We start from the raw sequence: 246,505 nt of genomic DNA, 5'->3' as shown, positions 1-246,505 counted from the left end.
TTCAAATAGGTTCATGCATATTCATTCTGCTGATTTTGCGTTACACTTACAGCAAGTTACACTTGTACTCAGTTTTTTGTCAGAAAAGTACAGAGAGAACTCCTGGGTCACTCTGCACTGTCTGTTTTCAAGGTCCGAGGAGTTTTTCCTTATCTCTTATCTCTTTTGCTTGGAAAATTTGCATTCTTTCTCCTTTAGCTGGGGCAGTTTTTGCTTAGTGCTTGCAGTTACCAGACTAAAACAGCATATTTTTACTTATGTTTGGCAAGCTCAAAAGCAGGCACATTTTCACCTAAATCCAAAATGGATTTTCTACCCTGTTAAATTTTTACTCTGTTTCCACCAGTGGTCAGACATTTGTCCCCTCACAAGCAATCACAGGCCTCCAAGAACATCCGTCTGTGCTGGTTCGGGGACCCCTGAAAAGCGGTAAGATTGAAGGGTCATACAAAACTGGTGACATGGGGGCCCATTGGTACGCCTGCGTATCCATGCCCCTGGGACTGCGGTGTATCCCACAGAAGTGGGGTGAAAACCGTATATCCTCAAGCATCCCAGCAGACCACTAGACCAGGATAAAGAAGTGTCAGCAGCAGGTGTGAGAAGAAGAGAAAAAAAAACACCTAGGTGGAGAGGGAGATCCAGGCTCCCCCTTTTTTACCCTGACTTCCTCTTGTTGAACATGTTTATCAATGATTTTGAGAGTTAAGTAACCCTTGTTGATTTTTTATCCTTCCCTAGAAAAATAGCCATCCAGAAAACTTGTCACCTCTTTTCATGGGTCCCCATTTGTCGTCATCATCTTGTGGCCAGGCCTCAGAGGCATGGGATCATCCCACAAACCCAGGAAAAAACCTGTGGGTTGCCCTGACAGAGACCCCTTTGGCAGGATCACATCCGTCTGTTTGATGGCAGCAGCAGAGAATGCGATGTCCACCTGCCTAGTGGGATCCCATTTAAACCTGAAGAGTATGCCCCAAAAGTAAGGGAAATCAAGGACAACGCCAAAAAACAGTAAAACCCCCAGCTCGAATTGCGCGCTAGTCTCTCCTGAAGGTCTGGACCCACTGCTACCAATCCCTTACTCTTCTGGAGAGGACTGGCAGCATACATTACCCAGAAGCAACAGATAAGCCCCAAGAAAATCAAACTTTTTAGGTTCTTTCCCCTGCTTCCTTTTGTGTTCATTTTGAATATAACCCCTCTGACAAAAGCCAATATACTGAAATCAAGCAATTCAAGAAAAAGCTCCAAGTGGATCAGTGGTGCAAGGCCATCAGCCACATTTATATGGCCTCCACCACTGATGGTCACCCATACAAGTTAGATAGAGGTATCTTTTTAATTTTGTGGTGGACCCTGCTTGGGGCTGGGAATCCCCTCTCACCTGCTCAGAGGTCCATGCACCCTTGGCAGGATTAATGCTGTTTGACTCCCCAAACAAAAATCCAAATTGATAATTGGCAAGAGAAAAAATAATTCAGTCATCAAAAAAAAAGAAGCATTAGTGATTTAGACGAAAAACTGTGATTCCGAAATTATTCATTGATCGAAGTCTAAAAGAAACTGTGGTATCCATATTTTTTACCATGGGTATCTGCAGTGAAGGCCTCTAGGCGAATTGGGCCACCTAGAGTGTTGGGTAGCCAAATAAGTGAACTTAACAATCCAACCGCCTTAAGGGGAGGGACCTCCTGGCAGATGAGGAAGTAACTAGGCAAGGCCACCCTTCAGAATCGGGAGGCCAATGATTTTCTGCTGCTGCTTCACAATCACAAATGCAGTGAATTTGAGGGTCTCTGTGGCCTGAACTTATCATCAAAAGGTGGGGATGTCCCACGGCCACATTGAAAACAGATGAAAGGACTTTGAACCTCCAAACATCAGACAAGAATCCGGGGACTGGCTGAATAACATCTTTCAAGGATGGGGGACTCACTGGGTGGCTTTCTTTTATTATAAGAAACAATTCTCTTGTTCTTCTTAGTTATCGTTATAGTTTTTAATTATGTTCTCTAGTCTAAAGAGTTTTTCTTTGTCCTCAGTTAAGCAGATCAACCCCCCCCCCCCCAAATCAATGTTACAGAAAACTCCTACCTCCCAACTCCCCCTTGGTTTCATGATATATGTCCTAACTCTGGATACCACCCTGGTCCCTCTTTCTGAAAAAGAAAGGGGCAGATGTTTGCCGGTTCGAATTTATTTTTATTGATTCCTTGTTAAGTGGGCTCATTCTGTTGTGCTCCCCATATTCTCCCCGAGTTGGTTTACCCCGGGGTTTTACCCTCCCTCAAAGCTGTCCCTCATGCCATTTCCCCACCCCTTGTTCTAGCTCTTTCCTTGCCTGTCAAGGCAATCCAGCCCCTTTTTGTTCCTGAACCTTTCCCTGCCACTCTCACCTTGGGCCAATCCGTGACTGCAAACACCCTTTTGGAATTCCCCTATTCCTCGAAGCCCCATTGGCCCATGTGACCCATCCTCTTCCACCCTCTACCCCAAATTGGCCACAGACACTTGATTGTAATCCCCTCACTCCTCCCCTGAGGATTCCCTATTGGTTAGCTTGTTTGTATCCACCCCCCTGTTTTTGTATCTGTACAAAAACCCCCTTGCACAGGTGTGCCTAGGGCTTCTTTGTTTTCTGATCTCTTTATGTGGAGTAAAACCCTTCCTTTGTGGAACCTCAAGACATAAAACCTCCTCCTTTCACCTCTGCCTGGTCCCCTGTCAATGGCCTTCTGTCTGGCACTGTAGAGCAAGTGTCCTCTAAAGATTCTGCCTCTGGTAAATCCCCATACCGAGGCAGTTCCCCACTCCTGGCATGGTCCCAGAGTTCTAAGAGTTAGCCCGGGCTCCGGCAGTCACTTCACACAGGCTTAAGTATGGGGTCAGCAGCCAATGAGCTCAGGACACAGGGGCAGTGCAAACGGCAGAGCAAAGGGCAGCAACCTGTAGGGAGGATGAGGGATGAACAATTGGGGTGGGCAGGGTCAACTGGCCAATAGGGGAAGCAATCTAATTTAGATTGGCAGTAGTGCTGCAGAGTACCATGGGGGAAGTCCTTTCTTTCAGCCTAGGTGGGGAAAACTCTATGGTCGATCTTTCTAGGGCAAAGCCTGGAGGTTTATTATGTTCCCACAGCTCCTCATAGGACTTTCTAGACCCTTCACCAGCTTCGTTGCTCTTCTCTGGACATACTCCAGCACTTCAATGTCTGTCTTGTAGTGAGAGACCAAGAACTGGCCACAGGATTTGAGGTGTGGCCTCACCAACACCAAGTACAGAGGGACAATCACTTCTCTGGTCCTGCTGGTCACACTATTGCTGATACAAGCCAGGATGCTACTGGCTTTCCTGGCCATCTGGGCACCTACTGGCTCATGTTCAGCCAGCTGTTGACCGGAACCTTCAGGTTCTTTTCTCCTGGGCAGCTTTCCAGCCACTCTGCCCCCAGTCTGCAGCACTGCAGGGGATTGGTGTGACCCAAGTTTCCCATTAACCCAAATGCTGCAGACTGATTCTCAGAAGCATCTTGTCATCCCTGTGATGAGCTCTGTCTGAGGATCAACTTGCCCTAATTTTAGGTGAGAGCCAAAAGGTGAATTTGGGACATATCTTTATTCTCAAAGATTCATAGTTGTTTATGTTGAGCACTTGAATGCTCTCTTCCCCAAATATAAAAACCTATATAGGTGCCAATGTAAAGGTGAGGACTCTTGTACACCTGTTCTCTTTTTCTGGAGGTGAGAATCACCCCATGCAGCAACCCTGCACTGCTCACTTGGGCAGCAGAGCAGAGAATTGCACTTTGATTTCCCTTGTTAAATGCTCAGGGACTTTTGGGAGGAAATCGTTCCTCAGCAACAGGGCATTAGTGCCTGGGCTAGTATCTGTCACTATGGTGCTTGTCTGCCCTTTGGTCTGAGACCGAGGTATCTAGTGTAAATAATTGAAGCAATCCCAGATTCTTCTATCCCCAGTTCCTCTGGGGCTGAGAAACCAGCCTGTAAAGCCCCGAGTGGTGTTTGCCTTCGGCCCACAAGCAATGTGTGCTGCTGTGGTGGGCACAATGTGCTGCTAACACTGGAATGGCATTGGCTGGAGATTTGCGTCTAGTCTGGACAATGGCATTTCAGGAAGGAGATGGAGGAAATAATCTTGGCCCCTCTCTCTATCTTCCATATTCCCATAGTGGTCTGGAAAAGAAAAAACAGGATGAGCTTCACAGGGGACACACACATAACATCACTAACAGGGAGGTGAGCTGAACCCAGAGACACATTGACCTAGGAGCAAGTGAATTTCCACTTTGGGCAGTTTGAAGGAAAAATATTAAAGAATGGGTTGGGCAAATATGTCTTGGGCTGTTTAGGACAAGCTGATACTTCCTTGGGGCAGGAGGGTAATGAGGTAGACCTCCAGGTGTCCTGCTCTACTTCAGTACAGCCCAAGGAATAGCTGTCTGTGGTTTGACTTACAAGGGGCTCTGGAGGGGGCTGTAAGCAGTTCACAGGGGAGATGAGCAGAGCTCCTACTCCCTACCTAATCTTTTCCATCACAGGAGTGTAGAAGAATTTCTGAGAGAAAGAGGTCACGATCTGTATGTTCATGATTTATATGTTTAGAGTGAATGTTGAGCTACCCCAGCCTAGGCCTCAGATATGGGCCTCGGTGAGGCCTTGAAGCCTATGGCGCAGTTAAGAATAAGTTTGTGGCACAGTCAGAAATTATGTCAAGGTGTAACACAGTGTACTGAGCTATCTAGGTGTGAATTAGTGTAGGTCTGCAGTGTGAAACTTTAGCCACCTTAAGACAGGAACAAACAATGTTTGCTTGCCAATGAGAGTATGCTCACGATTGTAAACTGTCTAGAAGTGTATATAAACTACTGTCTATAAACAATAAAGGGAGAACGCATGATTAGCCACATTGGTTCGGATCTGCGTTTGTTCCTGTCCAGGTCACCTTTTTATTATTGGTCCCTGCTTTATGTGGTGCCCGTGAACAGGGACAGGAAGCCTCTGATGAGTTTCAAAAAGTCGTTCAATTAATAACGACTGTCACTTCTATGACAGTGACTGGAAACGGCCCCCAAATCACTTGCAGGAGGGAGCGACAGGGGACTCAGATCCCAAATCTCTTTTAAAAGCGATGGGGATTGGGATGTCGGAGCACTGAAGCCTTCTGAGAAAGGTTTCCAGATCGTTTTTGCTTTTTCTCAACTGGACACCAGTGGTAGCATCTGGGGTTCACGCATTACCTGCGCGCAGAGGTAGAATAGCTGCGCGGTGGAGGTGGATGGAACGGAGCGGGGTGGCTGGAGCGGTGTCGCGGCTGTGTCGTTTGGAAGATACGGAGCGCCCCGAAGTGGTTGGAAGGTAAGCCGCAAGCCAAGATAGAGGAAGGCAGTCAGAATGGATACAGATTGGGATGCGGCTCTGTGACTTCTGGTTTATATCCTTCCAAAGAGAGGGGAAAAGATAAATGACACTGATTTAGCACAATTAGCCCTATGGGCGAGAAATAAGGGCAAATTGCAGAAGCCCTCACTCCTCTTTAGCGAGACAGAGTTGCAAGAAATATCTCAGCTGCTTTGGAATTCGGCTGTGGAGGGCAGAAGGGACAAAAAGACCGTGTTAGAGTTCGGAGCAATCGCAAAGAAAGTTTTACAAACTTTGCAATGTATGTCCGCTGAAAAAAGGGCAGCTGAGGCAGCAATTCAGGTGTTTGAGGGACCCGTAGTTAAAAAAACAGAAATTCCGAAGCCATCTTGGGTCGAGAAATTTTTTGGTGTTCATAATATGCGGCCGATGCGCGGACAAAGGGCTCCAGGCAGCGCGGCCATGCAGGAAGTAGTGGCTCTCATGGAAAACCGTGCGCAGGCGGCGGAAGTGACTCAGCTGGCTGCCAGGCAGAATGAGGGGCAACAGGAAGTGAGCCAGCTGCCCCACTCCTGAAGAGGGGTGAAACCCAAAGAGACAGGCGGAGTTGATGATGAAACGGGGCTGGCTCAGGTGACGGAACACTGGGGCAGAGACCAGGGCGGAGACCAGGGCGGTGACGGGACCGAGATGGCGCCACCCCTGCACCCCCCAGGAGGCGCGGCCACCGCCGCAGCTGCACGCATGCGCGAGGGGCCACTCCGCAGCCAGCGCTGCTGGCAGAGACCCATGCATGGGGGGGCGGTTTTGAACCTGTCCGTGGTGGCGGGACAGCAGAACCAACAACACAGACAATAGCGGTACAGCCCACAGCAGCCCATTCACGTCACACAGAGGTTGCCCAACACTGCCCACTTCTATCGAACTCTGACACAGATGAATCAGATTCAGACCCTCCCAATTTTAATAATCGTAACAGGAGGCAATCACAACATAAAACACCGAAAACAAATACTTTACAGCAAAAAATAGCCCAGCTTGCCAATCTCTCAGCTCAGCCAACTCAATTAGACAACTCTTCCTCTGAGCAACAATTGACATTACCAGCTCTTTTGCAAAATCCAATGCAGTCCCGGTGGGCTTCAGTGGTGAAAAATGCTATTTTAGATGGGGAGTGGGACGCTGCCAAATCGTTGGCCTGTCCTGTCGTTGTAAGAGACCATCATGCTACTTGGGAGCCGCATTAATGGAAAATTCTTCAGTCAGCCAAACAGTCACAAATTATGGGATCAGATCAGAGGCTGCAAGGAACATAATTCAGTATATATTTACAGCAGATGTTCTTTGTCCTGCCGATTCATCTAGCATTGCATCCTTGTTGCTGACACCTTCACAGTTTCTCATGTTTGAAAGGGAATGGAGAAGGCTGGCCATTGAGGAAGCCAACAAACATGCAGTTGTGGGAGACCCTTTGTACGGAATCCAGCCAGATATGCTTACTGGGCATGGACCATATGCGACAAACAGAGTACAAGTCACTCACCCAATTGAAATGCATCAATTGTCACAACAGCTGGCACAGCAGTCTTTGCTTTCAGTACCAGATAAGAAAAAGTGTCACCGTAGAGCAGGACGGTAACGAGAAGACTCCAAGTCGAAGGCTAGAGAATGAATTCTGATTTATTTCAAATGCACCGCTCTATATATAGAGAACATCATGCGGACTAATTTCATTGGTCTTAGAGTAAAAACATATCACACCATTGGTGTGCAGTGAATGACGCACGGTGGCAGAACCTATCTATCAACAATGTGAACAACAAGATAGATTAGAGAATTATTTACATTCTTTCCCAACTGTCTCCCAGGCTCTCGCCTGGTTAGAAAACCTTCTCCTTTTCTCTCTGACTGAACTGAGAATATCCACAAAAGGAGCACAGCTCCCAGCCCACATATCCTGCCAGTCAACCTGATCCTGTATTGACAAAACATTATGTCCATCAACCCAAGACAATTTAAGGAGGATGTTAAAGTATGTGAATGCATCCAGGAGAAGGCAACAAAGCTGGTGAAAGGGCTGGAAGGAATGTCCTACAAGGATCAGCTGAGGGCTCTGGGTTTGTCTACTTTGGAGAAAAGAAGGCTGAGTGGTGACCTCATGGCTCTCTGAAGCTTCCTGAGGAGGGGAAGGGGAGAGGGAGATGCTGAGCTCTTCTCCCTGGTATACAGCAGGATCTGTGGGAAATGTTCAAAACTGCATCAGGGGAGGTTTAGACTTGACATTCAGAAGCATTTATTTGCAGAGAAGGTGGACAGACATTGGAAAAGGCTTCCTAGAGAGGTGGTTGATGCTCCATGTCTGTCAGTGTTTGAGGCATTTGGGTATCAAAATGCTTTAACTTTTGGTCAGCCCTGAAGTGGTCAGGCAGTTGTATTAGATGACTCTTGTAGGTACCTTCCAAATGAACTATTCTAGTATATGCTATTCTATTCTATTCTAAGACATAAAAAAAAAGAATATGGGTCAGAGCTCCTACCAGTAAAAAACACCCAGTGCAGTACAGCCTGGCTGCTAAGAGGCTCCTCCAACAAACGGCATTTCAGCCATGCAAGTGTATGTGATCCAGCCCTCCAGTCCCCAGGCTGAGGATACCAGAACAGAATTAAGTAACTTTCTGTAAATCTGAGCTCACTCCAGGGTGGCAATCTCTAAAGTAAACACTCCTCAATCCCTATTGTCCTAGATTAGGGCAAATTTGGGAGAAGACCTCCGGAAGGAGCCCCCAGAAAGCAAACCCCCCACGGCCCCTCCCCCACCTGGTTTGGGAAGAACTCCCTCAGAGAGAAGTGGAAAAAACCTGTTTATTTAAGAAGCAAAACACTCCCCAATACAAAAACAACACCAGATGACAAAACTCTTTCACTGTTCTGAAGAGATGACAAATTCAGAAAGTCTCTCCTGGGAGTGGTCGCCCAGTTCTCAGTCTCCGGTGCTGGGGATGGCTGCTGCAGGTCACAAAATGCAGACTCTCTGTGTTTCTTGGTGTTTCCCAGGTCCCGGTCCGGATCAGGTTCAGATGATATTCAGGAAAGGGAAAGGGAAGGAGGAAAAAACCAGTCCAGGGTAAAAATTGGACTGCCTAGCTAAACTAACTAATAAGCAAAAGCAGAGCGAAAAGCAAGCAAGCAAGCAAGCCAAGCCTCTCCTAGACACAGACCATGGGGGGAGGTGAGCCGGCTGATAACAACACAAAACAATCCTTCACTTTCAGAGTCAGTCCTGAAGGCGCAGAACATAATATCAGGCATAAACAGAACACATGATTGGGGATACAAGCACCATAACGTCACCCTAGTGTTATAAATGAAAAATGATCCAGCCAAATTAAAAAAATAAAAAGAATTTATTTTAGCAATAGAGATCTAACTTAGCCAGCCACACGGAAAAGGACAGTGCCGAGCCTGGGATTGGCGCTGGGTGCAAGACACAGAGATCAGCCTCAGCAGAGGTTTCACTCTATGCCCCCACACCACCATCCTGGTACAAGTGATTTTTATAGGGAAAATTTTGCCTGAGGCCAGGATTTCGGCATTCAGTTCTTTGTTTCATTCAAAGTCCCATAAGTTGATGAGATTTCCTTCTCGGCGACAAGGTAGAGAAATTCAAAGTCTGGTGTCGTGGAAACTCTTGATGAAATTTACGGGAACAGAGTATTCACATGTATTGGCCCGGGGGGGGGGATGTTCCTGATGGTGATCAGCGCCTAGGTGTCTCCATATCGCCTCAGATAAGGCCCATCTCCTGGTGAGCTACATCCCCTTGCTTGTAAATCAGGTTTCAACACACACTCAGTTTTGCCTGAGAAGGGAGGCTTTTAATGCCAAAGGGTACATCCTAACAATTATTTAATATTATATTTATATATATATATATATATATAATGTAAAAAAATGGCGCGAATTATACCTGTTACATATAACAATCCCCCACCTTTTATATTAACCCATTAATTCACGCCTTACTTATTATTTCTACTAGTTTCTATAGTTTTTATTTTATCTTACGGTTACAGAGCCTACAACTTCTGAGTATTCTCTACCTTCTCTGCTGAGACAGAAAGTTCCAATTACCCGTTTATCCAACACCCACCAATCCGTACAGTACGGTTACATTTGCTACAGGCTGGGATGGAAATTTCCCCTGGGCTCTTTCGGTGCAATTTATGTGCTGACTGTCCATTTTCGAGGTATTTTAATTTTTTCTTGAATTTATATGCCCCCTGTTGAGTGTTAATTTTAGAACAAGGTATATTAGGCTTACCCTTACTGCAGTTCCATGCGGTCAGGGGCACTGGGCCTCCTGGGTACCTGCCACCAGATTCCCCTGTTTCAGGGTTAGGAAGGTTACTGAGGCATGTGGCTAGACTCAGGCTCGTCAGGATTACTCCCACTGCTAGGATTCCTCTGCCGTTCCCTGTGCCCACTGGGGTGCCTCCAGCGGTGGGGTAGACCATCTTCTTGGCAGCAGGAATTTTCGTCAGTGGTTTCGTTCCAAGACCGAGCTGCATACCTTCGCTTAAAGGTGCCCCACCAGCGTAATTCAACAGGATCTGCACTGCAGGGTACGTTGTTCAACCTACGGCACTCAACAGTAATGATTTTAGCTTTTGTTTGTAATTTCCCCCTCAATCCATTTTGATATAGACGAAACCAAATTATTGAATCCAATTGAATTAGTCTCAGCCTGGTGGCCAATACCAGAAAATGGCTAGTCAGGTTTTGTTCTTGTTTAAAGCACTTTGCACACAGCCCACTAGGTCTTATTCCTCTCCGACAGTGAACAACACACTTCTTATAATAGTATTTGCGAATGAAATATGCAAAGTGGTAACAGTTACAATCTGGTACAGAACATCTGACCAAGTTACTCTCGGTCATTTACTAGGCAAGCACAAAGTTATTTTCAAATCTCCAGGGGAGGAGGTGACTTTCCACTCCGGGGCTCGGTCCTGAAGGTCAATTTTTTTTACCCTGGACGCGTGTGTCCACCCCTTCTCTGCAGTGCGTATAGCAGTGTCTGTAGTTAGAAGAACGATATAGGGTCCCTCCCAATGAGGGGATAGTGGAACTTCTTTCCATGTTTTTATGAGAACCCTGTCTCCAGGCTGTATCTTATGTATTGAGAAGCCAAGGGGGCTGTGCTGCATGATTACACCCTGCTTTCGCAATTCCTTGAGATTCTTATTTAATGTTATCAGGTATGGTTGTATTTGCCCATCCTCTAATTTCGGATGCCCTACAGGCATACCATGAGTATAAGGCATTCCATATAACATTTCAAAAGGTGAAAGCCCCGTTTCGGAATGAGGCATAGTTCTTATGTTTAATAAGGCCAATGGGAGACATTTTATCCATGACATTTTTGTTTCTAACATTAGTTTGGCTAGTTGGGCCTTTAACGTTTGATTCATCCTTTCCACTTGCCCAGAGCTCTGAGGGTGCCACGGGGTGTGATAATCCCATCTGATACCTAAGGTATCTGCCAATTGTTTAATAATTTTTGAAGTAAAATGTGTTCCTTGGTCCAAATCAATGTAGCTTGCTAACCCGTATCGAGGTATAATTTCTTCTAATAAGAACCTTGATACTGTCTGGGCTGTAGCCCTGGAGCTTGGAAAAGCCTCCACCCAGTGGGTTAGTTTGTCTACTATGACTAGTAAAAATTTGTATCTCCCGAACTTAGGTAGATCAGTGAAATCTACCTGGATTCTTTCAAAAGGTCGGTAAGCTGCCAGGCGACTCCCCAGTGTTAGTTTCCGGGAGTTTGCCTTATTTATTTTTTGCAGATTATGCACCCCTGTTCCTCTTGCTTAGCCAGTTCATATATCCCTTTACAGCCAAAGAATCTCAGGAATTGCTCGGCTAGTGCTTGGGCCCCCCAGTGTGTTTGTTGGTGCAATCTCCTTAGAATCTTCCTAGTGTATTCTCTCGATAATAATTCCCTCCCGTCTGGCAACTTCCACTTACCTCCTTCCAGATGCCCCCCAATCTTCTGATAATCTTCTATCTCCTTTTTGGAGGGTTGGGGGGGTGGTTCCTGGGTTTCCTCCCTTTCAACCTCCGGGATACTTACCTTTAACAAAGCTGCACTTTTTGCCTCTTTGTCGGCTAAGTTGTTCCCCCGAGTTCGGAAGTGCATCCCGGCTTGGTGTCCTTTTACATGGACTACAGCAACTGCCTTTGGCCCTCTGATAGCTTTTAATATTTGTTTAATTATTTCTTCATGAATTAGCCCCTTTCCCCGGGTATTTAGCAGTCCCCTTTCTTCCCAAATTTTCCAAAAGGTATGTACTACCCCAAATGCATATTTGGAATCAGTGAAAATCGTCCCCTTTTTCCCTTCAAGTCTCAGCAATGCCCTGTATACAGCATATAGCTCACAGGCTTGAGCCAACCATCCTGCATTCAGGGGTCCGGACTCTATCACTTTTCTCGTTTGCCCATCAATGACCGCATATCCCGACTTTCTTTTGCCTTCTATTACCCTTGCAGAACCATCCACAAACCATTTTTCCCCTCCCTCAAGCTCTTCTTCTTCTAAATCCAGTCTTATTTTGGTTTGTAGCTCCACCATTTCAACACAATCATGAGACAGGTCTCCTGGAGCGTCCCCAAATAGGAATTGGGCCGGGTTTTGTGCTGGGGTGGTTTTTAGCTCCAAGTCGAGGGAATGAATTAAAATGGCTTCGTATTTCAGAAGCCTAGCGTCTGTCAGCCACTTGTCAGCTTTTTGCTGTAAAATGCTTCTTACATTGTGGGGGGAGTAGATGGTCAATGAAGCCCCAAACGTTACCTTTTTGGCTTCTTCTACCAATATTGCCATGGCCACAATTGCTTGTAAGCAAGTGGGCCACCCCCTGCTGACAGGATCGAGGAGCTTGGATAGGTATCTGACCGGTTTCTTGGCCCCTGCCCAGTCCTGAGTTAGAACTCCATGGGCAGTATGATTGCTAACATCTACAAAAAGCTGAAAGGGCCTTTTTATATCAGGGAGACTCAATACAGGGGCTGCCATAAGGGTCTCCTTTAATTCCCTGAAGCCTTCTTCATCTTGTTCGGTCCATTTGAGCCTATCCGTGGTAAGTTTGTCATAGAGAAACCTTACCTTTTCACTGTATCCTTCAATCCATTGCCTACAGTAACCCAAAAGTCCCAGCAACTGCCTAACCTCCCTTTTTGTTTTCGGGGGAGGCAGTGCAATTATTCCGGCCACCCGGTCTGGATCTAATTTCTTTTTCCCTTTTGTTAACCAGTGCCCTAAGTATTTCACTTCGGGCTCCGTGAATTGTAATTTGGACTTTGATACTTTCAACCCCCGTTTCCCCAGGAAATTCAATAAAGCTATAGTTCCCATTCGTACCTCCTCTTCATTAGAACCAGCTACCAATAAATCATCTACATATTGTAACAGTTTGGTCCCAGGAATTGGCACAAATTCACTAAGCAGTCTTTCAAGGGCTTGACCAAAAAGATTAGGTGAATCCACAAACCCTTGAGGGAGGGAAGTCCACCTCAATTGCTGTTTTCTTTGTGTGTCCGGGTCCTCCCATTGGAAGGCAAAGAAATCCCGGCTCCCCTTGGCTAGGGGGCAAGTCCAGAAGGCGTCTTTCAAGTCCATCACACTATACCATATATCTTCTGGGGAGATATTATTCAATAAAGTATACGGATTAGAGACCGTGGGAAATAGGGTTTTTGTTCTTAGATTTATTGCTCTTAAATCTTGTACCAATCGGTAACTACCATCCGGTTTCTGAATTGCCAGGATAGGTGTATTATGTCTTGACATGCAAGGTTCTAATGTGCCTCTCTTTATTAAATCCTCAATTATTGGTTTCAATCCCTTTCTTCCCTCTAAAGGGATGGGATATTGTTTGATCCTTATGGGATCTTCTGGTCTCTCAATTTTGATGTGGATTGGTTCCATGTTTAATTTTCCAGCTTCCCCTGGAGTATGCCAAACCCTGGGATCAATCTTTTCCTCATTTTCGGTGGTTAGCTTATATAAACTTACCATGAGTCTTGAGTCATTCGTTATTATGCTTATTCCTAGCATTACAATCAGGTCTCTTCCCAGTAAATTGTATTCTGTTTCTTCTACTAATAATATGTTCCCCACACAGATTTTATTTTCAGATTCTATTTCTACATCCCTCAAGACAGGGACTTGAAAGGGTTCCCCCTTTGCCTCAACTACGGTCATAGAATCTTTACCTTTTGTGCACCCGGGGGGTAGTTGCCGGACTGTGGTTCTTTCTGCTCCTGAATCAACCAAAAAATCAACTCCTGCTTTTGGGGTCCAACCTTTAATTTTATCAAGGGCTCTCCAGATGTTTGTGACCCCAAATTATAGAGCCCCTGACACCTCTAATCCGCCTGAAAAATAATTTCATCTTTCATTCTTTTTTTACAGTCCCTCTTGAGGTGTCCTCTTTTTTTACAGTAAAAGCATTCAGGGGCACTTAACTGTTTGTTCTCCCTTTGTGTAGGTCCCGGCTTTCCCTGGGGCTTTCGAGCCTGTGCCGGCCTTCCCATTGTTTGGACTTGCTCTTGTTTGTTTGCTTCCCTGACTGCTGCTACCAACACCTTGGCTTGTATCTTTTGTTTCTCCTCATCCCTCCTCATATATACCTTTTGTGCTTCTTTTAACAATTCTTGTAGGCTTTTCTCTTGCCAATTATCTATTTTCTCCAATTTTCTCCGAATGTCCTCCCATGATTTTGCAACGAATTGCGTTTTTAAAAGGATTCCCCCTACAGGGGATTCGGGATCAGTACCTGAGTACATTTGAAAGCTCTTCCTGAGCCTTTCCAACCATTCTGTGGGAGTTTCGTCCTTCCCTTGACACTCCCCTAGTGCTTTACTAATATTTTGTCCTTTGGGGACTGCTCCCCAGATAACATGTATTACCATGTTTCTTAGTCCGATCATTTTGGCACGATCCTCCTCCGCCTGAGCGTTCCATGATGGTCTTTGTTCTGGCCACTTCTCCGCCCCGCTCCCTCCCTGGGGGTTTCTGAATTCCCAGTCCTTGATGGCAGCCTGTCTTATCATATCTCGTTCCTCTGCATTGAACAAGGATCTTAATATGGCTGAGATATCATCGTATGAGTATATACTATTTCCCAAGAATTCATCCAACCTCTCCGCCACCCCCAACGGGTCATCCATTAGTTTCCCCATCTCCTTTTTAAAAGCCCTTACATCCCCCGTATTGATGGGAACGTTTACAAATCCGATGACTCTGGGGGCGGTTGGGACTTCCCTTAAAGGGTATAGATTAGGTCTGTCCCTTTCATCATCACTATCCTCCGCATTTTCTCTCCTTGCTTTACGCCGAGTTCTACTGGCGGGACGAGATGAGTTTTCCCCAGTGTGAAGCGGCTGTGTGTGTGTGTCCCCGTGTTGTGGGGGGGGGGAGGGGAGGGGACGGGTCAGGGGAGGGGGGTGTTGAGAAGGTCCCGGTGCGTCTGCAGCCAGTATTTGGGCATTAGGTGGCGATGCAGACTGAGCTGGAGGTGCTGTTGGTGGGGCGGCGAGGACCTGTGCTTGTGATGGAGGAACTTGGTATGGGGGTGGTAGGTTTTCCAGGGATTCCCAAGTTTTACCTGGACTTATCTTGCTGCCGGAGGTCTTAATAGGGAACAGCCGCGCGCTAGCATATTCCCACAGCCTGGCATACCCCAGCTCTTCATCATCCCACTCTCCTTCTTCGTATAAGTGTTCAGAGAGTGCTTGGCAAAACTTACTTTCAAAGGTACCAAAAATGGGCCAGTATAGGAATTTTCCAATTTCCCTGTTTCCCCATACCTCTAGACAGTAGTATATCATTTTTTCTTTGGACTTCCCCCGCCTCATGGAGCAGTCTTCCCAGTGTTCTAACATCCAGCCCAGGGGACTTTCCCTCGGAATTTCGGGGAACCCGTCCTTTTCCCCTCCTCCCGATTTCTTTTTCCCTGATTTTAAGTTCTTACCTTTTCCGGATTTAGAACTCCTCTCTTGAGTCCTCCCCTGGACTTTACTGTTCTTTTGTCCCATGTTTGAAGTCTTTCCTTACTGTGTTTCCGAGTCGGTGTCCGCAAGCTGTTCCAAGAAGTCAGTAACTCGCGTGCTAAATGTATACTCCAGTCCTGTCCCAGACCGAGTCTTACCAAGTGTTTAAACCGGTCTGTCCCCGACCGAGCCTTGCCAACTTAGTAGCCGCACAGTGAACCGCTCTGTGGGTTTTCAGTTGGAAGAAGGGTGAGCTCTCTTTTACCTGTTTCCCTGGACTCCCCGAGTCCAGAAGTCGGTGAGGTTTACCAATTTCTCGAATCCACGAGAAAGTACCTTCCCTCCCCCAACCTGTCCATGAGTGGATCCCCGTAACTCCCCCGAGTTTCAGGTTGTATGCGTGTTGTGAGTGTACCCGAGTTCTATCGCTTCCCCCGTAGCCGACCACTTCCCTCGCGGGATAGTGAAACTGTGGTTTATTGGGGTCCGCTCTCGCCCCGTGACGAGGTCACATCTCACACACACACCCACTCACGCCTCACTCAACCACACGATACTTACGGCTCCTTTTCCCGTGTGGATTCTTCGTGCATGTTGATTTTATGAGTGAAAAATTTCGGCTGCAGCCTCGGAGACTTAGGCTCCGAATTCCGAGAGCTCTGGGCCCACCTTTTTTTTTTTTTCCTTTCCGTGGCCTTTGCGGCTTTTTGTAATCCGGTTGGTTCCGTGGGATTCCTCCTCCCCGTCGGGCCGCTAAATTCAGCGAGGCGCCACCCGGATCGAGGGTAGGGAACCCCCTGGATACCCCAAACCAGACCACGTCAGGGTCACCAAGATTGTTATAAATGAAAAATGATCCAGCCAAATTAAAAAAATAAAAAGAATTTATTTTAGCAATAGAGATCTAACTTAGCCAGCCACACGGAAAAGGACAGCGCCGAGCCCGGGATCGGCGCTGGGTGCAAGACACAGAGATCAGCCTCAGCAGAGGTTTCACTCTATGCCCCCACACCACCATCCTGGTACAAGCGATTTTTATAGGGAAAATTTTGCCTGAGGCCAGGATTTCGGCATTCAGTCCTTTGTTTCATTCAAAGTCCCATAAGTTGATGAGATTTCCTTCTCGGCGACAAGGTAGAGAAATTCAAAGTCTGGTGTCGTGGAAACTCTTGATGAAATTTACGGGAACAGAGTATTCACATGTATTGGCCCGGGGGGGGGGGATGTTCCTGATGGTGATCAGCGCCTGGGTGTCTCCATATCGCCTCAGATAAGGCCCATCTCCTGGTGAGCTACATCCCCTTGCTTGTAAATCAGGTTTCAACACACACTCAGTTTTGCCTGAGAAGGGAGGCTTTTAATGCCAAAGGGTATGCAATAAACGCCAATCACTTGGTTTTTAAAATTTATAAAGGTTTAATAAAAATAAAATGAAAAAAAATTAATACAAGTATAGTAATAAAGATTAAACAATTAGAGTTAGGACAATTAAAGAGACAATAACAGCAAAAAGTTACAGCCCGGGCTGGGTACCTCTCTCTGGACAAAAGTGAGCCAGGAGAAGGACCCCGATAAAAGAGAATTCCCTCCTTAAGAGGGGTAACCTGTTGCATACACAAATCACACCATGAATATGCATATTTTTTATTTAAAACAAGAAATTAGTCCGGTACTTTTTGAGGAATTCCTGTTAATCCCAGGCGCCTTGAAGTCTAAGTCGAGTTTGGAGAAGTTCGGTTTTTTTTGTTGCTAAGGAAAGCCATAAATTCCTCTCCTCTGGAAGATTTAGGGCTTTCTGTAATTGTTATCTCTGTGTGAAGAATTTCTTGATTATCTTCTCCTTCTCTTGAGCAAAAAGAATACCACACACACATATTTTCTATTTTAACTACTAAAGCTTAATTTCAATTACAAAACTACATTTACTATATTATTTAAATGTTGCTACAGCATAACTTTCCAACCTAGCATAATACATATAGTAAATATCTGTGTAGAGCCATATAATATGCATTTTTCACAGGTCATTTTCACTTTTATTCACCCCCAATTTTATTTGGCTGCAAATCCACAAACAACAGAGATTTCCTTCAAATAACTCTGACATTTTGGGGGACATTGCTGTTGTATTGTGTTTTTATATCTTTGTAACAGTTCTGTAATGGTTTGCCCCTTCACCCCCCATTTTCTCCCAATGGTTCCATCCTGAGCTCTCCCGCCCTTCCTCCAATGCCACCCCTCCCTGGTGCCTTGTCCATCACACAGCTCCTAATCCCACCCTCCCAAATGTTTCCACCTTGGGCATCGAGTGAGTGGACAAAGGCCAGGGGTCCCTCCCTTAACCTTTCCCCATTGGTTTGTGTTTCTGTCTGTCCTCCTGCCTTCCACTCCCCTGAACTCCCCCATTGGGTGGTAGGCGTCCTTCCCCCTTGTCTCCGCCCTGGTACTTAAGGTGATTACGAAAGCCATGTGACTCACTTTTGGCCGCAGGGACATGAAATTCAGAGCTTCCCGGAGCTTACAATAAACCTGAGACTTTTCCCCGGCCGTGCGTCGACTCCCTCATTGCCTTCTCGGACTCAGCCTCTCCTCCATACAAGGCAGACAGCGAAGCGCTCTGTCTTAGCCGCTCCCCGAATCTGCCACGAGACACAGAGGAGTGTCCCTCGCTGCTAACCGTGCTTCTGCCGGGCAGGTGAAGCCAGGGGGCTTCAGAGTGAGCACAGCGGCACATTACAATTAGTTTAGAACTCATCACAGCCTATTAGTTATTTAGATTAATCATGCTAGAACCACATTAATTCTTTATTAAGAAATAGGCATCCATTTTTCTGTCAGGGCTGTTACATCCTTATTACTTCTCCTGTCCTGGCTGAGATAAGATGTCCAGCTTGCAAGTACATTTTCATGCCAAACATTTCTTATACAGCTGTGGGGTCCTTTGTGCTGCCAAGCCAGGTGTGTGCATTAACATTTCCAGAAGTGAAACCCAGAGTCTCACCATCTGGGGTTGTGCTATGCTATTTGTCCTCCTCCTGCATAATAAATTAAAAAAAAAAATAAAGTTACTTATTTTTACAATAAATAATATAGTTAATAATATCACTTGTTAAAGTCTGAATAAGGAATAAGAGATCACAAGCATGGTCTGAGGTGCTTGCTCACATCCACAGGTTGATGTACCTTGCCAGTTCCACAAACGTTTTCCTCCCTTAATCATATCAAAAAATGGAAGGAAGGATTGAAACTGTATTTCCTGCTTGTAGAGCCTCACACATCCGTTGAGCCAAGTGAAAACAACACCAGTGAGAGAGAGATAACTGCCTGTTCCTCTCCTACTTGAAAGGAATGAGAAAGAGGTGTGTTTACAAACTGTTGGCCTGATGGTAGATAAGGCCAGATACTGATAGGTGAAAGAAGCAATGGGGGAAACCATAAATTCCATATGAATTCCACTAATTGGCACAGACTGTTACTCACTCAAGACTGTGTTGTCTCTGGATTTAGAGAAAAAGAACAGAGACAAAGAAAAATAAAAAAGGGGGGGTATACATTAGAAGGCATCTTAGGCGTTTTTGGAAGTCTGTACTTCTTAAGTACGTCAGCCAATGGGGAAAGAGAGAGGGAAATGTGGCCGGGAAATTAGGATAAAAAGTAGGCTGCATCCCCTAAAAATTTTGAGAGACCCCAGGGGAAATGCCCCATGGCCTCTCCATTTATTCAAATAAAGTTGCAGAACTTTTCTGTCTTCTTTTTGGACATAAACCTCTGGTGTTTGTGGATTAATTTTCCTGACACACTGCTGCTTGGGGGGTTGCTGCAGGATTTTTAGGGGACCCTGGGTCATGCAAGGTCGCTCCTCAAAACCCATCCTTTGTACAGAAGCTACTCTTTTTTTGACTGTGAATGTCTATCAGTGCAGCAGCACGGACTGGCCGTACCCCACCCATGACTCTCACAGAAAACCGCCCCCTCCATCCCACTCATAGCTCTCCACCCAACTTTCCTTACACGACATGTGGGCCTGCCCCGTAAGGGCTGCTGCAACGCCAGGAACCACACACCCACGCATTCCACAAACGGTGTGGCGGAGAACGCTTCCCCTTTAAGTGCTCCGGTAAGAGCGGGGCGCGGCTTGCCGTGCGGCGGGGCGCGCCGCGCTGAGGTCAGATGCGAGTGGGCGCCGTCACAAAAGGAAGTAGCGGCGGCGACAGCTGTTAGCGCGGGGTTGGGGGCCTGTCGGGCAGCGCGACGGCGGCGGGGCAGCGGCCGCAGCAGCCTGGGCGGCGGGGGCCGCGCGGCCCGCGCCGCGCCGCGCCATGGCCCAGCAGCAGATGAGCAGCTCACAGAAAGCGCTGATGCTGGAGCTGAAGTCGCTGCAGGAGGAGCCGGTGGAGGGCTTCCGCATCACCCTGGTCGACGAGTCCGACCTCTACAACTGGGAGGTGGCGATCTTTGGGCCCCCCAACACCCTCTACGAGGGCGGTTACTTCAAGGTACGGCTTTTCCCCGCTCCGCCGGCGGACCGGGCCTCCCGCCGCCGCGGATGTACCGGCGAGCTGCCGCCGGGGCCTGCACCATTCCCCTCGCCGCCTGCCGGGCCTCTTTGTCGGGTTCGGAGGGGCCGCGGCGGGTTTGCGGTTACTGTCAGCTCCTCCACCCTCCGCGGGAGGGGGCCGGGCCCTACGGAAGGAGGGAAGGCAGGGCTCGGCGCCCGTAGATAGTGCCCTGCGAGCTGCCCTTCCCGCCCACTGCCGGCGGCGGGGAGACGATCTGCAGGGCAGGCTGGCTGGGGGCCTGCAGGGCCTCTTCTCTTAGGATGCCCTCTGGGAAGAGGAGGCCGTGTTATAGCTGTCTCTGTTCTGTTATTTCTAAATTTCAACCCCAAAGAAACGCAGGTATCTCATGGCAGAGAGCAAATTCTTCCCTTTCAGCCCCATATTTGTTCTCTTGGCTCTAGTCTGTGTGTGTTTATTTCAAAGGGGCTTGCCTTGATAGCTTTGTCATGTAGGCGTATCCCGTGTAGGATGACTAACTCAATATAAAAGCTGTGAGTTTTTGGTTTTTTTTTTCAAAAATGTGTGGACTACATTATTGCTTTTTATGATTTTTTCCCCCTCTGGTTTCCTTTTCTTCCTCTCCAAATTTCTAGAGGGCAGCCCTCAAAGGGTTACAGCAACACGTAATTGGTGAAGGTAGAGAAAAGCATGTCTCTGAGTCTTCCTGTTAATCCGAAAATGTGTTTGTGGTTCTCTTGTAAATACAGTGAGCAAGAAATCTGGCACTGCTGCCCCAGAAAAGGGGGGAAACTTAAATTCTCAAAACAATTGGAGGAGGAATTACATGATTTTTCTTAAAGGAAGCAATTGAAAAGCCATAGTGCCTGCAGGAGATCTGTTGCATCAGGCAGACCCCTTTCCACTTGATGTCTGCTTGGTCTCTAGCAAAATAATGTCCCCTTCAGCTCCCTTCTCCCAGGAGTTATTGTTTTAGTAAGGGCTCCTGTGTCTCTCATTTCGTGCCCTTTGATTTCTGTCAAACCGAAATAAATTTTGGGATAATTTCTTTGCTTGGCTGACATGCATCTTGGTCTCTCTGGGTGTCCTGGATTCAATTGGGATGGAGTTAATTTCTTCTCAGTAGCTGTTACAGTGCTGTGTTTTGGATTCGGGATGAGAATGGTGTTAATAACACACCAGTATGTTAGTTTTTTTGCAAAGTTGTGTTTATCCTACGTCAAGGACTTTTTTTCCTTGTCTCATGCTCTGCCAGTGAGGAGGTTCACAAAGGAAACTGGGAGGGAGCACAGCCAGGACAGGTGACCCGAACTGGCCAAAGGGATAGTCCATACCTTAGAATGTCATGACCAGTATATAAACTGTGGGGAGTTACCCAGAAGGGTGGCCAATCTGGGTTCAGGAAGGGGGGGGGTGTCTGGCATCGGTCAGCAGGTGGTGAGCAACTGTATTGTGCATTGCTTGTTTTTTCCCTTTTAATTATCATTATTTTCATTATTTACTATTATTACTGTATTTTACTTTCTTTTCAATTATTAAACTGTTTTTATCTCAACCTACAAGTTTTACTTTGATTCTCCTCCCCATTCCACCACAGTGGGATGGGGAGGGGGAGGGTTGAGCGAGGGACTGCATGGTGCTTTATTTCCAGATGGGCTTAAAACACAATGCTGGGTCAAGGTTTAAGAGCTTTGTTACACAAACCCAGAATTAACTTGTAGCATGTGAAATAATAGATTTGTGTTCCATTTGGCTTCATTATTTAGAAGGAAGGGAAGGCTTTGGCACAAGGCTTGCTTTTTGTAATGAGTTGGTGGACATGCTCCTGTAGGTCTGATAGGTATATTCTTAGACTCTCCTCCATTATTACTTATTCTGGAAATTGCTCTAGTCTTGGGATGGTAATTGGGCCATTTTTACATCTGAATGGTTTGACAGCCTCTTCCTGCACTTACATTACTCATCCATTATTTTCCAAAGAAATCATAATGGATCAAAATATTTTTGTTTGGGGACTATGTGTATGTAATTGTTCTTGGAAAGAAGTTAAAACAACCTATGAAATAATCCAGGGATGTGCATTAACAAGTGCAGACTTTAGGCAAGGTTGCCAATTGCCTTACCTCAGTATTATGAATGTGATATCTCTTTTGGTATTTTATGTCCTTGAAATGTTGTACCTTTCTTGTAAATCCTTCTGACCAGTCCTGTGATGCTTATTTTGAGAGTGGGAGATGAAGGTCTCGTGATGCCTTCACCCCTCCACAGCAGAGGAATTATCTTTCAGCATCATGGCTGAAGTCTCTCATATGTTGTTTCTGTCTCACCTTCCCTCCATGAGGAGCTGTGCATGGTGGGTTTTGTTTTGGTAGTGTTTGGTCTTTGGTTATGCATCTTAGATACTGAAAAGTGATTTTTAGATCCTTGTTCTATCACTAGGGAGAAGGAGTCCTGTGGTTCTGAGAAGTGATATTGTTGACTTACTTTGTATTGGGTCTTCATGCAAACTTTTAGATGTGTTAGACTTGGCTTGCTGAATCATTTAGAAATAAAGTTGGATATTAATCTTGTGGGGTGACTTCTATGATATATTCATAGTATATGCAAGGTGAGCACTAGTTTAGATCAGCATCTGATTTGTTTTTCAGATTTCTTGACTTGATGAAATATTTAGCTTCATCTTGTTTTGTCTTTTTAGTTTCCTAAGATTAGGTAAGCAGGATTAGAAATACGCAATCTGTAATTTTTTGTAAACTTTGTGGCAATGAGAGTTTGGGAAATTTCTTCCATTTGAGGTGTGGTTTGAGGGTAGAAACTGGAAGTACAAAGGCTTCTAGTTAAGCTAAAGTATAAATATTTTGAGAAAAGCCTGTATTTAATGTGACCTTAATAAGGTGTTGATGCTAGTTGATTGGGAATACAAATGCTTGATTTGTGCTCATGAAACACTTGAACTTTTTGACAGGTTGTTTTTTCTTGAATAAATGACTTCTATCTCTGGGTTGTTGAACTAGCTGAATAAACTGAAATGAGGGAAGTGTTCTCTTTGTACCTTTTTGACAGGAGTTACTGTTGTTAAAGGCTAGTTCAACATATCAACAGATTCTGCTTTCAGTTGCTAATCCTGTAACCAGTATTTGATAAATTGAAGCAGAAAACCTGTCCCCTGGATGTTTGTTTAAATGGTAGATTATCAGTATCTTAGTGCTGTCTACAATAAAGGTTGGGGACTTGTTAAAAATTCAAGCACAGCATCTAAGCATATTTTATAAACTAATATAGCATGCTCAGGTTTACTGCAGTACATCGTAGTTTAGGACCTCCTAGCTAGATGGAAAGGACAGCAGTCTTCAGAAACAACCACTTTGTGCAGAGCAGCTTGTATCAGTGAGGGATAGGAGCAGTCCTGAGCTGCAAGCCCCCCTCATGCAATCAGCTAAAAGTGTACATCTGCAGTGAAGGTTGTCACAAGCCCAGATGTTTCTGAATGGCTGTCCTTATCCCTGTTAATCTTTGCCTTATCTAGTGACTTTATGTAGCTATTCATTATGACTGGGAATAATGTTTTGGGCAACCCTTTGCTCAGGTTCCAGATCACCACCCTCAAGGAAGGAGTTCAGTTATTTCATACACTGATGACCTCCCATTCTTGTGCTGGAAGCCAATATTTCAGGGAAGGTGCAAGTGAGAAGTTATATAAATAGAAACTTCATTATTAGATGTGTAGTGCTGCCCAGAAGCACAGTTTGACCAAGTTTGCTCTGTCAAGGAAACAAGAAGAATGAACTGCACTGTTAGAATTTGGTAGTTCTTAGGACAATTTATTTCATAAGGTATTTTTGCTATATGAAGAAGCAAATCTTGAAACAAATGGGGGAGGGAGGAACCCAAGCATTATGCTTAGTTTTTTCAAGTAATTTGGGGGATAAATACTTGTTAAAGCATTGCTTTCCCTGCTTTTTCTAACTTGTTAACTGTGTGCTGCTTAGAGTTCTGTATTGTTGGATCTCAGTTTCTTCCAAGTGATTTGTTTTGATTTCCAAGCAACTTGCAATATGTGAGAATAATTTTTTTTTCAGATCAGTGAATTGATATGGAACTTTAAGATAACTGATGGCAAGTATGAGCACCATGCTTAAAAGTTTTGGTCTTATAAGATGCTTTCTAGAGAGCTGAAAATTAAGCAAATAGAAGTTGTAACTAGTAGAACACAACTCCACAAAAATATTTCTTGGTGCCAAGGAACAAATGTGTGGTACTCCGAGTATAAAAGCTGCCTTCTGCAGGCCTCTGCATTGCAAGGTGCTACAAAGCTTCTCTCTCAGTGTAATTAAGCTTCTATTTTTGTTTTCTTTAGGTATTGTTGATGCTAGTAAGCATCCCACCTATCTGTAGGATAGGATCACCTGTTGTTGGCTATCTCCAAAGTGAAAGAGATATTAAGCTGTCTGTAGGCAGGAAGGCAAGAAACATCTGATGTTGGTTCATGGATCATAAGCATACTTTATGATCTCTAATTCTCAGGCCTGGGGAATACCTGACTGACCCTCACTCTGCTGTTGCATGTAGGTTTTTGGATGGTTGGGTCTGTGGGACCCACAGAACCTCCTAAACTGTAGACTCTTTTGGACATCTGCCTGGCTTCAGGAGGCAACAGGCAAGATAATAATGTGACTTTTTCATGAATAGCAATGTGAAGAATTGTGCCTCTTGAGATTTCTTGCAAGTCTGTTCAAGAGAAAATAACTAAAAGCATGTGCAGCATTTAGATCTGGTTTATATTATGGAAATTAATGGAAGCTTTTGACTCTGTAGTGTTAGAAGGGTATTCTTAATATTTTGTTTGCCTGGTAAATCCTTAAGATCTCCGCTATTGCAGTGATGTTCTGCCAGTGTCTGAGTGTGGGACCACATCTGTAACTTCTCAAAAGCTCAAACATGTTTTTACCTTACTGTTTCTGAAATCATGTTTATACTGCCTGTTATTTTACATAGTGATATATTCACACTGTTTTCTTTTTAATAACACTTTAGTTGTAATCCATGATGCTCATTTTACATCTGGAGGGAAGGAAATGCCAGAAAAAAATGCTTGCAGAACTTTATTCTTTTCTTTGACATCCAGCTTGGCTGTGTAGTTTATGGCCATCATCAGATAGTCATAGTAATGTGTAGTATAGGCTAAAGAGCCAAGATATTATCTTGAACTGAAGTGTATCTGAGTTAGTTGGAAACATAGCAGTTACAGATGAACTGCAGTGTGGCTGGACTAGAGGTCATGTGACTCATAATATAGTATGTCCTCTTATAATTTGGGCTGTGTGTCATCAGATGTGTGCATATACATGCATGTACACAAAATTAGCTTCCTATTTCCAGAGTGCTACTTAATTTTTTAAAACTTAAGTGTTTTATCCAGCATTTTAAGTTAGAAGAATTGCAATTACTAAGCTGTTGTGGTAGTGACTGAATGTCTCATCTCACCAGATCAGTTTAATAGTAATTTGGCACTGTGTACCTTCTCCTGAAGCACTAGCAGCCAAGATGGACCAAATTGATTGCCTATCTCCACATTTTCTGAAATATTTTAAATGTGTAAATATCTGCCCTAAGCATCCTACAAATAGGAGACACTAGGAGGATGGATTGTAGGAGAATAGAGATAGTGTGGAAGGCAATCTTACCCCTGAGGAGTTGCAGCTGTACTAATTACCAAAGAGTAAGGAACAGCCTTGCCTTTAATAGGTCACAGCTGTGTCCAATAAGGATGGGTGTTATAAAAGAGTGGGTTAGCTGGTTGAGAGGAGAGTTGGTGTTAGTTGGCTGTGCTGCTGTGAGGAGCAAGGGTCAGGCAGTCTGCTAGGGACAGATAGGGTTAGGCGGTCGTGATAGGGATAGGAAGAAGTCAGCCAGCCATGCGGAAGAAAGAGAAAAGGAGTCAGAGTTGAGAGAAGCTGCCCCTGGGAACTCACAGAGAGAAGGTATGAAAGTTTTACAGTAAGGCAATAAACTAATGATGAGTCAGTTTCTATCCACCGTCGATTGGTGCCAAGCACTGATGCCGACAATTGATGGCCCGTACGGGGATGGGTCCTGACAGGAGAAAAATGCTAAAGCTACTAAATTGGGATGCATGTATGATATTTTGGAATCTTGCTTGACTTGAAGAAATGAAATGTGACTTTCAGACTTTCTGGATGTTTGGGATTTTTTTAATTGAGGCCATCACATGGAAAACAAGGGGAATGTAAAAGGCCTGTCTTAAGTGGGTGATACTGTAGTATTTGTTAATCCCAGAGAAGGCTGCCTGGCAAGTGGGCTGTGTCTTACTCCTTAAGGTTTTAGTACTAAAACATGACATGATGAATTTCCATTGGGCTGTTTTGTTTTCTTAAGATGAAACAAGTAATTGAGAAATTTGGGTAAAGGGCTTTTGCTTGGGAGAAGAAACTTAAGTTGATAGCAATAGGGACATGGTTGCAATAGCTATGTGACTCTTCCCCAAGTTAAGATATGTATTGTAGTTAAAGTATTTAAAGCATATGTTTTCATATTCATTGTAGCAAAATATTTGGAGGTGTTAAGATGCAAAACTCTTTGCCAGAGTATTGGAACAGCGTAAGGACCAATGATTAGTAAATTGTGCCACTTGGGTCAATTCTTGTGTGATAGACATTGTGCAAAAATGTTTGGTTTTAAATTAATCCTTAGGTATCTCTACAGCTAGAAACCTTTTGCTGTCAGATGTAGGCAAAGGCTGCGAATAATAGTCTGTTTTGCAGCACCCTCTTTGGCCTTGTCAAAACAAAAACCATGCAATGGAGTAGCTTTGACTTAAAATGCGTTCTGTGAATATGCATTTGGTCTTGCATAAAGTCTGCTTGTATAACCCTCTAATTCATGGATATAAGCTACACTGGTGTGCAAATGTTTGCTGATCTTGGCTAGAATATCTGTGAAAGCACTCACCTTTATTAAAAGAATGGGCATGTTATAATATATTGACGAAAACTGAATTTCATCTCTGTGCTCCTAATTACTTCTCTTGCAGAATATTAGCTCTGCCAATACTTGTGCCACCATAGCTGAATGCATTTCAGTGATGTGTTGAGTTTGATAGGCTAAGGCTTCTTTTATACCTTTTCCAGTGTCTTGTAGCTATTATCTAAATCCCTTCTAATTTGTTATTAATGTGGTAACAAAATGCCCATACACAAATGTTTGATGAAGGCTTTGTCAGTTCTTAATGATATAGCTACTTCAGTAAGATCTCTGCCTAATCTCTCATTTGGTTTGTTTGGGTTTTTTGTGACCATAAGTTATTAAAAATGCTAAGCAGAAAAGGCATTGAAGCTCAACTTTTGTTAAAAACTTAGATTTATATAATAGAAGAAACATTACCATCATCTATTGAATTTGAACAGTAAGTGTCAAATGGCTGTCTCTTGAGGCAACTTGTCATGTTAATAAGTCTTCTGTAGAGAATTATTTGTCACTTTTTTGAAAGACCAGTTCTTGCCATTTAGGAATGGTATCCCCCAATTTATTATTCCCACTGAAACATCTCAGACCATGCGCTGCTTGCTCCCTCCTCCTGTGGTGGGATGGAGAGGAGAACTGGAGGCACAAAAAGATCACAGGTTGTGAAATGAACAATTTATTAGAAACAGCAATAAAATAAGAAAATGAACAGTAACAACAGCAATACTGATAGAGAGAAAAACGCCACTGCCCTCTATCCCTCTAGTGCATGGCATGAGGTGGTATCTAATAACCTCAGGGTCTGGCCATGCCCCTCCTGGCTGCTGTGAAAATTAACCTTGTCCTGGCTGAAACTAGGACATTATCTACCCTTTATTCTATATCATCTATGTCATGTCCAGATCCTGCAACTTCCAAATACATATATTTCTATATGTATATATACACACACAAGCATGGGTATCATTCCCTTAGACAATGGCTGTCCTTCTAAGATGTCTGTTCAGTTCATTTAGTCCATGAATGTGGGTTCTATCTGTCCTAGATGTCTTCCAGGGAAGGAAGGCTTGTGTGCTATCAGCTGGTTGCTGCATCAGGAGCTCATAACTTGTGTATCATGGTTGTGTGTCATGGTTTGACGCTGGTGCAATGCCAGCGCCCCCATGAAAATGCACCTTCCCAAATAATTGCTGTGAGATGTGATCAGGAACAGAGCAGAGCAGGCCCAAACTTAATAACAAAAGAAAAAAACTTTATTAAACTACTACTACTATAAAAGACACACACGCTAAATCCAGGATGAAGACCCTTCAAAACACTCCTCCTCCTCCCACCCAATTTCCGACAAAACCAGAGTGAGACACCACCCAGGAGTCCTGATCAAGTTGCCACCCTTCAAATAATCAATACTCAGTCCCTCAAAGGAGAGAGAAGTCTCTCTTGCACCACAGACTCCCCCAGGAGACACAATTGCCACCCTTGTGTTTCCATGTCACACATGGCAACCACCCGGAGAAAATCTGCCAGTGTGACACTCTCCTTTCCATGGCACAGTGCTCTCGCCACTGTGCATGGACAGACTGCTCATAGGGCTCCTTTAAGGATGCTTTGCCACGGACCAAAAGAGACAACAGTTCAGCTTCTCATCTTGGGACTACAGTCCCCCCCATTTTCCCCCTGGGGCCGAGGCTCCAAGAACAGAGATCATCTTCCTGAAGACAGAGGGTATCACCATTCCCTCCTCAGCTTTTCTCTGTTCTCTCAATTCCTGTGCTGGAAGTTGCTGAAGCAGGTCTCTTTGGTTCACCACTGCATCCCCCTAAAATGCAGTCTCTATTGCAGGACAATTTGGTTCAGTCTATGGCTAACAAGAAAAGTCCAGCCAAAAGCCACTCCATCATCTCCTCCCACCTAAAGATTTCTTCTTCTAACATCTCAGGTCCCGGACTGTCTCTCTTCCTCTATAAATCAAGGAGGAGTAATATTTTACGAAGCCTTCATTTCCCAGGATAGGGTTAAAAGTCTCGGACTCCCTGGATGGCTGAAATCTCTGCCCAGAATTCCAACTCCCCCACTGGGCATCTTCCCCCCCCACACACACTCCTTCTCCTCCGCAGGCAAATTTCCAGGTGCCATCAGGCTCTCTGTTTCTTCCCTGGGGGGGTGGGGGGGGAAACAAAGGCATCTCTGCTTCTCTCCACCCTTCCGTCCTCCACAGGAGCTGGCTCAGTTCCAGTCTTTCAGCCCCTTTGGCCTGCCTCCCTCAGGCCGCATGGCTTCCCCGCCCCCACCCTGCCTGTGGCTGGGCAGGGGAGCGTCTGCACTGCACTCTGACCTAACCAAAGAGATAATTCCCCTGGGAGTTCTTGCTTTTAACCCCGTGTTCTCAGAGGTGTGTCCATGCCTTTAGTGGTCACTCCAGGTGCCAATATCCAAACCTGACCACTGATTGATTTGACTACCAACTTCCTGAGAAAATTCACTTCCGTGTCAAACCATGACCCTGGAGCAGACAATTTGAGTTATGAGATACCGTGTGCAGTGTCATTCAGTAACCAATATTATACAATTCAACACTACAGGCTGTTCTCACCCAAAAATCAAATCTCATTGAGGTACACATCATGTTTGCCCGTCCCTCTGCATTACCCACCAAGTGAACTCGAGTCTTTGAGCAAAAATAATCCCATGAATGGGTTTGCCTTTCCTTGAGGCAGGACTAATCCAAACTCTTCCCTAACACATTCCTCATAGGTACTTGGATGTTTTGATTGGGCAGGGCCAGCTCGATTGATAGGCCCTCTTGTGTTAATTAACCAGGTGGCCCTCGCTAAATGTAGATCCCAGTCTTTGAAGGTCCCACCACCTATTGCTTTCAATATGGTTTTTACCAGTCCACTGTACTGTTCCATCTTGCTATTTTACTCCTAAAAACTGAATTTCCTGGGCAGATCCCTTGACCTAACTTTGCTTTATGGCAAAACCAGCCTTCAAAAATGGATTATCTTGTCTCCTTTCTTAAAAACATCCTCTGCTGTGTTGCCCCTTATGATGATGTCATCAATGTATTACAAGTGATCACTACCTGTTGTTCTTTGATCCTCTGAGAGTTCAGGCAAGGTATTCAGCTGCCTAATTTCCTCTTGTCTCTACAGCAGCTATCCCAAAACCCCAAAAATGCCCCTTTGGGCCCTTAAAATACCGTCTCCTGATGTAACTTATGCCAAGGATGGGGTGTTGTCCTGGGGTGACTTTATGATGCTGAATTGTATCCCCATTTGTCTGTTTAGCCCAAAAATAAGTTTTGCACCTTTAAAACTAGATCTGAGAGTGAAGGAGGGGAGAAGGAGAAGCGGTAGAATGTCTGAGGCGGCTTTATTCAAAAACATAGAGATAAGAGCTTGAGTTTTCCTACCCACAGACTGTGTTGTCTGCAGCCCGGACAGTGGGAGGGAGCTCTCCTTTGCTTTTAGTTAGTTTTTTAGCTAGCTGAGGCAGAGAAGTTCCCCAGACTGTGGCTTTTGTTTTTCTTGGAACTGATCGGCCTTGCTCTGGACTGAAAACCCAGAAAGACACAGGGAGCTCACACCTGTGGCCCACTGGGGCCCAGGACACGGCATTTTCCAGCAGAGGAGGGACTGGTAAGAGACTAAGCGAGTTGAGCTACACTCCACAAAAAGGACTTTCTGAATTTGCCATCTCTTCAGAACAGTGAGTAGTTTTATTGTTTAATATTATTCCTTTTTTAATGCTTGTGAATACTTTGCATGTAAAATAAACAGGTTTTTTCTACTTTTCTCCAAGGAAATCTTTTCCTGAACCAGTTAGGGGGAGGGGCCGCTTGAATCTGCTTTCTAGAGGGACCTCTTTGGAAGTTTCCTCCCAGATTTGCCCTACACCAGGACAGGTGTTTTTGCCATTCATTCTCAGCCAGGCTCAGTTCAGCTTCCAGTACAGTCAGCTGTTGGAATCCTCCGGCCACTCCAGAAATAGAGATGGGTTTTGCCCCACTATATCTTGATGGCATCAGAGTACATTGTGCACTGGTGTAAACTAAAGCCTTATACTCCTGTTGGTCTGATGTGCCAGGCCATCAGATCCACACAGTCTAATAGATCCGACTGTCCCTTTCCTACACCTGGCTGGCCCCTCTAGTTCTGGTCATGGTATTCATTGCTCACTTGTTGTAAGTATGATGAACTGCAGGTCCCTTCAAGAGGATTTGAAGTAACATCAGCACCTTCCATTCTGTCTGAGGACCTGCCCACTGGAAACTGGAGCAGCATTTATCCTTGAAGAATTTCCCATGGTGGTTGTTCTTCCTCTCAACTCACATACCCATGGCTCCTAGGGCAGAGGTGGTTTTTCCATCCCACTTCCTCATGTCCTCTCCATGGTCATGCAGGTAAAAGCACAGGTTACCTACCTCATGGTGTGTTCCCTCTCTCTCTTAAGCAGGAGTGTGCTTGATCTTAATAGCAAAGACACTGGCCTTTACTGGCAGGGCACAGGACATTTCCTCTTTAAATTGCTGGAGGCCCTTGGACTGTCTTTCTGTGGCTGAGATGCAGGCCCACAGGGAGGAAGAGAGACTTTCCTCATATTACCAGTTGAGCAACCAAATTATCCACTTTTTGTTCTCCTTCTTTCCATGACATCACCACCAGTGAGTTGGTGTATAATGATGATGTGCTCCATAGGAACTTTCGCCACATGGGTTGTGTGCCCTAGGCTTCATCTGGATCTATAGGGGACTGCTTGTTACTTGAATCCTTATAGAGTACCTCCAGCGCAGCTAATTCTCTCAGGTACTGGATACCTTGCTCCATGGTGTTCCACTTTTCTCAGTACACTGATAGATCATCCGTGAAAAGATACCTTTCCCTCATGCTTGACTGTATTCATCTCCAGAGGCTGAGAGTTTCTGTCTTTTTCCCAATCCCCTGATCAATGCCCACATCCCAGGACAGGGATCCCAGCTGCATGGCTTCACTACCATCTAGTTCCATATCTTGGGTCATGATATCCCAGCATTAGAACAGTCAGGTCACCATGGGCTCACCCTACTGGCAGCTGAAATATTTTCACATATCATGCAGCTCACCTAGGGATAGGGATCAAATTACTATCTCTGCCCATGCCTTTTACTCTTGTTGTGAGGACCCTACTTCCTCTTAATCCCTAAGTGACCTGATTTGGTCTTGGATTTTTTCTTCTTTATAGGGCTGACTGCTACCACCATGTGTGGCAAGCACAACAACCATGGGTTGTTCCTCTGGTTCAGCTGCAGTTTGAGTGGCCACAGTGCCTGTTGCTCTGCTTTTCTCCTCCTCCCCCTGAGGGTGCTGTCTAGTAATGAGCAGTGTCTGGTAAATAGCAACCAGAGCCCAGAAAAATGAAGTAATTTGTGCCTTTCTGGAACTGCCCACAGCATTTTCCTTTCAGATATTCTTCCAGTCTAAGAGGGTTCTCTGTTTGTTCAGAGATGACCTTCAAAACCATTGGAGAAGTCCTCCAAATAGTGGCCCATTTTCTGCCACATTCCATGCCACTCATTACTATCCCACCCTTGGCAAAGATCTCTGAATGGCCTTCCTAAAATTCTCTTTCATCACTCTAAATATGGTGTGGCTGGTGATGCCTTGGAGTGGCTACCTGAAGACACGGAGACTCATGTCTGCTGGGTAAAGAACCTACCTAGAATAGAGGCTAGACAAGATTAAGAGAATAGGAGTAGGTATTTAATGCTTTGTCTCTTCAAGCCAGGTCTTATAAGCTCTCAGAGATAAGTATTATACCCTTGATAGCTCAGCTACCTCAGGTAGCATAAAAGTAGCAGGATGGCTCCTTTGACAGTGTTGGAAACAAAAAAGTTTTAATAAACGGCAAAATAAAAAAGCTCTTTACAGAGAAAAACTGAGCCAGGGCAAGAGGTTCTTGCTCCTGCTAAAACACTTCACAAAAGCGATTTACTTCTTTTGTTCTCTTCTTTTTCTAGTGAGTTGCTTAGGTGGGACTTTTTGGCTTCTGTCCAATTGGCTATCCTTAAGTTTGAGGTGAAGTCTCCAAGGTCCTATGGAGGTTTCTTTTAACCAAATTGAAGAGAGAAACTTCTGGGCTTTTTCCTTTTTAAGGAGACAAAGGGTAACTTTTTTACTCCATCAACAGGGAGCGCATTCCTACATCGATTTATTAAAGGCCTTCAGAATGTACATCTTGGGCAATTAAAGCCACTGAGAGGCACTACACCTAAGATGGATGGCAGTCATGAGTTTTTCAGACAGATATAAGTTTGGTCCATTTACATATCAGGGGTTAATCCTCCAATTACAGCTTCAGGTAATGAAGTCATATTCCCCATGTTTGCTTCCCCTGAATTCACTTTTGTTTATACTTTTCGGGGCCTGAGGCTGTGGGGTGTCCTTGTATCTCAGGCTTAGAGGAATTATTTTGTCTCACTGAAATGTGAAGACAGTTAACTAACACTTTATATTGAGTTTTGAGTTATGCACTAATGCAGTACAGGATTTGAAAAATGTAAAGGCTAAAATCTTAAGGCATCACTGGTACTGAGTAGACATAGCAACAAGAACATGCTTTCCTTAACATCCAAAAGAAATTAAAATATCTCAAATCTGTTGTTATAAACCTGAAGGAGAAAAGGGGGTAAAAGCTGGGGGGAATCATCCTCCCCTGTATCCCTACAGACTGCGTATGATTATAATGAATTCCCATAGGTAGCACCCAAAGCTGGGGCAGGTGAGCAACACTAAATATATATCCCAAAATTATCCTCATTGTCCTTGATGTTATGTTGTAAACTGGTATCCCACAGTGATGCCTCAGGTTTTAGCTTTTATATTTTTCAGATTCTATTCTGCTTTAGTGTTTAAGTCTAGGCTTCATATTAGGGGATAGTAAGCTCTCTCCACAGAATAGGTAGACAAAACAATTCCTTCTCTAGCTGGGGACCCAAGGACAGCTGATCCAGATCTCAGGCCCAAGAGTATAAACAACGGTCTGAAGAGAGAAAACAAGAAGGATGGGACTTCATGGGCTAAAGCTGTAATTGGACAATTAGCTCCAATATGCTAATGGACCAAAACTTATAAAAGTGTGTGAAAGACATATTCACTGGCCTGTGAAAATTTAAACAGTTTAATAAATGACAATAGGAGACAAAGACAATAAAGCAAAGATTATGCCCAGTTGCGTATTCATAGACCCTCATGCATATTCATAAGCTAGTTTACATTTTCCAGGAACTGTTTTACATGGCCCCTCCTTGAGTCCGCCTTTTTAGAGCATGTGTGTTTCTTGGCTGTGATTTTGGCTCCTTCTCCTTATCACTTCCAGTTTGGTCCTTGGTCCATACTTTCTTCAGATGGCAGATACTGATAGTTGGCCTATCAATAGCAGGGTCTTCATTACATGTTCACTGGATGTTATCCTGACCAAACAGACAGTTCACTCATAACTATATCAGCTACCACTACTACTGTCTAAGTTTTTGTTACTAGCAGAAATAAAAGCAAAGTTATTTTAACATTCTACATATAACATTCATCCTAATATTTGCAAAAAGCCAACAACATAATATGTATTTATAACAAGTGTGAGACCCCATGACCTGTTGTCCATTTTTTGGCCATTTTGGGTTGTGCTGCCCAAGGTGGATCTATTTGAGACCTCCTAATAAATACCTACTTTACTCTTTAGCTCTGTCTAGTCTCTGTTCTAGGTCAGCCTTCACAAGGCATCAACAGTACAGCAACAAAGCAATCCTGATCCCTCTCCCTGCTCTGAAAAGCATCATGAGGAGCACTTAGTGCATATATAGGAGTATATACAGGGTTAGGTACCACAACCATGTGAACAGAGGAAGCAACATTATAACCAGGGGCTCCATACCTATTACAAATGCTTAGATCAAATTTGTTTCCAACCTGCTCTCAGCAGATCTGTTATCTCAACCCTTTGGCCCCACACTGGGTGCCAAATAAGGCTGTCAAGGTTTAGGAATGGTATTCCCCAATTTAGTGTTCCCACTTGTCTTGGTTTGAAAGACAGGTGTCTACTAAGGAAGGCAGGAGCCTCCCTTGGAATGGAAAATATAACCCATTTCCCTCCGAATTGTTATAATTTTTGAAATCAAGGGGCTTTCAGACAAAAATATGGGAAAAGGAATAACAGTATTTACTAGTATATATAACAAGGCAAACTAAGAACAACAGTGGTAGTGACAACACACAAAGCCAGAAACCCAGTAGCAGCCTTCTCTCAGCTGTCATTTTCCCCTTTGGTGTAGTTATGGTCACAGCCGGCCGGGGCACTGTTGGCTCGCAGTCAGGAAGGTCGGGTGCGATGATTCCCCCATGGCTGAAGGAGGTGCTGTGGCATGGGTTTCGGCCATCTCCCTCCACGCAGTAATGGTGGACGCAGGTGGCAGAAATGGATGGAGAAAAGGCTTCCTTTACGAACTCACAGGGAGAGCTGATCCTGGTGCCCCCTCTGGATAGCAAAAAGAGCTGTAGCAGGAACCTCGGAGTAGCAAGCTCAGAAGGCAGAGATGAACAAAGTCCCGGAGTGGTAGGTGAGATGTATCAGAAACTCGGTAGCTATAGCTGAAACTGCGGGGCGTCCCGACAGGGCAGGAGGTGCGAGGTACAGTATAGCAAAGAAACTTTGGAGCAGTGGCAAAAAACAGCAGCAGCGGGACAGGGGCAGCCCGACTCCCGAGCAGGGCAAGGGAAAGGCTCCCTGGGCGGGGAAAGGGGTCAGGAACCCGGGGTTTTCCCTTAAGGCACTGGAGCAGATGGTGAAGGGTCCTTTGTTTGGTGAGGTAGGGTGTTAATAAGGTCCCAGTGCAACGGCCGCTCTTATGACAAGTGGAACTCCACTCATGGTAGGAGAAGGCAGCAGAAGACAGAACCCTGCAGTGGTGGTGAATTCTTCCCACAACGACTGCAGCCTCCTTCGCCTCTGAATGCTGAGAGCGCAAGGACTTGCAGTTGCTCCAGCCTCTTCTTTTCCAGCCAAATGCTTGTGGTATCTCTACCCTTCCCAGAGAAACCCCCAGGTAAAAAGAGGGAGTAGCCAGGTGGACCCCTCCCCCGACCTGTGGTGCTTCTTTTGTCTCTCTTAAGTATCCAGTTGTTGTCTCCTAGCAACACATATGGGGAAAAATTCTTTGAGAGAAAGAAACAAAAGAAAGAATCTTAAACCCCAGCATTATTGAAATCCCCCAGACCACGAATGGCTCAATCACTTCCCCCCTCCCCCAAGGCAGGCTGGGAAGGAGAATTTGAGACACAAAAGGGTAAAGATCACGGGTTGAGATACAAACAATTTATTAGAAAGAGCAATGAAATAAGAAAGTGAACCATAGCAACAATACTAATAACAGTGTGTACAAGACAGGCAAGAAATTTACACTCAGTTGCTTACCACTTGGAACTCAGTGCAACTTGACTGTACACCCCGGCAAAACAGGAAAGAACATCACCCCACTTTGTTTTGTCCCCCCCTGCCATGCATGGCGGTATCTAATAGCCCCAGGTTCGGGGTTGTACCCCTCCTGGCTGCTGCAAAAATTAACCCTGTCCTGGACAGAACCAGGCCACCAGTGAACTTCTAAATGAAACTAGCCACTTTATGTTACTGTGTCATCTCTATTGAAGCATATGAAAATTAGTTCTAAGACCAACATATGAAATAATTTCCATTTCTTAATGCATACCAGAAACCTGAAGACATATGTGCTTTAAAACTTGGCTAACATGCTTTCTTCTTTCTGTGAGATTTAACTTTGTGTGGAAGAAGCTTGGCTGCCTTTGGCCTGAAATGCAGCAATAGTAGCTGTGATAAACGCCAATCACTTGGTTTTTAAAATTTATAAAGGTTTAATAAAAATAAATTGGAAAAAAAATTAATACAAGTAAAGTAATAAAGATTAAACAATTAGAGTTAGGACAATTAAAGAGACAATAACAGCAAAAAGTTACAGCCCGGGCTGGGTACCTCTCTCTGGACAAAAGTGAGCCAGGAGAAGGACCCCGATAAAAAAGAATTCCCTCCTTAAGAGGGGTAACCTGTTGCATACACAAATCACTTCATGAATATGCATATTTTTATTTAAAACAAGAAATTCGTCCTGTACTTGTTGAGGAATTCCTGTTAATCCCAGGCGCCTTGAAGTCTAAGTCGAGTTTGGAGAAGTTCGGTTTTTTTTGTTGCTAAGGAAAGCCATAAATTCCTCTCCTCTGGAAGATTTAGGGCTTTCTGTAATTGTTATCTCTGTGTGAAGAATTTCTTGATTATCTTCTCCTTCTCTTGAGCAAAAAGAATACCACACACACATATTTTCTATTTTAACTACTAAAGCTTAATTTCAATTACAAAACTACATTTACTATATTATTTAAATGTTGCTACAGCATAACTTTCCAACCTAGCATAATACATATAGTAAATATCTGTGTAGAGCCATATAATATGCATTTTTCACAATCCTTCCTCTTTCTTTTTATAATTACTTTGGCTCAAGCAATATTTACTGCTTTCTAGCCTTCATTTTTCGTTCATTTTCTTCATAAATCAATCTAGCTTCTTGAAAGGGGTCTTCTATATTATTTTGTTTCTTTAATACCATAATCTTTTGCACCGTTTTTGTTGTATCCAATTTTTGATTCATGGTCACTAATTGCATGCCTTGAACTACACTGGTGATGAGTCGAATGAAACAGGGGATCGAACAAGGAAGAAACATTAGACCAGCGTTAGCGCATAACAGGAAGAAGCCTTGCTTTTTCCACCATTCTATTCCCAACACGTTATCCCACCAGCTAGTATTCAGCATTGGTATACAAATTGTCAAGTGAGATTGGTACAGGTTTAGGTGGTGGTGCCGGCTTAGCCTTTTTGTTTATCAATTGCTCTTTTACCTAATCCTGTGCTTTATTCCCAATAGCGTATGTGAAACAAATCCATTTCTCCCCTTTTGGGCATTCACTTCCCATCCTGTTACCACTTATTCCTAAATTCTCAGTAATCCAATACTTTTGTCCACTGTGCATGCAGTTTCCTTATTTGGATGGGTTATAACAGTGACTGTTGACATGAGTGTGCGAGATAAAAAAGGAGCCTCGGTGTCTTTCCATATACAGCTTCTGGTAACACCTGTAGCATGGTTTTGTCAATATCCCAAAAGGGAAAAGACAGAAAATGAGTGACAGAAAAAGGAGAGGTCCAGTATGGCTTATACTCCCACCTCCCATGCCTATGGGGTTGCAACCCACACCAGGTGTATGTGATCTTCTTGGTGGCGATTATAGAGGCCAATCTGGTCTTGCCCTCTCTTCTCTTGTCACTTTCTCTTAGCTAATTTCCAGGCAAATCGTTTTTGACACTCCTTAACGTGGTCTCCCACTGTTCCTCAGATATTTCCCATTCAACAGGCACTAATAATTCCCATCCACAAAACAAAGTTATTATTTCAGTTGCTTCGAGCTCTACTTGGATAGGGGATCTAGTTGGCACTCGACACTTCTGCAACGAGGGCGTTTCTTGTGTGAACTACAATACCAATTTTTCCCACAATTCAAACATTTACATTTAACCCAACTAACATGCCCAGTATTTGGGTGAATCAGACAGGGTATATTACGTGGCACTGATTGAGGTTGTAATTCGCCCTCCTCTTTGTATAAATCACAGGCTAAGGCCAAAATACAGGAGTTTTCTGTCCGAAACAGTCCCGATCCTCCTGTCTGTGGTGGCAGTATTATTTCCCAAGGAGGGTACCGGAGGCACCTCAAAGTTTGTCCAGGCGGTATTTGAAACCACTGATGTAAGCTCGGTCTTACTTCCCAGTCAGGTGTGATCCTGTGTATATTTCTTGGATCATTCGGGTCTTCCTAGTTCATTACCACCCATTCCCAGTTTAAGAGTCAATTTTATATCACCCGGTTCAGATGTTATCGTCCACTCCTTAGGTTCTTCTACAGGTCCTTTGATTCTGCTGGCGTGGATCCACCCTCGTTCTCTGGTCCGCATCGCAGCCTCGGTCGTCAGCAATACCTGAAAAGGACCTTCCCATTGTGGAGTTAAAGATTGTTCTTTCCATGTTTTTACCAACACCCATTCTCCTGGGTGAATATTATGGATTTTAAAGTCTAAAGGTGTGGTTTGGGGGATTATTCCTTTTAACCTCAAATTTTCAAGAGTTTTTGCAATGGTGTTAATATATCCTTTAACCCTCTTTTCCCCTACCTCATAGGTAGCATTTTCATGTTGGGTGGTCAGAAAAGGTAATCCAAACATCATTTCATAAGGTGACACTACCAGGTCTGACCTGGGTTTGGTTCGGATCCTCAGTAAGGCTAAAGGTAGGCATTGTACCCATGACATTCGGGTTTCAACTATTAATTTAGTTAAAGTTCTTTTTAGAGTCTGGTTCATCCTCTCTACTCGGCCGGAACTTTGTGGATGCCATGGGGTGTGTAGCTCCCATTTTATCCCTAAGGTCTGAATTAATTGTTGTAATACTTTTGACGTAAAGTGTGTTCCTCTGTCTGAGTCTATCCTATTAACCATTCCGTATCTTGGAATAATCTGTTCCAGAAGGGTTTTACTTACCACATTGGCTGTGGCCTTGGCAGTGGGAACCGCTTCCACCCAATGAGTTAGATGGTCTGTTATTACTAATAAATACTTCCATCTTTGAACTTGAGGAAGTTCAGTAAAATCTACTTGGATACTTTGAAATGGTCTAAGAGCTAATTTCTGACCTCCCAATGTGGTTTTTCTCATTACCTTTTTATTTATCCTTTGGCAAGTTATACATTTTTCAGTTACTTTCTTTGCTATCCCAAAAATCCCAATACACCCATAGTTCCTTAGAAAATGATCACACAAAGCCTGAGTACCCCAGTGAGTTTTCTGATGCATGTCTTCTAATATTCTTCTAGTAAGCATTTTATTAAGTAATTGTCTTCCATCAGGAAGTTTCCATTTCCCTGATTCATCTTGTTCAGCTCCTATCTCCTTTAATTCTTTTTCCTCTGTTTCACTAAATTTTGGAATTTCCAGTTTCTCCTCATTTGGAGTTAATATTAGCATAACTCTTTCAGCTCCGTTTTCTGCTGCATCCTTAGCTTCCTGGTCCGCTAAGTTATTTCCTCTTACTTCTGGAGTCACTCCCTTTTGGTGACCCTTAATGTGTACTACAGCTATCTCTTCTGGTAATTTTAATGCTTCTAAAACCTCTAAAATGAGCCCCTCATGTACTAATCCTTTTCCCCTTGAATTAAGCAATCCTCTTTCTTCCCAAATTTTTCCAAAGGTATGTACTACTCCAAAGGCATACCTTGAATCAGTATATATAGTTCCCTTTTTGTGTACTAAATATTCCAGTGCCCTTTTTAGAGCATATAATTCACAGGTTTGAGCTGACCAGTTTGAAGGGAATTTGCCCTTTTCAATAGTTTGCATGTTTTTCCCATCAACTACTGCATACCCTGACATTCTTTTTCCTTGTAGACACCTGGAGGAACCATCCACAAAAATTATCTCCCCTTCTGAAAGGACTTGTTCTTCAAGGTCTTCTCGAACTTTTGTTTGGTACTGGATAATTTCTAGACAATCATGTATTAGATTATCTGTTGGTACACTATAACCTTTTGGAATATTTAACAAACAGGTTTTTTCTGCTCCGGTATCTACCACAAATTCCAATTCTTCTTCTTGGGGACCTACTTTTAAAGTTATCACAGGCTCTAGATGGTATCTGTCCCCTAGAAAATAGAGCCTTTGACACCCCTATTCTTCCTCTGTGCTCATCTCTTTGAAGATTTTCAAATCTTTTGCCCGCTTAGGACAGTCCCTTCTATAGTGTCCTTCGCCCTGACAGTAAAAACAGACATTCCTAGAATGCTCCTGAGGTTTGGTTTGTATTGGGGTTTTATTCTTTTCTGTTCCCCTGTCTCTACGACCTTCATATTTAGGAGTAATTGTTTTCTCTCATGGTGACTGCCATAATTTTTGCCTTCAGTTTAGCTTTTTCTTCATCTCTCCGGACATCATGCCAATCCTCAATTTTTTCTAATTTCTTTCTAATATCTGGCCAAGCGTTTGTAACAAAGTTAATCCTTAACAAAGCTTTTCACACATCAGTTTCAGTATCTATTCCGGAATATTGTTTTATATTTCTCCTAAGTCTGTCTAACCATTCAGTTGGAGTCTCTTCTTTCCCCTGCTGTGCCTCAAAAGCCTTTTTAGCATTTTGCCCTCGAGGTGCCGCCCGTTTTATTCCCTTGATTGTTGTATTGCGATAGTCATTCATAAGTTTTCTCCCCTGCTCACTATTTTGACCCCACCCCGGAGGTTCAGTTGGCATTATTTCTTCTCCAGAGGGCCCCTGTGGATGTTCCTTATTCCAGGCTTTTATGCCTGCAACTCTGATCATCTCCCTTTCTTCCTGAGAAAATAGTATCTTTATTATAGACTGCATCTCTTCCCAAGTGTAAATGTTTGGACCTAAAAATTGGTCCAGTTGTTCAGCTGTGCCAATGGGATCTTCTAAAATCCCTTTGATTTCCTTTTTAAAATTTCTGACTTCGGAAGAAGTCAGGGGAGCATTCACAAATCCAGTCCAACCCCCTCCCATCGGGACCTCTCTCAGTGGAAATAGACCAATTTCTTTCTCCCCGTATTTTTCTGAAGCCTTATTTTCGTGTGGTGAGGAAAAATCAGGAGAAAGCTGCCTCTTAACTGCACCTCTAGTAGTTTTATAAGGAGCATCTTCCAGGGACAGGGAGTTCCTTGGAACCGGAGCTGCGGTTTCCAAGGGAACGGAGCTCCGGGCAGGAAGGGCGGTGTGAGGAGGACATACCATAGAGGCCAGGTCCTCCAGAGGCGGAGCACGGGCGGGGTTTGCTGCCGGAGCTGCTGAAGGGGGCAGCATGTCCGGGGGATACCGGATGGGAGTGCTACAGCCTCAGTGTGGCTCACGGCGGCTGAGCCGGCCGCTCCCGGCAGGGGCAGGGCAGCGGCGGCAGCGCCCAGTGTAGCCGGAACGGGCAAAACCGCGGGGGATGGGGCCGAGAAAACCGCTGCGGGAGAAGCGGCCAGAGACGGGACAGCCGGGACTAACGGGAGCCCGCCGGGCGCGGCCAGCGAACCAGCCGCGGACAATCTGGGCAGGATGGGGGAGGGGGTCGGTCGGGCAGCCGCGAGCAGCGAGGTGGCGGCCGGTACCGACGCGGCAGGCGGCGAAACAGGGACCGGGAGGGCCGTCGCAGGCAGCGGGACGGGAACCCGCAGAGCCGCCGCCGCGGGCACGGGAACCGGGGCAGGAACACGCGGCGAGCCAGAGCCCGGGGTGGGCGCAGGGACCGGGACAGGCACCGACACCGTTGCCGGCGGAGCTGAAGGGAGCGGCTCGCTGGGACCCGAAACCGGTGCTGGGGCCGCAGGCGGTGCAGGCGCGAATTGGAAGGGAGGAGGTAACATTTCTAAAGGATCCCATTCTTTTTCTTTTCCTCTTTTTTCCTCTTGCTCCCCTCCCTTCTCTTTCCCTTTTTTCCTTTCTTGTTTTGTTTCAGGGATTTCTGATACCTTAAAGATATTTAGTTTTCTAAAATCCCCTGTCCAACACGTGGCATATTCTCTTTTTTCTGAATTAAACGGTTCCTTTGAGTTTACAAATACATTTAAAGCCTGACAAATCCATTTCTCAAAAGAACCATATCTAGGTCAATAAACGTGGTCAGATCTTATTTCCTTTGCTGGTCATTCAAGCATACAAAATTGTATCATCTTGACTTTGTCTTTTTTTTTTGTACAAGGGTTTTTTTCCCAGTTGGCTATCATAACTCCCAGAGGACTATCTTGGGGTATTTCTGTTGATAATTTCTTACTCCTTTTTTTCTTTCCTGTATTCTCCTTACTGGATTTCTGTCCCAGTTTTCAAGATCTTATCTATTCACCCCCTGCCTCTGTTTTTCACTTTCCTCTCACTACCTAAATACCACTTTTCTTTCAACTATATTAAAAAACCTCCTTTTTCTCACACTCCTTTTCAATACAATACACTTTCCTCCAAGGAACTATAATAAAGCCTAAAATAAACAATCTACATTACATATACTTTCATTCGTCCACATTTACTCAACTTTATTTTTCACCTACTCTCACACACAACAAAACAATCACAACAACAAGGTACCTTCTAATTTTAACACCTATTACACGTTTAGGTGTCCCTGGCCAGTCCCGGTGTTCTTGGATACCCCTCAATCCGGCTGTGTTGTTCCCAACCCCAGATTCTCTCGGGTGTACCCTCACTCTGGCAAAATTTTACTCAATCCTGGGTGCTCTCGAAGATTAATATCTCAACCCAGCAGACTTTTATTCAACCCTGGGTGCTCTTGAATATTAATATCTCAACCCAGCAACAACCCTGGGTGCTCTTGAAGATTAATATCTCAACCCAGCAGACTTTTATTCAACCCTGGGTGCTCTTGAATATTAATCCCTCAACCCAGCCCATTCAATTCAACCTAGCAAAAAAAATTTTAAAGGCCCCCCTTTTTACCTTCTTATTTTCCCCAATGTATTATGCCAGGAACACCCTCGGCTTCTTCTCTCCAAGGGGTTCCACTCCTTCCCGGAGACCTAATCTAAATTTTCCCCGGGGGGATTCTCTCACTCTTTTATCATTCGCTTCGTCTCTGTACTGGCCGCTTTTCTCGCGAAAAAGACGGAAACTCAGCATAAGAAACTTCGCAATCGCTTAGCAGGTCTGGGGTAACCAGCCCGCCTCTACCACACATTCACCCCCCCTTATCCACCCCATCCCAACAAATACTTACCTATCCCTTGTCCTTGGGTCTTTGTTCTTCGTGTACACTTTGGTCTTAGGGGCTAATTACCGCGGTTTGAGGGAATTCTTTCCCTTTTCTTTGCTTTATTGTCTCTTTTTGTCCATTGGATCGTAACCTGCGGTCTGTGGTCACACCAGGGGAACAGAGCGAGGCTGCCTAATCAGGGCAGGACGCGTCTTCTCACTCTAATTCTCCTACAGCACCCACAGCGAGGTATTAATAACCATCCTCTGCTACCATTTGTGATAAACGCCAATCACTTGTTTTAAAAATTTATAAAGGTTTAATAAAAATAAAATTGAAAAAATTAATACAAGTATAGTAATAAAGATTAAACAATTAGAGTTAGGACAATTAAAGAGACAATAACAGCAAAAAGTTACAGCCCGGGCTGGGTACCTCTCTCTGGACAAAAGTGAGCCAGGAGAAGGACCCCGATAAAAGAGAATTCCCTCCTAAGAGGGGTAACCTGTTGCATACACAAATCACACCATGAATATGCATATTTTTTATTTAAAACAAGAAATTAGTCCTGTACTTGTTGAGGAATTCCTGTTAATCCCAGGCGCCTTGAAGTCTAAGTCGAGTCTGGAGAAGTTCAGTTTTTTTGTTGCTAAGGAAAGCCATAAATTCCTCTCCTCTGGAAGATTTAGGGCTTTCTGTAATTGTTATCTCTGTGTGAAGAATTTCTTGATTATCTTCTCCTTCTCTTGAGCAAAAAGAATACCACACACACATATTTTCTATTTTAACTACTAAAGCTTAATTTCAATTACAAAACTACATTTACTATATTATTAAAATGTTACTACAGCATAACTTTCCAACCTAGCATAATACATATAGTAAATATCTGCGTAGAGCCATATAATATGCATTTTTCACAGTGGCTCTACTGGGGGAAGCTGGGTAAGTGGGCTAGACTTTATGGAGGCTGTGAAAATTTGGGCTTTTACGCTTTGGAACTGAAATGAACAGGTCTAATGCCTTTATTAATGTTCAGCTCTGTATTAAAAAGATCAGCTAGGCAGGGGGCCCGACACGGACCTCGCCCCCACTGTTGTAGCTTTCCCAGGTAGCCGAAAGGGAAGGAGGTGTGCAGAGTCTGTCACTGAAGTCCAGAGCAGCAGCTGTCCTCTCTCCTTTCCTTGTGGCAACACCAGGAAATTCCGTCTCTTCGTTTTTGCTTCCCACAGCCTACTCTAGTCTAGTCTTTTGTAGGTGATGGTGACAGGGCAAAAGTCGATCAGGGGATGTGTTTCCCTCTTCCTCAGCTCGGGCATTTGTCTAGCCCCCTCTACTGTGTTTAGTTCTTTATGTATGGGTGTCTTTATCCCCTAAAAAACGCTCCCAATGTCCCAAGGGGTTTTTTTAAAATTTGCCTTTTAGTCCCAGAATGGCAGCGTGGGTGGGGGAGGCAGGTTTTCTCCAGGTAGTTTAGAGAAAACAAACAGAGCAATTAGCTAATTAACATTTCAGTATTGGTACTCAGCTAGAGCCAGCAGCCCTTCCAGTGTTGCCATGGGAATTAGGAAGGCCCTGCCCGCCTGGATGATCTGCATCCCCGGGGAACACTGGGAACTTTGTTCACTACAGATCCCTCCTCTATTTCTTTGATTGGGCTTAATCCTGCATCAACGTATAGTCTTTGGCTTTTGAGGGCTAACTTCTTTTGGCATTTGTATGTTTTTACTTATGTCTGATGGTAATTCTCCCACTCTTTAGAAGCTAAGTAAGACTTATTTATATTCTAATTAAAAATTCTTCAGTTAACTCCTTTGGCTAAAGGACGCTTATTCTTAAACAAATACAAATTACCTAAACCTTTACTATGGCACTTCAACTTAGAACAGTTATTAACACCTTACTGTATATCAGTCTCTAGCAAGTCTTTAAAATTAATTTTAAGTCCTCTGGTCTCTTAATTACTGTCCATGCACAAGAGGAGGCGGGTGACACTGTTGGGTCTGGTCTGGCATCCGGGGGTGGCACTGGTCCTTTGACTCTGGTGACATGGGTCCAGGCTTTTTCTTAGGTTCGCACCGTAGTGTGTGTGGTGAATAGTGGCTGGAAAGGTCCTTCGAATTTGGGGGTTAATGGAGTGGTGGTGTTCCAGGATTTTATCAACACCCAATCCCCAGGACTGATGTTGTGGTCATTGGTGTCCAGAGGGGAAGTTTGGGGGAGGTACCCATTCTTTCTGAGGCCTTCTAGGGATTTTCCTATGACCTCTAAATATTTCTGAGTTGCTGCCTCCCCTTCCAGATAATCTGCTGTACTGAAAGGGGTACCTCAGGGTGTCTGGTAATAGTCTTGTTTACTTCCCTTAAGTCTTGAACTAGCCTGTATTTCCCTTCTGCTTTTCTTATGGCTAGTATAGGAGTGTTATGGGGGGACATGCATGATTCTAGAATACCTTGTTCTAATGGTCGTTTGATCACTGGGGCTAATCCTCTCCTGCCTTCAGGGGATATTGGGTATTGCTTGACTCGGATAGGGGGTATATCTCTTTGCATTTCTATTTTTATTGGTGTGATGTTCAAATATCCACACTTACTTTCTTCTGCCCATACTCTGGGGTCTATTTCCTCTATGTCTCTCTGGGTCAGCCTCATGACCTGGACTACCATCCTTGCATCTCTTGGGATGATCCCTACCCCCAATTGAACTTGCAAGTCTCTCCCCAAGAGATTACTTCCTAAATTTGGCAGATTGATAAAGTCTGCAAACATTGTCTTGAATTCCCCTTGATTTCTATATTCTCAACTATAGATGCTTTAAATGGTCTTCCCTCTGCCCCTAAAACCTCACAGACCTTCTTCTCAATGGTGACTCCTACTGGTAACTTGTTTATACTGGACTTATCTGCCCCTGTGTCAACTAAGAACTCAAATTCTTTATAGTGGGGACTTACTTCAAAGTTTACTAAGGGCTCTTCTTGATGGTTCATTGGATCCCCTAACTTATAGAGCCCCTGACACCCCTAGTCGTCTCCCCTTGAAATCTCTTCTAAGACTTCTTGTTCTTTATGCATTGCCTCATCAAACTGAAACTTCTGACAATTTCTTTTAAGGTGTCCTATCTCACCACAGTAATAGCACCTCCTGTTGCTTTGTGAAGCCTCAGGTTTCCTGAACTCATTAAAGTTCTTATTTGCTCCATATGATGGTGCTGTTTGGTCTCTACCTTTGTTAGGTAATGGCCCTGGTCTATTCTCACTTGACTTAGATGGCAGTGCTGATGATCTGCCTGCTCTTATACTTTCTCAAACAATCGCGACCATAATTCTAGCCTTAATTTTGGCTTTTTCTTCTTCCCTCTTTAAATACACTCTTAGAGCTTCTTTGAGCAACTCATTCACGTTCTTTTCTTGCCAGTCCTCCATCTTTTCTAGCTTCCGTCTAATATCGGGCCAGGATTTGGTGACAAACTGGACCTTCAAGAGGACTTGACCCTCTGGGCTATCTTGGTCTACATTTGAATATATCTGGAAATTTCGTTTCAGTCGGTTAAGCCAAATTGCTGGGGTCTCATCCTTCTCCTGAGTACTATCAAAGGCCAATTTCGTGTTGCTTCCCCTAGGGATAGACTCTTTGATCCCTCTTATCATGAGGGACCGATAGTCTCTCATGTTTTGCCTTCCTTCTTCCTGGCTGGGATTCCAGTTGGGGTCTACTAAGGGTATCTTTTGGTCCCCTGGGGTCCCCAGTCTATTTTCTCTTTCCCATATCTTCACCCCTGCTGTTCGGATCATCCGGACCTCTTTTGGAGAGAACAGAATGCTTAGAATAGAGTTAAGCTCTCCCCAGGTATAAATATTCGGTCCTAGAAATTGGTCCAACTAGTTAGATATTCCAACGGGGTCTTCTACTTAATTTCCTAGCTCTTAAATCCCCGGACTTTGGAAGCTGTCAAAAGTGCATCTACAAACCCAACTCCTCCAGCTGCTCCACCCATAGGAACTTCTCTAAGGGAAAAGAGCCTTTCTACCCTTGGTGCTTTGAATAGGGTATTACAATATGGCCCTTCTTCTAATACACCAGGTAGGGAGATAGTAGTGGAGACAGATGCTTGTTGGAGGCTAGGGGTCATGTTAGGTGGTGAACTAACACTGGGCAAGGGTGGTCTCAGCTCCCAAGTGGGAGGAGGCAAGGAAACTCCAGTTGGAGAAGGGGAAGAGGGAGTTGGGGAGATGGTTGAGGAAACTGGGGGAAGGAACCATGGAAGAGAGAAGGGAAAACGGGGGAAAGGTATCAGGGACTCAATAGGAGGGGCCGAAGGATTAACTGGGGAAACTTTTGGAGAGGTAACAGGAGCAGAAGGGGGTAGGTAATCGAGGGGGTCCCATTTTTTTCTTTTTCTAGTCTCTTCTTCTCTATTCTCTTTGTCTTCCTCTCTATTTCTTTGTAACTTGCATATTCTCACAGTCTCATTATTTATAGAATTCTCCTGCCAGCAAGCTACATAAGATAGTTGTTCTATATCAAGGTCCTCTCGGGTTTTTAGGTGTTGGTTTAACTGATTACACATCTACTGATCTCAGGTTCCATACCATGGCCACTCTTCCTGTAATTCTAACTTCAGCCATACTTCTATACTGTAATATATCATGTTACTCTTGTCTAGACCCTTCGTGGTCTCCCAAGAATCCCATTGGTCTAACAATTGCCCCAAGGGGCTGTTAGGGGGAATTCTCTTTGCTTTCTCTTTGGAAGGATCTGCTCCTTTACTATAACCTCTTCCCATTTTCAGGCCTCAAAAAGAAAAGAAAAAAATATACCTTAAATGGTGCTTCTATCTTAAATGGCAGGCAACTGACAGGCAACTAAAGCTCATCTGGCCTCTTCCCACAACTTAGTATTTTGAATCTCTTGACTGAACTTAATTTCTTTTAACTAAACTCCCACTCTTGGTACTACCCTCTTAGCACTTTACGTCGTCTCTTGGCCAAGACAATCACTAGTCACACTCACATCCATTGTCTTCTGTTCTCTTGCTCTTCGGCCTAAGTTTTGGACTTCTTGCTGGACTTTCTAGGCTTGGACCCCTGCTAAGTCTTGCCCAAACTCTTACTTGGCCTTTTGCCCAACCTTCTTACTAGGCTTAGGAGGCTTGGTCTCCCTGCCGAGGTAAGGTCAAACATCCTGCCGAGCCTTACACTCGAACTCTGGCTAAGCGCCCCTTGCCTGACTCTCCTAGTAGGCTTAGGAATCTTGGTCTCCCTGCCGAGGTAAGGTCGAACGTCCTGCTGAGCCTTACACTCGAACTCTGGCCAAGCCCCCCTTGCCTGACCCTCCTAGTAGGCTTAGCTTGCTTGCCTTCCTGCCTTTCTGCTTACTCCAGTTCATGCCTGCTCTGCCAGGGACATCCTGCCCTTCCTTCCAGGGACATTTCCCTACCTGCTCTGCCGGGGACCTCCGGCCCCGCCTGCCAGGGACATCCCACCTTCCCTGTTATCCCGACCTGCCTGCCGGGGACATGCCCTCTGCCTGGCGGGACTTGCCTCTCCTGCTTGCTAGGACGTCCTGCCCTACCTGCTAGGGACATCCCACCTGCCCTGCTGGGGATATTCCCCTTGCCCTGATTGCCAGGGACTTACTTTACCCCCACGGGGCCTCCACACGCCCGGAGGAGGGCCTGCATTATTTCTAAGGAGACGCCTCAGTCACTCCACTATTCCACTCGCTTCCCCCCGTTCCCGGCCGGCCCCTTTGCAGGAGTCCGGAAACGTGATACTAGCGGGTCCCTCTTGCTAAGGGGGTCCGCGCTGCCAGCCCCCATCTCACTCACTCGTCTCCTGTTTTTTTTTACCGATCCGACGCTCTTCCCCGTTGGTCCTCTGCGTTGCTCGTCAAACACTGATCCTAGAGTCCGGAGGTAGCCAGCAACACCTGAAGGTCCCTTGAAGCAGGTGGTCGAGCTGTCCAGCTGTCCGGGGGTCCTCTTTGGGCATGTCTATCCCGGACAAGCCCCCAACTGAAATAAACAGGTCTAATGCCTTTATTAATGTTCAGCTCTTTATTAAAAAGATCAGCTGGGCAGGGGGCCCGACACGGACCTCGCCCCCACTGTTGTAGCTTTCCCAGGTGGCCTAAAGGGAAGGAGCCGTACAGAGTCTGTCACTGAAGTCCAGAACAACATCTGTCCCCTCTCCTTTCCTTGTGGCAACACCAGGAAATTCCGTCTCTTTGTTTTTGCTTCCCACAGCCTACTCTAGTCTAGTCTTTTGTAGGTGATGGTGACAGGGCAAAAGTCGATCAGGGGATGTGTTTCCCTCTTCCTCAGCTAGGGCATTTGTCTAGCCCCCTCTACTGTGTTTAGTTCTTTATGTATGGGTGTCTTTATCCCCTAAAAAATGCTCCCAATGTCCCACTGGGTTTTTTTTAATTTGCCTTTTAGTCCCAGAATGGTAGCATGGGTTGGGGAGGCAGGTTTTCTCCAGGTAGTTTAGAGAAAACAAACAGAGCAATTAGCTAATTAACATTTCAATATCGGTACTCAGCTAGAGCCAGCAGCCCTTCCAGTGTTGCCATGGGAACTCGGAAGGCCCTGCCCGCCCGGTTTATCTGCGTCCCCAGGAACAGCGGGAACTTTGTTCATTGCAGAACTGGCTGGATTATTCTCAAAAATTTTTTAATACTGAAGTTTGTTTTGACCCCCCCGAGGATTAGGAGCAGACTCATTAGGGGTGAAACACCAGCCATGTCTCTGGTGTGAATGATATGCTTATGCTTGGGCTCTTCAACCAGGGACCATATTTTGCTTGCAGGAGGCAATTAAGTAACATGCTGCCAATTGACACAAGCTGTGAAAAGCCATACTGCTTAATGGTAATGTCCATGGGATCACATCTGGGCTGGCTGTTGTATCTATGTGCTTCTTACTTCAGCCAGGGATTTTCCTGCTTGAAGTTGTAGGTGGTATTGCTAAGTGATAGATCAGATCAGGTTGAGGTATGGGTAGTGAGTAACCATCCCAAAGCATGGCATTGCCTGTTCCCATGCCTCATGGGCATATCTTCAGTAATCTTTGGCAAGTGCACCATACTTGATCTTGCCTCGTATCCAAGTAGATAACACTGCATACTGTGGGGTTAGGTCTGTGCAATGGCAGAGGCATGGAAGAAGGCTCTAGTATGTTTGGCCACAAAAGACCTGTCATTGTGATGCTACCAGGTCTCTTAATCTGTCTTGGGGTCTTTGGGAATCCAAGCCCTCTTCCTGTACTGAAACAACTGTACTTTGGGCTGTGACTGAGGGCTGACATAAGGTCACCACATGACCTGATTAGAGTTCCTGGTGTCTCAGCCTTGTTCTGCTTCATCTTTCCCTCTGCAGTTATCAGCTTTGCTGAGCATGTGGGTGACTTTCACCTACTTTCAAGAGAACAGTGAAGTATTTTTGACGTGCCTACTCTCTACCAACACTTCTAAAATAGCTAATTTCTGCTATTAAAACAAAAATAGGCTTGCTGGTGATGCTAGGGGAGAGCCTGTGAGTTCAACATATCTAGCAAAGCTCTGGATAGAGGCTAGTGGATAGAAAGAAACTCTTGAGGTGTTGGAAGGTTGCATCAGTTCTGTATCCTTAACTTTTGTATACACCAATTTCTTTGTGATATCCTATCTTTTTTGTTTAGCATTTTCTTCAAATTTGGGGATTTTTCTTCCCTTAAGTATAGAGTAGTGATTTCTGTACTCTGAAAAGAATATACGCAGTATATTTCCTGGAACAAACTCTGTATGAATAGCTTTTTTTTTTTTTGTTTGCTTGCTTTTGCATTGTTGTAATTTTAACTCTATTTTAAATATCTTTAATTTTAAAAGTATATGTTACAAGGGAGGTGTGTTATGGAAAAACACCATGATGATGATGATTTGTCCTAGATTGCAAGGCAAGATGAATTCAATTGCAATCTGTTAGAGTTGTGGCAGTTATCTTCTCTTAATTGGGCAGTTTTCTTTATCTCTTCTACAAACCAATCCTACCCCCCAGGGAGACATCTGCTGTTAATGGCCTATTGAATGTCACTGCATGACTGATAAAAATTGCAGCATCCCATTGTGAGATGCTCCACCCAGAAGGAGAAGCCAAGCATTTCTACCTGGATATAATCTTGAGTTCCTGGAACACCAGCACGGCTTTTTCTGCACGGGATTTCCCAGAGGAACAGCTGCCTCTTCCACTGCATTGTTCAGTGGAAGATTACACCTTTTTCTTTTTCTACAAGATCACCACTCCAAACAGAACCACACCTGACACTCCAGGAGGACTGCAGCCATAATTCTCAATTGGACTACTGCCAACACCCTGACCAACAGGGTGTCAGGTTGTATTCTGACTCTGTCAGTGTAATTTTAGTTCACTGCATTGTTTATTTTATCTTTTTATTTGCTTCCCTAATAACTTTTATTCCTGCTCCCATATTTTTGCCGGAGAGCCCCCCTTAATTTCAAATTTTTAACAGTTCAGAGGGAGGGGGGTCTACATTTTTTCTATTTCAAGGGAGGCTCCTGCCTTCCTTAGCAGACACCTCTCCTTCCAAACCAAGACATGATTGTTGCAGCCGGAATAGCTGCTAATAAAGTCCAGGGTAAGGAAGCAAAAAGGGCCTTTGCATGATATCCACAAATGTTTAATTCAGCTGCACAGTAAGATGTTCAGGGTCCAATGGCACACTCATGGGGAGAGTCCAGGTTTCTGTGTCTCTGGAGGTAGGGGCTGAACAGTGGTATCGGGGCAGTACAAAGATGAGGGCCAATGGGGGAATAGGGAGTGAGTGGCTGAGGGACATAGGAACAAGGGAAAGAGCCAATGGAGTCTTAACAGCTTTTGAGGAAAGCTTCTTGTGTCTCCCTAACCCAGGGAATGCCTCTCAGGGTCTCCACAGATGATGACACTGGGAAGGAGAGTCCCTGTGCTTGTAAGGGACTTCTGTTTTATTAGGCTACTTTTATGTGATACATAACTTCTGCAACTGTAGTGATGCAGAAAACCTGAGGATGACAAAATTTAGGCTGAGCCTAAAACTTACAATGCTTGGTTGACATGTTGAATTTGGATCTTAATTTGCAGATTAATAACTAGATAATGTCAACTTGAAATAAGAGTATTATGGGAAATCAGTATCTTCTTTCCAAGAAAGGGTGTTGTGTCTACTGCTACATGCTCATATGGTCAACAAAATATTGTCTTCTGCTAGATAGCAGTCAACAAGCTTTCTTCTGTATGTTTAGTTGAGCTTTGTTTGGTAGAGCTATTGAATATTGCTTTGTCATATTTACTCTGAACATTAATTCCTACAATCTGATGTCAGACTGGGTGAAAGGGATATACAATTTGGAATTCATCATCTGTTAGGCTCTTTGTGTGGATAAAGCATGGCACTTGTTGAGAATAGTCTGTGGATGTTATACAAACAGGATGAGAGAGCCAGTAAAATGCATTTGTTTAGATCTGTTGGTGACTGTAAGAGGTGCTCATCTGAAGGACACAGAACTAGGATTGGAGGAGTTGTATAGATATATGGAGGGTTTGTACAGCTTTGAATGTAAGGTAGCAGCAAAATGTTCTTTGACAACAGTAAGAGGCAGTATAATTTGTGAGCAGAATAGGGATCAAAAGCATTCTATCTGTAATGGATTTGTATGCATGATCTCAAATAAGTTAACATTTTTTATGTAAAATGGGTATCTCTTATAATAGCATAGTTGACTAAATCTGTAGGTAGAAAGCATTTTGCTCCTTATAAAGAGCACATGAGGAAGCTTTCTTCCAAAACAAATTTGACTTGCATGTTTGTAAGTACAGTATTTAAATTTGGAATGGCTGAAAAAAATTGTGAAGTGAATAGCTTCCAGGCTGCTTAAGCAGAAACCAGAGTTTTTTTAATAAGAACGTCTGCTTATTCCTGATTTTTAAAAATAGAAACCTGAGCAGTTTCCTAAAGCACCCCAGCACAGACCCTGATGTACTGACAAGTCACACTCCCTCTGCACAGACTGTCCACATGGCAACTGCAGCGATTCTCTAAGTGCAAAAACTGAAGCTGGGGTTGTGTAACTTACCCTGGGGGAGGAGGGGAACATTCCCGGTGTTGAAGAGAAAGCCATCAAGGCCTGGGTATGTAGACTTGCTGTATGCTATGTAGGCTTCACAAATAATTTTTAGATTATTGGAGAGAATCTGGGTAAACTTGTTGGAGGAGTCAAAACTATGCCTTGGCTACCTCATCATTTGAAATATTGGAGTGATCCACACTTATTTTAGAGCTACCCTTTTTTTTTTTACCTCCCACCTCTACAATTTCATTCTTGTACTGACTTAATTGCTCCAGCTCCTGAGCTCATCTGTTATAGCCACCTCAGGTCTTATCTCCTGTGCTTTGAAGATTAGGTTCAAAATAAAGCCTCTCAGTGTAGCAAAACTGGCATTCAGGATTTGATGTTAAGTGTGGAAGTGTGAAATGGCTCATAGCTCTGTAGTATGGCAAGTGGAAACAGCCTGGTATGGTGCTTTGTGGAGCTGGCACTTTCACATAGCAGGATTTGATTCTAGTAAGTTGAGATTTTATGTATATTATTGACATGCTTCTGATTTCTGTTGTGCTTGTCATCCAAAGTGCAATTACCCAGGCTATGCTGTAACACTGATCTTAAAACATGGGCAGATAGCCAAATTCTACACTTAACAAGCACTTTAAATAGAAAACTACAGCACAATTGACCTGCAGGTACCTTTATAAAGCAAGCTGGTGTTTCTAACTGCCAGATGCTTCTTTGCTTTAATTATGAATGCATTGATAAATGCTGTTGTATACTTAATCACTAAAATAATGTTTTGTCACAGCTTAATGGGATTGCCATGTTGAGTTTCAGGCAGAATATATTCTTGCTCTAGTCTTGTTAATCTTCTGTTAATAGGTACAGTGAAAGGAATACTTGGGGCTTTCTTCAGTGACACTGTCAACCATGGCAAACCACCAAGGTTCACAGTATTAAACCACTGAGATAATTTTATAGTGTTTAAGTATGGTAGTGGTCTGGTAGTGACAGCATGATATTTAACACAAGTTATGAATTGACCCAGTTTATGAGTTAGCTTATTAGTCTATTCTTAATCCCATGTTGCCATGGTTAGACCAATACCAGTATCTGTGCTAACAGATGCAAAGTTAGTACAGTTGCAGCTGTAAATCTGTGTGTAAGTCACAGCAGTGAGAGCCATATAGAAATAAAATTGGGAAGCTGCTCTCAAATGGCTTCAGATGCTGCTGGTAGTTTTAGTGGAAGAACCTAACCAAACCTGGCTTAACTGTTTCTGTTGGTTTATCACCTATTTTATAAAATGTAATTTCTGATAAAATCTCTTGTTGTGGTGCCTTTTTTTTTGGGATCTAACATAGATGGATTGGAAGAAGAGGAGTACTGTGCAGGGTCTTATTTCTCTACTTTTACTGTTATGAAACTCCTATAAACTGTATTGTATCTTCTGAGGACTTAGCTGCTTGCAGAGCTCAGCTGAATTGGGCACCAGGTTTCATGGCTGTCATGGCAGGAGTTTGACAACTTCAGCCTCAATTAAAACATGCTAAGGGTATTATCCACTTATTAATTTCTTTGTCGAAGTTCTTTTTTTTTTTTAAGGAGATACCTGTATGAGCATGTGTTTCAAGGCCTAAGTGAGTTTGATCAGTATTATAACAAATATTGAGTCACTTTCTGCTTCTCTTGGTAACAGACATTAAAACAGAAGATTTAAGTGACAGCATAGGTGTGCGTAAACCTGGTTTGGATGTATATATCTTTGATCACATCTTTCCCTTCATTGCCTCAGTGCTCTGGAATTTAAGCTATTGGGCTTCTTCCAGCTTTTGCAGGAAACCTCATTTCTGTGGATATAACTAAAAAAAAAACATTCCAATGACAGTAACCTAAGATTCTTAAGACAGGTCTCAAAGCCCACTAAAAGTTTAAAAAAAAAAAAAAAAAAAGTTCAAAATTACTGTTTCTGGCAGCTTATTTCCTAGAAGTCATGGTGAATGGAAGGGAAGCCCAGGATAGATGAGCTGAGGTGCTGGTGTTGATTAAATGGTTGTCTTGGCAACTGCAGTCACTTAAATATCTCTAGGAAAACAAAAAGCAAAAGTTAAGATTGAGAAATGGTGATGGGTTGACAGAAGAACCTAGATCAATGAGCAGCTTGAGGTTTGTACAAGGAATTGATTTGACTACAATAGAAAGCTGCTGTTTTCAGTGGTGGGATCCTTGAGTAATGCAACCTTGCTGGTTCTCGTCTTGTAATGATAGTGTGTCTGGCTGCCCTCTTGTTGCATGACGCAAGATCCTTGGGGAGAAATGCTTGCCTCCCAGAGTGTATTCATTCAAAAATATTTTTCTTTCTTTATGGATCATTTAATTCTTTCACTATTGAACAAAAAGCAAACCCCAGAGAAAGACTGTCTGAATAAAACAAGCAGGGTTTGAGCCAATTATTTAACTGTTAACTATGACAGGTATTTCTACAGGCACTGAAGCAGAACACCAGGTGCTCAGAGAAACATTAGAAGATTAAGTGTACACTTTCTGCCTCTCATCTAATAACCAATTTCTGAGCTGCTCTTTATGATGTGACTTGTGAAAAGTCATGATCAAAGCTTCATTCAAATGTAAGTGGAAAACTCATAAGCTACTACTTGCTGCAAAGGGCAGAAGTAGACAAAACTGGAGGTGGTAGGATCAATTTTCTATCACCTTTTTACTAGGAAATATCTAGAAATAGGGACAGTATCTCTGTATATTTTTTTAAACCTGCATGTTTAATAGCTACTTCACTCTACTAGTACTGGTACAAGTTACTAGGCAGGTAATGATGTAACTGTGATGCAGATTCAGCTGGTGCTGTGGCTAATTAATTCAAAGCTTCCATCATATCATCTATTTCTACTTTGTGCTAAATAATGTGGCAAAATCTCTTCTGACTTTGTCTACTAGTAATGTAAGCTAGTGTTATAGTTAATAGTTCATTGGAATTCTGAAGTCTTAGTAAGTTAGACAGAAGTTTTCCTTGGTGAGTGACATTAGCTTCTGCAGTACTGAAATGTTAAAGTAAAAAAAATTACATTCCCAGGTGTAATGCAGATACTGATGGCAGTTTTTTTATTTATTGATAGTTTTTGCTGAAGGACCAATGGCAAAAACTCTTGTTTAGGTTTCCACTGCCTTTCTGGTTTATAAGCTTTTAACCTGTCTCACATCTCCCTCTGACCCTTCAAGGTGTTATTACACTGAAAGTGCTAATCTCAAATACAAGACTTGGGACTTTTTAAGACTTCTGAAACTTTATATGATACTATGATCAACAGATTAAGCTTCATAAATCACCTCTGGAAGTAGTGGTACATTTCCAAATATTTCCTATCATGGGCAAAGAGAATTTAATAAAAAGAATGAGGGAGTATGGGTTGAAACCTGGATCACCTAATGTGAACTGTTTGAATACTGTACTAACAGTGGGCTGCTCTCTTGTTTGGATCTGTTTTGGTTTTTTGGGGGTTTTTATTGGGTTTTTTTTACTTTCTACTTTCACTGTTTTAACAGCTAAAAGTTACAACAAGGCCTGGTACAATCAAAACCACCTTCTTGTCAAAATGAAGCTTGATATAGAGAGCTTTCTAAACTAGGCACATGAGTAGTCTGGGTTTTCTAAAGAGAGCATATGGAAGCTGACACTTCAGCTGGAGATGACTTGGTAGTTATAGCTCCTTTGTCTGAATCCTTCTGCCATTTAATGGGGCTAATGGCTAATTAAAGTGCTCTTTGGATGCAATGAAGGCAGGCTGCTAAAAATATTTGGTTTCTGCAGATCTTTAATTAGTCTATCCAACTTTCATTGAGCCCAAAGCTTGCAGTCCAAGATATAAGCTTAAAGTGGTTAAACTCTTCTAAAATGAATGGTCCTACCACTGGAGAAGGATCTCTAAATGGAGAAGAATCTATATTCTCTAGTTGATCTGCTTTAGGACAGGACAAGGCAAACCTGTTGGAGTGTCTTAAGTTTCAAAGGCAAGATGTGGCTGTGGTTGTGTATTCTATTGCCATGTGTTAGAGGTGGGGCAGTTATCTTCTGTTAATTAGGCCACCTGTTAAAACCAGGTGGGGCAGTTTTCTTTATCTCTTCCACCACCCATCCTCCCTCCAGGGAGATATCTTCTGTTAATAGGCTATTGAGTCTCACTGCATGACTGAAGAAATTACATCATCCCATTGTGAGAGGCTCCGCCCAGGGAGAGGAGCCAAGCATTCCTACCTGGATATAATCTGAGAATTGGAACACCAAAAGCTGCCTTTCCCACTGGATTCCCAGAGGAAAACCAGGCCCATCTACGCCACCACTGGATCTCCAGAGGAAAACTACACCCTTCAACAGGATCACTGCTTCAACAGAACCACATTTGTCACTCCAGGAGGACTGCAGCCACCATTTAAACAGACTGCTACCAACACCCTGACCAACAGGGTGTCAAGTCATATTCTGACTCTGTCAATGTTGTTTTGTATTACTGCATTTTTATTTTTATTTTCTTCCCTAATAAAGAACTGTTATTCCTATTCCCATATCTTTGCCTGAGAGCTCCTTAATTTCAAAATTATAATAATTTGTAGGGAGGGGGTTTACATTTTCCATTTCAGGGGAGGCTCCTGCCTTCCTTAGCAGACTCCTGTCTTTTCAAACCAAGACATGGAGATATTTGGTTTGTTTTGTGTTGGGCTTTTTTTCTCTCTAGCTCCAGGTTGTAACTGGTTACTGAAATCACTAGAATTGCTTACTTAGATGTTTCATTTTAATGGTCTGTGTGTTTCATTCATGTGACACCCTCAAAGCCAGATCACAACAATTCCTGTGACGTTAACGTTTCAATTCTAGTTTAATGTGTTGCAAGCATTTGTAAATATAAAGTTAAGTTTGGTGTGAGATTCCTTTGATCCAAGATAAAAGTAATTTGCAGTTGAACAGGCTCACTTGAGAAGCTTGAACTTGAGCAAGTGAAATCCGGTTTGATTTTGGTTTTTGTAGGCTGATCCTTGGTACAATTTAACTATCAGTTGCTAGAACAGTGGGCATGGTTTCCATTGCTTTATGCTAAGCAAAGCAATTGGAAAGAACAATTTATCTGTGATCTAGTGCCTGAATCATGCCACAAGGCTTGGTACTTTTTAAATCTTTTTATAAACTGTTTTATCCTAGCTAATGTAATTGCAGATGTTTTTACTACCCAGATAATGCCTAATCCCTTTTGAATTCTGCTAAACTGTTGGCCTTAATGTTACTTAGTAATAATTAGCAAAATACAGGTGGTTTGCATATTGTTTAATGCTTGATCAAACCTTTGAAATTTTGTTTGTGGTGACCTGTTAAACTTTTATGTTAGTAGTACTTCCACTGCTAAATGGTGAATGGGAACCTGTTCAGAATGATGCTTGCATCAGCATGATTGCCAGCCCTGAGCTCAAATCTTTTTTAAAGCTTGTCTTCAGAGTTCTTGTGTTGTGTTTCCACTTGACATGACAGGATTTTGAGAATACTTTATAGCCTCCTTCGCAAAGTATGGAATATTTAGTAGGAAGCTTTGCATTCTAAAAGAAAACAAAGCATGTGTCCTTTTTAATGCAAATTTGGGATCCAGCAATCCAGCTCATATTCTGCTTTCAGTTTAACCATGTTGCTCTTACATGTAGCTATGGTAAAGAAGTGTATTGGGTTTGCATGGCATCGTTTGAAGGGGGGGCAGCAGCTACAGGGGTGGCTTCTGTGAGAAGCTGCTGGAAGCTTCCTCCATATCAGGCAGAGCCAATCCCTGGCGGCTCCAAAGACTGATGTGCTGCTGGTCAAGGCTGGGCTGATTAGAAATGGTGGTAAGGCCTCTGTGATAACATATTTAAGAAGAAAGAAAAAAAGTGATTGTGCAATTGTAATTTTAGCCAGAGAAGAGCGGAGTGAGAACATGTGATAGGAAAAACTCTGCGAACACCAGGGCCATTGGAGAAGGAGGGGAGGGAGGTGCTCCAGGCACTGGAGCTGGGATTCCTCTGCAGCCTGTGATGAAGACCATGGTGAAGCAGCTGTTCCCCTACAGCCCATGGAGATCCATGGGGATGCAAAGATCCACCTGCAGCCCTTGGAGGAGCCCCACGCTGGAGCAGGTGGATGCCTGAGAGGAGGCGCTGACGCTGTGGGAGGCTTGTGGAGAGAGGAGCCCCTGCTAGAGCAGCCTGTCCTTGAAGGACTGCACCCTGTGGAAGAGTGACCCACTCTGCAGCAGTTTGCAAATAATTGTTGCCCATAAGATGTACTCACGTTGGAGAAGTTGGCGAAGAACTGTCTCCCATGGGAGGGACCCCACAGTGGAGCAGGGGAATAACTCCTCTCCCTGAGCAACAGGATAAACAACATGTGCTGAACTGACCATAACCCCCATTCCCTGTCTCCCTGTGCCACTGGGGGAGGAGATAGAGCTGGAAAGGTAGGAGGGGTGGGAGGAAGGTGTTTTTAAGGTTTTATTTTACTTCTCATTATCTTGCTTTGATTTTGTTAGCAAAAAATTCAATTCATATCTCTAATCCAAGTCTGTTTTGCCTGTGACGGTATTTGGGGAGTGATCTTTCCTGGTCCTTTTCTGAACTCATCAACCCTTTGTTATATTTTCTCTCCCCTGTACCACTGTGTAGGGGAGTGAGAGAGCAGCTTTGGTGGGTGCTTGGCATCTGGTCAGCATCAACACGAAGGAAGGTTGATGGTGTTCAGAAATTTTGGATGTCTGATCTGGATGTTGTTTAGCTCTGCTAGGATAATGAAAAGGACTTCATTTGGATTTTCATTCCTTGTTCTTCCTTAGGTGCATTTGTTCTAGGCAAGTTTGATTGTTCAAGGTCAACATTCTAATTAAAGTTAAGGAATAATACAGGCTTCTTAAATAATACCTGCTATGCTTTTGTTGCACTATTTTTAGCCCATATAAACTTGTCCTGTAACTCTATCGCAGTTTTGGAGCAGTCTGTGGTAAGCAGGGTGAAGAATTAAAATTGTGCAGAGGTGCCTGAAGTGTCAATAACTTCAGTACAGAAGAGTGATGTTAAGGGCTACCCCACTTAAGTGCTCAGCTTTGTAGTGAGATTTGAAGGGGTTCTACCATTTCTTATTTGGGAACAACTGCCCTCCTCAGCACTTTAGCTTCTGTAAGAAATGTAATATGCGGCTTAGCCAAAAGTACTCGCCAGCCTTGGCTTTATTTCTTGGAGATGGGTTCAGTTCCATCTTCATCTTGAAGAGACTAAACCCATATCTTCTGAGTTTTTTGAAGTTATCAGGCTGTGAGTTTATACTGGGGAATCCTTCATTCCCTTGTTGAAACTTTTGCCTCGTGGGCTCTTGGCTGCATAGTGGGCTAGGGCCAAAACCCAGACAGCAGTAAGGGAATGTGCCTCTGGTAGCTTAAGGTGCTCATCTGGAAGGAGGGCTTGGTCCTGTTTATCAGCTCACTTTACAGCATGAAATATTTATAATCCTGGCAGTTTTTCCTAAGTTTTTGTTCTGAGAAGTATCCTGGTTCTGGCCAGGACAGGGATAATTTTTGCAGTAGCTTGGAGGGGGCATGGCTAAGACACTGAGGTTAATCTATACCACCTCATGTAATTGCCGGAGGTGGGGGGAAAGGGACTCTCACTTCAGAGGAAAGGGGGTTCCTGTTGAGAAAACATGTCAGGGGAGCCATTTGGTATTTATTGTTATGGGCTTTCCATGTGAATCCTTTCTTTTCTTATACCTTTTGTTATTAATATTGTTGCTGTTACTGTTAATTTTCTTTTCTCATTGCTGTTTCAGGTAAATTATTCCTATATCAACCAGTGATCTTTGCCTTTTGTGCCTCCGACTGAGAGAGGGGGAGGGGAAGCAGTGCGTGGTTTTAGCAGGAGTACTAAATTGGAGAATACCTTTCCTAAACCAGGACAGCAGTCAGGCTCCTTTTGTCTTCTGGCTTGGACTTTTGCATTTCTGTTTGGGCAGTGGCTTTTAGAGTAGGACATCCACCCAGAAGGTGGAGGATGCAAGTTAAAGTGCCTTTGGACCGAATGTTCCGGTGCCAGCTGACTGAATAAGACATCCCACTTCAGTTTTTTTGAGGAAAATAAGACAATTATCTGAACTAAATGAGTAGTAAAGGTGGTTATGTACAGGATTTCAGGCTCTTGAGTCAACCTTGTACAGACACCTGCTTGTAACCTTGAGTTCAGTGTTCTGGATATGTCTACATTTTCTTCCTTGTCACTTCTCTTGGGCAGCTTACCAAGCATTGCTGAGAAGATATATATGTGGAATTCTGGGTTTAGACCTGGAGTATCTCAGGGTGGGGTCCCTAGGTCAGTACTGGCTCCTGAGATGCACTTCACAAGCATCAGAGTTGTAATGCTCATCCATGCAATGGTTATTGGGTCACTCCTGTTCTACCAGTATCCAGAAAATCAAAGGAAGAACTATTTGTAATTAAGTTTCTTCCAGAGAGCACAGGATCATTTTTACCTGGGTAAACGCCTGTTCTTATCTTTTAGGAGGACACTTCTGTTACATATAGGATAAGGAGGTAGTCTCAACCAGATCCTCTTCTGTGCTATGTGTTTATGGGGGAAATATGTGAGAAAATCCTTCTCTGTAAAAGGATGACTTTAAAACCCATGCTTATAAACACTTTATCATTGGCTGAGGTGTTTTTTTTGGGATTCTTTTTTGCATATTAAGTTTTTCTGGTGAAATTTTCTCATTAGTTTGCTGTAGTCAATTCTCTCTTTGATGAAGCTGTGATTTTAAAGACACCATTTCACATTGGAAGCAACTTTAATGTCCTATGATACAAGAATGTCACATCAGTCAGTGTTTAATTTGCAAATTGAAAATCTTGCTAATGTGGCTTTTTGTGTTAAACTACTAAACTGTAAGAATAATGAACTAGTGATACACACTTCCATGATCATTAATCTGATATTGCACTAGCTGTGTTTAAAGCTAACCATTCACAATAAAAAAAGTAGATGAGCAATGTGTTACCTTATTAGATATGCTGCCTTTAATGTTTATTTTGGAGATTAGAGCAGAAGCATTAAAAAACCCTCTACAATACAGGCTGCAGTGCCCAGTGCGGAAGTGATTGTACAGTTAATGTGAGTTCCACAGTACATATGGCTTAGTGCACAGTATGGGTTACCCTACTTTGAATTTGCTGAGGAATATTTTTTTCCCTACTGACAGAAGAATGACAGCATTTTAGTCCTGATGGCTGCAGCCAGTAAAATAGCCCTATGTGAAGTATGAAATCTGGTGTCAACAGGCATGCTATCCTGAAAGACTGGACAAGCCCTTTGTGTTTGCTGCATGTCATTGCTTGGATACTTCTAAGATCATTTGTCCAGCATCTGACTCCTTGATTTTTCCCTCTAAGATTGGGACTGTTGAGCCTGAAATGCTGTACCACTTGCTGTTAATATGGGCTATAAACAGCCACTGTATTCAACCTTTGTATCTCTGCAGGTTTTCTATCTTGAAAAGATGATGTGACTTTGCTGAGCAACACTAAGCATTAGATAATTATGTAGATGTAATGTCCTGGGGTGACTGTTTTACACCTTTAAGACTGGTTCCAAGAGTGAAGGGGGGGGGGGGGGGGAGAAGAAGCACGGAGTTTGTTATCAGAAACTGCACTTGCTCCCCCACATCCTGCTCCTGGACTGTGTTGTCTGCAGCACGGACAGATGGTGGGAGAGAGCTCTCCTTTTAGTTAGTTTTTAGCTAGCTGAGGCAGAGAAGTTCCCTGGACTGTGGTTTTTCTTTTTCTTTGGACCTGTTTAAGCATGCTCTGGACTGAACACCCAGAAGAGCACTGGCAGCTTGCACCTGTGGCCCACTGGGCCAGGCCTGGGCTGTGGCACTTCCATCACCGGAGGGACTGATAACAAACTGACTAAGCTGAGCTAGAGCCCATGAAGGGGACTTTCTGAGTTTGTCATCTCTTCAGAGCGGCAAGAGGTTTTATTGTTTAATATTGTTCATTTTCTGTGCTGGTGAATGCTTTGCCTGTTAAATAAGCAGGTTTTTTCCACTTTTCTCCAAGGAAATCTTTTCCCAAACCAGTTGCGGGAGGGGCTGCTTGAATCTGCTTTCTAGAGGAACCCCTTTGGAGGTTTTCTCCCAAATTTGCCTAAACCAGGACAATGTACTCCAGAGATTTGTTTTGAGATAAACACTTTGAAGCCATAAAATGTACTGGATCTGTAGCAAAGCTGACAGCATATTTGCTTTTAGCACAAGAGCCATCTTGCCAGCTAGAGAAAATACTACTTCCTATAAAACCCAAATGGACTGAAATGGTTTTGGTTGACTGCTTTTGGGGGGGTGTGGGTGTGGCTTGTTGTTTGTTATTTTTAAAGCACCTGAAACTGACTCTGACTAGTGTTCTTGTGTTAATTTCATCATTTGATTCTTCCTTTTTCTGTGATCACACATGGATGATTTGAATGATGTTCTATTGGGAAGAGGCCAACTGAAAATACTTGAGCAGCATACAATCTACTCAAATGAGACTAATCTCATGGAGAGGACATGAGGAAGTGGGATGGAAAAACCACCTCTGCCCTAGGAGCCATGGGTATGTGAGTTGAGAGGAAGAACAACCACCATGGGAAATTCTTCAAGGATAAATGCTGCTCCAGTTTCCAGTGGGCAGGTCCTCAGACAGAATGGAAGGTGCTGATGTTACTTCAAATCCTCTTGAAGGGACCTGCAGTTCATCATACTTACAACAAGTGAGCAATGAATACCATGACCAGAACTAGAGGGGCCAGCCAGGTGTAGGAAAGGGACAGTCGGATCTATTAGACTGTGTGGATCTGATGGCCTGGCACATCAGACCAACAGGAGTATAAGGCTTTAGTTTACACCAGTGCACAATGTACTCTGATGCCATCAAGATATAGTGGGGCAAAACCCATCTCTATTTCTGGAGTGGCCGGAGGATTCCAACAGCTGACTGTACTGGAAGCTGAACTGAGCCTGGCTGAGAATGAATGGCAAAAAACACCTCTTTGTGACTGGCCCAGAGGCCCCGTGTATCCTTGGCATAGATTACCTCAGGACAGGGTATTTCAAGGGCCCAAAAGGGCATTGTTGGGCTTTTGGGACAGTTGCTGTGGAGACACATGATATTAGGCAGCTGAATACCTTTCCTGGTCTCTCAGAGGACCCTTCTGCTGTGGGACTGCTGAGGGTCTCTTATGAACAGGTACCGATCACTACCACAACTGTGCACTGTTTACAATACTACACCAGCCAGGATTGTGACCCCCATCCATGAGATGATTTGTGAACTGGATAGCCAGGGACTGATCAACAGGACCCACTCACCCTTTAATAGCCCCATATGTCCAGTGCGTAAGTCCAAGGGAGAGTGGAGGCTTACAGTGGATTATCATGGCCTGAATGAAGTCACACAACCACTGAGTGCTGCTGTGCCAGACATACTGGAACTTCAGTATGAACTGGAGTCCAAGGCAGCAAAGTGGTGCTGCTATCAATATTGACAATGTGTTTTTCTGCATTCCTTTAGCAGCAGAGTGCAGGCCAAAGTTTGCCTTCACCTGGAAGGACATCCAGTACACCTGGAACCGCCTGCCCCAGGGATGGGAACACACCCCCTTGATTTGCTGTGGACTGATCCAGCCTGCACTGGAAAAGGGTGAGACTCCAGAACACTTGCAATACACTGATGACATCATAATTTGGGGCAACACAGCAGAGGAAGTTTTTGAGAAAGGGGGGAAGATAATAGAGATCCTCCTGAAGGCTGGTTTTGCCATAAAACCAGGTCAAGGGACCTGCTCCGGAGATCTAGATTTTAGGAGTAAAGTGGCAAGATAGCTGTTGTAAGATTCCTATGGACATGGTCAATAAAATAGCAGCTATGTCCCCACCAACCAGCAAGAAGGAAACTCAGGCTTTCCTAGGCGCTATGGGATTTTGGAGGATGCATATTCCAGATTACAGTCATATTAATTGCAAACTTTCTCTATCACATCACCTGAAAGAAGAATGATTTCAAGTGGGGTCCTGAACAAGAACAAGGTTTTGAATAAAGTAAACAGGAGATAGTTCATGCCGTAGCCCTTGGGCCAGTCAGGACAGAACAAGATATGAAAAATGTGCTCTATACTGCAGCCAGGGAAAATGGTTCTTTCTGGAGTCTCTGGCAAAAGTATCTGGGGAGACTCAAGGACAGCCCCTGGGGTTCTGGAGTCGAGGATACAAATGATCCGAGGCCTTTTACACCCCAGCTGAAAAAGAGATACTGGCATGCTATGAAGGGATTCAAGCTGCTTCAGAAATGGTTGACAGTGAAGCACTGCTCCTCCTGGTACCCCGACTGCCAGTGCTGGGCTGGATGTTCAAAGGGAAAGTCCCTTCCACACAACATTCCACTGATGCTGTGTGGAGTAAGTTGATTGTTCTGATCACACAGCAAGCTCCAATAGAAAACTCCTGTTCCTCAGGGATCTTGGAAGTCATTTGGAACTAGCCCAGAGCTGAAAGTTTCAGACTATCATCAGAAGAGGAGGAGGATAAGGTGACACATATTGAGGTGACCCCACCATAAAATCAGCTACCTGAAAATGAAAAGCAACATGATCTTTTTGCTGAAGGTTTCTGCTCCATCATAGGGATGCATTAAAAAATGGAAAGCTGCTGTATGGAGTCCTACGTGGTGCATCACACAAGCTATTGAGAGACAAGGTGGATCAAGTCAGGTTGCAGAGCTGAAAGACATCCAGCTGACCTTAGGTATTGCTGAATGTGAAAAGTGGCCAGCACTCTACCTCTACATTGACTCATGGATGGTAGCAAATGCTCTGTGGGGGTGGCTGGACTGATGGAAAAAGACTAATTGGCAGCACAGAGGGAAACTCATCTGGTCTGCTGAATTGTGGCAACACCATTGCCTGGGTAGAGAAGTTGACTGTAAAAGTCCCTCATGTAGATGCCCATATACTCAGGAGTCAGGCTACTGAAGAAGATGGCAACAATGGTCAGGGAGATCAAGCTGTCAGGATTGAAGTGGATCTGGACTGGTGTCTTGGTTTGAAAAGACAGGAGTCTGCTAAGGAAGGCAGGAGCCTCCCCTGAAATGGAAAATGTAAACCCCCTCCCTACAAATTATTATAATTTTGAAATTAAGGAGCTCTCAGGCAAAGATATGGGAATAGGAATAACAGTTCTTTATTAGGGAAGAAAATAAAAATAAAAATGCAGTAATACAAAACAACATTGACAGAGTCAGAATATGACTTGACACCCTGTTGGTCAGGGTGTTGGTAGCAGTCTGTTTAAATGGTGGCTGCAGTCCTCCTGGAGTGACAAATGTGGTTCTGTTGAAGCAGTGATCCTGTTGAAGGGTGTAGTTTTCCTCTGGAGATCCAGTGGTGGTGTAGATGGGCCTGGTCTTCCTCTGGGAATCCAGTGGGAAAGGCAGCTTTTGGTGTTCCAATTCTCAGATTATATCCAGGTAGGAATGCTTGGCTCCTCTCCCTGGGCGGAGCCTCTCACAATGGGATGATGTAATTTCTTCAGTCATGCAGTGAGACTCAATAGCCTATTAACAGAAGATATCTCCCTGGAGGGAGGATGGGTGGTGGAAGAGATAAAGAAAACTGCCCCACCTGGTTTTAACAGGTGGCCTAATTAACAGAAGATAACTGCCCCACCTCTAACACATGGCAATAGAATACACAACCACAGCCACATCTTGCCTTTGCAATTTAATACATGCTCCTACAACCTATGGAACGTACAATTGGGGACAGTAAATAATGAGTCTCTATGTATGCCAGAATGCCCCCTTCCCTTGATGAGATGTGTCATGGTTTAAAAGACAAATGTCTGCCAAGGGAGGCAAGAACCTTTCTGGAATGGAGAGAAGACCCCTCCCTCCAAATTATTATAACTTTGAAAAATCAGGGCTTCCTAGCAAAAATGTTAGAAAAGGAACAACAATTCTTTACTTTTATATATATATATATATATATATATATATATATATATCAGGACAGAACAATCAACAAAACAATAACAAAAGTTTCCCACCCGCTAAGCACTATTTTTCCATTTTGGTATAGTTATGACCACAGCTGGCAGGGAATGCTGGCAGCTCTGGCAAGGCAAAGGGTGCAGTAGCTCACTCACAGCCAGCAGCAGGGGGCGCTCTGATGCAAGCTCATAATTTCTCCAGGGGGTAATGGTAGCCCAGATGAAAAGAAGGGAGTGATTCCACTGAGCACTCACACAAGCAGCGACCAGTCTTGGCAGTGCCAACAGCAGCAGGCACAATTTGGGGAAAGTAGGCAGGGCTTGATTGGGGTGCTGAGTTAGTGTGCAGAAAGAGATCCGGCAGAGACTTCCCCGACTCCAGGTGGCACCCCACACAACGGCTCTGGATTCCCGAGCAGAAGGGAAGAAGGACCCACCTCCCAGCCAAGTCTTGGGTCAGCCCCACCACCTCTCATGGCATTACTCCACAATTCCACCAAAAAAAAATCCCACTTGGGAGAGCCCACGCCCCAGCTAAAACTTCCCAGCCCCAAAATTACTCCATTGGAATGCCAGAGCCATTGGCCACTTCCCCTTGGGTCTTAACTGCTGACTATTCACCCAGAAAAGCCACTGTCTCCCCCTTCTAGCATCTCCCTGATAACAATGGGAAGAAATTCACTGAAAACCCTGAACTCACCACAAGATGAGATATGTTATGTAAATTAAATGCACAAGTAATCTTTTTTGAGAATTCCATGCAGTTCCACATTCCACCTGAGACAGCATGGAAAACTCAGTTTTGCCTGCTAATGAGCAAGCCATTGGAAGAAATCAGAAAACATTCCAGGTGCTGTTTCAAGTGTGGTGATTCCACTGGTATGGGCTTCAGAAAAAACGGGTAAAAGTGACTCCAAGTAAGATAAAATTGAAACCAGGAGCTAGACCAGTAAGAGTGAATTGATATCCTATAAGAATAGAAGCATAAAAAGGTTTGGAACCATCACTGGATCTCTCCAAGCCAACTGGTAAAAACCAAGCTATGCTAATGGAACAGGGAGATGTAAAGGCTCTTGCTCTTCAGTAGGTAGCAAAGTGGCTGGATTTAAAATTGATGTCACACACATGGCTACAGCATGGCCATCTGCATACCATAGAGCCGGTATATGCAAGTTGACCAGATTTAAGGGATGAATCTTTACATAATCTGGATAAAAAACTCTATATTGATGGCAGTAGCTTTGTGCAAAATGGAGTAAGAAGGGCAGGATATGCAATAGTGACATTAAGGGAGGAAATAGAAGTGAAACCTTTGCCTCTGAATACCTTGGCCCAAAAGCCCAAGATTATTGCACTCACTAGAGCCCTCAAGATTGGAAAAGAGCAGAGGATCGATATATTTACTGATTCGAAATATGCCTTTGAGGTAGTATATGCTTATGGGGCTATATGGAAAAAATAAAGACTATTGAATTCTTAGGGAAGTGGTATAAAGTACAGGCAGGAAATTTTGAAGCTTCTGTAGGCAGTACTGGAAGTGGCTATAATGCACATCAAAAAGGACAGAGCAAAGTGATTCAGGGAAATAGAAAAACAGACTTAGTGGCAAAACATGCAGTGAATCAAAACCAAATAACTGGAGCTTTAATACCCGAAAAAAGAATGGAGATGAAACCCCCTGAATATTCAGAAAAGGAAGCTCAATTAGTGGGACTAAAGTGCACCAAAAATACAGAAGGATGGTGTGTGACTCCAAACCAACAGATTTTAACTAATGTTAAAATGATGGAGCCACTGCTCAAGAAGTTATATGAAGAGACCCATATGGGAGCAGGTACTATGATTAATAGTATCAGAAGACATGCTGTAGGATCAAAAGTGCAACTCCCTGGGGATATAATGACAAAATGTTCTGACTGCTGTGTAAATAATCCTAAAATCCAAAGAAATCCCCCAGTGGAAGAGGTAAAAAGAGGAATAGCTCTTGGGGAGTATTGGCACATAGTTACTGAGTTACAAAAAATATTATAAATAACACTATAAATTTTAACATTATGAAATTATAATATTATAAATATCTCTTTGTTTTAGTGAATACCTTTGCAGGATGGCCAGAGGCTTTCCCATGTTGTAACAATTGAGATAGGGAAGTTGTTGGTCTTACTAAAGGAAATAATCCCTCAGTTTAGGATCCCTAAAGGCCTATCCTTAGATAATTGACTTCATTTTGTTTCAGAGGTAGTTCAGGGAGTATCAAAATTTCTCCAAATGAAATGGGATTCACACACTGCTTGGACACTGCAATCAAGTGGGAAGATAGAATGAATCATTCTCGAGGCAAATCACAAAATTATGTCAGGAAACACAGCTTAAATGGGTAGAGGTTTTACTTTTTGTGTTGATGAAAATAAGGATAACTCCATGGGTTAGGGAGGAGTAAGTCCATTTGTAGTATTATATGGAAAACTATCTTGTTAGTGATATGGGAAATCAAACTGTCCAAATGCACTTAAAAGGGGAGAAATTGGTGAGAAATTATTTCTTGTCTCTTTCTTGGGTATTATCCTCCCCACACAGGTATTAACCAGTGAACTTTGCTTCCTCTGAACTCTCTGGTGCATGATTTCAAACCTGGAGACTCGGTCTATATTTGAACTTGGAAGGATGAATCATTAAAAGAAAAGTGGAAACGACCCCATTTGCTACTCCTAAATACCTACACAGCAGTAAAGGTTGAATGAATTAACTCTTGGATTTACTGTTCCAGAGTAAAGAAAGCTGCTTTGGATCACAGTGGACATCAACACATTGGGGCAATGGAAAACAAAACTACACAAAGAACCTTAATTAATTGTACCTGGGAATCTGAATCCCCTTGAATTAGACTGTTTTTAAGGACTATTGTCATTGCTTTTGTGTATTAGTGATATTGTTACCTATAGTTATAGTGGTAATCTATAAAAATACTAATTTGCTTAAGCCTGGAAATAATAATGACATATGCTATAAGGAAAGTAAAAGTATTACATGAAGTACAAAGGGATAGCACATCCTTAGGTATTGCTGAAGTATGGGAGTGGCTTACATTTTTGTTACCACACTTGGGGAATTGATTTAGGAGAATAATAGGACTTATTGCCATAGTGGTGCTAACTGCTGATGAAGTCAAAGAGGAATTTTACTTAAACTTTGTGCTAACCTTTAGTCATTAGCATAGTAAAATACCTGCCCATAGCCTATAATTGCCCTTTACATAAACCCCTTCACATGTTATCATATAACATGCTTGGTTAAACACTTGTGTACTGTATCTTTAAATGGAGTTCAAGGAAAATACAGCCAATGACTACAGCTTTAGATTGTGGGTATGGGGGAAATGTTAATCTTTCACTGTTTGTAGTGTATAAAAGCAGGTTGCTGGCATACCGAGGGTGTGCTGGCTTTGTGGATTCACCACCTAGCACCCATCTCTGCACAGACATGAAGTAACTGTCTGGATTAGCTTCTTGCATATGGGGTAGAGCCCATATTTGGGACAACAACTTGAACTTTGTAACACATTGAAAAATAATGTTGGACTAATTATGACTTTCTGAAAGCATCCTTTGAGAAGAATTCAAGAGTCTAAATGCTGACTTCTGGAGTGTGGGTAGTTGGTTTGGTATCTTCTCTGTACAAACAGATAAAGGCTTCAAGGCTATTGTAGCGAGCCCGGGTCTCCAGGACGGTTTGGATGGATGAGAGATCTCTGAAGTCAGGTCTTAAAAAATGTGGTTTATTAAAAGGGGGAAAGGCCCTGCTTGGAGTTGCCAGGCGCAACTCGTGGCAGGCCCAGGGGGAGAGGGAGAGGAAGAGAGAGGGAGCGAGGGTTCCAGATGAGGGTCCCAGGGGAAGGTCCAAGAGAGCGTCCGGTCCCTCGGGCACACCTTATCAGGGGGCTTCAAGGTGGGCTGAAACAGGACTTGGGCCAATGGGGTCACAGATACCTGATACTTCAGGGGAGGGTTACAGGTGTGGGATGAACCATACATTGGGGGGTGAGACAGAGCATTCCATCTGACCCTTGGACCTATCTGCAGGTAAAGGGCATTGTTTAATCAGAAAGGGGGATTGCTTTCAGCCTGGCTATATTATTGTTTTCTAGTTATTCAGTAGTCAAGGTTTGTTATTTCAAATCTAGTTCTCATCTCAATGTCTGTATTTTCCAAATCTTTTGCCAGGCAATCATATTTATAAGGTTTTCCTATTTCATCTTCCCCAACAGCTATGAACTGGCAGACTAAAATGGCACACATGGTATCTGAAATAAATTTGGATTTTAACCTAAAAGAGTCTATGTAGACTATTTTATGATTGTAATGACCTAATAGTTCAGTTAGGACATAAAAATTACAAACGAAATATTACCATGTAGAAAACATTCCAAACAATGTGCTTACATTTTAGGGAAAGTCTAAATGTGTTTAATGAAGTTAAGGAGGCTTTCTTGAGTTACATGACCAAGGGGTCAACAGGGCCAGTTCTGAGGAAAGAAACAGAGTGACCATCTAGCTTGGGATACCCTGGCATCATGTGCTCACTTACTTCATTGTGCTACTCTGTGCAAGTGAGCTAGGTTTTATACTGCTGTCTCTGCAAATATGTAGCCTGACCTAGCTAAAACATTTCTGAGATGGGAGTGTCCTGACTCCCCAGACAAACTGTGCTTTTGCATGTGCAGTTCATGCTTAAGATCCTATAGGAGACCTGCTGCTCTCCTTTGTAGATGCTACTTAGTAGTTGTAGAAATGCTGGTTATTAGGGTGGGATTGCAAGCATTTCTGCCATAGTACACAACTTGAATCTCAAGTAACTGCAGCTGGTTTCCTGGGATACCGGAGCAGAAGCCATGAATAGTTTAGATGTTGTTCTCCTTTTGCTCTTGGACTCACAGACTAGCTTGTCAATGCTGTCTAATTAACTTACATTGCAGGTTTGTTTAAAGTGTACAATATTTGGAATGGATTAGCAAAATCAATATGATGTAACTTATTTTGTAGCACATGAAGTTGAAAACTGGTAATGCGGTCAAAGGCAGACATCATGATGTGCTCTGGTTTTTATGGTAGATGCAGGACACCTGAATAACTTCAGACTTAACTGTATGAAGTTCAACAAAGGCAAGTGCAACAAAGTCCTGCACCTGGGGAAGAATAACCCCATGCATTAGCACAGGCTGGGGGCCGACCTGCTGAAAAGCAGTCCTGCAGAGAAGGATCTGGGCATCCTGGTGGATGACAGGATGTCCATGAGCCAGCAGTGTGTCCCTGTGGCCAAGAAGGCCAATGGGATTCTGGGGTGCATTGGAAAGAGCGTTGCCAGCAGGTCAAGGGAGGTGCTCCTGTGTTCGGCTGCAGTGCCAGCTGCAGACTGAGCTCTGGGTGGTGGGAGCCCGAGGCAAGAGGCTGTGAACTGTCAACCCTTTGCATAACAAAGGACATGGGGACTTGTGGCTCAGCCAGGTGACTTGACACTCAGGGACTGAGCAGGAGCAGATAACCCCAGACTATCACACACTTAGACTTTGAGGGTACAAAAGCCTTGGTTGGGGATCCTTGCTCAAAGGCACCAGCTTGGGCTGTTTCCGTGTTACTGCACGGTGAATAAATTGCTTTATGGAACAAGACATCTGAGACTGCTATGGGAAACCTGGGGTGGAGCTGGTAAGGAAACTGGGTCTGACTGTGTGTGAGTGGGGTGTGTAGGGAGTCAGGTGGGGTACCTGTCAGCTCACTGGAGCCACCCGTTGTGAAGGGGCATTGGTCCCAGCAGTTAAAGGCTCTGGCATTGGGAGTGACTGCCAAAGTGTCTCATGAATGGTCAGATTGGGAAATTTCCTTAACAATCTTGCCCCTCTACTCAGCCCTGGTGAGGCACATCTGGAGTACTGTGTCCAGTCCTGGGCTCCTCAGTACAAGAGAGACATGGAGCTCCTGGAGCTGATCCACTGGAGGTTACAGAGATGATGAGGGGACTGGAGCATCTCTCTTATGAGGAAAGGCTGAGGGAGTTTGGCCTGTTCAGCCTTGAGAAGAGATGACTAAGAGGGGACCTCATCAATGTCTGTCAGTATTTTCAAGAAGGGGTCAGAGGATGGACCAGGCTCTGCTCTGTGGTGCCAAGCAATGGGGCAAGAGGCAACAGGCAGAAACTGATGCACAGGAAGTTCCACCTGAATATGAAGAAGAACCTCTTTACTTGCTGGGTGACTGAGCACTGGAACAGGCTGCTCAAAGAGGTTATGGAGTCTCCCTCACTGGAGATTTTCAAGAACTGTCTGGACACAATCCTGTGCCATGTGCTTTGGGATGACTTTGCTTGGGCAGGGAGGTTGGACCAGATGACCCACTGTGGTCTATTCTGACCTTACCTATTCTGTGACATCTACTTGTATAACTCCTGAGTATCCTGTTAGGAAGGTTAAGGATTCATCACAATGCTGTATACTAGTGTCAATATCATCAGTCTTAAAATGAGACACAGGATAATTTGTCAGGTACTCTGATTTTTGTTTGATACCCAGATGAGTTGCATGCTGTTTTTTAATACTGATGCTGAAATGGAATAACCTCTGACCTGAGCACTTCAAATGTTGTGAATATTAAATGGCCTCTTGAAAAAAAAGTGATTCTTGTATTTTTGTTTAGAGCTTCTCTTTTCACATAGTGAATACTTAACAGTAACCTTCAGAACAAAACTTGCATACTTTCAGTAACAGGAATTCTCTTGATGTTTGTCGTGGTGATTGGAGTGGTGGATGGGACAAGTTTTCTAAACTTCAAAGCATAGCATGCTAATTGGGAACGGTGTTGAGTATCTTGAATTGCAGACTGATTGAGACAAATACTCCTAAAACCTAATTTGGTTTGAATGCATATATCTAATGTTCATGATGATGATAATAAACTAGAAGTTAATATACTTTAGAGTCCTTCAGTAATGGTGTGGCTAAGAGATTAGAAGACCAAGCATCAAGAAGTCTGTAGGGTACCCTGTGGATTCCCTCAGTCGAGGTTTAGGTTCGTGCCTGGTGTGCAAGAGACAATGAGCACAGAGTTGTTTAATAAGAAATGACACAGAGTTGGTCAGAAGGCTAAGTGGCATAAGCACCATGACTTTACTGAAACAGCTTCTTTTATACACTGGTCCAATAGAGGTGGACCTGATTGGTCATTTAATCAATACATTTCACCTGATTGGCTAATTAACAAGACACCCATTTGTAAACAATCTTATGAGAATAACAGGAAAACAGATATTAGAAAAACACCACCTGCAGGTTGTTTTTAATAATTAGCTATCATTGTTTATCTCCAGCTCCCTAAAGTCTCCCAGGGCAATTCTGGGAAAACTTATCTAGCTTTCTTTCCCTCTGACCAGGCTGTCACATCCACAGAGTTGAGATTCACCTTCTAACCTTTAATGCGGTTCTATGCAGAAAGGAGTGCTAGGTGATAGTTTGCAAAGCTAGCACACCTCTTTGGAGAGTTTGCAGGCATTTATACAAGATAAAACAAAGAAGTTGCATAAAACTTGTTCATTGGTCAGCTTAGCCAACTCATTTCTGTACATGCTCCGATTAGTGACTAGTACAATATATAAGGTTGGTGTGACATTAGTATACAAGGTCCCTTCACAGAGGTGTGATTTTTTTACCATGCTAATTAGTATTAGGTTACCTTTTGTGCAACCTTATCCCTTTCTGTCACAATAAGCAGACGGGACTCAGTTTCTTCATCTAGAAAAGCCAAATATTTATTGCATAGCTCATATTTTTATAGGATTATCAGAAGGCACCGTGTTAGATACAATTGGTTAACAATACACTGACACTCAGTTTATTGGTCAGTAAATGGCATTTTGCATATCCATCAAATGTCTCTATTGTTAGATTGTTTACATATTATCTTCACTGATTCTCATGGGATAGATTTATTGTTTTTGCAGGTGCAAACGGTTCTCTTACCAGAATGGATTGTTGTGTTAACTGACTTTCATTTCTTTGATTTTTTCACATGGGAACTTAGAAACTAGCTGCTCCCTTAGCCAGAGTAGCAGGGCCTAAACCATATTTTCACATGGCCTTTCCCTTGCAAAGTATCACCCATATGCAACACCTTTCTTCCCCATCCCCCTGGTCCAGAGGTGATTCATCTTTGTTGACATTAGCATATTCTTGTCATTCTGCTGTTATCATAGAATATCCTGAATTGGAAGGATCATCAAAGTTCAACTCCTGGCCCTGCACAGGACAACCCCAAGAATTCCACCCTGTGCCTGAGAGCATTTTCCAAACCCTTCTTGAACTCTGTCAGGCTTGGAGTTGTGACCCCATCCTGGGGAGCCTGCTCCAGTGCCTAACCACCCTCTGCGTGAAGAACCTTTTCCTAATATCCAACCTAAACCTCCCGACACAGCTTCATGCTATTCTCTAGGATCCTGTCACTGGTCACCAGAGAGAAGAGATTGGTGCCTGCCCCTCCGCTTCCCCTCATGAGGAAGTTGTAGACTGTGATGAGGTATCTCCTCAGTCTCCTCCATGCTAAACAAGCCAAGTGACCTCAGCCATTCCTCATGTGCCTTCCCCTCTAGACCCTTCACCATCTTCGTAGCCCTCCTTTGGATGTTCTCTAATAGCCTTATATCTTTCTTATTGGGGTGACCAAAAGTACCCTCAGGACTCAAGGTGAGGCTTTCCCAGTGCAGAGTAGAGTGGGACAATCACCTCTCTTGACTGGCTGGTGTTGCTTTGCCTGATGCCCCCCAGGACACAGTTGGCCCTCCTGGCTGCCAGGGCACTGCTGACTCATATTCAACTTAGCATCAACCAAGACTCCCAGGTCCCTTTCTGCATTGCTGCTCTCCAGCTTCTCATTCCCCAGTCTGTCTGTACATCCAGGGTTGCCCTGTCCCAGGTGCAGAATCCAGCACTCACCCTTGTTAAGCTTAATATGATTGGTGATTGTCCAGCCTTCTCATTTGTCGAGGTCTCTCTGCAGGGCCTTCCTGCCTTCAAGGGAATCAACAGCTCCTCCCAATTTAATGTTGTTGGCAAAGTTACTTGGTATACCTTTGAATCCTGTGTCCAAGTCATTTATGAAGATGTTGAAGAGAACTGGCCCTAAGATGGAGTCCTGCAGAACCCCACTAGTGACAGGTCACTAACCTGTCACCCCTTTCACTCTAACCCTTTGTACTTGACCTGTCAGCCAGTTGCTCACTCACTGCATGACAGTTATCTAGCACACAGTTGGATAAACATATCATTTTGTCCATAAGGATCCTGTGAGGGACAGTGTGGCAGCAGCTCTCTGGCCACAGAGAGCAACACAACTTTCCCAGGCCTTTCTGGGAAAGGCTGTGAGAAGATCAGAGAAAAGAATGAGAAACAATTCTTATCTTCACTTGCTGCACCTGTTATTGTGAACATGTGGAATGTGTTATGGAGATTTGTTTACCAAAGGGTGGTTTCTTAATTGGCCAATGGTGATGGTGTTTGGATTGGTGGACCAATTAGGTCCAGATGTATCGTAAATGTCTATAAAAGCAATGGGTTTCTTAATAATGAAATATAGAATAATATAATAGAGATTGATCAGCCTTCTGTGAATCATCGAGTCAATGCTAATTATTACCCAGCTGGGGGCCCATTGTGATGACAGGATAGTATCAAAACTTTTACTGAAATCCAAAAAGATCACAACTGGCTTTGCGTGGTCAACTAAGTGGTTTACCTTGTTATAAAAGGAAATTAAATTTGTCAAGCAGGGTTTTCCCCTCATGAATCTGTGGTGGCTGTGACCAATGACTGTGTTGTCCTTCAAGTGTTTTTCAATAACTTCCAGAATAATCTTCTCTATTACTTTACCAGGCACTGAAGTGAGACTGACAGGCCTACAGTTTTCAAGGTCATCCTTCTTACCCATCTTGAAAACAGGGACAATGTTTGCCAGCTTCCAGTCAGCTGGGACCTCTCCTCTTACCTTGCTGTGATTCTCCACCTTGAGGACCACACTGTTTGAGAGGTGGAAATCCTTGTTGAGCAATGTTTTTTCATTTCCTCCAATTTTAAATTTGACTTGAAACAAAAGCACATATAATTAATGTTGTAGATATGTGGATTCTGCTACTTCCTGGGATAGTAAGGGCTTTAATTTTTCCCTTCCTAAATTCACAACAGTGGTAAGTGTACTGTCTTGCTTTCCAGCAGGTTTCAGAAAGCACCAACTTCTGCTGATCTAATTGATGCCAAAGATTATAATTATGTTTCTAAAAAGCTCAGTAGGCAGTCCTATTAAAGCAGATGATCAGGACTGTGCTAGTAAGTGGGTGCAAAGTGGGAATGAAAAGGAATTCTCTTATCTTTGTATGATTGCTTAGCTATTGCTATGCAAGGGAGGAGAGCTCTTCTGTTACTGTAAAGCATCTTTGTAGTAAGGAGATGTTTGTATTAAAATATAAGCATTGCATCTTGATGTGTTCAAATGCACTAAAGTGTTTTTTTAAAAAAGTGGGAGATTGCATTTTTATTTTTGTACTTCCAAAAAATTTTCCATTTATACGACCATTGTGAAGATTTTCTTTAAAATTAACAAGTTTAAGATGGTATTGCTTGTGTGAACTTTAAAATGAATGCTAGTGATGTTCCTTGTCCATGGGTTTGGTGTATTAGAAAAGATGCTGCCATTTCATTGAACCACTTGTCCTTTAAAGTCTGATAGAGTTGTTGAGTTTGAGGTGTTTGGCATTTTAAAAAAACCCAAACTTGTTTGCCTTGTCCTTCAAGTAGCATAGTGTAAACTGTTTCCAGTGGGACAGTTAAAGGCCAAGTAGTTTTGGATATATGCTGAATAATTCTGTATTGCACCAGAATGAACAATGTTAGAAATAAATCAGTATAATGCTGAGCAAGCAGGATAAATTTTTAGGGTCAGATGTGCAGAGGTCTTTAGAGAGTTCAACTGCTGTTGGTATAAAACTGTTTGCATGTGCAATGCAGAAAATTATTGTGGTGGCATAGCCAAATTCCCTGGATGTTAATCCTTTTTTGTAATGGGTGTGTAAATGTATTTTGCACTTACAACACAAAATCCTGCCTTGGTGTACTTTATAGGCATTGATGGGGCTGTTCTTAAGAGGTGCATGCCCTTTGTTTCACAGGGGGACAGTTCAGGATCAGAGGTATATGGAGGCAAATTGTACTGATCTGAAAATGCATAACCCTTTTGGTACAGCAAGGGAGATTCTTGGATCTGATACTCAACTTCCCAGACTGCCTTCAGTGCCACTGAAGATTACTGCTGTTGCAGTCTCTGATGGAGACCGTTTTGCTTGACTGAAAATGCTTTTCCTTAAAGTCTATGAAAACTGGGACAAGGTGGGGTGAGTGGGACTGAGCAGTGGTTCTAGTGAATAAAGCTGAATGTTCAAAAATTACACAAACGGAACTTTGTGGTGGGTTGGTTTTTTTACCAACATCAGTTCTGTTTATGATTTGATTTTGGGGAGATTTTACTTTGCATATCAGATGGTATCTTAAGGAAGATAGAGACCTGTAGTTGTCAGACAAATCTTTCAGCTGCTAAAAACCAAACCTCTGAAGTACTTTGACAGCAGCTAGTCTGCAATTGTAATTGCAAAGTGCTGAAACAGCATTAACTTTTTCCATGTCTGAAGTAAGGGACAACTCTAAATCAACTGCCCTTGTCCTTATGGGGAACTTCATCTTGCCAGATGTTAACTGAGAATGCCACACAGCTGATACAAACAGATCCAGAAGATTCCTAAAACACCTGGATGATAACTTCATGGTACAGGTACTAAGAGAGATGACTAGGAAAGTTGACCTCCTTGATTTGTTGCTTGTTAACAGAGAGGGGCTTGAGAGTGAAGTGGTGATTGGTGGCCATCTTGGCCCCAATGACCACGAAGCAATCAAGTTTAAAATCTCTGGCAAGAGGAGGAAAGCAAAACTTTAACCCTGAACATGAGGAGAGGAGACTTCAAGCTGCTCAGGGAGCTAGTGAGTAAGGTTCCCTGGGAAAATGCTTTGGAAAGTGCTGGGGTCTATTAGTGCTGGTCACTTCTTAAGCACCACCTCCTAAGGGCATAGGCAATTCCCAAATGTCAGAAGCCAAGCAAACAAGGCAGGAGGTCGACTTGGCTGAGCAAGGATGGTCTTCTGGAGCTAAGGCAAATAAAGTGCATGGTCAGTAGTAGCATGGACAGGTGATGTAGGAGGAATATAGAGATGCTGCTCACCACTATAGTGAGAAAATTTGTGTGCCTGTCATGGCTTGACACTGGCCCAACACCAGGCACCCACAAGAGTCGCTCGCTCACCCTCCCCTGCTACAGCTGAGCAGAGGAGGGAAAAAGGGGGAAAAAATTAACAAAGGCTTCATGTGTGAGATAAGGACCGGGAGAAATATTTCAAGGGCAAAGCAGGCTCAACTTAAGTTGCAAAATTAATTTATTGCTAACAGAATCAGAGGAGGATAATGAGAAGTAAAATAAGCCCTTAAAGCACCTTTCCCCTCCCAGCCCCTCCCTCCTTCCTACTGACAGCGACACAGGGAGACAGGGCATTGGGATTTTGGTCAGTTCATCACCAAGATTTTCTTCCACTGCTTTGGGAGAGGAGTCCTTCCCCTGTGAGGCCGTGGGGTCCCTCCCACGGGAGACAGTTGTCTGTGAACTTCTCCAGTGTGGGTCCACTCTCACAAGCAGCAGCCATACCGCACCTGCTGCAATGTTAGCCCTACCTATGAGCACACAGTCCTCCCAAAACTGCTGCAATGTGGGTCTCTCTTTTCACGGGGTGCAGTCCTCCAAAGACAGGCTGCTCCAGCCTGGAAGCAAGGGTCCTCTCTCTCCACTGGGTCTTCCACTGGATCACAGCCTCCTCCAGGCATCCACCTGCACTGGCACGAGCACCTCCCCCACAGGCTGTGGGTGGATCTCTGCATCTCCCGTGGACCCCTAGGCTGCAGGGGGACAACCTGCTTCACCATGGTCTTCACCACTGCCTGCAGAGGAATCTTGGCTTCAGCACCTGGAGCACCTCCTCCCCCTCCTTCACTGACCTTGGTGTCACCATGTTGTTTTCCTTCACATGTTCTCACCTCCTCTTCTCTGACTAAAAGCAAAAAACTGTACCCCCTTTGTTTTGATTTTCTTCTTAAATATGTTATCACAGAGGCGTTACCAACCTCTCTCATGGGCCCAGCTTTGGCCAGCAGCATGTCTATCTTCAGAGTCATCAGGGATTGGCTCTGCTGGACATGGTAGAAGCTTCTAGCAGCTTCTCACAGGAGCCATCTTTTTGGCCCCCCTGCTACCAAAAACCAGACTGTGACAAACCAATACAGTGCCTGAATCTCAGTTGGAGTTGAAGCTGCCAGGACTGTGGGGGACAATAAAAATTGTTTTCCTGAATACATTTATAGCAAAAGGCAGTCCAGAAATAACATCGTCCCATTACAGGATGAGGATGGTCACCTCACAAACAGGGACATGGACAAGGCAGACGTATTTAACACATTTTTTGCCTCTGTCCTCAACACTGGTGATGGACCAAGGTGGTCCCAGTGCCCTGAGCTGTGGGACCATGGCTGTGAGAATGATAAACTTCCGGTCGACCCTGAACTTGTGCAGGAGCCACTGCTCCAGCTGGATTCTGATAAGTCTATGGGGCCTGATGGGATTCATCCAAAAATACTCAAAGAGCTGGCTCATGTCATCTTGAGGCCTCTCTCAATGATTTTTGAATGGTCTTGGAAATCTGGAGAGGTCCCAGTTGACTGGAAGCTGGATAATGGTGTTCCAGTTTTCAAGAAGGGCAAGAAGGATGATCCTGAATTCAAGAATTGTTTGGACAATGCTCTCAGGCACATGGGTGTGATTCTTGGGGTTGTCCTGTGCAGGGTCAGGAGTTGGACTCGATTCTTGTGGGTTGCTTCCAACTTAGGGTAATGTTTGATTCTTTTAACTACCAGCAAATGTTTGCTGTTTTGTTCAGAACCTGATGCCAGATAAGCCTTTAAATCCTCCAGTTTTTTAGGGGCTCTTATTGGAACCTAAATGGTATGTGACTAGATGCAGGCAAATCACCAAATGTGAGGGGTTTTTTGTTCTCTTTTGTTCTAGGCCAAAGAATGTGTTGCATCACTATTAATGCTTAACAAAAAAATATAATGTTTCAGGGCTTCCTGAAAGGATGAAACTAGTTTTCCAGATTTCCTGTGCTGTATCAGTGTGACAGTGGCAGGTTGCAAGACTGGAGAAACTGCATCGTTAATGATACCTACTCTCAGGCATACCAAATGAAGTGCAAACAGAACTGCTTCCAGTTGATACTGTCAAAGTTCATGCTCTGGAAAAGTCCTTTTTCAGCAGCAAAATCTTCTCCAGTCTTGGTACTGTTATAGATGAGTAATGTGATGGATATTGTGTGTATGTTAAGATGTATAGTGAAGTTATTGTAATATGTCCTCCCATAGTCCTCTTTCCCCTCCCCCTTGTGATAGCCTTAGTAGTTGGACATTTGAGGAGGGCCGGCTTACTACTAGGAGGCACAGTGTAACAACACCTGACCTCCAATCAAGATATAAGAAAGTAATCTCCTCCAATGGACGGCAGAGAAGGAGTTGACTGACAAATCTTTGGGAGGGACTAAGGGTATAAAAGGCAGAGCATCCATTTTGTAGATGAGCAGGTGACTGCTAGTTACGGAGACTCCCAAGCGCTGTAATATTTCCTTATTCAGTCCTTTGTTGCATTTTTTGTTAAGGTTTAATAAACCTTTTAAAATTTTAAAAGTGGGAGTCATTTTCTCACAGTACCTATGGAAGATACTGCTCTAATGTCCGTGTAAAATTACTGAAAGGATGTGTTTCTGCCATGCAAATCTCAAACATCCTTACTATCTGTGTTCTTATGTTGAAAAAAAAGTACCATTAGAAGATTAAAATTTCACTGAAATATAGTACAGGACAAATAAAATAACTCATGAAAAATGAGGGAACAACCAAACCTGCAGGAACCAAGAGCAATGATCCAAGAAGTAAGAACAGGAGACACTATAAATCAAACTACAAAGCCAAAGAACAACTTTACTTGAACTTTGTGCTTGTTAACATCATAAAATACTCACTCATAGGCTGTGATTTCCCCTTACTCACATAAGCTCCTTTCTCATAGAGCATGTGTGGTAAAATAAGTATGCACTCTAAATAGAGAAGAGAGAATGAAAAGCCAATGACTATAGCTTTAGGTTGTTACTTATACTGGAAATGATGATTTTTTTTTTATCGTTCAAAGTATATAAAAGTAGCTGGCATACTGAGGGTGTGCTGGCTTTGTGGATTCACCACCTAGCATCTGTCTCTGTGCAGACATGAAATAAATATCTAAACTCTGTGTGTGGATTGGCTTCTTGCATACTGGGTGAAAGAAACCATATTTGGGACAACACAGACACAGTTTTAAAAAAAATAGCAGTCTACCTGTGTCAGTATGTAACTTAGTGCATAAATTGGGTATGAACACTTGAAACAATATGCAGAATAAATAAATAGACTCCACAACCTGGTGTAGTTATGAAGTGGGTATGTATTGTCAGCACCCAGCACAAGTGAGATATCTCTCCAAAAACTTGTGCCCTGAGCCTCAGTCTGACCCACACCTTTATTCACAAAGGTGTTCCATATGCAATACATTACACAACCTTTCCATGCATATTCAACCCCTGGCCCCTCCTGTCCTCGCCTCTCATGCTAAATAGGTCCACGGTGGGGTGGTTTGCTCTGGTGGTCGTATGGGGCTCTCTCAGGGGTCTCTGAGGCTGAAGATTGTGGTCTTCCTCATGATTAAACTTTTGAACTTTTCCTCTTTGCGCATGTGCTTTTGGTCCTTTGGTGCTTATTTGAGTACGTCTTTCAGTCTTGATAGGCTTGGAGACAGAGGAGCTTCTTTATCTGGGTTCTTTGCATCCCTCAGTATTGTTCTTTATGCGAGAAGCTTCAGAAATTTGCATTTTCCTATGCCCTTTGTACTATGGCAGAGGGTTCTTAAGTAAAAGGTTAAAATTCAACACATAATTTTACAAGCTAAAATTTAAATGCTTAATTCATTTTGTTAACTCAAGTGAGCTCCAAAAATCTCTATTTCACACTGTTCCCTGTTTTAGGAAGCTTTCAGAACTCTTTCTTTGGTTTATATACTAAATGTTACCTACAAGCAGAAAAGGACAAGAAACAAGCTGGTTTGTTCCCTTATTTGAGTCAAGGCAAAATAAAACTTGTGGGTAGGGCACTATTTAAATCATTCTACTTGTTACCAAGTATATGGCTTTCAGATGCTGATTGCTGGTAACCTTACTACGAATAATGCATCTGTAGGCTAATGTGAATACTAGCTAGGGCGTTAGCTTATACCTCTGATTATGAATTAACAGATACTCATCTATTTTATCACCACTAGAGGCTCCTCCAAAGTCATGCTTTGGATATGTTTCTGTCAGGAAGCAGCTCATGTTTTAAGTAGCATGCAGATGTCTGAATTTTTCAGTGTAACACCTCTTTACAAGCAGTGAATTTTTTAAGTAATCAGTCATCCTCTTGATAGTATGATTGAACCGTAATCATCAATCTGAAATAGTTACTGATCACTAATGACTGATGAACTTTATAGTGATGTTGAGTAGAAGCTTGTATTGTTGCTTGCTAGTAACTGAAAAAAACAAGCATGAAAATATTTGTAATGTTGAGTGTGGGTAAATAATCTTCTTTTAACATCAACATATTTTATCCCAGCATAGATAAAGCTATAATTACCAACACAGATTATTTTAGGGATCAGACACTTCCACGTATGTCTGGGGTAGGTTTCCCATGACAGGGCTGTACTTATGCTTTTATTTTCAGAACACTGTCATCTTGCTGCAAACCAATTATTACTGTATTGTAATTTGCTAGATTGTAGGCATCTTGCATCCAGTGCAGTGTGTATGAGATACAGGCTCTGATCAAATGGCCTAACAATATTAAGTTTTCAATAATTAATCTTATAAGACAAGAAAGAATCTCATAATGGGATCATGGCTAGCATGCAAATAAGGATGAAATTTCTGCTCTCTGCCATTTGTGGGTTTTGGTAGCCTCAGCTTATTCCTTATGCAAGCAAGTGCCATGCTCAGGTCTTAGGTTTTTGCAGATGTGTGGGTATTATTTTTCCCCAAATGGAATAAGAGATAATCCAGTTCTCAAACTGACCAGGTAGATGCTACAATTTTTTGAGTGTGACAGAATGCTGGAGCACTGTACTGGAACTACTGGACACACAGTATGCATTTTTGTAGATTTAACGTCAGTGATCTCTGTAGCCACAGATACTTGCATGTGATGATCATATTATTTAGAAAGTGGAGGAGCTTTTAGATGAGTTTTTGCAGAAAAGCAACATGACTTGTTTTTAGGGAGGCTTAAAAATAGGAAGGTGCTGTGTGACTACTGGCATACACAAGGACCCATTGGAAGGTTATTTATTATCCATTTCTCTATTCAGTTAATATTCTTAAACTTCAAGACCTTTAAAAGGAGGGGTGGAGCTGAAAAATAAGTTATTCATCATTCACCAGAAGGTAGATACTAGAAGGATCTAAGTAGAAAGTGATGTCTCACAGTAGAAAAATTGCTTTGTCTTGAAGTTCTCTACTTTCTTTTTCTTCAGGTATCTTTATCTGCTCTCCAGTTCTTGTAGCAATGGACACATGGACCCTCTTGCTTGTTCCAAATAGAATCAAGTTTATTACCCGTATACAAAGCCCTATATACTGTATGACTATGCTAGGCTTTTATACTGTGCTAAAAATATGCTATGCAAGGCTTTAAACTGTGCTAAAAATACTCTGGCTAAAATTATACTTGTTAGCATTTTTGTAAACCAAAACAAACACACATTGGCTGCATGCCATCTCCTGTGTTACTGTTCACATGTCCCCTAGACGAATTAGCACTTCAATCAGGCGCTGTTCACATGAAGCTTACATAACTTGTTTTTGTCTTTATGCCAGCTGTACATTTCTCAAGTCCTTTTCGTGAATTGTCAGAGAGCAAAAGTGAACAAAGTGAGTAAAGGCCTTCTACTTATTCTATAAGACTTTTCTTGTCTTCCACAAGTTCTCACTAAAAGAAGACTCTGTCTACCATAGATCTTGTCTTGGTATGCCACTTATGGGTGATCGCTTATCTGCCACACAAATTTCTTCTTAAGTCAGATCTGGCACTTTAAATTAATGATATAATTTATGACATGCTTCAATACAGGAAAAAAAAATTAATTAGTTTTAATTTTCCCTCATTTTTTCTTGGTGCTGGTAGGCAATACTGCATCGTGTTAAGAGCTTTAAGAGTTGCTTTTAGTCACACAATTGTACAAGTTTCCCCCGACTTTCTTTCAAGATCTCCCTGCAGCAGGATGGAGTTGAGAATTGGAGGCACTAAAGGCAAAGATCATGGGTTGAGATAAGAACAATTTACTGGAAAGGGCAATGAGATAAGAAATTAAACAGTAGCAGCAGCAACAATATTAATAACAAAAGTGTGCAAAAGAGCAAGTAATTCACATGCAAAAATGCTCACCAAGGAGCCAAGACAATGACCAGTGGCAGACAGCTTCCCCCCACCCCATTTTCCTGAACATAAAGAATGCCCTTCTCAAAATCAATAGGCTTTTTCCCCCATCCCCACATCAAAACCACATGAAGGCCTCCACCCCGAGAGACATTACGAATTCAAGCAACATGGCTACTGACTGCTTTATCCCAATACAGAGTAAGCACAATTAAAATGCAAGCAGTACAGGTTTTTTCCTCTCTTGAGCCCCATGTTGGGTGCCAAAAATTGTATTTGTCCTGGTTTAGGGCAATTTTGGGAAGAAACCTCTAAAGGGGTTTCCTCTAAAAAACCAAATTCAAGTGGCCCCTCCCCCCAACTGGTTCAGGAAAAATATTTCCTTGGAGAAAAGTGGGAAAAACTGTTTATTTAACAGGCAAAGCATTCATCAGCACAAAAAATGAACAATATTAAACAATAAAACCTCTTGCCGCTCCAAAAGAGATTGCAAACTCAGAAAAGTCCCCTTTGTGGGCTGTAGCTCAGCCTCACTCAGTCTCTTATCAGTCCCTCTGGCGCGGCCCAGGCCCGGCCCGGTGGACCACAGGTGTGAGCTCCCGCTGCTCTTCTGGGTGTTCAGTCCAGAGCAAGTTTAAACAGGTCCAAAGAAAAAGAAAAGCCAAAGTCTAGGGAACCTCAGCTAGCTAAAAACTAACTAAAAGCAAAGGAGAGCTCTGTCTCGCTGTCTGTCTGTCCGCAGACAACACAGTCCAGGAGCAGGATGCAGGGGAGCAAGTGCAGTTTCTGATAACAAACTCCGCGCTTCTTCTTCCTTCCTTCGCTCTCAGAACAAGTCTTAAAGGTGCAAAACTTATTATCCAGCATAAACAGAACAGACGACTGGGGATACAAGCATCATATAGTTAACCCAGGACACATGGTATAAAATAACATCTGGGTCCTGGCCATGCCCCCTCGGCCATGCCCCCTCCCGGCTACTGCAAAAAATTAACCCTGCCCTGGCTGAAACCAGGTCACCTGCAGTAGTCTGAAGTATGTGGCGTTCGGTTTTTCTTTGCCCCTGTCCCGGGCAGCTGGGGGTGCTCGGCTTGCACGCTGCTCTCAGCGGAGACCGGGGCCGCCGCGTGTGTGCGGAGCTCTAGGGCTGAGCCTCCGCGTGGGTCTCCCGCACCATAGCCAGACGCTGAGGCAAGACAAAGGGTGAGAGAATGGTGCACTCTGTCCACGTGGCTGAGAACTTTTTATTCCCGCATGGCTGCAGCGGTGGACAATGTAGCTGTTCCCGAGCCCGCATGGGCAAAATGGCGCTGGGGTACAGGGAACAGGGGATTAAATAGGGGGCGGGCCGACAGGGGCAGAAGCCCCCCTCGCCCAATGGGGACAGACAACAGGGGAGTGACGCGGAACACGGCAACCTATGGGAACATAACAGGGGTGTGCACAGGGTTCTGGGACGAATGGGATTACAGAGGTGGGGTGATTGATACAGAACTTTCCGTGGGGAAGGGGAGTGGTTACAAGATTGACATGACCGAGCTCCTGTGATGCAGCTTGGAGCAAACCATTATGAGGAGGAAATAGGGGTACATAGAACAGATCTAACTAACATTTATTAAAACCCCTAACTGAACCCACCCGGGATGCAACAGAAGTAGTTCTTCCTGACTGCTACTCTTACCTTGTATGCCTTCCAACTTAATGTAAATGGGTACGATCACTTATGTTGTGAATAGTGACAAGCCAATCTGAATTAATTAATAGCATAAATTTATTTTGCGATCTTGTAACAATTTAGAGTTCGAATTTCCCCAACCGCAGCTCGGTTGGGTCAGCCCACAGTCTACAGAGCAGCTCTGGGTGCAAAATGGAGCCTGACAGAGTCAGTGCTTCCTTCGAGCTTTTGCACACCATTGTATTTCCGCAGAGGGTTTTTATACTTTTTATTCCGCCTTTGGCTATAAGTCATTGTGGCAAGCTGCATATTCATGCAGTCTTCCCTCACAGAGAAGGCATTTTGGCGGATGATGTCTTCCGAGCAGCAGATCATCAGCCAGTGATGAGTCCAGATGTCCCCCTCCTTGTCCTCCCTCCTGGTGTTGAGTCTGGGCCCCTGCATTGAAGCCACCTGCCCGTGATTCGCTTGGGTGTGACCTAATAGCCAGCTTTTTGCGGTCATTGTTTTCTCCTGGCTAGGGCTTTTTTTAATGCGAATTAGGTGCCCAGCAACTTGATTGCGAATTTCCTTTCGCCTTGGTTTTTCCAGTAACTCTAAAACATTTAGTGGCTACAGTGTATAACATCTATAACTACAACTTATGCAACCCCAACTGCATGAATTATACATATATAACACTTAGATACAAACTTGAATTTCAAGGTTGTTCGTTCATATATCAAGCTTAGTTCAATTGCACTGGTTCTGCTTTTATCAGAAGTATAAAGGAATTATACTTCTCTGCAGATGAATCAACCCACTTTGCCCCCTTTTCCTGGCTCTTTCAGGAGATATTTCAGCGAACTGAGGATTCTGGCCTTATCTGGAGATCATATTACTCATCGACATGGAAACTAGTTGGAACACAGGTAGAAATACCAATGCTAGCTTTTACTTCAGTGTTGTACTTTTGAAATGAACAGGGCTTATGCCTTTATTAACGTTCAGCTCTTTTATTAAAAAGATCAGCTGGGCAGGGGTCCACAGAGCTCGCCCCCCGTTGTTGTAGCTCTTCCAGGTGGCCGAAAGGAAGGAGGTGTGCAGGGTCTGTCACTAAAGTCCAGAGCAGCAGCTGTCCCTTCTACCCTGTGGCACAACCGGTGGCCAAAGGGTGAGGAATGCATAGTCTGTTGCTGAAGTCCAGAACAACAGCTGTCCCCGCTCCTTCCCTGGTGGCAGCACCTTGGCTCTCTGTCTCTTCCGTCTCCACTTGCCCCAGCCCACCGCAGTCTAGTCACTTTCAGGTTATGGTGACAGACAAAAGTTGATCACGGGTTGTGTTTCCCTCTTCCTCGGCTAGGGCATTTGTCTATCCCCCTCTACTGTGTTTAGTTTTTTATTTAGGGGTGTCTTTACCCCCAAAAAATACTCCCATGATCCAGGGGGTTTTCTTATTTGCATGTTAGTCCCAGAATGTCAGTGTGGTGGGGGGGAAAGGCAGGTTACCTTTGGGTAGTTTAGAGAAAACAAACAGAGCAACATAACTAATTAACATTTCAATATCGGTAGCCAGCAGTCATTCCAGTGTTGCCATGGGAACTAAGGAGGCCCTACCCGCCTCTCTGGGGAACACCTGGAAACTTTGTTCATAACACTTTCTCTTATACATCTGTCCTGGTTCAAGGCAAATTTGGGAGACAACCCCCAAAGAGGTTCTTTTAGAAAGCAGATTTAGTCGGCCCCTCCTCTATCCAGTTTGGGAAAAATATCTCCTTGGAGAAAAGTGGAAAAAACTGTTTATTAAACAATAAAACCTAAACAATATTAAGCAATAAAACCTCTTGCTACTCTAAAGAGAGACAAACACAGAAAGTCCCCTCTGTGGGCTGTAGTTTGGTTTACTCAGTTTCTTATCAGTCTCTCTGGTGCTGGAAATGCTGCGGCCTAGGCCCAGCCACAGGTGCGAGCTGCTGGTGCTCTTCTGGTGTTCAGTCTAGAGCATGTTTAAACAGGTCTAAAGAAAAGGAAAAAAACACAGTCTATGGAACTTCTTTACCTCAGCTAGCTAAAACTAACTAAAAGCAAAGGAGAGCTTTGTTCTGCTGTTTGTCTATCTGCAGACAACACAGTCTAGGAGCAGGAATGTGGAGGAGTGAGTGCAGTTTCTGAAAACAAACTCTGCACTTCTTCTCTTCCCCCCTTCACTCTCGGAACAAGTCTTAAAGGTGCAAAACTTATTATTCAGCATAAACAGAACAGATGATTGGAGATAAAAGTATCATATAGTTAACCCAGGACATTTTACTCCTTATCTCTATATTGTCAGCTTACTACTAAAACTAATATATATTCTAACTACGAACACATACATTATACATCAAATACACAGTTATATACAGGCAATGGTAGTAACATTCAGCAAAGCATGATATTTACACACAGTGTATTATCTACTATGTGTAACCTGGTTCTTGAGTAAAGACAACCTTACAAATGGGTTTGTCTGTACTTGGGGCAGAATTGATCTAAACTGTCTTCTTTAACAAACTTCTGACATGTACTACTGGGACTTTGCCTCTATCTATTGTATGTAAAGGCTCAGCTTGGGTGGGGCCCACACGGTTGGTAGAGCCTCGGGTGTTAACTAACTAGGTGGCTTTTGCTAGATGTTGCTCTTAATTTTTGAAAGATCTCCCACTCAATGTTTTTAAGGTGGTTTTTAACAGTCTATTGTATTTCTCCACTTTGCCTGCAGCTGGTGCATGGTAGGGGATATGGTATACCCACTCGATGCTATGTTCCTTAGCCGAGGTGTTGATAAGCCTGTTCTTGAAATGAGTCTCGTTGTCTGACTCAATCTTTTCAGGGGTACCATGCCTCTAAAGGACTTGCTTTTTAAAGCTCAGGATGGTGTTATGGGCTGTAGCATGAGGCACATGGTAGGTTTCTAACCATCTTGTGGTGGCTTTTACTATTGTGAGCATGTAGTGCTTACCCTGGTGTGTCTGGGGCAGTGTGATGTAGTTAATCTGCCAGGCCTCCCTATACTTGTACTTGGATAACTGTCTACTATACTATAGGGGCTTCACTCGCTTGGCCTGTTTGATGGTAGCACACGTCTTACAGTTATGGATAACTTGAGAAATACTGTCTATGGTTAGATCTACCCTTTGGTCTCGTGCGCACTTATAGGTGGTATTTCTGCCTTGATGACCTGAGACATCATGGGCCTATCAAGCTAGGAATAACTTTCTGCTAGCAAGGGTTGCTGTGGTTTCTTCCAGGTGTGTCTGTTGGCTGGTTGGTTTTGCAGTTTCTATTAGTAATGGTTTCAACACGGTCGAAAGCTGTGGTTTGTACAAGTGCGTGTGGCCCAGTGGAGCCCTCCAAAAAGGATGCATCTGTACAGACCCACTCCTGCCTGCAGTGTTTGGCCTTATCGGTTGTTTCAGGGGGTGTTGTGGAGGAGCCTTGCCTGCGGTGAGAACAGGTGAATGACCTCCTTTCACTGGTGGCAGAGCTTAGGGAGGAAATTGAAAGATTGAGGAGTATCAGGGAAAGAGAAAGGGAAATAGATTGGTGAAGCTCAGCCCTTTCAACTTTAAGAGAGACACACCAGGAGTCAGAGGACTTATATGCCTTCCACTCTCAGACAATGGATGAGCACGTGGAAGATGAAGGGAAGTGGAAATGGGTCCCTGTTCGGGGAGGTAGTAATAAAAATTCCTCCTGTCCCCCATCCCCTAGCCAGGTGCCACTTCAGAATAAGTATGAGGCCCTGGATCTAGAGAGCCAGCCAGATGATTTAGATGATTTAGATTTAGAGGATTTAGAGGAAAATTATCTGCCCAGTGAACCTCCCAATTATAATTCATTTGTAAGAAGGATCACTACCTCTAACATCAAGAAGAAAAGAAGGGTAATTGTAGTGGGTGACTCCCTTCTGAGAGGAACAGAGGGCCCTGTATGTCTCCTGGACCCATCCTACAGAGAGGTCTGCTGCCTCCCTGGGGCCCGGGTACGGGATATCATTGAGAGACTTCCTGGGCTGATTCAGCCCTCTGATTATTACCCACTGCTGATACGTCAAGCTGGCAGTGATGAGATCGAAAAGAGGAGTGTTAACGCAATAAAAAGGGACTTTAGGGCACTGGGTCAAGTAGTTGATAGGACAGGGGCACAGGTGGTGTTCTGCTCAGTCCCTTTGGTGGCAGAGAAAAATGATGGGAGAAATAGGAGAATTCACATCATTAACAAGTGGCTCAAGGGTTGGTGTCGTCAGCAAAATTTCGGATTCTTTGATCATGGGGCAACTTTTACGGCACCTGCCCTGCTGGAACCAAATGGGATACATCTCTCTGCTAGGGGCAGAAGGTTTTTAGCTCATGAACTGGCAGACCTCATTGACAGGGCTTTAAACTAGGTCTGAAGGGGGAAGGGGATGCAGCTGGGCAGTCTGGAAGCAGGCTCAAGGGCAGTAAGCCTGAGTTAGAGGTAAAATCAGTAGCCCAGCTTAGGTGCATGTATACCAATGCACGCAGCATGGGCAACAAACAAGAAGAACTGGAGGTCATGGTGCAGCAGTGAAGCTATGATGTAGTTGCCATCACTAAAACATGGTGGGATGACTCGCATAGTTGGAGCACTGCATTGGATGGTTACAAGCTCTTCAGAAGAGACAGGAAAGGGAAAATAGGAGGAGGGGTGGCCCTTTATATTTGGGAGGCTTTTGACGCCATAGGTATTGAAACTAATGGTGATGAAGTTGAATGCCTATGGGTAAGAATTAAGGGGAAGGCCAACAAGGCTGACATCCTGCTGGGAGTCTGTTACCATCCACCCAACCAGGAAGAAGAGGTGGACAACTTATTTTATAAGCAACTAGATAATATTTCAGGATCATCAGCCCTTGTTCTTGTAGGTGACTTCAACATACCAGACATCTGCTGGGAACATAATACAGCAGATAAGAAGCAGTCCAGGAAATTTTAGAATGTATAGACGACAACTTTTTGTTGCAACTGGTGGGTGAGCCTACCAGGGGAGGGACTATGTTAGACTTGTTGTTTGCTAATAGAGAAGGGCTGGTGGGAGATGTGGTGGTTGGTGGCTGAGTGATCATGAAATAATAGAGTTCTCAATAATTGGTGATAGCAGGAGCATTAATAAGACTCTTGCATTGGACTTCCGGAGGGCAGACTTTGGCCTGTTTAGGAGACTTATTCAGAGAGTCCCATGGGAAGCAGCCCTTAAAAACAAGGGAGTTCAGGAAGGGTGGGCATACTTCAAAACAGAGATTTTTAGGGCACAGGAACAGACTATTCCTGTGTGTCGAAAGATGAGTTGATGAGGTAAACATCCAGCCTGGATGGGCAAGAAGGTATTGGAGGAACTTAGGAATAAAAAAAGGATGTATTATCTCTGGAAGGACGGTCAGGTTTCTCAGGAAGTATTTAGGAGGGCTGCTAGAGCATGTAGGAAAAAAATTAGGGAGGCTAAAGCTCAGCTTGAATTTAAGATGGCGGCGTCCATAAAGGGTAATAAAAAATGTTTTTACAAATATATAAATGGTAAAAAGAAGGGTAAGATCAACCTTTGTTCTTTATTGGATGAGGGAGGGAACTTAGTATCTGCAGATAAGGAGAAGGCAGAAGTACTTAATGCCTTCTTTGCCTCAGTCTTTAGCGGAAAGATGGCTTGTCCTCAGGACAACTGTCCTCTTGGGTTGGTTAATAGCGTCAGCGAACAGAATGGTCCCACTGTTATCCAGGAGCAGGCAGTCAGAGATCTGCTGGGATGCTTGGATATTCATAAATCTATGGGACAAGATGGGATCCATCCCAGGGTGATGAGGGAGCTGGCAGATGAGCTTGTGAAGACCCTCTCCATCATTTACCAACAGTCCTGGCTCACTGGTGAGGTTCCAGATGACTGGAAGCTGGCCAATGTGACGCCCATTTACAAAAAGGGTAGGAAGGAGGACCCTGGTAACTATAGGCCAGTTAGCCTGACCTCAGTACCAGGTAAGGTAATGGAACAGCTTGTACTGAGTGTCATCACACAGAATTTACAGGATGGCCAGGGTATCAGACCCAGCCAGCATGGGTTTAGGAGGGGTAGGTCGTGTTTGACCAACCTGATCTCCTTTTATGACCAGGTCACCAGCCTGGTGGATGCAGGAAGGGCTGTGGATGTTGTCTATTTGGACTTCAGCAAAACCTTTGACACTGTCTCCCACAGAATACTCCTGGAAAAGCTTGCAGCACATGGCTTGGACAGGAGCACTCTCTGCTGGGTTAGGACCTGGCTGGATGGCCGGGCCCAGAGAGTGGTGGTGAATGGTGCTGCATCCAGCTGGTGGCCAGTCAGCAGTGGTGTCCCTCAGGGGTCGGTGCTGGGACCAATTCTGTTCAATATTTTTATTGATGACATGGATGAGGGAATTGAGTCTTTCATTAGTAAATTTGCAGATGACACTAAGCTGAGAGCTTGTGTCTATTTACCGGAAGGAAGAAGGGCTCTGCAGAGAGACCTGGATCGGTTGGATGGATGGGCAGAGTCCAATGGGATGAAGTTTAATAAGTCCAAGTGCTGGGTACTGCATTTTGGCCTTAATAATCCCCTGCAACATTATAGGCTGGGGACGGTGTGGCTGGACAGTGCCCAGGCGGAAAGTGACCTGGGGGTACTGGTAGATAGTCGGCTGAATATGAGCCAGCAGTGTGCCCTGGTGGTCAAGAAGGCCAACGGCATCCTGGCCTGTATCAAAAATAGTGTGGCCAGCAGGAGCAGGGAAGTCATTCTTCCGTTGTACTCTGCACTGGTGAGGCCGCACCTTGAGTACTGTGTCCAGTTCTGGGCCCCTCAGTTTAAGAAGGACATTGAGGTACTTGAGCGCATTCAGAGGAGGGCAACGAGGCTGGTGAAGGGCTTGGAACACAAGCCCTATGAGGAACGACTGAGGGAGCTGGGGTTGTTTAGCCTGGAGAAAAGGAGACTCAGAGGTGATCTTATCGCTCTCTACAACTTCCTGAAGGGTAGTTGTAGTCAGGTGGGGGTTGACCTCTTTCACCAGGCAGCAACTGACAGAACAAGAGGACACAGTCTCAAGCTGCAGCAAGGGAAATATAGGTTGGATATTAGGAAAAAGTATTTCACGGAAAGAGTCATAAAGTTTGTGAATGGCCTGCCTAGGGAGGTGGTGAAGTCACCAACCTTGGATGTGTTTAAAAAAAGACTGGATATGGCACTCGGTGCCATGGTTTAGTTGAGGTGTTAGGGCATGGGTTGGACTCGATGATCTTGAAGGTCTCTTCCAACCCAGACATTCTGTGAATTCTGTGAATTCTTTTGTGTTGCTAATTTAAGTCTATCTTTGATACTTTTATTTTTGCAGCCTGATTTACTTGTTGATTGTTTTGGTGTTCTTTATTAGTTCTACTCTTGGGGACATGGGCATCTATGTGGTGAACTTTTACAGGTAGTTTCTCTACCCTGGTAGCAATGTCTTTCTACTCATCAGCAGCTTAAATTTTTGGGGTTTTTTTACGCTGCTAATTAGCCTTTTTTCACTTTTCTAACTATCCTTACAGAGTATTGTTTACTATTTATGAATCAGTGTAGAGGTAGAGCTTTGGCCACTTCTCTCTTTTGGTAATGTCTAGGGCTAGTTGAACAGCTTTGAGTTCAGCCTCTCCTTCAGTAGTTTCTGTGACTTGTTGTGTGGGGCTTTGTACGGCTGCTTTATACTTTAGTTTCATTCTTACAGTGCGGTAAGAACTATTAGTAAAAAGAGCGTAACGTGTTTCTTCTGCTGGCAGTTGGTTATATGGTGGCATTTCTTCAACACGTGTCACTTGTTGTTCCTCTTCATCAGGAAGACTAAAGTTTTCACCTTCAGGCTAGTTTGTAATTATCTTTAAAATTTCAGGGCGATTCAGTTTTCTAATATGGGCGTGCTGTGTGATAAGAGTAATTTACTTGCTCCATGTAGCACTGGTGGCATAGTGGGTAGAGGGAACCTTTGCTTTGAACATCCACCCCAGCAATGGTAGTCGGGGTGTCAGGAGGAGTTGTACTTCAGTGCCTATTACTTTTGAGGTGGCTTGGACTCTTTTATAGGTTGCTAAAATTTCTTTTTCTGTTGGAGTATAGTTGGTTTCAGACCTTCTGTAGCTTTGACTCTAAAATCTTAGTGGTCAGCTTCTAGTCTGACCAGGCACTTTCTGCTAAAGGCTCCAGGACAAACCATGGCTCCTGGCTGCAGAGTAGAGCACGTTCTTCACATCAGGTCTTGTTTTGACTGGACTAAGGGCTACCGCATGAGTGATCTCCTGTTTGATCTGGGCAAAGGCTCGCTGCTGCTCAGGGTCCTAGTGGAAAATGTTCTTCTTGCGGGTGACTAGGTAGAGAGGGCTCAAAATCTGGCTGTACTTGGGAATGTGCATTCTCCAAAAGCCTATGGCACCTAGGAAAGCTTGTGTTTCTTTCTTGTTGGTAGGTGGAGACATAGTGGTGATCTTGTTATTGTAAAATGCAGGTGAACCCAATGGGAAGAAATGATGATGTCTAACTCCAGTTCAGAAGGCTGAATGATTTCTTTATTATAACTATGCTATAATACATTAATATACTATATAAGGGAAGATACTAAAACTACACACCTACTTTTCTAACTACCATATCTAACTACCTAACAACTTGCGACCTTCTCGCGAGAATCCAGACACAGTTGGATCTGATTGGCCATCAGGCTCAAACAATCCTCACCAGAATCCAATCAAGCAATCACCCCAGGTAAACAATTCTCCAAACACATTCCACATGAGAAAAACAAGGAGCAGAAATAGAGATTGTTTTCTCTTTCTTTCTCTCTGTGCACCTCTATGAAAAATCCTGAGAGAGAAAAGTGCTGCCACAATCTTGTTGATGATATCAGTGGAAATTTGACGCTGTCCATCTTGCCACTTCACTCTCAGGAACTGGATTTCTCGAGCAGATCCCTTGACTTTGTTCTTCTTGATGGCGAAGTTGGCTTTTAGGAGAATCTGGATGATTTTCTCTCTTTTCTTAAGCACTTCTGCTGCTGTCTTCCCCCACACAATGATGTGATTTATATACTGCAGATGTTCTGGACCCTTACCCTTTTCTAGTGTAGTCTGGATCAGTCCATGGCAAATGATGGGGCTGTGTTTCCACCCCTGGGGCAGTCGGTTCCAGGTGTACTGCACGCCCCTCTAGGTGAAGGCAAACTGAGGCCTGCATTCTGTTGCCAGAGGAATGGAGAAAAATGCATTGGTAATATTGATAGTGGCATACTACTTTGCTGCCTTGGACTTTAGCTCGTACTGGAGTTCCAGCATGTCTGGTACAGCAGCGCTCAGCAGTGGAGTCACTTTATTCAATGCACAGTAGTCTACAGTCAATCTCTATTTTCTTTCAGATTTGCGCACAGGCTAAATGGGGCTGTTGAAGGGTGAGTGGGTTTTGCTGACCACTGGTTCTCCAGCTTACGGATCATTTTGTGGATGGGGATCACGGTATCTCGAATTGTTTGGTACTGTCGGTGGTGCACTGTCGAGGTGGTAATTGGCACTCGTTGCTCTTCTACTTTCAGGAGTCTTACTACAGATTGGTTTTCTGATAGTCTAGGTATTGACACCCTCTGTCTCTACAGCAGCTATTCTAAATGCCCACCTGAGTCCCTTTGGGTCTTTGAAATACCTACTTTGGAAGAAGTCTATGCCTTCCTCCAAAAAAGTAAAAATCTTGTGATCTGCCTGTCACACTAGCAATAGAAACAGATTCTGCCCTCACATGTCTTGATGGGATTAATGTGCACTGCGCACCAGTGTCAACTAAAGCTTTATATTCTTGTGGTTTTGATGTGCTAGGCTAACGAATCTACACAGTCTAAAAAACACAGTTTTCCCTAACCTCTACCTGGCCAGAGGCAGGGCCCCTCTAAGCTTGGTAATCTTTCTTTCCATGGGCATATATCTTGGACGTTCCTTCAAGGGGATCAAACATATCGTCATCATCATTACATATGGCAGTTCAGTTAGGAGCCACTGGAGCTACTTCCCTTTTGGTGGAACTTCCTCTCTGAGTCTTGCCTTCCTTCAATTCACGCACCCGTTGTGCCAGAGCAGCAGTAGATTTTCCATCCTATCTCTTTATATTTTCTCTGCAGTCATGCAGGAAGAACCACAGCTCAGCTTGTGGGGTGTACCTTCTCTCCCCATCTGGGGAACGTCTGTGTTGGATACCAGAACCTTTGATCTGTACTGCTGAGATTTGGAGAAAGTCCTCTTTAATCTCCTCCCTGAGTTTCTTGTGATTCTCCTTCATCTTATCTTCTAATTTCTGCAGACGTGTTTCCACCGCTGCGATTCTGGCATGTGTTGGGCTATGTACAGCATCTGCATATGCTTGGAGCTTCTTTGCTATATCAAGCACGGTTTCCTCACTGTCATCCTGCTTCATTATTGCTAAAGTAGAAACATATTCTCGTGGCCTAAGTTTTACAAGTTTTCACCACATCACAGATGTACATGTTACCAAGTCTGGATTTACAGTGTTTACGTCATCTGAGAAGACAATCTCTGCCATGCCATTTCTCTCAAGTGTTGAATTCCCTGATCTATAGCTTTCCATTAAGTTTGCTGCATATAGAGATTGTCTGCATACAGATATTTTTGTGCCACACTTCCCAGGACCCGTGCCCAGAGACTCTGAGAGTCAGCCCCCCTCATCATTCCTTGGTCAATAACCGGCTCATGTGACAGGGATCCTAAATGCCTCACTTCACTACCATCTAAAATTGTAGCCTTGCCTGCAGTATCCCAAAGACGGACTAACGGACTAACTCTTACATCATGAAGGTCCTTCAGAGAATAGGACTCAATAGCGGCTTCTGATCTTGTGTCAGTTGCTTTAACTTTGGCTTTTGTATCAGTAATTGCCACTGAGGATCCTTCCCCCGGATCATTATTGTCAGTCACTGGCTGATTGGTTTTGCTTGTGTGCTTCTTTCCTGCAGCAACTGCCAGTGGCTTAGGGTTCCTGTTTGGTTTAGCTACAACTTGAGTAGCTGGGGTGTTGGCTGCAGCCTGAGTGTTTGGGGTAGCTGCTGATTTATCTCCCTGCCCCCTTGCCTCTATCTGCCGCCCTACAGTATCTAGCAGTGTGCGATAAGCATAGGCCAGGGCCCAGCTTATTGTAATGAGCTTTTTCTCTTTAGAGTAATCATGGCACTTCTCTTTCAGGTATTTCTCCATCTCAGCTGGGTTCTGAATTTGTTCATGGGGAAAATCCCAGTCTACAGGGTCAGAAAATTCCTTCAGGGTTTGGCCCATATTTTCCCATTCTCCACACTACTCAGGATTTTCCATGCCTGGGTCTACTTCTGGGTCAGGGATCTCATCAGCTCCTCTGGACATCTCAGCTCTCATTCTAGAGAAGCTGCAGACTGTATAGAGGAAGCTTACCAGATCAAATACTAGGAAAGTGGTCTCTTTAACATTCAGGGGAAATGGAACATTCTGAAAAAGTGACATAACAGATTCAAAGGAGAAGAAGGAAAGGCTGGAAAACCTCATCCCCTGCTCCTCCTCTAACGAACGGGGTGCAATTAATAATAAACCCCCAAAACATACTACTGGAACTAGGATGCAGGGTAGGATGAAGAAACCGTAAACCATACTTATCTTGAACAGACTCCAGTACCTCTGTAAATGCCCTATTAATCATTATCACTGAGCCTAGCACAATAGCTATTCTAATCCATGCCCTTCTACTGTAAAAAATACGTGCTAGGGACGATACTGGAGCTATTTCTGGATAAGAAAATAATCCTAGTGACCAGAAAGGTATTAAAACGTCAAAAAAACCTAGAGACCAGAACCACATGAAGGTCTCCGTCCTGAGGGATATTACGAATTCAAGCAACATGGCTACTGACTGCTTTAACCCACTACAGAGCAAGGACAACCAACATGCAATCAATACAGGTGTTTTCCACTTTTTTGGGCCACGCGTTGGGCACCAATAAATGTATTTGTCCTGGTTCAGGGCAAATTTGGGAGAGAACCCCCAAAGGGGTTCCTCTAGAAAGCAGATTCAATCAGCCCCTCCCCCAACCGGTTTGGGAAAAATACCTCCTTAGAGAAACGTGGAAAAAAAGTTTATTAAACAATAAAACCTAAACAATATTAAACAATAAAACCTCTTTCCCCTCTAATGAGAGGCCAACTCAGAAAGTCCCCTTCGTGGGCTGTAGCTCAGCTCACTCAGTCTTTTATCAGTCCCTGTGGCGCTGGAAATGCCGCGGCCCAGGCCCAGCCTGATGGGCCACAGGTGCGAGCTGCCAGTGCTCTTCTGGTGTTCAGTCTAGAGCAGATTTAAACAGGTCTAAAGAAAAGGAAAAAAAACACAGTCTAGGGAACTTCTTTGCCTCAGCTAGCTAAAACTAAGTAAAAGCAAAGAAGAGCTCTGTCCCGCTATTTGTCTATCCACAGACAACACAGTCCAGGAGCAGGAATGTGGAGGAGTAGGTGCGGTTTTCTGAAAACAAACTCTGCACTTCTTCTCTTCCCCCTTTCACTCTCGGAACAAGTCTTAAAGGTGCAAAACTTATTATTCAGCATAAACAGAACAGACGATTAGGGATAAAAGTATCATATAGTCAACTCAGGACAACATCTGACCTAAAAGATATCTTTTTAAGCATCAGTATATCAACAGTGATCATAGAATGGTTTGGGTTGGAATCAACCTTAAATATAGTCTAGTTCCAACCCCGCTGCCATTGGCAGGGATGCCTTCCACTAGACCAGGTTGTTCAGGGCCCCATCCAACCTCGCCTTGAACACCTCTAGGGATGGGGCAACCACAGCTTCTCTGGGCAACCTGTGCCAGGGCCTCACCACTCTCACAGGGAAGAATTTCTTCCTAATACCTAATCTAAACCTACCCTTTTTTGAAGCAGGGACTTCATAAAAATAGGGTAGCTGGACAGGACCGAACGCAGATCTGAACCAATGTGGTTAATAATACGTTCTCCTTTATTGTTTATAAGAGGGCAGTTTATATACACTTCAAGATAGTTTACAATTGTGAGCACACTCTCATTGGCAAGCAAACATTCTTTGTCTTAAGGTGGTTAAAGTTTCACACTGCAGACCTATACTAATTCACACACAGAAAGCTCATTATAGTGTTACACCTTAACATAATTTCTAACTGTGCCACAGACTTATTTCTAACTGCGTCATAGGCTTCAAGGCCTCACCGAGGCCCATATCTGGGGCCTAGGCTGGGGTAGCTCAACATTCACTCTAAACATACAAATCGTGTCCTCTTTCTCTCAGAAATTCTGCTACACTTTTTCAGCTTAAAGTCATTCCCCTTTGTCCTATCACTCCATGCCTATTCCTGCCTGGGGTTCCTGGGGTCTATCTGACCCCAGCTGCCGTAGGTGTCCCGGATAGTGATGTCCAGCTAAGCACAACCTCTCCAGGTCCCTCAGGCAAGCTCCCAGCCGCAGGCAATCTTAGCAAGCAGCTCAGCTCTTAAGTAAGATCAGCTCTTTGGTGAATTCAGCTCTTCAGTGATTTCAGCTCTTTGCTTGTTAAGGTGCCCCAGCAGACGCAGGGAGAGAGAGGAGAAGGCTGTATGAGGTTCCACAGAGGTGTCTTTATTGGCAGCTCCTGCGAAGGGTTTCAGTGACAGCTCTTCTGCTGAACTGGCCAGAAATGGGGGTTTATATAGGGTGCAGGGGTTTTAGGAAATGGTCCAATAGTAAGGGTCGAGGCGAATATGACCTATGGTCTTACAGAGAGATAAGGAGGGTCCGAAGGCAGAAGAGGGGCTACTTTGGTCCAGTCATCATGACTAGGCATTTCTTATCTTAGGCAAGTGACTGCCAGGGAGGCCTTGCAGGGCCTCTGGCTGCTACACATGCCCTTGTAAAAAGTCCTTCTTCATCCTTCTTTTAGGCCCCCTTTAGGTACTAGAAGGCTGCTATAAGGTCTTCCTTAAGCTTTCTCCAGGCTGGACATCCCCAGCTCTCTTAGCCTGTCTTCATAGGAGAGAGACTCCAGCCTTCTGATCATCTCTGTTGCCTCTTCTGAACTCCTTTCAACATGTCCATGTCCTTCTTGTGTTGTGGGCCTCAGAGCTGGATGCAGTACTTCAGGTGGGGTCTCACAAGAGCAGAGTAGACAGGAAGAATAACCTCCCTTGACCTGCTGGTCATGCTGCTTTTGATGCAGGCCAGGACACAATCGGTTTCCTGGACTGCCAGCGCAAATTGCCGAGACATATTGAGCTTCTCATCCACCAGGACCTCCAGATCCTTCTCCCCAGGGCTGCTCTCAATCCATTCTCTGCCCAACCTATACTTGTGCTTGGGATTTGCTGGACCCAGGTGCCAGGACCTAAAGGATCAAGAACAACCATTTTTTGGATGTTTTTGTCTAGCCATGTGCAACTAGCTTTTTAAATGGAGCATGGTTGTTATAGCATGGAGGTGACTTTCTGGTGATCTGCAGGAGATGAGGACTCTGTGTGAAGGGATATCTTCTTCAATATCTGTTTCCTTAGATCCATGTTGGAAGCATAAGGTATATATGGTACCTAACACAAGGCAACCTGAGATGTGATTCAAACAGCAGTACTTTGGAGCCACTGAAGGCCAAGGCAGTTGAATATCTTGTCCTTATGACTACAGCAGCAGTGCTGTCTTATCTGCTTCCCTTTAAGCAGATGTTTAGTGTAAGAGCCAGTTGTCTGCCTGGTGTAATGCAACTGATAAATATATATTTGCAGAAGCTGGTACTGTAGCAGATTTGGGCTGGCAGCTGCTGCTTTTGTCCCCCAGCCAAGACAAGAGTACTTTGTAGTGAGACAATTAGCAGCTTAATGCTCTATGGGCCTCAGTGATGTGCCTCTGTGTTTTGATTTTTGACTTAAGGTGGATGTTTGTGTTTTGAAGCCATTAAATGAATTAAACATATCATTTGAACTGGGCTCTCTTTCCTCAGCAGGCCAAAGCTCTGAGACTCTTTAACAGTTCAATAATATTGTGCAATTTGGTGTTTTGTCTTGTTTTGAAAAAATAAACCTGGCATCTGATCTGGGATTCATCTTTCTTTAATTTTCATCCCTTGCAGTGCAGTTTGTTGGTGACCAAGTCATTGCTGCTCTCGAGTAAAGCTACAGCGATTGTAATGCTGTGAGCTCTAAATAATCTAAAGCACAAGGCAGGGGTGAAAAGACATAGCCAATGACAGAATGCTGAATGCTTCTTGAATTTAGCTCCTCACTAGCTTAAACTTTAAACTTGATCTCTTTGAAGCAGACTATGATAATGGAGCTGATAGGTGCATCATTATGCAATAATGTGAAAATCTGCTTTTGTGTCTCAAGTGTAGACTTCTCACTAGTGAATACCTTCTTACATAGTGCTGGTTCCTGCAGTGAACTGAAGGATACTGGGCAGGGAGGCAGCTTGCATAGCTGTATCAGACTTCACTGTCTCATACAGCATTATAGACACTTTGCAGATGAGTTGCACACTGGGTCTATTAATAATACAGTTGTATCAGTGTTACCTGGGTGTTTTGATTTGACACAGCCTGGTTGTTTTTTTTCCTTGAAGTGGGGGAAGGCCAGAGGGGTAGCTTCTGTGAGAAGCTGCTAGAAGCTCCCACCATGTCCAACAGAGCCAATCTCTGATGGCTCTGAAGATGGACATGTTGCTGGCCCAATTAGAGAGGTTGGTAACGGCTCTGTGATGACATATTTAAGATGAAAATCAAAACATGCAGTTTTTTCCCCAAGGGTGGAGAGGTGCTGCGGCTGCCGCCATGCCAGCACAGCCCGTGGTGAGCTTTGCCTACCTGGCCTCCCCTACCTAACCGCTTTGCAGGCAATGCCCTGCATGAAGACAACTGTTAAATAGTGCCAACGCTGCGGCAGTCAGCACTGCCCATGTGGTGGCGGTGGGGCCACGTGGCTAACGGCAAAAATGTGGCAGGCGACACCCCGATGCGGAACCTGGATGAAATCAACCTCTCAGTGCTGTGGGATCCTGCAGGAATATTTGAATTAGTGGAACTTGTTGGCAATGGTACCTATGAGCAGCAATTTTTCTTCTAGTCAGAGAAGAGGAGGAAGTGAGGACATGTGAAGAAAAACAACATGGTGGCACCAAGGTCACTGGAAGAGAAAAAGGGGGAGGTGGTGTTCCAAGCATCAGAGCCAAAATTCCTCTGCAAGCCATGGTGAAAACTACGGTGAAACAAACTGTCTCCCTATAATGCATGAAGTCCACGGGGGATGCAGAGATCCACTCGCAGACCATGGGAAAAGTGCTCGTGCCAGAGCAGGTGGATGCCAGAGAACACTGTCATCTAGTGGAAGACTCGAATAGAGAGAGAGCCCTTGCTTCCAGAGATAGAGAGAAAAGGCCCTTACTTCCAAACTAGAGCAGCCTAGCCTTATAAGACTGCCCCCCATGTATGAATTACCCACACCACAACAGTTTTGGGAAGACTGTTTGCTCGTGGGAGGGACTTTACAGCATAGCAGAAAAAAGACTCCTCTCCCTGAGCTAACAAAAAAAAAATCTCGAATGACAAACTGACCAAGACTCCCATGCCCTGTCACCCTGTACTATTGGTGGAAAAGAGGGAGGGGCTGGAGGGAAAAGAGTGTTTAAAAAGCTTATTTTACTTCTTATTATCCTCCTCTGACTTTGTTAATAATACATTTACTTTATACCTTTAAATTGGAACCTGTTTTTTCCTTAGAGTGTTTGTTTTCTCCCAGTCCTTAACTCATGAGCCCTTCGTAATTTTTTCCCCCTCTCCTCTGCTCAACTGTAGCAGAAGAAGCTAAGCAAACAACATTTGTGGGCACCTGGCGTTTGGCCAGTGTCAAACCATGACACTGTTTCTCCCTTGTTTTACTGCCTGTGACCAGCTCCAAACAGGAGGGTTCCCAATTGGTAGTGTAGTGGTTGAAAAATAAGTAGCATGGCTGTATAAGTCCTTAGTTCAGCTTGTGTGGCAGATGGCACAGATAAGTTTTTGACTGTTATTCCTAGGTGTTGCTACTCAGTTTCTAGAAACCTCTGATCCTTGCTGTCATGGTTTGATACTGGCCAAATGCCAGGCACCCATGAAAGTTGCTCATTTGTCCTCCCCTGCCACAGCTGGGCAGAGGAGAGAGAAAAATTTAATGAAGGCTTCATGAGTTGAGATAAAGATGGGGAGAAAAGACTCCAAGGGCAAAACAGGCTTGTCTTAGAGGTACAAATTAAATTTATTACTAACAAAATCAGAGGAGTATTAGGAGAAGTAAAATAAGCCCTTCAAAATACCTTTCTTCCCCCAACCCCTCCCTCCTTCCCACCAACAGTACAGGGATATGACAGCATACACATGGACTGCATGCTTCATAAGAGGAGGAGGGGTTTGGCTACAGAGAGCCAATCCCTGACATGAATGTAAGCAGGTAGCTATTGGTCAGTGAGCTGGGTGGTAACCAATCATAGCCAATCAGGTTTGAACACAGAGTCTTTTGAATAGCCTATATAAAGAGCTGTGCACACCAATTAAGGCTCTCTCTGCCGCATGAAACCCCAATATGTATTGTCTCTCCATCTCCACCATCCACAACATTTGGTGCCCCATGTGAGGAAAGTAACTAAGGGATGAGAAAAGAAAGGAGATGGAACACCAGAGACTGACAGCCGAGACCTGTAAGGAAAATACAGCCAGAGCTAGCAACAACCAGAACTGCGATGAAAATACAGCCAGAGAGCTGTGTGAAACAAAAAGCCAGAAAAGCCAGTAAGGCTAGAAACCCAGACGGCATAGGAGCTGGAAAAAGCCGGAAAGGCTAAAAAACTGAACCGCGTGGGAGCCGGAGAAACAAAAAAAGCTGAAAAAATAGAAGAAAAATCCCACTGAAGAAATAGGCAAATTTATATCTGTAGAGAAACAACCAGTCATTAAAGTATGATCTTTTATTTTACTTCAACAAGGAGTTAAGTATGAGCAACAAGCTCTGAAAGCCACTATGGTTGTTATAAAACTCTTAATGTTTATTTCAAACTGGCTGGGGTGGTTAGAAGCCGAACAGGATGCAGAAACTGCAGTAGAGACGCTGCCCATACCACAGCTGAAAAAGCCATCTTTAGGCTCCACGCCCCGTACCGCCCGTAATGCACCATGGACATAGCCCACTGAAAAACCCCAACATCAAGAATGCCATGTGGTTTGGACACAGATCACCCTAGATGGCCATTGCCACATGGCACAGGAGCTGCCCACCGAATCATCTCAAAATGGCAGAGCATGGAAAGCAGCCAGTGGGAGAAGAGATACCGCGCTGAACACGTGGAGGCAGCAGCCGGAATCGCCTCTGTCATGGCGCCCAGGAATCCATCCAGTGCATCCAGCAGGCCCTAGAAGCATCACAGCGCCAGAAACTGAAAGAGAAGCCAGCAGCCCCACTGCTAGGACAGCTCCAGCAGCTTGCTCACCCATGCCATGCATAGACCCACCAGCGCTTGGGACCACGGGACATAGCATCATGCCAACTGCAAACGGCCTCGGACTCCAGCAGTGCAAAGCAGAGTCGCCCACCGCCACCAACGGATGTATCAACTACTTCTGTACCATTGGCGAATGCTTGTGAGTTTACTGGGGCTGTGGGAGGAGAGCCAAGGGATGGCCCCTTGTCCCCCGATCCATTGAATCCTAGAAGGGACCCTGACAGTATCACAAAGGAGCTATCACTTCCCCTCACCATGCAGCATCAGCTGGAGCCGTGTAGCGGCCCTCCTAGCAGCGTGTTTCCCCCTCCACCTGCTCTCTACAAAAGCAGAGAGGCGGCAACAGAGGAGGCGGGGGGGAGGGGGGGAGATCAAGTGAAGCCACGAGGAGACTGCAGCAAAAGCGGGAGGGAGGGGGGGCTGCAGGAGCCACTGCGGTACCAAGCGCATGGGTGTGAGCACATGGCCGCACTGCGAGACAGTGGCAGGTACCTGCCCTCCATCAAGCAGGTCCAGCGGGACGCCCACAGTTCCCCAGCACCAGCAACCCCAGCGCCAATACCCCCAACAGCAACCCAAAAGCTCCAGAGCCCAACACAGTGCTCTGAACCAACCCCAACTGCGCTGAAAGCCGCCACCCCGGGGGGATGGGGTGCTCCCGGGCACCCTTCCCCTATGCTGAGACCAAAGATCAGGGCATGGGAAAAGCCCCCACAGGCAGAAAGCAGAGGCGAGGGAGGCAGGGGGAGGCGTGCAGGAGCGTGGTGCTGTGAGGGTGGCCCTGATGAGCGCGGCTTCTACCCCTTCTACAGCAGCCGAAAGGTTCCCATCTTCTGCAGACCCTCGTAAACTAATACAATGCTAGAAAAAAGACCTAATTAAACAAGTAACCCCTTCCTCAAGAAGACTACAGCATTTGCAAAGCCTTGTGCAAAAACATCTATGATCTAAGCCTGTCAGTTCTACAGATAATCCATAGAACTTTTCTGGTTTTTATTATTCAAATAGCGATTGCTACATGATTTAAGAAGTCAAAATTGTTATTTATGCCCGTGTTACCACTACCTCAAACGCTTTCACCATACCACTCGCACACATAATCCAGTTAGCTTCTGGAAGAAGAGGTACTCAAGCATGAAACAAGAACCAAAGGAATTATATGCACAAAAACTGCACAAAAATAACTTCTGGAAATTCTAGCGTTTAATTCTGCTAACTAGTTTTAATATTTACCCAGTTAAAAATAAGCTAAAGGTTTTTAAAGGTGCCTTTTTGGAACTGGTGTGAAATCATGTGAGCTGCAGTTTTCAAAGAAAGATGTTGTTAACTATACTGATGATACATATACAAAAATTAGTAACAAATGACAAAATTGAAATCAAAATCTAAACATGACCTTGTCTCTTAAGTGTTTATTTTTACTAAGCTTTATACTCAATGCCTAGCACAAACAGGGATCCAGCTATATTATTTAATGTTACTTATATGTATTCCTTTAATTATTCATAAGTTGTTTATGTTAAGAAACTTTTTCAGTAAATATTAATAAAAGTTTGTTTTTAAGATAGTGTTAGGGAAATCCTTCCAGTCAAGTTCCTGGCTCTAGCCAAGCCTTAGACCTGGCTAGCAGGGAAGTATGCCATAAATCCCAGGTGTTTTTGTCCTAAAAATAAAATCAAGTCACTTTGACTTTTAAATTTAGTCTTATAAAAGCTGAACCCTCTTTTTGAGGTAAACTTGGAAGCTTTGTTCCGGAAAAAGCTATCTAAGTCCAGCTATGACAGACCCTGGGTAAAGGTAAAGCATTTAGGCATTCATAAGTATTTTTGTTCAGTGGTGCTTATTGTTTCATTGTCCTGGGCTTAGTGAGCATTTTGCATGCAAATCGCCCCCTCTTTGTATGTTTTTATTAGTATTGTTGCTATTACTGTTTGTTTTCTTATCTCATGGCTGTTTCCAGTAAATTCTTTTTACCTCAACCCATGATTTTCACCTTTTGTGCCTCCAATTTTCAACTCCATCCCCGGAGTGGGAAGGGGGAGGGGAAGTTGGGGAGAACAAGAGAATGGCATCTGGTTTGGGAGAGTCTCAGTGGGGGCGCTGAACTGGGGAGTACCATTTCTAAACCATGACAGTGCAGCTGTCTTCTGCAGGCTATTTCAATCTCTAGATGAATAGCACTGACATTAGCAGGTATTGTCATGAAGACTAGCACCTCCAGACTGAACTTCTAGGTTATCAAAGGGAGGCAATATTAAAAAAAAATATTTTGAGTAGTGTTAGAAGAAAATTGTTTGATTTCCAGTCACTGCTTGTTCAGAGCAGTTTTATTTACTTGGATACCTTGAGAAATGGCCCAGGCAACAGGAATGTGAATGCATGAGATCATAAGAGTTTGAATGCAAACTAGCTTAACAGTGCTGTACTAAATCCCTCCCCTATCATTCAGCTCAACCCTGTCTTTATGTCTATTGTTAGTCCTGATTTCAGATCTAAGGAGCAACAAGACTAATATGTGGGTGAAAGCACTTTCTTTAAAGGTGTAATTGTAACTTTGGCTTTCATATTGCAGGCTTACTGCTTTGGTTTGAGTTGAGTGACTTAACGTCCCAGCTTTATGAACATAGCTACATGGACAGCGTCATGGTTTAACTCCAGCCAGCAACCAAGCCCCATGCAGCCATTCGCTTCCTCCCCCACCAGTGGGATCAGGGAGAGAACTGGAGGGATAAAAGTGAGAAAACTCGTGGGTTGAGATAAAGACAGTTAAATAGGGAAAGCAAAAACTGCACACTCAAGCAAAGCAAACCAAGGAATTTGTTCACTGCTTCCCATGGGCAGTCAGGTGTTCAGCCATCCCCAGGAAATCAGGGCTCTGTCACGTGTAATGGTGACTTGTGAAGACAAATGCCATCACTCCAAATGTACTCCCCCTTCTCCTTCTTCCCCCATCTTATATACTTAGCATAATGCCATTTGGTCTGAAATATCACTTTGGTCTGTTGGGGTCACCTGTCCCAGCTGTGTACCCTCCCAGCTTCTTGTGCACTCACAAGGTGGTGTGACAAGCAAAAAAGGCCTTGGCTCTGTGCAAGCCCTGCTCAGCAATAACAAAAAACATCTCTGTATAAACACTATGTTCAGCACAAATCCAAAATATACTAGCCTATACTAGCCACTGTGAAGAAAATTAACTCTATCCCAGCCAAAACCATCACAGCCGAGAAATATTTAATAACAACTTACTGTTCAAAGAAATTTTGGTAAATGGAAAAAAAATATATGAGAAGAATTTTCCTTGGAAGCCACAGCTTTTAGTAATGCCCCAGATAACTAAATTACTAAGTGTATACAAGGTATGATTAGTGTGAAACAAGAATGGACTTTTGCTTGTCAAACCAGTGTCTGTGTAAGTTAACCTTGCTTCTTGACTCATCTTTGCCCCATTGACTTGTGGCTCTATTTTATTTCTTGTTTAGAAGCTTCACATCCTTTTTATGAGACCTAACTCACTCTTCACATTCAGGTCTTTGATTTAAATTCCTTATTTAACAGTGCAGATAATATAGGGGTTTGCTGCTGTTAGTGTTCATATGTCCACTGCAGCATCAAAGGAGTTTTCAGGACTCAAAAGATTTAATTTATCTGGTCACTCATCTTCTAACTTGGATCAGAGATGTGGTCCTAATTCTCTAAAAGCACAATGAATGTCAATAAATATTATTATGGTGCTGCTAGGAAATTAACCTACAACTGGGACTAAATCACCAGGTAGGTGCCCAGCTCTGGCACAAGACATTACTTTGGACCCAAGTCATAATAGCTGAAGCTGAAATAACAATGTTGGGTTTACATTCATTTTTCCTTCATCAAATAGTCAACAACACAGTGTGGCTAGCTATAATGCTGCTTTGCAGGTTCTGAAACTGCATGATATCAAGGTGCTTTAAACCTACCTCACTGATGTAAGAGACAGGCTGCTAGTACTTACTGAATGTTTTTTCTGGCACATTTAATACTGCATGCAGTAATCCCAGCTTAATGTGGAAGAGGAGCATCCATTAGATGAATTGCATGCTTGATGCACTAGAAGCATTAAAGGGAAGTTTTTGGGATTAGATATTAACACTTAACTCAATAGTGGCCTGTAGTTCCTGCTCTTGTTGGTTTTCTTGTGTGTTAAATGTGCAGTGCAGTTAGCAGCATGCTGTCAGGAGCCATCATAAGGCATGCAGCTACGGAAAGTGATGAAGTGCACAGTGAGGAGCCTGGTTATGCCTGTTACAAAGAAAGATGAGGAATACTTGTGCTGTCTGCAAGTGCTGTAACTCTTACCAGAGCAGAGTGGGTGATCTGTAGGAGACCTTGGTGGTACCTGCACAGAGTCAGTAGGAGCTTGTCTGTGGGCTGGCTGTTGCAGATCATTACAAAAAAGCACAAAATACTTTAAAAACTCATATGCTTCCTTTGTACCTGAACTTAAATATAGTTTTCAAAGGATGTTCAATTTCACTGATGCTGCATTTTCATAGGGCTTGCATTATGCTTGTGATGTTTTAAAATGAAAATTACATTTAACTGGTGCTTCCAGAAATGCTGAGCAGCTGCAGTTTTGCTGCTGGTGCTCCTGATTTCCTCAAATCAGGTCAGTTGTGATGCTGGTGGCTTTCCAGGGAATGTGTGCTCTTTCCCCAGCAACCTCTCTGAAGTGGACAGATAGGATGGATTCATCATTCCTACCCTTGCTGCCTAAAAACTGGGGATCTGGGTTTTGTTAGCTTGAGAAGAGTAGAAGAAATCAGTGTTAGACTATAGAAGTATCAGATACAACTATGCTGGAATAACTACTGAATTTCTTGACAGCTGAAGCTAGGTTGTAGTCCTGCCTGTGTTAGTGCTCCCTGCTGAGAGGGAGATGATATTAATATATGTGTCAAGTCACTGTAGTAGTTATTCATAGTGACTGAATCAGGATTTAATTCAGTGGTTGATTGATTCAAAGGAATCTACTCCACAGTAAGGTACTGTAAAGTAAAGCACACCTTTGTTGGCCCGGCTGGGGGGAGCATGCAGCATGCAGGGATTAACAGTACACCTCCATGTGCATGTCCACTGTGCTCATCTTACAGAGGTTATTTATACATTTACAAGTTTGGCATCCACCCTTATTTCGTTCATTTATCTGAAAGTTACATTCTTAAGGGTTGGGGTCTTATATAACTTGTAGTTTCCTTATCTTAGGGTTACAAACACGGTGCACTATTCTTATCTAATACATTAATCACACACCTATTTTGCTAATACACACTTAATTTTACTATTACACACTTTATCGCTATATTAGTTATACTTCATCTATAATTGTGTATTGATTATGTTCCTATTCTCTATTACATATAAAAATTATATTTTTCCACCCTTTGTTACAGCTCTCTCATTTGTCATTAAAACAGCAGTTAGCAGGCTTCTTCCTTCTTATCACTTAGCCCACAGGGGCTAAGCCCTTGTTCTGTAGAAAAGCGGTTAGTCAGACACATTAGCTCACATTCCTTTTTCTTATCATCTTAGTCCACTTGGGTTTGTTTTTTTCAAAAGCAGTTAGGTTTAGACGTAGCATCTAGCATTCTCTTATCAGCATAGCCCCTTCCAGGGCTAGGCTTCTTATCTTGCAAAAGCAGCTTGTTCTGCAGAAGCTAAACATTTAACTTTTATTAATCTATACTTTATATTAAGGTGTTTGTATTCTAAGGTGCTTATGTTAAAGGAGTCCTGTGTTTCAGGCAGAAACATTTAGGTTTGTATTTTCAGTCAAATAGCATGGTTTCTAGTAAGACTTTTATTTTTTGACATATATAGATTTCACTATGGCTTTGCCCTATCCAAATAGAAGAAAAATAGCAAACCAGAACTGCAGGTACTAATGAGGATGCCAGGAAGTAAGGCAGTAAAAGAGGAAACAAAGTGACTGTCCTGGTAGCAATATTCTTAAAATGTGTCACTGTAACTTAAAAGTTGAATTTCTTGTGCAGTAGATGTAAATGCCTATAAAGGGCTGAATCTTCTTCGAGAATGATCTATTTGTTACCAAATATCTGAAATATCGGAATCAGACTCTCCAACACTAAAATTGTGTTAAAGAGGGCATCATTTATTCAGACTTGAAGTGCACGCAGAGGATTCTAGCCTAACGTGGACACATGATTCTACAAGAGGGTTACTTATATACAGTCACTACATGCATAGTACAATTTACCTATTACCATAAATCCCACTCCATGTTCCCAGAGATTCAGTCCTTTGTTTTGTCTATCACTGCATTCTTGGGCCAGATGTGTTCTTCTTATCGCCCAACTGTCCTTGTTGGAAGCAGCTTTCACAGGCCTTGTTTCTCTGCTAAAAGTTTCACAGGCACAGTAAAAACCGAATGAACCCTTTTTGTATCAATTCCCTCCTTTAAAACTTTTAAAATTCCTCAAAGGCATTTGATAAGTTTAAGTTCAATTTCTATCTATAGTCACATACATCCTCACGAGATCATGACTGATTATTCTATGAACACAGCTAACAACAAGACTAGTAGTTACTACAATAATTACTACACTAGCAATTATAATTATGATGGTTTCTAGTATTCCAGCCAGCCATCATCTTAGCAACTATTCCCCTATTCCTTGAAGAATTTTATTAAGCCAATTAGTTTCAAAGGCCTTTTGTATAGTCTTTCTATCTTCAGCAGCTTGTCACATTTTGTCCTTAAGAAGGCCATCTCCCCTTTGCCTACATCTCTTCTTCTCATCTAAATGGTTGGTGATGTTTGCTTTTGCTATTGCATTATATTGTATTCCTCAAGGAATAGGCTCCCCAGCTAAACCAGGGATAGAGAGGCAGGCTGTAATGCTGGACAGATTGTGCATCTTACCTTAAATTAAAGTAAATATTAAGTTTTCTTAAACCTTCCCCACCTAAAGATGAAAGATTCCCATAAACATTAGCCTATACATTTCACTACTTGTCTACAAATATCTTTGAAATTTTCATCTGCAGAGGTCCAGTTGTTTCCCACTGTCCACTCTGAATCGAGAGCCTTCTTAATTCTGGTGTGTTGAATCCAGGAATTAAGTCCTTTCACTTTCACTGCCATTCTTGTAGTCACCAAAATAGATAAGGTCCTTTCCACTGTTTCTGGTGTATACTTGATCTCTGGGATGAAATTAATGAACTGGGGTCTAGGGTAAGAAATTGTGAGAGAAAGATAAACCTTCTAAACCATTTCCCCAACAAAATTGCTCACCAAGTTGCTACAGCATTTTAAATACTAAATTAGGTCCTCTATCAGATGACCTCCCTATAGGCACTCCAAACCCTGATGACTTCCCTAGCCTTGTTGGTGTGGCAGGGAAAAGCTTCTGGACACCCGGAAAAGGTATCTACCAACACTAGGAGATACTTGTATCCTTGTTGATGTGGTAGCTCAGAAAACACAATTTACCAGTAATCTCCAGTAGTTTCCTCTTTTGGTAATACCTGGAGGCAGTCCTTTTAAATTCAAAGGGTTATTTGTAAACAGACTTGACAATTCTTGTCATATGGACACTAAGTATCTGAATCTATAGACTAGTCACCATAACACTGATTTCCCAGTGAGTTTGCTCCTTTGCAATTTGTAATAACAGTTGTGGTAGGACTATAACCTGATTGTTGGGAGTCTCTATTCATCCACTCTCTTTATTTTGGGCTTTTAGATAATTAGCTAATTTAAAATCTGCCTGACTATACCCAGGATTAACTTCTGGAAGTGAAATAGATTTCTCAGGTATTAATGCCAGGATACCTTGTTGTGCAACCTCTCATGCAGTATTATCTGCAAGTCTATTTCCTATGCGGATTTGGGAATTCCCACATTGATGTGTCAATCAGAAATCCCTGTGTTGTTGAAAGACCTCTTTCTTTCCATATAGCTCCATGGTCATGAACAATGCTAAAAGTATATTTTGAGTCAGTCCACATATATTTACCCTTTTTCCAGCTGCCAATTCCAGGGCTTTTCATGATGCTGTGAGCTCTGCTCTTTGTGCTGAGGTGTCCATGGGCAGCGGTGCAGCTTTTATTACCTTGATTATCATGATTACAGCATAGCCAACTCCCCGTTTCCCATCTTCTACCAAGCTACTACTGTCTGTAAAGAACTCTTATCTCTGGGTCATCAGTGGGTGTGTCTCTTTCCAGCAACAAAGAAAAGATAAAATGTTCATTCCCCACTCCTAGAGGGGCTATCTGGTTGATGATCAGTATCTTGATTATTGTTTGAAGACTGTGATTGATGGTCGGCACCATGGTCATCTTTTGAAGGTTGCCTGCCAGCCACATTCTGTTTCTGGTGTTGCAAGTCAGAGTGAACGCACATTGCAGGTATCTACTGTACCCCAGTATCTCTGGAAACGCATGCATACCCGCGGGCCCAAGTGATAAGGTCGCACAGGCCCTCCCACTTATTGGTGGCAAGGTCCCATATCCAGACTTTTGCTCAAGGCAGGTGTGTCTCACCTGCAGAATGCAACAAGAGAAAATTATTCAAAATGACAGGAATCTCTGAATTCTGTGGCATTGTAAGATGATTAATTGTATATAAAGCTTTTTCCAATCGACTATGTGGGATCTCCAGGCATTCCCTTTTTTTGTTTTTCCAGAACATGCTTTAAAGTGCCATGAGCGCGTTCAACAATAGCTTGACCCGTTCGCGAATGCGGAATACCAAGTTTGTGCAAGACTCCCCACAAGCGTAACGACTGCCGTATCTTCTGCGAGACATAGGCAGGGCCATTGTCAGTTTTCACAGAAGAAGGTATCCCCGAAATTGCAAAAACCATTCTCCAATAGGCAATCACATCAAGACCCTTTTCTCCAGTGTGAGCAGATGCCCACATGGCAGAGGAGAAGGTGTCAATAGACACATGCACATACTTGAGTCCACCAAACTCGGCAATGTGAGTAACATCTGTTTGCCACAGCTGCAAGGCCCTTAGGCCTCTGGGGTTTATCCCCGCTGGTAAAGGTGCAGCAAGTCCATGACAGTCAGCACAGGAACTGACAATGTCACGAGCTTTGGTCGGTATTAACTGAAATTGCTTCTGCAGAGTATGTGCACTTTGATGGAAAAAATCATGCAACGCTTTTGACGCCACGCCTCGGTCGCAGGAAAAGGGGGTGGCACAGGATGCCAGCATGCGCTGACCCGCTCTCCCCTAAGAGTGCGTCACGAGCGGCCGCTCCCCGCCTCAGCCACCGGCAGGCAGAGGGTAGCGGTTTGGCTGTCAGCTGTGGTCCCTTAACGACAGAAGCGGCCGATAAGAGTGGACCCACGTCAAAGGATCGAGGCAAAGGAAAAAGGAAGATCAAGGGCTAGATAGGAGTATGGGATGGATATATGTAAACATAAAACCAATAGGGAAGGAGAAGGGGAGAGTGCATACCAATGAGTGAAAGGAAATATTATAACTGACAATGAAGCTTCTAGATAAATGGATGTAGCAAATAATGACAGACAAGCTGCAGGGGCAGGATTTGGAAGATGGACAGGGAAGGATCTGGAAATAAGGGAGAGATATATACCAGGACTGACGTGGGGAAAGTTGGGAAAACAGGTGGAAAACAACTTTGGGGAGAGACTATTAGGAAAACTGAACAGGGGTGAATAGGAACAAACCATTACAATTATTTTTAACAATTTCTTAAACATAAACTTCAAAATCCCACTACCACACGCTTTGGCTTGCACAATCTTGTCAGGCTGAGGCACTACCCACACAGGGTTAGCTAGCCTGTCAGCCCTGGCATTACCTTCTGTTATGAAACTTGGTAAAGTGGCGTGACTCCAAATGTGCAGGATGTAATACAAATGAATCCGGGTTTGAATTGCACACCACAAGGCTTTCAGTAACTGAAACAAAGCTGCGTTATTGACCTCTTTCAGAAGTGAGCAATCCAAAAGCTTGGTTATGTCTGTGACATAGGCAGTCAGTGACCAAGTTCATAGGCACCTGAGAAAAATCTCTGGAGTGCCATAGCAACAGCCTTTAACTCAGCCAATTGGGCTGAGCCGGATCCATGGTCTTCCAGCACTTGCCATCAAGATTCATCCTTGTCGTGGTTTGACATGGAAGTGAATTTTTTCAGGAAGTTGGGCCAAACCAATCAGTGGTCAGGTTTGGATATTGGCACCTGGAATGACCACTGAAGGTATGGACGTGCCTCTGAGAACACAGAGGGCTAAAAGCAAGAACTCCCAGGGGAGCTGCCTCTTTGGTTCCAGTCCTCGGAGACTGCAGGCTGCCGTGTCCCTCCCCCGGCAGCTGGGGGCGGTGGGGAGGGACACGGCTATAGACAAAACAAACTGAGAGCACGGGAACAGGAATACACGATTGGGATACAAAGCATGAAAATGTCCTGTCACCCCAGGACACAGGACAGCACAAGGAAGTTAATATTCAGTGCTGGGACCTCTGCAGCCTTCCCACAACTGACTTGGCTCTGAGAGTCTTGCCCCACATCTGCCTACTAACCTGAGAGGCACTGGAAGGTAATTTTGCTGTCATTGCCCATTAATGTTCGGTTCATCAAGTTATGCTGATTTATTAAACAAACCAATGGTATTTAGACTTGGAAAATGCTTTTGGAGGCAAGAAATGTAGTATTAGGAACACAAGTAGATGGACCAGTGTCCCGGTTTGAGACAAATTTAGGATGAAACATCCCGAAATGGTGTCTCCTCTGAAGAAGGCAGATTTTGGCAACCTCTCCTCCACATAAGGTTCAGAAAAAAATCCCCTGGAGAAAGTGGAAAAAAGAACTGTTTATTTAACAAGCAGGGTGTTCACAGGCATGAATAGAATTAATAATGTGAAATAATAAAACCTCTAGCTGCTCTGAAGAGATAGCAAATTCAGAGTCCTTCTGTGGTTCAGAGAGTCCTTCTGTGGGTGTGGCTTGGCTCCCCGGTTCTGGGCTGCAGTGTTCCAGCCAGTGCAGTGTGGGAGGGGGCAATGGTGTTCCAGACCGGAGAAAAGCTGACCAGTTCCAGAAGAAGAAGAAGCCACAGTCCCAGGAAAACATTTTTGCTTTAGCTACTAGAAAAACTAGATAAAAGCAAAGATGAACTCTCCATCTCTCTTCACTGCTGCAGGGCTGGGAGCTGGAAGAAAAACCCAGACCCTTATCTCTGTTTTTAAACACAAGCAGCGAAAGGAATTTCCGCCACTTCCCCCCCTTCTCTCTTCAAGCTCGCTTAAACACACAGGACTTATATCTGCCATAAAGCAGACAGTAGGGGATACAATACAGCATCATAAAGTCACCCTAGGACAACCAGTTTAACTTGCACAAGAAAGGCAAAAAAAACCCAACCCTTTAGATCTCAATTGAACAGGTATTCAATTTTTTTTTTTTCCCCACACAGAAAGAGTAATTAAAAATCTTTACACTGGCAAATGTAGAACAGGTCTTTGCCGCAATGTCCACCAAGAGTCTTCTTGGTGGTTCCCTGCTAGCTCCAACACAGCGGCTGCAGGGGACACCCTTCCGTGCTCAGGAGTGCGGAAGAGCGGCTAAGGGTTATGAGCCCTTTCCTAAGAAGGCACTGTCAGCGATGGTGAGGGAACTGGGAGAAGACAATCCAGGTTGTATAAATCCAAGGTTTATTGGTAGCTCCGGGGAGCTCCTGGCCTCAGGGGATACAACACTGGAAAGCCCCCGAGGACACCGGAGCAGACCCGTTTCTTAGGGGGTGGAAACAAGGGAGGGGTTTGGCTATCCACCAACGGGGGGATAGAGGAGAGTGGGACATGAAGTAATTGACAAGCAGGACAACATATTGGGGAGCTGAGGAGGGGGGACCCCTGGCCCTTTGCTAGCATCAGGATCCACACACAATCAGAATTGATTGTATATGAAGGTGTTTTATTGAAGCGCGGAAGCCCGGGGGTGAGACCCCATATCTGGGCTTCAACGATACACACAAATCAGTAGCTTATAACCCCTTCTACTCCCCCCACCACCCATTAATTATTAAACTTATATTGTTCCATTCTAGTTCCCATTTCTACACAGGTGCTGTTTCGCTTGACTTACTGAAGACTATGCTTGATTTGGTGAAGACCATGCTTGATTTGGTTAGGACAATCACTGTAACAGGGCTATCATTCACTCCCAAGGCCTGGCTGTCCTGCAGGTCCAGGCCTGTTCCTTCTACCTGCCCGCTCTAGCCACCACCAACCCTCCCCGATACAGTTTAGAAATCATTCCTATGATTTCAATTCTAAGCTACTAAATTTAATCCTTACTCTATCATTTCCCCCCTTTGAAAGAATTTTTCACTATAATATGTGTAAAATGCTTTCACTAGATTCAGTCCATTCGGCTTCCAACAGTCTATTCACTTTCTGACTTTATACTTGATCTTCTTCGAGTCCGTGGTTGTCGTAGCCATTATGGGTGCTGTCACGATCCGGGGGACCGGAAGGAGATGGGCGTGGATCTTTGTCTCGTGTCAGTGCCTTTATTATCTTCCGGTTCCAAGACATCTTCTTCTGTATTTCTCTCTTCAGGATGCTGTAAATCAACCAAATTACTAAAACTATGATTAGTATCATAATTAAATTCTCAATGATAGACTTAATCCATGAGCTCACATTCCATCTTAATCCTTTGAAGGTTTTGTCTAACCAGCTTGTAGTTAGTTCTTTCCCTTCTTCTTGTGCCTCATGCTCTACTTGTTTTAACTGACTAATATCATGTTCTACATCAACTGTAACATTTGGGATGTGGATGCAACAGTGATCAATTCTCCCTTTTAGGAGTCCGCACACTCCATGTTCTTTCAGAAGTATCATATCTAAGGCTAATCGATTTTGTAAAGTCATTTTTGTGGTGGCTTGTAATTGAAGATTTGATTCTTTGAAGCCTTCCTGTGTAACTCTAGCTAGCCTGTTTACCTGGCCTGTGAGTCTGTACAGCATCTCCCTATTCCGGTAATTTGCTACTGGACCAAACAAGGACTTTATGGCCCACCCAATTTTGACTCCGCTAGAGGGTTCTTGCCAAGTGTCATCTTGATCCTTATCATCTGGGGCATCTCGTTTTGTTCTTATCTCTAGGAGCTCATGGCTCCCATTAAATGGGGACCTCTTCCAGATTGGACATAAGGTGGGAATACCCAGAGTAATTTCTTTCACTTTCCCATCTACAGACAAATGTGTTGTCCATTTGCCATCACTTGTTGCCCATACAAATTGCCCTGGACTCCGAATTGTACTTCTACTACATCCCACTACAACCCTGGAATCTATTCTGCCTTGTTTGTGTTTAATTTTCCTACATGCACAACTAATTCGTAAGGCTACTGCCAATAGTGACCATTGTTTTATTTCTAAATCATCAGAGGTGCAATTATAAATTCTATTGCATGCCCTCCAATCTACCTTATTTGCTTGCTTTCTACTACTAGTATCAGTATTCATCACTGTTGGGTCTGTGTCATTCTCAGGGCCTTCCCATTTAATGCACCAAGGATTGCCGGACATATATTGAAATTTTTGAAGTATACTCACAGACCATGCACTGTCCCAGGGTTCCAATCCTTTCCAGTCTTTCTCTTCATACTTCCATATCACTGTGGTTTCAGTGACATTCTCTCTAACTTTCTTCCAGTGTGGCAAATAGCATTCCCACTTTGCAAGATTTTGATCTTCTACCCACCACTCTATGATTTGTCCTAACTTTCCTTGATTGGCAATACAGTCTTGCTTCCTCATATGCCTCATCCATTCATATGCTGTGATTTTCCAGCTCTCTTTGACTACTTGCCTTGACTCTGGTACTTGTTTACATTTGACTGTTTTGTTCCCCTTTATATCAGGCAATGCTGATGTTATAATTCCCCAGCTTATTGGATCTCCTGCTGCCTTTGGCATCGGCAGACAGGCTGTTATTCTACTGGTATTTTGCATTGTGGCAAAATCTTTGACCAACCCAATCATCACATTTTCAGTCTGAATTGCCCTAGAGACTTCTATTACCTGTGTCTGTGGTTGTACCTCTCTCTTCATCCTCGAAGGAAGAGTGCTTGGCTGACCCTTTTGCATTCCACATCCCAGAGCAATGGTAACTTTTACTGGTGACATCAATATCCACAAGAGTATTAGTGACCACAAGAGAGGCATGAGCACAGTTACCGAGGCCATTTTGAACAGTTAAATACGTCTTATCTGCAATTTCGTTGGTCCTACAGCTTGCGCAACCCACAGTACTGCTTTCTTAACTTGAGTGTAGTGGACCCAGGAGTCTATTCCAGCCACCTTGACTGCTGTAAATGTTGTCAAGAGCACCTGATGTGGCCCACACCATTTCTCTTTCAGTGGTTCCTCGTTCCAGGTCTTGATGTACACATCATCTCCTGGATTAATGTCATGAACTGGATTCTCGAGAGAGGTCCCAGGCTATTCCCAGTAACTTACTGACTTCCTTTACCACCATGGCTACAAAATGTGGACCCCTATCTGATGAAATCCCTATAGGCACCCCAAATCTGGGGATGATTTCTTGTAATAGCCATTTAACTGTTTCCTTGGCTTGATTTGAGCGACAGGGAAGGCCTTCTGGCCATCCTGAAAATGTGTCAACCCCTACTAACAAGTATTTGTATCCCCGAGTTCTTGGTAATTCTACAAAATCCACCTGCCAATAATCTCCTGGTTCTATCCCTATCCGGATTCTTCCTAACTGAGTTTGCCGTCTAGCTCCAGTGTTGTTTCTCAAGCAAATCTCACATTTTGTCATCACAGACTTAGCCATGGTTAACATCCGTACTGAGACTAGATATCGTTTTAGCAATTTAACCAATGCCTCTGCACCCCAATGACATTCATTATGTTTAACTTGTAGGATCTCTCTCATTATTACAGGAGGCACCACTATTTGCCCTTGTGCAGTTACATACCACACTTCTGAATTCTTTTGTGCATTCAGTGAATGTCCCAATTTGTCATCCTCTGTTGAATATTCGGGTTTCGGAGGCAAATTGAATTGGGACACATGGTGCTTTAAAGGTATCAATTCCAGTGCTGCTTGTACTCCTCGAGCAGCTTGTTGGGCTGCCCAGTCTGCCTTCCGATTTCCCTCATAGATTTTGGAGGTTCCTGATTGGTGTGCTTTACAGTGCATAATTGCTACTTGTTCAGGTCCTTGCACTGCTTTTATTAATTGCAGGACTGCATCTTGGTGTTTAATGTGTGTACCTTGAGAAGACAGTAGTCCTCTTTCTTTCCACAGTGCCCCGTGTACATGCACTACTCCAAAGGCATATTTCGAGTCAGTCCATATATTTACCTTTTTCTCTTCACTCAGTTCTAATGCTCTGATCAGGGCAACCAGTTCTGCTCGTTGAGCAGATGTGTTTGCTGGTAAGGCTTTTGCTTCTACTACTGCATCTATTGTTGTTACCGCATATTCGGCATATCTGGTCCCGTTCTCAATGAAACTGCTTCTGTCTGTAAACAATTCCCAGTCTGGCTCTTCTAGTGGGACGTCTTTCAGATCTGCTCTGGCTGAATAAGTGTGCTCTATTACTTCTACACAGTCGTGCTCCAGTGGGCTTTCTTTGACTGTTGTCCCTAGAAACAAAGCTGGATTCAAAAGGTTAGTTGTCTTTAATGTTACATCATCTTGTTACGTTAGGATTACCTGGAATTTTCATCATTCGACTTGGGGATAGCCAGTGGCCCCCCTTTTGTTCTAGGACAGTGGTTACCATATGTGGCACATAGACATCTATGTGTCTGCCCATCGTGAGTTTCCTGGCTTCTTGTATCAGCATCACAGTGGCTGCGACTGCATGCAGACATGAGGGCCATCCAGCACTGACGTTGTCAAGTTGTTTGGAAAAGTAACCTACCGGCCTTTTCCAGCTTCCCAGACGTTGGGTCAGCACTCCCAGTGCCAGGTGTTGCCTCTCATGGACAAACAGCTGAAAATCTTTGAACAGGTCAGGCAGTCCCAGCGCCGGGGCAGTTGTCAATGCTTCCTTTAGTTTGAGGAAGGCTTCCTTCTGTTGTTTGCCCCAGGTGAACGGCTGTGTCTTCTGGGCCTCATACAGGGGTTTTGCAATAAGTCCACGGTCCATGATCCACAGGCGGCACCATCCTGTCATCCCAAGGAAGATTCGCAGCTCATGTAGGTTTTGGGGTTCTGGAATAGCACAAATAACTTGAATACGGTTAGTAGCCAGTTTTCTTTGCCCTTGTGAGATTTCACATTCCAGGTAAATCACAGTCTGCTGGGCAATTTGTGCCTTTTCTTTCGATACTTTATATCCTCCCATTCCCAGGTGATTTAAGATTTCAATTGTTACCTTTATACAGGTGTCCTTCTCCGCTGTAGCTAGCAGTATATCATCAACATACTGTAGCAGCAGGTACTGTTCTCGTGGTACTTGCCCGTTCTTGGTCCAAATCTCCAGCTCCTTCGCTAGTTGACTCCCAAATAGGGTGGGGCTGTTCTTGAACCCCATCAGTAGCCGGGACCAGGTGAGTTGGGTCTTCCTTCTGTTTTCAGGATGTTCCCACTCAAAGGCAAATAGTTTCCTACTTTCTTTGTCAAGGGGAATGCAGAAAAAGGCATCCTTTAAATCAATCACAGTAAACCATTTATATATCTCTTTTACGGATGCTAACAATGTATAAGGATTAGCAACCACTGGGTGAATGTCTTTGGTTATTTCATTTATTGCCCTCAAGTCTTGCACTAGCCTGTAATCTCCATTTGGTTTCTTTACTGGGAATATGGGTGTATTGTATTCTGATTCACATTCTTCTAGAACTTGGTATTTCAAAAATTTATCTATAATCTTTACTATTCCTTGGCGTGCTTCAGGTTTTATGTGATATTGCTTAATTCGCACAGCCTTTGCTCCTTCTTTTATTTCCACATGTACTGGTTGTGCTAGCTTTGACCTCCCCGGAATATCTGTCTCCCAGACTGAAGGAATTACTGCATCCTCTACCTCTTTAGGAACACAAGAAACTGGTTACTCCTTAAGCATTAAAATTTTCCCAGTATTTGATTCAGGTATCCGCATAACTAATTCCCCGTTTTCAAAGGCAATTACCGCATCAAGCTTTGCTAATAAATCTCGTCCTAAAAGTGGCATTGGGCAATCAGGCATATACAGAAATTCATGTGTTAAGACTTTGTTCCCAAATGCTAGATCAAGGGGTTGCATGAATGGCTGACTTCCCTCCTTCCCGGTGACTCCGACAACTGTCGCAATTTTATCTCAAATTGGCCCTTCTAAATCATTTAATACAGAGTACGTAGCCCCTGTGTCTACTAAAAATTTAACATCTTTTTCCCCAAGTTGAATCACCACTACCGGCTCTTCATTTGCTTTTGTTCCCTGAGCCATCATCAATCTTTTTACTTCACTGTCTTGACTGGGTTGGTTGCTCTGGTAAAACCAGTTCGGACACTCATTTTTCCAGTGTCCCTCTTGTTTACAATAGGTACATTGGTTTAAGCCTAACCTAGAAACCCCCCCACGTCTTCTGTTACCCCGACCTAAACCACGAGCACCCCTGCCGCAGCCCCTAATATCTGGATTCCCTTTTCCTTGTATGACTGCCAAGAGATTTTGCTGCTGCTGCTTACTCACTTCCAGTTCCCTGTTATTATAAACCTTCCAAGCAACATCCAATAATTTATCTAAATTTCTTAATTCTTCTCCCTCTAGCTTCTGTAACTTTCTCCTTATGTCTTCCTGTGACTGGCCAAGGAAAATAAAGGCAAGCTGAATTTTTGCTAGTTCTGTGTCTACTTGGAGATCTGTATATTTTCTTGCTGCTTCTTTGAGCCTTTCTAAAAATGCCGTGGGGGACTCCTGCTTTTCTTGTCTTACCTGATATAACTTAGACCAATTTATACTTTTAAGCATTGCCTTCTGAACACCTATAACAATCCACTCCTGGTACTGTTTTAGCCTTAGCATATCTATCCCGGATGGGTCGTTAGGGTCCCGCCCAGGGTCCTCAGTGGGGAAATGGTTATCCAAGAGCCCTGTCACCAAACCATTCCGTATGTCTTCCCTAACCCTTTCTCTCGCTGCTTGGAGTACCATATCCTTTTCTGTATCATCTAACAAAGTATCTAAAATCACTTGGATATCTCCCCAATCTGGATTCTGAGTTTTCATTATCATTTTAACCACATGTGCTACTTTATCTGGATTTTCTCTGTATGACCCAGCTGACTGTTACCATATGACTAGATCAGCAGGTGAAAAGGGCACTTTTACAAAGACCGGTCCCTCAGCTCCCACCCCTTGCCTCAGCGGAGCAATTACTGTTCTTTTTGCTTGCTTTGATGTATCCTTTCCTGTCTTGGGCCACACTGGGGCTAACCTCCCTCGTGTACGGTGGGCTACTGGGGTATCTAACCTATCTTTCTCACTGTCACTACTTTCTGCTCTGTCTGTTCTCTCTACCCGCCCCGCCCGTCTCCCTCTCACAGCAAAATCCTGATTGCTACCCTGGGGAAAAGCAGTAGCTGAATTTGGCAAGGGAGGATATAGGGGAGCAGAGGGGAAAGAAGCCGGCGAAGGAGGTGTGGGTGGAAGAGGAGGATACCCCTGAGCACGGGTCGGTGCAGGGATAAACTGTTGCGCAGGTGTTGGAGGGGGAGCGGGATACCTTTGAGCAGGAGAAGGGGGATTTCCCTGGGCAGACACAGAAAGCGGGGGGGCATGTCGAGCAGGCATAGGAGTGGGATTGGTTCGAGCAGGCAAAGCAGGCGTAAGCGAGGGAGAGGTGAGAGAATCTGGTGGGGTGAGACCTGGCGGAATGGAATTTGAATACCGGGAGGACCCCAGTGGAGCAGTGGGTACCACTAATAAATCAGTTTCCAAAGCATCTCCCGCCTTCCCCACCCATTCAGCCAAATGTTCTATACAACGTTTCTCTTTTACACAAGCCTCACACTTATCATTTACAAATGCCTTAATTACCATCAGACCACACTCAGTCTGCCATTCTGGCTTACCTTGCAAATAGAAAAACAAGTCAACATACAGGACCTCATCCAACTTCCCCTCTCGCTTACAAAACAGCATCAACTGTAAAATGTTATTATATTGCCAAGATCCATTTTGCGGGCACTGTTCCCCACCTTCCAGAACATATTTTGGCCATGATGTGTTACAATGATCAATCAATTTACCCTTGTGTAATTCTTGCCCAAAATTACCTTTTTCCAATGTGCTAATAAGCACCCCAAAGGAGAATTGCTCGGTATGGGGGCATAGCCACCCAAAACCCCTTTAAGCTTCTCCATGTTACAGCTACAAAAGAGCACAGATTGCCGCTCCTGCAGTGCTTTCGCACTGACTAACGGACGGCGCCTAGGCAATACCAGGAATTCCTTTAGCCCAACCAAGCACGGCTTTCGCCGTGTCTGACCGGCTGGCACCAGACCAAAGAGAAAACACCTTAACTTTTCCCAGGGGACGTTGTGAGACGGCGGAGATGGTGGTGGCCAATGGGCTCCCCGAGAATCCCTCGGTGCCGGCTGGAGCATGATCGAATCGCGCCTCCTCAGCCGCACTCACAGTGTCCCATTCTGGGTTGCCAAAATGTTAGCGTCAGGATCCACACACAATCAGAATTGATTGTATATGAAGGTGTTTTATTGAAGCGCGCAGAAGACCGGGGGTGAGACCCCATATCTGGGCTTCAACGATACATCCAAATCGGTAGCTTATAACCCCTTCTACTCCCCACCCCCCCATTAATTATTAAACTTATATTGTTCCATTCTAGTTCCCGTTCCCACACAGGTGCAGTTTCACTTGACCTACTGAAGGCTATGCTTGATTTGCTGAAGACCATGCTTGATTTGGTTAGGACAATCACTGTTACAGGGCTATCATTCACTCCCAAGGCCTGGCTGTCCTGCAGGTCCAGGCCTGTTCCTTCTACCTGCCTGCTCTAGCCACCACCAACCCCCCCGATACAGTTTAGAAATCATTCCTATGATTTCAATTCTAAGCTACTAAATTTAACCATTACTTTATCACCTTGGCAATCACTTGACGCCCTTTGTGGAAGCTTCTAGAGAGAGGGGCTGGAGAGTTGAGTGACAGACAAGGTGCCGGGGAGGGGATATGGGGATTGACAAGGAAATTTCTACGGATTTGGGAGGAGTGGGGATGGGACTGACATTTAGGGAAGGGGATACAACTTGGGATGAAACCATAAACGAGGGAAAAACAGGGACAAGCCAAATAACACAATACAACAGGTTTTAATTGTGATACACAAGACAGATGATGGACCTTGGACCTGGTTAGCATGAGATTTGATAACAGGATGCCTTGGCAAGAGCAAACAGCTTTTAAGATTGCAAGAAGATTAGATCAGACTGGTTTACTGGAAAAAGAAAATTACATCAACTTCTGCAAGCAAGAGATGTTTAAAATGTTTGTTTGTTTATGTGATTATTAACCCAACCATTGTCGTAAAACATTATTAGTCTTCCTAGAATAGATATATAAGCAGTTGTACTTCACAATAAATTCAGATTCTTTGACCATCCACAGAGTCCCTGTCTTTCTCCAATCGCCGATAGTCTTTTCACCTTAGCAAGTTTTTTTATCCTACAAGTGTTTTGAACCTAGCAAGAACGCAATTATATCTTGAGCTCTAGCTTTTCAAATCTAGTTTATTCTGTTGAACAACAGTTTTTGGATAATACTTCTTGAATTAGGACTTGGTAAATGCCTTATGTATTGTTTTCTGAGTGTTACCAGCCCAAGTAAGGCCTGGTGTTTAGATTTTTCTTGTTCAGTAAGTATTTTCCTCATAAGAAATTATGCAGATTTATACTGTGGGTCCACATGGGCACTGATATATAAAACAAGCTATTTAATTGACTTAATGGAATCTTTTTCCCATGTTTTTACTGCAATGCTTGCTTCTTGATCTCTTTGTACAGTTTCATAATTAAAATATTTTGCTTTGTTTTCCAGGCTCACATTAAATTTCCTATTGACTATCCATATTCACCACCTACCTTCAGATTCCTGACCAAAATGTGGCACCCCAACATTTATGAGGTAAAGTGGTTTTTAAGCTAATAATTTTTTTCCCCGGTATGTGAAAAGGATTCCTATGACCTTAAATTTCTAGAAGTATTGAAGGTACTGAACATGTCTAGACATCACTAAAGTTGTTAGCTCTTTGTGTTTAAATGTCAGCTTCATGGTTGCAGAGTTAAATCTAAATGTTGTAGGAAATGCTGTTTCTGTAGGCAGGGATGGAGCCTTTGTCATACCTGCAAGTGCAGCAAGCAGCCCCAGCTGAAGCATCATGTCATGGGCGTTGGCAGTTTTAGGGTATTCTTGGATTCCCTAAACTGGTGTGTGGAGTCTTGCTGTACTGGGATACTTAGACAACAAGTTGTTTGTACATCTTTCAAGTACATTTTTAATTTGAGTATATCCTACAAAATTGTGTAATGGGACAAGCAATGTTGGGGAAAAGTCTCCTGCAGCAGTCAGCCTATGATAAAGGGGTTTGGACTTGGGGTGCTCCAACTTCAGAAAGAACCAGAGCTGGACACCAGCTTCAGGAGTCATGCACAGCCTTGTCACCCTAAGACCAGAGTGAACAGATACCGTTTGACTTAGTGTCTGCTAATCAATTTGAAGTGGCCCTTAGTCCAGTGCATGTATGAGTGGTGTTCAGAGTGTAACACTGGTCTATCAAGTCCACGACTGGACCATGGTACAACTACATAGCAGGTTCAGAAGGAGAATGATTTTATATAAAATTTTTTAAGAAAGAAGCACTCCCTAGCTTGAAAACCTTTTCTTCATGATGCTGAGCATGGGCTGCTTGAAGATATTTAAAGTTGTCAAGGACTGTCTTAGGTTGGAAATGCGGGTGTGTATTCTATTCCCATCTATCAGAAGTGGGGCGGTTATCTTTTGTTAATTGGGCAGTTTTCTTTATCTCTTCCACAACCAAACCTCCCTCCTGGGAGATATCTTCTGTTAATGGGCCACTGAGTGTCACTGCATGACTGATAAAAATTATATCATCCCATTGTGAGAAGCTCCGCCCAGAGGGAGGAGCCAAACATTCCAATCTGCGTATAATCAGAGATTTTGAACAACAGAGACAGCTTTTTCCCACTGGATTCCCAGAGGAGCAGCTGTCTTCTCCACTGGATTCCCAGAGGAAGATAAGGCCCATCTACACCACCACCAGACCTTCAGAGGAAAACTACACTTTTCTACAAGATCACTGCATCAACAGAACCACATCTGTCACTCCAGGAGGACTGCAGCTACCATTCAAATCAGACTGCTACCAACACCCTGACCAACAGGGTGTCAGGTCATATTCTGACTCTGTCAGTGTTTTGTTTTCTGTTTTTTGTACTACTGCATTTGTATTTTTTTTAATTTTCCTAGTAAAGAACTGGTATTCCTATTCCCATATTTTTGCCTGAGAGCCCCTTAATTTCAAAACTATTATAATTCAGAGGGATGCAGTTTACATTTTCCATTTCCAGGAAGGCTCCTGCCTTCCTTAATAGACACCAGTGTTTTCAAACCAAGACAGATTTTGGCGCCTAATGTAAGGCTTGAGGGCATTGATAGAAAAAAAGGGAAAAAAAGGAATAGCAGTTCTTGATTAACGTAATTTTTGTGTGCTGGATATAGAAACCTCATTAGGTGTCACCATGTGGTCTAGCTTACCCTGGTTCGGGTGGCACGTGGTCATGGCTGTATTTCTCCCATTTGCAGGCCCTTATCTAGACATGTGGCCTATAACTAAGTCTACTGTGGCTGTTATCCAGTTTGGCTTATGGGTTAATAAGGTGAGGAATTCATGGATCTTGAACTTCCTGTGGACGTCAGGTACATGAATTCAGAGCTATCACACACTAACTGTATGTTTTTGGGGTTGCTTTAATAATGGTACCTACTGTGAGGAAATGACAACGGGGTAGATTTTCTCCCAATCCTTCACCCAGCTCTTTGGGTCTGCCCCACTAGTTTTCCAAGGGATCAGATCCTGTCTAAATGCTAATCATATGTCCTGGCTTGCAAGATAAGCATATATTCTATTTGCCATCTGTTGAAGGTGGGCAGCTTTCTTATCTCTTCCAAGAACAATGTCTTCCTCCGGGGAGATATCTTCTGTTAATGGGCCATTGAATGACTCACTGCATGACTGATGGGGTTACATCATCCCATTGTGAGATGCTCCACCCTGAGGGAGGAGCAAAGCATCCCTACCTGCATAAAATCAGCATTTTTTTGGGACATGATCCTAGCCTCTTCGCTGGATTCCCAAAGGAGCAGCTTCTTCTCCGCTGGATTTCCAGAGGAAGACCAGGCCCATCTACTCTATCACCAGACCTTCAGAGAGAACTACACCCTTCTACAAGACCACCGCTTCAGCAGCATTTCATCTGCCACTCTAGGAGGAGCAGCCACCACTTAACTGGACTATCACCAACACCCTGACTCCTCAGGGTGTCAGGTTTCTGACTCTATGAGTAGTTTTGTTTGTACTAATTACATTTTTAAAAATTATTATTATTATTTATCTTTTTTCCTAATAAAGAACTGTTATTCCCATTCCCATATCTTTGCCTGAGAGCCTTTTTATTTTGACATTGTGGTAATTCAGGGGAGGGGGGTTTACCTTTTTCCATTTCACGGGGGACTCTAGCCTTCCTTCACAGACTCCTGTCTTTTCAAACCAAGACAGATTTTGGCGCCCAATGTGAGGCACAAGGGCATTGAGAGGAAAAAGGATTAACAGTTCTTAAGTAATCTAATTTTTTTTGTGTGTATGTGTGCTGATATAGAAACATCTTTAAGTGTCACCATGTGGTCTAGTTTACCCTGGTTCGGGTGGCACGTGGTCATGGCTGTATTTCTCCCATTTGCAGGCCCTTATCTAGACATGGGTCCTATAACTAAGGCTACTGTGGCTGTTATCCAGTTTGGCTTATGGGTTAATAAGGTGAGGAATTCATGGATCTTGAACTTCCTGTGGACGTCAGGTACATGAATTCAGAGCTATCACACACTAACTGTATGTTTTTGGGGTTACTTTAATAATGGTACCTACTGTGGGGAAATGACACTGGGGGAAATTTTCTCCCAACCTTTCAACCAGCTCTTTGTGTCTGCTCCACCAGTTTTCCGAGGGTTAAGATCCACTCTAAATGCTAATGATATCATATAATGGGTGGTGTTGCTGATATGCCTGTTATATTTAGCACTCAGAGATAAGGGAAGATAAACCTGGATAACTACCCTGACACCTACACCAGAGACTAGGGATGCTGTTGCAGAGCCTGACACTACCCCAGAGACTAGAGATGCTGCTGCTCCAGAGCCTGACCTTGCCCCACAGCCCGCCTCAGAAATGAACCACCCAGATTGGGTGAGGGTTCTGGTTAAGGAGATACGTGAGATGCTGAATGAGTGCATTTCCCCAGCTGGTGAGAAACCCTCCCTTTGCCTTGAAGAGGGACAGTCCAATAGTACAGCTGCAGAACCCACAGATGTTACAACTGTTCAGGTTCCAGCTGAACCACAAAGGCAGTCACAGCCAGCAGCAGTTGCCCCGGTAGAAACAAGGAGGTCTAAGATGAAAGCAGAGCACCCAGATAGGGATAGGAATGGAGGAACCTCACAACCCACAGGGGAGCCAGAGGTTGCGATCATCACCGAGTCCCTGACGTACGAAAGTCTCCGTAATCTGCACAAAGACATTGTGCGACGAGGGCGTGAGTCTTATACTACCTGGTTACTCCGGGTCTGGGACCTTATGGGTACAGGTGTGCAGCTGGACGGTGTTGAGGCAAGGAACTTGGGACCCTTGACCCAGGACTCAGGTATGAATCAGATTTTTGTAAGGGAGCCAGGGTCCCTTTCTCTCTGGGAGTGGCTTTTAATGAGTGTCAGTAAGAGGTTTGTCCACAGGGAGAGAATGCAGGAGCACCATCATAGAATGCGCTGGAAGCCCCTTGAGGAAGGGATCCAACAGCTGAGGGAAGTGTCAATATTGGAGGTACTCTTTGGGAGGGATGGACAGCATGATGATGACCCCGACAAGGTCAGGTGCACAGGGCAAATGCTGTGGAGTCTAGCAAATCTTGGGCCATCTCAGTACACCACTTTCATTGCAACAATTGATGCTGATACCAACCGAGAAACAGTGGGTTCTGTTGCCAAAAAACTTAGGAATTATGAGAGTATGATTAATGGCCCAATGCAAGCTCATATCTCAGCTGTGATTAAGGAGTTCAAAGAGGAGATAAGGGAGGAGATGAGGAAGGTTAATGCAGCACCCGTGCGAGTCACAGGCCCCAAAGTCAGACCCCAACATTCCCCAGCTAGAGAGAGAGAGGGTACACCCCAAGGGCTAATCTGTGGTTTTTCCTGCGTGACCATGGGGAAGACATGGGAAGGTGGGATGGGAAACCCACTTCTGTCCAGGCAGCACAGGTGCATCAACTCAAGGAGGGAAACACTAACTGAGGGAGTTCCACTAAAGTGAAGGTCGCCTCAATCTCCCATGACCGAGCTGCTGGGTATGATCTGTCAGATCCCCTTGAAGGAACCTTTAGTATGTATGCCCTGGAAAGAGATAATAACCAGGGTTAGAGGGGCCCTGCCTCTAGCCAGGAAGAGGCATGGGAAAATCGGATCTTCTGGACGGTGTGGATCCGATGGCCTGGCACATCAGAACCACAAAAATATGATGCTTTAGTTGATACTGGTGAGCAGTGTACTCTGATACCATCGGGACATGTGGGGGCGGAACCTGTTTCCATTGCTGGTGTGACAGGGGGATCGCAGCAACTGACCCTAGTGGAAGCCAAGGTGAGCTTGACTGGGAAAGAGTGGAACAAACATCCTATAGTGACTGGCCCAGACGGTCTGTGTATTCTAGGCATAGACTTCCTCCGGAACGGCTATTACAAAGACCCGAAGGGACTCAGGTGGGCTTTTGGAATATCTCCTGTAGAGGCAGAGGACATTAAGCAATTAAACACCTTGCCTGGACTGTCAGAAAACCCGTCTGCAGTAGGACTCCTAAAGGTGGAAGAGCACCGCGTGCCAATTGCGACCTCGACAGTGCACCGCCGGCAGTATCGGACAGATCGAGATGCCGTGATCCCCATCCGCTGAATGATTCGTGAGCTGGAGAGCCAAGGGGTGGTCAGCAAAACCCACTCACCCTTCAACAGCCCCATGTGGCCTGTGCGTAAATCTGACAGAGAATGGAGATTGACTGTGGACTATCGTGCCTTGAATAAAGTGACTCCACTGCTGAGCGCTGCTGTGCCGGACATGCTGGAACTCCAGTACAAGCTGGAGTCCAAGGCAGCAAAATGGTATACCACTATCGATATTGCTAATTTTTTTTTCTCCATTCCTCTGGCAGCAGAATGCAGGCCTCAGATTGCTTTCACCTGAAGGGGCATGCAGTACACCTGGAACCGACTGCCCCAGGGGTGGAAGCACAGTCCTACCATCTGCCATGGACTGATCCAGACTGCACTAGAAAAGGGTGAGGCTCCAGAACACCTGCAATACATCGATGATATCATTGTGTGTGGGAGCACAGCAGCAGAAGTGTTTGAGAAAGGTGAGAGGATCATCCAGATACTGCTAGAAGCTGGCTTCGCCATCAAGAAGAGCAAAGTCAAGGGACCTGCTCGAGAGATCCAGTTCCTGGGAGTGAAATGGCAAGATGGACGGCGCCAGATTCCCACTGAGGTCATCAACAAGATCACAGCGATGTCTCCACCAAGTAGCAAAAAGGAAACGCAAGCTTTCCTAGGTGCCATAGGTTTTTGGAGAATGCACATTCTCGAGTACAGCCAGATTGTAAGCCCTCTCTACCTGGTCACCCACAAAAAGAACGATTTCCACTGGAGCCCTGAACAGCAACAAGCCTTTTCCCAGATCAAACAGGAAATCGCTGATGCTGTAGCCCTAGGCTCAGTCAGGACAGGACCAGAGGTGAAGAATGTGCTCTACTCTGCAGCCAGGAACAATGACGTGTCCTGGAGCCTTTGGCAGAAGGTGCCTGGGGAGAATCAAGGCAAATAACTGGGTTTCTAGAGCTGAAGTTAGAGAGGGTCTGAAGCCAACTACACTCCCACAGAAAAGGAAATCTAGGCCACCTATGAAGGAGTTCAAGCCACTTCGGAGGTGATTGGCACGGAAGCACAACTCCTCCTGGCACCCCGACTACTGGTGCTGGGGTGGATGTTTAAAGGAAAGGTTCCCACTACCCACCATGCCACTGACACCACATGGAGCAAATGGATTGCCCTCAGAGCATGCCTGGATTGGAAACCTGACTTGCCCAGGGATTTTAGAGATAATTACAAACTGTCCGGAAGGTGAAAACTTTGGTCTCACTAACGAAGAGGAGCAGGAACAAGTGACATGTGCTGAAGAAGCTCCACCATATAACCAACTACCATCAGAAGAAACACAATACACTCTTTTCAGTGACAGTTTGTGTCACATCATAGGGATGACCCAGAAGTGGAAAGCAGCCATATGAAGCCCCACATGACAGGTTGTACAAGCTACCGAAGAAGAAGTTGGATCAAGCCAATTTGCTGAACTCAAGGCCATTCAGCTGGCCCTGGACATTGCTAAAAGAGAGTAGTGGCCAAAGCTCTACCTTTATACTGATTCATGGATGGTAGCCAATGCTCTGTGAAACTGGCTGGAAAGGTGGAAAAAGGCCAACTGGCAGCATAGAGGAAAGCCAATCTGGGCTGCTGATGTGTGGAAAGACTAACAGGGTAGACAAGCTACCTGTAAAAGTCCGTCATGTAGATGCCCATGTTCCTCAGAGTCAGGCTAATGAGGAGCACCGAAACAATGAGCAGGTAGATCAGGCAGCAAAGATAGAGGTGTCGAAGATAGACTTAGATTGGCAGCATAAGGGGAGTTGTTCCTAGCTCGATGGGCACATGATGCCTCAGGTCATCAGGGCAGAGATGTCACCTCTAAGTGGGCATGAAACCGAGGGGTGGATTTAACCATGGACAGTATTTCTCTGGTTATCCATGACTGTGAGACATGCTGAGATCAAGCAGGCCAAGCTGTTGAAGCCCTTATGATATGCTGGGTGGTGGTCCAAATATAAGTATGGGGAGACCTGGTAGATTGACTACATCACACTGCCTCAAACCCACCAAGGCAAGCGCTATGTGCTGATCATTGTGGAAGCCACCACAGGATGGTTGGAGACCTACCCTGTGCTACTGCCCAGATTACCATCTTGGGCATGGAAAAGCAAGTCCTGTGGAGACATGGCACCGCTGAGAGAATTGAGTCAGACAATGGGACCCATTTCAAGAACAGCCTTATAAACACCTGGGCCAGAGAACATGGTATTAAATGGATATATCATATCCCCGATCATGCACCAGCTGCCAAGAAAGTTGAACAGTGCAACAGACTACTTAAGACTACCCTGAAGACACTTGGCGGGGGAACCTTTAGAAATTGGGAAATGAACTTAGCAAAGCAACCTGGATGTTCAAAACCCAAGGGTCCATCAATCGTGCTGGTCCTGCCTAGTATGAACCCTTGCACACAGTGGATAAAGTCCCTGGGGTGCACATGAAAGATATTTTAGGAAAGACTGTTTGGGTTAATCCCACCTCAGGCAAAGACAAACCCATCCATGGGATTGTCTTTGCTCAAGGACCTGGTTACACTTGGTGGGTAATGCAGAAGGATGGAGAAACCCATTGTGCACAACAGGGAAACCTAATTTTAAGTGAGAACTGTGTGTAAGGTTTCATCGTGTAGAGTTTATTGATTTGGGTATGATGCAGATGGAAATAGAATAAGGGGTGGATAATGTCCTGGGTTGTAAGATATGTGTGTATTCTCTTTGCCATCTGTTGGAGGTATGGCAGTTATCTTCTGTTAATTGGGCAGTTTACGTTATCTCTTCCACAACCAATCCTCCCTCCCAGGAGATATCTTCTGTTAATGGGCCCTTGAGTGTCATTGCATGACTGATAAAAATTATATCATCCCATTGTGAGAAGCTCCGCCCAGAGGGAGGAGCCAAACATTCCGATCTGCATATAATCAGAGATTTGGAACAACAGAGACAGCTTTTTCCCACTGGATTCCCAGAGGAAGATAAGGCCCATCTACACCACCACCAGACCTTCAGAGGAAAACTACACCCTTCTATAAGATCACTGCATCAACAGAACCACATCTGTCACTCCAGGAGGACTGCAGCTACCATTCAAATCAGACTGCTACCAACACCCTGACCAACAGGGTGTCAGGTCATATTCTGACTCTGTCAGTGTTTTGTTTTCTGTTTTTTGTACTACTGCATTTGTATTTTTTTAATTTTCCTAGTAAAGAACTGGCATTCCTAGTCCCACATTTTTGCCTGAGAGCCCCTTAATTTCAAAACTATAATAGAGGGATGCAGTTTACATTTTCCATTTCCAGGAAGGCTCCTGCCTTCCTTAATAAACACCTGTGTTTTCAAACCAAGATGGTGAATGCTGGTTTAAGGGTGGCTCTGAGAATCTGTAAGTCATCTCAGAGAGGGCTGCAAGAGGTGGAAAGCCAGTGGGGCCTGGAGAGGCTAACATCTTCTCTCTGGCCCCAGGTTCCATCTGCACTTTCCCCTCATCTGTCATTGAGACCCCATGATCCTCTGGACTTAACTTCAGTGAAGACTGTCAGCTGTGGTTGATACTGCCATAGCAGTCCTGCAAACTGCTCATGTCAGACTGCTATTGCTGATGGAGAATTGGTTTTACAGGCATCTTTAAGTGTTTCTAAATGGTAGGCATTATGGAACTTTAAATTCAGGTCATAGCACTGTGAGTAGATTGACACAGACTGAGGATTATGTAGCTGTATGGGTTCCATATGCTGCCAAAATATTCTTCCTCTTGCATGCTGGAAGGGATTTTCAGTGAAACCTTCAGAGACCATCTCCTGCTTTTTCACCTGACATTTTGAACACCTGTGTCCTAGGGAAGCAATGTAAGCCTGCCCCACACCATCTGTTGAACATCCTTGTGTCCTGAGAAAAGCATTGTTGTAATACCAGAGCTAGGAGAGTGTGCTAAACCCTTCAGTTAAAAAAATCCTGGAACTAACTCAGCTACCAATGATGTGGTGGGTTGACCTTTGCTGGATGTCAGGTGCCCACCAAGACACTCTATCATTCCCCCTTCTCAGCTGGATAAGGGAGAGAAAATAAGATGGAAAATGACTCATAGGCTGAGATGAGACAGTTTACTAAAGCAAAAACAAAAGGTTGCACACACGCAAACAAAGAGGAAAAAAAAGGATTTCATTCTCTATTTCCCATCAGCGAGCAATGTCCAGCTGCTTCCCGGGAAGCAGGGCTTTGGCATGTGTAGCGATTGGTCTGGAAGGCATTGTAAAAAAATGAATGCCCTCCCATTCCTCTTCCCTCCCTTATCTTTTATATCTGAGCTGATGTCATATGGTTTGGAATTTCCCTTTGGTTAATTTGGGTCAGCTGACCTGGTTGTGTCCCCTGCCAGGATATTGCCCTCCCCCAACCTACTGATGGATGGCAGAATGTTGAATAGACAGTGCTGATGCTGTTCCAGCACTGCTCAGCAGTAGCCAAAACACTAGTGTGTTATCAGTACCTTCCAGCTACCAATGCAAAGCACAGCACTTGGAGGGCTGCTATGGGAAAATGAATTCCAGCTCAGCTAGACCCAATATTATTCCATTCCAATATTATTCCACTACACCCCTTATTGCATACCATTTGTGTCATACTCATATCTCACATAATTTAATACATTTATATCTTAACTATTCTATTGTATTTAATACTCATTACTGAAATCCCTTCTTACCAACTCTTACAACACAATCTACATTTTCAAACCATCTCTATAGCAAACATACAGATTTATACATTTTCATTTACTACTATCCCCTGTCCTTTTACAGATAGATATTATTTTCCCATTCCATGGGCTTCCTCCACCCCTCCAGATGATCAAAACCAGGCAATTACTTTGTCACCAAAACTGCTGGAAAATCAAACACTCCAACATTTTTAGGGTTAGAGAATCAAGGCATTACTTTATTCTGGTCAGGATGTGTAACAGAAATCATTTCACCCACACATAGCCCGGGTTGTGCAGAGAAAATCATTCCATGGCGCATTAATTTTAATAGATTTTTCAGATACTTATGCAGTCAAAACCCATAGAAATCCATTGGTTCAATGTTCATTGGTCCCAAGTTATGCAGTTCTTAGCATTTGGTTTCCTATTGGCAATTGATCTCTTTGCCTCCGATGGTAATTAGGTCCTCATTCTTATCTCTCTTTTCCCAGATCAGGTGTCTCTGACCATGCCAGGGGTCATGTGTGGAGTTGGTGGTCGTTAATAGTCGTTGATGGTCGTTGTCTTTTGTGTATCTTCTGTGCTACTCCCAGTCTGTTGAGATGTTAAGCTCATCAGACCTCACCTGGTGGACCAATCCTTTGAAAAGAAATTTCAGTTCCCTTCCCCCATGGCAAGAGTGAGCAAAACTGACTAAAGCTACATAAAACATTTTAACCTTTGTAACATTTCCAACAGCATGGCTTACAGGGTGTTTCTAGCCAGCCAGTTGTTGCCTCCACCATGGTGAGTATGTAGCTCTTGCCTTGGCATATTCATGGCAGTGGTCCAACGTAGTCAATTTGCCAGGCCTCACCACATCAGAAACCCAGCCACTGCCCTCTATTCCAAGGAGATTCTACTCGTGTGGCTGGTTTGATTGCAGCATGTTTCACATTTCTGAATAACCTGTGTGATGGCCTCCATGGTCAGGTCCACTCCTTGATCACAAGCCCATCTGTATGCGGCATCTCTTCCTAGAGCCTTTGGTGGCTGAGAAAAACGGTGGAAGGAATAGGAGAGCTCACATTATCAATAAGTGGCTCAAGGGTTGGTGTCAGCAACAGAATTTTGGATTCTTTGATCATGGGGCAACTTTTACAGCACCTGGCCTACTGGAACCAGATGGGCTCCATCTCTCTGTTAAGAGTAGAAGGTTTTTAGCTTGTGAACTGGCAGAACTTGTTGAGAGGGCTTTAAACTAGGTTTGAAGGGGGCTGGGCTCTCTGGAAGCAGGCCTGAGAGTGGTAAGCCTGAGATAGGAGTGAAATCAATAGCCCAGGTGAGGTGCATGTATACTAATGCATGCAGCATGGGTAACAAACAAGAAGAGCTGGAGGTCATGGTGCAGCAGCAGAGCTATGATGTAATTGCCATCACGGAAACGTGGTGGGATGACTCACATAGCCGGCGCACTAAACTGGATGGCTACAACCTCTTCAGGAGAGACAGGGAAGGGAGAAAAAATGGAGGGGTGGCCCTTTATAATAGGGAGGCTTTGAACGCCGTAGGTATTGAAACGAATGGCGATGAAGTTCAATGCCTATGGGTAAGAATTAGGGGGAAGGCCAAGAAGACTGACATCCTCCTGGGAGTCTGTTAGCATCCACCCAACCAGGAAGAAGTGGTGGACAACTCATTCTTTAAGCAGCTAGAGAATGTTTCAGGATCATCAGCCCCTGTTCTTGTTGGCGATTTCAACCTGCCGGCCATTTGCTGGGAACTTAATACAGCTGATAAATGGCAGTCCAGGAAATTTTTAGAGTTTGTAGAGCCCACCAAGGGAGGGACTATGTTATATCTGTTATTTGCAAATAGAGATGGGTTGGTGGGAGATGTGGTGGTTGGAGGCCACTTGGGGCATAGTGATAATGAAATTATAAAATTCTCAATATTTGGTGAAATCAGAAGGAACAATAATAATACTTTTACACTGGACTTCCGGAGGGCAGACTTTGGCCTATTCAGGAGACTTATTCAGAGAGTTCCTTGGGAAGCAGTCCTTAAAAACAAAGAAGTTCAGGAAGGGTGGGCATGCTTCAAAATGGAGATCTTGAGGGCACAGGAACAGACTGTCCCTGTGTGCCGAAAGATGAGTCGACTAGGCAAATGTCCAGCCTGGATGGGCAAGGAGGTTTTGGAGTAACTTAGGAATAAAAAAAGGATGTATTATCTTTGGAAAGAGGGTCAGGTCTCTCAGGAAGTATTTAAGAGGGCTGCTAGAGTATGTAGGAAAAAAATTAGGCAGGCCAAAGCTCAGTTTGAACTTAAAATGGTGACTTTTGTAAAGGATAATAAAAAATGTTTTTATTAATACATTAATGGTAAAATGAAGAGTAAGACTAACTTTTGTTCTTTATTAGATGCCCAAGGGAACTTAGTAACTGCAGATGAGGAGAAGGCAGAGGTGCTTAAAATCTTCTTTGTCTCAGTTTTTAGTGGGAAGACTTGCCTTCAGGATAACTGTCCTCTTGGGTTGGTCAATGATATCAGGGAGCAGAATGGTCTCACCATTATCCAAGAAGAGGCAGTCAGAGAACTGCTGAGACGCTTGGATATTCATAAATCCATGGGACCAGATGGGATCCATCCCAGGGTGATGAGGGAGTTGGTAGATGAGCTTGTGAAGCCCCTCTCCATCATTTACCAACAGTCCTGGCTCACTGGTGAGGTTCCAGATTACTGGAAGCTGGACAATGTGATGCCCATTCATAAAAAGGATGGGAAGGAGGATCCTGTTAATTATAAGGCAGTTAGCCTGACCTCATTACCAGGTAAGATTATGGAACAGTTTATATTGAGTGTCATCACACAGAACTTAGTGGAATGCCAGGGTATTAGACCCAGCCAGCATGGGTTTGGGAGGGGTAGGTCATGTTTGACCAACCTGGTCTCCTTTTATGACCAAGTGACCCGCCTGGTGGATGCAGGAAAGGCTGTGGATGTTGTCTATTTGGACTTTAGCAAGGCCTTTGACTCTGTCTCCCACAGCATACTCCTGGAAAAGCTGACAGCCCATGGCTTGGACAGGAGCACTCTTTGCTGGGTTAGGACCTGGCTGGATGGCCGGGCCCACAGAGTGGTGGTGAACGGTGCAGCATCCAACTGGAGGCCAGTTACCAGTGGTGTCCCTCAGGGGTCTGTGCTGGGGCCAGTTCTGTTCAATATTTTTACTGATGACATGGATGAGGGGATTGAGTCTTTCATTAGTAAGTTTGCGGACGACACTAAGCTGGGAGCATGTGTCGATCTGTTGGAGGGTAGGAGGGCTCTGCAGACAGACTTGGAACGGTTGAATGAATGGGCAGAGTCTAATAGGATGAAGTTTAATAAGTCCAAGTGCCGATTCCTTCATTTTGGCTGCAATAACCCCCTGCAATGCTATAGGCTGGGGGCGGTGTGGCTGGACAGTGCCCAGGCAGAAAAGGACCTGGGGGTACTGGTTGACAGCAAGGCTCAACATGAGCCAGCAGTGTGCCCACGTGGCCAAGAAGGCCAATGGCATCCTGGCCTGTATCAGGGATAGTGTGGCCAGCAGGACTAGGGAAGTGATTCTTCCCCTGTACTTGGCACTGGTTAGGCTGCACCTTGAGTGCTGTGTCCAGTTCTGGGACCCTCAATTTAGGAAGGATGTTGAGATGCTTGAGTGCATCCAGAGGAGGGCAACAAGGCTAGTGAGGGGCTTGGAGCACAAGCCCTATGAGGAACGACTGAGGGAGCTGGGGTTGTTTAGCCTGGAGAAAAGGAGACTCAGGGGTGACCTTATCGAATTTTACAACTTCCTGAAAAGTGATTGCAGTCAGGTGGAGGTTGGTCTCTTTCACAAGGCAGCAACTGACGGAACAAGAGGACACAGTCTCAAGCTGCAGCAAGGGAAATATAGGTTGGATATTAGGAAAAAGTATTTCACGGAAAGAGTCATAAAGTTTGTGAATGGCCTGCCTAGGGAGGTGGTGAAGTCACCAACCTTGGATGTGTTTAAAAAAAGACTGGATATGGCACTCGGTGCCATGGTTTAGTTGAGGTGTTAGGGCATGGGTTGGACTTGATGATCTTTAAGGTCTCTCCCAACTGTTGAGAAAAGCGAGCACTTTAAGAGATACCACCTTTCCCAGTGAGTTTGTGTGGTTCTTCCCCAACATTGTGGTAATTTGATTCTCAGGATTGTATGGTTGTGTTTGTGGAGATTTTAAGATTTTGTTTGCAACAAGTGTAGCATTTTATGCAGAAGAGCTACAGTATGGTGATTTATGTTTAACTGTGGTAAAACAAATTAGAAGAATTCCAGGAATTCTTCCCCCCCGCCCACAGCAACTTAAGCCCTGACTCTTGGAAATTTGAGATAAGGAGGAGGGGAGGGTCTGTGTTTGTGAGCATATCAGAGTTTTTGCTGCAACAGGTGCAGCCTTTTGCCGGGCAACAAAGTAAGTGTCAGTAGAAACAATGCTTTAATTAGATTGTGCAGGAAGAGAACTGGAAAAGACTGAGATTTTGTGAAAGGGAGTTTTTGGTGCATTGAGAGGCTGGCACCTTGCGTGAGTACGATTGCAATACAGAGTTTGTGAAAGGGGCTGGTATTGCTGTTCTATGCCCCAAGTGTAAATTGAAGGTTCCTGATCAAGCCAATTCAGAACCTAAGATCTTAAAGCTTATGTGTGGAGGATCGCATCTGATACCTGCCACTTGGAGGTCTGTGTGTGAGAAAAACTGAGAAAAGACTGTGAGGCTTAGGTTGAAACAAAATAGTATAAGGAATGAGAACTAACCAGAGCAAATAAGGTGAGGTCTTGTATGCTGATATGTTTTCCACCTTAAAGAATCAGCCAGAATGGCAGAGTAACTGTGGGTTCAGAGTTCCCTCTGACCCACTGGTGTTAGCTCTTGAAAAAGAAAACAGAGCAAAGAGAAGGCAAATCAAACGTGCTGTTCAGCATGCCGTATAAGGCAGCAATGTATGAAATCAGACAAAGCTTATCATCCTGAAACACAAAAACATACATGATTTGTAAAAGGCTCCTCCTAAGGTAAGGGAGGATGAAGAAGACCTCCCCAAAAGGGAAGAGGACTCAGGCTCCAAAGGTATACCCACTCGAACCCATCCCCCTCCTGGCAGTTCAATCTCATCCAGAACTAGGAAGCAACAGACCCCTCTGCGAGAGGCAGTGGGACCAGGAGAAAGGAAAAGGGTGGAATTTTGGTTGATACAGGGCCATATATCCAGTTTTAAAGAAAGCTTTAGTGGGAATAACTGGCCAGTCTGAGAAGGCATACTTTTGCAAACCTTTAAAGTAACAATGGGGTATTTATAAGTTTTTGTATATACCCAACTCACTAAACATTCTAGAATGAAGAGGTTACACTGGAGGTAAATGATCAAAGGTACATAGAGGTATTAAGTTTAACATTATCAACCATTGAAAATAAGGAGGAAATTAGTGAAGAGCTATTAGGACAAGTATTTTCAGGGGTATGGCCCTCTGATGTACCAGGGAGGGCAAAGAATGCCCCCCCCATAGTAATCAAGCTTAAGGAAGGGACACAACCAGTGAGAATTAAGCAGTGCCCCCTGAATAAGATAGGGAAGAAATCAGCCCAATAATTGATAGTACAGGATTAAGAGCTGTCAATTAGATAACAAAGGATTTATATCCTGTAGTAGCAAATCCATATCCCTTACTAACTTGTTTAACACCTGAACTAACCTGGTTTACTGTTTTAGATCTGAAAGATGCTTTCTTTTGCTTCCCTATCCACGAAGCCAGCCAGAAAATTGTTGTATTTGAATAGAAAAGCCCTAAAAGCGGGCCCAAAACCTAGCTCACATGGTCCATGTGCCTCAAGGCTTCAAAATCCCCCACTGTTTAGAGAACAACTTGCAAAGAACCAGAGTTCTGGGAAACTCCACAAGAAGAAGGAAGAAGCCTTTCAAATTTCCTAGAACTCCAAGGATACAGAGTATTAAAGAAAAAGACACAGGCATGGCAGGGTGGTACTAACTGTGGGTTTATAATTACAGACAGTTTGCCAGATAGAGATCTCCAGTGGACAAAGGAAGCCACACAGGCCTTTCACCAGCTAAAGAGTGCCTCATGTCAGCTCCAGCTTTGGGACTTCCAGATATAAGTAAAATATTCTTTCTATTCTCCCATGTAGCTCAGGACTTGAATTCATACCAGAGGGCAGTTGCTTACTTTTCCAAGCAACTAGATGCAATGCCAAAGGATGGCCAGGTTGCCTCAGAGCTGTAGCAGCAGTCGTGCTGAATATACAAGAAGCATGCAAATTTACCCTGGGACAGAAATTGACTGTACTAGTGTCCCACACAGTGTCCACAGTACTAGAAGTAAAGGGCAGCCACTGGCTCTCACCACAAATGTTCCTGATGTACCAAGCCATCATGGTACAAGATGATATAGAGAGTAGTAACTAACATTATCAATCCAGCTTCTTTTCTCAGTGGAAATCAAAGAGAAGCAGTACACCACGATTGCCTGGAGACTACTGAAGCTACTTACTCCAGCCATCCAGACTTAAAGGACACTTTTTTAGATGATGCAGAGCCCTAGTTCACTGACAGGAGTAGCTACGTTGCTAGTGGAAAGCGACATGCTAGATATGCAGTCACTACCAGAGAGGTAATAGAATCTGCACCCCTACCAACAGGCACCTCTGCACAGAAGGCCAAGATTATTGCACTGCCCCGTGCCTTGGAAATGGCAAAAGGAAGGAGAATAAACATTTATATAGAGTCTAGATATGCATTGAGTTGTGCACGCACATGGAGCTGTCAAGAGAGAGGGGACTGCTGACCTCACAAGGAAAGAACATCAAACATGCACAAGAGATAATCCGGCTGCTGGAAGCATGCATATTAAAGTACACCAGAGAGTGAGCTTAGAATTGGAAAAAAGAAATGAGCTAGTGGATAGAATGGCAAAGAAAGCAGCAAAAGGTGAGGTAATCATGAACAGATTTCCCTTAAAGGTAAGCCAGAATATAACAATAATACTAATCAAAAAGGACATATAACCAAGAGGGGTGGGCTACCATTAAAGGAGAGCTAGTAATCCCTCCCCATTTGTGTGGTCACTAGTAAGGGAGGAGCACCAGAAAACACCCTGGGGCCTAACTACTTAAAAGCTTTTATAAAGCGTGGGTCCTTTCCCAGAATGACCAAGGCTGCCAGTGTCACAGAGTGCATCGAAATGAAGTGTTGATTTTTAAGTGGTAGTTTTCACAGGCTTTTTACACATATCTGATTTAAAGGATCATTACCAGGAATTTAAATGCCACAATCACTCAAGTGAACTAACAGTGTGATCCTTGCCTCCAGACTAACCCCAAGAATACCCCCAGACAAAACTTGATCAGATTGGGAGGGGCAATGAATCTGGACAGCAGTGGTAAATTGGCTTTTCAAAACCCCCATAGAAAGGAGGGTGTCAGTATTTATAAGTATTAGCAAATACATTTTCAGGGTGGCCAGAAGCATTCCCCACCAGAACTGTCAAGGTGACCAGAGTAAATAATACTGCTTTTGGAGTTCCAGTCACAATATTCCCAGACAAAAGATCACATTTTATTTCCAGAATAGTACAAGAGACCTATATAGTGGCTTTAAGTAGACAGGTCAAAGAAAATAAAAAGACATGTGGCTAGAACTCAGAGCAGGGAGCGAAGTGAAGTATATGTTAAGTCTCTTACAGAAAAGACTTTAGAACCACAGTGGGAAAGACCATTCCAAATGCTTCTCACCACCTACACTGCAATCAAAGTTAGGAAGCAAAATGCCTGGATCCACCACACTTAAATGAAACAGGCCCCAGAAGCCACTTCGAAATTGACACCAAGAGACAATGAACTGAGACTAAAACTTATTCAAGCAAAATAAGTGTATTGCGGGGGGGGATAGTTTGTAATTTTATTTATAGAATTGTTTTGTGTATGATTGTAATTGATACTGAATAGCCTTAGTCCCAGATTCTAATCAGTGCACTAGATCTGTGAGAGAGCTGGGCACTGCAGCAGGTGGACTAGCAAACTTAAAACAACCCCTAGAGTTATCCCTAAAAGGCCGGGGTCCAAGACCACAAGTTAATAGTAAGAGTGCTTAGTATGGTTCAAAATAACATGTCTTTAGCTTTCAGTTTTACACAAGCACAGTTTTTGATGCAGGCAACAGCAGCTTTAATCATACAGGAGGAGGTGAAAGTAATTTTCCAACTGAAATTTGAAGGATTGACTAGGATAATGTGATTAATTCTGAGAGAAAGTTCCAATCCTAGTGGACTATGGTAAATTTGCTGATTATATAATGAAATCTCAGAAGCATCTGTGACCTATAATTCTGTTTCTAATGTAGCCACTGCCTTTATACTTACTGTATGCAATGCCACTGTTTAAATCATGAAAAATGGTGCTCTACCCCTCAGAACATAAGGTATGGGCACAAAAGGTGAACGAAAAGTGGCAAACAGTTGTTGTAGATGTCGGCGAACCCAATGGGAAGAATGATGATGTCTGACTTATTTCAGAAGGCTGAATGATTTCTTTATTATAATTATGCTATGATACATTAATATACTATATAAAAGAGGATACTAAAAACTACATGCTACTCTCTCTAACTATCATATCTACCTCACTCACAACTCGTGACCCTGTTCTCCAGAGTCCAGACACAGGTGGATCCGATTGGCCATCAGGCCCAAACAATCCACTGTGATCCAACCAGGCATTCGCTCTAGGTAAACAATTCTCCAAACACATTCCACAAGAGAAAAACAAGGAGTAGAAATAGAAATTGTTTTCTCCTTCACTTCTCTCTGTGCACCTTTATAAAAATCCTGAGAGAGAGAGAAATGTGCTTGCCACAAACAGTAAACTTAGAATCTTGTGCTACTAGGGAACAACTAGGATAAAGCAATACTAATAATGTGTACTATTAATATTAATACTATCAGTGTCAAGATGTGTGTCTTGACACTGAACACAGTATCTGCCACTTTGAGATTGATCCAGTCACTGATCAGAAAACTGTGCTTGTATATGCTAGTAAAGGTTGCGTATGCTTGAGGACTCCTTGTGCTATTGTAATTGTGCTTAGTAGGTCCAATATACATAGTAAAGCATTAAGGGACACTTATTAATGTAAAGATTTGCATTAAGTAAAAGAATTTTCACCGCAATTCAGTGGCTACACCAAAAGCCCATCAGTACCCCTTTGGATCCTTGAAGTACCCTCTCCTGAGGCAGTTGCTGCCAAAGATACAAGGGGCCTCTTGGCCAGTCACAATGGAATGTTTTTCCCACTCACTTCAGCCTCTAATACAGACAATTCTTGGCATCCCTCTGTCACTCCAGAGGTCCAGATGGGTTCTGTGGCTCTATATGCTGATGGCACCAGTGCACACTGTGCACTAATGTCTACCAAAGCATTATACTTCTGTGAATCTGGTGTGCCAGACCATGGAATCCACATAGTCCCATATATCCGGTCATCCATTTCTTCCTCCTGGCTGAAGGCAGGGACCCTCCAGTCATGTTCCTCACTGGAGTGTTCACTGTCTTACCTTTGCAATGCCAGATCAAAAGTCCCCTCACCAGGATCAAAAGACATGATTTCAGTTCTTCTATGTGGGAGATTGCTGATTGCCTTCTTATGTCTCTGCAGCAACTATACGGACAGTCATTTTGAGTGACCCCTTCTTAACAGCTCTTTTCCCTCTCAGTTCACATATATGGGCTTCCAGCTGAAAGGTGAGTTCATCATCCCACTTTATGTCCAACTCCTGGTCCAGAGTGCACCATGCAGCATATGCCTGGGGCTTCCTTTCCCTCTGGCTGGGGCAGGAGAGGACCAATCTCTTGGGCAGATCCTGACAGCTGAAGTGCTGGCTTGTAGGGATGAGGAGGTACAAAGATTTTCTTCAAAGTTTTTCAGACATGAAGCTGCTCTCTCCACAGCTGGTGTATCTATTTGCGGGTAATACATTGCTGCCAAGCTGTTAGAATATGATGCAGGGGTGCTTTGAACCACCTTCCTCCACATGGCCAGTGTTCAAGGGACATCCTCTGGATCTTTAGAGGCCCTGTCACTTTTTAGATCACTATAGATGACTTCCAGCACTGCTAATTCTCTCAAGTATTGGATACCTTCATCTGCAGTGGTCCACTTCCCTGGGGAATTCACAAGATCTTCATTAAATGTATATCTTGCCCTCACACTTGAGAAGAGCCATCTCCAGAGGCTGCAAATTGCTGCCCCTTTTCCAATTCCTCTTTCAATTTCCTGATCTCTAGCAAGGGATCCCAGCTGTTGGGCTTCATGACCTTCTAAGTCCTGACTGACAGACCCGTTATCCCAGCATTGAAGCAGCGAGGCAGAAATCCGTTCACCTGGCTAGTGGCTGTAATGTTTTTGCAAGTCTCGAAGTTCTGATGAGGTCAGGGACTGAGTAACTTTGGTTTCCTGTTTGAATTGTCTCACTCCTTTCTCCAATTTCTTTGTTGAAGGACTGGCTTCTTTATCAGATGCTTCCTTTCCTGATTCTTCCTCCTCCTCTTCCTCCCTTTCTAATTGATGGTATGGATGTGTTGTTCACTTTGTCCACTTTTTCTTTTTCATTACTGAGGCAATTACTGTAGTTGTTGTTTGAGCCCCTTTCTCAGCCATAGTGTCCTCAAACACAGTTTGGGCTTCTGCCTCAACTACAGTCCTCTAAGAGTACTGAACTGTGGCTCAATAGGTACAGGCTAGGCCCCAGTACAGGGTGAGATGCTGCTGGTTTTCATTGGGGTAGGTAAGGCACCCTTCTATCAGGTGATGGGTCAGTTTGTAAGGGTTGATTACCTGTTCAGGTGGAAAGTCCCAGGCAATGGGAGGTGATGACCACCCTGGGAACCTGCCCAAATCCTGCCACCCAGGGACTGGGTACTTCAGGGCACATTTCAATGTTGCATCACCCAAAATTAGTTTTCTCTTACACCAGGGCAACACCAGATTCCACAAACCCCATAATGTGCTAAAAGTGTAATTTAATGGTATTAAACAGACCACATAACAATGAACAAGGACCTCAGGAGCCTACATAATAAAACTATCCATATTAATCCAGGATAGGGAGAGGGAAATCACAGAATCACACAGAATCAACTAGGTTGGAAGAGTCCTTTGGAATCATTGAGTCCAACCTATGACCTAACACCACCTTGTCAATTAGACCATGGCACTAAGTGCCACATCCAGTCTTTTCTTAAACACCTCCAGGGATGGTGACTCCACTGATGCCTTGGAGTGGTTACCTGGAACAGAGACTAGACAAGATTAAGAGAATAAAAGCGGGTATTTATTAAAGGCCTTCAATAGGTACACCTTGGGCAGTCAAAGCCTCCAACAGGCTACACCCAAGATGGACAAATGGTCACAAGTTTTTCAGACAGATATAATTTTGGCCCGTTTACATATGAGGGGTTAATCCTCCAATTACAGCTTCAGGTAATGAAGTAATATACCCCCAGTTTGCTCCTTCCCTCAACACACTTTTGTTTATACTATTCGGGGCCTGGGACAGTATGGTGTCCTTGAGTTTCAGGCCTAGAGAGGAATGAATTTTTGTCTGAATAAAATGGGAGAACAGTAGCTGACAGGCTATGGAGTTTTAGAGTTACACACTAAAGCAGTACAGGATCTGAAAAATATAAAAGCTAAATCCTAAGGCATCGCTACCACCTCCCTGGGCAGCCCATTCCGATGCTGAACCATTCTTTCTGTGAAGAATTTTTCCCTAATATCTAGCCTAAACTTCCCCTGGTGCAGCTTGAGACTGTGTCCTCTTGTTCTGTCACTGGCTGCCTGGTAGCAGAGCCCAATGCCCACCTGGCTACAACCGCCTTTCAGGTAGTTATAGAGAGTGATAAGGTCTCCCCTGAGCCTCCTTTTCTCCAGGCTAAACAACCCCAGCTCCCTCAGTTGCTCCTCATAGGACTTGTGTGCTAGACCCTTCCACCAGCCTTGTTGCCCTTCTGTGGACATGCTCCAGCATCTCAACATCCTTCCTAAATTGAGGGTCCCAGAACTGGACACAGCACTCAAGGTGCAGCCTAACCAGTGCCAAGTACAGGGGAAGAATCACTTCCCTAGTCCTGCTGGCCACACTATCCCTGATACAGGCCAGGATGCCATTGGCCTTCTTGGCCACGTGGGCACACTGCTGGCTCATGTTGAGCCTTGCTGTCAGTCAGTACCCCCATGTCCCTGTCTGCCTTGCCACTGTCCAGCCACTCTGTCCCCAACCTGTAGTCCTGCATGGGATTGGTGTGACCAAAGAGCAGGGCCCAGCACTTAGTTTTGGTAAACCTCATATTGCTGGATTCAGCCCATCTATCCATCCTGTCCAGGTCCCTCTGCAGAGCTATCCTACCTTCCAGCAGATTGACTGCCCTCCCCCAAACTGGTGTCATCTGCAAATTTGCTAATGGTAGACTTGATCCCCTCATCCAGATTATCAATAAAGATACTGAACAGGACTGGGTCCCACACCGATCCCTAGGGAACACCACTAGTGACTGGCCGCCAACTGGATGCAACACCATTCCCCACCACTCTCTGGGCCTGGCCATCCAGCCAGTTCCTAACCTGGCAAAGGGTGCACATGTCCAAGCCATGGGCAGCCAGCTTTTCCAGGAGTATGCTGTGGGAGACAGAGTCAAAGGCTTTGCTCAAGTCCAGGTAGACAATATACACAGCTTTCCCCTCATTCACCAGGATTTCACCTGGTCATAAAAGGGGATCTGGTTGGTCAGGCAGGACCTGCCCCTCCCAAATCCATGCTGGGAGATGCATTCCCTCATCTTCTCCACAAGATAACTCCCCCAGCACAGCAAGGCCATCAATGCCAAGGCAAAGCACAGAGCCATCATTTGTATTAACATGTTCCCAAACTCAGCAAAATAAAGAGATAAGCAGTGCAGCTGACAATCTCCATGTCTCACACAGGAGCTTGCTACTTAATAACTACTATAACTATAACATGCAATATATATAACTGCCTTTGCCACCAAAAAGGACTGGTGGGTTGACCTGGGCTGGATGTCAGGTGCCAACCAAGCCACTCTATCATTCCCCCTTTCCAGCTGGACAGGGGAGAGAAAATAAGATGGAAAATGACTCGTAGGTTAAGGCAGTTTACTAAAGCAAAAGATTGCGCACACACAAAGGGGAACAATAAAAGGATTTTATTCTCTACTTCCCATCAGTGAGTGATGTCCAGCCAATTCTCAGGAAGCAGGGCTTCAACACGTGTAGCGGTTGCTCCAGAAGGCAAACATTGCAAATAACAAATGCCCCCTTCTTCCTCCTTCCTTTAGCTTTTATATCTGAATTGATGCCATATTGTTGCAGTACAAGCTGACTTGTACTGAACATTCATCCATTTACAAATAAGAAACCCAGCCCAGTTCCATAAAGCAGTCTCTAGGCTGACTGACAGAGGTCTCAACCAATAATAACTCTCCTAAAATACAAGCATTTGACTGGTTCAGAATCTGGGAGGCATGGGGATTAGACCAATGGCTGTTTAAGAACCAGGAGCTTTGAATTGCCTATAAAAGCAAGCCCCGAACAATAAAACACTGTTTGGCTGATGACCAAAGGATGTCTGTCATGGGTTGTCTCAGATATACGAACACCAACGTTTCATGTGGTGACTCTGGTGTGATGACACGCAGCCCAAGTTTTTGGCCCGCAGGTAGAGTAGAGAGACACAGGGCAGAGCCTGTCCCTACAGCGAAAAGTGTGAAAGAAAGAGGCAGGGAGAGCCCAAAAGCGGCAGCAAAGGCTGCAAAAGTCACAGCCAAAGGGCTGTGTGAAAAAAGAAACCAGAGAAGCTGAAAATAGAAGAAAAACCCCACTGGAGACATGGGAAACTTGACTTTACACAGGATCACCCAGTACTAAAGGTATGGAAGCTTCTTGAGGAATGGGACATACACTATGATGAAAAAGCATTATTAGCATTAATAATGTGGGCTAAGAACCACGGTTTAGACACAAATAAAGAAGCTGCTTTTGACTTTATTACCTGGGCATGAATTGGTCAATATATCATCAGTACAGTCTCTAAGGGCGATGAATTAAAATGCGATAAGAGTTATAAAGCTGTGGAGACTTATTGCAGGAAATCCAGGACTTCTGTACAACTGACCAATATGATCAAGCAGAAGCCATTTATTGTTTACATTACACACACTTTTATAGAGTCTACAAACTACTAAGTACACCCTTCTTGATTGGTGCCTTTGTCTTGCTCTCTCGTTTTCTGCCTCCATTTCTCAGCATCTGTAATTGGTTGCAGTCCAGGTGTTTCACAGTTCTCTGTTATCTAGTTCTTGCAATTCTGGTATTCAGTTTCTCAGCCTCTTCGTCCTTATTTTAGCACAGTTTATGTCTTAGTAACCTTGACGAATGCCACAGTGCCCTGAAAAAATTCTGATAAGAACAGTTACAAGCGGTATGAGGCCTAAGTTCAGATACGTTGCTACAGGGAGCTATCTTGGATTTAATAAGACATCTAAATAATGAAATATATGGTGAGGAAAGCACACCAGATGAGTTTTCAGGGGGAATGGGCGCCTTTCCAGACCCACAGAGCACGTGGCCGGATGAAATGGCTGGCCGTGCTGTTCCATATGGCTGAGCTACCTTAAATTCCCCTCCCGTACCGGCACTGTTCCCGAGAGAGCCATCCCCGTCACCCCTCCTGCAAAGGGGGACACCACCATGCAGCGAGACGGAAGGGGGCGGTAGCGATGCCGGGGCATCCAGTGTCGGCACAGTGCAAATGCTGCTCCGTGTCTGCTCCACGGGGTTCCTACAGTGATTCGAGCCGTGTTGCCATTTCACAATTGCCTGTGACCATGAATCAGCCCCATGCTGTTCCTGAGACCGCCCCCCCACAGCCGGGGCAGCCCACGCCCCTTGTCGCCATGGAAACGCCCAGACCACCCCTGCCCAGAGCTGGTTGGCTCAGCCCCCCCCGCACCCCCCATCTCCATAAAAACACTGAGACGGTCTCCTGAAACCGGGTGGCCCTGCCCCAAGGGAACACCAGCAACTTCGGGGAGCTTAACCACGCGTCCGTCGGAGGATATACCTACACCTCCGATCCAGCCTACGTCAGGGGGCAGGGCTCCACCCCCAAGCCCTTCGAAGAACAGAGTCGCGCCGCCAGTAGGCGTGGCCCCGCCCCGACCCTGCCTCCAAGGATGTATCTGAAAAGAGCTGCTGACACCAAATCAAGAAGCAGAGCGTGGGAAAAGCCCCTGCAGGGAGCTCACCTAGCAAAAAGCACTGGAAAGAAGTGTGTAGGGGTGTGGTGCCATGGGAGTAATAGCAACCAAGCCATCCCGAAAAGATGGTGCCGACCAGATGGCACAGCCGTTTTACAGCAGCTAAGAGCGAGCCACTCTATCATCAAGTCCAGTGGGAAACCAGCACCTCCCTACGTATGGACAGTGAAAAAGCAAACAAAGACCAAGTTCATACCCCTTAAACCTCAACGAAATTTCACAGCCACCCTGCCTTCTGATATTTCAACTATAGAAAAGTTCTCATGTTCCACAAACTCTAATGAACTAATAGCATGTGCTAAGGGTAAAAATATTGAAGGGTTGTCACACAAGGGTTACAAAATCACACAATGGTTTACTAAATATGCCCTAGAACTCATAGTACAAGATTTGTTATTGTTTTTTTGCATCTGCTAAAACCAAAATTGATAAGCCTGTGATAGCTGATTCTGCTAAAGTTGTTAAGAAAATATTACATTTCTGCTCCAGGTATGGGCTACTGTCTCTCAAAGAGATCCTAGGATGTATGTTAACAAGTCTCTTGGTACTCCTAGTATTTCTGCTTGCATTGTTTCTAGATCGACCGGGAAGATTCAAAGAATAACCTCGTCCTACCATTCTAGGTCCACTAAAGCATACATAGAACATTAATTTACTAACATCATAAGCAAATTTAAGCTGCAAAGTTTTTTAACTGAGAATTTGCCACCTGTCATCATTTAGAAAACCTAAAAGTCACCTGTTAAATCAATAACAAATTTCTAACCTCTAACAAAAAGAAAAAAAGCTATATTACTTGCACTTTTACCATAGTAACTAGAAAATTTAAATACCTATATTTCTTTAATTATTCATAAGTTGTTCATGTTTAAAATTTCTTGCATTAGACATTAATACAAGCTTGTTTTTAAAATATAAAATACAGAAAATCTCTCCCAACCAAGTCATGGCCTGATCAAGCCATGAACCTGGCTGGTAAAAAAAAATATATTAGTATACAAACTTAACAAAAACTAAAGCCTTTTTCCATTGAGATAAATGAGAAAGCCTTATCCAGAAGGGGTTCTTTCAAGTCCTCATAGTGAAAAAGAGACCTCTCAGCGACCCTCTAGGTAATAGTACCTTATTAATACTATCCAAAGTCCATGTTCTGATCCTAATTTTAATCATTAATACAAAGAAAAAAGGGGGGGAAAGGGTTGGGGTGAATGTACACCCCCTCTCTAAGTCTAAGGTAATGTCTTTCAATCAATCATATAACAGTACAATAATCCTATGATAAATGCTTTTCAATGGACTCTGGGACATGCTAGATACCTACTAGATTTATCCAGCCTAAACTACGTCCTGCTTGGAACCACAGCATCAACCCAATGTCCCGTTAACAGATATCACAGAATCATTAAACCAGAACAATTAATAACTACCTCATAGAAATCTGTGACTACTGAAATAACAATTCATATTGAGACTCTATTTGCTTACAAATTGGTTTATCTGTTAAGTTTGTTTTTTTCTTGCAGTTCTAAAGTTGAATGTTTCGAAGTTTTTTATTTCAGTTTAGAGTTAGGATACAACTTTGTTTACAAATTATTTTTCATGTTTACAAACTGTTTTTCTGTTTACAAATTGTTTTTTCTAGTAGTTAGACTTTTCTTTAATAGTTGAGCTAAGTAGTTTGTTGTTTTTAAAGATAAATTATGATTTGTAACCTAAACTTTAAGCTTGTAACATGCTAACCTGAATTCTTGCCTACAGACTCTGAACCAAAATGCTACAGCTTCACTAATATATAATTTATGAAAATTAAAACCATGCTGTTTTCTGTCACCCTGATTGCAAGGGACCCTTGCAAATAGATGACAGAGAGCAAGTTACAATTTTAGTAAAGACAAAAGGGTGAGATGTTGCAGTACAAGCTGACTTGTACTGAACATAATCCATTTACAAATAAGGAACACAGCCCAGTTCCATAAAGCAGCCTCTAGGCTGACTGACAGGGGTCTCAACCAATAACAACTCTCCTAAAATACAAGCATTTGACTGGTTCAGAGTCTGGGAGGCATAGGGATTAGACCAATAGCTGTTTAAGAACCAGGAGCTTTGAATTGCTTATAAAAGCAAGCTCCAAACAATAAAACACGCTGTTTGGCTGATGACCAAAGGAGGTCTGTCGTGTGTTAAGTCTCAGACATACGAACACCAACGTGTCACCATACAGTATGGAATATCCCTTTGGTCCAATTGGGTCAGCTGGCCTGGTTGTGTCATCAAATCTCTGCCTGAAACCAGGCTATTCTCAGCTTTTGTTTCTATCTTGCAGAATGGAGATGTATGTATTTCAATTCTTCACCCACCTGTAGATGACCCACAAAGTGGAGAGCTGCCCTCTGAGAGGTGGAACCCTACCCAAAATGTCAGGTAACTGTGAATCTGTGATGTACAACAGTGACCTCAAAGGCCTGTGATCTTTCTCCAAGACTATGGCCTGTGTTGGGAAAGTTTTGGAACAGAATTCAAGACTTTGGGAGCTTTAGGTCCTTAACTGGGTGCAAACCAGACTTATCAAGTTGTCTAAAGTGCTGATGCTGAGGTGTCTTGATGATGGACTAACAATGTGGAGAATTCTGTCCTGTTCACAGGATTTCATGCCCCCAAAGCAACTGATTTCAAATTTTCTACCCTTCCCCAGTCATTGTTATCCTATAGTTAGGGCTTTCAAACTCTTCCAATATACCACTAGTGGAAGATAATATTTTTGGGTATTTGTGCCCTGTAGGAGTAATTTTGTTCATAATCCTGCCTGCTGTTTGCCTTACAGTATTTATGTGTCTCCTGTCCTGCAGTGTGATATCTTGAGCGGTTAGCCAGGTAGATTTCTTCCTGACAAAAAGACCCAAAGGATCACTAAGTATTAGAGACATTTGGGGGTGACCTATCCTTTTTTTTTTCTTTTTAAACACCAGCTGAAATTCATTCTCATTACAAGACACTGCCAATAAGGAACTGATAAAACTCATATCAAGTAGCAGTTTACCTGTGCAGCTGGAGTAGTAAGTGATGTAGTGAAAAAACCTTGAATTAAGGTACATCCTGTTCTAACATTTTAAACTGATTTATTATCCAAATAAGGTTAAAATAATTGCCTCTAGATTTTTATCATATGATAATTATTCTTGCTCTCAGATTTATTAGATGCTGGTTCCTCAACTTGAAATCTCTTATTTATTGATAAATACAGGTAAGGATCTCAGGCACCTGAGGGAATACAGTGATTTGAAAAGGATTGCCTGACAGTTTAACTCAGCTTTTATCTAACTTGGCTTCACAAAATTCATTTGAAAGAGCCTCTGTCAAAGCAAAGATCTAACAAGGGATATTCAATGGATTTTTGACCCTTGAAATATGATTGTAACACACATTGCAAAGTGCTGAACTAGAGCTAACATAGCAGGAGACTAGAAATTGTAGCAATCAGCAAATTATAACAATTGATGTTCCTCCTGGAGCATGCTACTTGAAGGTTAAAAGGGCCAAAGAGAAATTGTGTATCTTAGCTGCATGAAACAATGAAGGGTTGGGAATCTGATCCTTAGAGCTTGAGGTAAAGGTTATCCAATCCATCTGTACCTAATACACATTCTAGTCCAGTTTTTTAAAAAGGAATAATAGGCTTAAATACTATCTTAAGTAGTTATATTGATAAGCTACATTCAGCTGTCCCTCTTCTCAGATAGCTATTAAACAGGTTTTTTTAATACATCTGTGTTCTGGTTTGGAAGCAAAACCAGTGAGACACTCCAAGTCAGAAATACATTTTATTAAGAAAAGGGAAAAAAACCCCAAAATATATGCAATAATACAAAAGAAAAACCACCGACAGAGTCAGAATACAACCTGACACCCTGTTGGTCAGGGTGTTGGTAGCAGTCCAAGTGGAATGGTGGCTGCAGTCCTCCTGGAGTGACAGATGTGGTTCTGTTGGAGCAGTGATCCTGTAGAAGGGTGTAGTCTTCTTCTGAAGATCCAGTGGAAAAGGCTGTTCTGGTGTCCCAAAAACTCAGATTATATCCAGTTAGGAATGCTTGGCTCCTCCCTCTGGGCGGAGCATCTCCCAATGGGTTGCTGTAATTTTTATCAGTCATGCACTGACATTCAATAGCCCATTAACATCAGATGTCTCCCCAGAGGGAGGATTGGTTTGTGGAAGAGATAAAGAAAACTGCCCAATTAAAAGAAGATAACTGCTACACCTCTAACAGATGGCAAATAGTATACATATTGACTTGCAATCTTGGACAATCTGATATGGTTAGGACTAGGTGACAAACTTCAACTTATCATTAGAAAACAACTTTGGGCATTAGTTGCTTATAATGCACACACATTTTTGAGTATTTCACAATATACAACCCTAAAGATTGGCATGAAATTTCTTATGGTTCTAGTTCTCTGATTTCTGCTCTCCCTTACGATGGTGCAATTTTTGATGCTTACTCTTGGAACATGCTGGTCTTAACAGTGATATTTGGAGAGAAAACATTCCTCAGCTGTATCAGCAAGCAGAAATAAAACTTGTCCTTCACTGTTAGCTTGCTGCCTGTGTAACCTAGGGCTTCTCTTCAGCTGCTGAATTTTGTAAATCCGCTTACTACAAATGACTGTGGTTGAAGTGTCTGGAGTGAGGAATGTCATTCTTCAACTTTGAGAGCACTTGCACATCTTTCCACCTAATGGTTTCAAGCATGCCCATTAATTTTTTTTCTAAACACAGTCAATATGGACTTTCCCATCTCTTGGAGCTAGATGAGGCTGGCATAAGTAAATATAGCAAACATCCAGCAAGAGGTGAAGGAATGCAGTTGTGATCTGTATGGCTGAAAGTATTGCTTTTCTTATGTCACATAAAGCTGAGGAAGTGGTGTCAGGGCTTAGGGGTTGAGGCTCTTTGATAAATTTTAGTTACCTTTTCTCCATCTTGCCTGGCTTCACTCTGTCTTTTGAGGTGCAAAGGCCAGAATTCAGCACAATATTCAAGATGTTGGTATATCTGTATCTTGTGCTGATATGTGAGTGATGCCTCATCTTACTATTGCTTTGTTTTCTGAGGATACCCATTTTTGTTGTTAAAGTAGGGTCGGAGACAGACACACAACATTGGTGTGTCATCAGCAAACTGTGTTTTATTGTTCAGAGCTTTCTTTTATAGGGAGTTCAAAACTCCTAGGTCAAGACAGCCTTTGGTCTGATCTTTTATGCTCCCCAGATCCTGGATCAATGATATGCCTGCAGCTTAGGATGGAATGTAATTGGCTGAGGTTCCTGTCTTTCAGCCCAGAGGCTGGTTTTATGGAGCTGGCTGGGTAGCCAAATTAATTGCCCAGTACAAGCCAGCTTGTACTGTGATATAATGTGACAACATTTTGTTGGCTTTTTTTTGGCTGCTTTAGTGCATTGAGCTGTTTGCAGAAACTTCAGATGTAACATAACTTTCAGTACAGTCTAAGTCTGATACTTTTGTTGATACATGGAGAGAAAAAATTCAGTTAACAGTTCTGATTCCTTGAGCCTCTACTGGCTTGTCTCTGCTGATAAAGGCATGTAGAGGAACTGTCCTGGCTCCAGCCAGGACAGAATTAATTTTTTTGCAGTAGCCATGAGGGGGTGGAGCCTGGACCTGTGTGGGCAGGGCTAGGAGGTTATTTTATACCACCTCACATAATTGCCAGTGTGGGGCTAGGGCACTCTGGCTTCTGAGAAGGGTGGGGCTTCCAGTGGAGAAAACTGGTGTGGCAGGAGGGAAAAACCCACTGACAGTTACACAAAAAGCTTTGCATCACTTCCCTGAATTTCCTCCCATTCCAAACCAGGACATAACCTTTGTCTTCATGTCATCCTGTAGATGAAATCAATATATTTTATTTCTTCACGTGATTCCATCCTGCTGTTTTTACACACCTTGATAACAAAGAGTCAATAAATTCTTCTCTTGGTGTTCTGGTTTTTGTCCCTGTTATTTTATCCTTCAGATAAGATAGTCCACAAAATGTATGGAACCACCTAATTTTCTTACACCATTCTCTGAGTTAGTTACGTGAAAAAGCATTGTAACATCACATAGTCTCTATTTTAATATTATGAAATTGTTATAAGTTAGGGTAAATAATTTGTCCAATCCTTTAGAGATTGATTAGAAAATTTATTGATTACAGCAAGCAATGACAAGCAAACAGCACTGGGTGTAGCCGGGGAGTCAGTGCTCCACCAACGGCTCACACCGTTTCCCTTTTCCCATGGTCCTTTATTCTCTCTCTTCTTCCACATTTGTGGCTTTTCCAGAAGTACTCTGCGCATGCGCCTCCAGTTGCTAGGGGGTCGCCTTCTGCTCTCTGGTGGTCGTTTGGATGAAGGCTCTCCTCCTCTTCCTCGTTGGGGGTTTATGACCCTTTAACAATCTTTCCATATATGGTTACACACCTCCCGACCCTAGTTGTACAATCAACTTAAGGACTCAGCATATCCTCGGGTTTCCTGTTATTCACAAAAGCCTCCTCATTTTTTTGAGTTCCTGTTTAATGATGAACAAAGAGGCTTCTCTTACCTATTACAGTCCCCTCTTTTTTTTTTTTTTCTTTATTTTGTTCATCAAATCTTTTTAATTCCTTTAGGCTGAGGGCTATGGTTTCATTAGCCTCAAGATCCTCAGGTATGGGTTCATATTTAGCTCTAATCAGCATGAGGTGTGCAGCTTCTAATCTTCCCTTTACGATATTGAGGATTTTATTAAAGATACAGGGTCCGAAGGTGATTCCTAATATTAATAAAATCAGGGGGCCTGCAATGGTGGATAATAGAGTAGTCAGCCACGGAGAACTGTTAAACCAAGTTTCATAGCAGCTCGGTTGGACTTCCCTTTCCCTTTTTCGTTTCTCCAGTCCTTCTCTTAGTTTTGCCATTGTATTTCTGACTACTCCCGTATAGTCAGCATAAACACAACATTCCTCTCTGAGGGCAGCACATAGGCCTCCTTGTTGCAAAAATAATAAATCCAACCCCCGTCTGTTTTGTAGAACAACTTCAGATAAGGACCTTACAGATTTTTCTAACGCCGCAATTAACTGTTCAATTTTAGTGAGGTCTTCATCTACAGTGATTCTTAAGTCATTGAATTCCTTGGTCTGCTTTACCAATGAAGCTACCCCGGTGTCTATACCAGTACCTCCCATAAGCATTAGTGTGGCTACTGTAAATGCTGTTAGTGGTTCCCGTTTTTGTAGGTGGTGCACTGAGGTGGTTTGGTCATCATATACATCGTCATTAGAACGGTATATGATTCTGGGAATAATTGCCACTTGAATACAGTAGTCCGAGGTCTCATTAAATATTTCTAAGGAAATGCACGGGGTTAGCCCTCCTTTTGAACATATCCATTTCGTGTTTTTTGCTGGGATTAACCATTTAGCTGGAGCATCTTCCCGTTTAGCTTTAGTAATTGTGTCACAGAGGTATTGCATGTTTGTAGGAACTCTCCCTATACATCCATCGTCCCTTCCCTGTGACTAGAGAGAGAGTTATTCCTTGTGTCTGGCTTTCCTTCCAATTACATTGGCGGGGGGGGGTTGCTACCATTCATTCGCCTAGCTTTTTCGGATATTCCTATAGCTTCATAATATGGAGGTCGGACATCAAAACAGAGCCAACAGTGTTCCGTAAGGGAGAGGTTTGATTTGTTAAGAACTTGATAGGCTCCCTCTATCAACTTCCAGAGGGTGCTCATTTGAGGGTTTCCCGTTGGTGACACCCGTGTTGGGTTACTCATGGTGAGATTATCTTTCCCATCCTCTAAATCAGTCAGATTTCTATTTTCTTCAGTGTAGATTTCTCTTCCCTCCTCAGCTACCACGGGGCTCGGGCCTACAGGTTGTGGATCCTGGGGTACCACCACTTTCTTTACTACAAACATGTTGCCTCTATCTTTACCGGGTTCCCAATACCTAATTCCTCATGTTCGGCCCATGATCCATCCAGAATCTGATGGGTCGGTTATGTTTAGATATATATATATTGACAGTTCCCTGGTTCAACTATTCCTCCGCTTGAATCTCGCCCAGGGGGTTTGCAGGCATAGGGTCCCCAGGATACTCTAAGGAATTTATCCTCTCTGGTTACACGCCAATCTAGGGCTATTGTTTCGCAACCCCAGTATCCACAGAAAAATTCTCCAGGGTAATTACAGTATCCCCTGCCGGGGTTCGAAGCTGGACACGTGTAAAATCCCTTCTTGTCTAAACAGGGTTCTATGGGGGCTAGTTCACATAGTCTTGGGTTGAAGCTGGGGGGTCCGGAGGTTATTCTCTCTTGAATTTCTACACCATCTATTCGAGTCAGTGTCCATCTAAAAGGTTGGTGTGAGGTTTGGGAACCCTCCCCTGGTTTCAAAATACAAAGCATGATTATTCCCATAATTTGCCAATGACGGTGGAGTCCTGGCCATATTGGATTGAATCGGTAATGTCCTATCCTTCCCTTTTGGGGTTGTTGCCCTCCGGGTGCCTTAGTATCGGTTAAGCTCCTTTGTAAAGGGGAATCAGTATTCAGCTGGCAATAATTGGAGCATTTTAGCATTATTCCATTCAGAGGGGGCCTGGTTCTTTCCCTTCTGCCTCGCCCGCCGACTCGGGTGCTTCGAGCCGTGGGGTTGACCATCTTCTCGGCAGCAACGGTACTCTCCAGTACACCCAGCCTCATGCTCCAGCCTGACTTTATACTGTTCCCTCTTTTTATTTCTCACCTGGATTGGTTTGCACGGAATCCTTTTCACTTCTATCTGACAACACCTTTTTTATGATTTGGGCAACAAAGGGAGCGGACTCGTTGGGGTGGAAGCAAAAGTGTTCTGGATGCACCCCTTTTAAGTATATCTCCCACCACGTCTCAGTTTCGCATTGTATCCACTCCCAGGCCAATTCCCCTAGCTGAAGCGTTACCTCTGTCAGTTTCCTCTCTGCCTGATAGCACTCTTTACAGACTCCAGTAGGGGTCTTCCCTTCTGGCAGTGGACCCACTACCATGCTTGGCAAACTTTACAGATAAAGCATACAAAAGGATAACATTTACAACCTAGTTTCTCACAAATAACTGTACAATCTTTAGCGAGAGGATAAGTATATCCTGTATGATTTCCTGTGTGGTTAATCTGTATTACTGGTATTAAGTCCATCAGTCTTTCCTCAGAGTCACCTTGGTGTCCCCCAGCTGGCTGGTTATCCTCCAATTATCATCTGGAGCAACCGGTCCTTTCACTCGACTTGCATGGGTCCACCCTTTTTCCGCAGTTCGTATTGCAGTCTCTGTGGTAAGCAAAATGACATACGGACCTTCCCAACAGGGTGTCAAGGAGTTCCCTTTCCATGATCTTATAAATACCTTGTCTCCTGGCTTAATTTTATGTAATGCCAAGTCTAATGATGGTCGTTGGACCAGGAGTCCCTTTTCTCTTAATTCTTTTCTTCTGTTCATAATTTGTGTAAGGTAATTATTAATTTGTGAATTTTCTATACAGGGATGATCCACAGGGGCTTCCAGATCATACGGCATGCCATATAACATTTCAAAGGGAGAAATTCCTACATCCGTCCGAGGTTGAGTGCAGATATTTAATAGAGCTAGGGGTAAACATTTCACCCATGACATCTTAGTTTCTATCATTAGCTTAGTTAATTGTTTCTTAATTTCTCCATTCATTCGCTCTACTCTTCCCGAACTCTGTGGGTGCCAGGGAGTGTGGTACTTCCATTTAGTACCTAAGGCAGCAAAGACTTCCTTTGCTACCTTAGAGGCGAAGTGAGGGCCACGGTCTATTACTTCTATTAATCTGTACCTAGGAATCACTTCTTCTAACAATGATTTCACTACTGCCTGGGTGGTCGCTCTGGCTGTGGGAAATGCTTCTACGTAATGGGTCAAGTGGTCTACCATTACTAATAGGTATTTATACCTTCCTACCTTCGGTAATTCGGTAAAGTCCACTTGTACATGTGAAAAGAGTCTTCGAGCTAATTCTCTCCCTCCCATTACTCTCTCCCTGTGCTGTTGTTTATTTACCCTCTGGCAGGTTAAACGTTGCTGTGTCACTTGTTTAGCCAAATTATATACCCAAATGCACATGTACTTGATGGCAAACTGATCAATTAGTGCCTGAGTTCCCCAAAGGGTTTTATTACGTATTGCTTGCAATATTCTTAAAGCTGTTGCCTTTGGAAGCACTTCTCGGCCACCTGGTAGTATCCATTTACCTTCCTCTTTTTCCTGCACCCCCATTTGGTCTAACCTTTCTTTTTCTTGTGTGGTAAATGTTAAAATATATTTTGCACCATGAAACCAGCAATGCTTTTTCTTAGGATTTTCACAAGCACATTGTATGGAGTCTACTCCATGCATCTTCCAGCATGCTCAACAAGGTGCTGTTTCTAGGTCTTGCCCGCAGGTGGAGCAGTCTTCCCTTTTCGTATGTACTGGTTTGTATGTTAGTGTCAACAGTGCTGCCCTTTTTGCTTCTTGATCTGCTAAGTTGTTTCCCCTTATTGTACTTCCCATCCCTGTCTGATGTCCTCTTACATGCACCACTGCTATTCTCTTTGGATGCCGCAGGGCCTGCAGGATTTCTTTTATTAGCTCCACGTGAATCAACCCTTTCCCTTGTGAATTCATTAACCCCGTTTCTTCCCAAATTTTCCCAAAGGTATGCACTATTTCATAGGCATACTTAGAGTCTGTATAAATAGTTCCTTCTTTCCCTTTTAGCAAGTTTAATGCTGAGTATTGCATACAGCTCTCATGCCTGGGTGGACCAACTAAGACTCAAGGGACCCGATTCTACCACCTCCAAGGTTTTCCCCTTTACTATGGCATATCCAGATTTTCTTTTCCCTTCTACAACACGAGATGATCCGTCCACAAATAACCGATCTCCAAGCTCCAATTCCTCTTCTTCTAGATCTAATCGAATCTTAGTCTGTTCTTCTATTTGTTGAATGCAATTGTGAACAAGTTCAGGGGCAGGTTCCCCATATAGAAATTGAGCGGGATTCTGTAAGTTAGTAGTCTCTATTTTTAACTTAGGAGTTGATATCAAGATACCCTCATACTTTAGGAGTCTAGCATCTGTAATCCATTTTTCTGCTTTTTGTTGTAACACCCCCCTTATATTATGGGGGGACATGACTCTCAGTTCTCCCCCAAAGGTGATTTTAGCTGTTTCCTCTACTAAGAGAGCTGCTGCCACTATTACTTGTAGACAGGTAGGCCATCCTCGACTGACTGGGTCTAAAAGTTTGGATAAGTAAGCTACAGGTTTTTTACGTCCAGCCCAGTCTTGGGCCAGGACTCCATGTGCCGTACCCTCGCTTACATCAACAAATAAGAAAAAGGGTCTTTTGAGGTCTGGGAGGCTGAGGACAGGGGCATTTGCTAATTCGGTTTTGAGGGCTTTCAATCGCTCTTCATCCTCTGGGGACCATTTCAACAACTCATCTTCAGTGAGCTTATCATAAAGGAATTTTACTTTCCCACTTAAATTTTCTATCCATTGCCTACAATATCCTAGAAGTCCCAATAATTGTCTTACTTGCCTTTTGGTTTTTGGAGGCTGAAGGGAAAGGATCCCCTGGACTCTTTCAGGGTCCAGTTTCTTGGTTCCTTTAGTCAGTCTGTGTCCTAAATACTTTACCTCTTCTTCTACAAATTGTAGTCTAGATTTTAATGCTTTCAACCCCTTCAAGCTAAGAAAATTTAGCAACTTGATACTCTCCTGTCTTACTGCTTCTTCTTCTGTCCCTGCAATTAGCAAATCATCTACATACTGTACTAGAGTTGTTCTTTCCCCCAATGTATAATCCTTCAGGATTTGTTCTAAGGCTTGTCCAAACAGATTAGGGGACTCAGTAAATCCTTGAGGGAGCACGGTCCACCTCAGTTGTTGTCTTCTGTAGGTGTCTGGATATTCCCATTCAAAGGCAAAATAATCTCTACAATTTTCCTTGAGGGGGCAAGCCCAAAAGGCATCCGTCAGATCTTTTACACTATACCACTGATTTTCGGGACCCAGTTGGCTTAAAAGTGTATAGGGGTTGGCAACCACAGGGAATCTTTCGATAGTTCTCTTATTTATTTCTCTCAAATCATGCACCAATCGGTAACTGCCATTGGGTTTCTTTACTGGTAAAATGGGGGTGTTAAAGGGGGACATACAAGGTTTGAGCAACCTCTGCTTTAAAAGCCGATCTATCTCCGGTTTTAATCCCCGTCTCCCTTCGTTAGACAAGGGATACTGTTTGATCCTCACGGGGATCTCGGGGTTCCTAATGGTTACCTCAAAAGGTTCAATATCCAACCTTCCCACTGTGTCAGGGGTATACCAAACTTCAGGATTTATTTTTGCTTCATCAATAGCCCTTAAGGGGCACAACTTGATGTTCAGTTTATTTTCTATTATGTCAACCCCAATTCCTAAGTCTATAATTAAATCCCTCCCAAAAGGTTGTAATCCGCTTCTGGAACCAATAGAAATGAGCCAATTCCTACCTTAGAGTGAGTTTCAAGAAAAACATCTTTTATTACAGGTACTCTAAAGGGCTCTCCCTTAGCCCCAACTACCTGCACCGTGTCAGATGATATTCTGCACCCTCGGGGGAGGGTTTGGACAGTTGATCTCTCTGCCCCCGAGTCCACAAGGAACTCATATTCTTGTTGCTGGGGACCTAACTTAATTTTTACCAGGGGCTCCGTTCTTTCCTTTGTCCCCAGCAAATAGAGCCCCTGACACCCCTAGTCCTCATGGAATTGTTTTCATCAGCTATCCTTTGTCGACATTCCCATTTCATATGACCTCTCCTCCCACAGTAAAAACAAGTTACTCCCCTCCCTTCCTTCTTTCTTTCAATATTCTCATTCTGTCTCGAGATTTTCCTGTCTCCTCGTGTAGCCGCTCTCCTTTGGGTCGGAAATGGGGCAGTTTTCTGTCCTTCTCGGACCGCAACTACCATCATCCTGACTTGTTTCTTATGGGTCTTGTCCTCTCTCCTCACATAAACCTTTTGTGCCTCTCGCAATAATTCGTCCAGGCCTCTTCCTTGCCAGTTCTCCAACTTTTCCAGCTTTTTTCTAATGTCTACCCACGAGTTTGCCACGAACTGGGTCTTTAGTAGGGCCTCCCCTACTGGAGTGTCAGGATCTACTCCTGAGTGTAATTGAAAGGTCTTCCTCAGTCTTTCTAACCACTCTGTGGGGTCCTCATCCTTTTTTTGTTGTTCACGGAAAGACTTTTGGATATTCTGTCCTCAAGGGACAGCTTTCCGTATCCCCTGCATGATGATGTTTCGTAAATCTGTCATGTGAGCTCTTATGTTGAGGGTCCTGATTATTCCAGTCAGGACGTTGCATGGGCCACTTGGTGTCAGCAAGGGGGCCTTGTTGATGCTTATCATCCCCTATTCTCATTCCCACTTCCCTGATCATTCTCCTCTCTTCTGAAGTAAATAGGATACCTAAAATGGATTGTATCTCATCCCATGTATAAATATTGGGGCCTAAGAATTGATCCAACCTCTCAGCAACCCCAAGGGGATCCTCTAAAAGGTGCCCCATCTCCTTCTTGAATTCTCTTACATCTCCCGAGTTTAAGGGTACAGACACATATCCGACCCCTAGAATCTGGGCAGGTTGTCCTGGTTGGCCTGCGTTAGGATTAGGAACCATGCCCATCCCTGCCTCCTGAAGTGGGAATAATCCCATCTCCTCCTGCCTCTTTCTGACCTGACTTCTGGTTGTCCGCCGGTTGTCTCCTTTGAGCTCGCTATTCTGGACCTCCCCTTCTGAATCATCTGGTATCAGGACGGATGGTTCAGGAGTGGGTAAGGGTGGGTAAAGGTTTCGGGGAGGGGAGTGAGGGGGAGAAGGAGGTGGGGGAGGTGGTGGAGGGGGTGGCGGTATGTAGGGTGGAGGAGTGGAGTCAGGTAGGTCTGGATCCTCTTTTGATCTTTTTTTTTCTCCCTAGTAATGAGTGCGAATTGTCTAGTGCGAGTCTCTCCGACTATCCAAAGAGAGGCATATTCACTCTTTTCTAGGTTAAAGGGTTCTTTAGAATCTACATAAATATTTAAAGCCTGGCATATCCAGTCTTTGAACGAACCAAAAACTGGCCAGTACAGGTGATCTCCCCTTATTTGCTTCCCCCTCCAAACTTCCATACAGTAATGTATCATTTTTACCTTATCTTTTCCTTTCCGAGAAGGGAAGGCATCCCAATGTTTGATCATTAATCCTAAGGGGCTATCTGGAGGGATTTGGGGAAGCTTTAGAGGGGTTCCCCCACCCATGGGACCAGAGGGCTTGCTTTTCCTCTGTCCCATCTTCCGGAGTGTCCTCACACACACCTCAACGCTTCCCCCAGTTTGTGGCCCAGCCCATCGCCGGGTGTGGGAATCGCACTACTATGAGGCCCACACTCGCCTCGTCTCACAGAGACGTCTCACTCATCGCACTCCAGGATCCCAACCCCAAACGAGCGGTCCCCTGCTTCTTTTAAGCAGGGGCCTCAGAAGTCCCAAGGGACTGCTGAGATATACTTACACAATCCTGTGTTTTCACCCGGAACTTCGTGCACAAAGATTAAGGGGTGTCTGGCTATTCTTTGCTTGCAATTGAATTTGGGTTCGTCGGTAAGGGTTTCGGAAGAAAAATTCCTACGCAGGGCTCATTGCTAAAGCAGCAGCGAGGGCGCCTCCCCGTAAGGAGTTTCCAGCAGATGGCCCTTATCCAAGTCACGGCACCAAAATTGTTATAAGTTAGGGTAAATAATTTGTCCGATCGTTTAGAGATTGATTAGAAAATTTATTGATTACAGCAAGCAATGACAAGCAAACAGCACTGGGTGTAGCCAGGGAGTCAGTGCTCCGCCAACGGCTCACACTGTTTCCCTTTTCCCATGGTCTTTTATTCTCTCTCTTCTTCCACGTTTGTGGCTTTTCCAGAAGTACTCTGCGCATGCGCCTCCAGTTGCTAGGGGGTCGCCTTCTGCTCTCTGGTGGTCGTTTGGATGAAGGCTCTCCTCCTCTTCCTCGTTGGGGGTTTATGACCCTTTAACAATCTTTCCATATATGGTTACACACCTCCCGACCCTAGTTGTACAATCAACTTAAGGACTCAGCATATCCTCGGGTTTCCTGTTATTCACAAAAGCCTCCTCATTTTTTTGAGTTCCTGTTTAATGATGAACAAAGAGGCTTCTCTTACCTATTACACTATGGTCTAAGATATATTTATCACACTACTATTTATATAAGCTATATGGTGCATACTTGAACTGACAGATTATACTATACCAAAAAGCAGTTAAAAGGAAATATAAATTCTACCATATCAAAATCTTTGTGATTAGTAATGATATGCAAAAGCAAATACATAAATGCGAAAGCCAATACTATATTGTCATTTATAACAATATACTTGTAGATATGCTCAGCATGCATTGGTCTCAATATGCCTCTAAATCAATTCAAGTACAGTTGGGGCTGTAGTCTCCTTTAATCATGTTCTGCAAAGCAGTTGTTATGTACTGCTGTATTTCAAGACTTATTTCCTTGTCTCCTGTTCTTCTCTTTCATTTAAATTAAAGGCTGTTCAAACAGAACCACCTCAGACACAGGCAGCTATTGCAGTGGTAGCTACAGCCAGGTGGCCAGGTGTGTAGAGCTGCCTGATAGGATTTGCTGTTGAGTTTTGTGCTGGTTGTGACACTATGTGAGGAACAAAGGGCTGAATCTCTGAAGTGCAGAGTTGTAGGAAATGCAAAAGGGTCTGGCCAGCAGAGGGAGGTGGTGTTTGTCCTTGATAAATGCCAGCAGAGCAGGGCAGCTGGCTAGCTCTGGGCTGCTGCTAGAAATCCCGGAAGGCTGTCTGCCAGGGGTTAAGTGACTGGCCCATGCTGGCTTTGCGAGTACCAGCAGTTCAGTCTTGCTGGGCCCTTGGCGGCTTGCCTGAGTGTTGAGTACAGCAAGGGGAAGACAGTGCAGATATTTTTCAAGTACTGCTACAGCAGTCTTGGCACACAGGCTGAAGAGAAGGGAGACCTGGCCACAGCTCCAACCTCTTAATACACTGTGGGGTAGGGAAGGCAATGCAGCCTCATCTGATGGCCTTGGGTTGTATCGGTCAGGATAAGCAAAGAGCCTGGCTTTCTGCTGTGAGGCTGAGTGTCATGAAGAACAGGCTCACTAAGCAGGTTTCCAACCCTGCACCATCTATGGATGGTATGGATAAACTGAATTCTGGTCTGATGCAAGCTTTACCTGCTGCCCTGTCACAAATGTATACAGACATGATAGTGTTATAAATGAATGCTCCAATTTATTAATTAAGGAAAATTTATTAAATTATCAAAGTATAAATTTATGGGAAAAAAGGAAAAGCCACAATCTAATCAAAAAGGGTCAGTGCCAAGCCTGGGTATCGGCGCTGAGTGAGACACAGGTCTGACCGCTACAGCATAGGGTCCCCTATGTTTCACACCGACTGTCCTACCCGAGCGGTTTTTGTACGATTTTTCCTGCCCGAGGCAGAGTCCCTTTTCTTCTTTTCAGGACTTCACATATTCATGTGGAGTTCTTTCTCTGCAACGAGCTGAACTAAACCATGTCCAGGGAGTGATGAACATCCATGATCGAATCCCGGAATCCTCACCAATGGCTCTGACTATCTCAATCTTAGAATTTTATCACGTATTCATCGTCTGGTTGTTCCTTGGATCACCTTGAGGAATGACCCATCTCCGGGCTGGCCACATTCATTCATTTGTAAATGAAGTTCTCCTTCCTCTTTTCCAGGTGGTTTCGACACTGTGATGCAATCCCTGACACTGACTTGTGCGCTTAAAAATCTTTTTATAAGGCTATTTCTTACCAATACATATATAAAATATATATGACAATTTTTATCTGCACTAATTATCCCATATACACATAACAATCCCTCCCCTTCTACATAAACATATTAAACCGTGCTTTCTAAACTTTCTATATTATTCTGTGTGACTTTACTTCTGCCCTATGCTACCATCTCATTTCCTAGTTCTTTAAAAGAAGGAAAGAAACCTCTTAGTTCCCTCAAGGCTCATTATCCTACTCTTTTCTTGGAATTCCCTGCTACAATTTGTAGACATCCCCTTCTCCCTTTAATCTGCTCTTCAAATCTGGCCAAAGCATCTGCTGCCTTACGGTGTAGATTTTCCTCCCCCAATTTTATTATTTTTGATACCTGATTTGTTTTTCCAATAGCACATTCTGGGTCTGTGGGCATGGCAGCCATCTGCATACCCTGCACTACTGAGTGTATTAACCTGATAAAGCATGCTATCAGGCAGGGTAGGAATATGATCTCAGCTATTGAACACAATATGAAAAATATTACCTTTTTCTACTGTGCTTCATCAAACAGATGATCCCACCAGGATGCTTGGAGTATGGAGTTCCATTTTTGTACTGGGACGTGTGCTCCCTTTTTAATTTCTATCACTAGGCCTCTGATGGTTTCTCCATAGTCGTTAATCTCTATACACCATTCTCATTCATTAAACTTCCCACAGACCCCTCCCTCCTCTGTTAGTAAATAGTCTAGGGCTATTCTGTTCTGATACACGAAGGCCTTCATTTGGGAGTGTTGTTTAGACAGCAGCTCGAGGGCATCTGAGGTGTGGTTAGAGACAATCTCTACCACTGCCTGAAGTCTTATTAGTCGGTTTAACAGATAAATCAGGGTCCTATACCCCCAGATTCCATCCTGGGCCCATGTTGCAGGGCTATAATATTATTCTTTCTGCAGGCCACTCCTCCTCACCCCAAGTCTGGCCCCCACCAAAAACAGGGAATTTATTTTTCACTTCTCTTCTCCTTCTGCTCAAATATTCGTATAAGGGGGCCCCTAGTGAGCTGCGTTCTGATCGAGGTAGGGTAAAGAAAACAGGTCTGATCAATCCCATAGTGTATGACCCTCTCCACTGCTGAGGTAGTTCGCTATATGCTTTCTTCCCACAAATCCAATATAAACCATTCGGGGATTTCTACTTGACCTTTGTGTTTTCGGGTTCACTCCAGAATCCTCTCAATTCATCTAAGGATTGGTAAGGGTTAGCTCCAGAGCCTTTGTTCCAGCAGAGTCCAATTTTTTCACTCCATTTGCATTTAGTGCCTTTTTCCTGGCTGCAGTACCCTGTAGGGTTTTCTGGCTGCTAGATTCTGCTTTTGTTAAAGGAATTTACTGTTAGAGTGGACACACAGGGAGTGTATCCCACCATTTCAGTGTACTCCTTTCCCTCCCTGCTAATGCAAAATGTCCCAATTACTCTTCTGTCTAAAACCCATCCCTCAGGTCTCTGAATTGTCCTCGAGGCTTTAGCATTATCCCATTTCAGGAGTTGCTCTGGAGCTAAGCTCTCACTTTTCCAAGGCCACTTCTCTGCAGACTTGAGCCCTCCGCAGATCCAGCAATTGGACAACCCCAATTCTGTTGCAATTTTTTTGCATCAGATCCACAAATAGGTTTTGAACTGAGGCAGGTAAACCCCAACTGGTATATTGTTTTTCGAGCTGATCATATTGCTTGCTTAGTGAAATGAACGGGGCTAATGCCTTTATTAATGTTCAGCTCTTTATTAAAAAGATCAGCTGGGCAGGGGGCCTGAATGGAGCTCGCCCCTGCTGTTGTAGCTTTCCCAGGTGGCCAAAAGGAAGGAGGCGTGCAGAGTCTGTCACTGATGGCACAACTGGTGGCCAAAGGGTGAGGAGGCGTGGCATGCAGAGTCTGTTGCTGAATTCCGGAACAGCTGTCCCTGCTCCTTCCCTGGTGGCAGCCCCAGGGAGCTCTGTCTTCTGTCTCCCCCTTCTCCCAGCCTACTTAAGTGTTTTTTAGGTGATGGTGATGGGTAAAAGTCAATCAGGGGTGTGTTTCCCTCTTCCTCAGCTAAGGCATTTGTCTAGGCTCCTCTACTGTGTTTAGCTCTTTATTTAGGGGTGTCTTTATCCCCTAAAATACTCCCATGATCCCAAAGGTTTCTTATTTGCATTTTAGTCCCAGAATGGCAGCGTGGGGGGGGGGGGAAGATGGGATGCTGGTTATCTCCAGGTAGTTTAGAGAAAACAAACAGATCAATTAGCTAATTAACATTTCAATATCGGTACTTAGCTGGAGTTAGTAGTTGTTTCAGTGTTGCCATGGGAACTAGGAAGGGCCCGTCAGGGAGTATCAGAAACTCTGTTCATTACACTTAGGTTTCTCAGCCTTTCTTACTCCATCCTTCTTTTCCTCATCTCTGCCTCCTGTCTTTTTAGTTCCTGTGATACCTGTTTCATTTTGCTTTCCGGGTCCACTCCCTCTTTGTTCTTTGAAAAGCAGAACATCCTGTCATATTGCAAACAAACCTGGTCATCTTGATCCTCTAAAAGGTCCAGGATAACTGGCTCATTTTTGAGGGAAATCTTGGTGTCATATTTTAAGTTCTTCCCGACCCAGTATGTCTTTCCACTCATAACACACATTCCCAACTGGTTATTGATATGAAAAGGGCAGGAGGTCGTTCTCCTTAAAAATGCCTTTATTAGAGTGATCAGCTTGGGTGGGGGCCTGACGGGTCGCGCGCACGCCGCCGCTGCTTCCCGGAGTGGCACGGAGGAGGAGGAGCACAGCTTTGTCCGCTTGACATGCAGTCAGAGCTGGGGATTCCGTCCTCACGGGAGCGGCAGGATTCCAAAGTTGGAGTTCTGGTCAGGGGTCCTCATACTAGCATGTGTCTCTGGTGGTTAGAGCGAGACATTAGTGAGGTTCCCGCAGACACTAGGACTGATTGCTCACCCTTTGCGGTAGTTTGAGTCCTCCCATTCCGTTGTGGCTCGCTGTTTTAGGGGGTTTTAGTTCTGCATGCGGTGTATTTCTGCATTTGCATGTTGCTCCTGATGCCACCTCCCCCTCACGGTCCGGGCGCCATTTTCTAGGAAGCAGCAGGTGTGAAACCCGACCCGACAGAAAAAGGATTTCTAACAAGAGATGAACCATAGGTAGTTAACAGGGAATGGACGTGGGGTAATTAACAAGGGCTGAACATGAGGTAGTTAACTGGGGTGAACGATGGGTGATTAACAGCCATTTAGCGCTGGCCGATAAGTAAACACTCTGGGTAATTAACGACCACTTAACGCTGGCCCGATAAGTAAACACTCTGCAACTTCTGAGTAGTTTCTTATTCATAACAGTCCCTCCTATTTTTCTTTGATCGGACTTGGATCACAAGTCCGCATCAATTTGCAGTCTCTGGTTCCTCAGCATAAATTTTTCTTAGTTTCTGAAATTGGTCATAGATTTCTCGTGCATTCTTGTGTTCCTGGTTATTTAAGTCCATTATCTTTTCTGGATTCTTTAATGCAGTCTCTATGTTGGTCTGTACGGCCGAGGTCACGATCTTAATTAAACATGGAAGTAGGCAAGGTAAAAAGATGAGGCCAGCAATGATGCATACAATGAAGAAGGCTACCTTCTTCCACCAGTCCCCCTTAAAGGACCATAGATTATCCCACCAATTGGAATCGAGTATGGGAGTCCATTCCTGATTTCCTACATATGCTAATTTTCTGATTTCGTTTGAGATGTTTCTAATAACTTCACTTCTATCATCGATTTCCAAGCAGCATTCAGACGAGTTAAACTTACCACAGATCCCTCCCTCATCAGCAAGTAGGTAATCTACAGCCAATCTGATTTGATAAATTACAGTCCTGGTTTGGGTAAGTTGGTCATTAATATGATCCAGAGCTAGGGAAGTTTGATTAGATACCATCTCTAATACTGCTTGGAGTCTGATGATTCTATTTAGCATATATATCGGGGTCCGATAGCCCCAGGACCCGTCTTGAGCCCAAGTGGCTGGGCCATAGGTTTCAATAATCTTTTTCGGGGTCTAAACTTCGCTTTTCCATTTCTGTGCTCTCCCAATTTCAATTACACTTCTTTTTTCTCTTCCAGCTTTTCTTAAATCATCATATATGGGAATTCCCAGACTCAATCCCGATTCTTTTGGTAACAAAAAGAAGGCTGGTTTTATTATCCCAATGGTACAGCTTCCTGACCAATCTCCTGGAAGCTTAGTATATGCTGTAGTCCCACAGATCCAGGATAGATGTTGAGGGGCTTCCCAAAAGGTATTATCAATTTTAGCCGGATGTTCCCAATATTTTGCAATTTCTCTTATCCCCAAAAATGGGTTTACTCCTTCTTTAGCACATTCATGCAAATCATATGCCTGATTATAGATACACCTGAACCCTTCCTTTTTCTCCATAGACCAGAACCTGTTTGGGTCCTTTGGGATTCATCGAGTGAGTGAGCTTTTTACCTTTAAATACCTTTTGCAAGCCATCCTTCCCACCTGAGTGTTGTATTCTCTCCCCCTTCTGGAGATACATTCTTCCCCTATTATTCTGGTTTTTAAATTCCACTGCCCTTCTCCCCTTTTCTTGAGAATGTTTGCTTCAGTGTTATTTTGCTTCCATTTTAGGATTTCTAATGGCCTCAGGCTAACTCCTTCCCATGGCCAGACCTCGGACATTTGTGTGTTACCGCAGACCCAGCAGTTAGTCAAATTTAGCTCGTGGCTAATTCTTTCGACTAGGTCTATAAATAAATTCTTGCCTGTGGGAATTTCCCAATCATTTTGTTCCTTTGTATTTTTCATTATCTCTTTTTCTTTTATCAAGTCTACCAGACCTGCTTGAGTGGTACTTTGTTCAAAGCACAACCAGGTTTCTCCAACCGGGCACTCCCCTAGGAGTCGCTGCCTAAAATTAGCAGTGTTTCGAGCCATCCAATATGTTCTTCCATCCTCCTGGCAAGAAATTAATTGTGAGAGGTCAACACAGCTAGGGTTCAAGTTAGTATGGACTCTTAGTAAAGAGGTTAATTCCTCCTCTTCGTACAGCGGTTGGTAGCACTTACTACATGGCTCTCTCGGATTCCCCAGAACTCCACTAGCCATCATAGCCATGACTACCACCCTTCCCAAGAGTCCGGTATGAGACATCCTCACAGTCTGCCCATCCGGCCTTGACTCTTGGGGATGTTCAGAGTCCAGTAGAGTCTTTTCTGCCCCTTTTTCTGGTTAAACCTCTCAACTCGTCCTCCTATCAATTTGTGCTCACCTAGGAGAGTGTTCCGTATAAGATTAACCTGCGGCTTTCTGAAATTTAGTTGGGGGGGTTTTAACTACCATACAAACTTTTAACACTTAGAATTACTCAACACTTAACTGCTTAGAACTCTTTTGAACGTACCCAACCAATTTAAAATCCTCTTATAGTTCTAAACACAGCTTTTCTCATTAGTTCATCAGTCTTTTTGCCTCCTTCTTTTAAGAGTCAACTTTAAGTCTGTTGGTCCTTTTACAATAACATACTCAGGTAAATCCTGTCCTGAGTTAGGGGGTGAAGGTGGTGGTGAATCTGGTCCAATGCCAGGGGATGAAACTGATACTGACGCTGGTCCGATGTCAGGGGGTGGAACTGACGCTAACTCTGGTCCAATGCCGGGGAGTGGAGCTGACGCTGACTCTGGTCCAATACCAAGGAGTGGAGCTGACACTAACTCTGGTCCAATGCCAGGGGGTGGAGCTGACGCTGACTCTGGTCCAATACCAGGGAGTGGAGCTGACGCTGACTCTGGTCCAATACCAGGGGGTGGAGCTGGTCCTTTGACCCTCGTGAAGTGTGTCCAACCTTTCTCTCTGGTTCTCACAGCTGAATTAGTGACAAGGAGCACCTGAAAAGGGCCTTCAAATTTAGGTATGAGCAGTCCACTATTCCAAGATTTTATTAAAACCCAATCTCCAGGGTTAATATTATGTACTTTTGTGTCCAGAAGGGAGGTCTGGGGTAGGTATCCCTTTTTTCTAAGTCCCTCTAAAGTTCTTCCAATAACTTCTAGATATCTTCTAGTGGCCTCCTCACCTTCTAGATAGTCTCCAGTACTGTAAGGTGTTAACAGGAATGGTAATCCAAACATCATCTCATAGGGTGAGATCCTTATATCAGATCGAGGTCTTGTCCTGATCCGTAAAAGTGCTAACGGTAAGCACCTTACCCAATTCATTTTTGTTTCTTCTATCAATTTAGTTAGTACATTCTTGAGAGTTTTATTCATCCGTTCTACCCTTCCAGAACTCTGGGGATGCCACGGAGTGTGTAACCTCCACTCTATTCCTAGGGCCTCGATTACATTCTGCAATGTTTGAGCTACAAAATGTGGACCTCGGTCTGAATCTATAGTATTCACTATTCCATACCTAGGGATAATGTTTTCTAGGATTATCTTTGCCGTGACCTGGGCAGTTTCTCTTTTGGTAGGAAAGGTTTCTACCCAGTGGGTTAGATGGTCTACTATAACCAGTAGGTGTTTGTATCCCTGTACCTGTGGCATCTCAGTAAAGTCTACCTGTATTCTCTGGAAAGGTCTTAGGGCCAATTCCCTTCCTCCAGGTACAGCTTTTCTCATGACCTTTTGATTTACTTTTTGGCAAATTAAACAACCTCTGGTAATAGCCTTTGCTAGATCATACACACCTATACATAGGTTGTTTCTCAAGAAGTGGTCACAAAGTCCCTGAACCCCCCAATGGGTTAATTTGTGTAGTTCTGTCAGCACTGTTCGAGCAAGTGCTTTGTTTAAAAATACCCGCCCATCTGGAGTTAACCATTCCCCTTGTTGTCCTTGATGCAAACTTAATTCTTTTATTGCTTTCCATTCCTTTTCACTAAATATCGGTTCCCCTTTCCCTCTCTCCTCTTCAGGTGTAGTTTCTATCTGAAGAATTTTCACTGAATCCCCCGATTCCAGAGCTGCTTCCTTCGCAGCTTGGTCAGCCAGTCGGTTTCCTCTGGCTTCAAAATTGTTCCCCTTTTGGTGTCCTTTCACATGGACTACAGCTATTTCTGTTGGTTTTCTGAGGGATTTTAATACAGACTTTACCAAGCTCTCATGGGCCAGACTTTTTCCCTTTGAGCTGAGATAATCTTGCTCCTCCCAGATTTTCCCAAATGTATGTACTATTCCAAAGGCATACTGAGAATCTGTGTAAATAGTTCCTCGTAATCCTTCTAGCAAATTTAATCCTCTTTTTAAGGCATATATTTCACAACTTTGGGCTGACCAGTTTGAGGGTAGTTTCCCTTTTTCTTGGATTTGTAAGGTCTCTCTGTCTATGATAGCATATCCTGAGGCTCTTTTTCCATCAATAACTCTCGAGGAGCCATCTATAAACAGAATTTTTCCACCTACCAAAGGCTGTTCTTCTAAATCTTCTCTTACTTTTGTCTGAAGATTAATCAATTCCAGGCAGTCATGTTCTAAATCCTCAATGGGTTCTCCCATAAGGAATTGTGCTGGATTAAAAGCACTTGACGTAACCAATTCTAAGTTATTTGTGCTCATTAATATTATTTCATATTTTAATATTCTAGTATCAGTTAGCCATTGTTGGGCTCTTTGACTCAAAATTGTTTTGAGGTCATGTGGAGTATGTACTTTGATTTTTCCCTTTAGTGTCAATTTTTGAGCCTCCTCAATCAGAATGGCTGTAGCCGCCACTGCCTGTATGCAAACTGGCCAACCTCGTGTCACGGGATCTAGCAGTTTAGAAATATAAGCCACAGGTTTTCTACAACCTCCCCAGTCTTGAGTGAGTACACCATAAGCTATTCCCCCTTCTGCACTCACAAAGAGATCAAAGCCCCTCCTCAGATCTGGTAAACTCAGGACTGGGGCAGAGGATAACTTCTCCTTTAGGTCTTCTAGCTGTTGCTCATCTTGTGCTGACCAAATTATACGATCTGGGGCTACCAACTTATCATACAGGAATTTCACACTCTGTGTGTATTGATCTAACCACAATTTGCAGTATCCAAACAGACCCAAGAGCTTCATTACATCTCTTTTTGTTTTTGGAGCTGGAAGCGACAGAATGCTGGAGATTCTTTCTGGACTTAGCTTTTTATATCCCTCCCCGATTATATGTCCAAGGTAGGTTACCTCTGATTGTACAAATTGCAACTTCTCCTGAGAAACCTTCAGTCCTTTCTCCCCTAGAAAGTTTAAAAGTTGTATGCTGGCTGCTTTAACTTGGTCCTTCTGCTTTCCAGACACCATTAAATCATCTACATATTGTAGGATCTGCACATCTCCTTCAGGGACAAAGTGTTCTAATAAACCTTCTAAAGCCTGTCCAAAGAGGTTGGGGGATTCGGTGAACCCTTGAGGTAATTGGGTCCACCTAAGCTGTTTTCTTTTTGTATCTGGGCCTTCCCACTCGAATGCGAACCAATCCCTACACTCTTCTGCCAGAGGACACGCCCAAAAATCGTCTTTTAGGTCAATAATAGTGAACCAAGCATGATCTCTTGGAATTCGGCTCAGCGGGCTATATGGGTTGGGCACGACTGGATGTCTAGCAATGGTTCTCTTGTTGACCTCCCCTAAATCTTGCACCAGTCTATATTTCCCTTCAGCTTTCTTTACTGCTAGGATAGGAGTGTTGTGTGGTGACATGCATGGTTCTAAAATTCCCTCCTGTAGCAGTTGTTCAATTACCACAGCAAGTCCTCTTCTTCCCTCTAGGGGAATGGGGTATTGCTTAACCCTTATAGGTGGTGAGGCTTCTTGCATTGTTATGGTTATTGGTAGAATATCCAGAAGCCCCCATTTTCCTCCCTCAGCCCATACCTTTGGGTCTATTTCAGCGATGTCCCCTTGGGACAGTTTCACTATTTGCACTACCATTTTTCCCTCCCTTGGGATAATTCCAACCCCCAAATGAACCTGTAAGTCCCTCCCTAGTAGGCTTTTCTCTAGTTTAGGCAGGTAGATAAAATTAGCTTCGCACTGCCTTGAGTTTCCCATTATTTTGACATTCTCGATTATCAATGCTCTGAATGGTTTTCCTTCAGCTCCTAATACCTCACAAAATTTCTTTCCAATTACCATTCCCTCTGGTAATTTATTAAGACAGGATTTATCTGCCCCTGTATCAACTAGAAACTCAAATTCCTCATTTAGGGGTCCCACTTCAAAATTTACCAAGGGCTCCTCAAGATGTTTCATCGGGTCCCCTAGAATATAGAGCCCCTGACACCCCTAATCATCACCTCTAAGGACTTTTTCCAAAACTTCTTGTTCTCTGGCTATGGCCTCATCAGTGCTGAGTTTTTTACAAAACCTCTTAACGTGTCCAGTTTCCCCACAATAATAGCAACGCCTTTCACTGAGAGAGACCTGACCTTTCTCAGCTCCTCTGAAGTCCTTATATCCACCAGCTGATACTGACCTCTCCTTGCTTGCTGCTAATGGCGGACCAGACCACCCTTTCTTTACCCTGGTTGGTGGTACAGAACTACCTGCCCCTGCACTTTCTTTAGCCACAGCCACCATAACTCTGGCCTTGGCTTTAGCTTTTTCCTCCTCCCTCCTCAGATATACCTTCAATGCTTCCCTCAACAATTCATTAATGTCTTTCTCTTGCCAGTCTTCCATCTTCTCTAATTTCCTCCATATATCTGGCCAAGATTTGCTAACAAACTGAACTTTCAATAGCACCTTACCCTCCGTGCTATCTGGATCTATCTTAGAATATAATTGGAAGTTCCGCCGTAAGCGGTTTAGCCAGTTAGCTGGGGTCTCATCCTTCTCTTGTGCACTCTCAAATGCAAGTTTGGTGTTCGTTCCTTTGGGAACTGATTCTTGAATTCCCCGGATGATCAATGACCTATACTCCATCATTGCCTTCCTTCCTGCTTCTTGGTTAGGATTCCAATTAGGGTCCGCTAGAGGCAGTTTTTGCTCCCCCGTGGGTACCTGAGGTCCGGGCCGATTATCCTTTTCCCAAATTTTTATGCTCGCCACCCGAATCATCCAAATCTCCTCTGGGGAAAACAGTATGTTTAAAATGGAATTCATCTCCCCCCAGGTGTAGATATTTGGTCCTAAAAATTGATCCACCTGGTTAGCGATGCCCACAGGGTCCTCAATAAGGTTCCCCAACTCGTTTTTAAACCCTCTTACCTCAGAGGCTGTTAATCGTGCATTTACAAAACCTACCCCTCCCTGTACTCCCCCCATAGGAACCTCTCTAAGGGGAAACAACTTCTCTAACTTTGAAGTCTTGGAGCGAGTACAGCAGTAGGGCCCTTCCTCAGACGCCACATTTTCCACTTGACTGTTGTTAGTGTTAGTGGGGGCCTGAGGAGGATTGGTATTGGTTAAGAGGTCACCGGGTAGAAAGACTCTCGTGTTCAAATCGGGAGAATAGGATGGGATAGAAGGAGAAGGACCTGCATACATAGCAGATGGAGGTGTAGAACATGCATTAGATGAAGGAAGTCCCTGTAGTGGAGTGACAGGAGTAGGTGAACAAGCCTGGGAAGGTGGTAAAGGAGTAACAGCTGGGGGAGGAGTTGGTATAGGGAGTGCAGCAGGTGGAGGAAGCTCCTGCAGGGGAGGGGCAGGAGCAGATGGATAGATCGGAGGGGGTGGTAAAGGGATAACAACTGGGGGAAGAGCTGGATCTGCTGCTTGAAGTGCCGCAGGCAGGGGAAGAGCAATAGGAGGAGGCAGACAATCTAAGGGGTCCCACTTTTTACTACTTCCCTCCCCTGCCCCTTCTTCCTGCTCGCTCTCCCCTTTCTTCTGTACTTTACATACTCGTACGTTTTTACCCCCAGTTACACTCCTTTCCCAGCAAGTGGCATATAATAATTGCTTGGGATCAGTATCCTCTCGATCTTTCAAATAGTTGGTTAGTTGTTGGCACATCCATTGGTCCTTTGTGCCACACCATGGCCATCCTCCAGGTATTTCTAAGTTTGGCCAAATCTCCACACAGTAGTGGATCATCTTGATTTTGTCTAATGTCCCCATAGCTTCTATGGAGTTCCATTCCTCTAGCAACTCACCTAGAGGGCTGCTCGGGGGAATATTCTTTTTTCCATTCCCCTTGCCCTTGGTTTTAAAGGAGCTCATTCTCTTACTGCCACACCCTCCCATGTTTTTCAAACCAACAAAAAAAATCCCAAGACATCTCTTTCCAAAAGAAAATCAACTGGCAGGTCCGCCACAGAAAACCCGAGACCCCGACCTCCTCTACCGGGGCTCGTGCCTTATCCCCATTGGTTAGGGCTCAAAGCAAAAGGACTGCCTGATTTGTAGTTTTGCCCGGTCTCTTTTACCAAGGCCTACGCACCAGGACTTATCACTACTAGACCCCGGCTCCCTTCGCCGAAGCTAGTGCCTGACTTCCCTCGTCAGGACTTGTCAAGCCTACAGGACTTTTTATCTGCCTGACTCCTTCTCGGGACTTATACTTTGCCTGACTTTCTACTATCAGTACTTAAAACAACTCGAATGCCTGATTTGTAGTTTTGCCCGGTCTCCTTACCAAGGCCTACGCATCAGGACTTAAAAACAACTAGTCCCCGGTCTCCTATGCCAAGGCTAGTGCCTGACTCCCGTTAGCCAGGACTTAGCATAAAATTGCCTGATCTGCTAAGGTTGCCTAACCCCCCTTGTTAGGGCTTAACAATCAGGACTTTTTGGGGGTCTGCGTGCCACTCATACACTATTTCCTCCGCACGCCTGGAGGGGGGGCCCTCTTTACCCCCTAAGGAGACGCCTCACTCTCTCCGGCTCCACTCGCTTCCCCCCGTTCCCGGCCGGCCCCCTCGCGGGAGACTGAAAACGCGTTATAGGGGTCCACACTCGCTCCGAGGGTCCGAGCTGCCGGCCCTCATCTCACTCACTCCCCATTCGCTCGCCTCCTTCTCCCGCCACTAGATATTTCTCACCAATCCGGTGCTCCTCAGTGCCGCAGGTCCCGAGTCGATCCTCCGGTCCGGAATGGCCAGCTGTCCCTGAGGTCCAAGATGGCCAGTCTTGGGGTCGTCTTCTGGGCGTGGCCTATCCCCGACGAGCCCCCACGTGATATGAAAAGGGCAGGAGGTCGTTCTCCTTAAAAATGCCTTTATTAGAGTGATCAGCTTGGGTGGGGGCCCGACGGGTCGCGCGCACGCCGCCGCTGCTTCCCGGAGTGGCACGGAGGAGGAGGAGCACAGCTTTGTCCGCTTGACATGCAGTCAGAGCTGGGGATTCCGTCCTCACGGGAGCGGCAGGATTCCAAAGTTGGAGTTCTGGTCAGGGGTCCTCATACTAGCATGTGTCTCTGGTGGTTAGAGCGAGACATTAGTGAGGTTCCCGCAGACACTAGGACTGATTGCTCACCCTTTGCGGTAGTTTGAGTCCTCCCATTCCGTTGTGGCTCGCTGTTTTAGGGGTTTTTAGTGCTGCATGCAGTGTATTTCTGCATTTGCATGTTGCTCCTGATGCCACCTCCCCCTCACGGTCCGGGCGCCATTTTCTAGGAAGCAGCAGGTGTGAAACCCGACCTGACAGAAAAAGGATTTCTAACAAGAGATGAACCATAGGTAGTTAACAGGGAATGGACGTGGGGTAATTAACAAGGGCTGAACATGAGGTAGTTAACTGGGGTGAACGATGGGTGATTAACAGCCATTTAGCACTGGCCGATAAGTAAACACTCTGCAACTTCTGAGTAGTTTCTTATTCATAACAGTTATTGTCATAACACAATGGGTTAGCCTGAAAGTATGCTACAAACACTGACTTCATCCTTCCCCCAGTCCATACTGTGCGGTTACATTTATCATAGATTGGGACAGATATTCGTTCAACATTCCTTTTATGTACTTTGTGCTCTGACTGCCCGTCCTTAGGGATCACCCTTTGTGAGTAACACCTTATTCTTTCTTTTAGCCTTCATATCCCCTGCTGGGTGCCGTTTATGGGACAGTGTCCACTTATCTTACCCTTGCCACAATTCCTTGGGGCTGGGGATGTCAGACCCTCCAATTCCCCTTGTCGTCTCCGGACAGTCTGTACGTAATGCCCGCACCCATCGCCGGGGCCTCGCACCCCTGTGCTGGGCGAGTTATTCAAATGCGTACTGGTCTTGAGGCACATTGCTAGACTCAGGTTGATCAGGATCCCCACGATTATTATTATTCCTCTGCCTTTGCCTGCGCCCACTGGGCTGCCACCAGCGTCAAGGTAAACCATCTTCTCGGCAGCAATAATAATCTTCTGTGGTGTCATACCTGGACCGAGCTGCATACCTCCGTTTAAAGATGCCCCACCTTGATAGTTTAACTGTATCTGCACTGCAGGGTACTTTATTTAACCTCTGGCACTCAAGAGTAATGATTTGAACTTTTGATCTCAATTTTCCCTTTAGCCCGTTTTGAAACAAACGAAACCAGATCTCAAGAGTCCACTTTGATTATTCCTAGGCTCATGACAAGCTCTAAGATATGGCTAGTCAGGCACAGTTCCCCTTCTAGGCACTTATCGCATAAACCCTTTGGCCAATATCCCCTTCTACAGTGTGTGACCCAAACCTCGTTACAATACTTGCATTCAAAATGTACAAATGGATAACATTCACAATCAGGTTCAGTGCACCTTATCAGATCCCTATCAGTCATTTACTTGGCCGACACAAGGTTATCTTCAGATCCCCAGGGGGAGAGGTGGCTTTCCACTCTGCCATCTCCTCCCGGTGCTTGACCTTCTTCACTCGGGACGCGTGTGTCCAACCCTTTTCTGCTGTTCGTATTGCTGTATCTGTGGTTAAGAGGACAAGAAAAGGGCCTTCCCAGTGAGGTGTCAGTGGGGCTTCTTTCCACGTTTTTATGAGCACTTTGTCCCCAGGTTGTACTTTATGTATGGAAAAACCTAAAGGGGTACCTTGTGTTATTATTCCCTGCTTCCGCAATTCCTGCAGATTCTTACTTATGGTTGTGAGATATGGCTGTATCTGTCCATCTTCTATCCTTGGATGCCCCACTTGTCACCAGCGGACACAAGGAAAAACGACGCACCACAGCTATGGTCACGATGAAGAGACTAATTTATTTCCTCTGACTTCAATCATTTATAGTTCTCAAAAGGTGCCAGTGGATTGGAGGGTGAACATGCCACCTCTCCAACGACACTGGACAAACTACCAGTACATCAAATTTCTGCGCCTCTATGAAAGAATGCAAAACAATAGGTTGCTTACAGAAAGTTGTGTGAGAAAGTTTTCTACAAGAATGTAAACTCAGAAGGCTTTAGAAAATCCTAAGAAATCAGGGCGACACCCACTGGCATACCATGTTCGTATGGCATCCCTTACAGCATTTCGAAAGGTGATAGTCCAGTCTCGGAGTAAGGCATGGTCCGGATATGGCAAGGCTAAGGGGAGGCACTTTAACCAGGACATTTTTGTTTCCAAAATCAATTTTGCTAATTGAGCCTTTAATGTTTGATTCATCTTTTCAACTTGTTCAGAGCTCTGAGGATGCCATGTGGTGTGGCATTCCCACTGGATCACCAGAGTGTCGGCTAGTTGTCTAATAATTTTTGAGGTAAATTGTGTCCCCTGGTCCGAATCTATGTATTTTACTAACCCATATTGGGGTATGATTTCTTCTAGTAGAAATTTCGATACTGTCTGAGCCGTCGCCCGAGAGCTTGGGAGGGCTTCTACCCAGTGGGTTAGTTTGTCCACTATTACCAATAAAAAATTTATATCTCCCCACCTTAGGCAAATCGGTAAAATCTACCTGAATCCTTTCAAAAGGCCGGTATGCCACTGGGAAACTTACGAGTGCCACCTGCTGTGTTTTTGCCCGATTAATCTTTAGACAAATCATACACCCCTGCACCTCTTGTTTTGCCAATTCTTAAATCCCCTTGCACCCGAAAAATCTCAGGAATTGCTCTGCTGGGGCCTGGGCTCCCCAGTGTGTTTGTTGATGTAATGCCCCCAGGATTTTTCTGGTGTAGTCTTTAGACAACAGCTCCCTCCCGTCTGGCAATTTCTGCTTACCTCCTTCTAGCTGGCCTCCTATCTTTTTGTACCCCTCAATTTCCTTCGGGGAGGGGTGTGGGGGATATTCCTGAACCTCTCCTTCTTTGATTCCCGGGGTACTTACCTTCATCAGAGCTGTGCTCTTGGCCTCTTTGTCTGCTAAATTGTTCCCTCGGGTCCTGAACTGCATTCCTGTCTGGTGCCCTTTCACGTGGACTATGGCAATTGCCTTTGGCTCCCTTATAGCTTTTAAGATTTGCCTGATTATTTCTTCATGCACTAGCCCCTTTCCCTGAGTATTGAGTGACCCTCTTTCTTCCCAAATCTTTCCGAATGTGTGTACCACCCCAAATGCATATTTTGAATCTGTAAAAATTGTTCCTTTTTTCCTTTCTAATTTTCACAGGGCCCTCAATACTGCGTACAACTCACAAGCTTGTGCTGACCATCAGGGGTCCTGATTCCACTACCTCCCCGGTTTTGCCATCCACTACCACATAACCTGATTTCCTTTTCCCATCTATGACCCTTGCAGAACCATCCACAAACCATTTTTCACCTTCTTCTAATTCTTCTTCTTCTCAATCTGGCCTTTTTTTGGTCTGCAGCTCCACAACTTCTGCACAGTCATGGGAAAGCACTCCTGCAGCTTCCCCAAATAGGAATTGCGTGGGATTTTGCACCGAGGTAGTTCGCAATTCCAAATCCCGGGAGTGGATTAATATAGCCTCATATTTTAGGAGCCTGGCGTCAGTCAGCCACTTGTCAGCTTTTTGCTGCAGAATGCTCCTTACACTGTGTGCAATGTAAACTACCAGTGGTGCCCCGAAGGTCACCTTCTTAGCCTCCTCTACCAATACTGCCACTGCTACAATTGCTCGTAAGCAAGTGGGCCACCCCCTGCTTACAGGATCTAAAAGTTTTGATACATACCCCACCGGCTTCTTGGCCCCTGCCCAATTCTGGGTTAAAACCCCATGGGCAGTGTGATTACTGATATCCATGAACAGCTGAAAAGGTTTCTTTACATCAGGGAGGCTCAACACCGGAGCTGCCATGAGGGTTTCTTTTAATTCTTTGAAAGCCTCCTCATCCTGCTCTGTCCACTTTAGCTTATCCATGGTAAGCTTTTCATAGAGAAACCTTACCTTCCTCGATCCATTGCCTGCAGTACCCTAGAAGCCCCAGCAGCTGCTTGACCTCCTTTTTTGTTCCTGGAGGGGGTAAGGTAATGATACCTGTTATCCTGTCCGGATCTAACTTCTTCTTACCTTTTGTTAACTAATGCTTTAGGTACTTGACCTCAGGCTTTGTGAACTGTCATTTGGATTTTGAGACCTTCAACCCTTTTTCCCCCAAAAAGTTTAATAGTGCTATGGTACCTGCCTGCACGTGTCCTCCTCCCTGGGTCCTCCTCCCTGGGTCGGCTACCAATAGGTCATCTACGTATTGTAGTAATTTGGTCCCTTTAATGGGTACAAACTCACTTAAGAGTTTTTCAAGGGCTTGTCCAAATAGGTTTGGTGAGTCTACAAAGCCCTGAGGCAAGGATGTACACCTTAGTTGTGGCTTTCTAGTTGTGTCCGGATCCTCCCATTGAAATGCAAAATAGTCCTGACTTTCCTGGGTTAGCAGGCAAGTCCAAAAGTCATCCTTTAAATCTATTACACTGTACCAGGTATCCGCTGGGGATATGTTATTCAATAGTGTGTAAGCGTTCGAGACTGTAGTAAACAAGATTTTTGTCTTTTGATTTACCACCCTCAAATCTTGCACCAGCCTGTAACTACCATCCGCCTTCTGTACTGCCAAGATAGGAGTGTTATGTCTTGACATGCACAGTTACAATGTGCCTTTCTTTATTAGATCTTCTATTACAGGCTTTAGTTCCTTCTTGCCTTCCATGGGAATAGAGCACTTTTTAATCCTGATCGGATCCTCCGGTCTCTTGATCTCGATGTGAATTGGCTCCATGTTTAACCTCCCCGCCTCCTCCTGAGTGTGCTACCACTTTAGGGTTTATCTCATTTTCGTCCTCAGTGGTTAATTTATATAAACTTAGCATGAGCTGGGAGTCCTGTGCTATCAGGCTTATCCCTAGAACTGCCATTAAATCCTTCCCCAGCAAATTATAATCTGCTTCTTCTACCAGTAATATGTTCCCCAGACAAAACTTATTTTCTGATTCTATTTCCACATTCTTTAAAACTGGTACCTTAAAAGGTTCCCCTTTAGCCCCAATGACCACCACTGAATCCTTGCTTTTAGTACATCCAGGTGGCAGTCGCTGAACTGTAGTTCTTTCTGCACTTGAATCGACCAAAAACACCAATTCTTGCTTTTGGGGTCCAATTTTTAATTTTATCAAGGGCTCTCCAGGTGTTCTGGACCCCAAATTATAAAGCCCCTGACTCCTCTAATCCTCCTGGAAGATCTGTTCATCCTTCATTCTCTTCTTGCATTCCCTTTTGAAGTGCCCTTTCTGTTTACAGTAAAAGCACTCAGGGCTGCTTACCTGTGTGTTTATGCCTTTTTTCTGAGAGGGGTTAGGTTTTCCCTGGGGCTGTTGTGTTTGTGCCGGCTTTCCAGGGTTTTGTATCCGCTCCTGTTTTTGCACTTCCCTTACTGCCGCCACCAGTACCCTTGCCTGTGATTTTTGGTTTTCATCATCCCTTCTCATGTAAACCTTCTGTGCCTCCCTTAGTAATTCTTGGAGGCTTTTGTCTTGAAAATTCTCTATTTTTTTCTATCTTTTTCCGTATATCTTCCCATGATTTAGCAACAAATTGTGTTTTCAACAGAATACTCCCAACAGGCGAATTAGGGTCGGTGCTTGAATACATTTGGAGGCTCTTTCTCAGTTTTTCCAACCATTTGGTGGGTGTTTCATCCCTCCCCTGGCATTCTCCCAATGCTTTACTAATGTTCTGTCCCTTTGGTACCGCCCCTCAGATACCCTGTATTACCATGTTCCTTAATCCTATAATTTTAAGCCTATCCTCCTCCACCTGGGCATTCCACGATGGCCTCTGTTCACGCCATCTCTCGGCGCCACTGGGGGTTCCTGCGTTCCCAATCTTTTATTGCAGCCTGCTGTATCATGTCCTGTTCCTCAGTGTTGAATAACAACCTCAGAATGGTGCTGATGTCATCATATGAATAGATGCTATTCCCCAAAAATTCATCCAGCCTCTCTGCCACCCCTAGAGGATCATCTATTAATTTCCCCATTCCTTTTTTGAAAGCTCTTACCTCGCCCGTATTGATCGGCACATTTACGTACCCAATGACTCCGAGAGCGGTTGGTACTTCCCTTAGAGGGTAAAGACTAGGTCTGTCCCCTTCCTCCTCACTATCATCATGGTTTTCTCTCCGTGTCTTGCGCCGTGTTCTGCTAGCTGGAGGAGAAGCAGTTTCCCCTGCAGGAGGTGTGTGCCCGGGATCATCTGCCTGTTGTGGTTTAGGTGGGGGCTGGGAGGGACCCGGTGGGTCCATCACCGTCAGAGCCAAAGACCGTATGTTACGTGGCGGTGCCTGTGCAGGTTGAGGTGGGTGCCCCGCCAGTGTGGGCACGGGGGCCTGAGCCTGGGGAGGAGGATTCAGGTACAGGGGTGGAAGGTTGTCCAACGGCTCCCAGGTCTCACCCTGGTTGACCTTACCGCCATGAGTTCAGACCAGGAATAGCCTTGCACCAGCATATTCCCACAATCTGGCATAGTTTATCTCCTCACTTTCTGGCCCACGTTCTTCATATATACTATCAGATAATGCCTGACACATCCTTGCATCAAATGTGACAAATATAGGCCAGAATTGATATTTCCCAATTTCCATGTTCCCCCATACCTCCACACAATAATTAATCATTTTTTCCTTAGATTTCCTCCGTCTCTTGGGGCAGTTTTCCCAACGTTCTAACATCCATCCCAACGGGCTCCCCCTTGGGATTTTGGGCAAGCAGTCCCGTTGCCCTTTACCAGGTTTACCCTGGGGTTTTCCCTGAATTTTACTCTTTTTCTGTCTCATTTCTTAACAAGCCTTCTTACCTTAATTCCTCAAACGAAGTCCTTAAAGCAATCCCAGTCAGTACCATGGTTTTAGCCTATTCTGATTAAATGTTACCAGCCTATCAGTCGCACAGCGAACCGATCTGTGGACCTATGGCTGATAGTGAGCTCTCTTACCTTTTCCCCAGACTTCCAAAGTCTTGGACCGAAGAGGTTTACCAGTTCTCACACACCCGAGAACATACCCTCCCTTTTCAATCTGCCTGTGATCGAACCCCTGAACTCCCCGAGTTGCAGGCTTTACATGTGAGACGAGTTTTCCCGGTTTCATATGCTTCCCCCGCGACCGACCACTTTCCTTGCAGAAGAGTGGAACTGCGATCCTAGAGTCCGCACTCGCCTCATGACAGTGTCATGTCTCACACACGCGCTCAATCACACCTCACTCAACCACGTGATACTTACGGCCCTTTTCCCACGTGGATTCTTCGTGCACGTAGATTTTAGGAGTGAAAAAATTAACTGCGGCCTCGGAGATTCTGCTGAGTTCCTGAGAGCTCTGGGCCCATTTTAAACCCCTTTTTGATAGTCGCTCTGGCTCTGAGTTTGAAATCTGATTGGTTCTGCGGGATTCCCCAATCCTGTCCGGCTGCCGATATCGGTGGAGCACCACCCGGACCAAAGAGGGGGGTCCCCGGACCCCCAAATCAGATCACATCGGGGTCACCAATATTGTTATAAATGAATGCTCCAATTTATTAATTAAGGAAAATGTATTAAATTATCAAAGTATAAATTTAGGGAAAAAAAGGAAAAGCCACAATCTAATCAAAAAGGGTCAGTGCCGAGCCCGGGTATTGGTGCTGGGTGACACACAGGTCTGACCGCTACATCATAGGGTCCCCTATGTTTCACACCGACTGTCCTGCCTGAGTGGTTTTTATACGATTTTTCCTGCCTGAGGCAGAGTCCCTTTTCTTCCTTTCAGGACGTCACATATTCATGTGGAGTTCTTTCTCTGCTGACAAGCTGAACAAAAACCATGTCCAGGGAGTGATGAACATCCATGATCGAATCCCAGAATCCAGTATTGAGATGTATCTCACAGATGGCTCTGGCTATCTCAATCTTAAATATTTATCACGTATTCATCGTATTCATTGTCTGGGCTCCTCGGATCACCTTGAGGGATGACCCATCTCCGGGCTGGCCACATTCATTCATTTGTAAATGAAGTTCTCCTTCCTCTTTTCCAGGTGGTTTCCACACTGTGATGCAATCCCTGACACTGACTTGTATGCTTAAAAATCTTTTTATAAGGGTATTCCTTACCAATACATATATAAAAATATATATAACAATTTTTATCTCCACTAATTATCTCATATACACATAACAATAGTCCGTCATCCAATTAAGTCTTTGAGGTTTGTATTGTGTCATCTTCCTTATGCTGATCACCAAGGTCTGAAGTTCATAAGTATTTGCTCTTACTTCAACTATTGTCCTGTTGCCTTTTTCCCAACCTGGAAATGAAACTCGAGATAATTTTAGTAAGGAGGTAATATAAAGGGGGATCTTTATTTGAAGGCTTCCAGAGGCAGTTATGGAAAGATGTCCACAAAAACCCACCCCCCACAGAGGTGAGTACATTTTATAGGAAAATTAGCATAATTTATAAAAAGTACCAATTAGGAGGACAAGTGGTGATGCAATTCCCCCCAGGTCCAGCCCCTTCTCTGGAGTTCCCCCTTCAGTACTAGTTGTACTTTGTCCATGAAATGTATCTCGAAGAGTTGTTCTCAACCTTGGTTCCCAGAATGAACCAAGATAGCATTGGGGCCTTGTACCTCCCGGGGCTTGGAGCTCTGGAATTTGTTTTGTCTTTCTGCCTAGGGAAAGGCCACAGAAAAGTAGTGGGAAAACTAGTCACTAATACAATAGACTACAAAGCTATAAATATATGTGTGAAGAATATATAAAACAGAAAAAAAAAAAGGCAAAACCCCAACAGCATCAATCCTTAGTGTATTGGGTTTGCATGGCCAGGTTTTCACAGCAGGGGGGCTACAAGGGATGGCTTCTGTGAGAAGCTGCCAGAAGCTTCCCCCATGTCCAGCAGAGCCAACACCAGCCAGCTCCAGGATGGACCCACTGCTGGCCAAGGCTGGGCCAATCAGAAATGATGGTAACACCTCTGTGATAACATAATTAAGAAGAAAAAAAAAGTGGCTATGTAGTTGCAATTGCAGCCAGAGCGGGGTGAGAACATCAGAGGAACAGCTCTGCAGACACCAAGGTCAGTGGAGAAGGGGGGCAGGAGGTGCTCCAGGCACCAGAGCCAAGAATCCCCTGCAGCCCATGGTGAAGACCATGATGAAGCAGCTGTCCCCCTCCACCATGGAGGACCCCATGCTGGAGCGGAGGGATGCCTGAGAGGGGGCTGTGAACCTGTGGGAGGCCTGTGCTGGAGCAGGTTACTGGTAGGGACCAGCAAACCCATGTAGAGAAGAGCCCATGTTGGAGCAGGTTTCCTGGTAGGACTTGTGATCCCATGGGGGAGCCACATTGGAGCAAGTGGTGCCTGAATGACTGCACCCCATGGAAAGGGACCCACACTGGAGCTGGAGAACTGTCTGTGGGATGGACTCATGTTGGAGAAGTTTGTAGAGTACTGTCTCCTGTGGGAGGGACTCCATGTTGGAGCAGGGGAAGGACTCCTGTCCCTGAGCAGTGGCAGAAACAACAGGTGATGAACTGACCATAACCTCCATTCCCATCTCCCTGTGCTGCTGGGGGGAGGAGGTAGAGCTGGGAAGGAGGGTGGGATGGAGGCAAGGTGTTTTTTAAGGTCTTATTTTACTTCTCATTATCCTGTTCACATTTTGTTAGTAATAAATTCAGTTAATATCCCCAATTCAAGTCTGTTTCACCCGTGATGGTATTTGGTGAGTGATCTCTCCCTGCTGTTATCTTAACCCATGAACCCTTCATTATATTTTGTCTCCCTTGTACAGCTGCAGAGGGGAGTGAGAGCAGCTTTGGTGGGTGCCTGGCATACAGCCAACATCAACCCACTACACTTAGATATCCTTAATTATTCATAATTTTGCCTTTAAACATGTTTCTGATGCATCACCTAAAGAAGTTGTCAGCATCCAGAATCCGTGAATGTGTTAGCTCTGACTCTGCTATTATGATTACCTGTTTCAGGACTATCTTACTGAGTGTAATCTCTTTGCTTAATGAGCCCAACACATTCTCTCCTGCCAACGTGGATGCATCAGTCATGTTCAGGAAATGGAGGGACAGTAAAGGAAAAGACAAGGAGTATGCTGAAATCATAAGGTAAGCTTTGCTGTGTGTGATGCTGTGCTACTGGCCTCCTGCTTTTAATCCTATGAAACAGGCTGATTTCAGAATTTGCTGAAACCAGCTTCTTGCTGTGGTTGCTCCTTTCAAAATTAATTTTACAGCTTTATTCCAAGTTCATTCTTCTGGACAGAAATGGTGCAAACTTCTGTCTTTGTATTGTTCTTTTTCAGGCTAATCTGGCATGATGCTCTGCAAAACCTATTGGCTGCTAGTAAATTCTAGTCTAAGTCCCTGTGTACCTCTGAGAACTGCTTGCATTGCTTGAGATGTGATTCAAACTGCCTTCATGCTACTAATTCTGTACTTAATGCACTCATGAATCATAATCTTGTCCCTCCAATTTGAAGGAATATCAGTAGGATTTGGCAAGTGCTTGCACAGCAGGGTTTGATTAGCTGGAAGCGTTGTTTAGTCTTGACTTCCCTTTTCTGAGAAATTCATGGTTCATCAGGTGCTGTAGGGAGGTGATGTAAACTTGAGCCAAGATTCCTGTGGAGTGGAAATGGGCAGCCCATACTGCAGTGGGACTGCTGTCACACTTGCCTGGGGCAAGACCACATATACCTTGACTGCTAGCTGGATATACCCCTGGTTAGAGCTACGCAGGGCAGTCGGTCACTGTCCTGGGCTGTGCAAAGAGCCTTGCTGGGAGGTTATTTTAGTCCCCTCCAGCTGCATTGGCTTCAGCTGGATGTACTCCATAAACAGAGTATGGCAGACTGAACATGTGGGTGGGAGTAAAGGAACAGGCTGCCGTCTGCTCCTCTCCCTGCTGGGAGGCAGCAACAGTTCGCAGCTCAAGTACTGCTGAGAGGCACCAGCCAGAGCCCATCCTGGAGCAAAGGGAAATGACGCTGTTGAGGCAGGGACCGAATGAATAGACTCCGTGGTGTTCAGAAGGCAAAGAATAATCTTTATTAGGAAGTAGTGTTCCTTTTTTATAGCCAGGATCGCTAAGGTGAAATATGATTGGTCTCAAAGTGAAAACCTTTCACACCATTGGTGCACTATGAATAGCACACTGTGGTAGAACATATCTATAAACAACATGAACAGAAAGAGAGATAATAATTGTTTTCATTCCTTCTTCTAACTTTTCCAGGCTAGGCCAGGAAGTATTCTCTCTCTTTTCTCTCTGACTGAACTGAGAATATCCACAGGGAAACACTTGTTTCCTCCTATCCTCAGTCAGTGTTGGGGTTACAGCTGCATCTCAGAGTGCAGCCACATGCTCTTACCCTCCAGTGGGAGCTCAGAGCTGACAAATGCTTGTGGGAATTAGAGTTTTGAGCATGTGGGGGTAGAGCCAGCAGTGGTGGAGGGTGGCTGTGGATAGCATCTCTGGATGGCATTTCCTAAGTCATCTTAGGAAATCTGTGACTATCCCTTCTGTAACAAATGTAATGGATTTTGCTTTGAGTTCTGGCAGATCTCTAATGCAGAGTCCTGTAGAATAATTGATTTCATATGTTGCTGAGAGTGTGTGTGCTGCAAACACCCTTGGAGTGCTCCCAAGCCTGGGGATGCAGGAACTAAATGTGTCTAGTGATGCTTGTGGTACTTCAGCCAAACATCAGCTCACCTGACTGAGCTGCCAGGAGGGCTGGGCATGGGCTGGTTGGGAGGTGGGGAGTTGAGCCACACTGCTTCCAGCACATAGCCCTGCTCATGTTGCTGTGTCGTCCTCCCCACAGGAAACAGGTTTTGGCTACCAAAGCTGAGGCAGAGAAGGATGGCGTGAAGGTCCCCACTACACTGGCAGAGTACTGCATCAAAACTAAAGTGCCTTCCAACGATAACAGTTCAGATTTGCTTTATGACGACTTGTATGATGATGACATTGATGACGAAGACGAGGAGGAAGAGGATGCCGACTGTTATGATGATGATGATTCTGGCAATGAGGAGTTGTGACCTGCTCCCTCTATGCCCCTGTACTGCCCTGTCAACTCAGGCCAGAAGGGAGCAGTGGTAACCTAGCAGCAGTCCAGCAAAAAAGTAGTGGTGGGAGGGGGGGGATCAAAAAAACTGTCTTCTGCTGTCTCCTGTTGTATGGATCTATTTGCTCCTTTTTTATGGACCTCTTAGAGACCCTCCACAGAATGTCTGAATTCTTGCATTCTTAACCCTTTCATCACTGTATTATGATTTCTTTTTTAAAAAGAAATTACCTTTTTCACTTCTACAAAATGCTCACAGTGAAACAGGTTTGCTTGTGTTTAGATTCTTGAATTAAATACAGTCTTGCATTGAGATGTTTAATGTATTTAAAGCTGGAATAAACCCATTGGAAGATGAATTTTCAGGACCTCAAGTACTGCATTTACTGGGAAGAAAAAAATCCACACAAAGAAAATTGCCGGGGTTTAGCTTCTCCATTTACAATATTAGTGTGTGTACATTTGTTTAGCCTTGTGGTGGTGGCTTTTCCTTTATAAGGTGTGGAGTGGAAAGTGTAAAGCAACTGTGTGTTGAGCTTGATGGGATGTTACTGAAAGGTACAGGAATCTGTTTAGCCTGATCAAATTAAGAAATAGCTGGCCCCTGGATCCCAAGAGGGCACAATCAGCTTTGTCTCTGAAAAAGGCTTGTGATAAAATAAACACTAAAATAAACACTTAACACTTCACGTCTGTACAACTGAGCCCTGGGTTGCATTATTTTTTTCAGACTAGGTTTGGGTTGAAAAGGTTTGATTTAGCCATTCTTCTGGGATCTGCTGTCAGCTGCCCCTCTACTGAGGGAGGAAAACAGAAGTGTATCCCACTGCCCAGTGGGCCAGCATTCATCCTGAACTTCTTTTTGGCAGTGGGAGTCTCCTTCTCCAGTGCTTGCTAGTAGCCCTTGCTTCCTGCAGCCCAAGTCCAGTGCTGGCCTGAGCCTTCTTTCTGTTGCTTATGTAGGTCACCTGTTGGTAAATGCAGCTCTGCTGTAGCTCTGTGGGGTTGGCAGAAGATAAAGCTCCCTGGGGCAGCCAGGCTGCTCCTGTGGCTTCTGGGACATAGGGCAGAGAGATGGATGGGTGCTGGGCTCTCTCCTGCCTGGCTGGCTGTGGTACAGGTGGATGTGTGCAGCCCCACAAAGAGAAGGGTACACAGTGCTTTCAGTCTGAAAAAGAAAGCCAGCAATCAGGGTTTGACAGCCTATTTAGGAGTATGCTTCAGCTGGTGCCCTGAGCTCAGCATCCTGCATGATTTTGGGAGCTCTTGGCAGAGCTTAAGGCCCTCAGCACCCTCACCCCATTGCAGTGTGCTCTTGTTCAGCTGTAGTGCAGTGCCCTGAATTCACCTTTCACATGGATTGGCAGCCAGCCCTGCCCTTCTGCACTGAGCCCTGGCAGCCCCAGGAGCAGATCAGAGGTGCTGGCCCTGCTTGGGTGAGACCCTCTGTTCTCACAAGAGGCAGTCACCCTGATAAGAACTGCAGGCTCAGGCATTTGGTATAGCTTGGTGGTTTTAATGATACATCACCAGCTGCAGTCCCTCAAGAGGTACTTTGGTGGGAGTAAATTTTGTTCTGTGATCAGCTTGGTGGGAAGCAAGGAGCAAGATGAGAGTGAGCAAGCTTAGTGTGTTGCCTGGAGGGAGAGGAGGGGAAGGCAGCCCTCGGGGAGAGGAGGAAGGCCTTTGGGGCTCTGTTTGAAGTTATCAGAGTGTTGCTTGGCTGGGGTTTGCTGCAGCAAGGACAGTCCCTGTCCCTCTGCCCCAGCTTGTGCTAGTGTGCCCTCAGCAGAATGAAGGCAGCCCAAGTGGTAATACCTTGTCCCAAGTGTGTTCTGTGATGATTTGCCCTCCTGCTTGCTTTTTACCTGGGGAGGCAGCTGGAACCCTCTTGAAGTGTCCCTCAAGGGCTCCTTCAGGTCATCCTTCCATCAAGGACTAACAGCCCCTGGTGCTTTTTGGAGCCAGCAGCAGGGCCCCCCCTCAGCTCCCAGCTTCACACCAGCCCTGGGAGGATGGGGCCAGTGTTGGCAAATGGGCCTCTGGCACTCGATGAAAGACTGGTCTCAAGGCCACACTGGGCCAGGAACATCAGTCTCCAGCTTTGAGGGGCTGTTGGGATGAAGGAACAGAGTATGGCAACACTGGCTGTGCTGACTTGGTTTGAAATGATACTGCATCTTTCAGGATTTCCCTTGTATTTTTGATTGTCTTCACTGTTCACTGTATGCTCTCCAGTGAGTTGTATTTTCAAGCTTGGTGTTGTAAGATGCATTATCTCATGTTAACCTTTTGAAAGACAAAAAGCAACCTATTTTGAGAGCTCTGACCATAACCAAACTAATTTCTCTTCCCTGCTGTCCTGTGCAGTGTCATTGCTTGTTGACTTGCTGGTTTCATTTTTTGAGATATAAACTGAAATGAGGGTATTGTGTTTGGTTTTGGTTTTTGTTTTTTTTTTTTTTTTTTTTACCTATTTAAGAAATTGAAGAAAAAAGGTTTACCTGATCTTTGTATTCTGTTTTTTTTTCTTAACCTTTTTCTCATCTCAGCTGATATTAGTGTTTACATTTGCAACTACCTACCCTTTCAAATGCAGTTTTCAACCATTCTGAAACCAGCAGGGTACACTACATTTCTTAGTAGTTTTCTTAGCTGAAATCCCAGACGGTTTCTTTTTTTTCTTCAGTATAATTTACCAGAAACAATTAACTGATGCATTTTTGTGTTGTCTTCCCCTTCAGTAGTTATGTTTTGTCTTTTCTGCACATCTATTAATAAAAATGTGAAATGAAAATATGCCAGTACTGTTACTTCCCTGTTAATTGAGTTGACTTATTTGCATGGGTTACTTAAAGCTTTGAATAACAGCTGTTCACAAATTCAGTGGTGCTCCAGTATCAATACCTATACATATACATAAATATCTACAAGGCTATTGGAAAACTAAAGCTGCTGTTTGACAGCTGTCTATACCTTAAAGAACAAACTGATTTAGAGAAGCACTTTGGCAAAAAGCCATGAGCTTTGCTGTTATATTTATTTATACATGTTAAGTCAGCAAAGAGGAGACCAGGGAGAAGACTGTTAATGGTATAATATGACTGCAGCAGGATGCAAGGACTTGGAGTAAAGGTGGTGCTGGCATGGGGTTGGGGTGCTGCTGGTAGCCAGTTTTCTGGGGCAAGGTGCTTTGACCTCATGCAGAAAACTGGCAGAGGAATTGAGGTAATCACTGCCAACCACCCCTTCAGGGTGCTTGCCCTGCCTGGCCCATGCTGTTCCCTCCAGGCTCAAGAGTGGAGAAGTATCTGTTTTTGCAGTGCTGAAATTAGCAGGACACGTGTACAGGTGTTGTATTTGCTATACAACATTGTTTGCAGCACAGCAACGGCCGAGTCAAATGTGTTTGGGGCCTGAATGTTTCTGCTTCACAGCCATGCTGGAGGAATGGCTATAGCATTTCAGAGCTGACTTCCTAGAGAAGTCTCCATGTTGGGGAATGAGACGGTGCTGTCTGGGCCTTCTGACTGGGATCAGGCCTGCTTGTAGCTCCTGCCTGCCTTGAGCTGACAGTAGCTTCTTGATCTAGCAGGTGTTGTACCAAAACCAGGGCAAACACTCCACGCTGCCCTGCACTGGACAAACCTGGCTGCCCCTTGTGCAGTGGTTGGGGTTTTTTTTCCATTTCCTTGATGGCCAAATGCAGCAGAGCAACCTTGGTTCCACCATCAGACTGTGGAACAGAGACTTAGAGAGGAAATTGCTGCAGAAGAGCCCTGTTGGAGCTGACGATAAGGGGAAAACATCCTGTTTAGGCTTGCCAGGGAGGGGGGGGAAGGGAGGCAGTAAGCCTCCAGCCTGCAGAAACAGATTGTTGTATTCCCAGTGCAGGATCGAGCACTTTGCCTTATTGAACCTCACCACAGACCTTCCTCCTGGATGGAGGCCCTGGACTTCATGGGCAAAGCAAGGAAGGACAGTGCTGCTGTGCTCCCTCCTTACCATTCCCAGCTGCTCCACAGGGCCTCAGACAGAGCACAGCAAATGCAGAACATGATGCTTGTGGCAGAAGTCAGGGTGCTGCCTAGGTGTAGGAACTCACCCCTGGTTGGGGTGAGCCAGAAAGGTGGAGGTCGTCTGGCTAATTGGCTTCTTGCCACCACCCTCCCAGGGAGGCCAGTTGTAGGAATGTTGTTGTGCTGTCGGGCCTCACCCCCTGGTTGGGGTGGCCCGGAAAGGTGGAAAAGTCTCTCCTCCAACCCGTGTCTCCAAAGAAAGACTCTGTAGTCTTCTGTTGTCCGGTCTCAAGGTAGTTTATTGTATGTTATCTAAAAGATTTTCTCCCTGAGCTGCTGCGGTCCGTTCAGCAGTCAGGCAAGGGCACACTCTGACGCCCAGGGGGCTGGTGCCCTCTTTTATATCATACATTACGTATTAGATGTTTACAGTTTTTCTCCAATGCCCATCACCTATATTGAACAGTGACTTTCTACTCTAAATCAATCTGTGAATGCCAACATCACCAAGAACATGGAGGTTAGGAAGAAGAAGGAAAAAGGACAGGGCACACCCAAGTCCCTCCATCTTAGAACTTCTGACCCCCATGTACAAAACTCAGACCCCTCTGTACAAGGCCTAAAACCCCCCTGTACAGCACTCAAAAATTCTTCCTTTCACTTTGTGACTACTTCTAGTATAATATCTAAACTTTTGTGATTTCTTGTTCTTCCTTGAAGGTTGGTAAATTGTTCCATGGATCAGGTTCAAAGCCACAGGGGTCTGTGGCTGCATTCCAGGGTCTCAAATGCTTTTGACCTGGGCCCGGAACATCCAAGAGTGTCCAAGGGACATTCTGGGTTCCGACACCTAGGATCCCAACCCAATGCAGCTGCCTATGAGCTTTCAGTACCAAGGTGTGCTCACTTTTGTCACAGTATTCAGCATCCCCTGCATACCCATCTCTTGCTCTTACCTCCCCAGGAGGAGGAGGTAGAAAGGGACAGGCTGTAAAAACAAAACTGCTTGAGGCCTTTGAAAATGCAAACACTAGTGATATGCTCAAATATTTATTAGTTGGAGGGAGAGTTAAAAAGATATAAAACTCCTAAAACATTCACTGCTCTGGTACAGGAGAAGAAAGACCAGGAGTTGCCTCCAGGGTCTTGTTTTAGAAAAAAGTGGGGAGGGACAGGTGAAGTTTCCATCAAGTAGCTATGTCTTTTCTGGGCAGGGTGGCTCAAGGCAAAAAGAGGTACAAGACAGAGCTTATACTTTTAAGAAACTGCTGCATAGTTTTTGCCTCTAATGATGGAAAGGAAGTTGCAGGACCCACTGAGCCATCCAAAGTCTCTTGCTAGAGAAACAAAAAAACCCCAACCCAATACCAAAGCACACAACCACCCCCCCCCAAAAAAAAAAACCCACAAACAAAAACAAGACCTTTATTATTAAAAAAGTGAAAAATAAAAAGGTGAGAGTGCAGCTCAGGGCCACAGTGAACAAACCACAGCAGGAAGGAAGGAGGAGATGAAAGAAAGAAGAAGGATCCAGAAAACTTTTTTTTCCCCCTTCTCCCAGCCCCTTTTTTATCTCTTTCAAGTAACAGCTATATTGGGGGCTGAGGGCAAAAATCAAACCAACAGGACACATCTTGATTACTTTTTTTTTGGGGGGGTAGGGAGGGACAGCAGGTCTTATTTGCCTGAATTTAGAACTGCATTAAATAAATGAGCTCCAGCTCAAAAAATAAATGGCACAGTTTGTCTTTTGACAGTTATAAAGCTTAAAAAAACAAGGAAGGATGGTCTGATGCAGATGGGAAACTCATAATAAATTTCCCTACAAAGAAAATAAAACAGGCTGCAAGATGCAGAAAACCACATTTAGCCTCTATTGCATTTACAAATACATACATAAATATATTACATACAAATGCAACTTCAAGAGGAAGCAGGCAAGTCACACAGAATGGCTGCCTGGCTGTAGTTCTCCCCACACAGATGTTTGGCTGAGCAGTAATTTCTCCTAATAATTCTAGGAATGGGGGTCAGCTTTTTCTTTTTCTCTTTTTTTTTTTTTTTTTGCCTCCTCTTCTTTCATTCTCTCCCCCCTCCCCAGTTTTGGATTTAGTTTGTCCAGTATGGAGAAGTACCATAGGTTTTGGTAGCCTGAGACTTTTGCTGCATGGTGCTGGGTTGATTGCATTGGCCAGATCCACCCTAGAAATCAGAAAGGAGACATGAGCACCAACACTACTAGGAAGACAAGCCTGTCCATACATCAGCAGAGGAGCTTCCACCAACACAGCGATGCTCCCCCCTGGACGGATCTGTTTCTGCTCTGCAACACCACTGCATGCTGCAATCCAGGACAGTCACAGAGAAATCAAACAGAAGAGCAGGGACCACCATCCCACTACCTCCCACTCAGGTTTAATGACAAGGAAGAAGAGGAGCAGGACTGGGGACAACAAAGGAACTCTCCCAAGGTGCACAGAAGCAGTACACCAGCCAAAGATGACACACATTAAGAAAGAGAAGTAATTTCATGTTTCTTGATTCTAAGGCAGAACTTTTTTGGGGGGAACATTTATAGTAAGGAAACACATGGGCTGGTAAAACCAAATCAGAAATTGGAACCAACATGCAACCTGCAAGGGGATGATTTCCCCCCCAGAATTACAGTACAAGTGTTCACATCTTGCTCTCCTGCCACAACCAGGGGACATCAACACTTGCCTGGGCTTCACATCTCACAGCCCATCTCTCCATGCCCCACATCAGGATGGCTTCTTCACAGAATCACAGCCTGGCTGAGGCTGGCAGGGACCTCTCAAGGTTTCTTGCCCAATCCTTCTGCTCAAGCAGGGTCACCTAGAGCTAGTTGTTCAGACCTATGTCCAGACAGCTCCAAGGATGGAGACTCCACAACCTCCCTGGGCAACCTGTGCCAGTGCTTGGTCACCATCCAAATAAAAAAGTGATTCCTGATGTTCAGAAGGAACCTCCTGTGTTTCAGCCTGTGCCCATTACCTCTGATCCTGTCACTGGGAACCACTGAAAAGAGCCTGGCTCCATCTTCTTTGCACCTTCCCTTCAGGTACTTTTATATATATATATATATATATATATATATATATGAGATCTCCCTGATAGAGTAAGGGTTAAATTTAGTACCTTAGAATTGAAATCATAGGAATGATTTCTAAACTGTATCGGGGGTTGGTGGTGGCCAGAGCAGGCAGGTAGAAGGAACAGGCCTGGACCTGCAGGACAGCCAGGCCTTGGGAGTGAATGATAGCCCTGTAAACAGTAACTGTCTTAACCAAATCAAGCATGGTCTTCAGTAAATCAAGTACAGTCTTCAGTAAGTCAAGCGAAACAGCACCTGTGTAGAAATGGGAACTAGAATAGAACAATACAAGTTAATAATCAATGTGGGGTGGGGAGGAGTAGAAGGGGTTATAAGCTACCGATTCGGGTGTATCGTTGAAGCCCAGATCTGGGGTCTCACCCCCGGGCTTCCGTGCGCTTTAATAAAACACCTTCATATACAATCAATTCTGATTGTGTGTGGATCCTGACGCTAACATCCCCTGAGCCTTTTCCTCTCCAGAATGAACAGTCCCAGCTCTCTCAGCCTTTACGGATAAGAGATGACCCAGTCCTTTCATCATCCTTGTGGCCCTTTGTTGGACTCTCCAATACATCCATGTTTGCCTTGTACTGGGAAGCCCAGAACTGGCCATGAGCCTCACCAGTGCTGAGCAGAGGGGAAGGATCACCTCCCTTAACCTTCTGGCAGCACTCCTGCTAATGCAGCCCAGAATGCCTTTGCAGCAAGGGCATAGTGCTGGCTCATGGTTAACTTGGTGTCCACCAGGATGCCCAGGGCCTATTCTGCCAAGCTGCTATGGCTCCCAGCATATACTGATGCATGGGGTTGTTTCTTCCCAGGGGCAGGACTTGGCATTTCCCCTTGTTGAACATCATGAGATTCCCTCCCCAAACTGTCCAACAGCATTGAGTCTATCGGTCTACAATTGTTGTCAAGGCCCTTTCCCAATGAGCAAAGCAAAAACCAGAAGGAAGCAAAAACCCCCAAGATCTTGCTAGGAATCTGCCCTCAGGCACACTGAAGATGATGAAGGGGCTGACTCACCTGCCCATCTTGCTGAAGGTGGTGATGCAGCATCTGGGAATGAGGCTGCTGATGTGCAGGGAGGATATGGAGAAACGGGGCTGGAGCATAACCTGGGGCAGCACCAAGGTTCAGCCCAGTTGATCCGAGAGCAGAGGGGAGGCTAAAAGAAGGTGGTGTGCCAGCATGGAATCCCTGTTTATCAAATGTCTGTACAGGAGGCGAGGGGGACAGCATCAGAGACTGGTGTGAGCAGCCCCATGGTGACCAAACAAGAACAAGAGTGGCCCAAACACACATCACCTGAAACTTTCATCAACCCCCACAGAGCAAGCCAAGTTACACCTGCAAGCACTTCAGCAGATGAGCTTCAGCTCCTTTTCTCATCCATTCTTCTGAACTAATGACTCCAACATTTCATTTTTATTTCCACAGCTACTATGCTCCTTTTTTCCCTGACCTCTTTTTATTCAGTGTGACATGGGATGGCAGCAGCTGCCTGAAATCAGTCCTTCACACATTATGAGGTCTCAGGCTGAAATTACAAAAGCAGAAGAACCACTTGCAATAAGATTTTTCTCCCCCTGACCAAAGCTCAACCCAGCCTCGACTCACTTGCTTTGAGGGATATTTTGTCCAAAAACAATAGTGCCATCACACTTCATTTGCAACCAGGACACAGCACATGTGGGGCAGCATGGGCAGTATAGAGTGCCTGCACCTATGGCAACAGCTGTCATCAGGAGCAGTGGGACAGAGGGTGAGATTCCTCTCCAACAGCAAATAGCCAGCATAAGAAATGCCACAGCCTGTTGACCCTGAGAACCAACTGGCTTGGGAATGATCCTAGCCTCCTCCACAAGGGGATCCATTGGTCAGGCCTCAAGAGCAGAGGGGAGGAGAGTCCAGCATTGCTCACCTGAGTCTTGTTATAGACTGAGCCACTGATATCAGGCACACCCGTGTTACTTGAGGTCACAGAAACACCTGGAAAACAAAAACCAATCACCAACAATGGGAAAGTCAACCATCACCTAGCATGAGCCCCATGCTTTGCTCCCAGCACCTCTGACAGCCTCAGTGGATGCACCTTTGTCTGCAACCACTGCACCCCACACCCTGATGCTGCTGCTGGCCCACCCAGTGGGGTTCTCCATGCTGTCAGACCCACAGCACTGCACATGGGAACAGAAGAAATGGTTTGGTTCCTCACTCCCACTGCAAAGCAGGAAAATAGTCAACTGGGATAAATCACCCACATTCACAACCCAGTGATTACCTCTTGGATTCAAATGCACTTCACCAGGCAGCAGTTGGCTACACCAAACACTCATTCAAGTTCACAAAAAGACAGCTTTCCCCTAGGATTAGGGGGGTGCATTTGGCTCTACTGTAGTATTCAACAGCTTTCCAGTAGTGCACTGAGCAATGAGATTCAGCATCTGCTACACATTTGAACCCTTGTCCTTTTACATCCTGCAGAAGGGTGAGGTCTGTAATACTCCTCTGCCCAGAGAAAATTAATATCACTGATTCAGGCTGCCTTCCATCTAGACAGTCTGGTGCCATATCAGGCTCAGGAACACTCACCAGCAAGGTGATTTTCAAACCAGCCACTTATTCAGTCTTATAAAGACTGTCTCTAATAATTTCACTTGGCTCAGAATAAAACTAGCTATTCTTTTGGCCAGTGAATCAGAGGACTGGGCTCAGAGGGTGTGCACTGCTTTATGGTTGTTCCCTTCCGAGGACATTGCTCCTTTTTGGATTGCTCCTCTACAGATGAGAGCGTGATCAGCTCTTGGCTGAAGACAGCATTTCAAACGCACAGCAAATGCTTGGTACTTGCTTAAATCCAATGATGAACTAGTTAGTACTAAGCAGCTAAGTATACACTTCGCAGGTCTAACCAGCATTTGCAGAATAAAGCTTTCATATGAGCTGTATAAATTCTTCAGCCTTTACAGTCACAAAGGAAACATTTTCAGGCACAAAAGAAAGTGATGAGTTACAGGGTGTACAGACAGAAGCCAAACAGCCTAGAGATGTGTGAAGTGCCCTGTTCAACTCTAACACACGACTACCTCAAGTGCCTACCAAGAAATCCAATTTAGTCTTCATTTGGCAGAGGACAATTTCAGCAACCACATCCACCTGCTTAGGCTTCAAAAACACAGCACTGTTGCAGGATCACTATATTCTTCAGCAAAGAAAACTTCGGCAGAGGAAACAGCTTACCATTTCTCCCATGTATAATTGTGGACAAAGCTGCACATCAGCCACACAAATCCTTATGCAAAGTTCAGCCGTGAGGTTTAGAAGGAACACTTGGTCCATTAAAAAAGCATTTTGAATATGTGAGATGGACAAACAGCTTGGATGTGACCCTGTTTAGAGCTGGCTGCTGTGTTGACTGCACAGCACTGGGAGTTGGCCCTACTAAATCCCACTCGAGCAACCTCATGTTTCATGTTACCTTTCCCAGGTCCAGTGCCGGCAGATTTGTTTTGTGCTTGAGATGACCCACTGTAGCTTCCTTTGCTGTAATCTCCAGCTGCTATTCCCTGTGTTAAGTCATCAAAGCCTGCCGGTGTGTACAAGACAAGGTGTTACAGTGAGCAAGCAGCTCTGCAGATATGCATGTGAAAAGCACAGTGGTAAGCATACCTGCCCCATAGCCATGCTGCCCATAGCCACTCCCTTGCTGAAAAGCAGTTGAAGTGGTGTTCAGGTTGACTCCATGCTGTTTAGCAGATGCTGGAGGTACCTGGACAAAGGAAGGAAACAAAAGACTGTTAACCAGAGAATGGCACACACAAACACAAGGTACCTCTGCCATCTAGTGGAGAAGGCACCTTCACCTTGTGGGAAATTCAATCTGGAGTTGGGAGCACTGGGCTGACATGGGGCATGGCACGCACGCTTCCAGAAGTAAATTGCTGTAGTGGCTTTATGCAAGCTCTAAGTTTTCTGCCAGAGCTGCCCCCCTGATTACAGCACAACCCTCTCTCAAAACAGGCTGTGTATTTCTTTAGAATAATAGAATCATTAAGGTTGGAAAAGATCTCCAAGATCAAATCCAACCTTCAACTGAACACCACCTTGTCAACTGTGAAAAATGCAGATTATATGGCTCTACGCAGATATTTACTATATGTATTATGCTAGGTTGGAAAGTTATGCTGTAGTAACATTTTAATAATATAGTAAATGTAGTTTTGTAATTGAAATTAAGCTTTAGTAGTTAAAATAGAAAATATGTGTGTGTGGTATTCTTTTTGCTCAAGAGAAGGAGAAGATAATCAAGAAATTCTTCACACAGAGATAACAATTACAGAAACCCCTAAATCTTCCAGAGGAGAGGAATTTATGGCTTTCCTTATCAACAAAAAAAAACGAACTTCTCCAAACTCGACTTAGACTTCAAGGCGCCTGGGATTAACAGGAATTCCTCAACAAGTACCGGTCGAATTTCATGTTTTAAATAAAAAATATGCATATTCATGAAGTGCTTTGTGTATGCAACAGGTTACCCCTCTTAAGGAGGGAATTCTCTTTTATCGGGGTCCTTCTCCTGGCTCACTTTTGTCCAGAGAGAGGTACCCAGCCCGGGCTGTAACTTTTTGCTGTTATTGTCTCTTTAATTGTCCTAACTCTAATTGTTTAATCTTTATTACTATACTTGTATTAATCTTTTTTCCATTTTATTTTCAGTAAACTTTTATAAATTTTTAAAAACAAGTGATTGGCGTTTATTACATCAACTAAACCATGGCACTAAGTGCCACATCCAGTAATTTCTTGAACACTTCCAGGGATGGTGACTCCACCACCTCCCTGGGCAATCCATTCCAATGCTTAAAAACCCTTTCTGTGAAGAAATTCTTCCTGATGTCCAACCTGAACCTCCTCTGGCACAGCTTGAGGCTATTTCCTCTTGTCCTGACCCTTGTTCCCTGGGAGCAGAGATTGACCCCCAGCTGGCTGCACTCTCCTGTCAGGGAGTTATAGAGTGAGAAGGTCTGCCCTGAGCCTCTTTTTCTCCAGGCTAAACATCCCCAGCTCCCTCAGCAGCTCCTCATAGGACTTACTCTCTAGACCCTTCCCCAGCTCCGTTGCCCTTCTCTGGACACATTCTACCACCTCAATATCTTTCTTGTAGTGAGGAGCCAAGAATTAAACACAGGATTCAAGGTGTGGCCTCACCACTGCCCAGTACAGGGGAATGATCACTGCCCTGGTCCTGCTAGCCACACTATTGCTGATACAGGCCAGAATGCCATCGGCCTTCTTGGCCACCTGGGCACACACTGGCACATGTTCAGCTGGCTGTTAACCAGCACCCCCAGGTCCTTTTCTGCTGGGCCACTTTCCAGCCACTCTTCCCCAGCCTGTAGCACTGCAGGGGGTTGGTGTGACCAAGTGCAGGACCCAGCACTTGGCCTTGTTGAATCTCTTTCATACACTGACTCTAAACAGCAAATTGTCACCCACAGAACCAAATGAAACACCAACTCTGTTTCACAAGTCTGTTTCATAAGACACAGTCATACAAGGCCCTAAAATAGAGTCATGTACCCTTCTGCTTGGAGCATCCCTCTTCCCAAATAACATTTTCCCTCCTGAGACTCCCTGCTCTCTGAGTTAATCCAGTCTCCTCAATGCTCAAAAGGATTTCTTAGGCATTCTCATCTCTCTGACAGCTTTGGATCTCCCTTTGACTATCTGGAGGGTGCTACAGGCTTTCAGGAACACCAAGTCCAAGAGCTGCAGCTGTCTGCTATTTATAGTAACCTGCATGGGAATTCATGGGCTCTGGCCTTTTAAATTTCCCATTTTCTTGAGGAAGAGACTGCAGCTATTTTCTCATTCTTGCATGTTTTTGGAGATCCCTTACACACTGGGAAAGATGACTATTCTGCTGCCATGAGACCCCACCTGGAGTACCATATCCAGTTCTGGGGCCCCCAGTATGTTGTGATGCACTAAAAAAGACCTGTTAGAACAGGTCTAGAGGGCCATGAAAACAATCAGAAGACTGGAGCATGTCTCCTTTGAAGAATGGCTGAGAGAGTTGGGGCTGTTAAGCCTGAAGAAGAGAAGGCTCCAGGAATACCTTATTGTGGCCTTTCAGTACTTAAAGGGAGCTTATAAGAAAGACACAGAAACATTTTTTTACCAGGATCTGTAGTGACAGGACAAGGGAGAATGGCTTTAAAGTGAAAGAGGGTAGATTTAGATTGGACATAAGGAAGATGTTTTTTACAATGAGGGTGGTGAGACACTGGCACAGGTTGCCCAGAGAAGTTGTTACTGCCCCATCCCTGGAAGTGTTCAAGGCCAGGTTGGACAGAGCTTGGAGAAACCTGGTCTAGTGAAAGGTGTCCCTGTTCATGACAGAGGCAATGGAACCACATGATCTTTAAGGTCCCTTTCAACCCAAACCATCCTGTGATTCTAAGATGTAGCTTTGGGCTGAAGAGAGCAAAACCAGAGAGGCACACAGGGAGGGTTACAGTTTAGGCTATCACACTTACAAACATGGTTGGCCCATATTGGAATGCACTGGGAACACCGGGCACACCAGCATAATAAGGTAACCCAGTGTAGCTGTACCCCGGGGGCAGGGTTGGATTGAGGAATGGCTGCTGAGTTGTATGGTGAGTCTGAGTCTGGTTCTGCTGCAACTGGGCGAGCGTGGTAGCAGGAGCAGGGGAGGCAGAATCCCCACGGCTAAATTTTGTTATGTCACCTGCGAAAGAACAAACTCATCAGAAAAGCTATTAAAGCTCCACCAGAAGTGGAGAATTCAAAGGATTCAGAATCTCTGAATACAAGTAGACAACTACAGAAGAGAGCACATCCTACGCTTGAAAGCCTTCAGTTGTTCATGTGAAGCCTTCTCCCAGTCTCTGTTCCTGATGGCTACAGGGACATTGCCTGTTAGTGGCAGAAAACTCATGCCATGGTTAATCCATTGTTAAAATGGAGATACCAATACTTACCTATCTCACACAATCTGAGCAGATTGATTATATCAGATCATTGCAATAAAACATGCTAAAAGCAAAACTATGGTAAACAGCCAAAGAGCAAATAGTTGTTGGGTTAAAGTGTGACTCTCCTAGAGGTTAAACTGATTAGCTAAGCTTCATGGGCTGAAAGCAAGTTAGGATTTGTAGGAAGTGATAGGCATATTTTTGTCAGTCTGTTTATTTGCCAAGCATGACTAGAGTTAATATGTCTGGTTCCTCACACCACCAAAGTTCTGGAAACAATAGGTGAAGGCCAGGAAAGCAAGACTTGCATCGTGGCCCACCTTTTTTAAGAAGTAGGAAGGGAAATTTGGTTATTACCCCAAAAGCAGAGTCCCAAGAGAAATGATTATGCAGCAGAAAAACTCCTGAACACTTGCATTTTCTGGTGGCCTACAGAGCACCATGCTCACATGTTTTTAGGGAGGTGACATATATCGCTCATATCTATCTCATTCCAAACTAATATTCCTTTATGTTGGTTACCAGAAAGTATGACAACACTTAATATCATCGTTATAGGAATTATAACACCTATAGCTACAGTTTTAAGCTGTAATCAGATTGTAGCGAAAGAAAATCACTGGCTGAAAATCCTGTATAGCATTAATGTCATCTTTGCACAACAATAACTGAAGAGTAAGAGCAGGAATGAACAAGGGCTTCTTAGACCACATGCTTTTGGGAATGAAGTCCATTAGATTTGGAGAGGATGAGAGGGAGCCTGCTAGAGGCAGCTCCTGCTGAGAACATACAAGTACTAAAATAGCAGTAACAAAGGAAAGCAAGCCAGTCAAATTTCAAGAAGAATGATTAGGCTATGGAATAGTTTTCAAGCACCTATATGCGCTTGGTAAGGATACTAGATGACACTACCATTTAAATTTGTAATAATTTTGCACTTATTCTCAAAGGGCATCCAACTTACTCCCAAGTACCTCTGAGTCACATATGAATTACTGACCAAAACCATGAAGAAAAAAAAATAAATTAAAAACAAAATCAATGTCAGTGTTTAGAGAAAGATGCTTGCTTTTGTTTGGCTAGTTTGGACTGATGGGTTTAACTGCCTATAGAAGGGGAAAATTACTGCTTTTTCAGCAACAGCAGGATGACCAGCACATCTCACTCACCATCCTCATGTTTAAATAATACTCACTTGAGAAGGGGTTGATAGCAAGGCTTCCATCTCTGCCTGTCAAGGTTGCAGGAGCAGGGAATGTAATTCTGTAGTAATCCTTAGAAAAAGACATCTTAATTTATTAATAGCTAAAATGCTGAAACCATAACAGAGATGGACAACTCTTGTGAACCCTTATACTTTTTATAATATAACCTTTATATTTCTTATAAGCATAAGCAATTTTTAAAATTAAGAACTAAAGGAAGTTTGGGCAGAAACTGACCTTATCATTTATATCATAGCTGAAGGTTTACCTGTATTCTCAACTTCAAAATAAACCTATTTTACAGACATTTTTAATATCATAGACAAATACTTAATCTCTCAATGGTAAATTAAAGGCAACAACTAAATGCTTACCCCTCCCAACCTGCAGCTCTGAGCTGTCATATTCCAGTGAGACTGTGTCTGGAAGAGCAACAGACCATCAGGGGCCAAAGACCTAGGTTCAAGCCAGGACCATAATCACAATGTGGATGTAGTCTAAATGTTTTAACATGCTCTGATTTCTAAAAGTAAAAAACATCAGCTAGGAAAATAGCACAATTATTTAAAAATCTGCTGAAAAAGAGTTACCACCTGATGACTGGAAAATTTACTTAAACTATGTTACAAGAGAACTCAGATCAGTAGTCTCTAAGTGAGGTGCACAAGACAATCCACTGGGGTGCATGAAGAAATTGGTTTTGGTATAATTAATACATACAATTTTTAAAAATGAAAATAAAAATTTGTTCTTGTGAAAAATGCATACTTTACGATTGGCTTTTCGCAAATATTACAATGACTACTATATGTGTAATGTTAGAAAATTATGCTGTATTAATTCTCTTAAGTAGTGTGTTAAATAAGGTTTTAGGTTACAACATAATGTTAAAATCAAAACTCTGTGATGCAGGATTTTTTTACTAGCTCAAGCAAGAGATGAGACAATCAAGAAACTCTTCGCACAGAGATGGCAGTGATGGGGCCCATAAAGAGTTACTACCTCCTTATTGGAAAAGACAAACATTCTTCCACTTTCTCTCCGTCTTTATGGAACCACCAGGATTAAGGGGAAGAAGTTGAAAAAAACCAGAAAAGTTCTTAATTTGCAAGGAATTTATGCATCGTGTATGAGATATATGAATACACAACTGTGGCAAGCACATTTCTCTCTCTCTCAGGATTTTTATAAAGGTGCACAGAGAGAAGTGAAAGAGAAAACAATTTCTATTTCTGCTCCTTGTTTTTCTCTTGTGGAATGTGTTTGGACAATTGTTTACCTAGAGCAAATGCCTGGTTGGATCACGGTGGATTGTTTGGGCCTGATGGCCAATCAGATCCACCTGTGTCTGGACTCTGGCGAACAGGGTCACAAGTTGTGAGTTGGTTAGATAGGATAGTTAGAGAAAGTAGCATGTAGTTTTTAGTATCCTCTTTTATATAGTATATTAATGTATCATAGCATAATTATAATAAAGAAATCATTCAGCCTTCTGAAATAAGTCAGACATCATCATTCTTCCCATTGGGTTCGCTGACATCTACAACAAGTGGTGACCCCGAACGTTGAATGAAGAAGCAGGACCTGGATCGGTCCACAACCGTGATTTTACACGGGAAAGGAGGTGAACCCTCTTGAAAAGGCATGTCCGACGTCCCTGCGAGGGATAGGGGAAGTAAGACGCCGTGGGAACCCTCTCTATAGGACCAGGTGCAGCCCCGAGCAGTTGCCGTAACCGGACGCCTCTGCCTGCCTTTAAAAAGGTACTGATTTTTGATTACAATACTGCCCTGACCTGGGGTGGACTTTAAATTTGGGAAGAAATGTCTGAAGATATAGACACTGGTTTGTATTGTGTACATGCCCGTATATTTGCCGTCTGGAGAGATTTGGCTAAGGTGTATGGAATTTATATCCCTGATGATGATTTATTGGAGTTTCTTGAATATGCAGACAGTCATGTTTTTCTCAGGGATCTGGGTTTTCCCCTGAATCCAGAGGCTTGGAGATCCCTGTATTTCAGCATCAAGAAAAGAATACTGCGAAATCTCCGAGCGTTTCGATACATGAAAGTTTATTTTGAGCTTCTTCCGATAGTCCAGAAATTGACCCCTTTTTCGATAGTCCAGTCTTTGCGGCAGGTGCGAAGGGGGGGGGGGAGCAGAGCCTTTGTCCGTGGCTCAGAAGTTTTCTTCTGCTTCTGCGCAGAAGGAGGTTTTTTCACCGCCTCCTCCACCTCCTGCTCCTGCAGCATGTGAGCCCCGCCTCCACGTCCCTTCGGAGGGTGCGGGGCCGCTCCCAGTGGAGGCGGAGACGCCGCTCCGCCCTCCGGTTTCCCCGCCTGCAGCCGTGCCGCCTCCGCTGCTCCATTCGGAGCTGAGAGAAACACCCGCCGCTGAGAGCCAGCCTGACACAACCTCGGAGTCGGCGGCCACACCTCCGGCGGTGACAGCCGCGCCTCTGGCCCCTCCCGCTGGTCCGGAGCCTGTTCGCGTTGCGAGCGGTGACGTTGAAGAAAGACCCGCCGCTCCGGCCGATCCCTCCACGGCGGCAGCCGGTCCTTCCACGCCGGAAGCCAGCCCCCCGGTGCCACAGCCGGCAATTGAGCCATCGGCAGCGATGCCTCCGCCGCCGACATCAGCTCTGACGCCTGCGCCGGTCCCGGCTGCCCCGTCGCCTCCCGCGGCTTTCGCCGGGTCCCCAGGCGCTGCCACCAGCAACAGCAGCGAGCAGCAGCAGCCTGGGGCGGCGCTGGAGCGGACCCCGCCGCCTCCAATCAGCCCGGGGTCCCCTCCCGGCCTGTTCCCTGGTGCTGGCGCTCCTCGGCAGCTCTTTGCAGCTGCCGCGAAAGTGGAAGCTATGAAGTTTAGTGTCTTTCTGGGGAACAGAGTTTTTCTTGATCCAATTCTTGCTTGGGTGGGGGATTCTCGCCGGAGCTCGAGACCCCTCGTCCCTCCCGCTCCCGTTTGTGGGGCGGGGGGGATGAGTTCTGGGAATGCTGCCGCTGGTCTTGTGCCCGGAGAGCGTGGGGGTGCTGCTGCCAGGGGTCAGAGAGCTGCGTGCCGGCCCAGCCGTGCCGCAAGTCCTGAGAATCAACATTTCTCTGGGGAAAACACCTTCTCTGCTGAGCCCTGGGGCAGTTCGTGTCATGCTCTCATTTGAGGGGCGGCAGCGACCGCGTCCTGAGAGGCTGTGGCTGCGGCCACGGCCAGGCGCAGTGCGGGATGAACAAAATGCTGGAGGAATTGCCGTGACACTGGCCGCATGGTGGGGTCGGGCTGTGAAGATGAAGACCCCGCCTCGCCGGCCGGGCTGGGGCCGATTGGTCCAGCCCCCCGGCCGGAGGGCCCCGCGCCCCCCACGGCCGGGTTTGGGATCTTGGCTCCGCCCGCATGGACCGGGGCCGCTAGCTGCGCAGGGTCTTAAATCCTGCTACTTGCTGGGCGTTTTGATCCCAAGATTAAAAAAAAAAAAAAAAATCATTGAAGTTAGATTTAAGATTAATTAAATAGAGGTGGTTGAAAAGACAAGAAAACAAGAAAAAATGGTCGATTTAAGAGTTTTGGCCATGGCATTTCAGAGATTTTTCAGGGTTTTTTTTCTTTCTTTATTTGGTGATAGGTTTTTGTACAAGAAAGGTATGTTTGCATGGTTGATGATCAGCCCCGAGTTGGTTTTATCAGTTGTTGCAGTCTCTGGGATGACATTCAGTGTTTTGGTGTCTGATAATTATATGATGTAGCATTTGGTTTTTCTTTATGGGTTTTTTAATTGTTATTGTTTCAGCAATGTGAAGGACTTTTGAGGATGTCAAGATCAACGTTTCAAGTTAATGGACACCTTCTCCTGAGAATCAGCTGTTTGGACTTTGAAATTTGAGCATTCTTTTCATTGTTGTTTGGGTTTTTGTATTGTAAGCTTTGTTTTAGAGATTTGATAGATGGTTTGCAGGTAAAGGATCTCTGAGCATTCCACATCAGTATTTGATTTGGCTTTTGATTGACAGCTAGCAAATTGATAAGGAGACCTCTTGAGATGTGCTTGCTCTCTTTTGCAGGGTCCTGCAGAAGACTTGCAGATGCAGGTTTTTTTTATATTTAATTTTTTTTAATTTATACTAAAACGGTGATATGTGGCAAGCACATTTCTCTCTCTCTAAGGATTTTTATAAAGGTGCACAGAGAGAAGTGAAAGAGAAAACAATTTCTATTTCTGCTCCTTGTTTTTCTCTTGTGGAATGTGTTTGGACAATTGTTTACCTAGAGCAAATGCCTGGTTGGATCACGGTGGATTGTTTGGGCCTGATGGCCAATCAGATCCACCTGTGTCTGGACTCTGGCGAACAGGGTCACAAGTTGTGAGTGAGTTAGATAGGATAGTTAGAGAAAGTAGCATGTAGTTTTTAGTATCCTCTTTTATATAGTATATTAATGTATCATAGCATAATTATAATAAAGAAATCATTCAGCCTTCTGAAATAAGTCAGACATCATCATTCTTCCCATTGGGTTCGCCGACATCTACAAAATACAACAGGCTATTGCTTTTAAAGGTTATTCCTTTGTTCACAAGGCATGCTTATCGGGCTTAAGTGCCCGAGAGCGTCCGTAATTCTTTGCTTTTTATTGTCTTGTAATTGTCCTAACTCTCAATTTTTATTACTCTAACTGTATTACTACTTTTATAACTATTTTATTATTATTAAACTTTTAAAATTTTAAAAGCCAAGTGATTGGCCTTTTTCACAGTTCTCATCCTTTTTTTAATTTTCATCCTTTTTTATTTTCATGTATGTTTTATAACATACATATTAGTATAATAGTATACATATAAAATTTATAAATAAAAATATATTGGAAGTGCTCACAATTTTTTTTGCTCATGAGGTGGTGTGTAGAAGAATTTCTGAGAGAAAGAGGTCACGATCTGTACGTTCATGATTTATATGTTTAGACTGAAGGTTGAGCTACCCCAGCCTAGGCCTCAGATATGGGCCTCAGTGAGACCTTGAAGCCTATGGCGCAGTTAAGAATAAGTTTGTGGCGCAGTCAGAAATTATGTTAAGGTATAACACAGTGTACTGAGCCATCTAGGTGTGAATTAGTATAGGTCTGCAGTGTGAAACTTTAGCCACCTTAAGACAGGTACAAACAATGTTTGCTTGCCAATGAGAGTATGCTCACGATTGTAAACTATCTGGAAGTGTATACAAACTACTGTCTATAAACAACAAACGGGAGAACGTATGATTAGCCACATTGGTTTGGATCTGCGTTTGTTCCTCTCCAGCTCACCTTTTTTTTATTAGTCCCTCCTTTACATGGCGCCGTGAACGGGGACAGAAAGTCTCTGATGAGTTTCAAAAAGTCGCTGTGATAATAGCAACTGTCACTTCTGTAATAAACGCCAATCACTTGGTTTTTAAAATTTATAAAGGTTTAATAAAAGAAAATGGAAAAAAGATTAATACAAGTATAGTGATAAAGATTAAACAATTAGAGTTAGGACAATTAAAGAGACAATAACAGCAAAAAGTTACAGCCCGGGCTGGGTACCTCTCTCTGGACAAAAGTGAGCCAGGAGAAGGACCACGATAAAAGAGAATTCCCTCCTTAAGAGGGGTAACCTGTTGCATACACAAATCACTTCATGAATATGCATATTTTTTATTTAAAACATGAAATTCGTCCGGTACTTGTTGAGGAATTCCTGTTAATCCCAGGGGCCTTGAAGTCTAAGTCGAATTTGGAGAAGTTCGGTTTTTTTTGTTGATAAGGAAAGCCATAAATTCCTCTCCTCTGAAAGATTTAGGGGTTTCTGTAATTGTTATCTCTGTGTGAAGAATTTCTTGATTATCTTCTCCTTCTCTTGAGCAAAAAGAATACCACACACACATATTTTCTATTTTAACTACTAAAGCTTAATTTCAATTACAAAACTACATTTACTATATTATTAAAATGTTACTACAGCATAACTTTCCAACCTAGCATAATACATATAGTAAATATCTGCGTAGAGCCATATAATATGCATTTTTCACACTTCTATGATAGTGACGGGAAACGGCCCCCAAATCGCTTGCAGGATGGAGTGACGGGGAGCTCAGATCCCAAATCACTTTTAAAAGCGACGGGGATTGGGATGTCGGAGCATTGAAGCCTCCTGAGAAAGGTTTCCAGATCATTTTTTGCTTGTTCGCAACGGGAGACCAGTGGTAGCCTCTGGGGTTCACGCATTGCCCGCGCACAGAGGTGGAAGAGCTGCGCGACGGAGGTGGACAAGACGGAGCGGGGTGGCTGGAGCGGTGTCGCGGCTGTGTTGTTTGGAAGATACGGAGCGCCCCACAGTGGTTGGAAGGTAAGCCACAAGCCGAGACAGTGAAAGACAGGCAGAATAGAATGTGATTGGGACGCGGCTCTGCGACTTCTGGTTTATATCCTGTCAAAGAGAGGGGAAAAGATAAAGGACACGGATTTAGAGCAATTAGCCCTATGGGCGAGAAATAAGGGCAAATTGCAGAAGCCCTCACTCCTCTGAAACATGGGGTTAGAACTAGAAGATATTAATCATAGAAATTAGAAGGTATTGAATAGTAATAGGCATATAAAATAATGGATATTGCGTAGGGCCACATCCTTAGGTTACGTGAGAATGTACCGTATCCTGGCCTATGGGAAAGGAAGAGACTACGTGCAGAGCAGTAAGGAGAGACCTGATAAGGAGAAGGAATGTATATGGAAAACAGGATACAGGGTGTAAAGACAACTGAAAAATGGGGCCCCTTATGTTCTGGAAACAGATAGATCCTGGCCCCTGGCTTGGACCGTGGCCAAGGAATCAATGAGCATGTGCAAAGCAGTGGGGTCGAAAAGTCAGCCTGAAGAAGACCATTCTTACTTCATCCCTTTTACGACCCCCGAAGCCTGGGACGACCACCAGAGACAGCTGCGCAGGCGCAGAGGACCGACAAGCTGATTAGCATACAGAGCGGAGAGGGAGGGGAGCCAGGAAATGACCCATGAAGAAACTTAATGCATATGTAACACTCCAGGGGATAAAAGAACACATGTGTAAGCAAGGGGCACGCATGTATTTGGGGAAATGTCCCACATGCGTCCAGCCGAATAAACATACCTACTTTAAAACTCACTCTGTCTTTGAGTTTTAGAGTCTAGCTCCGCGTGTCACCTCTTTAGTGAGACAGAGTGGTAAGAACTAGGGCAGCTGCTTTGGAATTCGGCCATGGAGGGCGGAAGGGACCAAAAAAACATGTTAGAGTTCGGGGCAGTTGCAAAGAAAGTTTTACGAACCTTACAAAGTATGTCTGCTGAAAAACGGGCAGCCGAGGCGGCAATTCAAGTGTTTGAGGGACCCCTGGTTGAAAAAAAAGATTCCGAAGCCATCTCGGGTCGAAAATTTTTTTGGTGCTCATAATATGCGGCCGATGCGCGGACAAAGGGCTCCAGTCAGTGTGTCCGTGCAGGAAGTAGTGGCCCGCATGGAGAGCCGTGTGCAGGCGGCTGAAGTGACTCAGCCGGCTGCCAGGCAGAATGAGGGGCAGCAGGAAGTGAGCCAGCTGCTCCACTCCTGGTGCAGGGTGAAACCGTAGGAGACAGGCGGAGTTGATGACGAAATGGGGCTGGCTCAGGTGACGGAACACTGGGGCGGCGACCAGGGCAGCGACGGGAGCGAGGCGGCGTTGCCCCTGCACCTCCCAGGAGGCGCAGCCACCGCCGCAGCCACACGTGCGCGGGGGGGGCACCCCGCAGCCGGAGCTGCCGGCAGAGACCCACGCACGGTGGGGCGGTTTCGGACCTGGCTGTAGCGGCGGGACGGCAGAAGCAACCACACAGACAATAGTGGTACAGCCCGCAGCAGCCCGTTCACGCCACACAGAGATTGCCCAACACTGCCTGCTTCCCTCGAACTCTGACACAGATGAATCAGATTCAGACCCTCCCAATTTTAATAATTGTAACAGGAGGCGATCACAACATAAGACACCGATGTCGTGGTTTGACATGGAAGTGATTTTTTTTTTTTTCAGGAAGTTGGGTCAAACCAATCAGTGGTCAAGTTTGGATATTGGCACCTGAAGTGACCACTGAAGATAGGGATACGCCTCTGAGAACACAGGGGGTTAAAAGCAAGAACTCCCAAGAGCTCGCTCTCTTTGGTTCCGGTCAGGGTGCTGTGCAGACCTCCCCTGCCCAGCCATGGGGCTGGGTGGGGGAGGGGGAGCCATGAGGCCTTGTCGAGGTGAGCTGAGGGGTAGAAGGACTGGAACCGAGCCAGCTCCTGTGGACGGAAGGGTAGAAAGAAGCGGAGATGTCTTTGTCATTCCCCCCCCCAGAGGGAAGAGATAGTGAGTCCGGACGGCACCTGTAACTTTGCCGGCACGGAGGAGAAAAGAGGGGGGGAAGGCGCCCAGCCTTGGCCTTGGGAATCGGCTGCTGGGCAGAGATATCAGCCATCCAGGGAGTCTGAGCTTTTAACCCTTTCCTGAGAAACGAAGGCTTTGTAAAATATTACTCCTCCTTGATTTGAAGTAGAAGAGAGACAGTCTGGGATCCGAGATGATGGAAGAAGAAATTCTCGAGTTGGAAAGAGATGATGGAGTGGCTTGTGGCTGGACTTCTTTTGTTAGCCATAGACTGAACCAAATTCTCCTAACAGAAGCTGCACTTAGGGTGGTGCGTTGGTGTGCCAGGAGACCTGTTTCAGTGATTACCAGCAGAGGAGTAGAGAGAAAGTGTGGAGAAGCCCTCTATCTTCAAGGAAGAAGAAGAGGAGAAGACCTCTGTTCTTGGACCCTCAGCCCCAGGGGAAAATGGGGGGGACTGTAGTCCCAAAATGAGAAACTGAACTGTTGTCTCTTTTGGTCCATGGCAAAGCATCCTTAAAAGAGCCCTGTGAGCAGTCTGTCCATGCACGGTGGTGAGAGCACTGTGACATGGAAAGGAGAGTGTCACCATGGCAGATTTTCTCCGGGCGGTTGCCATGTGTGACATGGAAACACAAGGGTGGCAATTGTGTTTCCTGGGGAGTCTGTGGCACAGGAGAGACTCCTGTCTCCCTTGAAAGATTGAGTATTTGAATATCTGGAGGGTAGCAACTTGATCGGGATCCTGGGTAGTGCCTCATTGTTAAGTTTGTTTAGAAATTAGGTGGGAGGAGGAGGGGTGTTTTAGAAAGTCTTCATCCAGGAATTAGTGTTTGTAGTTTTTTCTAGTAGTAGTAGTTTAATAAAGTTCTTTCTTTGTTACTAAGATGGGCCTGCTCTGCTCTGTTCCTGATCACATCTCACAGCAATTATTTAAAAAAGTATATTTTCATGGGGGCACTGGCATCGTGCCAGTGTCAAACCATGACAAACAAATACTTTACAGCAAAAAATAGCCCAGCTTGCCAACCTCTCAGTTCAGCAAACGCAGTTAGAGGACTCTTCCTCTGAGCAACAATTGACATTACCAGCTCTTTTGCAAAATCCAATGCAGTCCCGGTGGGCTTCAGTGGTGAAAAATGCTATTTTAGATGGCGACTGGGATGCTGCCAAATCGTTGGCCTGTCCTGTTGTTATGCGAGATAATAATGCTACTTGGGAGCCCCACAAATGGAAAATTCTTCAGTCAGCCAAACAGACAGTCACAAATCATGGCATCAGATTAGAAGCAGCAAGGAACATAATTCAGTATATATTTACAGCAGATGTTCTTTGTCCTGCCGATTCATCTAGCATTGCATCCTTCTTGCTGACACCTTCACAGTTGCTCATGTTTGAAAGGGAATGGAGAAGGCTGGCCATTGAGGAAGCCAACAAACATGCAGTTGTGGGAGATCCTTTGTATGGAGTCCAGCCAGATATGCTGACTGGGCATGGACCATATGTGACAAACAGAGTACAACTCACCCAATTGAAATGCATCAATTGTCACAACAGCTGGCACAGCAGGCTTTGCTTTCAGTACCAGATAAGAAAAAGCCAGCACCTTATACAACCATAAAGCAAGGAACCACAGAACCATATGGACAGTTCATTGACAGGTTGTCAGCTGCTTTGAAAGATGCTCCTGATGTACCAGCAGATGTTCGAGATCATTTGTTTCGCTCACTTGCTTTTGAAAATGCTAACTCACACACGAGAACTCTTTTAGCCACCCTCCCTTCCTCAAGGCTGTCCAGTCGATGAGATGCTTGTCAGAGCCACGAGGGCAGAGCAAAGCAATCAAACTGCAGCATTCACCGCAGCCATTCAAGACGCCATGCAACAGCAAGGACACATCATTGCAGCTGCTTTGTCAAGGAATTACCGAGGATGATCTGCAACCATTTCTACCATGGCTCCATGGCACTGATGCCAACAGCACTCAAGTTTGTACCTCTGATCAAAAAAAGGCTCTGATTTGAGTTTCAAAAAAAAAAAAAAAAAATTTACAACCTGTTTGAAGTGGTCACTGTTCCTCTCCAACAGTGATGTCTGTCCGCTTGCCATTGTTTTTCAATGGCAAAAGAAAAAAGGGGAGTCCCAACCGGGTTCAGCAACGATTCTGCTTGAATGGGTGTTTTTACCTTTCAGATCACCCTGAATGATGCTCAAGGGATTGTCCATGCCTGCCCTCAATGTAGTCATTATGGGCCTGGCCTCGGACTGGGCACGAATCCAAGGGGTCTGAAAGCTTTAGAATTGTGGCAGATGGATGTCACTCATGTTCCAGAGTTTGGTAGGCTGAAATATGTCCATGTCACTGTAGATACCTACTCAAAGTTCATTTGGGTAACAGCACAGACAGGGGAAAAAGCTCTCCATGTGAAGAGGCATTTATTTGCCTGCTTTGCAGTTATGGGTGTACCTGTAGAAATTAAGACTGACAATGCTCCATCTTATGTCAGTCAACAAATTGCCACATTTATGCAGAAGTGGGGGGTGAAATATACCACAGGGATCCCTCGCTCCTCTACAGGTCAAGCTATTGTGGAGAGAGCCAATCGTACCCTGAAAGAATATCTAGCAAAACAAAAGCAGAATGAGGAAATTGATGTATCTAATAGATTGTTGAAAGTATTGTTTACCCTAAATTACCTGTGTTGGGCAGAAGGTAGAGAAGAACCTGCGGTTGTAATACACCACCAAGCAGTGAAAGAAGGAAGACCACAAGCAATTCCAGGACTTTATGTTTATCACAAGGACATGCGAGCAGGTGAATGGCAAGGGCCAAGTCCTGTGTTGTTTAATGGTAGAGGTTATATGTGTGTCTCAACAGGTACTGGTCCAGTTTGGGTGCCGAGCAAATTCACCCGTGCATGTCCACAGGCAGAGATTCCAGCCAACCGTGATAACAACACTGACAACGATTTACCTGGAACATCCCGTGACAAATCTAGTTCTGATGAAAATTAATTTTTTAGAGTATTAGAAATTAAGTTAGATAATTGTCAGTATAATATTAAGTTTAGTATAAGTTATAGTTTGTATTTAGAATTAAGTTTGTTTCTTTCATGTTAAACAGAACAATCACAAACGGGAAAAATATGTGGTGGGTCACAGTGTTTCTGTTAAGTAGCGTCTTTGTAACTAAAGTATTTGGAATCCTTGATGTCGACAAGAGACAAAACATGTGGGTCACATGGGCCAATCAAACAGGGCAGGATTCATTCTGCCAGTCTTTAAACACACCATCTAGTCCTTTTCATACTTGTTTAATTGGAGTTCCACTGAGTTCCATGGCAGAATTCAAAAATTGGACCCAAGCCAAAATATACCCAAAAGATGTTCTGGGAGCACAAGCTGCTGCAGTTGTGCAGAATCTTAAATTTATTAGTATCCCACCCCAAGAATTTGATCTTTTAGGCTCTGTCCCAGGAAATTACTGTTTGATATTTGGGCCTCATGCTATGAAACTGACACAAAAAGGACATCAGACACATGATGGCAACACTTGCTTGTCTCCCAGATCCCAATTGTATTATAACAATTCAGAATATTGTAATAATCAGACACAATCCTTGATACCATCAAAAAGTGTTGCAAGAAAATTACCACCAGGAACTTTCCTCATTTGTAGGGATGGAGCCTGGTCTGCAGTGCCTCACAAAGCTATGGGAGGCCCATGTTACCTTGGTAAATTAACACTGTTTGCTCCCACCATCCATCAAGTTATGGGATTGCCCCAGAAGCCTCGACAAACCAAATGAAGTGCTCTCGAACTAGACCCCCATTGTAATGACCACGTATCACTTTGGGGGTGCACATCTGTAGTACTATCCTCCATTTTCGTCCCAGGGGTTGCGTCAGCGCAAGCTCTCACACAATTGAGAGCCCTGGCCTGCTGGACTTCAGAGCAAATTAATATCACATCTAGAATGTTAAGTGAGCTTGCCGCTGATGTAGATGACATTCATCATGCAGTTCTGCAAAACAGAGCTGCCATTGATTTTCTTCTTTTAGCACAAGGACATGGGTGTGAAGAATTTGAAGGCATGTGTTGCATGAATTTGTCTGACCAATCTCAATCAATCTATAAACAATTAACGCAACTGAAGGACAATATGAAGAAACTTGTTGTTGTAAACTCTCCGTTTGCCGACTGGCTCAATTCTTTAGGTATCACTGGATGGTTCAAAAAATTAGCTTGTTTTGGTAATATAATTTTTCTTACTATTATACTTATTCTAGTCTTTATACCATTTGTATTACAATGTGTACAGAAAGTAACTAGCCATGCCTTTGAATCAGTCTGGGTAGCTCAAAAAGAAAAAGGGGGAATTGTAGAAGAATTTCTGAGAGAAAGTGGTCACGATCTGGATGTTCATGATTTATATGTTTAGAGTGAAGGTTGAGCTACCCCAGCCTAGGCCTCATATATGGGCCTCGGTGAGACCTTGAAGCCTATGGCGCAGTTAAGAATAAGTTTGTGGCGCAGTCAGAAATTATGTTAAGGTATAACACAGTGTACTGACATATCTAGATGTGAATTAGTATAGGTTTGAAGTGTGAAACTTTAGCCACCTTAAGACAGGGACAAACAATGTTTGCTTGCCAATGAGAGTATGCTCACGATTGTAAACTATCTGGAAGTGCATATAAACTACTGTCTATAAACAACAAACGGGAGAACGTATGATTAGCCACATTGGTTCGGATCTGTGTTTGTCCCTGTCCAGCTCACCTTTTTTTTATTAGTCCCTGCTTTAGTGGTGCAATCAAAAAAGGTGGAGACCACTGCCCTAGATCATGCTTCTACAGGTAGGTAAGAAAATCCTCACCCTAGAAAGCTCTCACTTTGACAGGACATGCCAGCAAAACCAAAGCAATATTTTGTCTTCAGTTTGGGACAAAAAGAGAAAAAATTGTCGCTCCCTTTCTGGGTGAACTGCACATATGAGGGTGGTACTCTACTAAGTAATTTTCCTCCTAATTCTCATGATTTTCTCCCCACCACCTCCAATCCATCAAGAGCGTCTTGCATTACAATGTAAGGTATGTATTCTATCACCACCTATATCACCTTCTGATGAGCTGTTAATAGTCGCTCGTTTGCAACAGCTGCCCAATGCACACAGACTAAAGGGGGGGGGGGGGGCATCTCTGCTAATGGGACATCAGGGACTCACCAGCATGACTCAGAATTATATCATCTCATTGTGAAATTCCCGGCCCTGGGGGAGGAATCGAACATTCCTACCTGTATGTAATCTGTGACTTGGGACGGCATGATACAACCAGTGGAACTCCAGAGAAGGACCAGACCTTACTACAGGATCACTGCTTTGGCAAGGCCACATCCATCACTCCAACGGGACTGCTGCCACCACCCTGGACAACAGGGTGTCAGGTTATTCTCTTTGTTGGTTTAAGCCAATGTTCCTGTAGTATTGCCATTTTTGTAATTGTCCTATTAAATTGTAGTTCTGACTTGGAATCTCTTGCAACATATTTGTGTGGAGTTAATTCCTCCTGCTGGCTTGCCTTCAAACCAGCACAAAGAGTTAATGCTTTAACCATTTACATATCAATTTTCATAGTCTTCAGCATTGGAAAAGCATCCTCCTCCTTCATACCCCTCTCTCCAAATTCCCCAGCGCCTTCTGCCTTGCTGCATTTCTGCCCATCTCTCCCATCTCCTAAACCCAGTCCTCCATCACTGAACATGAAACCATCTGGCAAGGATTTAGTATTGCAGGTGTTTTCTGTAATTTGAAACTGTGTTATATTTCATCCTCCTTTCCTTCCCAGTTAATTCCATCTCAGCACCTCCAGTATGAATCACTTAGCAAAACAACCAAATTAATATTAAAAATCTTTGCAGGTTACTCAAAAGCAGCACTCCCCTCTCCTTCTAAGGAACATCATAACACAAAAAGCAGATTTGGAGAAGAAATCTGAACAGGATTCATTGGACATGAACTGGAACTGACACAGTGTGGATATTCTCAGTTCAGTCAGAGAGAAAAAGAGAAAGATTTCTGCCAGGCTAAGCCTGGGAAAAAGTCCGAGAGGAATGTAAACAATCTATTATCTTGCTTTCAGTTCATATTGTTTATAGATATGTTCTACCACACTGACCTAAGTCCAGTGTACCAATCAGGTGAAATGTTTTTACTTTAAGACCAATGGAATTAATGTTCACGATGTTCTCTATAAAAGAGAGATGTACTTTTGAATAAACATTCATTTGCCTTCTGAAATCGTACAAGTCATTTCACCTATCCCTGGCTCAACAGCGTCAACCCAGTAGCATTTTTTCCCTATAGAAATCAGAAAAAATAAAACCAAATCCACATGAGAACAGGATCTAAGGATTGCAATTATTACCACTGCCCCTCAGGTAGGGGATGTGCTGGTTTTAGCCAGGATAGAGTTAATTTTCTCCCCAGTGGTTGGTATGGGGCTATGCTTTGGAGTTGTGCTGAACACAGGGTTGATAATATAGAGGTATTTTTGTTATTGCTGAGCTTACACAGAGTCAAGGCCTTTTCTGCTCCTCATATGGCCATGCTGGGGAGGAGGCTGGGGGTGCATGGGAGGTTGGGAGGAGACACAGCTGGTACAGGTGACCCCAACTGACTCAAGGGCTATTCCAGACTATGAGACAATATGCTCAGCATATAAAGCTTGAGGAAGAAGGAAGAGGGGAGGGGACACATTTGGAATGATGGAGTTTGTCTCCCCAAGTCCCCATTTACATGTGATAGAGCCCTGCTTTCTTGAAGGTGGCTGAACACCTGCCTGTCCATGGAAAGCAGTGAATTACTTTCTTGTTTTGCTTTGTTTGTGTGTGCAGCTTTTGCTTTTCCTATTAAACTGCCTGTATCTCAACCCACACGTTTTCAAGGTTTTACTCTTCTGATTCTCACCCTGATCCCTCTGGTGGGGGAGTGAGTGAGTGGCTGCTTGGGGCTTGGTGCCTGGCTGGTGTTAAACCATGACAAGAAAACCACATCAGCACTGAATATCCCTATCCCACACACCTGTGCATACACACATTCAAAACAAAAAATATTAGAAAATATGAGTGCAAACCAGTTATGTTTACATTTCATTCCCACCCATAGGAAAACATCAGAAGAGATACTCTGCTCATCAAACAACATGGGTATTTCCTGACCTACAGAAGGCATGCAGGAGAAGGTGCCTAAAGTCAAAACTGAAACATCAGGAATAGACTCAAAATGCAAGACAGAAAAGGACTGAAAAACTATGTGTTCTGACGTAATAGAAGTGAGTTCCACCAAGCAGCCACTAGGTAGCATGCACACCAGCTAAGGCATTTATAAGATCTCTACTACACAGGCAGCCTGCAACAGACTAACAGAAAAGATAGCATATCCCAATGTAATATTGTGAAAAACGCATATTATATGATTGGCTTTTTGCAAATATTAAAAGGAATACTATATGTGTTATGTTGGAAAGTTGTATTAATTTCTTTGTAGTACTGTATTAATCCTTTTTAAGTAGTGTGGTAAATATAGTTTTTAGGCTATAGCATAATATTAAACTCTTCGCACAGAGATGGCAGTGATGGGGGCCCATAAAGAATTACTGCCTCCTTATCGGAAAAGACAAACATTCTTCCACCTTCTCTCCGTCTTTATGGAACCACCAGGATTAAGGGGAAGAAGTTGACAAAAACCAGAAAAGTTCTTAATTTGCAAGGAATTTATGCATCATGTATGAGATATATGAATATACAACAAGCTATTGCTTTTAAGGGTTATTCCTTTGTTCACAAGGTATGCTTATCGGGCTTAAGTACCGTAATTCTTTGCTTTTTATTGCCTTGTAATTGTCCTAACTCTAAATTTTTATTACTCTAATTGTATTACTATTTTTATAACTATTTTATTATTATTAAACTTTTAAAAATTAAAAAACCAAGTGATTGGCGTTTTTCACATCCACCAATGGATGGCATAGGAGTTACTGACAAAACTTTGTGAGGGGCGAAGGGTATAAAAGGCAGAGCATCCATTTTGTAGATGAGCATGTCTGATAGTCACAGAGGCTCAGAGAGATTAAATTATTCCTTATTCAGTCCTTTTGTTGTATTTTTGTTAAGGTTTAATAAACCTTTGTAATTTTAAAAGTGAGCAGTCGTTTCTCACAATGATCACTGCAGCCCAGGCTGCCCTTGAGCTTCACATTCCCCAGCAACCCCTTCTTGTTGGCGAGACAAGGTCCAACATAGCACCTGTCCTTGTTGGCTCCTCTATCACTTGGAGAAGGAAGCTGTCATCAACATATTCCTGTAAACTCTTGGATTGCTTGTGCCCTGCTGTTGTGTTGTCCTTCCAGCAGATGTCGTGGTGAAGTCCCCACCCCCATGACGACCAGGGCTTGTGAATGTGAGGCCGCTCCTCTGTCTATAGAGGACCTCATCAGTTTGGTCATCCTAGTCAGGCAGCCTGTAGCAGACCCCCACTATAACATCACCTGCCCCTTCCCTGAACAAGTGCAGAATGCAAAAACACTCGTAAAATATTTGGAAAACATGTCTGTCCCTGTTGAGGGTTTGGATTTGTCCTTTTTTTTTTTTTTTTTCCTTTCTCTCAGGGAACTTTGTCCCATTTGTTTCCTAGGAGATGATAATGACCGGTACTTAAGAGACAAAGGAAGTGGCCAAAGTGGAGGGAAGGGTGCAGCTGGCTACTCTCTTAGCTGGGGGGTTTTCTCTTGGGAAGAGCAGAGATTCCTCGAGATTTTGGCTGGAGGGTGAGCGGCTGGGCTCAGCTTCTCTCTCTCTCTCTTGCTCTCCGGATCGGAGTGGAAACAGGTGGAGTTTAGTGCCAGGTGGAGTTTAGTGCCGGAAGGTTGCTGCCCAGAGGACTGGCTGCCACTGCGGCGCCTTTGTTCTCCCACTGCTTCTCCTACCATGGGTGAGTGTACTAGTTTGAAAGCAAACCACTGGGAGATCCCAAGTCAGAAATACAATTTAATAGGAAAATTAAAATAAATGCAATAATACAAAAACACTGACCCCGTTGGTGAGGGTGTTGGTAGCAGTTCGGTTAAATGGTGGTTGAACTGGGACCTTATTAACACCTGACCTTACTGGAAAAGGACCCTCACCATCTACTTGAGTGCCCATGGGGAAAACCTAGGACCCCAAGCCCCTCCAAGGGAGCCTCTCCTGGCTGCTTGTGGGAGCCCGGTTGCCACTGCCCAGCTCTGCTGCCACTACTTCGGGTTTTTTGCTACACTTTAACCTGATACCCCATGTAATGGGTAAGTCTTTGTTCATCAAACTAGGGAAGAGAAACACAAAGGGTACAGGAAGTCCTCAGGCAAATAGGAGACCGGAGGCACCCGGCCTAACAAGGCAAGTTGCGTTGCAGAATTGCGCAGATATTGCTTACTTAAGCAGACTGGTGTAACCATATATGTAAAGTTGACTCTCAGGGCACTGCAAAATCGTGAGGATGAGGAGAAGCCTTCCTCCCGACGACCACTGGAGGGCAGAACTACGACCCCCTAGCAACAGGCGGCGCAGACACAGAGTACCCTGGAACGGACACGTCCGCAGGAAGCAGAGAAGCAATAAAGACCCAGGGACTGAGGGGGGGAGTTGCGAGCCGTTGGCGGAGCAGGGACTCCCCGGCCGCCCAGCACTGTTTTGCTTGCTGTCGCTTGCTTTAATAAATAAACCTGATTCAATTGGCATTTTGGTCGATTATTATCACTCCAAACTTATAACACCCCATGTCTGCGCAACCCCCTGCGGTTCCTGCTACAGCTGCAGAGTTTCTGCTACATTTTGTTTGCCACCCCCAGGGTCTGCTCGCCTCTGCCATTCCAGCCTGCTACTCTAAGGTTCCTGATAAAGCCCATCTCGCCACCCAGAGGGGCATCGGGACCAACCACCCCTGTGGGTTTGTAAATGAAGCCCCTTTTCTATCTCTTCTGCTGGCTCCCCTGCCATTAGTGTGGAGAGAGGAGGCTGAGCTGGCGCCACAACGCCCTCTGCAGCTGCGGGAGAATCACTGCACCTTGCCCTGCCCTGCTGGGAGCCAATAGCGCCCCTGCCGGCTGTGACCATCACTGCACCAAAGGGGAAAGTGCTTGGTGGCCAAAAGAAGGCTGTTACTGGGTTTCTGGTTCTATTTGTTGTTGCTGTCATTGTTATTGTTTGTTTGCCTTGTTATACATGCACACGCTAGTAAAGAACTGTTATTCCTTTTCCCATACCTTTGCCTGAAAGCCCTGTAATTTCAAAGTTATAATAATTTGGAGGGAAGGAGGTAATATTTTCCATTCCAAAGGAGGTTCCCACCTTCCTTGGCAGATACCTGTTTTTCAAACCAAGACAGTCACCCTGGCAATTCCAGAGAGACACAAATCAGTGCAATATGCTGGGGCCTGGCCCAGGCCTACTGAGCCCTGCTCAACACCACTCAGTGCTCTCAGGGATACAAGAAGGTCTCTGGATCTGACAACAAGACAACAGGCCCTGCAACTACTCCAACCCCTGTGACAGGCCATGCAGATGAACCAGAGAACCAACATGTGCCAGTATCACTTGCCCCTATACAGAAGAAATGTACGCAGAGGTCAGCTCATAAAAGAGCTTAGTAAAGGAGGACAAGGAGGGAGGGTGAAGAGGGTGAATCAGCAAGATTGTCACAAGTGCCATTCACATGAACAGGAGGAAGAGGAAGAACAAGTGGTAACCACTATTCAATCTCTATCCTTAAATGAGCTGCAGGAGATATGAAAAGATTTAAGCTGTCATCTAGGTGAGTATTATTACTGCCTAGCTGTTCTGATGCTGGGATAACAGAGCTAGCAGTTTGGAAATAGAGGGTAAGGAAGTCAAGCAACTGGGATCACTTGCTAAGGAAGCAGGCATTGACAAAGCAATGGGAAAAATTACATAAGCCCTCAGTCTCTGGAGGTGACTCCTGTCAAGTGTGATGGAAAGGTATCCCTAGAAAGAAGATATTCCATGTCACCCAGGACTAGACTGCAATTGAGAAAGGTATCTTACACCTGAGGGAATTAGCCATGTGAGAGATTATTCATTATGACCTGGACAATGGGTAATTACATAAAGATCCAGACAAAGTCCTATGACTACAACCCATGAAGTGAAAATGTGTACAGAGCACACCAATGGTGCATGCCAACCCATTAACAACATTAATCTGGAAAGACAATACACCACTATCAGTGGATGAAGTGGTTTGCCATCTCCGGGAATATGAAGACAGTATTTCTTCCTCCCTCATCTCAGATGTGAAGAAACTGTCCGATACACTGACCCAGGAGTTCCAGCAATTAAGAGGCATATCACAGAATGGATAAGGTTGGAAGGGACTACCAGTGGTGTCATCTGGTCTAGCCTCCCTGCTCAAGCAGGATCATCCCAGAGCACATGGGACAGGATTGTGTCCAGATGGTTCTTGAATATCTCCAGTGAGGGAGACTCCACAACCTCTCCGGGCAATCTGTTCCTGTGCACAGTCACACGCACAGTAAAGAACTTCTTTCTCATCTTCAGGTGGAACTTCCTGTGCATCAGTTTCTGCCTGTTACCTCTTGTCCTATTGCTTGGCACCACCAAGAAGAGTCTGGCTCCATCTTCTCGAAACCTCCTTTCACATACTTATATACATTAATGAGGTCCCCTCTCAGTTGTATCTTCTCAAGGCTGAACAGGCCCGACTCCCTCAGCCTTTCCTCATAAGAGATTCTCCAGCCCCTTAATCATCTTTGTAGACTTCTGCTGGACTCAGTCCAGGAGCTCCATGTCTCTCTTGTACTGAGAAGCCCAGAACTGGACACAGAACTCAAGATGTGCCTCACCAAGGCTGAGTAGAGGGGTAGGATCATCTCCCTTGACCTGCTGGCAAAGCTCTCCCTAATGTACCCCAGGATCCCATTGACCTTCTTTGCCACTGTGGAAACACAGCCGGCTGGGATGAATAGTGGTTTAGCCTTGGTAGCATATACAGGAGGCATCAACCTGAGACCATGGGAAGAAGGGTACAGAAAGGGAGATATCTAGTCTGGTCATGGCGAGAAGAGTGTGGTCATGGGAATTAGTATGTTGATGGTATGTTAATGGAACTATTCTATATTAAGTCATGTTTCTGGTTCTTGTTCTCAGTTGGTTCGGAATGTGTCACATATAAGGTTATGTTCCGAGTTCACGTTCGTGATTGGACCCTTACCCTCAGAATACCCCTATATCTTGTTACGTTTGCCATGCCCCCCGGTCTTTGGATTTTGTCCCTTAGACTGCGTGGTTTCTGCGTTTGTTAATTTGCTATTAAAGTTCTTTATTTTTGGGCAAATTCATTGTACCCGTTCCTCTATTTATGCCACGCTCCCCCCAGCTGGACGGGACTTGGGATTGCAGCGAGCCGGACTGCAACAGGCCACAAGGGCACACTGCTGGCTCATGGATGCCTAGGTCCTTCTCTGCAGTGCTGCTTTCCAGCAGGTTGGCTCACCCTGTGCTGGCGCACGGGGTTATTCTTCCCCAGGTGCAGGACCCTGCACTTGCCTTTGTTGAATTTCAGATGGTTCCTCTCTGTCCATCTCTCCAACCTGTCAAGGTTATTCTGAAGGGCAGCACAACACTCTGGAGTATCAGCCACTCCTCCCAGCTTTGTGTTGCCAGCAAACTTGTTGAGGAGGCAGCTGCCCTTTCAGCAAAGTCATTGATTAATAAGTTAAACAATACTGGGCCCAGTATTGAACCCTGGGGGACACCACTAGTGAAATGCCTCCAACTAGACCCTGTGCCACTCATCATGACCCTCTGGGATCTGCCATTCAGCCAGTTCTCAACCCACCTTACTTTCTACGCATCCAGTCCACACTTCCAGAGCTTGCCTATGAAGATGTTGTGAGAAACAGTGTCAAAAGCCTTGCTGAAGTCCAGGTAGACAATATCCATGGATCTCCCTTCATGCATCCAGGTAGTTGTTTCATTGTAGAAGGCAATCAGGCTGGTCAAGCATGACTTCCCTTTAGTGAATCCATGCTGACTGCTCCAGGTCACCACCTTGTCCTCCATATGTGTAGAGATGGCCTCCAGAATGAGGGCTTCATCACCTTTCCAGGGATTGAGGTGAGGCTGACTGGCCGGTAGATCCCTGGGTCCTCCTTCCTGCTCTTTTTGGAGATCAGGGTAAGATTTACTTTCTTCCAGTCCTCAGGCACCTCTCCTGATCTCCACAACCTTTCAAAGATGATTGTGAGTGGCTTTGCTATGGTGCCTGCCAGCTCTCTCAGCACTCCTGGATGCATCCCCTCAGGGCCCATGGACTTGTGGATGTCAAGTTTGCCTAGGTGTTTTCTGGTCCAATCCTCCTTGACCAAATGAATGTTTTCCTCCCACCATTCCTTTACCCTGCTCTCCTGGGTCAGAGATCCCTGAGGGCTGGTCTTGTCAGTGTAGACCGATACAAAGGCGGCGTTCAGTAACTCTGCCTTCTCTGTGTCCTCTGTCACTGGGATCCCCCCTGGATTTAGTAATGGGCCCACATTATCCTTAGTTTTCCTTTTGTTATTGTTGTATTTGAAGGAGCCCTTATTGTTGTCCTTAACTGTTACAGTGATTGACAAGGGTGTTGGCCAACCAAATATGTCCCAATATGTGGCTGCAGTCACCTCACTGGCCAGGACCCAAAGGGGTGTGGAGTTCAAACCAATGAGAACATCCAGACAGGGTCTTTCAAATGCCTTATATAAAGGAAGGGTTGGGAAAATAAAGCTCTCTGTGCCACATGAACCTTGGGGGTGAGTGATTTCTGTTGCCTGTGCCCTCACCTCCCACACGTGACCTAACTTGTGGTGATCCTGACATGATAAGAACTCAGAAGCGCAAAGAAGCCATCGGCGTTAGAGTTGGAAATCAGTGTAAAATTGGATTATAAGCAGCATTAGAGATGGGAATAGGTGTTTGGAACTGAAAAAACACAGCATGGGAGCTGGGATCGGTGTCAGAACCGGATTACAACAGCCGGGGAGCTGGGAATTGCGGGAGAGCCGATACAGTGATAAACCGGGACTTTGCTAAGTAGTAGAAAGTGCTACTAGGTTTCTAGACATGTTTTTCTGGACTAGAATCACTTGGGAGACCATGGGAGCTTGGATGTCAGAACCAGAAAACTCCGTAATGAAGGTATTGATTTTCTTCTTTCAAAGAAGAGGGATAAACCATTGTGAAAAATGCATATTATATGGCTCTACGCAGATATTTACTATATGTATTATGCTAGGTTGGAAAGTTATGCTGTAGTAACATTTTAATAATATAGTAAATGTAGTTTTGTAATTGAAATTAAGCTTTAGTAGTTAAAATAGAAAATATGTGTGTGTGGTATTCTTTTTGCTCAAGAGAAGGAGAAGATAATCAAGAAATTCTTCACACAGAGATAACAATTACAGAAACCCCTAAATCTTCCAGAGGAGAGGAATTTATGGCTTTCCTTATCAACAAAAAAAAACGAACTTCTCCAAACTCGACTTAGACTTCAAGGCGCCTGGGATTAACAGGAATTCCTCAACAAGTACCGGTCGAATTTCATGTTTTAAATAAAAAATATGCATATTCATGAAGTGCTTTGTGTATGCAACAGGTTACCCCTCTTAAGGAGGGAATTCTCTTTTATCGGGGTCCTTCTCCTGGCTCACTTTTGTCCAGAGAGAGGTACCCAGCCCGGGCTGTAACTTTTTGCTGTTATTGTCTCTTTAATTGTCCTAACTCTAATTGTTTAACCTTTATAACTATACTTGTATTAATTTTTTTCCATTTTATTTTTATTAAACCTTTATAAATTTTAAAAACCAAGTGATTGGCGTTTATTACAAATGGTAGCAGAGGATGGTTATTAATACCTCGCTGTGGGTGCTGTAGGAGAATTAGAGTGAGAAGACGCGTCCTGCCCTGATTAGGCAGCCTCGCTCTGTTCCCCTGGTGTGACCACAGAACGCAGGTTACGATCCGATGGACAAAAAGAGACAATAAAGCAAAGAAAAGGGAAAGAATTCCTAAACCGCGGTAATTAGCCCCTAAGACCAAAGTGTACACGAAGAACAAAGACCCAAGGACAAGGGATAGGTAAGTATTTGTTGGGATGGGGTGGATAAGGGGGGATGAATGTGTGTGAATGAGAGGCGGGCTGGTTACCCCAGACCTGCTAAGCGATTGCGGCAGTCTTCCATGCTGCGTTTCCGTCTTTTTTGCGAGAAAAGCGGCCAGTAAAGAGACGAAGCGAGTGATAAAAAGAGTGAGAGAATCCCCCTGGGAAAACCGGGACTGGGTCTCAGGGAAAGAGTGGGACCCCTTGGGGGGGGGGGTAAAAAAAAAAAAAAAAAGGTAAAAAAGGTAAAAAGAGGGGGTTTTTTGGCATAATTAATTGGAGGAAAAAAATTCAAAAGGTAAAATGTGTGGGAGGGGCCCCTAAAAATTCTGCTTTGGACAACACAGCTAGATTGAGGGATATCCAAGAATACCAACACTGGCCAGTAACACCTATTAGGTGAAACAAAAGGTACCTTCTTGTTGTGTACGCGAGGGTGGGTCCCGCACCAACAAGTCTCCTGAGGGTGGGAGCTTAGGCAAAACCCTGCAAAAACTTGAGTGAAAAAGTCTGCTGGGTTGAGATATTAACCTTCGAGAGCACCCAGGATTGAGTAACTCAGGGCACTTCCCAGAGGGCCAGCGGTACTGAAGCCCAGAGAGGCTGCCCCCAAAGCAAGGATGGCTCAGTATCGTAGGACCTTTCAGCACCGCGGCTGCGTAAAGTAGTCGTCTAACCCATTCCCCCTGGGGGAGGGGGTGTGGGGAGTCCAGATCGGGCAAGGTACGGAGGTCCGAACCCCTGACTCTGAGGCTATCTCTAGGGAAGAGGGATAGCCAAACCTCGGGGAGGTGGAAGGGGTCAGGGTGGGGGCTTACACGATTCACAATTCTCTGGCAACAGAAATCCCTTTGTGTAAGTCTAAGAGGTTTGCTAACGTTTCCTTCCTCTGTGCAATAAAATAAAGGGAAATGTAGAAGTATGAATGAACAGGCCGGAGGGTGTGAATGTGAGTGAGAGTGAGCGAGAGATAAAGGTGAGTAAATGGAAATGAGTGGAAGATATGTAATGTAGATTGTTTATTTTGAGCTTTATTTTTTAGAGGGAGGTGTATTATGTCGAATGGTTTGTGAGAGAAAGGATTTTTTGCATGGGTAATTGAAAGAAGGTAGTATTTAGGTTGTTAGAAAATAGTAGGAAAAAAAAAAGAGCATGGAATGAATAGATAAGATTTTGGGGAAAAAAAAAAAAAAGGGACAGAAAACCAGTAAAAAGGAAGAAAAAGGGGAAAAGGGAGTGGAACAAGAGAGAACCACACCACTCGAAGCCGAGCCGCTTGTCCCGGGCCCTGGCTCGCCGCTTGTTTCAGCTCCGTCTGTCCCAGTCCCGGCATTTGTCCCAGGTCCTAGCGAGCCGCTCGCTTCGGCTCCGCCTGCCCCGGTGCTGGTGCCTGTCCCGGTGCCTGTTTCACCGCCCGCAGCCTCTGTACCAGTCCCCATCTCGCTGCTCGCGGCTGCCCAACCGCTCCCTGCCCCCATCCCGCCCGGCTGGTCCATGGCCGCTCCGCCGGCCGCGCCTGGCGGGCTCTCGTCCGTCCCGTCCGTCCCGTCTGTCCCATCCTTGACAGCTCCTCCTGCGGCTGTTTCCTCTGCCCCATCCCCAGCGACTCTGACCGTGCCAGCTGCTCTGGGCACCGCCGCTGCTGCTTTGCCTCTGCTGGGAACAGCTGACCCAGCCGCCATTAACCACGCTCCCGGCTGGTATCCCCTGGAAATGCCCCCTCGTTTGGCGGTGCCGGCAGCGAACCCTGCCCATGCTCCCCTGAGCTCCGTTCCCCTGGTAACCGCAGCTGCAGCCCAAAAAAACTCGCACCTGGAGGACGCCCCTTATAGGAACGCGAGAAGTTCAGTTAGAAAACAACATTCTCCAAACTTTTCCTCACAACACGGGAGAAAGGCTCTAGAAAAAGACTGGGATCTGTTTCCACTAAGAGAGGTCCCGATGGGAGGGGGTGGAACTGAGTTTGTAAATGCTCCTTTAACTTCTTCTGAGGTCAGGATATTTAAAGAGGAAATCAAAGGAATTTTGAAAGATCCCATAAGCACTGCTGAACAATTAGACCAATTTTTAGGTTCAAGCATTTATACCTGGGAAGAAATGTGGTCGATAATAAAGATACTATTTTCTCCAGAAGAAAGGGAAATGATCAAAATTGCAAGCAAAGAAGCCGGGAGTAATGAAAAAACACATCCCCTCCCTGGAGAGGACAAAATGCCAACTGCACCTCCTGAGCAGGGTCGAAATAATGAGGAGGGGAGAAAACATATGAATGAGTATTGTAATTTAATAATCAAGAGAAAAAAAGGGGCATCATCTCGAGGGCAAAATGCTGAAGGGACTTTTGAGGCACAACAAGGGAAAAGGGAGGCTCCAACTGAATGGTTGGACAGACTTGGGAGAAATATAAGGCAACATTCCAGAATGGATCCTGAGACTGATGTGAGAAAAGCTTTGTTAAAGATTAACTTTGTGCTTGGCCAGATAATGGAAAAAATTGAAGATCAGCATGACAAATCATTAGATGATTTATTAAAGGAGGCTCAGAAAGTCTATGGCCAAAGCCAAACTAAAAGCAAGGATTGTGGCAGTCACCATGTGAGAAAACAATTACAAGAAAAAAATCAAAAACACACAAACACTACTCCTAGATATGACAGTAGTAGAGACAGGGGAACAGGAAAAAATAAAACCCCAATACAAACCAAGTCTCAGGAGCATTCCAGGAATGTCTGCTTTTACTGTAAGAACAAAGGACATTATAAGAGAGATTGTCCTAAGAGAGCAACAGATCTGAAAATCTTCTGAGAGATGAGCAAAGAAGAAGAATGGAGATATTAGAGGCTCTATTTTTTTAAGGTAAAAATACCATCTAGAGTCTGTGATAACTTTAAAAGTGGGTCCCCAAGAAAAAAAGAATTAGAATTTGTAGTAGACACTGGGGCAAAAAGAACCTGTCTGTTAAATATTCCAAAATATTACAGTGTGAGCAAAGATACTGTAAAAGTAACCAAAAAAAAAATTAACAAGGAAGTTTGGGCTAGAGAAGGAAATAGGGAAGGATGCTTCATACTGAGCAAATGTCTTAATTGAGCTGTTGATTCAGCTAAGTCTTTTCCCATTACTGTGTACAAGTAGTTTAAATTATTTCTTTCAATTTGCATTGTGATTTTTCATCTTGAAATTTGTAACTTGCTATACTCTAAAGTTGAGAAACTAGTTTACAGCTGTGACATAGCCAGACCTACTTTTAATTTATTTTGAATCGATGTGAAGCTGTTCAATCACATGGTTCTCAGTGTGTAAAGTTAAACTAAAGGTAACACCAGCTACTTGGCAGGTCAATGAGAAACATTTTTTCTTCCAGCCAGTCCTTTTACATGTACCCAAATGTGTTTTGCTTTTTTAGTTTTTTGTTTTGTTTGTGTTTTTGGAAGTGCTGACTACTTGCAGTGCACCTAGAACAGCAGCTAGAGTTGTGCATGCATAGCACTTTTGAAAAATAAGGCTCATTTTTTTGACCTCGAATTGGAGATGTAACATATATAAATGGGAACACACAAAGCTGGATGAAGAAAAGGTTTCAGTATCTTCTAATGTAAGCTGTTAATTTGTTACTTTCAGCATCACTGTGGGTGTGTGACACACACACATTAAAAAAAACAAAATTGGCGGTGGGGAATTTCTGCTTGCTGTAGTTTTATTTCTGGAATGAGTTAGACAGCTATGAAGAAGTTGTGGGTTCCTTGTGTGGTTTACCCAGGCCTGCAGGGAGGGCTTGGTCGTGATTCCTTCTGTGCTGCAGGTAGCCCTGCAGCGTGGCAGCAGTAGCTTGCCTCTAGTGAGTTTGCAGGCAGGGTGCTTCACCACTGCAGTGCTCAGGTGCTGTTTCCTATTGTGACATTAAAGCTTAAATTCAAGAGTGCCTCTTTCCATACAATTATTGTTTGTACCACAGGAGCCTCTTTGAACAGCGTTTCCTAGCAGTCAAAGAGAAGGTATTGCAGAGACAAATTCCTTACTTTCTGTCTCCCCCCACTGTATTCATGTTTTGTCCATTCTCTCTTCAAAATATGGATTTGTAAAACTCATGCTCTGTGTCCTCAGATGCCCTTCCCAAATCAAACCTTGGCTTCGTTGCAAATTGCATTGCACTAACTAACATTGTCTTAAATTTTTTGGTACAGGTAGAGTCACTTTGGAAGTAAGTTGTTGTTTACCTTGTTCTTACAACCTTTTTGAGCTTGTGAATGGAAAAAAATTGTGATAGAAAAACAAGTCTTTAGTTTTAGTACTGTGTCAGCTGTGAGTGGCTAGTAACCTTGGTGGAGAGTGCCATGAATTGCATGCTTGCCAAATGCACATAACAAAAGTAATTTAATTTGTAAAGAAGTTGAAAAAGGGGGAGGGGTGGTTGGCAGACTTACCTCTCTGAGACATTGGAATGTGGACTGATGTTAGAAGGTGGACTGATGCTGGAATGTGGATGTTAAAATGTGAAGAGAGAGAAGGAGAGGGAGAGAAAAAGAGAGAGGGAGGTGAAGGACAGAGTTAAATGCAAGACTGTTAAAAAAAAAAAAAATAAAAGAAAGGGACCACCACTAGAGATAAGATCAAGGCAGAGATAGCTGACTTTCACAAAGTGATTTATTTGTTTAAGCAAGAACTCTTTCCACTTTCTGGTTTTTGTTGTTAAGAAGAGGAGGCTTTTTGTTCTGAAGAATGAGTTAAATGTTGCCCAAAAAGTAAAAAACAAGAGATGTGATTCATGTCATGTTAAAATTGGCCTGGTCTTTCTATTTAACTACTTATAGCTCACAAGAAGAATTGGCCTCTGCAGCTATTAAAACAGCTGGATACAAGAAGAAGAAGCAGCTGTAGAAAAAGCTTTTAGTTAAACCCAGAAAGTTTTGAAGAAAACTAATGGTAAAAGTTAATGCAGTATTGTCTTTCTTTTAACACTGTGTTATTAAGAAGTCCTTTCCAGGTACCACTAAAGCAGCAATCTGAACCACGGAAAGAGGGTGAATTCACGACAGCAAAATCAAAGAACTTGTGAAGAACCTTAAAGAATGGACTATCGCATCTAAACCGGGTGATATCAAATTGACTTTCGACTGGGACTGGGTGGTAATAGTCTGGGAAAACCCAAATGAACCAAGGAAAGTACAAAAAAATAACACCTAACTGAGAAATAAGGCAAAGTTTACATCACTGATTTTAAGCACTGCCTAAATAAGTCCTCAGACGCCTCCGACACCTCCTTAGGAGAGGAACATTACCACTTCAAACAGGAAGAACAAGATTATTTTAATCAGAGTTCTCACATTCTGGCCTTAGCCTGTGACTTGTACAAGGAAGAAGGGAAATTACCATCAGTATTATACTGTATACTTTATTTGATTCATCCCAGTGCTGGACACGCTAACTGGGTTATATGTAAATGTTCAAATTATGAGAATGATTGGTATTGGAGCTCACAAAATCTATGTTCTCATTGCAATAGGTATTGAGTACTGAATCTATCCCCTATGGAAATAGAACTCAAAGCAACTGAGGTAATAACTTTGTTTTGTGGATGGGAATTATCAGTGCCTGTTGACTGAGAGATACTTGAGGAATGGTAAGAAACCTCAGTTAAAAAGTGTTGAAAAGGACTTGCCTAAAAATATTTAGTAAAAAGAGTAACAAAGGAAACAGAGGGCAAGCCTGGATTGACCACTGTACTCGCCACCAAGAAGATCACACATACCTGCTATGGAAAGCAACTCCATAGGCAGGGGAGGTGGGGGTATAAGCCATACCAGACCTCTGTTATTCCTGTTTCTGTCTCTCATTTGTTGTCTTTTACCTTTTGAGATACTGGCAAGATCGTGTCACAAATGCTACAGAAAATATTACATGGAAAGAAACCAAAGTTCCTTTTTTGTTACACACCCCCATGTCAACAGCCACTGTTATAACCCATCCAAACTGAGTACCTGCAGGAAAAATGGGGAAAAATATTGAATTACAAGGAACTTAGGAAAAAGTGGTAATAGATGGGGCATTGAATGTCCAAAATGAGAGAGATGGATTTGTTTTACATTTGATTTCAGGAATACAGTCCAAGATTAGGCAAAAAGGCCATTAGTAAAAAAAAAGTGAAATCAGCACAGCAATCTACCTCTGTATTAAACCCAAATTATATACTGAATCATATTATAAGACTCCAAGCAGTCATAGAGAAGATAACAAACAAAGCCGCTCAGGCATTAGAATTAAAGAAATAACCCAGATACCGGTCCAAAAGTGGGAAAACAATGTTAAAAACTAACTGATGGGATAATGTATTGAAGAATAGATAGTGGAATAAATTAGAATTACAACTGTTCTGATGTTTCTTCCTTGTTTAATCCCATCTTTAATTTGATTACTAACATAGTCTAAAGAATGCAATTAGATAAGAAATATTGCTCAAGCCAAATGATTTATAAAGAATAAGAGGAGGGATTGTGAAAAATGCATATTTTATGATTGGCTTTTCGCAAATATTAAATTGAATACTATATGTATTATGTTATATTGATTAGAAGTGCTGTATTAACATTTTAATAGTATGGTAAATGTAGTTTTGTAGTTAAAATAGAACCTATGTATGTGGGGTTTTTTTTTTACTAACTCAAGCAAGAAATGAGATAATGAAGAAACTCTTCACACAGAGATGACAATGATGGGGGCCCATAAAGAATTACTGCCTCCTTATCGGAAAAGACAAACATTCTTCCACCTTCTCTCCGTCTTTATGGAACCACCAGGATTAAGGGGAAGAAGTTGACAAAAACCAGAAAAGTTCTTAATTTGCAAGGAATTTATGCATCATGTATGAGATGTATGAATATGCATCAGGCTACTGCTTTTAAAGATTATTCCTTTGTTCACAAGGCATGCTTATTGGGCTTAAGTGCCCGAGAGCATCCGGACGTCCGTAATTCTTTGCTTTTTATTATCTTGTAATTGTCCTAACTCTAAATTTTCATTACTCTAATTGTATTACTATTTTTATAACCATTTTATTATTATTAAACTTTTAAAATTTTAAAAACCAAGTGATTGGCGTTTATAACACAGGGAAAGACAGTGGATTCATGCCAGCAGAATCAAAGGACTTGTGAAGGAACCTGAGGAATGGACTATCACATCTAAACCAGGTGATACTGAAATAGAGATTTTTGGAGTTCACTTGAATTAACAAAATAAATTAAAACATTTAAATTTTAGTTTGTAGAATTATGTGTTGAATTTTAACCTTTTACTTGAGAAACCTCTGCCATGGTACAAAGGGCATAAGAAAATGCAAATCTCTGAAGCTTCTTGCATAAAGGACAATGCCAGAGAAGACCAGGAGATGCAAAGAACCCAGATAAAGGGGCTCCTCTGTCTCCAAGCTTATCAAGACTGACAGACCTACTCAGATAGGCACCAAAGGACCAAAAGCGCATGCACAGAGGAGAAAAGTTCAAGAGTTCAAATAGGAGGAAGAACACAATCTTCAGCCTCAGAGACCACCAGAGACCACCCGCGCGACCACCACAGCAAACCACGCATGCCCAGAAGGGCGGGGACCTATTTAGCATGAGAGGCGAGGACAGGCGGGGCCAGGGGTTGAATATGCATAGAAAAGTTGTGCAATGTATTGCATATGGAACACCTTTGTGAATAAAGATGTGGGTCAGACTGAGGCTCGGGGCACAAGTTTTTGGAGAACTATCTCACTTGTGCCGGGCGCTGGCATACATACCCACTTCATAACTATATCGAGTTGTGGAGTCTATTTATTTATTCCGCAAATCGCTTCATTTTGGCGACCATGAAGGGACGACTCTGCTCACCCGCGGGTCCAGTTGGGGGCAGACGCCCTCAGGCGCCGCGGGGCTCTTCCCCGGAGGGACTCTGCGCCTCGGCTGTACACTGCGGGGAGCAGACCACGGCCCTGCGACTGCGGACAGAAGCGGTATGTATTAATTTCTTTCTTAAGGTTGGCACTGATAAGTCGCAAGAAGACGTTTTTGCGCTCAGTTTTGCCCAGGGGCTTGCAAGCAAGATGCCACCAGGGCAGAGACCGGCGGCGGGAAAACCCCCCTAGCTGATAGCGCGGCTCGGGGAAGGAGAAATCGCGATTTCAGTGTGGTGTGTTGTGATTTCGGTGTGGTGTGTCTGTTACGTCCGGACGTGTATGCTTGTGTGCGTTACGTGTATGTGTGAGTGAAACGGTGAAGCACCGTGTGGCGTTACTAAGATACAAAGACGCGGTGCGGTGGTGCTGGAGAGCGCATGCGCGGAGCACTCCCAGCCCGCACTGCCCGATAGAGCGGGCAGAGCGCAGCGCGGGGCAGCTCCCAGCCCGCACTGCCCGATACAGCGGGCAGAGCGCAGCGCGGGGCAGGTCCCAGCCCGCACTACCCGATGGAGCGGGCAGAGCACAGCGCGGGGCAGCTCTCAGCCGGCACTGTCTGATAGAGCAGACAGGCACATTCGCCTGATAGAGCAGGCAATACGCATGCACAGCACGGGCTGTCTCTGGCGAGCAGGGAGAGCGCGGCACGGGGCTTGAGCCGGGGCTTGCAAAGGCGCTCTAGGCGCAGCCTAGCTGATAGTGCAGCGGGCGTGCGAACACAAGCCGTGGTTTGAGGAGCTGCTTTGAACGCCGCTAGCTGATAGCGCAGATAGTGGGAGCGTGGTACAAGTTGGGACTTGCAAGCACCACTTACAAGCATCGCTGGTTGGTAAAGGGTTTGCAAAAGTAGCCAGCGAACTTGGCTAGGCTAAGAGTTAAGTGTTTGTTGTACAATAACACTGCCCTTTAGTGTAAAAGCTGTCACTGAGAGATCCTTTGCATTACGGTATTTGCTGCTTAGTTCTTGTTACAAGTGAGAGGCGATCTGCCCACAGTGGCTGCAGAACTTCAAGCCCGGGCTGAGAGAGCCCAGCCTTTGAGACAGGCTCTCCACAGGTGGTTTCAGCTTGAACTCAGTCTCTTCACCCATCAAGGGACTAGGTAGTCATAGAACGGGAAGACAGAGGGAGAGACAGAGTGTTCTTGGGAGGAATATACTAAAGTTCAACAAGTTGCTATCTAGCCTTTGACTGGGAATAGCCCCCAGTTAAATGAGCATTTAGAAACCCCTTGAAGTGGGGTCTAGAAGGGGTAATGCCCTGTTTCGTGTGCGGATTGACAACCTTTTGCTAGAAGTCAGACTGGCACACAGCTTAGGTTCTCCTCCGATGCTTGAAGTGTCAGAAGAGGTGGTATTATATTTCATATAAGCGGAGATCCACGTGTTGTGCATGTACCCCTGAATTACTGAGATATTAATTTTCGAGAGCACCCAGGATTGAGTAAATGGGCTGGGTTGAGGGATTAATATTCAAGAGCACCCAGGGTTGAATAAAAGTCTGCTGAGTTGAGATATTAATTTTCAAGAGCACCCAGGATTGAGTAAATGGGCTGGGTTGAGGGATTAATATTCAAGAGCACCCATGGTTGAATAAAAGTCTGCTGGGTTTAGATATTAATCTTCGAGAGCACCCAGGGTTGAATAAACGTCTGCTAGGTTGAGATATTAATTTTCGAGAGCACCCAGGATTGAGTAAAATTTTGCCGGAGTAAGGGTACACCCGAGAGAATCTGGGGTTGGGAACAACACAGCCAGATTGAGGGGTATCCAAGAACACCGGGACTAGCCAGGGACACCTAAAAGTGTAACAGGTGTGTTGAAAAATAAAAGGTACCTTGTTGTTGTGGTTGTTTTGTTGTGTGTGTGAATAAGTGAAAAATAAACTTGAGTGAATGGGGATAGTTCCTTGGAGGAAAGTGTATTGTATTGAAAAGTAGTGTGAGAAAAAGGAGGTTTTTGTTTGAGAATATAGTCGAAAGAAAAGTGGTATTTAGGTAGGGAGAGGAAAGTGAAAAACAAAGGCATGGAATGAATAGATAAGATTTTGGAAAAAAAAAAAAGTTTAATCAAATATTGCTCCCATTGATAGCCCTTATATCACCTATAGGAGGGGGCCAGATGGCCTCCTACAAGTACATTGGAATATAATACCTTGTTACAGCTAATGTTATTTCTATGGAGAGAAAAGAAATGGGAGGAGGTTTCTTATTGTGATATGTTCTTCTTCCTCCAGAATAACACTAATTAACAAAAGGACTGGGGCATCAGGGCCCCTCTGACCCCCTCATTCTAGCTCTTAAAAAAGAAAACAGAAGCAAAATATGAGAACTTCAACAGTGCTGCTCGGCCTGTAGCATAAGACAGAGGTGCACCAAGACAGATAAAGTTTATCACACAGCACCAACTAAATACAAAAGGAAGGTTGCTTCACAGCATTTCAAAACCGCAGCTGGCAGCAGAGAGAAAAGGACCTAATTTGCAAACGAATGGACGTGGCCTGCTCGGAGATGGGTGCTTCTCCAAGGTAATCTAAGGAACACCCAGGCCATGAATACTTCATAAATATCTCAGAGTGAGATAGCCAGAGCCATCAAGAAGACACATCTCAGTGTCCAGTTCCAGTAACCCTCTGATTGGCATACATTACTTCCCAGACACAGTTTTGTTCAACTCAGTGCAGAGAAAAGAGACTCTATGAATATGTGAGACATTGTTGAATGGAAAGAGAAGCCCAATCGTGGAAATCCCTGACTGACCTTTTTTTTTTTTTTTTTTTAATAGTGGCTTTTAGTTGTTATTCTCTAAATTTATATTTGAACCATTTAATAAATTTTCTTTAATTAATAAATTGGAGCATTCATTTATAACAGGGGGAATAACAATTTCCATCAGTGCCATACTGTATACTCTGTTTGATTCATCCCAATACTGGACACGCTAGCTGGGTTATATGTTAATGTTTAAATTGTGGGGAAAATTGGTATTGTAGTTCACAAAATCTATGCTCTCATTGCAGGAAGTGTCGGGTACTAAATCTATCCCCTATCCAGATAGAACTCAAAACAACTGAAGTAATAATTTGTTTTGTGGATGGAAATTATTAGTGCCTGTTGACTGAGCGATACCTGAGGAATGGTGGGGAGCCAAAGTTAAGGAGTGTTGTTATATGTAACAGGTATAATTCGCACCTTTTTTTTTGCATGATATATATATAATATTAAATAATTGTTAGGATGTACCCTTCGGCATTAGAAGCCCCCCTTCTCAGGCAAAACTGAGTGTGTGTGTTGAAACCTGATTTACAAGCAAGGGGATGTGGCTCGCCAGGAGATGGGCCTTATCTGAAGTGATATGGAGACACTCAGGCGCTGATCATCATCAGGAACACCCCCCCCGACCCCCCCCCCCCCCCCCCGGCCGATACATGTTAATACTCTGTTCCCGTAAATTTCATCAAGAGTTTCCACGACACCAGACTTTGAATTTCTCTACCTTGTCGCCAAGAAGGAAATCTCATCAACTTATGGGACTTTGAATGAAACAAAGGACTGAATGCCGAAATCCTGGCTTCAGGCAAAATTTTCCCTATAAAAATCGCTTGTACCAGGATGGTGGTGTGGGGGCATAGAGTGAAACCTCTGCTGAGGCTGATCTCTGTGTCTTGCACCCAGCGCCGATCCCGGGCTCGGCACTGTCCTTTTCCGTGTGGCTGGCTAAGTTAGATCTCTATTGCTAAAATAAATTATTTTTATTTTTTTAATTTGGCTGGATCATTTTTCATTTATAACAAGTGTCAAAAACAATTTGCCTAGAAATTAGTAAAAAAGAAGTGACAAGGGAAAAAGAGGGCAAACCTGGGTTGACCACTGTATTCGCCACCGAGAAGATCATATACACCTGCTATGGATTGCAACCCCATAGGCAGGGAAGGTGGGGATATAAGCCATACCAGACCTCTGTTAGTCCTGTTTCTGTCACTCATTTGTTGTCTTTTCCCTTTCGGGATACCGTCAAGATCATGTCACAAATGCTACCAAAAGCATTACATAGAAAGAAACCAAAGTTCCTCTTTTATTGCACACACCCATGTCAACAGTTACTGTTATAACCCATCCAAATTATGTACCTGCAGGCAAAATGGAGAAAAATATTGGATTACAAAGAACATAGGAAAAAGTTATAATAGACGGGGAATTGAATGTCCAAAATGAGAGAGATGGACTTGCTTTACATCTGATCTTAGAGATATAATCCAAGATTCGGTAAAAAAGCAATTAGTAAACAAAAAGGTAAAACCAGCACAGCAATCTAACTCTGTATTGGCCCCAAATTGTACGCTGAATCCTATTATAAGACTCCAAGCAGTTATAGAGATGATAACAAACAAAGCTGCTGAGGCATTAGAAGTAATATCAAGTCAGCAAAGCCAAACAAAAACTGTACTGTATCAGAATAGGTTGGCTTTAGACTATTTATTGGCTAAAGAAGGGGGTGTTTGTGGAAAGTTTAATAAAACAGATTGTTGAAAATAGATGACAATGGGGATGTCATCCTGGAAAAAGCAAAAGATATCAGAAAAATAACCCACGTACCAGTGCAAAATTGAAAAACAATGTTAAAAACTAGCTGGTAGGGTAATGTATTGGGGATAGGATGGTGGAAGAAATTAGGATTCTTCCTTTTATATGTTACAACTGTTTTGATATTTCCTCCTTGTTTAATCCCCTGTTTTATTTGATTACCAGCATAGTCCAAAGAATGCAAGTGGACAAGAAATATTGCTCAAGCCAAATGTTTTATAAAGAATAAGAGGGGGAATTGTGAAAAATGCATATTATATGATTGGCTCTTTGCAAATGTTAAAAGGAATACTATATGTAATATGTTGGAAAGTTATGCTGTATTAATCTCTTCTAGGTAGGGCTGTATTAATCTTTTTTAAGTAGTGTGGTAAATATAGTTTTTAGGATATAGCATAATATTAAAATAGAAACTATGTGAAACTACTTTTTGTAACTACCTCAAGGAATGGATAATTAATTATTTGCATAGAGATAACAGCAACAAGACACTAATATTGCAAGAAAAGAATTATTGCCTCCTTATCG

General features: G+C 44.3%; 2 protein-coding genes and 1 long non-coding RNA gene across 3 annotated transcripts; 2 read left to right on the top strand and 1 right to left on the bottom strand.

Annotated features, from left to right (window-relative positions):
• The first annotated feature begins 19,624 nt into the window (after window positions 1-19,624).
• On the top strand, window positions 19,625-195,222 carry LOC137464308 (ubiquitin-conjugating enzyme E2 R2-like). The gene is made up of 5 exons (XM_068175602.1): window positions 19,625-19,930; window positions 127,892-127,978; window positions 155,522-155,619; window positions 192,421-192,555; window positions 194,277-195,222. The coding sequence occupies exons 1-5, from the start codon at window positions 19,754-19,756 to the stop codon at window positions 194,494-194,496; spliced, it is 717 nt and encodes a 238-aa protein (XP_068031703.1). The 5' UTR covers window positions 19,625-19,753; the 3' UTR covers window positions 194,497-195,222.
• Window positions 45,665-55,342, top strand: LOC137464319 (uncharacterized). Its single transcript, XR_010994183.1, has 2 exons — window positions 45,665-51,693; window positions 52,381-55,342. It is a non-coding gene; the product is annotated as an uncharacterized lncRNA (long non-coding RNA).
• A 5,170-nt stretch (window positions 195,223-200,392) lies between the features above and the next one.
• On the bottom strand, window positions 200,393-210,287 carry LOC137464307 (ubiquitin-associated protein 2-like). The gene is made up of 8 exons (XM_068175601.1): window positions 210,243-210,287; window positions 209,859-209,937; window positions 208,202-208,416; window positions 205,332-205,431; window positions 205,141-205,248; window positions 203,584-203,651; window positions 202,686-202,874; window positions 200,393-200,743 (listed from the first exon to the last, which is right to left on the bottom strand). The coding sequence occupies exons 1-8, from the start codon at window positions 210,270-210,272 to the stop codon at window positions 200,651-200,653; spliced, it is 882 nt and encodes a 293-aa protein (XP_068031702.1). The 5' UTR covers window positions 210,273-210,287; the 3' UTR covers window positions 200,393-200,650.
• Between the last annotated feature and the right edge of the window lie 36,218 nt (window positions 210,288-246,505).

This window comes from Anomalospiza imberbis, chromosome W (assembly GCF_031753505.1).
Source record: "Anomalospiza imberbis isolate Cuckoo-Finch-1a 21T00152 chromosome W, ASM3175350v1, whole genome shotgun sequence".
Lineage (NCBI taxonomy): Eukaryota > Metazoa > Chordata > Aves > Passeriformes > Viduidae > Anomalospiza > Anomalospiza imberbis.
This window is presented reverse-complemented; position numbering and strand designations above follow the sequence as displayed.

What these genes read in the sequence shown, in the direction of transcription:
- LOC137464308 (XM_068175602.1), top strand. Translation starts at nt 19,754, where the DNA reads ATGGCCCAGCAGCAGATGAGCAGCTCACAGAAAGCGCTGATGCTGGAG. An exon ending in GGCACCCCAACATTTATGAG is followed by an intron (nt 127,979 to 155,521) that starts GTAAAGTGGTTT and finishes TCTATCTTGCAG; the next exon opens with AATGGAGATGTATGTATTTC. An exon ending in GAGTATGCTGAAATCATAAG is followed by an intron (nt 192,556 to 194,276) that starts GTAAGCTTTGCT and finishes TCCTCCCCACAG; the next exon opens with GAAACAGGTTTTGGCTACCA.
- LOC137464307 (XM_068175601.1), bottom strand. Translation starts at nt 210,272, where the DNA reads ATGACAGCTCAGAGCTGCAGGTTGGGAGGG. An exon ending in AATATGGGCCAACCATGTTT is followed by an intron (nt 205,432 to 208,201) that starts GTAAGTGTGATA and finishes TCCTTTGTCCAG; the next exon opens with GTACCTCCAGCATCTGCTAA. An exon ending in ACCTTCAGCAAGATGGGCAG is followed by an intron (nt 200,744 to 202,685) that starts GTGAGTCAGCCC and finishes TCTGATTTCTAG; the next exon opens with GGTGGATCTGGCCAATGCAA.